The 263868-nt window shown below is 38.9% G+C and overlaps 2 protein-coding genes across 7 annotated transcripts; one reads left to right on the top strand and one right to left on the bottom strand.

Moving 5' to 3' along the window:
* Positions 1–36420: 36420 nt before the first annotated feature.
* On the bottom strand, positions 36421–224551 carry XRCC4 (X-ray repair cross complementing 4). Of its 6 annotated transcripts, XM_065046460.1 has the most exons (9): positions 213966–214447; positions 210676–210805; positions 205487–205636; positions 196701–196888; positions 141729–141895; positions 135484–135636; positions 134711–134814; positions 102657–102801; positions 36421–37230 (listed from the first exon to the last, which is right to left on the bottom strand). In XM_065046460.1, exons 3-9 carry the CDS (start codon positions 205623–205625, stop codon positions 37122–37124), a joined length of 1005 nt encoding a protein of 334 aa, XP_064902532.1. In that variant the 5' UTR covers positions 205626–205636; positions 210676–210805; positions 213966–214447; the 3' UTR covers positions 36421–37121. The 6 variants fall into 6 exon arrangements, with proteins under 6 accessions (XP_064902532.1, XP_064902531.1, XP_064902535.1 ...); XM_065046459.1 differs by lacking the exons at positions 210676–210805; positions 213966–214447 and adding an exon at positions 224434–224551; XM_065046463.1 differs by lacking the exons at positions 210676–210805; positions 213966–214447 and adding an exon at positions 224434–224551 and having other exon boundaries at positions 102657–102798.
* A 32-nt stretch (positions 224552–224583) lies between these two features.
* TMEM167A (transmembrane protein 167A) lies at positions 224584–246748 on the top strand. Its single transcript, XM_065046465.1, has 4 exons — positions 224584–224701; positions 236308–236417; positions 241729–241763; positions 245558–246748. The coding sequence occupies exons 1-4, from the start codon at positions 224699–224701 to the stop codon at positions 245626–245628; spliced, it is 219 nt and encodes a 72-aa protein (XP_064902537.1). The 5' UTR covers positions 224584–224698; the 3' UTR covers positions 245629–246748.
* Positions 246749–263868: the final 17120 nt, after the last annotated feature.

The raw sequence follows: 263868 nt of genomic DNA, 5'->3' as shown, positions 1-263868 counted from the left end.
TACAAGGGACTTTCACCAATTAATAAAGAGCCTGCTGTGCTCCTTGGGCAGCTCCTTTCGCAAAATGTACCTATCTTAGTATGTCGCAGACACTTAAGGCACCCTTCACCGGGCACAAAATGCTGGCAAGAGCTGTACTCTGGCACGTTTCCTCTCCGAGGAGCGTGTGCCACAACCCTCGCTCCTTCAGGAAGGTATAAATCCTGAGCCAGAAAAGCCTGGAGAAATAGGTGTGTCTGATCACACCGCTCTGGGCACGTTTCTGGCAGCCCCAGGTACGACTGCGAGGAAGAGGCAGGAGATATTTTCCTCCAGTGCCTCTCACTATTGTTCCAGCTCCTCTGTCCCCAGAGTTATGCTGACAGCGGGTTTGAGGCAAGCCCAAAGCCCTCATTTTGGAAGACAGCCCCTGGTGCCAAGCTGGAGGAGCAGGAGGTGGGAAAGATGACAGCCAAGCAGTGGGAAAAGGAGACCTGGTGGCTTAAACCAGATCAGATTTGTGCGAGCTGTGGCCTGGGCATGAATGAAGCTGGACAGCTGGGTGAAATCCTTATCTCACCTTCACAGAGCTCGTTGGTCTTTCCTCCTTAAATACGGTAAATCCACAATTGCTTGCTTGTTGAAGAGAGATCAGTCCCTTTCTCCCATGTGAGCATAGTGTGCAGCAGCCTCTCTGCCACCGCCACCCCTCTGGCAGCAATCCCTTCAGCTGCTCATGCATGGGTCAGTCCCTACACGACACAAGTGCCTCCTGGGCAATGCCCCCATCCCAACAGAATGAACCTGCTCCACGTCAGGTTGTGGGTTTCTCAATCCTTAAACCTTGTGCAGTGGAACACTTGTCAGAAATGCAACTCTGTGCTTCCAAACAGTCACTATGAAGAGTCGCAGGCATATTTTTGGGGCTTTTTGATGCAAATTCACACAAAGGCATTGCAGTTCATGCTATGTCACAAGAAGGGGGTTGTGAGAGTTAACTTTGTTCTTTGCTGGCCCAGCCTTACCTGCCTCCCCATGTGTAGACGGCAAACCTCACTGCTGAGGCTGTGCACACTTCCTCTGCACAATGTTGTGATGAAAGGGGAAAACTAACACTGAATTTCTCCAACATTGTTCAGGCAAGCCTCCTCAGTCCTTCCTAACATAATGGGCTTGTGTGAGATGCACAGCTAGGGCACTGTTTCCTTGCTCCATTCAATCTCAGCCCCCTTTCAGGCTGCAGACAAAATCCTTTGAGGACACATGCATATGGTGGAAATACCTCTGGACAAATCCCATCATTTGCACCAGTTCCAGTGGTCCGTTCCCTATTCTGGATGAAGTAGTAGGGCTCCTGCCACCATCCCAGGCCTCAGAAAGGGAGGGCAGGTCATACCCTGTGGCATTGGGCAACTCCTTCTCCAGGCCACTCTCCAGGACAAATGGGGACCAAATAAATGATCAGGCATCGCAGTTAACTGTAAATAGTTCTGTTGTCCCCATCCCCCCCATCTTTCCAGCTTCGTTTGTTCTTACTCCACTCCCTGCCTTGACAGGACAGGTGATCTTTGACAAAGTAGAAGCCACTTCTACAGTCCTGGTCTTGCTTCTCCATCACCTCTTGACCCTCAGCCACTGGAGACAGAGCAACTACTCCTAGCAAAGGAAGGGAAGATGGCTTTGCTGTCCCTGCCACCTGAAGATCTCTGTTCTCCTGGGGAGCTGGGCTGTGAGCATCTTCTCGCAGCTTTGGCTGCCCTGGGAGCAAGTGGGACAACCCCAAGACGGGAAGTCGCTGCTGCCTGTGTCCACTGGGGCATCTGCCCGTACAGGGGTTCCAGCTCAAGAGCTGGACAACCCTCCGGCGAACGGGGAGACCCTGGGTATGAACAGAAATTAGGGGGGTGGGGGAGGGGAGCGGTGCGTGCTGCTCTGCCTACACGCATCACCAAGAAGCAACGAGGAGTTAAACCCCACAGCTAACCCAGCCTCAGCTCTGCTTGCCTGCATCCCTTTTTATTTCACCACGGGAAAGAAAAGAGATGATTTTTAAAGAAAAGACCTCCCACCCCACCCCTTTCTTCTCCCATCCCCCGAGCGCCAGAGCCGTGATGGGAACCGGACGACCAAGCCGCTCATTCACGGAGCTGGGAAGAAAGCGGAGGATGCAGAAGCCACCCCCTTCCCCGCCACCCCGCTCCTCCTCTTCTTCCTCCTCTTCCTCCTCCTCCGTCTCCTCCGCCCGGGGCTCCCGCGGCCCGGCCCCGTTCGCCCCCGGCGCGGAGCTCCCGGCGCCCCCGCGGAGCCTCACGGCCCCGGGGCTGGAGGTGCGGAGCCGCCCCCGCCTCCCCTCACCTTTCCGGAGGGGGAAACCCAGCCAGGCGACAAAGAGAGGACGCAGACGAGAAGCCGTGTGTTCCCCCCACCGCCCCAGCCCTCCCTTTAAGCGCTAAGGGCTTGTTTGCATCCACGGTGGGATGGGGGATTTCTGGACGGGGGGCAGAATTTCAGGCTGATGAGACAAAGGCACAGGCGGAGACAGTGAAGGTGGTCGCAGAGGCCCCTCTTCCCTGTGCGGGGTGAGCTCCCGTCAGAAATGTGGGGCCGGGAGGGAGGAGGAAGGAAGAGGAACCCACCCTGGGCATCCCCAGCCTAGGAGGGAAACAAAACCCTGGGGAAAAGAGGGTGGGTTACACCGGTCACCCTCAGGGCTTCTAAGAATGGAGAGACGAACTGGGAAAAGTGAGGAGCTGATCAAGCTAGAAAAACAGACCTCTGCAACCCCTAGGTATTTTCATTGCACTTTATTTAATTCTCCCCTTATTCCGCAAGGGCTAAGGTTTCTGCACTGGGCCAAAAACGATCCAGAAATGGGATCTCCTTTTCTCCTCTTGAAGAGACCACGCAGACTTTCTCCATGAGTTATGTCAGAGGCCTGAAACATTGTCTGATTTACTGTGAATGTCAGATATTTTTCTTTGTAAATATTCTAGGCAAAGTAGAAACAGTAAACCTTTGCTCAGGCTGCCAAATGTCTCCCATGACAAATCATTGTTTTCAGATGTTCAGATTTGTGTGAGAAAATCCAACAAAGGGAAAATGTTTAGGCTTTGTCTCAATCCTAAAGCAATACCATTGGAGGAAAAAAAAATCCTGCTAGCTACATCGCAGTCCTGAGATGATGAAAAATACTATTTTCATTACACACTTTTTAAGCACAGGTTTTATGTTACTGACTCAACAGTGATTATTATTTCAAATGTGAAACACAGACCCTAAATGGTTCTTTATGAGAAACCATTGTTTTGGAATATCTGAAATTAATTAGGCCGCGGCTACAGCCAATGTGCAAATATCAGTCTGAACATCTGTGGAAAAAAAAGCTTCCCATCACTTGAAAGAATATTGTGAATCTAAAATACAGCCTATCAAGAAAAAACTAATTCGTCTGGCATAGGTTCTTTCAAGTCATCTTCTGTGACTTTACAGTCACCTTTTCTTCATCTTTTCCTATGTCTTTTTATTCTTTTTTTTTTTTTTTCTCCTGAGATGCTGTGTGTGAAACGTAAAAGTCAAGGAAATAATTCATGTAATTTAGATGCCAGCAGTACTAAGGTCAGTTCAGGCAAATCAAAAATCCTTGCAAAGTTATTCCACTTGGCCACTAGCTCTGAAGTTCTGACTTCTCCTTCCCATCTACTTGCAAAGGGCTGTGCCATTCCAGCTGTGCTGAAAATTAGTCCGTCCATCCAGTTTTTCTCTTAAAGGTGCAGAAACGTAGTGTTCTTCCTGATTGTGCTGTGATTCAGTTATCTAAAACCTCATGTGTTTTCAGAAACCACAAAATCTTTCGAAACAATAGACTTTTGCAAGTTCTCAGATTCTGTGTTAAAGAAAAGCTTTTCCCAGTCCTTCTCTTTCAGATGCTTCTAGTCAAATATGTTTTTAAAGCCAAATTAAAACTCTTCAAAGGAGTCAACCTTAGCAGCAGTGGTAACCATAGTGTATACAACCACTTTCTCAAATGAAACACTTGATGGGTTATGTCAATGTTTCTTTTGTGGCAAAACCTTTCTCCACCTATTTTTACTCCGTATTTCTGCAGTGGAGGAGAGAGCACTCAGCTACGAAAAACAATGAATAGAGTGTTTCATTTGGTAACAGAACAAACCACAATTGACGGTTAGCTATTACTTCTGCATTAAATGTAATGATGCAGACACAGCATTATCTGCACTAAGATAATCAGCTTCCAGGACAGAGTTTATCAGGAGGAGGTCCAGGACATGGGTGCTTTCAGCAGCACTTGATGATGGCAAAGACAACTGATGCTGCCTTCTGTTCTGCCTCAGCGTTTCCGCCCTGACACCAAGGACAAGGGGCCAGGCTGGGGTGTTTTTACTTACGCTTCCATGGCTAGTCCCACCAAAATCTGCATCAGAACACTGGTGGTGTTTGGTTCTACCTGTTGTAAACCTGTAAGTATCAGGCTCTGTCTTCAAGTCAGGCTCGAAAAGCAATCTGCTTTATACAGCCAGATCTGACTTGTTATAGAATAGTTGCTTTGTAATTCTGGCGAGGAGTTGTCAGGGTGGGCAGGTCACTGCCGAGGTCCTTCTCAACTCTGCTCCCTATGAGGACCAAACGTAGGACAAGCCAAGCCACAGGAGGAAGAATCTTAAGAAAGTTATCAGTATGGGGCGGTCTGAGCCATAGTCAAGTGTTGTGCTAATCCATACTGTCCTGGGCTTCCTCTGATAAACTCCATCCTGGACACACATTATTTTTGTTTTGATAACTCTGTGGCTGCATCATAAGCTTTAGTGTAGAAGTAATCCTGAGTAATCAAATGTGGTTTTGTTCACTTACTGCTACCAGATTAAATGAGCCTTTCATAACTTCTCTTTTTCTTTTCTTTCTTCTTTTTATGATAGGAAGTTACCACCATTGTGCAAAGAATAAACTCACTGGGTCTGGTTCCACACTGATAGGGCAAGCTCTTGAAATGGATTAAGAGAGATTTTCTTAACTAATCTCTTTTTCCTGGGCATTCTCATAGTTTGCTAAAGCAACAACAAACATTCACAATGTAATTAATCCAAAATCCACTGAAGTCACTAGAAAGATCCATCTGACTCCACAAGTGTCAGTCAATAGTTTATTTTCCTCTGCCGTTTGTGAAGGGGAGCAAAAAAATGAAATAGACCAGGAAGACCCAAAAAAGTGGAAGAACGGGAAACTGCAGGTTTTTTCCTTGTTCTCCATCTTGCAGGAAAATCTCTGCTTTTCTTTCCTGTGGCCTCTTTTTTTGCAGATCAAAATAGAAAGATAGAAATTCTGGTAGCTCTTAGCAGGCAAGGAAAGATGAAAAGATCTGTGTCTACAAGAAGAGTCATAAACCACCTTGAGAAAAAGAGATTGTAAGCAGATTGAAAGAGCTGAGCCAGGCCTATTCCTGGTGCCTCACATCTTCTGGCTGGCTCTCAGACATGGCAAGGCTAATGTCTGTGATACCTTCCTTTAAAATAAAGAAACAAAAAGGGCAAGGTGGTCTGCAAACACCTGTGTTGTAAGATTCTTGGGGTAGTTGCAAACTATTCTCCCACAAAAAAACTTGCCAGTTCTTGTGTAGGAAGTGATCTTTAAGTGATTTTTTTTTTCTCCGTGGGGAAAGGATGGGTGTAAAAGCAGAAAGAAACGTTCAGCGCTTCCACGGGGCAGCCATCTCCCTTTGGTACTGAGGTGCAGGGAGGGCTGCACATGGTCTTGGCTCCTGCTCCACTCCTCCTGCTGCAGGTCCCATCACTGCTGACCCTCAGCACAGCCTCTGATCCTCACACTGCCAGGGCAGTCCCTCTCTGATGAAAACTACCCTGCTTTGTTCAATGTTCTGTGATTTTTAATGTTTTTTTTTTTTCTTTTTTAAGGCCTCAAAGTAGGAAATTTAATACTCAAGAAGCTCTCTTACATTTAACACAGAACATGAATCATGGTGGTAGCAGAGAAAAGTTTCGAAAGAGGAAGCAACTTTGTCCTGACGACCCAATGTGCAAATAAAAAATAATCAAAGACAGAAAAAAAAAACTGTGCTTTGTAACGCAATCTCATTGTTCGAGAGGAAGATGGGCTCAGTGTTTTGGGAAGCCTGGAACTGTCAATAAGTGAGAATCCATTCGTGGTGTACACCATGAGCACCAGCACGATGCTGTGCAGCTCACAGCTTCTCCAGCACCTGCAGCTGGCAGGTACAGCAAACAAAGACACTTACCCAGGCGAGCCCTGAAATCCAGATGTCAGGCAATGCTGCTAAAAATGCCTCTGTAAATCAAAAAGGGGCACTCTGCCCAAGGAGCCTCAAGCTTCACAGCGCCCCCCCACCTTATTCCCAGGTCTTCATTCCCAGCAAGAATCAGCAGGGGTTGGTTATAATCAGGGTTTGCTCACCAGCTTTGCCACTCTGGTAGCAATGGCCAGATCTGGAAGATATATGTCATTATTATGGTCCTAGATGTTGAAGGAAGTGTAAAAATAAGTGTTTCTGGTATCCAGATATTCAGCAAAAAGTTTCCTCTGTTGTGGTGAGTGGGGTGTCCCAGGATGAGAGACAAGGGGAGCAACTTTAGCACTCATAAGATGGGCTACAGAAGCTAAAAAATGCCCTCTATGTTATAAAATCAGACAAAAGTACCATAAACTTTGTGAGACTTCTCTGTACTGATGTCAATGGACTTACCACTGCAGTTAGCCTGGTGCAGAAGTACAACAGAGGGGTCCTCTTTTCTGTTTTGAACAGGACACCTGGCTGAGCACACACCTTCAGCACAATAGCCCCAGCAGTTGACATTTCCATGCCCAAAGTGCTTAGATAGCAGCTCGTGCTATCTCTTCTGGGTGGTGAGTTTGCAGACAGGGTTGGTGACGTGCTCCAGAGCAGATGAGGAGCTCCCACGATGGGGGCACAAGCTCCCCTGAGACTCTCCGAAATCTGCTGCCATATGGACATTTTGTAATCACTGCTGGTCGTTCCTGCTGGTCCTGCCACCAGTAATTGTGCTGTGAGCCAAGAAATGAGGGGGACCACAGTACAATAAAAGTAGATAAACCCACCTGCCTGGTATTTTGAAGTATGAGAGGTGGTCCTGGTTTGATCAAACTGTGAAGGGATGTATTTATTTTTCCCGCCTTTGGCCTCAGCTACATCCTTGCACAGAATATTCCAAGAAAAGATACGTAAGAAGGAGCTGTTTGGTCACCTTTCTCAATTTTTTTCTTCTTCTGGTTCAGTTGCACAAGGGATAGGAATGCACAAGGGTTTAAAGTGTTTCTACTGAAACCGATAGTAATGCAACCCAATAGCACACTTAGTTTCACACCTTCTGTGTCTTGCCTGTTACCGGCATTGCAGGATATCACACTTCTTTGTGTCCAGTGCATTAAGCAGTCAACTATTTGAAGATGGTATCAGCCACACCAGGGACCATGCTGGTGATGGGATGGAAAGAGAGATTGTAGCTTTGGCAGAGTTTGTTTCTTGCGGACTGCCTTCTGTCTAGTTCCCATCAACTGTCCCACAGTTCCATAATGTGTCGGGCCTATCAGGAAAGCAAAGTAACACGGAGTGTCTAAGTTAGAGGAAATCACACAGTGTGGAAACAGTAACTCATAGCGAAGCAAAAGCTGGCTGGTCCTTGTCCGTAGCTGCTGTATGCCAGCTATGACCAAGCTGCTACAACAAAGCACTTCAAAGTACAGCAGCCTCCCTCTCTTGCATTAAGCAAGTCATTATCTCCGCAGACTCAGGTCAGTCCAAAAGGAGAGAGGATCCCCCTGATATACCACAGGAGAACAGCTGTAAACAGCTCATGGTGGGAGGGTCTTCCAGCTTCTAGGCATAAAAGCAAACTTTTGCACCAGGGAATTTGAGGAGGCGTCGGGACAGCAGAGGCAGAGAATGGCAATAGTAAGGTGAAAGACAGAGGTAAAGGGGGTTGAGGAGCAGCAAGATGCCATGAAAATGGAAGAAACCAAGGGACAGTGTAGCTGAAGGAGGACAAATGTCCAAACAAACTCCACAGAACAAAAAAAAAGGCAGGAGAAAAATAAGTGTTTGTTTTGCTCTCTGTTTGCTTTTTAATGAAAATAGGCAGCCCAGTGTTTGAGAGTTGTTAGCATTTCTTGCTGACCTGCAGCTGGCGCATTTTTCACCCACTTCTGTCACAATTTATTTGAGTTTGGTACTGAACGCTGATCAGACTTTGCCCCTTGCTTTACTTAGGCTTGGAATTGCTTATACAGCAAACACTCTCTGTGAGGGTTCTCATTAATCCACTTCTTTGTTGAGGTTTCCTAGAGGAATTCCTATTTGGTAAACCAAACAGAATTAAAAGGAATGCATCTGCACTGGGGATATCCATCTTGGGTCTCTGGGTCCTATTGTCCCATCTAAATTAGACTAGGAGGCCCCTTGTGTTTGCCTGGTGCCATGATTCCCATTGGCACTCGATAATGAATTAATAGCGCATATTAGTCTACGAGTATTCAGCAAATTTGTGGGACCTCTGACAATGCAGCACGTACTCACAGAGCTCCTGCAGCTGCCACTAGGTGGCACTTCCCTTCTTACAAATTACAGTAATTAAGTCTGATGCCACTAATGAACATTTCCCACTACTTTTAGTCAGATAAAGGGGTGGAAGGTGGTGTCCTTTTTTTTTTTTAAGCACAAGATTGGTGAATATTATCCATCTCAGCTTCTTATCTCTGATTCTCTTCAGATGCTCAGAGCTCACAATGATTTCTTTGCCTCTGCATTTGTTTTGTTTAAACTTGTCAGCCTCCTACATGTGTATGAAGTTGGATCCTTTCCTCTGGAGGTAGTGCTTGTTATTGAAAACGGACAACTTTCAGTCCCAATTCAACATTCATTCCTTCTTTGTTGCCTTGGTATCAGACTCAACCAGTGTGCTGCAAAAGAAGACAAGACAGGAAAGCCAATTTGGGCCTTCCAGCTACTCCATTCACAGCTCCCACAGAGAAAGTTTAAAATGAGTGAAGCCTTCAGAGTTTGTCCCAAGAAAATGTACACTTTCTCAAAAAAAAGAAGGAGCCAGGTTTTACTGTGGATAATGTGACATTTCACCTTGTGCTTTAAGTTTCTATAAAGCCTAGTTTAGGTCAAACTGATTTTGGCAGAAAACCAGGCATAACTAAGAGCTTCATATAGCTTCCATCTGAAAACATAAATCAAGCAGCAGGCTTATGGACAGCCCAGCCAAGGTTTGCTGAATCTTACAGCTCCAGACAGTAAGGCTTTCAGTGAATGTATTCTGATACGTAGCTTTGGCTACGATATGTAGAGATGTAGTTTGTTTGTTTTGCAAAGCATCTGGGTGCAAGGAGAGGAGGAAAGATAAGTGAAATGTGGCTTTTTCCAGGCTCAGAAGCTGCCCCCAGCTCCCCGGTTGCTGGCGAACAGTGGGCTCTTTTACACAGTCCTGAGTGGCTTGGCGGAAGCATGTGGGATGCAAATGGGAAAAGGGTATGAGGGGATTTATGCTTTTTTTTTTCTTTTAAATGTGTGCACAGATGTATTTATACTGCATCATCTCTGATGCAACCAGATACCCATTCATACCTGCACACCCCTGTTGCCCCTTTCACTTTTTATCCATTCATCTGTGTTAGCCCCGTTTTTTGGTGAACTTGGAGCCCTTAATTTTGCTAAGTCTTGCACGATTTTTTGCATTCAGCCACTTTCCTCTCTGTTTAGTGGGACTACAGTCCACATGCTGATGAAGACCTCAGTTTGCAGGGCAGGGTCTGTGTGTTTTTTTGTGGAGTGCCTTGAGATATTGTATTTCTTTTTAACTGAATGAGAACACATAATTTTGTATTAGCGGAATGGTTTAATAATCTCTCATAGGCTTAAAGCAACACAAACAAAGGCTTGAACAATGCTTTTTCTCAGAATTTGCTCATTTAATTGAAATTTTGTTTTTGCACTATGAGAGTCTGGGTGGTTTCTAGCAAAACCCTTCACACAGTGTAACCTCTGCTGATCGCCCTCCGCTCCCTGCACTACTGCAATTATTTCACTCCGGTTCACAGAGGGCTGGATTGTTTCTGCCTGTGAGCATCCCTCAGGATTAATGCCTTTTAAAACTTCCTAACATATTCCAGTCCATTCTGCTGCTTTCAGCATCACACTGAAGACTTTCAGTGCACCGCTTTGTGTTACAGATTCAGTGCCTTATTAACAAATACTAATTACGTCACTGCAGCCGCACACTGCAATAGCTGCTTTATATGCAACAAAGCATGCAAGGTAGGGGAAAAAAAAGGAACAAATGCTCAGGACAAAATGCTGGATGGATAAAAGGTGAAAGAGTTTTTATACTTACAATATTTCAAAACTGACAAGAAAAAACATGCTCCCATTTGCGAAACAAAGGGCTCTCAAGTTGGTGAAATGCCTTGAAAGCAATCTGTGTGTAGAGACCAGAATTTGTTCATTGTTGCGGATACTGTATTAACTGTGATTTTACCCTGGGCAGACAGTGGGACTGTTGGGCATGTGGGAAGGTGGTATAGATGCCAAACTGTACCAGGAGACCCTACAGAGAGGTGCTTTTGGGGCAGTGGAGGTCCTGGAGACCTTTTAGCCCCTGGTAAATCTACTGCTGTACTTGGCAGCAGCAAATGGAGAAATCTTTCCACTTCTTGCAAAGTTTGCCCAATGTCTTCTGTCCATACATGACTTTCCTGAATGTATAACATGTTTTCTTCCTTCTAGGTCCTCTCCTTTTCTTGGGCAAACACTCCTTCTGTTTTGACTTAAAAGCTGAGAGAATCCTGGCTCTTGGTTTGTGTTTGAGTTCCCACACACCAATGCTTACAGTATCTCCGGGCACTGATGGAGAACAGGATCTGAGGTCTTGTCAACATCCATTTTCACAGGATCGTTCTTCAAATTCCCAGTGCCGCAGAGTAGCTGATTGTGTCCGAGGAGCATTCAGCAGCACTAATTCTGTTTCTGAAATCATAATCGCTTCCATCAGCACGAGGAATACTGAATCATGGGTGCTAATACCCCTGTTACACATATCTTCTTGACAATCCCTGTTCCTCTTAATCAAATTAAGCAACTGTGAAACTGAAGAGGGGAGGCCAGAACAGGGCAAAGAGAAAAAGAAAAGATTTTTACTTTCATTGCTCAGTGCTAAAGCTTTTTGCAGAAGCTTTTCTTGTGATGTGAGAATTGAATTAATCCCATCACAACAACAACAAAAAAGCTAAGCAATAGAGCTCTTCTCTTTAACAAGAAAGCTGAGGAAATCTTTAGACTGTTAGATTTTGCTTCTTTTTTTACAGATAATAAAAAGTAAAGATGGAAAATTAAGGAACTAGCTCAAAAATGCCCCCTAAGATATAAAGTAGTAATAATAGGCTATTCACTATAGTTAGGTTCATTATACAATACCTGCAGGATTTATAAACGTCATCCCTGAGACAGCTCCTCAACAAAGTCCTGCTTTTGGAATGTATTAACTATTTGGCTGTAGGTGATCCTTGTATGCTGAAAAGCTACAAAGATACTCATTGACTTTAAGGACTGAAAGCAACATGCATAACATGGATAGAAATACCTTACGTGAAAGTCTCTTCATAACTTTTGCATAAGAATTAATGGTTTGTGCAGCAAAGCAACGTAAAATATTTAAGTCAATTAAATATTAGCTCTTTCTTTTGATTTACAGTCCTCATTTTGTCAAAAGATAGGTTGTACCCGACAAGTGGTAGCACACTTTTCAGCCTGGATGAGTGAAATAACTTCTGGCTCCCTTGTCCTGAGAGAAAACAAGGGGTTTCATGGGAGAATTCAATGGAGGCAATCACCCATTGGCATCTCATTTTGTGGCAGACAAAATGTGTACTGTGCGACTGCTGCTTATGGTGCAGCACACGGCTGAATCTGACCTTCTCTTGTGGCATCTTGGCAGAAGAAGGGAAAAAAAGATGGCAAACCCCTCAGTTCCAGCAGGACAGGGCACTGCTGGAGAGAGTCCAGCGCAGCCACCAAGATGCTGAAGGGAGTGGAGCATCTCCCGTGTGAGGAAAGGCTGAGGGAGCTGGGGCTCTGGAGCTGGAGAAGAGGAGACTGAGGGGTGACCTCATTAATGTTTACAAATATACAAAGGGTGAGTGTCAGGAGGATGGAGCCAGGCTCTTCTCGGTGACAACCAATGATAGGACAAGGGATAATGGGTTCAAACTGGAACATAAGAGGTTCCACTTAAATTTGAGAAGAAACTTCTCAGTGAGGGTGGCAGAGCCTGGCCCAGGCTGCCCAGGGGGGTTGTGGAGTCTCCTTCTCTGCAGACATTCCAACCCGCCTGGACACCTTCCTGTGTAACCTCATCTGGGTGTTCCTGCTCCATGGGGGGATTGCACTGGATGAGCTTTCGAGGTCCCTTCCAATCCCTGACATTCTGGGATTCTGTGTAATTTTTTTAAAGCTAATTTCACTAATATTTGTTGCTTTGTGTTCCACATTCTGGACCTGAAGATGCAGGGAAAGGACCTAAGCCGTGCTTACTTACACGTGTCAGTTGCAGAGAGAGCAAAATCATGAGTGAAAAATCTCTGTTGAAATGTTATGGGTCATTACATCTTAAAGACAACATTTTAACTTCTATAGCTTAAAAAATGTTCGGCTATCACAGCCTTGAAGAGAACCAGTTCTGGATAAAGGAAACAGATATTGGCTCTCTCTAGCAGAGAATAATCTACAAGGAGGGAACAGTGAACCAAAATAAATTGGTTCATAGGAGGTTACTTTTACAACTACAGTGCAGGAGACATTGTAGTATTGCCTCTGAAAGTTTCTGATTTCCCAGGGAATTAAAGGGATTCTTAAGATCTAATCTGCATTTTTTGCCTGTGAGTTGTGTCTATGTAACAAAATAGTTAAAACTTATGCCTACATTTTTATTATTTTTATTGCTATAGTATTAGTCATTTTTTAGACTTTATTATTAGACTAGCCATTTTTAAAAAAAATAATAAAATATTGGAGGTACCTTTGTCCCTTGTCTCTTTTTACAATATATATCCAAGTCCTAATCTCAAGTCTTTTGAATTTCCTCAGAATTCTTCCATCGACATCAAGAAACTTTATGCTCCACTATGTTCATTAAAGAGGTTAAACAAAAAGAATATGTTGACTGTGCTTACGCTGCTATAAAAGGAAACTGAAAGCATTTGAACAGAAAAATACCACCTTTCTGAAATGCATGTTTTCAGCACTGGACATTTAAGTCTCCCCAGAAGACTGTAATAAGCTCTTCACATAATAACGCAACTGTTTTTAATAGACTAAGATAGGATGTGCTGTTTGTGTGAGTGCATGCACTCCTGCCCATGCATACATACACCACACACTTCACCTATCAAGAGGACTAATAGCATGTCCTGGGTTTTGTTATTGTGTGCTTATTACCCTCAGAAAAAAAAAAATACATTGACATTGAGTTCAGGGGCTTAGTTCACAACTCTGAGTTTGCAAGCTGAAAGCTGAACCCTGATTTGACTCACGTAAGCTTTGAAGAAAGGCAAGATAAGGTAGCACTAATCTAAGTGAGCAGTTCTTTTTGCCTGAAGGCAGAGAGAGAGCGAGCGAGCTCCTTTGGGAGCCTGGAGACCACCTGGGTATTCATCCTATCGGTCCATAAATCAGTGTGTTAATACCTTGTGTACAATAGCCTGACAGAAAGAGCAGGAGGTGTCTTTGAATGCTGCCTCTACAAAATGGTCAGAAACTGAACGCTGGCTTTTTTTTTGTTTTCTGAGCCTGTCCCCAGGATAGGAGAAAAAAAACCCCACAAAACTTTAAACATGGATTAATATAGTCCAATGCAATAATTTCTTAATAATTCTGATGATTTTGTATCATTAGAGTTAGATGTAGGTACTCATACACATACACTCTTATGTGTACAGGTGAAGTGTATTTTTGAATAAAGGATTATGGAAGGCAACTAATGTAAGTGCAGTTGCAGCTGTTTTATGGGCACAGCCAGTGTTGATGACCAATTGATGAAAATGGTCACAATTTTAGGCTGATTTTCCCTCTGGGGGATTGGGCTGTGTACCCATCATCTCCTTGGAGGAAAGATAGGAGCAGATTCCTTATACGCATACGAAAAGCCGAGCTACAGTGTTCATGTAAGGACTGGTGCAATAAAAGTGAGCTCTGAATTGACAAGCTGTGACTTAAATGCACCAATACCACAACCCCTGCTGGTGTGTAGCATAAAGAAGCTTTAGTTCAACCACAGATCACGTGCCCTTCAGAAGGATTTGATATCAGAAACCTTCTGCTTACATATTACCCATATATTAACATTTCTGCTGCCATGCAGCAAGTCACACAGGGATGTTTTTCATATTACTAACTTGAAAAAGTGCTCCCACATACAGAGCAATTCCATTATTGGGTCCAGATAGCAAATGAAAGCTCTTACAGAAAAGGACTCACACAATGACCTATTCAGATTAAAAGTTGTACAGCCAGCACTTTATTTTTAGAGCAACAGATACTCTATTAGCAGCCAGACAAGCTAAAAAGAGCAGATATTTTAATATTGTAGCCATTTCTAGTTTAGCATGAGGCATTGTCCAATAAATCTTACCATTCATTCCCAAAAGCCTTCCCAACTACCCATCCCTGACCTACTTCTGTACAAATATGAAAGAGGTGACCTATCTCCACAGACAAAACAATAACCTATAAATATTCAATATCTTTGTACATCGTAAGAACACAGAATTGGATATGGTATAAAATACATTTCACCAGTCTAGCATAAAGAAACCCACAGCATCTGTTCTTTCAGGGTCTAAGTGCACAGTAAAATATCACTACGTTATCACCTTTCAAACAGAAATATTTGGAGCTGGAGGGACTTTCATGTTGAGTAAGAGATATGTTAAGTCATCTGGGAGATGGCCCACCGATACCACAACTGCTGTAGGGTGGCAATACTGTATTTCTTGCACCCTTCAGCGATAAGTTAAAACCTGTACATCCTGTATGTAATGAGACAGCCAGAGTGAAAGCAAGAGAGAGTCAGGTGATGGTGGGAACTCACAGTGAGCAAGAACTGAGCAGTGATTGTGTCTCAGGAAAGCAAGGCGGATGGGCCAACAAAAGTCACAAGGCACATGTAGCATATGGGGCATTGTATGAATTACAAGGACACATGGTGATTTGGAGAGGAAGTCTGCAAGGAGGGAGATGAGATCAGCAGATCAAATTCAGGTCATTTCAGCTGTATTTGGGCACACATAACCAGCGCGCACCGCTCTTTGCACAATACCTGTGATTTCAGCTTTATTCTTCGTCACACCAAAAAAAGATGACAAACACCTGGCACAACATTACTGAGATGCCACTGCCATTGCATGTCGTGGCAACAAGTCGAGATCTTTTGGTCACGAGACTGAGCTAGTCTCCATTCCAGAAAATTAACCCACCATGTAAACTTTTTGGCAGGTGAGGGGCGGTTGCCTTTTTTCCTGTTCAAGTCATGTGCTATACCTTGACACACAGAAAAGATCATATTTTGTTAGCAGCCACATGTGTATAGAAAAACAGACCCACCCCAATTTGATTTAAAAATAACACACCATCTCTTGCTGCTATTTCTCCTTTACCAACTTATTCTAGAAGCAGTTTTCTGCCCAGAGGCAAGGCACCAGTGTGCAGAAATACAACTACCAAAAGGCTGCCATGAAAGAGGTGAGAGAAACGGTTCTGGTCCTGATGAACTCAACCAGCCTTTAATGTTCCCAATTCTGCAGGCTTTGAGGCCACCAGCACATCGTGGCTGCTCTTCTCCTTTTTATGCTATGTTTTTGTAATCAGCGTCACACACCACTTACGCTCAAGTATTGTATTCGTGATGCTTATGTAGAATGTCAATGCAATAAATAATACGAAGAGTTTAATTCATAGTGCTCACAGAAATGTTATTGCTGTCTATTTAACACATATGATTTTCCACTGACCTATCATGCAAATGTAAAGCAAATGTTTTTATTACATAATGTGATAGCACTTTCAGTTCCTAAAGAGCTATTCTAAAGTTGAAAATGTCAAAGACATGGAGACATTAGAAATGAACTTTTCAGCGTTCTCTTTTTAAACCTATTTGAAGAGAAAAATAACTTCAGCAATCATAAATTTCCACTTGCTTTTTATTGTCATTAGAAAGGTCTCTGCCTACAGCCCAGTCAACAGCAATTCAATTGTGATTCATGGCTTTAAAACCTGAATTATGACAAAAGAAGTCACATATTGCAGGAATTATTTAAAGATGATGGAGTACCTACTCTGACCAGAAGGCTTTTAATCTATTATATTCCTTAAATAAATATGCCTAAGCAACTAATCACTTCTATTAGCACTCTCCTATAATCACTTCAACTAACATAACACTGTATCACTTAAATAAACTGGCAATGTGCACAGCATAGATTTATGGGATTTAATTTCTCTGCTCACACTTGTCTCTTGCATTCAAAACAAATCCCAGAATGTAGCTGTTGGCCGAAGTTTGTAGGATCCATTTGTTTCATATGTTGCAAACAACTATAATATTTGTCAGCCAACTAAATTTGTCACACCAACTAACATGATAACAATACCTCTGGATAATATGATAACATTGAAAAACAACTTTCTTTTGTTTTCATGATGATGTATTATCTATATCGTTTCTTCAGTGGAAAAGGCATGTTCAGTGCCAGCAAATCCTTCATAGATACAGAAAGTGCAAATGGTATGAAAAAGGGGGTGTCCCAAGGGGATCCTTGCTAAGCCAAATTGGCAGATTTCCACTACATAGAAGTCAAGTAATGAAATTCTGATAATTTGTCACCAAGAAAGTGCCCAAGCAGGTCACATTTTCACTTGTGTAATAAGCACGGAGTATCCACCAGTTGCTGTTAGTCAATACATGTTATACATGAGAACATTGGAAAGAAACTTTAAAGTAAAAAACAAACAAACAAAACAAACAAAAATTTAGCATGAAAAACTTATTAATGCTGGTGGCAAAAGATGAAACTTTTAAAGCAACTCTTCATCAAAGATGACCTCATCTATGGGGCAGTTTTTGTCCTTCACCTTTCCCAAATATATTGAGAAGGTCCCAAGGGCAGAAGAGAGAGCCTGCTTGGGTAGGATGGAGAAAGGTCAAACTCTCCTCATTGCTTCATTTGGATAAATCCCAGCAGCTCCACTGGCACTTCTCACCTACAACCAGACCTGGGGAGAGAACAGATTTTTATTATTATTATTATTATTATTATTATTATTATTATTATTATTATTATTTTTATTTTTATTTTTATTTTTTTAACTTCTAGTTGAAACCAAACAAAATAAAGGACAAATAGAAAAGAAGTTGTTTATTTCAGGCTGATGCAAAATTAATTGCTTTTAGTCAACTCAAAAATTACTTTGGGATTAAGCAATATTTCCTCATCCTCAAAAAAAAAAAATTTCTTTGGATTTAGACTCTTAACTTAAAACAAAATGAGGAACAAAAATCTAGCCTGGATGGAAATCCCCAAAATAATCTGAAGCAATGCTTGGACTTCTGTTTCCTTCTTGTTTCCAGTTTTTCCTGAACTTTCTGGGAATTTTTACAGGACAAACAACTTGGCAAAAGTTGAATTTGAATTTCTGAAATCTTATGGTATCACCACATTTGTATGTTTCATAAAAATTTTTTTAGTCAGTTTTAACAAACTAATCCACCAGACAGAACTGTCATTTGGAAACAATGGTAAATACAGCTCAGAGTGGTGGTTATTTCCCATTAATAACTAGTCCATAAGTTGGAAGTGAAAATAAAAACAATTTCCACATTTGATTGTAGGACAGTGCCTTCTGCAAGCAGTGTTTCACTCTTCTATAATTACAGTTTTCAAGTTCATTGGATTCATAGGCATGTGGTATGCCATCCAGAAGGTAAACAGCAGGAACATGGAAGCAAAGCCAACTTTTGTTTGCCTTAAAATACCACTCTGCAAATCGTGACATGCCAGCAGCTGATCCACAAGCAGCTCAGACATCCGAACCCTGGGGCAACCCAAGGTGCAGGTGTCCACCACTCCTTACCAAACCACTGTGCCATGAACTCACACTGGATGTGACTGCAGTGTCAAGAGGCTGATGCTGGCGGACAGTGCTGCCAATGTGCTGCTCAACAGCACGTGAGAAGGTGCCAATGCTCTTCAGCATCCTGGGATCAGATGGTTTGTGTTGGGTGTCCCAAGGATCTGTGGTTTCAGGGACAGAGGCTGCTTGTGCAGCATCTTTCACTGACATGAACCAGCTCTGCCCGTGCTTTGCTGCTCACCAAGGCTGTGTTACCACCATGTTGTTGCCTTGCAACCGTTTGCCTGCCTTTGCAGGTGGCTTAACAATGTGTGTCATGGTGGTCACTCCTCTTGCACATTCATCAGGTACAGCTCTAAACAAACCTGGCCTCATGTATCCATCTTCCACTACTACTCCAGGCTCTGTGTCTTGTATGAGGTTTCTATAGGCACTTTCTACCAGTCCAAGGACTTCCATTCATTTACTTTGATCTTATTTAAACCACCATTTAAATTTGTGAGATCTTACTGGCACTCTTTCACTCCTTATATTTTTCTTCAGGATTTTTTGTTCCTTGTTTCGAACCAGTCAGTCTGACTGTGGTAAGAAAGAGAGCATACATTAGACAATCTGCAGGGGTTGACTAGTAGTCATGCACTAAATTTGCTGTGAGGAACACAAGTGGTTGTGTTAGTTTAGAAGATGGCTTGACATTGAATAATTTTTGTCCTTTTATTTTACTTTTTTTATTCCCCCAAAATAGGCCTGGTTTGAATCTTCAGTCTGCATGTAAACACAGGTGATACCTGAGAGAAATACTATATAGAAGCTCAAAGATTTTTACTATGAGTTAAGCCAGTTGTAGTTGTGTGACAATAAGGTTTGGGGTTTGGACAGGAGTTAGATACCAGGGATAGCATCCTGCAAGGATCTGGTGGATGTTCAGGTTTGGGTCTAAACCTTGTAGCAGGTAATCCTTGTGCTTAGACATTCTGACCTTTAATGTGGATGACCTCAAGGGAACATGTACAGAGCTTGGTCGTCTTTCCCAGGCACCTCAGGTACTGGAGTCCTTGAGAGATTTTAACTGTTTTTAGACAAATTCAGGAAAAAAAAATCCCTTGTATTTTGGGATGCCAACCCAATCGCTGAGATACTTGTCATTTATCAGCCCGTTATCCCAGCTAAGAAGTGCAACTGGATTTCAATTCAGGTACTTGTTGTAGAGAAGGTAAGTAGGGAGGATAAAGAAAAAAACCTCAGTATTTTTATTTACTGGAAGGTTACAGATCAGTTTTCCAATTGCTCTAAGTTCATCTATCTTATGTGATTTAACTTTGCACATATTAACTGCAGCTATCACTAAATTTATTTCTGGCCTTTGCAAGAGACCAAGAGAATTGACTAAGATGGCATACATGCTTACCCCCTTCCCTCACACACACATTTGTTTAAGGTATGTACCAAACTTGATCAAAACCAAGCAAAAGCCCCTACTCCAAAACATAAAGGACAAACAAAACACAGCTATTTATAGTGCTATGCCAGTAATTATCTTCTTTAAATTATTGAAGGCATTAGAATAGGAGCTTCCTACGTGGTGTAGATTCGAGCTTGTTTTGTGAAGACAGAGTTAGAATTCATCTTCTGTCCATGTACAGTCAGGGCATCTGCTCTGGTCTTGTTTGAGAGAAGAAAGTCCACATAATAATACCGAAATGTATGGTAATTAAGCCTAGAAAGCAATGCTTTCCCCTTTTCACATATTCTGTTCATATCACCCTCTAAAATTTAGTGGTTTGGTTCTGTAGGAAGTATTTTTGCAGAATCTAAATATTCACTTTTATTTAGTTTGTGCTTATTTTATGGAAAGCTACATGTTTTCAGGTCAGTGGTCAATGGAATTCTTTTCACAGCTGCCTCCTCCTGTTTATCTTTATCTGTCAGTAAAGTAAACTCTCTTCTAGTTGTTTAGAAATGAAAGTATTCTGCACTGCCGTGTCTAGGCACTGTGCCACTCACGGCAGACAATGAGCTATCGTTAGGATACAGGCAGGGCTTAGAAAGCCAAGCTCTGCACAACAGGGGCCAAAACTCCTGTTGTCTTCAGCACGATCACTGCAGTAGGAAGCTGAGATGTTCTGTGTGGATGGCAGTGGATAGAAATGACGTTGGATCTTTAGAGTCAAAGGTAATCCAAATGCCCCATCCCTGGAAATATTCAGGGTCAGGCTGGACAGGGCTCTGAGCAATCTGATCTAGTTAAAGGTGTCCTTGCCCATGGTAGGGGTGCCAGACTAGGTGAACTTCAGAGGTTCCTTCCAGCCCAAAACATTCTACGATTCTGTGATAAGTAAAATTAATTCAGTGTGCTAGCTCAGACCTACTGAGATCCACACTTAAAAATGGTATCCAGCTTAATTTAATTTACCTCTTTATTCAGTCTCTTTCTTGCTGGTTTTCCTACTACTCTCTTGTATCTGATCCACTAGTACATAGAGGAGAGTCCTCAAGAAACCATCTCCACCCCCTTCTACCCCTTAGGCAAGACACATTTACTGGATTTCACCGCAATGTAAGCCATTCCTCACACCTTTTGTGCTCGGTGATTTTGTGTGATGGTGTTTGCACCTCCCTAAAACATCACCCCTATGACTGAAATACAGTTCTTCACCAAAAATCACCATTGAAGCATACTGCATGTCTTGAAACAATATCCTTGTATTTTGGAAGGAAAACGTGCAGCTTAGCTGCAGCTAACAACACGTCTATGCTCCAGTCAGCTTTGGCTTTCCCTTTCCATGAGAACAGCATCTCTGAAAGGCTGGATTCCTTCTTTTATTTGGCCATATGCTCTCACTGTAACTATGTTCTTTTCATAACAACCCTACACCAACCATACATTATTAACCCCCAGAGACACAAACTTCATTTTAACGTTTTCCTGTAAGCACTATGCAAACCTGAAGTATAATACTAATGGCCTTTCTTTTTTTTTTTCCCTGCTTACACTTTAAATGTAAAGAGAAAGGAAGTCAGCTTTAAAAAAGAAACAAAAACTGATCCAGCGAGGAGTATCCAAATCTGAATTATTTTCTGGTAGAAAAGAGAATGCAGGTGGTAAAACATCTGTTCTCTCTCTGGGCTTTAGGTATCCAGCATTGGCTTGTACTTAGCAGCTCTCTCCTCTTCCATATGTGTTTCTTACAGAAGGTTTAACACTTACTCGTTGGATTCTCTACAGCATTTTAAAATTCAAAACAGAAAAACAAAACAAAACAAAACCACTTAAAGCAGTATATGATGACATTTTCCAGAATTTCTGTAATGAAGGTTCCCCTCTAAGTGAAGATGTGATCTCAGTTGTGGACTTATATCAGATCTACCATTGAAGGGAGATGTTTCGGAGGAGACACTGGTGAACATTATCCTCCAGCATCCACAGGGCACCAGCTGATGCTTTCTCCTCATCAAGCTTAGATCACTCTCAGAGAGCAAGAGAAGGCATTTTCTTGACAAAAAATAAGTGATTTCTAGTCAGGTCTCGAATAAATTAGTCCTTGCAGAACCTTGCCACCCAGTGTGACAGCACTGGGCAGTCAACGCTGTCATATGCATGTGAGCACATGGCCAGTGGGTTTTTTGAAGACAAATCCTATGTGCCAGATAAACGAAGAATAAGTATAGCTCACAGCTTGACTGATGGATTGAACATGGTGATGTCTTTGAGAGGAAAAAAAGTAATAATTTTCTGGCTCTTGTTCCTGCATTTTAGGGGAAAAAGTTTATATCAAGTGATCTCAGAAAATCCTGCAATGTCTTAAAAGTCTCAAGCTGAGGCTTGTCAGGATATAATTAACAGATGTAGACAGCCACTATCTCGGCATGACTAAGCTAGTTTTACACCGGATAAGCCCAAATTATACTTATATTCATTTCACAGCATGTTCATAATTTTAATGAACTAGTGCAAGATACGAGGCACCATGACCAGTCCTCCTCCCTAAGCTGCTGGGTCTGGTATGTTAATGGAGACAGCTAACAAAGCAATTGCTCTGCAAGGATCTTCCCAACACATTGAGCAACACAGCTGGCAGGGAGAGGAAGGGAGGGAACAAGCAGCTACTGGGGCTGATTCCCTGGGACCAGGTCTGTTATTATCCATTTATGATCAAATCAAACAATTGTAATAACAGTATCTGAAGAACATTGCACTTTAATCCAAAAACACTTGGCCATGGAAACCAAACACTATAATTAAGCATTGAAATACTTCTTTCAGGCTGAAACACAGGAGATGTTTTTTCACACAGGGCAGGACTATGCAAATTTGTAGAAAGGTAAGGGGAGACACAAATGTTTTACAAGAAGACACATGGACAGACAACTGGGTGTAATGCAAGTTAGGTCTTGTCCAGCTGTAAGGTCACAGCTTCTGCTCTTAGAACAGAAACTGCATTTTCCTACCACCGACCACTAACAAGAAGCCAAAGGATGCTCTGCAGTTGTACCTGTGCCTAACATCACAACCTTACTGGTTACTATCTGAACAGCTGGCCAGATGTTGACTTGCATATCAAAGGCTTTTCTGTGGCAGCAGTTGCAAACATATGCATCTTATTTAAAAAGCAATTATATTGTGTCCTGAGAGTGTCACATTTAAATACCTGAACAAGAAATTTCCTGATACTGGCTGAAGTGCAACTCACTTTGTTGCACTAAATACCGTGGCAAAGCATTACCATAACCTCTGAAGGCTGATGAGAAGATGAGTTAGTGCAGCACCAAACTCAGTTCTGACTTTGGGTGGAAGGACACAACAATCACATTTGGTGCTGCTGTGTGACGTAGAGCAGGGCTACACATGCAGATGGGAGTGAGGAACACTGAGGAGATAACAACCTGCCTTCCTCATAGATCCATTCACCGGTTATAGGCTCCCTGTTTGATACAACAGCAATGCGTATGGGAATTTCCCATGTGCAAGAATTTTTCCCGTGTGCAACTGCTTTACTTCCCAGACAAAATGAACAACAGCCTATTAATAATCTATTTCCATAAGGACAATCACTGCTAGCTGAGACCATAGGTCTGCTCAGTTCATCATCTCTACACATCAGTGGTGAGAAGCAACTGCTTAGAAACCTGTAGGAAGGGGGTAATATACATGATATTTCTCCTCTGGTACTCTCTCTCAGCCCCAGATACTGTAAGTCCAGGAGACCTCCTGTGCCAGCATTTTGTGACCCTTTTCCAGAACACTTGATCTGTTTCCTCTTGGAGCTGTGTTAGCTTTTAGCGTCCACCCTGTCTTTTAGCAACAAGCTCCAGGGGTTGCATGAAGAGCTGCTTCCTTTTGTTCATTTTAGTTTGTTCAGTTTGTTGTCAGTTCTTCTTTAGCTACATTCAAAGCTCCATTATTTACTCTCTCTAGGATTCCCCACTGCCTTGGTGCTACCTTCCAGACCCTGTGCATTTATGCTGCAGTCCTCTTACATACCCTCTGTAGATTACAAACACCAGAGGATACTGAAATGTGACACAGTCTCTTGGCTCAGGATTTTGACAGATCACAAAACGGTCCATGAAAGAACTTACAGCAAAAGCAGTTTTCGTCACACAGGCTTGCGGGTCTTCAGTAAATCCTATATTCAGGGTAGCTATACTCAGTTAAGCCTTAAGGTGTGTGAGTTTAATTCAGAAGGTATCCAAAACCCCTAATCCCAGCACCCCTCAGCAGAGAGAACAGGAAGACAGGGAGCACCTCTTAAACTGCACCCATCTTTAGGACCAGGGCCACTGGTGGTACCACAGCCTGCAGCCTGGACTCTTCTATCTTGTAAATAAAAAAGCTCAACCTCTTGTTTTTCAAAAACTCAAACAATGCCTACCCCGTTCCTCCAAAGCACAGCTAAGGGAGATCCGTTTTCTTAAGCACCGGGGTCACACGTGTTGCTTCCCCAAAGTCCACGTAAGGTTTGGAGTTGGCTGCAGTGAGGTGAGGACTTGAGTCACAGACCCTCTTAGCAAAACTCTGTCAAGTAATTACATGCTACAATGGAAAGCAATACTTTACAGAAGGGCTAAAGTGAAAATCTAGCCAGGCAAATAAAAAAAAAAACACCACTGTCACTAGAATTTATTGAGACATTTTCGAGGTGCTCAAAGGGATTTTATTTTGTGACAGTTTTCTATTCAAATTGTAATCACAGGGCTGGGTGTGGAGTAACTTCTATTTGGCAAAGCAGTCCCGGTGAGAGGGAGGGCATGTGTGTTACAATCACAAGCAATAAGAGAACAAAGAGCCTCAGACCAGCCCAAAAGAGATGTGAACATCAATTTGAACATTTTCCCCTGACCTGGGAAACAAAAATCACTATTAAACAGTAAAAGCTGTCCAGAATGTGCCTGCCTACACTTTAGCCTGATACTTCTATTTCTCTCAAAATCACTTATGTGCTGAGGGCAAGGGAAAGGATATGAAGTTATTGTGAAACCTACGTATATCTTTTGTGAAATCAGAGACTGCTTCTTTTATTTTTTGGTTTACGTATTTTCTAGTGCAAGTTAAGTTTCATTTCTCATTTTATGAACTTGACTGGAGTGATGAAACGAAACAGGGTCATCCTCCCATATCCCATTGTTTTGAGAACTGCCAGTGGTTTTCATGCATAAAACTTTGGCATCAGCCAAGTTTGGGGACTTGAACTTCAGAGACAATCCCTCTGCAGGAGACTTGCATGAAGCAAGTCTGCAGGTTTCATGGTGTAGACCACTGCTCTTTAGGAGGAACTTCACACAGCACCACTTTTCCTGTGAATCTTACCGACAGGTCATGTATGTCCTGATGTCACAAAAGCAAGTTTGTCCATGAACTTTGCAACAGGGAACAACTCTAATTGGTAGGGAATGGGACCTTAGTCTCCATCTCTGATGTGAGAAAGAGAAATCTCTCCAGTTCTGCTTGAGTCCTTCCTTTGACTGATTCAACCTCCTCTGGTAGTCTGGAAGTCTGAACATGCCTCTGATTGAGTTTAATTAAGCAAATGCACCTGCTAAAAGCTGACCTGGGGGCAGAAGAATCATCCATTGAAATTGGCGATAGCAACAAGAAAGGTCATCACAGTAGTTCCAGTTGGAGAAAAAAGGCTGCAAAACTAGAAAATTGTTAGCTTCTTCCTTCATACAAAACTGAAAGCAAAATCAAGATTAAAAAAGAAATTGCAAAACAACAGCTTATTCTGGGCTTACTGCAGCTGATTATTGAGCAGTTGCAATAAATCATCCAGTTTGGCTGCTCAGCTCATCTGAAGTCAAAGGGGAGCACACAACATTCCTGGGATTTGTCATAAGGAGGTTTGTCACATCTTCCCAAAGCTTGCGTGAGGAGGAATGAGACAGGCTGCAAGAGGCCAAGTGCTAGGCAGAAATTATTTCACTTCCTCCATGCCTCTGCAGCATAAAATATTTCTCGCCATAAATCAGCTCTGATTAGTTTATTATGGATGTTTAGGTTAAATGTCTCAATTGCTCTTTTGTTCTTGGGAATTCAATCTTATTTTTATAGATAGTTATTAGTACAGCTTCAAGACAGCTGATTTAATTTCCCGTCTCTTTGTTTTTGGCTCTGTAGTGGGAAGGATAGAGTCATAAAACTAAAATACCAGCAGACACAAGAAGCAGGACATGGTCTTTTTTTCTGTATCAGCCACGATAACACCCCACTGCATGGTTTATGAGGGGACGAGAAGCTGCTCAGAAACAGACCTTCAGCTGTTCTTTCCCCACAGACCTGCCACAGCCTTTGGAAGAAATGTGGTTAGCAAGGCAAGCCTTGACCATGACCACCGAATGAAAGTTGACCTAAGATAGGCTGTTTTGCTGAAAATATGGTATGCAGGAACATGTGCCTCTCACTCACAAGTTGGGGAGATTCATATTATCATGCATTTATATTTTTACCTTTCCCTGATTTAAAACCACTATACTGCAATCTCCTGGGTAAATGAGATGGGGATGGTCTGATCTGAGCAGAAGACTGGTGCTCTGCACCGCTGAGCTTCCTCCACTCTCACGTGAACAAGTTCGTGGACAATGGGAGGTAAATGGCTCACTCATCCTCAGTCACACGTATGACATGATGGTTACTACCTGCCTCTTGCATCAGCTATAGAGAAAAATTAACCAGTGGTTGCAGAGAGATCATTGCAGGAGAAGTGTGGAAGTGGCAGACATTATTTGCTTCAGTTTTGCACCTTGGTTGTTTCATATCAGGGTTCCACCATGTGTGTTGGGCATCTGAGCACTCCGCTTTACATATCCATTCCTGAGGACCAGTTGTACTGCTGCAGTTGCTACGTCCACACCTAATATAACATTTGCACTTGGCTTCCTCCACAGCTGCTGAAAAGAGGGTGGAGTGAACTTTACTTCAACATGTCTGGTAAAAGTTCCCCGTAGACAACATCTTAATGAGGTTTTGATTTTCCAAAGCAAGCTTGCAGCAGCTGGTACGAATGTGGGATCCTTTCTGCTCTGACCTCTTCCCTCTGAGAAGGAGTTTGCACGGCCTGTGTGCCAGCCCCATCCACCTTGTGCTTGCCATCAGCTCCACGGGATGCTCTGCACCATTCCTCTGCGTGTGGCGGAGAAACGTGGACCGTACCATGTTTATTGGGACTCTGCCTTGCTGGACCCTAAGTGCAATAGCAGTTGTGCTCGTCGCTGAGAAGGCTACCTCCTTGGCAGCATTTCCAGTTTGAACATACTTATAAATACCCTTTGGGCTCTGGACAGGTTGTAGGGTTTTCGGGATGTGGCTGTGAGACAGAGGCTAGGAGGGATGGAGCAAATGATATTTACATCAGGAGTAAATGGTATTTACACTCCAAGGCTGCCAGCAGCCTCTCTGGCAGGTTACCGGAAAGAATAAAGATTAACTTCTTCCGTCCGTATGAATAAAAATTAACCACGTGCTCACTATGTGGAAATGGTACTGGAGAACATTGCTAGTACTTCATTTCCTAATATAGCAAGAAGTCAGGAGCAGAAAGAAAATTCACCCAGATGATGTGAGAAACTCATAAGACAGGTCTCTAAATTATCCAGAATATAAAGAATCCCAAGCACAATAATCCATGTCATAGCAGATGGATTTGTGCTTGATTACAGTATTCCACATTTTGATATATTCTTATCCACTACTTAATAAACTTATTTCTTTGCTTCTCTGTCTCTTTAATTCTTTTTTTTGCATGAAAGGTCTTCCAGTGTCCTTGTCAATAAAAATCTAAACGCCATCTTCCTCTTCGAGGTGATTTTGCTTGGTACCTGTATGATACAGGAGGGACAAGCATCAGCAAAGGCAGCGGGAGAACATGCCTTTCCCCAGGTGCTGCATGGGCAGGCCTTAGTGGTCCGTACACCAGCTGTGCCCAGGTGACCACACTCAGACTGCCTACAGAAACATCGTTGGGCGCTGTGACATCTTTTGTCCACCACCTTGAAAGAATCTGATAACCTTTCTGATAAAAGAATCTGATAACCTCTGAACCGCTTCATTGCTTCTGGGACTGCAGAAGCCACAATGATGGTGGCTACCTGGTCACTCATGGTCATCTACCCAGCTTCGAGCAGCCAAAAGCTTCAATGTGGACAAGCGGTGATGGTTTTAAACTAAAAGAGGGGAGATTCAGGCTGGATGTGAGGAAGAAATGTTTTACACTGAGGGTGGTGAAACACTGGCTGAGGTTGCCCAGAGAGGTGGTGGATGAACCATCCCTGGAGACACTCAAGACCAGACTGGATGGGGCTCTGAGCAACCTGATCTGGTTGAAGATGTCCCTGCTCATGGCAGTAGTTTGGACTAGGTGAGCTGTGAAGGTCCCTTCCAAACCAAACTGCTTTATGATTCTATGTTTTCCACCTATGTTCCCTCAATATCCACAGAGAAAGAGAAGGATAACCCGGGAGCAAGTAATCGCTTCCCAAGGCAGGTAAGCTGAATATACCAAAAATTTCCTTGCTGCCAAAGGTGCTGGGGTGATGTCTCATACATTTTAATCCAGCCCAGAGAGTTTTCACTCACATCCCTTATGTGGTGCAGCCTCCCACCACTTGGATACTACGTGAGCCTGGTTGGTTGCATGCAACATTCTTGGGCTCCCTGCAGGAGGTAAAGCCAGTTTGGGCAGGAGGAGTCCAGCAGGGGGTGGCCAAGCAGCCCCAGCACCCCAGGAGCAACTGTACTGTCTTCCTTCCCAAGCTCCACCTGTGCCTCACCTCTCTGACCACCACCTCGGGGGACAACCTTACAGTTTTTCCCCACAAATTTGGCAAAAGGGGGATGAGGTGACTTAAAAAGGGTGGGGCTTTTCCATCGCCACTTTTTGTCACTTATTTTGTCACTTATGACACAGGTTTTCACTTCAAAGCATTAGTAACAACCAAGCACCAAGGAAGCATTAGCAAAGCTGTGCCTTAGTTGGTTTTCTTTCTTGCTGGCTTGACAATGAGAATAACGTTAAATTGTAAGTGGTTCTGGGCAGTGATTTTAATATCCCTCTGGAATCAGCTGTCCATATTTGGCTTGTGAATAGCACTGTAAATGCATTTTAGTACCTTTTTATGTTTTACATGGCCTGAGCAGTCAAGAGGTGAGTCTGGAGGATGCAGTGCAACTATTTCCAGCCTTTTCTGCTTAGAACTCTGCCTTCTGGTTAAAATTAAAATTGATTTTTAAAATCACCTTTCAACTACCTTGAAAGTCCAGAGGATCTTGTAACAGCTCAGAAAGAAAACCAGGAGCTAACAGCTTACATGAGAAAATTGGGGTAGATGTTTTAATTAAATCCAGGGTTCACACTCAACCAATGTGAATCAGGATCATGCATCACAAATGAGAGGCAGGGCTTCCCAGTGATATTTAACTAAGCAGGAAAAGAAGGACAATGTGATATTACTTAATTAACTAAGAGCAACATAGGTACTTCATGCTGTAGTGATGATTACTACATGACGAATACATTAACAATAGTAGTTGCATAAAACCAGATAGTTAAATATGTACCTTCATGCCCTTCAGAAAGTAATAGAGTGGATGCCTACCTCTGGACCTAAATTTTCCCATCAAATATTGTTCTCAGTCTCTCTCAAATAAATAGAAGCTCTGTGTGGGAGAGGACCTTCACAAACAGAGGATAACAAGGACGACAGTTTTCAGCTTATATATTAAAATGGCTTAACATGTTCGGTCAGGAGATTTTGATCTGGTGATCTGGTGGCAAAGACACAGTGGGACAGCTCATATGACTGGAATGTGGTCATGGATGCTTATGTCCTTCTCAGGAAAGACAGACCAGCAAGGTGAGGTGGTGGAGTTGCTCTTTATGTGAGAGAGCAATTACAATGTATTGAGTACCGTCCAGGGGTGGATGAGGAGCGAGCTGAGAGTCTGTGGGTGAGAATTAAGGGGCAGGCTGGCAGGGGTGATACTATTGTGGGTGTCTATTACAGGCCACCAGATCAGGGTGAGGAAATGGATGAGGTGTCCAAAGGCAGCTGAGAGCAGCCTCACGGTCACAGGCCCTGGTTGTGGTGGGGGATTTTAATTTCCCTGGTGTTTGTTGGAAGGACCATTCAGCCAGCCACAGGCCAGGAGGTTCCTCCAGTGCATTGATGATAACTTTCTGATGCAAATGGTGGATGAGCTGACTAGGATAGGTGCAGTGCTGGACCTCATCCTCACTAACAAGGAGGGTCTGGCTGAAGCAGTAAAGTTTGGCTGCAGCGACCATAGGATGGTGGAGTTCAGGATCTCGTGTGGCAGGAACAGAACACCAAGCAGAACTGCAACCCTGAACTTCAGTAGGGCCAACTTTGGCCTTTTCAAGCAATTGCTAGGGGAAATCCCATGGGAAAGAGTACTTGAAGGTAAAGGGGCCCAAGATAGCTGTGTGGCATTCAGGAACTGCTTCTTCCAAGCTCAAGATCAGAGCATCCTGACACGTAGGAAGTCAAGGAAGGGAGCCAGGAGACCTGCTTGATTAAACAAGGAACTGCTGGGCAAACTAAAGTGGAGGAAGAGAGTTTATAGATCATGGAAGGAGGGGCTGGCCACTTGGGAAGAATATAAGGCTGTTGTCAGAGGATGTAGGGAGACAACTAGGAAAGCTAAGGCATCCTTAGAATTAAACCTTTCAAGAGGGGTCAAGGACAACAGAAAGAGCTTCTTCAAATACATGGCAGATAAAACTAACACTAACTAACAGAAGATACAGAGAAGGCAGAGTTACTGAATGCCTTCTTTGTCTCTGTCTACTCTGCTGGAGGCTGTCCTGAGGAGCCCCGTACTGCTGAGGCCCCAGAGGAAGGCGGGACAACGGAGGAGTCCACCTTGGTTGATGAGGACTTGGCTACGGACCAGTTAAACAATCTGGACATCCATAAATCCATGGGTCCAGATGGGATGCACCCACGGGTGCTGAGGAGCTGGCTGAAGTCATGGCTAGGCCACTCTGCATCATCTTTGCTAAGCTGCGGGAAACAGGAGAGGTTCCTGAGCGGTGGTTGTGGTCTACCTTGACTTCAGTAAAGCATTTGACACAGTCTCCCACAGCATCCTTGCAGCTGAACTGAGGAAGTGTGGTCTGGATGATGGGGTAGTGAGGTGGACTGCAAACTGGCTGAAGGAAAGAAGCCAGAGACTTGTGGTCAATGGGGCAGAGTCCAGTTGGAGGCCTGTGTCTGGTGGAGTCCCTCAAGGGTCAGTACTGGGACCAATACTATTCAGTATATTCATCAATGACTTGGATGAGGGAATAGAGTGCACTGTCAGCAAGTTCACTGATGACACCAAGCTGGGAGGAATGGCTGACCTGCCAGAAGGCTGTGCTGCCATCCAGAGACCTGGACAGGCTGGAGAGTTGGGTGGGGAAAAATGTAATGAAATAGAACAAGGGCAAGTGCAGAGTCCTGCATCTGGGCAGGAACAACCCCAGGTTTCAGTATAGACTTGTTGTAGAATGACCTGTTGTAGAGCAGTGTAGGGGAAAGGGACCTGGGGGTCCCGAGGGACAGCAGGATGGCCATGAGCCAGCACTGGGCCCTTGTGCCCAGGAAGGCCAATGATACCTGGGGTGTATTAGAAAGGGGGCGGTTAGTAGATGAGAGAGGTTCTCCTGCCCCTCTACTGTGCCCTCGTGAGACTACATCTGGAATATTGTGTCCAGTTGTGGCCCCTCAGTTCTAGAAGGACAGGGCACTGCTGCAGAGAGTCCAGCACAGGGCAACAAAGATGCTGAAGAGAGTGGAGCATCTCCCGTGTGAGGAAAGGCTGAGGGAGCTGGGGCTCTGGAGCTTGGAGAAGAGAAGGCTGAGGGGTGACCTCATTAATGTTTATAACTATATAAAGGGTGAGTGTCAGGAGGATGGAGCCAGGCTCTTCTTGGTGACAGCCAATGGTAGGACAAGGAGCAATGGGTACAAACTGGAACATAGGAGGTTCCACTTAAATATGAGAAGAAACTTCTTCTCAGTGATGGTGCCAGAGCCTGGACCAGGCTGCCCAGGGAGGTTGTGGAGTTTCCTTCTCTGCCGACATTCAAACCCGCCTGCACACCTTCGTGTGTAACGTCATCTGGGTGTTCCTGCTCTGACGGGGGCGTTGGACTGGATGGGCTTTCGAGGTCCCTTCCAATCCCTAACATTCTGTGATTCTGCAATTTGTTTCTTAATTGTGAAGACTATTCCAGCTAGGACCCACAGGTTTAAGTCTCATCAGAGGCATAAAGCTAAGACTCAGAAGAAAGCCCATACAGAAGCTGAGGTACAATGAGCACTGAAGACAGAGAGACCCTTGCAGTAGGTTGGGACTACAGCATTCATTAGTGGTGCTGCCAGATGAGTGCAGAAAATGCCACAAAATCCCAGCAGACAGAGTAATTTACATTCAGAACTGCTATTTATATAAAAGCTTCTTGGAAGATACAGATGGTGGTTTTAAATAACAACAGACTGTGCATGGTGTGAACAACTTCTTGTGGCTGACACTTCTCTGATGATCTTCAGAGTTCCCTTCCAACCTCACCTGTCCTGTGACTCTGTGATGTTGCAGGGATGATGGTAAAATCTTCTTCAGTTAAATATTACTGCATAATACAAACAGAGCCACGGGAAATCAAGAGCTAACCTTCCTTCCTCAGAAGTAATATGAAAAATAGTATGGTCATCCTTTTTCTCCAGGGCATTAAGAAACAAACTACCTCACATGATATTAAGGCTGCTATAGCCGTTTGATGAGACCTGAGAATTCTGGCAAAAAAGAGCACAATTTTTGCTTATTGTTATCCCCTCTGACCAGTGGGATTAGCACACAATTCAAGATCAGACAATGCCAGGCATGTGCTGCAATCCTGTTTCCCAAATGTAATGAATTAAAGAGGGTCAAGTGTTTCTTCTCCGTCCTCATCCCTTCTCCCAGTCAATATTTAGGCCAAAAGTGTTTTCTTGCTTTCTCTGTTTCTTGCCATCTCTCACATGTTTGCTCTCTTAGACTGAACTCCCAGAGCTCTTCCCAACCATGTCCTTGGTTTTTCATGACTTAAGTGTTTTTCGCCCCTGTGCTTTTCCCCCTCTCTGTACAGACATATAGATGTCCACAACAAAACACCCATCAGAAACTTCTAATCCCACATGTTTTTTAAAGGTGACAGCTGCTTTTATTAATACTTCAAAAAATAAACAGCTGCTTCTCATGAGGCTTCCCAGATACACATCATCAAGTTTAATTGTGGTTCCCAGTTTTTGTGCCAACGTCACTGATAAAGATGCTGAATGAAACAGGCCCCAAGACTCATCCCTAAAGGACCTCCAGAAGTAATCTTCCTTCAGCTTGGTATTTTTGTTTTTAGTAGTGTTGCTTTTAAAAATATACAGTGTTTCATTTTCCTAACACTAGCATTTTCCTAACACTAATTACTGACAGATTTTATAAATGAAGTTGATTTTGGAGTGTAATTATAATAGAAGGAAAATTGTTAATGGTCAGAGAAGGATGAAAATTCAGATGTTCACCAACACTATATTGAAAACAAATAACCTGGAGGATGACAGATTTCCAAAAGGAAATTTAGGAAAAATATTTGATGAGGCCTCAGACTTTGTGAAGGGAATGAGAACATAATTAGAGCAGAAAAATACTTAGCATAAAAGTGGTACTAACTCCTGATGAGAGGATTGATGCACTACTGGAGACAAGAGAGAGCAGAAGAGGGTTTCCATTCTCTGGGAACCCTCTCCTAGCTGCTCCTCTTTCGGTATGATAACCAGCTCCTGGCACATTTTTCCAAATTATTATTGCTCAGGATGTTCAAATAGATTACCTTAAGTCTCTAAGCAGCCTGAACATGCTTTCATTGCCTTGTTTTCCTGCCTTTCTTACTTCACTGTTTCCACATTTTATTTTTCCCACAAATGGGATGGCAAGCCAGAAAAAAAACAGCTTTACCTTAAACATTTAGCGGTATCTGAATTCCCTTGTGTAAAGGCTTTTTCTTTTGTCAAGTACCTCCAGGCTGCTAGATCAAACTGCAGAAGCTGTCAAAGCCAGCTAGACTACACTAAACATTTCCATGGAATAACGTTTACACACACAATCATGTGTTAGAGGTACAAAGCAAGGAAGAACAATATATCTAATACACACATACATAGACACGAGTGTCTACTTTTGGGAATAATAGTGAGAAGGTAGTTAAAATAGTGGTACAGGTTGCCAAAACATTATCTTCCTCAAGGAAAAAAAAAAAAGTTTTTTGGTTCAGAACAATTTTTTTCTCAAAAAAAAAAAAAGTAAATATTTTTTTAACTAAAAATTTGCTGGATAAACACAGATCTCAAAGGACAAATTGTTATGTATAAAAACATGCATTCCATTTAAGTAGTTACATTACAAGTCTAAAACTCTGGATGAGTCTGAATCTTTAATGAAAGACAGAACAGTTTTCTTCTTGTAAAACAACATGTTTTATCTTCTCCAAAACTACAGTTTAAACTGAAGAAGAAAATCACCTGAGAAATAATTTGCAGAAGAATATTAAAGTATTAATTAAGGATGGCCTTAGAAATTTTATCTGCATTTCCTAACTTTGGTTAATTTCCTGTCTTTAGTGGGCATGTTTCTCTATTCTGTCCTCTGTCACCACTGAAATACTTTGGACAGGGGAAAAGTGGTTGACTGACATCTCATGTCAGGCTATTTTATGTGACATTTTTACAGGCTTGCATGCAAAACATGGTCTTCCAAAAGGTGAGTTAGAACACCATGCTCACAAAGTAAGTCTAAGTTTAGTAGCTCTACTAGGTAAAGGACGAATGGAGTGAGGCTGAAGTCCAGCACTGTTCAATGTTTTCATTAATGGTCTGGATGTTCGCAATGGAGAATGAACTTACTGTGTCACCCATAACACCAAATAAGAATCAGAAGGTTATGGTGGATCACAGCATGAACATAAACTAGGAGATATCATACCATTGTGAAATACGTGAACATTACATTTGATATACAAATAGGAACACTGTCTATTGGCCCACAAGGGAAACCTTCTGCTCTGTAGGGTTTGGAAAGCTCCTGCAGCAGGAACTCCATTGGCATGGATGGACTGCAAAGACCTTGCTTTTCTAAGAGACTTAACCAAGCAGCACTGAGTACCACACTAATTTTAGCAGGTTTTTTAAAAAATATGTTGTGGGGTGTTATTACTGAGTTCCCTTCCCAAACATCACAGTTTAGTTTGAAACAGATTCTACTTGTCTTGGTTACTGAAGGTTATTGTGTGTGTTTTAATGCACAGGGATGAATGTGTTTGAGGATGAAGTGGATGTCCCCACTTCTTGTGGACAAATATGCATCACAAAGAAGTTTCACTGATTTTCTGAAGCTTTTACAATACTACCTCTGCTCTCACAAATAATTTGTGCTCACTTTGGTGTGTTTTCTCTCTTCCAAGTAAACCAGAAAATGGAATCTTATAAACAGAAAACCAATAGTTTCTCACATAAATCTTCAGAAAGGAGAATTTAGTTAATGCTTCTCACATAGCTGTGGAAACTGACATATTTTAAGTTGGCTTCAAAGGGAGAGGAGGTGTCCCTGAGTACAGAAATAGTCAGGGCTGACTGGAAACTGGCTCCTACCAATGCTACATGAACTCGATAACACACTTGTGCTCACACAGTCCAACGTATGTATCCACCATCATGTAATTTTCTGCTTAACTACTGGCTTGATTCTATTATATAGACCTCAAAAAAAGAGAAAAGAAGAAACATTCTGGCAGACTTTATTACATCTGCAAACTGTGTGCAACATTTCCTATTTATGTAACAACACTTTACTATTAGAAACCAACAGTCTCTTGAAAGTGGAGTTTCACGGGATGTTCAGCTCAATTTACCTTCGTTTTCTGCTACAGGCACAATTAAATCAAGCTCTGGTATTTTGGGTTAAGTCATGGAACATTTTCACATTAAAACTGAGACTACATACAAGCTTTTGCTGAAAGCATTGTCAGATCAGCACTGGAAGATTTTAAATCAGGCAATGTCTATGAATGGGTGAATGAATAGGTCTTTTGTGGTCCCATCATTTCTCAGGCATAGACTCTTTGTTGCAAGCAAAATATTTTGGCCATTCATGTTTTCACTGTGTGATTTATAACATTGTCCCAAAGCCCTTTGTGAATTTAAAATGCTGTGACCATGTTTTTCAGAAAGGAATGCTTAAATATAATATTCCCAAATCCTCATGTAGGTTCTTAAACGAGGCCCTGATCCTGCAAATACTGACATGGATGCTTTTAGTAAAATATAGGACTGAATTTTGGCAGAATCAGGGCCTAAATAAACTGCCATTTCAAAAATACCAAGTAGCTTCCAAGGACCATTGCAAACCATAGGGAGTAGAATGGGATTGCAATGACTGCAATGGGATTACTCACATTTAAAAACCTTGTTGGATCACATCCTTTCTGAGACAGAAAAACTGCCTTAAATGAGAATTCATTCAGGCTCTTAAAACTGCAAAGCACAGACCTGACATGCATGCTTAGTTCTGTACACTTGATTTTGACCTCCAGAGGTAAATACATGTTACTAATTTTTTCTTTGAGGAAGCTTCAAATCTAAAGAATGCAACAGCTTTAGGCAGGAAAACACTTCGCTAACTAGTCCCTTTACTCATAGAGTGGCTAAGTAAATACAAAAAAATTGAAGTATTTTTAGAATGAGTTTTATTTTTTTAGAAATCACCTTACAAAAATGATGAAGTATCAAAACTGACAATTTTAAAGGCTATGCGTTTCTACAGAAGATTAAAATAGAGTCAATACTGACTTTATAATCACTTTACTCCCAAAAGCAAAAATACCTTATAATGCATAATGCCACAGAAAACCTTCAAGTAAAAAGTGAAAGAACATTTCTTTGGATGCTTCACATCAGAAGAGTTTAGTAAGTCATATCTCAATCACAGTTGAAGATATGATAATTTAGCTAGACCACATCTAAGCTGAGCTTCTGAAGAAAGGGGCAGTATATAAGGTAAGTTCAGTGCAAGCCTTAATCTTCTTTACATCTGGCTTAGTCTCTGGGGATAGTGGGAAACCAGTTGATCCTTGGACACAATCAGCAGCCAGAGAATGTCAGGATGTAAAAATGCTATGATGGTGCTCTCCTCCCCCATATACACATGACAAAAGATCTACTCAGAGGCTAAACTGATTTCAAGGCTGTCACAAATCAACCCTAGCAGGCCAAGGGTCTACAACCCCATAGGGAAGAATGGGGACAAGTGCAGTGCAAGAGGATTAGAGCAATATGTCATTGAATACCACCTCAGAGTAAAGATTTCAGCACAGTGTCTGTAACAAAGCTTTTTACAAAGCTCCAGTCTCCCGGTCTCTCAGCCAACACACAACTAGATGTCATCAAAGAGGTCCTCTGGCTCACAGGTGTTTTCCAGTGTTTCCAGAGACATCACATCCAGGGAATGCTTGTCTGACGTCTTCTGTGAGGCCAGATCAGGTCTGGAAATATAGAACAAAGAGATTTGAAGCAAATTTAGATTCAGATATAAACAATTCCAACATATACAACACCAAGAAAACCACTTAATAGTGTATTTTGAGCTTTTTGTTAAGATTACATGTAAGAGAAAAGCACTTTTTGTAAGACCAAAGTACTTGGTGAGATGGCAATGGCAAAAGAAATGGATTAAATCCAGCTTATAAATGTCAAGACTTTAGCTATTTTGTTACAGTTTTTAGGACCCTGAGAATGAATCACATGAAGAACTAGGGAGAGCAGAACAAATGCAAGAAGCACACAAAGGATCTAATACTCTACTACTGCACAGGCTGATGTTAAGAGTTAAGCACTCTTTTTTTTCTCCCTGGTGCTAAGCGTATGTCTGTTGTCCAACAGTTTGACACAGAGGCATATGAAGAATTAGACAGAGTTGTCTTGAATGTCCATGCCCCAAAGGTGCAAGCCTCTTTCTGAACAGTGGAGCAAAATAAACCAAAGACAAATAAAGAAAATCCTTCAACAGTACATTAATCCAGATATGATGGAACTTTCAAATCCCAGGCCTTCCCCTGTGTGTATGTTATATTTACATTTGTTATATATGTATGCAAATAGAAGCACTTGCCATTCAGTGATATGTATATGCTGAGGTCTGGGTTTGCCCTCAGACAGCTGGACACACAGAGTCCTACCTGAAAAATTCACAGCTGAATCAGAAACCCATTACATTGAATAACATGCTACTCTGCATCAACCAGTCCTATTTAGCACTATTTTGATTGTCCTCATCAAAGTAGTTTACTTAAATGTCTCTTAGCTATAGGAGCTGCTGGCATTTGCCAAGAGTCCATGTTCACCGTTTCTCCTTACTCTCTGAGATATCTTTCTGGTAAAGATGCCACCCAGAGGGACCTGCACCAGCTCAAGAAAAGGGCCCATGTGAACCTCATTGAGGTTCCACAAGGCCAAGTGCAAGGTCCTGCACCTGGGTCAGGGCAACCCCCAGTATCAGTCCAGGCTGGGGATGAAGGGATGGAGAGCAGCCCTGAGGAGAAGAACTTGGGGGTACTGGTGGATGGAAAATTGGACACGAGCCGACAATGTGCACTTGCAACCCAGAAGGCCAATGGTATCTTGGGCTGCATCAAAAGGAGCGTGGGCAGCAGGTGGAGGGAGGTGATTCTGCCCCTCTGCTCTGGTCAAACCCCACCTGGAGTCCTGTGTCCAGCTCTGGGTCCTCAGCACAGCACACACGTGGACCTGTTGGAGGGGGCCAGAGGAGCAGCTCTGCTGGGAGGACAGGCTGAGAGAGTTCAGGTTGTTCAGCCTGGAGAAGAAAAGGCTCTGGAGACACCTTATTGTGGCCTTTCAGTACTTAAAAGGGGCCGATAACAAAGATGGGGACAGACTTTTTAGCAGGGGCTGTTGTGATAGGCCCAGGGGTAATGCTTTTAAACTAAAGGAGGGGAGATTCAGGCTGGACATGAGGAAGAGATTCATAGGGCAAATATAGTTAGTGAAATTCAGCAATTTTTTTTCTTTTTAAATTTGGTTTCAAACAGATTCAGAACCAAGTTTTCCAGAACTCCTACCTAGGAGTTTCTAGGGAGCAGAAGTATTTATAAAACCCTACAGTCTTCAGTATGCAATGAGCATCCTAAGACTCCAGCTGCTGCGTGATCCATAGCTTCTTACACTTCAAGTTTCTCAATCCCCTGGAGTTTCAGAGCTCTCACTATGATGTTTCCTGTTGGGGACCTGAAGAATGGTTTTCATTTCTATGTGGAGCCCTCCATGCTCCTGGGGAATCACCAAAAGCCCAGTAAATGCTGTGTCTTGGATGCCGTCACTTCCTAAGAGCTCTCCAGCACTCATAAGGGTTTTCTCACTGCTCTATCCATCACTCCAGTTCTGCAAACAACTTTAAATTCAATGTACTGGTATATTCAGATTATGATAACTACTTTCTCTGGAAATTTTGCTAGCTTCCTCTGCAAAATCTTCCAAAACACTTTCCTTCATGTCTGAATAAATTGTACCCAGGCATTTTTTTTCCTAGGCACCTAGGCAGATGTGTGCCTCAACAAAAGTCACCTGCACTCACTGTGAAATAAATGTGTGCCTGAATCAGACCCTTGGCTAATGACCTCTAGCCAGCAGGATCAGATCACTTCATGCTGTTCTGATTGCTCGCAATCAACTTATTTGTACCTTACTTTTTTTTTTTTTTTTTTAATATCAGTAGCATACCCTAACACAGTGTGATGCTCAAATTTACTTATTGTTCTTTTACCTTTATGGGTCTATCTAAAGTGTTAAGTCTCCACTGAAAACACATGTAAATCACACAGCGTGGAGCCACAGACTAATCATTTTACTTAATTCTGGAGGGTCTCATCGGCAAATAAATTAGGCTGTGAAGGCGTCTATACCACTACAGGCTATTTCAGGTACTAGAAGTCTTTTTTAGAGCATATGCTCATATGGCACATAGGCATATAAGACTATGCATATAAAACTAGGCATATAAGACTAAAAGATTTCTGAGACATCACATATGTTGACTTTGAGGTTTCACCTACTCCAGCATTTTCTGATTTTGAAAAGTAAGCCTGACAGTGCTTAAACAATGTCAACAATTTTATCCTCATAGGCTAAAATATTTTCAACACTATACATGAGTTCACATCCATAAACCAAATCACTGTTGAGTTTTAACATTACGCAGCTAGAACTATTAAGCTTTCGTGTTCTTGTAACAACATGGTTCTCATTTAATCTCCAAAAGCTGTAAAACCGCGCCTGTGAATAAACCCAACTACACTCGCAAAGAATTAGGCTCTTTACATGAAGTTCATAAGCAACTTAAATTTGGTTTTAAGACTTGATGATTCCTATTTGTACGCCAATTATTCACTGAATACCAAAAGCTTGCTTTGTGCTGTGAGCTTATTTTGAATCTTGGATTCTCACTGAAGCTGTATTACCATATCCTGATGCATAACTGAGTTAATTTCTTTAAATTGCAGTGAGTTGTACAGTTGTCTCTTGCCAGAAAGCCTGTAAGTAAGGCATTCTTCTTGCAAGTTTATTCTTCTGTTGGATCACTTTTTGAAGTCTTGCCTTCTGGTAAACTTAAACTCTATTAACACATGTGGAGAACTGCTGACTATAAGAGATCATTTCATATTTCCTGACATTTAGTTCAAGCCCTTCATAAATTGAGACAGAAGAACAGATCCACAGCTGGTGTGAATCACTGGAGCACTAATAATGTCGGTGGAGCTCTGCTGACTTACACCAGCTGAGATTCTGGCCCAAGATTTGGAAGAAAGTGGTTACATTACTTGATATTTCTTTCCACAGCTGAGTAAGAGCCATAAGAAAGAGAAGACACGCAACGCTGCAGTACTTAACTACACAGCACAGATACTCAAAGCCATGCAGGGTAATAGCTTTGCAAAGCTCGGGAGAAAATGCAGTAGGACAGACAGATGGACCACTTGCATTTGTTTCTTGCGGTGAATTATTCCTGAGTTCACGCAGACCCCAAAGAAGATCTGTACAACACTGTTCCTGCTGCAACGGATGGACATGTCCACAACACAATGTTTGTAAGCAATATGAAGTAGAAAATAATTTCCTACGTGACATCTACAAATGACACAATTAAAAAGAGCTTCCTAGTGGCAAAAAGGTCAAGGAAGCTGTAGCTGTGCTGAAGGAAAACCAGGTCAGAGGATGCAACATCAGCACAACTGCTCATCTTGAGGTACTTCTTGATGGAAAGATGAAAGGTTCTCGCACTTAGCTCTGCTTGTACTGTCATCCCAGCACATTGTGGTTACGATTTTACTCAAATTTTTGTTCTTGAGCAACTCTCATTGGACTGGAAAAGAGAAATAGTGTGATAAATTAACAGAGCTATAAAAGTTTCTCAAGAAACTTAAGTAATCTAGGAGGCATACTGGTGTCCTCGGATCATTGCATTTTTTCCTCATTTTTTAGTAATTAAAATAATCAGTTCCAATCAAAGGCTGGCATTTCATTAAGAGAGGAGATTTCAACTCTTTCAGAAGAAGTGTAGCAGTGTGTTAGGAAAAGGCTGAATTTCCCAGTGTGTGTACATATCTTTCCTTGGTCTGGTTTAGTGGTTCATTGTTATTTATCTGAAAAAAAAATGAAGGCTTAATACCATTAACTGAGGATATAATCTGATATATACTGTCTTTGGTATCATAAAAACTGGTGGCAGCAGCAGCTCATAAAAAGAGCATTGGTAGTAATCACAGCATTAACACAGGAGCAAAGGTGATGCACCTCAAACTCTTAACAAACACTCATATTGCGTCTGACAGGGCAGGGGTTCAGAGCAACATTTGTGCTCCAAAGATGGTATTTTTGGTCCACCCCTAGAGAAAAACTTGGATTCTTTGATTTATGGGTAATCTGATGTCTTGGCTGCGGAAACATCACCTTCAGAGAAAGCCCTCAGAAGGAAGGTACTCATCAGCCTTCGTTATTAAGGAAGGACTATGAAATGAGCTTTGAATAAAGCTCATGGCTGTATGTAAAACCTTGGCCTTAATAACCAATGCCCCATGGTGTGAGCTCTTAAGAGACATCATACTGACTGCCTGTGGCTACTGGCCCAGAACAGGAAAGTTCAACCATGAAAAGAAAAAGAAATGGTGTAATGGAGGAGGAGGAAAAGCCTCTTATGAGAATAGATGCATCAAGAACACTATGTGCAGAGAGACCTCTTCAAAGCTGAATATTAAAAATCTAAGCACACTAAATTGAAACTACATGTGGTTAAAAACATGATGATATTCCCCTTTACAGAAATGCTACAACTACAATACAATACAATACAACACAATACAATATATATACAATACAACTACAATAAATTCTAAAGGGTTTTGTTTGTTTGGTTGGTTGGTTTTTGATACTATTTAAAATGAAAAATGAAACTCAATAATTTGGTTTAGGTCTTGGCAGTATTATAAGTATTCAGCTTCCAGATATATTCTACCCTGGCACTTATTCCTAGGAACAATATGAAAATAAACCCTAATTGATTTTGGAAAATGTAAACCCCAGCAAGTTGTGAAGAACTTGTTTGATACAAACACCTACATCACCTGAAATTACAGTTGATTGACTTTTCCCTAAGTTATGTTAGTGAAGAAATTGAAGTTTTTTCTGCCACTTTCAATCATCTGAAGAGAGTGGTGGTGTCATAAATCTTCAGAGCCGAAGCAGTACCTGGTCCCAACACAAACTCACAGAGGGAAGAAAAATACTCAAGAAATAGCTGAAAAGAGTGATTTCTAGCTTAAGAGATGCTTTCTCCATCCCTCTTAGAGAACCTTCCATGCGTGGCATTTTCCTGTGCCCAGCGTATTACAGTCTAGTCTCAGTTAAGGTCAGTAGACTAATGATAATAACACTACCAATGATAACAATCATAATATTGTTCAATTACACAGTTAATGAAGAATATTTTCAATGCAGCAACTGCAGGTTTAGTGTTCAGCCAAGGAATCGATGTTCCTTAATAAACTTCTGCCTCTGGCTGAAATCCAAGCTGAAACTGCACCTGTGTGCATCACAACCACTGTGCAGGAAGATAAGTCTGGAAATCCCTCAATAAACAAATAAACAAAGATAAACAAATAAGTAAAAACAAACAAAAATAAATTACAGCAAAACTTCAAAAAGCAATACAATTGCTACACACTGTCTTAAGCTCTTGCAAGTGCCACTCTTTGTTTTCTAGAACTAGAAATTATCAAATGGGGGATAATTTTGATTCATGCTTATACCAGTTGTTCTTTCTTTACAAATTCCTGGACTCCTTCAGAGGGTGAAAAGTGAACTGGGAATCCCTTAAAACATCACAGAAATTGATACAATGATTGCAGCAAAAACGAACTCACAAGTGAATCTGCCACACTGAGAAAATACTCATATTATGTCTTTTACTGATATAACTTTCAATATTGATATAACTTCCAATGACTAGTTTAGATCAGTTCTCAACATTATTTATCATCCACTCTATTTTTTCAGTCCTATGGAAGAGATGGTCTAAAGATCCTCAGAAAACCATATGTAATGTCTAGAATGGCTGCACAGACAGCACATCATGTAAAGGAACAATGCTGACAGTACTTTTTTAGGGACTTGTATCCGTTCAGTTGCAAACTCCAAAATAACTTCAGCTGGCACAAGTGCAGGTCCTTATTTAAAAAGAACATTCCAGTTTAGTAATACAAATATAGTCTTGGATCTTTTCATCTGATCAAACGTACTTCAGATGCTTACTAACAAAGATCTACTTAAATATATAATAGTAGATGTTGCTTATATGGAAAAGCCTGAACCATGTTTGTTTTAGACAAGTGGCACACATTTCTGCGGCTCATTTCCACTTAAACTTAGTCTTGCTTAAATAAACTAGACCACATTCACTTTGAGGAACATGGTAGCACCACTGCTTTCACTGGGAAAGAAACACAAATCTCTTAATCATAACTACAAGAGTACACAGTAAAGGAAAACTTAGTTTGTTAAGGAATTTTGTCAAGGTCTTTCCTAAATCCAGTACATTGCAAATTTATTGGCAAATGCTAGAAGTCATTTCTCATAGTCGTTAAGCTCTATTTATCACATATACATTTATATAACACCAGTGCCAGCTAAATTGTGTCATAACCCTTTCCAGGCTGACGAACCCTGGAGCTGCTCTCTCTCCCTAACCCTTTCTCATCCCCTCAGGGTGATCATAAACAGATCCCAGAGACCTAAGGGGGCAAATAAAAATCCCTGAACCAATTTCTCACGTAGGAAATGTATGTCCTCATGCTCCTGCATGTGCTGTCCCTGAGGACAGAAGGGGTCGAGATGGAGGGACGGGTTTTCCACCTGAAAATCTAAAGCCTGCAGATGGCAGCTACAAGCGCAAAACCACGTTGATTCGAATTATAATAAGAGCAATTAACAGGAGGAAAATCCAGCAACGCTAAAACCCAAATTGTCCTTCAGATGTTCCATGTCTTTTCCACTCCTTTCCAGTACTGAGGCTCTAGGTGGCTGTTTAAACCCTAATTACTTCAACAGGAACCAAGAGCTTGCTTAAACTTAAGCGCATCCTTACAAAGCCTCCTGAACACGGCCTCAACCTGCAACTCTCTGGGGTCCACCTTTTGCATTGACTGCTACAGAATGAAACCTACAACTTTGAAAATTAATAAAATTACACTTATTCTTAAAGAAAAATGGATTAGCCCAGCATTCATGTGATGAAAATTTCCTTCTGAGTACTAGAATATGGTACTCTGATATCTTTACCAAATTACTGGGTATAGCTATAAACATCCTTTCCTCAGAAGAATGTAGGGGAATCCCCAGATGCAATCCTAAAAATGATATTTCAAAAACTCCCATGACTGAATTAAGCAAATTCTTTCTCCCTGCTGAACAATTTGTACACGTATACCTGGGCACCAGCAGAAAATTATTACTGCCCAGATTACCTATTATCCACAGATCTGCTCTGCAGGTTTTGGATCATTCACTTTAATCAGCTTATTGCAGAAAACCACATTGGATCAGTACAGCATATGGATATGACTTATGTATATATGTTTTCTAATGACAAAATGCACTTAGAAAGAGTGGCAATGAATTGTTAATAAATCTGGGAGCAGTGAATTGAATAAACTGGGAGCAGGCTTCAATTTACAAGTTAAGGTAGAGCAGATAAAGCAGAACAAGATTTTTTTTTCTGCCTCTAATACGTCTCTAATAGGCTTCTATTGAATATAAAATTGTTTCAGTACCAAGAATTGTGCTTTCCTTTCTGCTGTCTCTAGACTCCCATTTGTCTTCTGCTATGTTCTGCTATGTTCCTCCTGCCCTGCCACCAGCAGCAGATCTGAATTAATTCATACTTTTCTGAAATAAGATCAAACCTTTGATATTTAAGATTAAATCCCTGCACACAGTGACATCTGTGAGAGCTGAAACATGTTCAAACACAGTACCAAAAAACAAAGCGGGGGAGGAAAAAAAGAGATGAGGGAATCCAGCCCTCTGAAAACACAAGGAAAAAAGTAAAAATAGGTACAGTTGACTGAGACAGAACAGAGCCGGACATTGCAACAGCCAGTGTTTTCTGGCTAAAACTGAAGTTTTTTTTTCTCCCCTGTATTTCCATCATACCTTACCCATCCTCGGGACCCCTCCAGGGTTGAGAAGAGATATTGGCTTTGTCCACTTAAGGCCAACCTTATTTCTTACTTTGAGGTGCATAAGGCGAATGAATGTGGGCTGACTCTGGATCTGACTCCCAAACTTCTTAACCCACTGCTAACACTTAATTTTACTTTGGACATGTGGTTAAGATGCTTTAACAATCTTTCCTTTAGAGAGCCCATTGATTAAAAGGTCTATTCGGTAAAGAAGCCACTTTCAAAATAAATCTTTTATTATTATATGAAGCAGGAAATATCTGCAGCTTATGATACAATTGCTGTAAGACAGCCTGTATATCAGGCTTCAAAAGCTGCTTTTTTCTCCTCCAAAACCCCAACTGGTCTCCATCCATTCAAACTCTCAGGGTCTGCCTAAGCAGCAATATCTGCAGTAAGTGCTTTACCAGAAGCATTTAACAATACAACAAGTAACCAAGTCATTACTTGCTGGGTAAATGCTGCAAAAGAGCAGAGACTAAAAGATTTTTAAGAAAGGTTGTACTATCTCCAAAACAAACAAAACTCCAACTAACCAAAGGGACTGGCCTTCTGTGTTTCTTTCACAAAAATTCTTATGTGAAGTGTTCTTTTCTCCCTAACGAGACCCTCTAGTTTTTATTTCTGTAAATGCTCAAATTCACAGAAAGATTCTTTAGCCCCTTACATTGCGGAGATTTCATTTTCTGGTGGAACAGTTTGTTGTACCAGGATTGAGGGACAGTTTCTGCTTACTCATACGTGCTGGGAGCTCCCCCAGTGTTGCAGTAATAAAGGTTGGAGACTTAACTGGTGTTAGACCAGCATCCGTCACCCTCTAACAGGCTATGACCGTGCTGGGATTGCTGCAGATCTCTCCCCAAAGGTGGAACAGTGGGGAGCCCAGAATGGCCACCAGTCAAGACATTATCTTTGCATTAGCAGCCTACCCGTCTTCGTTTTGAGAAAGGAACTGAGATGACCAATGAACAGGAGTTACAAGACATGAATTAATGAGCACAGCAAGCTGAAAGACAGCAACTCACCCTGCATTTTAAAGGAAAATTTCTGATAACTACCTTTCCATGAATATAAGCACAGTTTCAGGGAGCCCATACAGCACAAATCAGATGTTTCTTTTCAGGCTTCAGGATTTCAGAGACACTTAGCCACGAAATTAAGAGCAGGGTCTAGGATAGGCTTTAGACATATAGGGGTGGACTATCAGGCTCATCAAGACTACTAACCAGACACACAAATACAACCACGAGAATGTGCAATCCTGGTGTCACACACTCCTTTGGGCTAACATGGCCCCATCCTCACCACCCTTTCTTGGAGAGATCACCTCCTGCTTTACACTCCAGGCGTGCTCAGCACCTGTCTCACTTGGCACCAGGCATGGACACCTGCAAGTTTTATTTCACACACACCATAACTAAAACATATTCAGCAGTTTTGGTCACTGTGACCTGTACTGGGCTGAAATTCTTGCTGCAATGAAGAAATAGGCCATGTCAGCCAATCTAGAACAGGTAACGAGAAAGATAATTTACCAGATGTGGGAACAGCTGTCCTTAGGTCAACCAGTGCTGCCCAGAACCCCTTCTCCAACAGCAGCAATGAGCAGACGCTCTTCAAAGAGTACAAAGTGCTTTTCTAGCTTCTGGCCATTTGCAGCTCAGAGGCTTCCTGAGCCAGGGTTAATTTCTATATAACATTTCTGTGTAACATTCAGAATATTTCTCTTTCACAAAACTGTCCTGTTCCCCCTGAGCACATGTAAATTCTTCATATTCTCCAGACCTTGAAGGATATCCACAGGTATTACATAGGGATAGGAAAAAAAACAGCGGAGAACATAGAATACAAAGAAAAGGTGGGAAAATATGACAGATTTTATTAAATACCAATGTACAATATTTTTTTTTTTACAAAGCACTTTCAGTTCCGCAGTCAAAGTCAGATTTTATCTTCAGTTGTGATATATTAGTATAAACCTGAAGTACCTCCACAAAAGTTTTCATGTACTCTTCTGGTTCAAACCAGCATTCAAACCACAAACTTTATAAAATTTTAATCCACAGAGAGCCTTGATAATTGTGCTGGTGCTGCACCACTGACAAATCTAGATAGTTCGCCTTTTTGTGAGTTTCAGCACAATGTTCTAAAGGATTTTTTAATCTTACAAATGCATTAAGAGAAAAGGGAGCACCATACGGGTGGGCAACTGGGACATTATTAGGAGAAGGTGGATGTCAATCAGAGTAGAATAATAACGGTGTACCTGTGAAACAGATGCTGCCTTTCTAAAACAACCCAGTGTGCTATACAGATGAATTACTCAAAATGTAATTGCACCTGCATCTCAGGTTATCGGTAACAGGTCCACTTATCGGAAACTCGTCTGATTTTATCCACACTACAGTAATGGGAAACAGGAAAAGAGTAACACACATTTTTCAGGTACATCTCCTTGCCTGACATCTCCACTTTTTCTTTCCAGAGGAAAAATAAGAATCAATAGTAGGTTTATGGTCCAACAACCCAGGGATGTCACTATCTTCTGTTAAATAAATTGTGACAGTTTTAACATTTTGAATCTTGATTCTGTCTGAAATAGGTGTCTTTGCAAAAAAAGAGAGAGGGAGAGAAAGTGAAAGAGCAAGACGGAGGTGAGTTCCCCCCTGTAACACAGCACAGAACTGCCTCAGCCCTGGCAGAAATTCTGGCAGTCAGAATGAGCAGTTCAGATAGTGGAGATGGATGCAAACAATTTAAAATACCTAGTCAGTTTAAAAGCTTTTTTTTTTTTGTTATAAATAAAAATTATTGTTTCAAAAGTTTCCCAATAAACCTGGCAGACAAAAAACATCTATTATTAGGAAAAAAAAAAAAAAGAATAGTTTTTCATAATTCAGTCTGAAGCCTGGACTTTCAGTTCGATTTTAGCTTAGCTCTCTTTTTAATAAAATCAGCTGCTCTTAGAGAGCAGAGCCAGACTAAGTCATTGGCACTTTTTACACGGTTGCACATGGAATTACCAAAGCTCATCTCGGGGGTGACGAGTTCCCGCTTTCTGTTGTTCCAGCACAGCGCAGGGTGAGCTGCAGTTCCCTCCATGACATTGCTGGCACTCAGCCCCCCTAATCCCCCAGTGAATCTTCCAAAGAGTTTTACTACTAACAATGTGCAGCATAACAATTGACTGTATTGTACATACACACATATACTCTTGCCTGTTAAAGATTATAGGTCTGGTCATAAAAGATGGGAGTCTCCCCACTGGCTTTTTTTTTTCCTTTGTATATGTTCTTTGTTCACAACACACTGACATCAGCCTGACAAGACTTAGCAGGAGGTGAGTGGACTGTATTTTTAACCTTTTTGCCTTTTTTTTTCCCCCAGACACAACTGAACTCACTAGAATGGCAGAGTAGTCCAAAGTATATGTCCATCTTATTGCTTTTTATCTTTCAAAAACTAATGACAGAACAAAACCCAAACAAAGAAGACTGTCCTGGTTGTGTGTAGGTTTTGAAACAAATTACAAGCAAGAAAACAAAGCCAAAGCACATCCTACTCAATGGTTACATGTCAATGGTGTCATTTGTGTGTTCACGTTGTATGTAATTGCTTCTGCATTATTCTGTCAGGTACATTCATTCTAAATGTCTGTCTCTATGTAAAGCACACAACAGAATCAATATAGAAATTAACAGGTGCTGACATATTGATTCCATTCACTTTTTTTTAACTATGAGAACATTTTAAAGAAACATTAATGAAATAATAAAATACTTGATACTGATCCTGCAAGAATCACAATACAAGGTAGATATTTGGAACAAAGCAGCTAACTGAGAAGGCTGTTTAACAGTGTAACTGTTTAATAACCAACATAGCTTTTGAAATAAATCATCGGCCACTATGGCTTTGCATTTGGTATTGCTAATTGTAATAAGATATTCAGGCAGCAGTAATAAAAGCTCATTTTAAATCTGGTGAGAATTGATGAATGCAATTATGATGAGGGCTTCGTACTGTCAAACTGTCAAGCTTGAAGCTTAATGTAATTCTTTAGAGTTCATGTATTCTCTGTTCTAGAAGAAAAAGACTACAAGCCATTTTCTGTTGAGAATGCAATGAGACCAAGGAAACAGACCACTTAGGTGTAGAATGCTGAAACATTATATAAAGCACCAATAAAATTATATGTAATTTCACAGCAATTCTTCAGGAAGGGACCTGTCTTGCACTCTTGGATATTACTAGTGAAAAAATATCACAAGGGCCTTGAGGCCCTTGGTGGGGTGGTGTATGAGAAATTTCAAAGGTCTGGGAAGCTCGTTCATTTAAATTTTATCAATAATTTCTGTTTTTCTAGGCTAGAGACATGTTCCATTGTGGAGGAAGCAATGAAATAATATAAAATAATAATGAGTCATTAGGTGTAGCCTGAATACTGCCTTTTATCAGCAGAACATATTCTGCCTAAAGTCTTTCCTACAGCTGCTTGCAAAACAAGCAGTGATGCTAATGCCCTACACACACACTCCCAAGTCACACAAGCTTTGTGATTATAGAAAACATTGAACCGCCAAAGAAAAAGGTTCATTCTACGACCTATCTGTATGAAAGTCCAGTATGGTACGGACAGTGGCACTGATGTGTGTTTCCTCTGATGCCACAGGAGTTAGAATCACAGGATCCTGGAATGTCTCTAGTTGGAAGGGACCCATAATGACCATTGAGCCTGCTCCTCGCAGGATGACCTAGAACTAAACCATATCACTAAGAGTGTCATCCAGATGCTCTCTGAATACTACACATCGACCCAGTTACAGCTCCTCAGCCAAAGCTCCCTGTGATGGTGAAAATCATCCTGAATGATGATTGGAAGCACCAGGAGGCAGATCTCTCACAGAAGACACATTACCTGTTTGTTTCAAATATTCTGTGAAACCACAACTGTCAGTCAATAGTGAACCTGAACTGGAAATAAGATTCTTCTTTTTCACTGAGGGGCCAGGTGCATTAAAGCCTTGTGACAGAGAGTACCACAGAGGGCCACATAACAGACCTAGATAATGTGATGGAGTTCTGGCGGAGATGCATAACCGAGGCAGGGAAGACCGCAGAAGAAAACCCCAGCTTCGGATCTAGGAGTGTTAAAGTGACATCTATACTAACTATATTACATCTGCTTGTCTCCAGCAAAGAGCAGGTGTGGCCAAACTGTGCATAGATCAGCATGGTATGTGAAGAACAACTGAGACTTTGATAAAACTAGTATTAATGACTTTGGCTGCTGACAATTGCTGCCTTTTTTTTTAAAAAGACTAAACAACCTAAACAACAACAAAAGTAATGTGTTAATCTACAGCCTATGAGACTGTTTAGGGAATGAATTAAAACAAAGTTATCCTCAGGCACAAAGGGTAGAATGCAGTATATAGAAAAGCAACTGATGGGCATAGTATCACTTGTTGCTCACAGATAAGATGCCTATATCTACAGAAAGGGAGGCTGTTTGGACTTAAACTACTTCTGTTCTTCTCTGTACATCAGTTTAATGAACAGATACGCACATTGAACTGACTCTGTCTTCACAGCAGGAAGTGGTCAACAGACAGAAGAAAGAGTTGGGAGGCAAGATGCAAAGAATAAAACTCTTATTTAGTCACTAAAGCTGCTACAAAAACCAAGGCAGAAAGAAATACTCATGCTCGGAGACAGAATTTGTATACTGTTATTTGTATAATGTTATTTCGCTTCCTGTGAGCATCCTAGAGCTGTTCCCAGAACTACATAAATAAGCAGATTCAGAAGGCTTGGAAATGGGCTTGAGGCTTATCAAAACCACGTGGTTCTTCTCAAGATTTAAACAGCAGAAAATAATGAAAGGATATACTTCTTGCAAGATTTCTGCATGTCCACTTCCAGAAATGAGAGGTGGGAAAAAAAGCCATCCCTCTTCTACAGAGTGGGATGAAAAACAGGACAGCATGAACACTAAGGACAATTCTTCAGAAGTTTGGATCAAAAAAGGAATGAAGCCCTGCGGTCAGGGGAAGGAAAGTTACTGCTATACAATCTTGAGTCATCCACCCTCAGCACTTCTGTGTGTTGATTACATGTCAGCCATCACAAATTAGACACTAAAAGTGTGATAAAACTAGCCATTCCTAGAAAGCGCTTCTTACAAATGATGCTTAAGTCAAAGCTGTGCGTTTTTGTCTTCTAGTCGTTGGCTGAAATAATAAAAACTCCAGTGAAACTCTCTGTGAGCAGTCCAGATCAATACGAGACGAAGAGTTAGAATTAGATCAATAAAGGGCATAATGAATCCAAAGACACTTCTTTAAAGAAAAAAAACCAACAACCCAGGTGATTCAAATTCCCTCAAGATACTGTCCTGCCTCACTGGCCTCCACAAAGCCTAAGACTGATGGACCACTGTGCTGCTAAAATGCCTTAAAAAGAAGAGAAAATAAAAGGAAAATGATACTGTGCAGTATTGCATTATTGTGTGAACAACCTATGTGGCTCTCCCCTTTCTCCATCCAATGATCTAGAGAAGGTAAAAGCAGCCGCAGAGACACAGAAGCCCATGAGATGCCTTCTGCCCTGGCCCCCAAGGCAGACACCACCGCGATGCTGCTGTGCGTCACCACAAAACAACATTCCACTGCTCCACGGACTCCGTTCATTTTTTGCCTGCACCAGCAGTATCACACCCATCCCACTTCAATGCCGATATGTATGAAGATTAAAAATCAAAGTGTTACAAACCCGGGTGAGGGAGAAAAGCACACGGGTCTCTTGGGGACCACTCAAAGCAATACAAGTTTGGACAAAAGTCACATTTATAGAGAGGTTGCCACTGGCAGACTGAAAGTGGCTGCTGGAGAGAGGTGAGGAGATGTCATGCTACATGTAATAAAAGCAAGTTGTTATTGGCACAGGTTTAGAATAGTCACATTGCACATGTGTCTCTGAGCTGCCATGGCTTATGCAGCTTGTCCCAAACGAGTGCCAAAAACACCTATTTCCCACCGTGCCTCTCCAGGAATTTCATTTATTGCTTCCACCCTCGTCATCCAGCGGCGCAAATGGCAAAATCCAAGTGCTCCCTCTGACGGGAACACAGTAGCTGGCTGGCATAAACCCAGTATGGGTCCAAATTGGGAGAAGCTCGATCTGGGTCAGGTACAGAAGAGGCAGCTTTTGGTGGCAGGGGCAGTTTTCAAAGGTTATGTATGCCACACTCTAGCAGAACCTTCAATGGATGATGTATAGCTGCCCTTTCTAAACATGAACTCCCTTAATGGGGGAGCGTCCCAGAATCACTCAAGGGTTTGCTGAGTTAGTGTATTAATGGTGCTTCTTTGTGCTACAGGAAATTAAGAGAATCTTCTGAAAACAAAAAAAAAAATAAAAATCAAAACCCCAGTCTTGGGAATAAACACACCCAGCAAGGAGTATGGCAACCCCAGCACAAAGATTTGTCAGGATGTCTGTAGAAAAGACTACTGGGAAAACTCATACAGAGAATAGTCCTGGTAAGACTGTTATTATTGCAAAAAACCACAATGATAAGTAATACATGCTGCACCAATGACTATTTTGCAAGGCCAGATTCCAACTCTACCATTCAAGGGAAAAATAAAACAGCCTTTAAACAGGAGATTTGGAAACAGACTCTTCCAACACATCTTGAAGTCTGTTTGCTAAGTAACTGCCAGCCACTCTTGCAGCCTCCAGGCTCCAGCAGTCATCACATCTTGCCATGTCTTACCTCCGCAATAAGTCCAAGGAAATAACTGTGGTCCACAGACCCCCTGAACTTGTCTCCTACATGACAGCTGTTCAGGGAGCTCTGTAGCACCAAGGGTGTATTTTAAAGCCTGGCATTCTCATGGTATTTGAAATTGGAGGCTATTGAGCAAATTTCATGAGGATATGTTCTTGCCAACCCTCCTTGGAATAATCTATGTCTGTGAAGCTATTTATATGTATAGCCAGTTGGGAATTTTCTGGCTACGTTTTTCAGTCAAATCAAAGATACATACTAAATATACATCCACGTTAATTTTAAGAAACATTGGGAAACTAGGGCTTTGGGTTCATAGACCAATGACCTAATTATAGTCGCCCACATACAGCATTTTTCCTATTTGTGACAGATAAGATGGCTAAAGACCATTTCTGTCCTTCCTGAAATTTGTTGTGCAATGTTCCTGCCACCATTGGTACTCTGGTCTTTCTTAGACATGACCATTTTACAGATTAGACCACAAACATTCTCAGAAATTTGTTAGGTCTCCTTCAAATTTAAATCTCCAACTTTTGGGAAGAGGCATTTAAAAAAGGCTTACAAACTGCAATGGTATGTGGCGCTGTTTAGCATAAGTCAGAAATCCAATATTAATGAATATTGCAACACACTACATCTAGGCCAGACATGGACTGATCTTCAGGGGACAGACAAAGAAACCCACACAGGACCTCATCTGATGAAGCACAATCATCTTGCTCAGTGCAGCACAGAAGTTGTGACCAATACCCAAAACCAGCTGCCCTTGTCTCTTGGACCGCTCAGGTGCGTATCTCAGTCAGTCTGAAGTCCATCTGGAATAATATAACAGCAACTAGCCATGTCTAGTAAAATTAACGTTTACAGCTTTTAAACTGGCATTTCAAAAACTGAAATGAAGATTATACTCTCCTTTGCGACTGAGCTTTTAAAAGTGTCCCCTCCTTCACAGAACAATATTTCCATTTAAAACATACCAGATACATCACTGCATAGTGGGAACTGCCTAACATGTGAAGGTAAGACAGACATTGATTTTATATGTTTGCATACAAAAAATACAGATAATAAGCACCAAGCTATATCTGTTTTTGAAGAGTTTGTCAGAGAAAGGAACAGATGAGTTGTTTGGCTTGCTGCTGCCATAGGATAGCCTTTATTGACAGCTTTTTCAGTATATGTTGAACTCATATTTCTGGGTGAATACACTAAAGAGAGCCTAGAGGTAAATATTAAACCAATAACTGCAAGGTCAATGAAAAGCCTCTTCTGAGACAATCTTTTACTTAGAGCTATTTGTTTCAGTACATTAATCACTTAGGCTTGAATTTCTGTGCTGCTAGAAAGTTACTAAAAGAATCTAATAAAACCAAATGATCAAACATGCCTTTCTCTATACATTTGTATGTTAAAGGAGCATTTAATGCATATTAATTGGAGCCAGTCCTCTGATCTGGACAGTCATGGCTTTAAGTTTAATGGAAATTTCCAACAGAACTACAGTTACCTCAACAAAAGACATGCAAAAATAACTTTGCATATGTTTATCACAGCAATTCATTCTTACATGCTATTTTTCAACTCAAACAGTTAATTTTGGAACAGAGAGAAGGGTATCTTGGTTTCCATCACCAGAAACACTTGTGACATATAGTGCATAAAAAATAATACAAAATGACAAAATTTATTTTGGAAGACAGCATTCACTAACACAGTTAATGGTGAGTAATTCCAGGTTGGGATTTACCAGGTTTGATTTGAACCATAAACTATTTCTTGGTTTACAGCTGTATGGAATAATACTTTAATGCAACTGTGGCAGGTTTCCCATACAAAAATCTCATTCTAAAGACATAACTATTTCCTTAGACTAGTAAACAGTGTCTTATTGTGCTGACGACAGTGTAAGAAATGCAGGCTTTTGATTAAAGGGATTATAATTGAAACAAAGACAGATCACATTTTTAACACGATTGGATTAGTTGCCATTAATTTTCCATAAGGGTATCACATTGGTTATATTTCCTGCGGCTTGATTTTTTTCTAGATGCATTTTACAGAATAGTTAGCATCTCCTGTTCACAGACAATCCTCCACTTGTGTTCTCCTCTCCCTACGTACACTCTCCGATCAGCATGGGGATGATTATGGACCTCTCAGGCAGCAACAACCAGGAGATGCCTTCAGAAACACATCTGCCTTTATCACAGGTCCAAGGACGGGGCGGTTTTGCCTCCTTTCCATCCACTCTCTCCGTGCACTGCTGAAATCCAATGCTGTCAGTCTGCATTAGCACTAATATTTCAGCACCTCACATGGCACAATCAATCAACTCATTTTTATAAGGATTCCTCTGAATGAACAAACCTCCTTTTCTATTCCTTCTGGTTTGGGTCCACATACCTAATTTTCTACTGTCTTCCCCTTCGGTACTGTTTTCTATGTTGTAGTCCCTTACTGTTGGTGCACAAACAGCTGAGCCAGGATTACAAACTGCTCTGACTTTGGACTCTGCCAAGAGTGTGAGAACCCAGCATGAAGAAGCTGTTCAGCGATCCAAAGTTCCTGTTGCCTAATCGGTCCTTTCACCCTGGCCAGGAGGCAGTCATGCCTCTGCTGTGGTTTTGCAAAAAACATGAATTATATGGCAGTACAATGAACTATCAATTACTGGCCCAATTTGCAATGCTGGGAATCAAATCCCAAAGAATCTAAATGATCAAAGAAGAATCGTAGGTTGCAAATTTTATTGCTGTATTTTTACTGGAACACAGTTTATTCCTCCTGAAATAATCCACATTAACACAATACTTGCATGGTCTGGAGCTGTTTAAACGAAATCTCATTCCACAATTCAACATTTCAAGGAAATTAGCCAAGTAATAAGACAAAGCATTTTCTTAACTGTATTAGAAAAAGTAGGAAAAGTTTTGAAAATTTAACTTCCATCCCTGAAGCCTTAAACTTTGGAAGCAAAACATATACCATATCTTTTCCAGATAACAAAAGATATTTGTAATGGATTTTACAATTAGTGAATGCAAACTGCTATAGAGTCTGTTAGGGATTATCAAACCAGTGTAAAGAATTCACTGTTACGTCAAACCTACCATTAAATTTCTTGTGCATTTAGCCACAGGCATTAGAGAAAAAGTAACATTTTAAGCTGAAAGAAAACCACACATTCAAAAGGATTTAATTTAACCTACAGAGCAAAAGATGAAAGTAATAAATCAGTTAACAGCTTGCATATAGCATAATGCATATGCAGCAATGCAAACAGCACTTGGTTTTCATTGTTATTTTCCACTCTACATTCTCTTGATGCATCACCGGAAACAGACAAAGCACAAACTTGCACCCATGTTGGCACAAGTGAAGTTTAAATGGATGAATTCATGGAATTTTTTGATGACACCAGCCACAGCTTTCATAGAAGGAGCTTCAGAAAGCAAAGAATCTTTGGTCTCCTTCCAGGGAAGTTAAACCTCCAGGAGAAATTTAGGCACCTCCAGACCCCAATTGCGAAACAACATCCCCCATGGATTCTGACAAGGCTTTGCCTTCAAGCACCTCACTGAGCGATGTCCCTAACCCATAAAAATACCTGTTCTGACAAAGACCTGAACAGAGTATCTCAGCAGCAACATGTTTTGGTTTGTTTTGTGTAATGGATGGACAAAAATGTTTACTAAAATATTTGCTAATAGTTTATTCTCCTTGAGTGTTATCAATGGGGTACCTCACATTAATAGGCCTCAAACTTATTAGCCTTCTCTGAGAGCACTTGCTTCAAACCGCCCGAGGCCTCAGAGGATTCAAGCGTTTTTCTGTAATTCTGCATGCTAGGATCTTGCACATTGAAGAAAAAAAGATGGGACTTTGGATGGAATCCCATTCTGCTTATCTCAACCATCACAATCCTACTGAAATCATTGTTCCTGGTGGCAGGAACCTGCAGTAAGATTCAAAGAGGTGAAACTCCCCCAAACATGCAGAGAATGTGCTTCTACTCAGTCCAGACAAATAAGAAACACAATAGGTTTAACTGATGATTTGACAAAATAAAAGGAATCAGTTCTGTAGCATCTGGCAGGGGCAACGAGTAGGCTGTTCTACTACATGCCAGCCATATAGATCTAAGCAGCGGCTTTAAACATTACACATTGATCTGAATCAGCACAGAATCACAGAATCACAGAATGTCAGGGATTGGAAAGGACCTTGAAAGCTCATCCAGTGCAATCCCCCCATGGAGCAGGAACACCCAGATGACGTTACACACGAAGGTGTCCAGGCGGGTTGGAATGTCTGCAGAGAAGGAGACTCCACAACCTCCCTGGGCAGCCTGGGCCAGGCTCTGGCACCATCACTGGGAAGAAGTTTCTTCTCAAATTTAAGTGCAGCCTCCTGTGTTCCAGTTTGAACCCATTACTTCTTGTTCTACCATTGGTTGTCACTGAGAAGAGCCTGGCTCCATCCTCCTGACACTCACCCTTTCTATAGTTGTAAACATTAATAAGGTCACCCCTCAGTCTCCTCTACTCCAGCTCCAGAGCTCCAGCTCCCTCAGCCTTTCCTCACACGGGAGATGCTCCACTCCCTTCAGCATCTTTGTTGCCCTGTGCTGGACTCTCTGCAGAAGTTCTCTGTCCTTCTGGAACTCAATATAAGAACTATAATGGTTCCCACCTTTGGCCAGCTACCAGTACCAGACAGATTTACACACGACTTACAGTCTGGAACACCAGATTCTCTCCTCCTTGGCACCTCGTGTTTTTGCAGCTCCTGCATCCCTAAAAGTCAAGACCTGGGCTTCACCTGGCTGATTACTGTAAGTGTGTAGTGCAAGAGAGGGACAGATAGAAACACCAGAAAGGTACCAAGTACTATAAAGACTTGCAAACACAGTCCACAAGAACTGGAAATCTGACCCAACAGGGGATGTGGCTAAAAACCAGAATAATGAATTCAACAAGGTCAGATTAAAAGACGTAAGCAGACTTTTTACAAAATACACTCAGCCGTACTGATCTTGCAAAAGGTGGATACGTGCTATGAAATGCTATGGTTGAAACTGAAAGAATCCCATACAGTACTCTTCAATGTGCTGCTGCTAAGGGAGAGACAGGATTATCCTCTTTATTATCGTTCAACTAGTTGAACAGCCCGACTCATACCTGTCCCTGATGGAAGGAGAAGCCACACAGAAAGTCAGAGATATTCTTTCCCACTGCCTGTCTTAAATAGGTTTACAAACCTGTTCACATGTTATGTTTACAGGATCACTCTACCTAAGTGACCTATTTATGCTTTCAGACTCATTAAAGCTAACAGAGCTTTGTTCTTCAGTGTCTAAACCACAAGATTCAGGTTTTCCAGTGTTTTCAGTGCTTCAGAGAACTGTATCCTTTCCTTATAACAGACCAAATAACTTAGCATCACTTGAGAACTGCAGGATCAGGCAGCACAGGAGGCACATATCCACACTCTGTGCATACGAACCGTGTACTGAAAATACTGCAGGGTTCTTCCCACACAGACCAAAGATGAGTTTTTCAATCACAGCAACTCATTTCAGCAGAAACTACTGAATGAGGATAGGGACACCACTCAGCAAAATAAGTAATACTTGAACTGGTCATCTTGACACCCTTAATGAAATCTCAGCTTATTCCATGTTTAGCTCATCTAATCTCAAAATATTAGAGTGTGATTACGAGAAGCGCAGACAGGGAAAATGAGATAGCACCAATAGAGAACGACCTTTTATCTATATAAATCATTTCTAAGAAAACAATGTGCATGACAAGGGGGCAGGATGCCCTGATAACTAAAAGAGAAATTTGTCAGACTTAGTGCTTGTACCTATCTCTGTGTACAAATCTAGGGCTGTCCTGACTTTTTTTTGCATTCACGAGCTAATTCATTTATCTACTTATATTGTTTTTTCCAGAATATAGTATTAGATGAGGGGTCTTCATTTACTTACAAAGTAAGTAATAAATACTTACAAAGGACTGTGAAAAGAAACAAGTTTGTGGAGTTTGTCAAACTAATCTGTTTCCTGCTACAGAAGAACTCTTCCTCATTACTTGTATTTTTGCAGCACAGTTTTAAATGAAGGAAGAGATGCTGCTTCATTTTCCTCTGGAAATATTATTTTGCAAGCCAACAGATATCACTGACAATTTCTTAATATATTGCCCCAAACCTCTTTTTCATTTCAAATCATCTTTCTTAATCCCATTTCTCATATTACATTCTCTGCTTCGTGTTGATACCCTTCAAGTGTTATCAGATATTTCCTTTGTTGCCCTTTAGCCAGCCTGGATGGATTTAACGTAAAACCATTCCTTATAAATCCAGGCTCCAAATACCTTTCCTGTGTATGCTGTTCTCTCCATCTCTGCCGCTGTCAATATCTTTCTGCTAACGAGACTTCAGCATCCCAAGTGACAAGAGACCTCTGCTTATGAGACTAAAATTGAACTGGTCTTTATTGCTGTCAAATCAGTATTCTAAATTAATGCGTAATTTGCTGTCAGCTATTACTTTTAAGTCTCTTTTGGCATTACTGCTGTCCAAGGTTTCTCTCACCCATAGGAATCTGCATCTCAGATTATTTTTCCCTTGATAGGCTTGCAGTAATTAATGTTTCTAAAATGCTTTTAAAATGGAAAGCACTATATAAATATTAAGTATCCTTATCTGTAAAGGGAAACATGCTCCATTACCATTGTCACATAAACTTCACATCAACACACTTTATGCATAGTCCTTGGTCATGGGCACTTGATTTCCTAAAAAGCATTACTAACTCATTACATTAATGGGAAATAGTTACGTGTAGGCTATGTACACATAAGAACTGGGGCACACATTGTATGTGTTACAGAAAATATAACTAAAATCACTCTGTTGTTTATGTATTTAATGTAAACAGAAACTTAGTCCAGTTTGCAATTTTGCATATGTATTTTACAAGGACTTTCACTGTATAAACACTGTCTTACTGAATTATTGACTGCCTAGCAATGTCTGTGCAGAGAATTTTTCAATACTGAATGAAAAGACATTGGGTGAGTTTAGCCAGCTGAGGTATTAATTATTAAAAAAAACAAACAGAAAAACCCCTGTACATTTGCTACCTAGCATTTCATCTATTTGAGTTTAACGTGTATCATTTCAAAGGCTTTGTTCCACAAAGAAATGCAAAGTATTTCTGTACACTTTAGCACCTTTAAACCAGAGGTAATTAAGAAGACTGCAAGATGATATTGTGCAGCATACATGGGATCTGATGTCTCACAGTGCCTTCAGGGACCCACAGTTCATGGTTTGTGGGTTTATAACACAAAGCACAAGGGGCTGATGAGCGCTGGGTAGACAAAGGAAGGAAATTGACCCAGACGATTTGTTAAACCAAACATTGAATAGGTTGGCAAGGTTTGTTCTTCAAAAATGTTGCATTCTTGGTTCTAGTCTAATAAATCACTTGCCATACAAATCAAAGGAATTAATCAGAGATTTGAAGGTTAAATTTGTATTTACATGTTTTGTTTGGTTGGGGTCTGCACGGTCAGCACCCGGCAGGATCGGCTTATCATTTAGCTCAGGGTTTTTTTTGTATTTACGAACTTTTGATTCAGAAAGCTCTGTGACAGGTTTTCTGCAAGCCTCACTTCAAAGGGAGGTGGATGGCACAACTTCCACCTGTATTTTTTTTCCAACCAACCTATTTACTATGGTTCATGTTATAAGGCATTTTATCACATTCCTTCTTTTTCTGGACTACTGTCTCTCCTCAAAGTTCAGACCAAAGAAGAAAAAACAGCACTTAATCTTCTTAAAGACTAAAAGAAAGTCATTCTATCCAACCATCTAATGTCTTTGTGTGGCAGCTTTTACTTGTTGAACTGTATGTGGTGATGCTGAGTTACTGAGTGATAGGTATGTTCCCACTACTCCTGTCCACAGGTGGAGGCTGATACAGCTGTGCAATATTTGCTGAACCACAGTTTCAGATAAACCACCAGCAGATCACTTATTCTGGAGATTGTTTAGGCAGAACTGCACACAGCCAACGCACCCGCTTGCTACCACAAGACCAAAGAAGGTGTGTTCGCCTGCCTTATAAAACACAGAAGGGAGCCCTAAACTCATATAAAATGTCTAGACTCTGGATAAACACTCACCAAAGCTGATGCTGTTGCTAGTTACTGAGTTACCATGAAGATGAAGCTGTACATTATTAGTATGTCAGCCACGTTCAAGGATGAGAAGCAGGTTTAAGATGATCTTTGCCCTCCAGAGATCTGCATGGTCACCTATGGTCCTGAAGATGCAGACACAGGACCAGTTCCCCAGGTTCCATTCACCAGACCAGACCTTTGCAGTCAACCTGAAGGTGATCCGCCACCCGGTTCACCTCAAGCATATCTCACCTCCCAAGACCCAGCTGGAGTACCCAAGTATTTGCAGCTTCTCTATCAATAGTATTATTATTTGTCATTGTTAACACCAAACTCCTCAGCACCACGAAAAATGCAGCTCATCGAGTTGCAAAGGCATCCCCTTGCAGTTACAGTGTGCTCACATAATTCATTTAACACCACTATAAATCCAGAACAGTCTGCAGAGACACAAGGAAAACCCAAGGTGAATCAATAAAATGTAAAAGGAAAATTCTTAGATACAGGTAGTACAGTATACTTTGTTGTAGTTCCACGCTGTTAACTTGACCATGTGAGTTCAACCTGCTTTATTTTCTACACGCTAACACAAAATTTTAAGTTTAATATTTCCCTCTATGCATTTTAATGTGTTGAAACTGGTTCAGAGTTTGTTTTCTGGCACAAAGTATATAAACTGTGACAATGCGGCTTTGGAAAAAAATCCTGTATTCTCATGATTACACAAACAAAAAGCACAAACAACTTTTATTTATACTACTCTTCATAGTAAAAGATAATGACAAAGATGAAAAGGACTACCATAGTTGGTTTGCAAGGGATTTCTGTAAAAGAGATGTTTAAGGTCATTATAGCATCCTCAGCAAACATGCTGGAAAACTCACAGCCATCTAAAAAAAGTGATAATGCTACATAAAAAAAATGTCCCTATCAATAGTGATTACCTTCCCAGGTAACATCTACCTTCTGTTTTCTGTACTGTAGGAAATATTTAGTAAAAAAAGCCAACCCTAACATGAAAGAAAAGCACCTGTTGCTGTTTCTGTAAGTAGCAAGTTTGAAAGACCCAGAAACTGGGAGAGACTTAAAAGAATTTTCGAAGATTTCTTCCAGGAATGCCTGTTCTCTGGCTGAAAACCAGGTGGGCTCCTTGCTTGGAAATGACTGAGCAATGTTTAATCAAATTGTTTGGTGGGCATCTGTGACAGACAGAAATATTCGGAAGTACCAGGAAAAGAAAATCAGATCCATTCACACCAGTGACCTAAGCAGAACCTTGATTTGAGATTTAAAGACATAAAAAGTTAACGAATGAACTATTTCATTCTGCTTATATTCCAGGTTACAGAGGCATAAACAGATAAGTATGGCAGTAAAATCAGTTTGCTTTTACTGCACAGTAAGTTCTTGTGAATGACCAACTTCTCCCTACCACATTTTTAAAGAATAATTTGTTTCTAGTCAAAAAGCCTGTGTGCCAAGTTTCAGCACAGCATAAAATTTTTACAGTGGAGTTATAAATTTTTGAAAAGTGGGTTCTATGTACTCACACACACTTAACCATTACAAGGGCAGCAGGTGTCACTTCAACAAATGACGTAAAGCTCAATTTAAACATCAGAGAACATACTGAAATACTTTGGAAATTGCCACAGGTCACTAACATTTTATATGAAAAAAAAAGAAAAGAAAAGAAAAAAAAGTAAAGCAAAACCAAACTCCCCTCCCTAACATTTAATTTTTCTCCCCACAAGGCAAAGTAAAGAAAACACAGACATGGACTCTTTGTAATTAACAGGACTGTGGTTTTACAGCTAAACATGGACCAAGAAGTGAAAAGTTAACAAATCATCAGACAACCTACGTTGCTCTAAATGAGAACTGTAGCAATTTGCAAAATAGCTTAGGATACGAGAACATGAGGTCAACTGTTTTCAATGGATAATTGTACATATAAGCATCTTTACCTCATGAATAAGGCATGCAACATAACACAGGAATATTCTGGCAGTTTGAAAACAATTATATTTGCCTTCCATGTTATTTAAACAAATACAGGAAGTAATGTCACTAATCACAGTTATGATTTAAATATTAAGAAAAAAATTGCATGCCTTTTCTCACCTCCCCTCCTTCCATTTTTCTGCAAGTCACCACAGTTTCCATAGCAGCTATACTGTTTACAACACAATGGCCTCTTCCCCCTCCTTGCCAAGACTCCTTGATTTTAGAAAGCACTTTAGCACATATTTAACTTTAAAGCTATAGGACTGCTATGGGAGTGCTGGTGCCCTGTACAGTTGGTTTGTCCAATTCAGGGACCTGTAACCTGAAGAAATGCAACTATCTATTCACCTATGGAAAGTCCTCTTTACCCAGACTGTCCTTATATTGATATGCCCGATTTTCAACATTACCTCCAGGTTTTATATGGGAATCCCTCCTCCTTCTCCTAAGCTAGTGTTTGTCCAGGGCCCCCCCTGGTAGAACTCAAGTCCTGTCAATATTGCACACTGATCAAAGAATCATAGAATATTTTGGGTTGGAAGGGACCTTCAAAGCCCATCCAGTGCCACCCCTGCCATGGGCAGGGACATCTTCACCAGCTCAGGTTGCTCAGAGCCCCGTCCAGCCTGGCCTGGGATGTCTCCAGGGATGGTTCATCCACCACCTCTCTGGTCAACCTGGGACAGGCTCTCACCACCCTCAGTGTAAACAATTTCTTCCTCACGTCCAGCCTGAATCTCCCACCCTTCAGTTTTAAACCATCACCCCTTGTCCTGTCATCATACACCGTGCTAAATAGTCTGTCTTCATCTTTCCTACGGGCCCCTTTTAAGAACTGAAGGGCCACAATAAGGTGTCCATGGAGCCTTCTCTTCTCCAGGCTGAACACCCCAACTCTCTCAGCCTGTCCTCATAATCTTGGTGGCCCTCCCAGTATTTTACTCTACAGATTGTCACCATCAAAAGCTTACATGAACAATTTACAGCAAGGGCAGGTTTAACCTGCAGCCCAAGGCACCCTCTGAAGTTTGTGGGAGCTGAGGGAGCCCAGACATGAGCCTGACAGCTAAATGGGATGGCCCAGACCGCACACTCCTGCTCCTTAACCGTACGCTTGATCTCTGCTCTGTAGCAATAAATCCTACACTGCAAACCTGTCCGATGGAGATGCCTATGTAACATCACAGTGTTCTCGCTGCTACCGGTGTCACTACCTGTAAGTATCAGGAAAAAAAATCGTAGGAGCTGCAATTTTAACCCACATGACTCATAACAGCAAATGCAATAATTATACAGCGCTGAATCCAGATGTCAGAGGTTATTAGTTATTAGCAGCATCGGCAAAACTTAATATGCAAGCAAAAATATTGTGGGAGGAGGCTTAAATGGAAGCTTTAGTTTCTAGTTTTCTCTTAAGAAAGAGACAAATATTAATACAGTCTGTGGGAAGATCGGGTGTGGGACTGCTAAGGTCTGTTGGTTTTTTTCACTCCTTCCTCAGTTTACCCAGAGCTGCTAAGTACCCTCAGGACAGGGCTGTCACGAACCAAAGACTCTTTGTCTCCGGCAGCTTCATCATCCACAGCGGTAGCTGCTGCCCCTGGTAGCGTGACCTCTCAGTTCAGCGGGATCTGCAGGGAATCGCCCGGCCAAGCTGCAGATACTGCTGGAATAATCAATCTCATCTCCTCTGTCCCAGGAAAAGCAAGCAATCCGCAGCTTTCAACAGCCGTGACCCAAGCAGCTGCCTGCTTCACCTGTGCCTGAAGCGAACTGATACTTAAGCTCTTCCTCTTCTTGAAATGAACAATTTAAGCTGAGAAATATGAATATTATCTGTTAGACATTTTTTGTGGGTTTTTCTTGCTTCACCATAACAACTCTGGCCCCGATTCAACAATGCACTTAAGCATGTGCTTAATTTTAAGTAGATGAATAGGCCTGTTGAAAAAATGCTCCAGTTAAGCATAAAATTGATAATGTGCTTCAGTGTTTTGGATTAGGCTTTAATTGCAGGAAAAGGTTAAAGCCACATTGTATAACACTTAAACATCCACCCATAAGCAATTTTATGCTAACCCTTAAGAAAAAAGTTACAGTACTGCTCTGCAAGAACCAAAGAACAGTGTTAAAGATCCATAGGATGAAACCAACATTATCTTGCAATGTGACAGATGTAGTGTAAAATATGATCTATGATTTTCTGTTAATCTTTGCTGTCACAGACAAAAGATATTATTTTTCTTCAGTCTCTCTAAGTCAGGTTATATAGTTTAGAAACACCAGTACAGTTAGGGTCGATTTTGCTAATTTGTTCTGTTTTCAAATCCTAAATCCAGTAATTCAGATAATCACAATTCCAGACCACCCTGATGTCAGCACCTCTTACATGCTTCACTGTAGACCTATTTTTTTTTTTAATGAGAAATTATAATTCTTTGTATCACTATCCTACCCAGCCTACTTAGAACAAGAAAAGAGTATTTTAGTTTTGCTGTGAAATATTCCAAATAAACATCTTAAATGGCAAACAAGTAGCACAAACATGAACATGCATGTCTTTCTTCCCTCCTTATGAAGGAGGTATCTATCAGGATACATTTAGAAAGAAAGGAGACTTGCCCTGGTCTGAGAAGTACCATTCCATTCAATGTTAATGCCTACCATGGTGAACTTCTCTTATCCTTGTGAAATGAGAGACAGAAGTCTCGCAGAAATTTAAAGCCAAATCCGGAAATCAAAAGCACTTCAGCATATTAGGGATATGTTGCATGACGAGACAAGCCCAGAGATGCACAGAATGAAGACATCTTTGCAAGAAAGACTTTAGACATACAAAGACAATCGATAATGTGGATCAGGGATAACTATAAATACAAACTATTGATGACAAAGGATGAACCTTAGCATTAGCATGAATAAACATGAATTGGTCATGAAACATCAAGCATATGACTGAAATAGGAGAAAAAGAGGGGCTGTGAAGTTCTTAAATGAAGGAAAATGATTGGTATTCAGACCTAGCCTCCAGCTGCCTCAGAGTCGATGCTTCTCTTTTAGTGCAGATCAAAATTATGTGTCTCATTTCTGATGAGGTCCTGAGCAAGGGGCATCAGGCGCATCATCTGTACCAGTTACAGGAAAATATTTATGGGGTAGTTGATAGAAAAAACACAAGGCAAGAGGAAGGGATAAAAAGACCAGAAGACATTTCTCTCTGCAGCTGTCAGTAGGAGGCTGCACACCAAAAAAAGGCTCCAAGAAGCTTTTGCAGTGCTTTTTTTTCTCGAGAGACATGAATACAATGATACCTATTCAGTAGCCTGAGCCTCAGAAAAACGGAGAATTATACTTCTCTATTTCTATGTGCAGTTCTCTGTTCACATACATTGTCAAACAGCAAAGAAGACAGAGAGAGAGTAGGGTTTCTATAACAGGAAAGAATTGTATCTGTTGGGACTCTCAACATGTCAGAAATGCCAGACTTTTATTCATAACATCTATGTAGTGAGACTTCTCAGAAGATAAAGAAAAATATTTTATCAGCCTGAATCAATACTGGACTTTCTCATCTAACACTGCAGCATCTTATTCCTACAGGGGTGCCTGAGAGCTATTGTACGAAACTACTGCCACCAAATAAATAATTATTTTTAATTATTAATAACAAGAACTTTCCTTGCAGTTGTGTGGGAACACTGCTCACACATTAATCTCTCCTAAAGCAGTTCCAGAATAGCAATTTAACTATCCTATGTTGCCATCTTTGCAAAGCCTCCACAAGTTATAAAAAAACCCATTTCCACCCATGGGCTGTGCCCCTAAACTATCTGATTTCTCTCTCCTGTATTACAAATGGCTTTTTCAGACACTTCAGTATGGTGGGCATGCAACTACGCTAGTTTTATTTTATTTGTACCAGTCTGTTGGTACAACTGCCCAGGGTAAGAGAGAAGTAACCTATCAAGATTTGATAGCCAGTGCTGAAGAATTTTTTAGGTGTATGTCAAATAAAAGATATTGATGATAAGACTGCAAAACAACTTCATCCGTTTATTGTTTTAAAATTCAGGAAGGTATAATATTTCTCCCTCAAAAAAACATGGTAACAACCCCAATCAGGAGCAAAGAGAGTGGTGGTAATACATGGTAATACACAAAGGTATCATTCGGAAAAACAAATCCTCATAGGACATCTCTTTACTTCATCATTTTTGTCTCTTTTTAACTGCACGTGCTTTATACCAGATGTGACTGTATCGGTGTCTTCCTTAGATGATGTAAAAATGACAGCTATTGCAGTCAGAAAGCAATGAAGAAAAGACCCCATTATTTTCTGTACTCACAAAGCACCAGAAGATAGCATAGGTTTTGATATATGCACATGGTTGGTTGACTTAGATTTGAACCATGATCACATAGAAGAGTATCATCTCTGGCACTGCATCAGGTGCAACGGCAAAGCACAGTCATTGCAGAACAAGACCACTATGGACCGGTCTTCTGATTGACAGAGTATAAAATCAGAGAGTGGGGACTAAGTGGAACACAATAAATTAGAGTGACACCATTAGTCACAGTCTTGTATTTCATTAATGTTACGGCTTGCATGGCTGAGTAATTTTCATGCAAATAAGAAGGAATAACATCTTAATTTCATCCTGAATCAAGTCATTGATTTATCTAACATTTGTGTCTTCCTGCTGTTTTCTTCTGTACATATGGGAGTACATATGTATATATGTACACATGGGAATGGGTGGTGGGGAAAAGCAAGTTTAATAATGGTTGGCTCACATGATGTGGCACAGTATTTTCTATGATTTAGGCCAATTAAACTAATGTACAATGCAATCATTAGACATTCATGCATGCTAACCATGACAGTAACAAAAGAGTAGCAGGAATATTTAACACAACTGCAAAAAGCCAAGATTTATAAGTAGTAACCTGCACTGCAACCGAGAGACTTACCCTACTGTATGAATTAGCCATTATTACTTAAAAGATGCCTCACAGTTCTCATCACTTTACAGACAAATGGGAATAATAGATACTAGAGTGTAATCGAGTTCTGGCAACTGATGAGAATTTTGAAAATGCTATTTTTATGCTCTCATTTGATGATTAAATAGATAGTCATCTTTGCACATAAACCAGGCTGTATTAATGAAGCCAATTCTCTGCAAATTGTTTGCTTGTCTTTGGACTTGACAGTGATTTCAAAAGTTCAAAGTCATAGGACTTTTGGTGTATGGGGCAACTTGTAAACTTCTCTCCACCAAATGTTTTTTTTCCAGGTATGAGATATAACTAAAAAAAAATAAAAAATAAAAGAAACACGATAATTTTTGCTACTTAACCATTCTAAGTAAGAATTCAGGCAGGTCTAATTCACTTTTTGTTTTGGCAGTATCTGAAAGAAAATGAAGTGGTTTAGATTCAACAGATGAACGCCTTGAATTGACAGCTTTTAATGAAGCTACAGTTCATTGGGATGCAACAATGAGTTAAGGTTTCCATACTTGGTCGCAGTGACATTATGATGCCTGATTGTAAAAACGGGAAATTCTACGGAGTACAGAAAGACTCATGAGTATCTACGTTCAGGTGGAATCCTATTTTGTTATAGCTTGCCATAGACATGTAATGGCATCAGCTCAACTGTACATCCCACACTGACAAAAAGTCTTTGCAACATTGCTATGATTTTTTTGTTGATTTACAGAGTGGCAGTGGATTTACATGAAAACAGACTAAAAAATGTTAAGTCTTTTTTCCAAAGGGCCTCTTTTTTTATAGTTCTGCAGTGGTACAATAGTCTCCTCTTGGCAATGACACGCTTTTTTTCTCACCATTTCTGTCCTTTGGCATTAAGTTCACCGGGGTTTGAAGTTTTGCTTTGGTTACACCTAAAAGTTCTCCATCTCACAATGAAGTCCAGTGTCTAATTTCCCTGAACTGTAACACATAAGCACTTCTGACATTAATTCCTCTGTTATCTGAAGACTTGACTGAAGCTTTAATTCTTCTCCTGTCTGGCTCTGCATAGTTCTTTTCACTTGTTTAGTTTTTATATTAAACAGAGAAGCTTTACTTGCAACACTTTCGTGGTCAGCATGAAAAGACTTCACCAAGGAGGAAGATGAATATGTGCTAGTTACAGAAGTCCTTATTCTCTCCACCATGCTCTGTCCTCCCTCACAAGTTTATTGCAGCACTATCTGTTACTGCATAACAACTACATGAAAGTGAGAGTTTCTAGCATAAAGAAATTACAGACTTCCTTATATTTTGTTTTCTGATAAGTAGAAAACCAGTAGGGAGATATTTCCAAATTTGTTTACAATTATTGGGAAAGTAGTATTAAGGTAACAGATGGCTTTTTTTTTTTTTTTTCAAAAATACGAACAATTGAGAAATCTACACTTTTTGTAAAGTGACTAGATAGTATAGGTTGCAAAACACAGGATTCAAATTCCAAAAGGCATAATTTTCGGCATTACATGAAATAAAAAAACAGCAAACTCCGAAATAGCCTTTCCTGTACTTAAGGAAATTAATCCCTTATACTATTATTAAACATTTATAAATGTAAATGGAATAAAAATGATAAAATACACTTTCAAAAGAACATCATAACTTTTTCCATCCTTCTCTTTCTTCTGTGTGGTCTATACCTCTGTGCATGGATTTTAATTCAAGACCGAATGTTTACTCCCAGGTGTTACGCTTACTACACCAAGGACTCCCATTGAAGTCTGAGGGGACTGTTAAAGAAAAGAGTATCCCAGGAGACCAGTTTAGACTGAAGAATGTAGACAGGGTGTTCAGAGGGTGCTGCACAATGAATACGAAAACAGCCTGATATTTACATTGGTTTTGTAGAGTCTTCCCTAGCAGCAGAGATGGATTTTATGAACTAAGAAAGACAAATTCAATGTTAGTTCAGAATGCATCAGCCTGCTTCAGAAACCTCAGCTCTACATGTTTTAAGGGTAAAATATAAATGTCTATTGTTATTGTTTTCCCACAATGTCTACTGTTCACACACCCCCCAATATAGATCTGTAATTTTTTCAACTTCTATCATAGTCTTTTTAAAATCAACACCACACTTTCGAAGCCACCATGTTTACCCATACAGAATAAAGGTGGATGTTCTTACAGAATGTCCTGCAGAGACTTCATGAACAAGCAGCTTTGAGGTCACTAGCAGCGTGGATTTCACATGGCTAGGTGAGAAATGTGGGGTTTATTTTCAGTTGCTTAGCACCTACCATGAACCCAATTTAACCAACACCACAAGAACAATAAAAATCATTTCAGCTCCCTCTGATGTCCTCAGCAGGACCAGGTTTTCAGAAGGTTTCAGAAAGTTCAGAAGACCTTTGTCATGATACTATGCCATGAGAATTGCTTCTGTTGACATTTCAGCGGACAGACAAACTTTATAAAATGTGGGTTTGTTTAAGTATACTAGAGTTTTGAAGCAGCTGGCCATGATCCTTCACCTCAGAGATCCATATTAGCAGCACATCTTCCATTACATTCAGCATTCCCTGTGCTATTTGAGAAAATAATGGCAGAGTGGACACACATTTTGAACAGAGATGAGACTCGAACAAAGAACCACCTCACTGGTTTGCTAGAAGTGGTGAGGGAGGAATACATGGTCATCAGAGCCATGGGTATGGTGGGTGCTAAGAGGCAGCTGAGACCTCCCCATACAAACCCCGTCTTTCTTCCATCTGATAAACCAACATTGTGCCGCTTGGAGTGCAAGAGCTACCTACACAACGTCCAAGCACGTGTTACACCCACGCCACACAAGTGAGTGGAGTTCAGTACTCACATTGTACAAAATACATGTTTAATCAAATGACTCACTGTATCCTACAGAGGATAGTAGGTGAACAAAGTTTCTCTATGCTTAATAGCTTGTAGGAAAAACAAGCAAATAAATCACAAAAGGAAAAAAAGAAGTTGCAGCACTCAGATAATGAAACAATTATCCAATTCAAAATAACAGAAAAGCACCATCCACAAGGGAGTTTCTTTTTTTTCTTTTCCCATCTTATAAATATACTGCAGTCTATATCACTTCTATCCTTTCCATTAGTTATTTTAAGGGCCACAGATGATTCTGCTGCAAAACAAAACCAAAATACATCAGTATTTTACACAGTGTATCAGAAAATACAGTTTAAAAAATGCATAGCCTTATGTCTTGAGCTTCTACTAACGTTCTTAAGGCCAGGCAATTCAATCTTTTTCTTGTCAGTCATACACAGAAGTCTCCAATGCCTCCAGATTTTATGAGATGTCACTCATTCCAATCCCAAAGGTAAATCCACTAAATACAATCTTAATGACCCTAGAAAGTACGGTTGAAAATTTCTGCTCTACAAAAATGTAAATTTAAAGCATTACAGTAGTGGAAACTAAAGCAGAAAAAAAAAAATGGCAATTTTTTACTAAGTAATGTCTTTATGCCCTTGGATATGGGCAGCCTGTACACACTGAAATATACATTTTGGTCTTGGATGGATTAAAATGATGCTCAAAGACATTTGCAGACAGTGACATCACCTTAAACCAAAAAAAAGATTATAGAGAATCGGGATTGTTTTATTCCTATTTTAATCCCTTATAATAGACAATGTGTCCTGTTTCATTGTATTTGAACTCTTAGGATAAACTGCAAAAATGTTTCTTATTGGTCAAACTTTATGTACTAGTTTATGTGAAGCTTCAAAAAAACTCATCCTACTGCAGACTTGGAATTTAAGTTACATTTTCCCTTGACATTAAAGATGGGGATAATCCACAAAGTCTGTGCACTGCCCTGAAATTCAGTGTGCATATGTGAGCTGTTTCACTCAGAGAAAGATATCACTAATAAGCCAAGTTAAATCACAGATACTGAGTCTATCTTTTTTTCGAGGGATTCACAGAGTGAAGAAATGAAATATTAATAATGCTTTGTAGGGCAATGATGAGAGAAATAAAATACTCCAGGAGAAAAAGAGAGGGAGCAAATGTCTGTATCTACCGTGTTAATGAGCCTGGCAGCATAAAATTAATTGGGTACCAGGTGTATAATGTTGTGAAGAACTTATGTCTCCATTTGCCATGAGCAGCACTGGTACTGTTACAAATACAGTTAAAATGGCCTGGAAAATGTGTTATTTGCTTGCCTCATTTTTCTAGCTGTTTTCTAGAGTTTATTTGGAAGATCCAGGTCAGAAGACTCAACCAATACAAATTAACATACTCCTCAACTTCACTGATTTACACAAGCTAAAGTATGAGATCAAATGAGGAAGTAGAAATAAAAGTGATTTAACTTTTGTTTGCTTGTTTGTTAGTTTGTTTAAAATCAAAATGCACCATGTTACCAATATGGCAACTTTAAAAATACAGCCTGGCCCCAGTATTGTTAACACTTGCATTTCACATTTTAAGGCACTCCATACTACTTTTAATTTGATGTACAAATATAAAAATACTAGCAGGAATTGTCATCGTCACACTACTCTTTAATATGATACAAGCAAAGACATTGCTAGCATGGTGGAAAACTATTTTAGATCATTCTATGCTCATAAAAAACATTTTCATGATAAAACTGAAAAGTAATTTATTTTTGTAGAAGTTTCAACTAATAAAACCTATGAGAAAAACACGTGTTTTTGATGACTAAACCAGAACTACAGCAGTTGACACGGTTCCTGATATTGATGAAAATACATTCCCTAATGCTGATGCACATAATATTACACTCAAAGAGTGGAAGAGCTAGAGCTATGAAGAGTCACTTCTTAGCATGAACTGAATAGGAAACCTCTGATAGGAAGGTTTCTTGCCTCCTGAAACATGTAATAAACAGTACTAACCAAGAACTTCACTTTCACAAAAATGGATTTGCAATTGCAATACCAAACATTCCTCAGATGGACACAGGCAAAAAGTTCTTTTGTGGTCTTCCTCAAAAGACCTGGTCATCCCAACTCCAAACCAATGTGGTGGGTATATGTATAACACGGTCACCATTGCAACTTCTGTTTCACATGCTTCTTGGCAATCTCAGCAGAGGAGAATGTAGGACTGAATGTGTCAGACGAGATTACAGAATAAATTTAATCCTAAATATCATGTATTTTCAATCCATGCTTTCTATAATTTCTTCTTGAAGTTAATATTATTTTGTCAAAGCAGTTGAAATAAGCTAAGTAAGTCAACTGTGCTGATTATATATGTTGCATGTTACAGTTTGGTTGCATGCTACAATTTAATTATTATAGACAGCCTTATTCATTATACACTAGATGTGAAGAAAGCCTATCCTCTAACAAATCCACTAGATTGGTAGAAGTCTTATTGGGTCTTTTTGTTACTTTTAGATTGGTCTCACTAAGTCTCACCAATTTCCCGATACGTAAATTTTATCCTTTTTCGTTTGTCTTTTCTTACCTCATTCCCTCTCCCTAACCTAAAATAGAGCTCTGCCTATCTTGGGAACTATGTAAAATATGGCACAAAAATAGCCAGGAAAAAAAAATACTGTTTTTCAGATTTTGTGTATCATTCTCTTAACCTCATTGTAGACTTTCAGACCGTGAACTGAACAGTTATAGGCTTTAGCCACAAAGATGCCCTGACTTCTCAGTCTTGTTTTGACACAAAAAGAAAACAACAACAAAAAAATTCTTGGGTGCATTTTAGTCTTTCTATGGACTAGGAAAGCATGTTATTCTTAAGTTTTGAATATGGAACATGCCTCTGAGGAATGACCCAGCTAGAATTTAACGGAAAAGTACTAATAACCTCTAGGGAAATTTTGCAGAGACTTTACTCATACTATAAAGAATAAGAATACCCCAGGGTAAGCATATGGCTTGTCAGTGCATGCCTGCTAAGATATGTTGTTTCTCAGGGTACTATATTTGTATCACAAAATTCTGAAACACATGAAGACGAAAATAGCTCTTATCTTTACAATGCCTTTCCTGGACAGTTTCAAACCAGTATCACAACTGCACAATTAAAGTTTGTTTGAACTCGGAAATACGAATTAAACTGCACCTCCAGGACCTTAGGAACACACACAATCAGCTCCTTAACAAAACTCCCCAGTTTCTTCGTTAATGAATTCAGTTTTAAAAGTTTGCAATTAGTTTTTCAGCTATGACCTCTGCAAGCTGAAGCTGCAAGGTGAAAAACAGACAGATGTAAGTGGGGGAGATGGATGGACAGAGTCCAGCGTTTCAGCTGCTCAGACTCTGAAAATCAGGTTAGTGTTGGTGTTGAGAGCAGAAAGGGAAGCACGGTAGCTCTCAGCTCCATCAGGAGCTTAAGGGCTGAGATGTAACTTGCGATACACAGTTCTGCCTTCCACCCAGCTCCTTTGCAGGCAACCTATTTCATAAAATCTGACTTTTAAAACAAAATAATACAGTCATTTTGCTCACCAAAACTGAAATCCAATCACTGCTGGCATAACACTTCGGGACAGTGAAACAAATGCTATTTATAAAGTCTAGCAGTAACCTAATATCATCAGGTATTCAAATATATGCCTTCAGCTACAGCATTTCCCTAAAGCATTCAAACCTTTTAAAGACCCAGTTTTTGTGGTAACGGTTAAAAAATGTTCCTTCTACTTGATTAAGGGAACCGTTTCATTCCCTAAAGGTATCAGATGTTACCTGTCAGGAACAGAGACAATAATTGAGCCTTGTTTCACACAAGAAATATTAAAAACAGTAGACAAAAATCAGTGTCATTGCAATATGTTGATGAAATACAGCATTTGGGAAACAGAGCTTTGGTTAAAAGCTGCTGGCTACGACTTAATCCAGGAAACAGCAAAACCAACGCACACACACACACAAAAAAGAAGAAAAAAAGTAAAAAACCAGCAAGCTGCATGGAAAGGCTTTTAGAATGTGATAAAGGCTATCAGCAAAGGCTTGTGTTCTCTCATAGTTACAGAAGTAGACAGACTGGGAGCCACTGTGTCTAACCTCTCCAAACAGAAAGATTCAGTGTTGGTTTTAAGTGCTGACATAAGGTGAGGGCGGTGGCAGAAAGGACCTTCTGTACAGACTAAGGGAAGAAACAAATCTGTTCATTATTTTTATGGGACTAGTAATATTATGCCTGATAAGTAATTAAAAAAACCCAAACAAACAAAAAACCCTCAAACAAACAAAGAAACAAAAAACAAACAAACAAACAACAAACAAACAGACAAACAAACACAAAATCAAACCAAAGCAACAAAAAAAGCCCCCAAATCAACACATTATTAATGAATTCTTTATCTCCTGTGCTGTAGGTCTGGGGTTTCTGAGGGGGAGAAAGATGAGTCAGACTGTGACTCAAAGAGCTGTCGTGCCAGCACAAGGGGAACTGAGAGCCACCTTCTGTCTTACCCTCAAGGTGGGTGATCTGGTCTCAGTAGTGCTGTAAAATTAGTCATCTGATGGCAATAAATTCATGGAACATTAAAAACTTTTTGCCATAAACACAGAAAGACATAGAAATAGGATAGAAGGGCAAAGAAGGAGCAACCATGGGGATGCTCTGGTGTGACATGGAACTTTTTGAAAGACTACTTGGCCATCCGTGTGCATGAACAGTGAGCAGATCACAGATTTGGAACAAGATGTGGATAAATTTTCAGCCTGGGTTTGGATACACCAGACCTATAACCTCGCACCTAACGAGCATTCTACAATTCAGCAGGAATCATCAGCTGGATCCTTATACCAATTACAACAGATGATGCCAAGTGTGGGGTGCAAAGCCTTGTAATACCAGCACGGATGTTCATTAATTTTAAAAATAAGATTGATTCTGTGACTTAATGTTTCCAAGTAAGGTAAGAACTGGGTGAAGAAACTATATTTCACCAACAGAGCACAGCTCAAAGGGACTAAAAAAAATGCTAAGAAATTCACATGTTCAAAAGAAAAAGAATAGAGAAATGGAGCACTATCACTAAATCCCCTGTTGCATGCCAAGGGCTCATCTACTGTGAATGATTTCTGGATTTTGGAAGGAACATGTGTTATCTTAACTTGCTTCTGCAAAACTTATTTTACTTGCAGTTACTTCTTATGCAATTCCTTCCCTTATGAGGAAAGGCTGAGGGAGCTGGGTTTCTTGAGCTTGGAGAAGAAGAGACTGAGGGGTGACCTTCTTAATGTTTACAAATATATAAAGGGTGAGTGTCAGGAGGATGGAGCCAGGCTCTTCTCGGTGACAACCAATGATAGGACAAGGGGCAATGGGTGCAAACTGGAACACAGGAGGTTCCACTTAAATTTGAGAAGAAACTTCTTCTCAGTGAGGGTGCCAGAGCCTGGCCCAGGCTGCCCAGGGAGGTTGTGGAGTCTCCTTCTCTGCAGACATTCCAACCCGCCTGGACACCTTCCTGTGTAACCTCATCTGGGTGTTCCTGCTCCATGGGGGGATTGCACTGGGTGAGCTTTCCAGGGCCCTTCCAACCCCTGACATTCTGGGATTCTGTGAACAAGCTGTTTTGAGCCACCACTTTCAACACTGTTAAAACATACACACAAACTTGAGAAGGGTTTAGTGTATGGTTGCTCTGCCATTTTCCACTTGAAGGCATGGACAAAACAAAGACCTTACAGATTACAAATATATCCAATATGAAATTATAGACTGTGAGCTATATGTCTAAAAAATTGTCAGGACAACAATGAAATAAATTAAAAGCTTTAAACTCTACCATTTACCGTGAGAGGAAAATGGCCATTATGCTAGTACAAAATCAAATAAGTCAATCTAAACTGTATGTGAATGAATTTTAGCTATAGACAAAGATTTTATCTTCTAAGTTCCAGAGTTATCTGAAACACTGAAAATAACTCCCACAAACAGTTTCAAGAAAAAAGTATTGGAATGGGTATCTAAACATGGCAGTAAGATAAGACTATGAACAAATGTACGGCTGCAGAAATAAACTTTCAAATTTAATTATGCATGATTGCTAAGTACTGATTTTGTTGCTAAAGTAGTATCGTCATCAGTAATAAGTGGAACAGCAATATATCTAATTTTTTGGCACCTGCAACAATAAAGTTCTTTAATGTATGACACAGAGCATGGGTTTTTTTTAAAAAAAATCAGGGGGATTGCACTGGATGATCTTTCGAGGTCCCTTCCAATCCCTGATATTCTGTGATTCTGTGAAAGAAGAAAAATACAATTTCCAGAATATTTTCTGGTTTCAGAAATGTATCCAGCTGTAACTTTCTCTTCCCTCTCCACAAGTGCTTTTTTTCTTATTCCAGTAAAACAGACGGAAACTTTCTAATGCTCAAACATGAAGCTGATAAAAATACAAAAAATGTGTAATAGAACAAAATGAAATTACTAAATTTTCCATCCAGGATATACGACATGTTTTAGACTGTGTTATTTACAGAAGTAAGAAGAAAGTAATGTGAGAAAAATAGTTTTCTTTTTAGAAAGGAGCCTTTGTCTCCCAAACAGACAAAATCCTCCCAAAACTAATCACCTGGAAAAGATAAAAAACATAAGGATTTCTACTGCCCACAAGTTGAGACGAAGCTCTATTGAGAGTGCTTAACCAGCAAAAGGAAAGGAAGGGCAATGCAAAAGCCGGAAAAAAGGAAATAGCATGTTATCAAAGGACTATTAATTGCTCCCAAAGTAAGAGCAAGTGATGATCTTCTTCCTTTATTTACTTGGGCTTTCAGCTGTCTAACCAAAGAAATGTTGTGTTGGCTGGGCTGGAAGACAACTGTACCTTTTGTTTCAGTTATTGCCCACTAGACCTTAAGGGCTTTCACTGGTTTGGTTTTATAGCTCACTACTGCACTTTAGAGACGAAAACGAGCAGCAGACACCTCCCCGTGTCTGCTTATGGGTCAGTAAACAGGAACAGGATCCCGGAGCGTCGCTGAGCTCACTGAACCTGTGCGGCTCTTACTGCTTGGTTGGTCCTTCCTCCAAAGCTGAAATTTCTAGTTACGGTAAATTTACTGCCTTTGGAAATCTGTCTTCCTAATTATAATTAGCTTTAAGATTCAAGCTGACGGATCAAAAAAGCTAAAACAAAACATCTTTCCACTTAGATCACAGGTTTTGGCTACTTGCATTCCCTGCTCTCTAAGCAAAGCAGTTTGCCATGAACATTTCCAGTGGCCCTGTTGCAGCTAGTACCTGACAAAGAAAATACGGTTTGTTACTTTCCTGCAGACCTCGGTATGTTTGGGGTTTGTCTTCAACTCTAAAACCTGGAAGAAGAAAACATGGAAATGCACCTCCTTTTGTCCTTTGCTTCCTGCATCCCTCTCATACAATTTGCTTACCAAAGTGTGCCTTACCAATGCCATGGAAGCAGAAAAGCATCAATCCTCTTTCTATTCAGAGCAGGAAGTTTTATAATTTGCCTGCAGGCAGGAAAGGAACAAGCCACTTTTCAAGGTTTTTATGGTATAAAAGAATTCTTAAACCAGCAAAATTACTTTGGAAGAAAATGTCTGACTCCTGCTGGAGAGAGCAAAGATGTTCCAGATTATCTGTAAATAATAATAATAATAATAATAATAATAATAATAATAATAATAATAATAATAATAATAATAATGTATTTTTCCCTCTATATTGCTCTATCCTGCCTGTGTAAGGTTTTATCAACATTGAAAACAGAGCCTATTTCTAATAACAGATACTGTTACAGAATGCCTGTGCACCAGCTGGAAACAACCACAACCGCATTTCTCAGAGCATGTAAGACTTTATAGTTATTTCTGTCCAAGATGAGGCCTACAGGAGTGAAGAAAACCTACAACAGTACTTTGTACCACAACTTTTTATCCAAGATGCTTACTGTAGTGCAGATGTTGTAGGTTTATTTATTTTCTTGGATGCTGACTGAACACGGCAAATCATTCCCCTGGGAATTCGCAAGCCAAGGTATCGCAAGTATCCCAGTAAATGTCCGCATCCACAGGAATACAGGTACTGTTAAAAAAGACAGTCTTAATGGGCTGATGAAGCTCATACTTTATTGGACCTGACCAGAATTCTGGCATCTCAGTGAACACATAGAAAACAGGCAGCTTATTAAAAAGCTTGTAGCACAACAGCAGGAACACTCATCCCGGCTACACCAGGGAGCAACAACAACCCATGGCCATTGTATCCCAAACCTGACCTGACAGCGGCAGCTCTGTCAGTCTGTTTAATTTTCCCAGTTTGTCTTGCTTTGTGCCTTAGATAAACTGTCAGGACAAGTTCCTCCAAGGACTGTATTCCCCTATAGAACACTCTCTGCCAGCCTCACGTATGGTACAGTTTCTTGCGCTTCAGAAGCCTGCAGTCCTCTTAAGAATTCTTCACGTTTTCCATAATAATTTTAAATACTTTTCACATTGTTTCTGCAGCTGTGCTGTGTACAGACTGAGCAGCACTACAAATGCTGCCCTATAACATTATTTACTCTTAGCTGGTGCTGAAATCTTGTGGGCTAAGGTGCAGAAACATTAAAAAGTATAGATCAGATAGCTGAATGCCAAACATACTACCACTGTACACATAAAACAGATAACTTTACCAACATTACCCAGGTGCTTAAATAAAATTAATTTTAAATCAGATTACTTTAGTACATTTGGCTCCAAACAAGTGAAATGCTTAGGTTTCTTAGCTCCGGAGACATTTTATTTTTAAAGCTGATCAGGCTGAACTACCTTCCAGAAATTAAACCTATCAGCCAGCTTATACAGCAGGACACCTGTCTGATAAAATAACATTTTTTCCAAAGGTCTTGAAGCAGTCAGGGCTTTTCTACTTTTGAAACACCCAGGAGGAGCAATGGGAGAACAATTCCGCAAGTGGAGACTCCAGTGCCTTTGTCTCCTCTGGAGCTGGGGAGAACTGGAGCACAAAAGGGATAGTTGTGGAGTAAGAGAGTCATTCAGGGATTGTGCAATACCACTGCTCTTTAAATTCACTTATTAAATGAATGGCTTCTTTTGCAATAATTTGTCTGCGTAATCAAGCTCATAGCAAGGCCTAGAACACAAGAACTGTTAATACCAGCGTGACTAAGCGGTCCACTTGCAAAAGCCAGAGAGAGAAAAGGGATAAAATACATCTCTGAGGACGGGAAATGTTCCACGCTGAGAGCACAGAGTGGCCTTTTTCTGAAGAATGCTGAGTACTCCACAGCTGCCCTGACTTCACTATATTCACTCTGCAGAAATTCAGACTTCCTATTCTGACACTTTCTTACAAAGGCGAAGGAAAAGTTTTTTGTTTTCTTTTTTTAAATTTGCCAGTCATGGATGATTAGACATCTTCCTTCCACTGATAATTAAGGGGAGCTAGATGCCTAGAGAGTACTCATGCTCTCCAAAACCTCACTCCTAGGAATGCAGCTTCTGGCAAGCAGTTATTATGTTGAATAATTTCACCTGCTCATTTTCACTCACCACCCCTCTGAGCTTCAACAGCTACAGTTCAAAATGAGTGATCACCTCTGGCAAGCCTGAAACAGATTAGTGATAAATTGCTTCTCCTCCTATTAAGCAATTTTCAGCACATTATTCTGGTCAGTTCAGTAGGTGACCATTCTTCCTAAGAAGGCACAGGGACCTGAGGCAATTAAGATGAAAGGTTTTTTTCTCAATGGATAAACACGGTACATTTTTAATTCATTAAGATCCTCACCTAACTCCCCTAAAAACAATAGATTCCTCATAATGCCCTTTTAATGGGAATTACAGCGGATTACTGGCAAGTATAAATTCAAAGACAATCCATATTTGAGAACATAGTACTTCCCCATAGCTGCATTGCAAGTATTTTCTGCCTGTCATCACCACTTTTGAGCATTTCTTGTTGTATTATCATGTTTTCACTAACCTAAAGTAGCAATACAAATATTCACACCCCGTGCAGTTCAAACTGGTGGTTTCAATGGGACATCACATGGGTGCTGATTTCATCACCACACACCAGCTTGAACTATCAACATTCCAGCATCCTGCTCTTCATGTCACTGAAAGCGTTCCCATTGACACCAAGACTTCAGCCTACGCTTTAATACTGTGCCATAAAAGCTTTTCCCTTAGAGAGGAGATGCGTTCCCTTCCAAATCAACAGTGGCTTCCTGAGAAGGTGGGGTTTCTCAGAAGAACGATCTCCAGAGACATGCTGGACCTCTGCTACATGACCACACACAAGACCTACTGTTCTCCTCTCACACCATCCCTGGATTCTTGAAGTCTTTCAGGAACCAACAGGACACAGCAGCTTCCTATCTTCTCTTGTTTCCACCTACTTGAATTGACGTCATAGGCTCAATTCCAAACCGGGATGAAATTAGGTTGTTGCCACTGACTTTTGGGTTGACTTTAAGCTTTTGAAGACTGCCTCTTCATGAAGTTATCTTTTGATGAAAGTCCTAATGGCTTTTGTGACCACAGGAAGAAAGATCAGTAATTATATTTTCCATCATTATTCTTTTTCGTTGGAGAACAAAATGCCTTTCTGTTTCCCAAACAAAAAACGTCATGCTATGTAAAAGAAATACAGATGAAATTTTGCTTAGATCCAAAAAAGTTATTTATTTACCAAAGCCCTGCAAGTTATCTAAGAACTGCAATACTAGGTCACCTTTTTCACACACAGCAAAATCACCTATGAAGATAATTCCTGAGAAATGTATGATAAGAAATTTAAATTTCAGTCCACAAAAGTAAAAATCCAGTAGTTTACTCCAGCTCTACGTAGTTATGGCATTGCCCAACATAAGAGTTGCGTTCCGAAATAACAGAGGATTAAATCCTCCAGAATTAATATTTTTACACTCACATTCTTTCTAAAAGTCTCAGAAAGGCATTCACACAATGACACACTGTGATTAAAAAAAGAAGAAACCCAGTGCCCAATGGAAGAATTCTAAGAGGTAACCGCACTGATGTGGCTCAGTATGTACCCGACTGATCTGTGTATAAACAAACCACTCAAAAGCTAAAAGCAGGTCCACCTCCAAATGGTTTTTACAATTGATGAGACTAAGTGAGGAGGCTGGTCCATACATCAAAGGAAAATATTTGAGACTCGACAAAGTATCTATAGTCATCCATTTAATCACACCATATTGAACATGTTTGCTAGAAAGGATTTTTTCCCCAGTCCAAGTGATCCTCTTTCTATAGGCTCATTCTCTTATGTTTAGTATTCTTCTTCTTATATATTCTTCTGTTTAGTATTCTGTATATATATTTCTTTTTTTCAGATAATGATCTGCATGTAATATTTTTATTACTAAAACAGCAAGTGCATGGATAATAAATCTTCATTTTCTTTCTAGTTAGGGCTACAAAGGCACTATATCATCTATATAATAGTTTTGTATCATTTAATATAATGAATAGTTGTATAGTGTACTAGAATACATAGTACAATAAAATTAGTCTAAGATATCTCCAGTGCATTCAAAGATAAAATATTTGTGTTTTCTGAATGTAAAGAGAGAACTATAAACTACAAACAGTTAACCTTGTGTGTAGATTAATAAGTCTAGGGACAACATGTCATGCATGCAATACTTACTACCCTGTTCTTTGCATTTCAGAGGTAAGTATGTAAAATACCTGAAGCACTATAGCAATTGTCAGACTGGGCTTTGGAGATTATGTAAAAGACAACTCCACTGATAAGAAAGAGACTATAAATAAAAGCACATGATAGATTTCATTGATCCAATGCCCTCTGAATGCATAACTCATCAAGGTGTTTGAGAACATTTAGATGCCTTGTTTGAACAGCAATCCACGTTTGTCAGTAATTTGAATTTTAAATGCTTTCTTTAGCTTCAGGGAAAAACAGTGGGTGTACTCAGCTGGCTAGAGGTATGAGGAACAAGAGATAAGAAATGGAAAAGCAAGAAAAAGTGTCTATTTCAAAGTGTGTGCTATTAATTAATAGGTCATGAGCCAAAAAGAAAATGCATAAATATTCCAGTGATGGGGTTCATAGTTTAAAAATAAACTTAACTCAGAGTTCAAAACAATTCTAACAAACACATTTTTTCAGGCAATTACCCTCTTTTTTATTTCATGTAGTATTTTCCCCCTATTTTTGAATACAGGCAAAGTACACTTTATTTAGACTGAATCTTTTGTTAGTAAAAACCATACTAATTTGGCTAATGATCAGTTGCTGGCCAATGACTACAACCAGCTCGTGATGCCTGAAAAAGACCTGGCACCTCCTTCAGAGAGCATAGAATCAACCAGACAAGATCAGACATGGATTAGAAACCATTTAAGGGATACAGAGCAAAGAGGGGGAAGAGATGAGAGGAAGTAGCTATATGTGGGTGTCCCCAGCACGTGGATTAAGTGCTATTTCATGTATGATCAATCTAGAAGGAGGTGCACAGACAGGTGGCAGAAATGGCAGCTAGCACAGGTGATAATGTGCTTTAACAGCAGAGAAGGATGTGAGGGTTTTCAGAAAGCTGATGTAACTACTTATAAGTGCAGTCTGGAAAAGCAGCAAGCATTAGGATGGGCAGGCTCCACTATTTATTCATTTAACACTGGGTGCATGAGGGGAGGAGGGAGAAATTAGAGGTGGAAGTTGGACTGAAGGTCAAGTAGTGAATGGCTGTGAAGAATTTCAGGAGAACAGTTGTTTAGTGCAGTTGTGACGGAAAACAAAACAAAACAACCACAAACAAACAAACAAACAAACAAACTGCCCTGGGGTGCATTAAGGAAAGTGTGACCAGCAGGTCGAGGGAGGTTGTTCCTCCCCCTCTACTCTGCCCTGGTGAGGCCACACCTGGAGTTCTGTGTCCAGTTCTGGGCTCTCCAGTTTAAAAAGGACAAGGAATTACTGGAGTGAGTCCAGCAGAGAGCCACAAAGATGATAAAGGGTCTGGAGCATCCTTCTAATGAGAAGAGACTGGGAGAGCTGGGTGTGTTCAGCCTGGAGAAAAGAAGGCTGAGAGGGGATCTTATCAATACTTAGAAATATCTGAAGAGTGGGTGTCAAGAGGATGGACCAGACTCCTTTCAGTGGTGCTCAGTGATAGGATGAAGGGGCAACAGGCACAGACTGAACCATAGGAGGTTCCATCTGAACATGCTTTTCTTTGCAGGTGCCAGAGCCCTGGAACAAGCTGCCCAGAGAGGTTGTGGAGTCTCCTTCTCTGGCAACATTCAAAACCCACCTGCACACATCCCTGTGTGATCTGCTCTGGTGAACCTGCTTTAGCAGGTGGGTTGGACTAGATGATCTCCAGAGGTCCCTTTCTCCATTCTGTGATTCGTTCTGTGATTCTGTGAAATGCACAGAATACAATTATTTTTTCTGGACTAGGCTTGAGCCTACAGTAATCACAGGCAGCTACTGAAATAGGTGTAGGCAACAGTGTACCATGGTGAGATAAATGCCTGACCAGATGAGATAAGTGATCCTACCAGGCACTGACTTGTGAAGTAATTGACGCAGTGTTGTGCAGTCCTTGGGAGGACTAGGAGGTATCTTGTTCCACAGATTCATAAAGGCTTCAAGACATCTCATGTCTAAAAGGGATCACCCATCAACACTAGAAGAAGCGGTACTCCATTCTTCATCAGATCTGTACAGTGATAAGCAAGGAAAATCTCTGCCCCACTACAACCAGTTTTGGGAAGTGTATATTGCACGGAAAGTATATAAGGAGTGAAATACATCTAGCTTTGGAGTATAGGTATGAGAGTAAAGGGATGTCATAAAAATTGTACACTCTAATCCAGCATCTCTATCACAGGACAGCCATATATTGTACATCCCAGTTATTTGTCATGCACTGAAAACATTTCCCAGTTAGATGGATGGAGGATTCCACTGGCCTAGGTAAAAGACAAAGGCAGATCAGATAATTTCTCTACAGTTGCCACTACCTTCTTAAATAATGTGATCATGAGTTGGTCTCAAAAGCAGGAATATAGATAAGCCGTAGATCAGCTGAGACCTTATCTGTTTGTCTCCTTCAACCACAGAAAGACCAGGAACCTTCCTACAGCAAAGGGACAGCAAAGAACTCTGCAGGACAGTTTATAGTTTATACAGGATACCCACCTGCCTGAAATAGTCAGGAGCAAGAAGGAATTTTCCTGGGAGGAGGAGGCTGGACTAGGTTTTCCATTGTCTTCACAGCATCAGAAAAAAAAGAAGTTGCACAAGGTGGATAATATTCAAATTTTTTCATAACTTGTGACTTTGGAAACCTCACAATAGGCAAAGTCTAGTGTTGTAGAATATTGACAGCCACCTGAGCACAGAGAAATGGTCAGGTCCAGCCAGCAACAAGACACACCTTGAGCTTCGGGAAAGGAGGAGATCATCAGGCTCTACAGCTCCAGCCTCCCAGCAGTTTGCTTAATGCAGTCTCTAAACCACCAATATTTTTTTCTGTCCCCTATCTATATTCATGCACTGCTTATGCCTAATTATGTTTTCTTCAGAAGTGCTTTTTAATAAAATTGAAGCCTGCTTCTTAAGCTCTTGTCACACATCTCTGCCATTTCTGTGATGCTGGTTCATTTATAATTAAACACCAGAGTGCTTTATGATCTGTCAGTCATTATTTATCTACGAGGTTGTCTTATTTATCCAATTAAACAGGTATACATTTTCAACTTACTGTATTTTTTCTCAAACACTTGCCTAGTGCTGAAGCCCTGTACTATTTAATTTAATTTGTGTACATTAACATCTAAAGCAAAATTCTTCTGAAATCAATAAATGTTATAATAAAAACAGCTTCAGAGTTGTTATTATCTATGAGCTCTTATGTAAGCTTCATATACAGATTGAGCATGGAATTACTACTTCATCCTTTAATGTGAATTGCTCCTTTAGTTCCTTTTCACGTTCATATAAATTTTATTGTAATTTCTCTGACAGCTTGGTTACTGGAAGGATAATTCATTTTGCTGAAAGATGAGGAAGAATGAAAAAATAGAAGTCATACTGTACCGAAAATAATATAAAATAAGGAAGGAGAATGAGACATTATAAATTTAAATTTTCCTGTTTCTGAGGAGAAAAAGGCAGAAGTCTAGGGAGAAGTCTAGTTCATGTGTTTATAATTAAACTTTAATTTGTCAGTTATATTCCAGTAATATCCTGTCCTGCAGCACAGATTTATTCCCTGGCTAACTAAAAGTTAATTTTGCATAGTGTAAAGCAGTCTTTTGAAAAACTCTGCAAAACCTAACAACCCACCTTCTTCTCTAAGACTTGCAAATTCTTCTCTGGCATTAGATCTATTATAACACCACTGAAGAACTGATGTGTTAATAATATCTGCAAGAACCTATTAAAGACTGAGGACCCTGATTATGTCCTATCACTCTGCTGATCTTATTTAATTTCTTCTATGTTTCAGAGTCTATGCACAGAGAGTATCTGGCTTCCAAGACAATAGATCTTGTCATCAAACATGATTCACTACGTTTGAATCAATAACCTATAAATTAATTTATAAAATTTTTGAAATCTCCAGTTAAGCTTGGCTATCAAGAGCCCACTTAGCAACTGGAATAGCTATTTGTTCTTCATAGTTTCTAGGAATGCCCAACTTCAGAAGCATCTGAAATGATTAAGCATGTCCCTAGATATCATGAAATTCCTTAGGAACTTATCATTAGCTACACATGTGTGTACCCTCACAATGAGATCTGATATAACCTAGAATTAGCAAACAAGCTCCAGGACTATCAACAGAACCTTCTAGAGAAGCCCAGCAACTTAGATTAAGTCAAATGAAATTAATTTTAAGCTTCACATCACACCATATAGTGCCCTCGTTTTCTTCAAAGTCTGTGTGACAATACTTGCCCAGTGAAACTCGGGATGCTGGACTCCACACAGCCTGAGAGACTGAACAACATCTGTTTTCCAGGAGATGGTCCAAATCCAGCAGCTTCCAAATATTCAGATGGAAAAAACCTAACATTTCCTATTGGTTCCCTGGAGTCCCCTGGGAGACTAAGCAGAAGCTAATGGAGATTGTGCTGAATCTAAGCTAGATGAATCAGATTATGCTTCATACATCTTCCGAGGTACCTACTGTCGTCAATTAACCCTATAAGAAATTTAGGCTGATACATCTGTCAGACAGGACCTGAGCTGAGGTAATTGCCTGAATTAAACACCATAAATGGAGTAGACTGGATTCCAAAAAGTATTCCAAGATGCTACGGACAAGGTTATGGGCTGCCCTAAGAAAAAAACTACAGCTGTGGATCTTGTATTTTTGTTTCCATCTTGTACATCTAAATGTTTAGGTGAAACTTTTCAGAAAAACAATCCGACTTCTCTTTTCTTCCTAATTTCTTCAGATATATTAAGGCAGTCACATTTTGGTCTAGCAGATAATAGAGATTGTGTTACAGGAAACAACATACTTTTGTAAGAACATACAATGGAAGAATAATATTTGGAGATGTCAGGTGATGGCAAGTTAACCTACACACAGGTGCACCTTTATGCAGACAGTGCTAGGCTCCGCTTCAATTCATTTTCTGAATTCCATGACAAATTGACTAAGTCTAAAAACTGGAAAGTTTTCAAGATGAAAAGCACTTGTCAACATGACTCAGCCAAGGAATATATTTAAAAGCAGAGAACTCAATTACATTTGGAATGTCTGTGCCCTGCTAAGGACAGCAATTTTAGGTGTGACAGAAATTTTAATGTTAATGATTTGGAAGTCCTGAGACTCAACTTCTTAATGCTAAGGGAACAGCATTTAAATGCATACCAGATGAATGCTTTAAAACTAAATACTATGCTTAAATATTATTCAAGACAGGAATGTCTACTAAAAAAGTGAAGATAAGAAACAAAAATATGAAGAGCCAATTTAGATTCAGGAAGATTCAAGTAGTTTTAAAGGCTTGTATTGAATATGCAAATTTACCTGGCCAACAATATTCAAGCCTGTTTACCATCTATAAAAATTGATACTGAACTTTACTAATACAAGTGTAAATGAAATTAGTGCTTTCCTTCACTCACATATTTTTCTATTAACTAGAATTATGTCTTTCGGATGATATATCATGAAGCTCAAATGGTGTTTGTAAAATTCTTCTCAAGCACTCAACTGTGTCTCAACTTTCTTCTTAAAAGGGATTTGCTACTGATTTGAAAGTTGGGCTAATTTTCAAGGCATTTGAAAAGCGCTTTCAATGCTCTAAAAAGGCAGCTCATTTTGCAGTTGTCTTTATCTTCTTAGCTGTAAAAATTCTGAGCTGTAAAATGCTAACATCAGAAGACATACAGGCCAATGACACATACCATCATATTCAATATTCAGTATCTACATACAAGCTGGTTTTGCAAAGGGACCTCAGCAACTGAAAGGTTAGAACTAAAGAAGAAATACATTGCATCTTTTTAGCTTGGCAAATGCCAGGACACAAGAGCCAGTGCAGAACTGGGGGTGCTATGGAAGAAACCGTGAAAGAGGAGTGTCTGGCTAGCACTGTCTTAGGGTAACATGAAACACTGACTTTTTTGTAAATGTAGCCTAAGAAAAGGTTATAACAGCATCAGAAACATCTCAACTCTGCAAATCATTTCATTAGAGACACTGCGAACTCAGGATTGTGATCTCTGGCAACATCCTGCACCAACTCATACTAAATAAACAGTCTAACAAGCATTCATACTTCTGTCCTAAGATGTGATGGTTGATTTGGTATTATTTAAAGCAGAAAAGGTGTAGATGCATATCAGGCATGCACAAGGCCATCGCTATTCGGCTGTCAAGTGTTACACTGGGTAGGAGAAGGCAGGGAGACAGAAGACTGAGAGTTGTTGTACAAAAGAGTGAATAAAGAATCAGTTGAGTAACACTATATCCTTCTAACAGTAAATCCCATGTCACTACAAGCCCTCCAGCACTTACAGTCCCAACTCAATTTATTTCAGTGCCTTGACATAATTTTTCTAAGAAGTCTCCCACTATATACATAAATGTTTCTAATTTCCTCACCCTCCTATTGCAAAATGACCATGTCCATTACCTCCCCACTATTGTGCTCTCAGCTGCCACCCAACCAAAGGTTCTTTGACTCTTGAGCTCACAAAGTATTGTGAAGCCTTTAAAGAACGCATCATATCCTGATGATATTTTATTTTTATTTTGAGATCTTCCGTTTGTGTTTTCAAATCTGTTTTACCTTTAACTGAAATAGCTTCGGTTCAGATTCTATCACTTTGGATTTTTGTCAACACAGCTGGGTATAATCTGATTATTTTTTCATTGAACATCTTCAGGCAGAGCTGTAGCTACACAGGTATGTAACTAAAGAGGAGTATTTACATACTGATAGATTCTTTCTTAACCTGACATTTCAGGACAGCTTGGCAGTGATACGGAACCTGAGCAGAAAAATTATTCTGTATTTGTGATCAACAGCAAACCCAGAAGGTATATTGTTTGTAAAAATGTTCTACTATTTAGTGGTATATTCTAGCCTTAAGGCTTGAGGAGTTTCTTTACAAAAATTCATAATATTTCAGGATACTTTAACAGAAGTCAAATTTTATTCAGGTAGTTTAATAGTTATCCAGGGAGCAACCTGGAGCAGACGAAAGCCGTAACAGCCTGGATGGTTCACGTCACCACTAGAAACGAAATGACATGATTTATCATCACTTTACTTCAGTTTTACGCTTGTGCAACTTCAAGGTTTAACGAGTTGCACTGGAACGCTGAAGTGATGAGTAATGTTCCATATTCCTCTCTGAGCAAAAAATAGCCCTGGTGAAGATATTCTAAAGTGTTGGTTAGGAATCTGGAGAGTAGAGTGGGGCAGACCGTAATGTGAATTAAGTGTTGATAAGAGTTTTCTTCCGGTGGCCAAATAATATGTCAGAACCTGATAATTTTAAATGATATGTTGTTAACTTCTCAACATGGAGGAAAAAAAAAAAAACAACATCTTTTTTCCAAACTTTTGCTAAATTCAATGAAACAAACTCTGTGAAACAGAAGTTCCAAAACTTACACTGAATTTCTTTCAACCTTTTCCTTCAATTACCACCTTTTTCAACAACCTTCTCATAGATCGTTTTCTCAAGTTGAAGATCTTCTTTTCTCTCTCTTTCTAGAGAAACACAAGGCTAGAGATGCCATTTTTTAATTGAACAGATGGGTCTCTTTTGTCAAATTCTCTTTCTGATATCTACACAAGTGGTAGAAGTGGTGTACAAAACATTTATTTCTATACTCTCGAATAATTGCCAGCTTTTAATGAAGCACATTCACTTCTAGAATGAAACATAGAATAAAACTTACTCTCTTCAAACAGTAATGTTTACATGCACATTTGTCGCTTTTACACAGTTTTAGTCTTTATTACTGTGTTCATACTAAACGTACAGGATGAAATATTGATGACAGTGGCTAGACTATTGTCAGATTTGAATTCACCTTAGTACTTGATGTAATTTGTATCATTGAGATAATTTTGAAAAGACCATTTTATTTTATCTTAGTTCTGCTGTTTGACATGTGTTAGAACATCGACTCATTTGCTCGTAATTTTTGAATACTGGGCATTTTCCTTCAGTTTTGTACCAAATTTACTTATAATAGTTGCCAGAGAGTTAACAATCTGAAGAAAATACAAGCATGTAATTAATTTTCAAACTACCGTTCATATGTACAAGCTTAAATGATGCAACAGCTACATGAAAATTGTTATGAATGGTTTGACAGGTGAATAAAGTGAGGTATTTTTTAAGCGTTATTAAGCAACCAAGGAAGTCTTTCAGCAGTTTTCTCTGTAAACAAGGATTGCATTAATCTAATTCTGTACCTCCTGCAGCTTCGAAAAGTTCTTGTTTTTATTTATGTTCAAGGAGATTTAATGTGTAAATTATTTTAAGAGAGACATAATGCAAAATTTGTCCAGCTCTTATTCTACAAGTTTTTAGATTGATGCATAAGAATGTGCTATATATCCTCCCACAGATGGGAGAACACATAAAAAAGGATACTGATTAATGTCATGCTGAATTCTGATACAAGTTGACAGAAACAGATGAGTCCTCTCAACTGACCACGAAAGTGCATTTGCTCATACCATATGCATTAGTCACAGTGTGTAAATTTATGAATATTTATCCATACAGACCAGATTTGGGGACACTCTAAATATTACTGAAAATCCATTGTCATGGCCTTTGGGTGCTTAATGTATTGCTTTCAGGAAACATATATATGTGCCAAATAGGAAAATAAATGCACAAATCAGTGCCTCTCTCCACATTCCCTCTCATCTGGAACAGGCTGCCCAGGGCAGTGGTGGAGTCACCATCCCTGGAGGGGTTTAAAAGGCGTTTAGATGAGGTTCTTAGGGACATGGGTTAGTGCTAGAGTTTGGTTAGGTTATGTTTGGAGTCGACGATTCTGAGGGTGTCTTCCAACCAAAATGATTCTATGATTCTATGACCTGTCTCCTTAGCAGGGTGCCCAGTGTGATCTCTCACCCCTTTCTATATTCCTCCCTAGACCTTTTCTTGCTCCTTCTCCAAGTCATTTTGAAAGATCAGCCTGTTTTGTGAGGCAGAACGTAAAGGATCAAAACAAAACTGAGCACAAGTCTATTTACTGGGAGTCCTTTTCCTCTTGGTTTTCCTATGCTTTTGCAGTAGATTTCAAGCATCCTGATATCTGTATCTTATTCTGTTTCAACAGCATCCTTGGCAAGTGTGAAACAGTAAATCTGATGAACCTGCCACAAAAGACGTAAAATGAGATGGAGAGAATGTCACAGAAAATGTAACTGAATGTGCCCTGTATTATACATTATATACAGAAAGTCTATCAGGTCACCTAACTCTGGTATTTCTTACTGGCTGGATGTAGGTCTTCACAGTCAACAGTAATGAGTGAAATTAAGCAGATTAAAAAAAAAAAAAGAAAAAAGTCAACCTAGACACAGTCTTCACTGTTTGAGTAGCAAAATCATTATTGGAAAAGTAAATTCCATGGATTTAGTTCTGTGGATTTTATACAGAGGATTAACCACTTATTTTAGCATAAAGAAATTGAAAAGTGTTGCTAATTCTCAGTGGTAGCCTTTTAGCCCTGCTTTGCTAAGGTGGGACATTCTGGGGGGGGCAGAGAAGATTAAAAGGATCCAGAAAGGATGATTGATTGGTAGAAAGTTAAGTACAGAAAAAGGACAAATAAAAATAAAAAGATTAATAGCTTCACACAGTGAATCTGACTTTTGAAACATGCATTGAACTGAGCAGAGGCTGAGCAATCACCTCAGTGGAGCAGAAGCATTTGCAAGCGTTGGTGAAATCATTTCCCAAATTCTCAGTTTTAGTGTACTTTTGTGTAAGAGATTTTCTCCAGAATGACTCCTGGGGTCCATAATGTGTTAAAGGATTACTGGTCTTCACAGGCAGTTGTGCTATACGAAATACTCTAATTTAATCCAGTAAAGAAGACATACTTTGTGATCAGTCTAATGAACAACAAAAAAGGCAGCTTTATCTCATTATTATAGTCAAGCTTTCATCTCATTATCTTCCGTACTGTCTATCTTTGATATCAGGACTGAGCTGGCAAGCATGGTTATTTAAGCTTTCCATCAGCCTTCTCTTAATCTCCTGCCAACACATATAATAAAAATCTTAGGTGTCTGCATTACCTGCTTCTTCCTGTTAAAGGTAATGTGAAGATAATTCTGCCTGAAGAGCTGTTTTTAGGCAATGGATGTTTAATTGAAACTGTCATCAAGAGCCCTTTACAGAGGCGTTCATAAAGAGAGTGCACATTCGCTGCTGTACACTAATCACAAAGATGCACAAGGAATTTAAAATATTGCTGTCTTTGTTGTTTTTAATGCAATCTCCTTTTCTTACTTCTCACCTTTCCCCCTAAAAGACTGAAAATATTGTATCTTGGTCTACACCAAAAGCCAAGAAATATTTCAGCACCGCTGGTTAGCTCAACCACACACAATCTTTTCTCCTTTTTACTGTAATTTACTCCTAAGGAGCAATTATTTTGCCTCCCACACTAAAATACCCCAGCCAGGATCACAGTATTTAACAAAACTAATCCTTAGTGTAATAAATTAAACTATATCAACCCACAACCTACTTAAGAGAGGCTTAAAATATAAAATTTAGTTCAAACAGCATTCTAATGTAAAAGCTTCATTAGAAAGGCAAGGAGAAAAAACACCAAAATTTACCAGAAAGGTAATGGAAGAAGATATTGTTTCTGTTTTTTAATCCTCTTATAATCTCACAGCTACCAGTTTCACTGAAATACATTATAGATTCATCATTTGAAACATATATCTCACCAGATTTGTCATGGCAATAAAATCCTGTTCTAAAGAATGTGCCCTGAGAAAACACAGGGTAGAATCCTGTCAGTCGTACTGAGTAATAACTTCTCCATCAGCAGTCAATTATTAGGCTATTACTAGTGACAAAAACTGGTGAGATGTGCTGCAAACTAGAGAGCGGAGTGACTTTGCTCAGGAGAAATTGCAGCCTCGGAGGTCAGCAGATAATGTTCATTTTTCCCTGCCCCAGGCTTTCAGCCTTCATATTTTCCCATCTTTCCCTGGAGAGTCAGGAGAAACGGTGATTGCGGATACCAATTCTTTGCACTTCCCATGGAAACAAATCACCCATTCCCACATAGATGGTGGACGCCTGATTATCAACTGCTCAGTTAAAACAGAGACACTTGCTGCACAGAAAGCCAGGGTGCCACCAAGAGAAAAGCAACAGTACTGTGTTGCATTTATTTCTGCCTTATTCATTCCAGTCAAATATGCAATTACGCTAGACTTTTTGCAGGTTTGTTTGGGTTTTTTTTTTAAATACTGCTATGCAGCGTAATCAAAGGCTTCCATCCTTTTTTCCCCTGATGACACCCATTTTTGTACAGCCACAAGTCGCATAACGGAGGTATTAAACACAACTCTTCTTTCTCCTCCAGCCTTACCCATCCTCAGTTATTCACAGAAGAGGAGTATCACTTATCAAAGTTCCCATCAGGCCATGTTAAGTTACAGTACCATTTTTAATATTTACAGAGGTGAGTCAAAACAGTCTGGTATAGGCAGTAACCGATTGCTGATGGCAATTTCATGGTAAAAAGGGAAAGAACTGTAGTATCTCAAGTGTAAGAAAATGCTGAACAAGAATGAAATACAAAATGGACTTAAGTCAGCTATTTAATGTTTTTTTGTTTGATTCTCACATTAGTGTCTCAAATGAACCTTCCTGTCCCTTTCTAAGTGATTTCTTAGCCTGCTTACATTTCAGCACCAATGAGTTAGTTATCAAAAAATTTCCAAACAGTGCATTCCATAAATTTATTGCAGCAGAAATTAGCTTATTGCTCCTGTACACAGACACAACACTGACTCACTGGTATACCAGTAACCATAGTGCTTTGTCAAACCACACAAGGCTCTGCAAGTTCTCTCCAACTGTATTATTATAAATAAATATGCTTCATGGATAAAAAAGTGATATGTCAACATAAACTCTCAAATATATCTTTTGTTTTTTTTAGAAGGGGGTAACTGTGGTGTAAACTTTATGCGCCCCCCCCCCGCCCAGACTATCAAAGTTTAGGGTATAATTTTCAGTGAAATCCAAATTAAAGCTTCACGAGAAAGAATGACTTGTTGTGTGAGACACTAATACCGATGTCTATGTGTAACCCTCTAGGAATGCCAAGTTCCAGGACAAATCTATGTTTTTGCTACCTGAATCACCAGTGATGGTGAAATGTATTTAAATTAAACCTTGCATTAGGATGTTAAAAATGTGAACTGCAAGCAATAAATTAAACAAATGCAGAGAGATGATCCCCAGGGGATTCCTGGCACACCACAGGCTCTGAGTGCTTTTTAAGGGGTGGAAGTTTGTCAAAAGAAAGACAAGTCCATCTTATTATAGTATTGGAATAGAACACTAAGATGTTTCTTTTCAAATAAATGATATCCCTTTTTGAAGGCACGGAAACAGACAACACTATGAAAAAAATAAACAGAAAAAACAAACCCCAACACATTTATCATTAACAACCAAAAACTATGCAGCTGAATTCTGCTCATAATTACAAATGTGATTAACTTTCATCAGACCTTAAGAACACTGAGCACGAGGACTGTAAAAATAATATTTAAAGTGAAAATGATATTTTCTCTTTGGTTTCTTCTGACGGAGCAAATGATGGCAACACAGGTGGCACAAAACACCCCCTGGCAACTCCTGGCACTCCCAAATACCCATTCAGCAGTCTGAATATGTTTTGTTACTTCATACGGATGTTTATAAGGACTCCCGGATCTATGTTGAATCCTTTAGGCACTCTGAAAAAGCAGCATTCATATGTAAAAAAGAAAGACTGAAATTAGTAGTGGCACAGATCCTATCAAATTCAGTGGGGCTATTATTGCATCTCTATATTTCAGCAAAATTGAACGTACTGAAGTGCAGGGGAAGTATCTCTTTCCTTCAGTTTAAATGTAGGCCTGATTCTGACAGTCACTCAGTTTTATCAGTCAAGCAGGAAGCAACGAGACAGCAAAAGCCAAATTCTGATTTTCTTTTTTTTTAAAAAGACAACAACAGCCACGTCAAATATACAAAACTAGACTTATACATATGAAACCAAAATTTTTGACGTGCAGAATGACTAATAACTCAGAGTCATGGTGCTTGGTGTAAACACGTATTTCATTACAGAAAAGGCAAGCAAATAATACCTGTTCTTTCTCAGCCAATTGAATTAAAAGTATTTCTTAACAGTTGCATCTCAGAATTATAAAGCATTTTTTCTGCAATGCCATTTTTGGTTGTCTCTACTCGTACTCTCAGGAGAATCCAGCATATTTGCATCCATAATAAGGTTTTTCTTGTATTTAAGATGCTTTTCCCCAAACCACTTCTGCAATTGTACATATCCTCAACAGTATGTACACATTCAATAGCAAAGAAATCATAAACGCCACACAGCAGCCAGAATGGATTACATTTTGAAACACACAGAATAATGTAAATAAATTTTAAGTGTTAACCAGTAAAGCCATCCTCCCAGGAAACCCATGTGTGAATAGGTACCATAAAAATAGATCCTTTATTAGTAAGAAATAACAGACAGAAAAATAGGTTTGCTTTTCTTACCTCTTAATACAATTTTGATAAACAAAGCAGAAAGATTTTTACTTGTGAAAACAAATAGTTGTAAATTGTACTAGGAAAGGAAGCTTTTTCCTGATTTACTTTTGTTTTAGCTATAGAGACTCCAGCACTGGTTGAGTTCCACTGTACTCTGTCACGATAGATTGATCAAGCTATACAAAGTGTTTTGTATCCAATAACTATGCTTTATCTATAAAATTATATTTATGTCAGGTAGATACTATTTTCTGTCAAATAGGTTCCAATAGTATCAAAATGAAATTATTATAGAAACATCCAATTATTGTTAGGGTTCAGGCTGACAGGCCATACACTTAAGCCTCTATATTGAATGCATAGCTAATAGTGTTATTCATATGCAATCCCATGAGAGATTTAGATAATGCATCAATAAGCATAATTTCTAACTGTGGATTGGGATTACTCTTATTAATTTTTCTACTCCAAGTATGAAATGCAAATTGTGAAAAGTAGAATTTGCATCTTAACTTGACTTTACATATTATCTCTGCTTTGCACCTTAGGAAATTGCTAGATATTAGGTTAAAGCTTCACCAATACCATCACAATTTACTGGAATCAGAATAATTTTGTTTCACGTCCTGACTCAATCATGTTTTGAACTGTAAGAACCACCCTTTCTCACATTTTAAAAATGAGTAAATTGTGAGCCATAGTTTGATTGTTATCAATTATAAGCAACATCTGCCTGCCTAAAGAAGCATTTCCTTTCATTGAATAACTCATATTTTAAAAAAAACCTGCTAGAGAGCTGGACAAACCTGAATTTTGGCAGTTCACTGCCAAACTAATAATTCTGAATTCCTACTTTATCCTAAAGAACACATTTATCTCAGCAAATACTTAAACAGTTCATTTAGCAAACCTTCTTCTACATTGCCGATCTCATGTCCATACTACTTTCACTAAGCTTAATATTATCCAAAGCACATTTCCAAGTTTCATTAAAAATTTTGATTTAGTCCTTGAAAACCTGTCACAGTAATACTATATGTCTATATAGACAAATAGAATTCAACTCCTTTTCCTGCCACTGCACCCACACACAAAGCATGAGAAAGGCAGTACTCCTTTTGCTCTAATTTTTATGTTAAACAGATTTTTATTTGCATTCTTCTCAGTATGCTTGGTCATATCTAAGAACGTATTTTCATTCCAAAGGACCAGAGAAATGCTACATTACTAGCCTCAACATCCATAAATCTAAAATATGGGTGGAAATAGAATCCTTTCATTTTTCAAGACTCAGTATTTACTTTAGATGCTCTTAACTTTAAGCATAAATGGTACTTTCTTACCGTACTTCAAAATCTTAGGAGAAATATATAAAACTGAAGATACAATTCCTATTATGTGATAACAATGACTGTGTTGAAAGCACTGTATTTTCAAAAAACAACCTTAAAGCCAAAAAGAAAAGAAAAACTTGGATGCTCTCCATCAGGAAAGAGGTATTTTTTCTTTTAGATTTAGGATCTTGTGTCAATCAACTTACGATGCAACAATATAAAGACAGCGTTATGTTCTTGATGTTAGCTTTGCAACTGTTCTGTCATTGCCTGACAAACATGAAACAAGAACTGGTGATGTCAGCAAAACTTGCAAATAATTCTAAATAAGCTTTAGTTTGTTAAAGCAAGAACTATGGGATATGATTTCATGTGATAGCACCTAGAAGTATTTACATTACGAGTAAAGAATCAAATCTTTCTGCAGGTCTGTGCAGGAGAGCCCATAAATAAGGATACACTCGTGCATTTGCAAATGTGATCACAATCTGTCATCTGATCCTCCTGCCAAACAGAAAAGCATAACATGCTTCTAAGGGCTGTACATCTTCCATATTTGTGATGGACCTTTTCCAACGATGAAGGAATTTAGAGGTTAACTTCCTCCCCGCCTCCTCGTCGCCCCAGCAGGCTGGGGTGGTTTGCTTGGATTACTAATTTTTGCTAAGTGACACAATACTGGAATACATTTTAGGCAGGACCCCAGTGCATGACCAGCTTAAGATAGAGCCTTTCCCACCGTGTAGGATCTAGCCCTCTGTTGGCAACTTACTGAAGAGGCTTCATAAAAAGAAGCATCTAAATTTGCGAACTAGATTGTGATACTAATTCTCCAACTCCCCACTTCTGACAGGCTGAAGAGAAGTGAAAATTATTAGCCAAGCAAATTGACTGAAAGCTTGATTAGCTGCTGGCAAAAGATTTAACATGAAACTCAAAGCCCAAGAACTAAGCAGGGACACTGAGAAAAATAATCACCAAAATGGAAATAACTACAGTTCAACTTCTGTAATGTTCCAGGTAAATGAGGAAATCTAGAATCTTCTTATCTAATCCAAGAATTAGCACTGTCACTGCATTTTTAACTAAATAAAGGCTTAAAAACTACATTCCAGTATTGAGAAATATCACATTTGATTTCTGAAGTCACCACAGGATCACAGAGAAACAGGGAAACACCTTCACAGTCCTGGACAGCATAAAACACACCAAGCAGCGCTGTGACCTGTACTACAAACCTGTTGTTTACAATACAATGAATAGATATTTAATGTAAAAAGAAAAATTGGGATAGAGACTGATAGAATGGATGTTCCATATGGTAAGCCTTAAAATATGACAAATTATGTTATAGAAAAGAAGAAGAGCCACTTTTCAGATTCAGCTTTGACTTGATTCTGTAACTATGTTTTGCACAGTATGAAAACCATAATGTTGCTCTCTTTTTCCTAAAAATTTGCTTCGCTTAAGGGAATTAAAACAAAAATATCAGTATCCTCTACACACACAAAGCCAAGACATTTAATGCTTTTTTCGCCTCGGTCTTCAACACCAAAGATGGACTTGGGGACCCCCATAGCCCTGGGCTTGAGAACCATGGCTGCAAGAATGATAAACTCCCAATAATTCCAGAACTTGTATGGGATCTGCTACTCCAGCTAGATCCCTACAAGTCGATGGGGCCTGATGAGATTCATCCAAAGGTGCTTATAGAGCTGGCTGATGTCATAGCGAGACTTCTCTCCATGATTTTTCAATGCTTCTGGGAATCTGGAGAGGTCCCAGTTCAATTGAAGCTGACAAACATTGTCCCAATCAACAAGAAGGGCAACAGGGGTGACCCTGGCAACTACAGGCCTGTCAGCCTCACTTCTGTGGCTGGCAAAATCATGGAGAACATTGTTCTAGGAGTTATTGAAAAACATCTGAATGACAACACAGTCATTGGTCCCAGCCAGCACACGTTCGTGGGGGGAAAATCCTGCTTGACAAACTTAATTTCATTCTATGACAAGGTTACCCATCTGGCTGACCAAGGGAGGCCTGTTGATGTGATCTTTTTGGATTTCAGTAAAGCCTTTGGTATGATCTCTCACAGTCTCCTCCTGGACAAGATGTCCAGCACACAGCCGGGTAAACACACAATGCAGTGGGTGAACAATTGGCTGATGGGCTGAGCTCAAAGGGTTCTAATGGGTCTGTGTTGGGCTGGGGACCAGTCACTAGCAGGTTGTACAGGAATCCATCTTAGGGCCGGCACTCTTCAGTGTCTTTATAAATGACTTAGACTTAGGACTTGAGGAATTATTTAGTAAGTCTGCTGATGACGCAAAATTGGGAGGAGCTGTTGACACTTTCAAGGGCAGAGAGGCCCTGCAGAGGGATCTGGACAAATTGGAGAACTGGGCAATCACCAACCACATGAAGTTCAACACGGGCAAGTGCCAGATTTTGCACCTGGGACATGGCAACCCTGGCTGTACAGACAGACTGGGGGATGAGATGCTGGAAAGCAGCCCGACAGAGAGGGATCTGGGGGTTCTGGTCAATGGCAAGTCGAACATGAGATAACCATGTCCCTGGCAGCCAAGAGGGACTCATGTCCTGCTGCATCCAGCACCACATCATCAGCCGGGCAGGGAGAGGATGGTCTCGCTCTGCTCTGCACTGGTGCGGCCTCACCTGGAGCATTCACTGTGTGCAGGGCTGGGAACCACAGCATAAAAAGAAGATAAAGCTACTGGAAAGTGTCCAGAGGAGGCCATGAAGTTGGTGAAGGGTTTGGAGGTGAAGCCGTACGAGGAGCAGCTAAAGTCACTTAGTTTGTTCAGCCTGGAAAATAGGAAACTGAGAGGAAACCTCATTGCGGTTACAGCTTCCTCACAAGGTGAGGAAGAGCAGCAGGTGCTGATCTCTTCTCTCTGGTGACCAATGACAGAACCCAAGGGAATGGCAGGAAGATGTGCCAGAGGAGGGTCAGGTTGGACATTCAGGTTCTTCACCCAGGGGGTTCTGGACACTGGAACAGGCTCCCCAGGGAGGTGTCATGGCCCCAAGCCTGACAGTGTTCAAGAAGAGACTGGACAACATCCATGGTGTGAACTGTGGGGTTGTCCTGTGCAGGGACAGGAGTTGGACTCGATGATCCTGGTGGGTCCCTTCCAGCTCAGGACATTCTGTGATTCTATTATTCTATTGGTCATTCCCCTACACACAGGACTCAGATATTCATACACTGAGGATTAGTCAGCCCAAGGTCTTTATTTTCTCCTTTCCAACCATTTGCTTCCATAGGTTTTTCCTTCCGCAACCAATACTAAAAAGAGTGAAATTTTATTTTAGGCAAACACAGCCAGATTCTCAAAATCAAACTGACTACGTAGAAAGGGGAAAGGGTATAGTTCATTTTAATATAACAGACTCTAAAAGAACACAAGAATTTGACATTTTTCTAGACCATTCTAAAAAAATAAGTTTTTTTTACTAATGAAACAAGATTGTAAGTTTAAACCTTCTGAGCTGGCATCAAGCCACAACCTCTTGCTGATTTAAACAGAAATCTTTGCTAAACGTGGGAAGTATCTTTGTAGTCTACTTGTATCCATGTCCATTTAAACAGTTCACGATCAATTGACTATTACCCAGAAAGAGGGAAAATTACTATTTTCAAATCTAATTTAGCATAGATCTTAAAAAAAAAAAAAATCAGTTTTTGAAGAAAATAACACCAATTAAATTGCAGCTTTGAGGTAATTCTATGCATAACAAAGCACCTCCCACATCATGTGAAAATACTTCCAAAAATCAAGAGTGACATAAGAAGAAAAAGACTTTTATTAAGTGTTATAAATTCTGACCCTCTTGTGTTCAAGAATGAATCGTTATTTCTCCCCACTGATCTTCTTTTCAAAATAAATCTGTTCTGGTCTATTAAAAACACCATTGTGAATTAATTTCCACTGAAATTACATAGATAGAATCATAGGATGGTGAGGTTGGACGGGGTCCCTGGAGACTGCCAAGCCCAAGCTCTCTCCTTAACCAAGTTGTTCAGGGCCATTCCTAGTTGGGTTTTAACTATTTCCACATATGGAGACACCACACCGTCTCTGGGCGACTTGTTCCTGTGTTTGAACACTCTCATTGTGAAAAAAGATACTTAAAATGCTGCTAGTTTCTATGACACAGTTGAAGCTGTCCATCTTATTTTGACACATGCTATAAATGCATCTTCCTTTGCCTTCGCAGCTATACTGTAACCTACAGAACACCATTTTAGTAAGCTTCTATCTACTTCCTTAAAGTTAACCAAGTCAATTAAAGAGAAGAATTGTACAATTGTCTCTTTAGAGGTGTATTAAAATCAGTAAGTCACTGGGCCCGAAAATGTAATCATTCACATCTATTCAAAGTTGGGTAAAATTACTGTAAATGACTATACAGAATGCAACACAACAATACTTGGCCTGAAATATGAAACTGCACAAGAAAACACAAAAGAAACTAAACCACAAGCCCTCCCACACGTGTAGATATAAAAACATTTCAATACATCTGAAAACTGCTTACTTTTCCTTGGCTGGCTGATCAGTCTCATAAGCAGCCATCTTAGCTCCGGTCCCAGCAGGCTTTGCTGTCCTTTGTCTTCGCTTTCTTCTTGGAGCAGTATCGATGGCATCTGGGCTACCCAGAAGGGAGTCATTTCGTTCTGCTGCTGTGAAAAGGAAAAGGACTAAGGTTGAAATGAACTTGAATATGAAGTATTACAAGACAATTCTTATTTTTTTTTTAATTGTTTTTATTAAAATCTCCATACTGCTAAAGTGGGCTCAGATTTGACAGCAGCTGGTGTTGAAACAGATGACATAAAGGGAAATTCAAACCCACCAAATTTAAACTAGGAAGGTAAGCTTTGCTTGGCGTCTCTTTGTAGTCAGTGTGGAGAAAGATGGGCAGTTATAAACCAGAAATATACAGATGATCTCCTCATTCCTCCTTCTAGGCTCTAGAATAACTAGAGAGGGAGCCTACAGAGCCTTGTTTCACCTGTTTGAAATCAGCCTTTGTCACCTACAGAGCAAATGTGGAAGATGTGCACATGGCACTGGGAAAGGAGCATGAATATCCTGCTTAGTGCATGACTTTGTTCAGACTCTTGCTTGCAGTATGGGCAGTAATACACACTCAGAACAAAACACAATTAAATAATTTTCAATATTCATTAGGATAAACCCTTGAGAGAAGTTTATCACTGTGATCAAGCACTGTATTTTCTAATATTCTAATCGTTCTGCTATCGTGGACCTGCAGGCAGTATATCCTTATGGGTTTTACTGAAGCCTCCCTGAAAACAACGGGCAGAAAGACTGATGGACAGACTGATGTCAGCTCAGTGAAGTAAAAAATCATCCACCTGGAGCAAACCCATGCACAAAAAGCAGTAACACCAGTGGAAGCCCTGGAGCAGGTGGCCTTGGTTCAGACTCAAAGTGATAGAATAGTAGCTGCAGTCTGAAAGGAAAACAGGAAGAATTCTGGAAACCTCTCAACCCAAAACTGGAACACCAGTTTAGGTGTCCACTGACTCCTCTGCTGCAGGTAAGTAAAGTAGGCTCTGTCTAGGTTCATCTACTCAATTTCCATCATTGCTGCATAAATGATGATTTCACTTCTGGTTCACATTAATATTTTAATGTAAATTCAGAAAAGATGCATTCATTACATTTTAAAAAAAATTCCCTCTAAGCTTTGACAGTTGTTTACTTGAAGGTCACACATCGAGATAAAAGGATCCTTCCTTAAACTAAAACTCTCCCTTCCTTTTCTATTATAATGCATTCAGGACATACGTAGACATTTTTATTCCAGCTATCAACATCCTGTAGCATGCTTGGTTTTGGTATGCCTGCTTTAAAAATAAAATCTTTAATTACTTCGAATTTTCAAGATAATGATATCCAGAACCACACACATTTCAACTGAAAGATATCAAATAATAATGTGGTGACTGAGGCTGATGCTGTTATGGTAACTTCCCTGATTAGAACTTTCTGTGTTTTTTAGGAAGGTTTAATCTTCATGTGGATGAAAGACACCATAATTTGAGATTCAATACCAAAGGTTTTTGCAAAAAGTAAATAATGGGTACTATTTCTTCATTCCTTTCACAGGAAAATGTGAAATGTCTACTGAAAATGAAATAGAAAGAAAATACGCAACCCACAAGTCACATTTTCACTGTTTCTCAAAAAACTGTGTTTCAGACCAAGAACACTGGTAAACATGTCAATACAGGCTTTCTAGAGCCAGGGCAAACACCGCTTACAACAAAGCACATGCTTAAATATCAGTTACCAGCATGCACTATCACAGACTTACAGGTCTTTGTAGGGTGAGAACAGGCATTAGTTGACATATTTCCAAGGCACAAGCTAATTAACAGGTTTCAAAGTCCAGTAGAGACAAGATACACTGAATATAATAAATGCTGAAAAGTGTTAAATTACAGCCTAATTCTCCACACTAAAGTTTAACTAGCTATGTACACTTTTCCAGTGCTAAATGTTGAAAATTGTGTTCATGATTGTTAGTTACTGTTTACTGGCAGCATGCTCAGTGTAGCATATCTAACATTTACACTAATACCGTTTTAAATATTCCAACATCTCGTCCTAAAGTCAGCCCCTTCTTAATTAATTCACAAATAATAGTTTACTGTGAAGAACCAAACAAACTTGAATAATTTTACTACAGTACCTCTTATCCTTCCTCTTTGCTGTTCTCCTCCCAGACTCTCTGCTTTTGCCAAAAGGTAGATCCAGAGTTTATAGCTACTTATACAAAACCTACATGATGCTGACAATAAACAAGTAAATGTCTCTGTGCTTTTACTTGTGGTGATATGCAACAGTGCTCATGGCCCTCGTGTTCAGCAGTCTTTACTGTTCAGACACAAAACTTGCTTGTCTTCTACAACAGTCCCACTGGTCCACGAGTGAGAAAAACAGAAGAGAAATGTTTGTCATTGCAGCACCCTGCATTTGTGCCAACTTCAGGCTGGGAAAGGGTCTCAGTCTTCTACTAAACATCTCAATGTAATTATTTCCCCTGAAAACAAATTTTGGTCTTGTGACCTATTAAAAACAAGCAGAATTATAAACATTGACCTAAACGATTCAAGTAAACGTCTGCAATGAAGCCGACAATTTCTACTGTAAGAATGTTTCTTTTAATAATACCAAGAAGACTTTTCATTCAGACAGCCTAGAATGCAATCTTACAATTGAATGGTAGTAGAACAGTAGTAGACCAGCTCATAGATAATGGTTGATCACCACAGGAATAGGTTTTTCTTGATTTATTTGTTTCTACTAAACCAAACTACATCTTAGGTGAGAACTGCTGATGAAAAGACGATGTACACTTGAAGCTTTAAGTATCATGCCACCATAAGACTTTAAACACAGGTCCACTACTGCAGCCCAAAAATAATTCCCATTAATGACTTATTTTATAGTACTTGACTGAAAGGAAAAAAAAGCTTCAGCAAAATATTATTCATTGGTCAACACAAAATCCTTTGGAAAAATGAGAGAAAATCTTAGACATCAACCTAACTTTCCTTCTGAAAATCTTTTCTGTCTAAATCTCATCATCATTTTAGGAAATAAAGTTGCTTCAATTCTCATGAAACTAAATTTATTACTTTGATACTATGTAATAAAATACGAATTACTGTACCAGTTTAATAGTATCAGTTTAAATACAGACAAGAGTATTGTTTGATGAAATCCAGTCAATTAAACCACCTAAAACAAATGTTGATCAAGAAAAGGAAATGTTCCCAGTATATAACAGACCTTCCACAGGTGCATAACTGCAAGAACCAAGACTCAGAAGAGAGAAAGAAAGGAAATCATACTTCAAGTACTAAAAGAATATTTGTGCTAAGATTAAAGACATTAAATAAAAACTCTTGATGTATTTTTGTTGTTTGTTTTGAAGAGCAATATCATTTGGTGGGTAGGGTAGAGGAAGTTTTCAAATAAGAAAGGATATCCTAGAAAATAATTTAAACTGAAAACTTAAAATAGCTTTCACTAGTTTAGAAGAGTAAGGATGAAATTAAATCAACACAGTCTGATACAGCTGGGGCTCTGGAAACAGGAGATGCTTTTATTTTAATACAGAAAAATGCAGGGACCCATTCTCAAGACGTTTGGTGTGTAACACCTGGCAGCCACACAGAACAGCACTGACTCTCCCAGGCTCTCTGCTGGGACCAGTCCCAGAACCTCACCTGGGTGAGCTGGTGTAGAGCAAAACCTTGCAGGGAACATACTCACAATTAAAGAGGCAGAGAACTTTGCTCAGCTGCCCGCACCGAGGTCTGATCCTGGCATTGTTCAGTATGCTAATGTAGCATCATGATCTCCGAAAACTACAAGTATTTTAAAATTAATTTCAGTAGCCTGGTTAAAGATAGGCAGCCCAGTTATAATTTAAATTTTGCACTACTTTATTTTGATATAGAGAAGTCAATTATTTAAATAGAAATATCTTCCCATCTATCACATTGACTTTTCAGTCTGAAAAAAACCACCACCCACCTTCTTTCTCTGTATATCATCACATGTAATGAAAATTCTACAGCTTTGACTTGTCTAATCATTAATGACAGTGCTGCACTAATTGAGAAAACAGAATCTAGCTCCTCTCAGTACAAGCTCCATTCTCAATAAAGGACTAATACCGGCAATAAAAGCTTAGCTTTGCCATAAAAAATATACAGGAAGCAAAGCAAGTGAAAAATAAATAGAAGCACTCCAAATATGAGCAACCTGTTTGCCTACAATGACATAACGTCACACAGATAGAAAACATACTCTCAGTGTCCAAATTCATGTTTAATTATCAGCACATAACATGTAAAATTTAAAAATAATCATCAATGTCAAACAGAATCAAGGAACATTCACATCTCTGACATGTATCACCAAATTAAATGTATTTAGCAGTTTAAACTTGTTTTGCTCACAATAAAGAATTTTATAGTAAAAAAAAAACAAAAAAAACTTTCTTTTTGGATTGGAATGAAACAGGAAAGACTTATAAAGGACATGACATTTATCTTGAGGAAAATAACTACCCTTTATTTAAAATTATCTATCCTGGAGTGTTTTTATCAGCAGCAGCATAAAAACCTGTCAATCTTAATTTCTGTTCTCAAGGAAAATTCACCCAATTCCTTTTTTTTTGGTCAGACTAGTAAGGACATATGAAAATTTCTTCAGATTTTCAGATATTGAGGCTATCAGAGGTCTCCTAAATTCCTCCTGGAGTCATCTTGTCAATGAAACAGAATATCCTGATTGAATTCTGGTTAACTCCAGGCAGCACATGTTGCTCCAAAGAGTTACTCAACTGAACGTCCAAATTCTGCTGTCTCTCCTTAATGAAGCAGATGATTTAATTGAAAATCAGTTCCTTGCTCAAGGATCTTGCCATTTTCTCTAGGATTATTTACTTGGGAAACAACCGGGCTGCACATACAATTACTGCCTCTGCTGCCCCTGGCCTTGCATTGGTAGCAGATAAACTAGACCAAAAAAGGGCAAAGTTATTCACAAAACGATCACCTAAAGAGCAGCCGAACTGCTTGTGACAGCTGTTCCCCAAGCCAGGAAAGGAAAAAAAATTAAAAAGGAAAGCAGAACTCATCACTTTAATCCTTGACTATAGTGTAACTTCAGTAATTATGTGGTTTCTCAATCTCAGCCTAATTCCTAAGGGATCACCATAGCTGATAATAATTAGCATCTCTTTGACATTCTCAGCAGAGAGTCTCCTAAATGAATGGGTATGGAAATGAACGTGTCTCACTGATGCAGGCAATTCCTGCAAAGCAGGATTAAGTTATTTTTGACAGGCAATTTAGGAAACACCACTTCTACCTACGCTGAAGTTATCCTGTATATACACATTCTGGTCATAATCAGGCTTTTTTTTCATAAGAAATACATCTATTTAGATCACTCAGATCCAAAATTAAACATAGGTATTTATGGTTCCCACATATGCTTCAGTGAAAGTAACAGGAATACGTCACTATTTTAATTTTAGGAAAACAGTAAGAACCATTTTCCATTCCCTTTGTCATTTTCTACTTTATATTTCATTCTTTGTATAAATTTGGGTTTACTGTACCATTATCCCCTGGGGCCGAAAGGCGGTTGAGACTACAGTTCTATAAATTCTCTGTCAGTTAGTTATTAACGTTTATTTTTATAAAAAATATCTCCATGGGAAGTGTTTATGAAGACACATTTTAAAACAACTTCAGCAAAAAGTTTAGATCCAGCTATACAAAATTTATAATTTGTATCCCGTTCAGTAAGGAAGTTTACATTTCACTCTGCTAAGACTCTGTTACCACTGACAAAGTGTCCTAAGTCTTTACATGTAGATTTTTCTATTTGTAAAGCCTATTTTTTTCCTGATGTCACCCTTTTTCAAGAGCTTTTAAAATATATTCATTTTCTCTAATTAAAAAAAGCTTATTTCAAACCTGCAGGAAAACTTAACAAGTTATAATAAAGATCTGCTTGACATATGTTCTCTTTCTCAATGCTTATTTATTGGAGACAACTCGTGTTCATCTGCTGCCAGTTCATATTGTATTGAAACTAGATGGCAAAAAAAATCAGGGTAAATTTGACAAGCGAATAATAAGTTTGGTCAGGAAGCATGAAAAGGTCTTTTTGCATAAATCAAAATATCAGAGGTGAAAAAAAAAATAATGCATTTTTACAAATATCTGCAGTGACTCTGAAGGTGCTCATTAATTTTAATCATCAAAACCGTGATCTCTAATATAAATCGCTCTTTTAAAAATACCTTGATATGGGATATTTCAATGAACCCTAAGTACTTCATCAGATGAGATATTAACTTTAAATAATCCATAATAATGTGTGCTGCTAAGAATACTTTAGTAATGCCATATTTCCAAGAAAGTCACTGGTTATAAATATTGTCAAAGGTTATGATTTCTCAGTACCCATCAAAAATCTTGAAAATCCTCACAATATACAGTTGTATACTATGTATTTGTCATGTCTCCCACCCCTACAAACTAATACCTGCCTTACAACACAACAAAGAAAGCTTTATAGATCTTTGCTTACATGGTAGAGGCTCCATCATGAAGCAGTGAAAGCTAAGTTATCGGTATTTTGATATCGGAAACTTACTATTAAAGTTGCTTTTCTTGTTTTATTTTGTATGGGCAGAAGCAACAGCAATGTTGGCAACTCAGATGTTGCGGTGATTTTTGATGAGCCAAAGGCTGTTTAGTGATGAGTTAGGCTGCTCAGCAACAGCACGCTCCAGCTTTCCAACGATCCACTGAGCATCCAGATTTATTGGACTATTTATTTACACAGTTTTAGAAATCCTTTCCCATCTCTGAACCTCAAATATTTTTGAAACTCTGTATTAATGCTTCCCAATGAGGCTAATTTTTGTGTGCCACGGCTGGACTCGCCATCGTCTAGCACACCAGCACATCTGAGCTCAGGCAAGAGTATTTAACAAGTCGTCTGAAAAGGTTTAGATGAGCTCACTGTCTCGGGTGGGACTGTTTGCTGGAGTCATTCTCTGGACTCCCTTGATGTCTTATTTAGATCATCTGTACCACCCAGGGTGGAGGTAAGAGGCTTCTGAATAGCGTCCCCAGGAGACATTAAACAGCATGCAGGTCAAGTAAACAAAACAACAAAACAGGCAGATGGAAGAATTAAAAACACGAAGCTAAGAAAAGCTTTGGAAAAAAAATTCTGTGCTGTGATCTGTCAATCTGATATGAGTTAGTGAAGCCCAGAGTCATTTTTCACCAGGCATATGAAACATGCATCTCATGTCTGGAATTCCAACTGGCATAATTTTTGCTTTAGTAAACTTCCCTGGTGTCTACAGCTTATGTTGCTAAAGCCATCCAGCAGTGGGCTTCCACGTATCACCTATAAGGTTACCCTATATGTCAGACAATACTTATTATTACGCCTAACCTGTGGCTGTGTGGATGTGGAGCCCAACATTTGAAAGCCAGATCTAAAGAGGAGTTTCAATAATGGTAATCATACTACTTACTGATTATAAATCAGTAAGATTTCAAATCAATACAACAAAGAAAGCTTTATAAATCTTACTCACTGATAAATACTTACTGATTTCAAATCAGTAAGAGATTATTTTGTTAACCTTTATGTTAAATGTTCACCTGTGTTTGCTGTTTAGAATGTGAAGACAAAGTAGTGTAGCTATTTCTGAATACTTTGAAATGGGGCTTCTGAATTAATACTAAGTTTGAAGCTCCTCAGGCATGTATTTGTAAGAACCATGGCTGCCCCCATGCCAAGTTCGTCACTCAAAATCACCACCTCTTGGATGGTGAAATACATAAGAGTGACTGAAAAGATCTGTAAACAATAAAAGACTTTTTACTTTCTCTATTTATTTTTTTTATTTCCTTGGATAAAGCGCTGGGTTGCCCTTGTGCTTGAATAGCCTTTAGCTTATCTAGTCTGTCTCCTGGAAACGTACATAAAAGCTGGCTGGTTTAGAAGATCATCATCTTGACACACGTATTTTATTCACTAAGAACCCTGCGGGGATGGTGAGGCCAGCGAGATCTGCCTCTGTGTACTGAGGGCAGCCGTAAAACACACGTGTGAGCTGCACTGGGGCCATAACCTGCCCAGCACCACGAAGCTGCACCACAGAGCTTTGAAAAGGCTGGAGCTCAGACTCCTGTGCCACAAGAATGATTTCTCTCCCCATTAAACAATTCTTTCAGGAAATCAATACAGCTCAAGGGAAGCCACAGGCTGCAATAACTCTAGAAAATGTATGTTTTCATAATGATGGCATTTCGTAGCGGATAAATTACTAACCTCTACCAATAACTTTATTGTGTGGTATCTTCTAAGTTGCCTTAAGATTTCTTTCAATTATATTATAAATTCAAATTTTTTGTGGTATAGATATTTCTACATTATGTTGAGTAAACACTTCAGGTGCAAAAATCTAAAAAAAAATATATTTAAGCAGGAACTTTGCCTGTCTGTATTTCACTATATATTATAATAGTAAGGAAGTACAACAATATTTAAACAAATAACACATTCAGATCAGAAGCTATTTTGCTACTTATTTAATTAGCAATGTAAAAACATGGTCCTGTTTTCTCTGAGAGACAAAAAATACTTCGAACTCAAAAATCATTTACTGTGACACTTAGTGACACAAGCACTATGTCCTTTCATAAAGATACAGAATTTTAACCTTGGAACACAAAACAACTACATTAAAACTGTCTTTACATGTGAACATACATAATTATTGGATAGAGCCTAATCATTCAAAATTTAATTGTCAAAGGAATTCATGTTGAGAAAGCATTAAATGAGTAAAAAGGAAATGAAGCATCTCCTGCAGTTTATACACTGGTTTTACATCACTAACAATAGCATTGGAAGCAGCCAAGGGTGGCTCCTTACTAAGTTACTAACATGATTTTCACCTCTAGTTCCCCAATTTTAATTCTGTCTATATTGCAGTAACTAAAAGTCACCACTACTAGTGGCTGCTTTGTAGTTAGTGTGAAATGACTTCATTTCATAATGCTCCTAGGGAATATTTGCTACTTGTCAATACTCGAGTAAGATTTGGGTACCCAACTCCACAAATCTTCAGGTATGCTATACCACAAACAGATTTCTAAGGATCAAAGTTATTCAACACGCAGGGTCCTGCTCTGCATTCAGGGGGACACAGGATCTATTCTGAAACTACCACTGACCTTGATGAATATCCATGCTTTGGTTCCTTCCAGTAAAAAAAACAAAGCCTAATTAATACAACCACACAGTACTACTTACAGGATCAAAGGACATGCCAGTATTATAAACTCTGTAAACAAGAAAATAAATTTAGACACTCACGGATCAAAACCGTGGGGTTTCTGTCTTTTATTTTTATTTAAAGTAAACATTTCAAAGGGTAAACCACTTCCCAAAGTATTCAATGTCTTGAATATTGAAGCGAAAAGATGGGAAGTTAGATGTGACCCCAGGAGACACCCTTGGAAAAGCCCATGCTTTGCTACAGTATCATCTGGGCTTCAGTGATGATTACCAAAAATTTTGGGTGAGGCCCACAAGATTTAGTACTGCCTTGTTTTTCATCTATTCCTCTTTACTCTTTCTGCCTTTAGCAAAATTTGAGACAAACTGAGGGTATTGTAGTGACCGGTAAAAGGGATCATTTCCCAGAAAATTACTACACAAGGTTCTTGACAGAATTGTAATAAAGTCCAAACCTCGTCCATCTGAAAGATTGTTTCATGAGAAGCGTGTGCCCTTTCCAAATAAACTTGCTACAGAAGGGACTTTCAGGATATCCATATTGTGCTTTTTGTATGAATATACCGTTTCCAAATTTTATATTCTTTAGATCTTATATTTTTATCGTATATTTTAAAATTTAGTGTAACCAGCTGGTGCATTTCCAAACTCTGGCATGTATTTTCTTGTATTAGCTGTGAAACAAGCAAGCTGACCTGAGGTCTCAAATGCCATTCACTAGAAACAAAGTTCTATTTACACCATTAGCTTTCTGGAGCCATTTATTTCTATTGAAATTAATATAAAACCTCCACTAAATAAAAGGCATACCGTGAATATTGCCCACAAATTGCTGATAGCTACCTGATTTTTTCATACAGTGTTTCTAAAAGGCTTTTCATGCTGTGAATTTAAAGACAGCATTTAAGATGTCATTGTGGCATCTCTTTATATACAGCTACCATTAAGGTCTTTATAATGGATTCAGAAATGATGAACATAGAAAGTGCATGTGTCTCAGTCAGACATGACATTAATGTTTTTATGGCAGATGCACTGGCACAATTTCAATCAACATCACAGGATAATTCTGCTGTGGAAAACGCTACAGGTAATTTTGGTTACCCTAAGAGGCTCTGAGAATATATTTAAAGAAATCTGAAGTTCTCCGTAAGTACTTTGAGAGCAGCAACACATTAATATTTATTATAACATTTACTGAGCAATGAACATGAAATCTGATCATGTACATGACACTAATACATGATGAAGAAAAAATTATCAAAAAAAAAAAAATCTCAATCAGAATCAAGAGGTTAGTTTAATCTATAGTAACTTCCATTTAGATGCTTTTAAACACAACACAGTCTGTAAGCCACACACATAGCACAATTTAGACTTTTATTCACCATTTATTATTCACTGCAAACTGGTCATAAAACTTATGATAGGACTTGAGACCTGTGTTTACATTCTGACCTGGGCTGTTTTTCTTCATCAGGTCCCTAGACATCCGCAGGGCTCTCCTAATGTGGCTGGGCTGTGCACACGTGCAAAGGTCACCACCAACAGACCGCAGCTGAAGGTGTAGTTAGAAAGGAGGTCGACTTCAGAAGCCTTAACCTACATCACAAAATCATCTATGAAACACATTGTTATTGACAAGCTGGAAGATATTCAGGGAAATCTTAAAGAGTAACGGTGAAAATTAGTGGAAAAAGACTGTGGCAAATAGTCTGGCCCCAAGTTAATGGGACAATAGAGATGCACGGCCAGGATGCAAGATGAAGTAATGGTGTGGTGTGATGGTAAGAGTCATCGCCAGACTTGTTATAGAGAACTGGCTTCGTTCCCCTGGGATGCGCTAACTCTGGGATAGCCTTTCCATATGGCAAAAACTCCACTCCTCAGTAAGAAAAAACAGGATCACGCCCTGAGCTGTGCTAATGTTCCATGTCTCCTTTCCCAGCCAACGTCCCTACGAGTCACCAGGGCCAAGAGGCATCACACAAGTTCTTTATTAAAATGGGAATGTCAGGCTTTTGACTACCTAAATCAACAAAGCCACCTGATAAAAAAACATAACGTGTTCAAGCCTAGGAAAGATACTATTTTTCTTCTGATAAAGAATCTTACTAACTATGCCTTTCTGATACTCAGACTAGCCTGTTGCAGTGTGCAGCAGCCTGAGAAATTACTCAAGGACAGAACACAGCTTGGATGGCCCGAGCTTCATGCAATTCCTGTACCCTTCCATCAACATGCAGTGATTCTAAACAATAATAATAATTATAAAGGATTTCTATAGTCTATATAGGGATAATTTATGGCTTCTTAGTATTTTATGCAAGCTCAAAATACCTATGTGGTAGAAAATTATTTTCTAAATGTAATGTATTTTGTAATTTGACTATACTTACTCCTGCACCTTTACCACCAAAAAATTAATTTAAATTATCATGGTCCTGTCGAGATTTAAACACTTCCTGACATCCCTCCAAAACAACCATCACGGTAATAGTAACGTGGTTTAATTATAAAAAGTAACATAGTCTCTTTGCAACTAAAGAAAGCTTAGAGAAAATGGGATTTAAATACATTGGGTGTACTCAGACACTCCTTTCTCCACCAGAACACGGCTCAAGCCTGAGCTACAGACAGTGAGTTTATCAGAATAGCACTCCAGAAGATAAGTGAAAGATAAGGGCTAGAAAAAAGGTCCTTAAACAGGGAAAAACCACAAATATGTGTGCAGATTATTCAATGTAAGTGCAAAGAAATTCATGGAGATTAATTATTTCATCTATTCTACCTGCAAGAAAAAGTAACTTTGATAATATGTGAAACAGAATAGGTGGGGAAAAGGCAGCATGGCAACACTGATCTTATGAGAGAACTGCAAAGGCATCCAAAAATGAATTCAGCAAATGGCAATGGAAGATCAAAAGCTTTTGCTTAATGAACGGTTCCAAAAACTGCTCCCACACTTTTAAAGAAACAGGAATAAATGACATATACCCTGCTTGAAATTAAGAAAAAAAATACCACTATACTAGAACCAGCGGACAATTTAACAGACTGAAAAGAGTTTTCCCTCTGGCATCTTGCTGCAGGGAGAATATGAAGGAATGACCACTGTGATATAAACCACATACTAAATTCTAGTGATGAAATACTATAAAAATATCATGTCTTCAAAGGAAGAACATTAGTGGGTTATTTCCAGCAAAATTTGCTGAATTTGTTAGAAAGCACGCATGATTTTATAATGACAGTTTCTGAAGAACCTAGAGAAAAATAAAAGCGTTCCAGGCTACAAAGACTTATGGAATTAAGTTCACTGACAGTAAAATCAGAATAAGGTCACTAGGTTAAGTGGCTGATGTGTGGGATGACAGAAAGCCATAACAAGGTTCTATAAGCAGAAAACATTGTATTATTTGATTTTTGACACTTGCCAAGAAAAAAAATAAAAAGAAGTGTACAACAGAGAGTTCTGGTATCACGTTTTCTCACATTACAGGCTATATCTTACAAGCACTCCAGCTATTCTATATAGTAGTATATTTGACAACTTCATCCTTAATGTTGATATTATTTAATGTTGGAATTTTTGCCTTTAACTATTATTGTTTTAAACCATCATAATACTTATCTAAAAAGGCGTTTGAGAACCTATAGTTTTCTTTTATCAGAATGGATCAATCATTATTACAGTGGCGTAGCTGACTTAAGAAAAAAGAAAAATGAACTTAAAATCACACAAAGTTCCAAATCAGACATTTACAAAAATGTTTTCTGTCCTTCTCTGCTCAAGTTTAAGCAGGGAAGTATTCACAGTACTGTCCTCAGTGCCACGGTTGCTGGTACTGACTGTTATTTTGGCAGCATGCCTCCCAGGAAGACCAGCTCTGATTAGACCACTCATGGAGGAGATTACTACGCAGAAGAGTCATAAAGTCAGAATAAAGTACAAAAAGCAGAGAAAAACACATCTAATCTTTGCCCATGTATACCCTGTTGTGCACAACACCCTCTTTGTTGATCAACAAAAAACACATTAAAACATCCAGGACTGGGCACAAAATACTAATGTGAATAACGGCTGTTAGGATGACTAACACTTTTATTACATATTCATAATTGAACGCTTTGGCCAAAAACTGAGCCAAAATAAGCCAGAGTAGCTTCTCTGAAAGTTAATGGAACTATAATGAATTACACCAATTGAGAATTCAGAGTATTATTCTGGGATAGCTTGCTGGTGAAACACACAAAACAAAGCAGAAGACTAATATCACGCTGTGCATGAACACAGACATTTTAAATTGTATTTCCTGAATAGACAACTGAATAATGTCACTACCTGAGGAACACCTAGAATCTGGTTGTTTTTTTTTTTTTTTTGGTAGTAAAAGATGTACACAGTAATTTTGTACTGGTTTTTTGTTTGTTTAATATACAAAAGGGCTTACAGTTGATTCCCCATTTATTTCCCCACAAGCTCTGAATCACCACGGAAAAAAGCATCACCGTGACTATTCTGTAAGAAATTCGGTTTTAACTCCTTAACACACCACACCTATTCTGGAATATGAAATTCCATGCGACACAGTAAATCTTTCCCAACCTTGGAAAAGTCAAACAGGGTGAGGTGGCCGGAGCAGCATGAGGACGACACTCCTGGAAGCCGCCGCGGCTCCCAGCCCTGCAGCCAGCTGGTCCCTGCGCTGCTGTTACCCCATATGGCCACGTATCGGGGCAGCCGTTTCAGAGCCTCTTGTTTTGGTGGTAAAAAATGGGAAACCCTATGTACCTTCGTGATTTACTCCCACTAGTCTTTACTACAAAAACACCTGTTATTTTCTCTAAAACTCCTTTTTTGCTAATAACAAGAACTGTGTTTACCTTGTTATCCAAGGATATCTAAGGAAAATAAAGCCACTCTCTCTTTACCAGAAACTGCTTTCAGAATCTTTCCTACCATAAATCACCGTGCGAGCTCAGCAGTTCAAAATGCTGCTTTCTCCCAGACAGGGATTTTAAAGTTCCTCAGATACATTCGCAACAAGGGAGTGATTTATTCTGAGATCCGGTCGTGAATTAAATCATCACTGTATTTCTGAATGGCAACAGCAGCAGCATAGATCCAGCCTGAATAACCGGGAGACACGGGCAGTGCAGCTCTGAGACACCAGACGGCTTGGAAGGAAGGGTTTGGTTTTTGTTTTGCCTTCTAGTTTCCTACCCAGACACAGGATACAGATATATGGCACAGGTCAGGGTTACTACACTGCCACCGAGATAAGGGCTGAGACTGACTGAACCAGTGGCTACTGTTAGCAAATGCGTTTTCACGTCTCTCCTGCGCCATTTTCAGTATTTTAGCAAGCCACAGTGAAGAGAATGAAGTGGGGAATATCTTATGTTTACCCAAAAATGGCGCCACTTCTTGCTGTCTGACATCCCACTTCATAGAAATAAAACGAAAGCGCAATTTCATCTATCCTTCACTCCTACTACTCCTTGCTGCAGCAATATGGAACGGCACAGAGTGAAACAGGAACAGTTCCTCCCTTCGAGCTCATTAAAGGTCTAAAAATCCCTTATCTGTACCACTGATTTATCACCTTTTCTCCCACCAGAAGGCAGGAACTGTGGGTTCTCGCCTTGTCCGAAGGCTGAAGTACATCTCCTGCAGACGATGTGGTCTCCCTGTCCCTCCAGCTGAACACAGACTTGCCGACCAACAGTGTCCGGGGGAATTTACCAGCGAGTTACTTTTAGGCAACTTGTGTTGTTCATGCAGAGAAAATTATCAGCAGGCCAGAGACACATCCCTACTAGGGATGTGGCTTTAGAAAACTGTTTGAAGTAATGTATTTTAGCCATAAAATATAAACATCTCCTGAAAGTGCCTGCTTATCTGAATGCTCACGAGAGATCTTCTGTGTCTAAGCCACTTCAAAGAAAAGAGGAAAATTCTCAGAGTTGGCCTTTCTTTGCACATGAAAGTAACATCAATCCCCTAATATCAGCCCAGCCTCACAAGCAAGGCTTACACTGAGGGATGATATACTACCTACGATGGGATGACTGTATTTCTTCTGTCCTTAGTTGTCCTGTCTTGGGGGACAAGCAGGGAAGCAATAAATCAGCTCCAAAGCTTAATGACTGCCTCCTCCAAGGTCCAGTACGAGGTGGACAAGACTGTCCTTCTCTCAGGATGCAGTGGGAGTGATGCTTCTTCCCAAAATAACGTATGACTTTCTGACTATTATGTTCCTAGATTATAAAAATTTAATTATGCTACAAAGCCAATCAGGAAGTTCTCAGACACACAGCTTTTTGATGTCCGCATGCCTAGAAATAAGGTGTTTTACTTTTCACTAGGCATTTCCTGAAACAAGTGTTGTCATCAAGTGAAAAATAAACTGTAAGTAAGCAGTTCAATAGTCTAGAAAGTAATTTAGTTCACTCACACAAATGCATAAATGAAAGGCCAGTTTTGACCTTGCTGATTCTTTATGAAAATGACTGACATCAATCCCATGGTCCAAATATGCTAAGGATGGCTTGAAAACACTTACAGCCCTTAAAAATTCTCAAGCGAGAATCTTCTAATTCCTGCCCTGTTTCACAGGCAAGAGATTCCTGACATGACAGGACTTGTGACAGAGATCTGATTTTGCTCTTGATGTAGTGAATGTCATCAGCCTTAAATAATTGAGGTCAGCGGCTCAGCATAATGGTTAGTTGTGCAACACTTTTCATTTATTTCTTAAAAAAAAAATAAAAATCACTTTATATGCAAGCAGGTGGGAAATCAAAGATTACATTTCCATCATTTATGATCCACCTCCACCTCCGATCAGAGGGAAAAGACAGATGTATTCATGTCACAAGTGCCAAAAATCTTTATTGAGTCCTCGGTGGCCAGAAGCACTTTTTACATCTCCCTGAAAGCTATAAGCCTCAACTGTTTCTTGGAAATATAAACTAGAAATTCCAGAAAGAAAACAGCTCTCTGTTCCCCACTTTGATGAAGAGATAAATCATGCTCAAGCTTCATCTGAAAAAGCTAAGTGCACAACAGGGGCTTATCCCTCCTGGGCACCCGGAAAGGATGTGTATTTAATTTTATTCTGTATCTTGATGGCAACTTGTGCTTGTTTAGTGATTTGTTAATACTCTTAGAGCTTACAAACACTTTGCAGTACACGTTCTTAAATTTCACTGGTTAATGATATGATGTTAAACATGAAGGGGGACATAAAAAACAACAAAGAAAAGTAAAAATAGGGGACATCATATGAAAATAAGTGATGGAACAGTGTAATGATTGAAAATTCATTTAATCTAAAGGTCCATCTGCATTTTACACCTATCAAAAAACTTCCAAGTTTCTTATCTTCTCTGTAACTCAGCGTCAGAACTGGAGCTGCTCTGTCCCTAAGTGTCAGCTCACCTTTCTGCACGGCCTCAGTCCTACCTAGCAAACAGTCTGATACACAAGCTATATTTGTCTAAAGTTATGGTATTTCAACAGCCACAATTACCAAAAAGCTAAGCAGATATTTTCCTAATTTACCATCACCCTTCCCCTGCCATTAAACCAATGGCCAAAGGGATTCATTTAGATCAGCAGTAATGTCACTTCCATTCCTGTACCACTTTCTCAAAAATGGACTATTCACATTTTTTTCTCCTTTCTTCTCTATATAGCCGCAAATCTTTTGACTTTCTCGCATGGAGGGTACTCTTCAGTGCTCTTCCTCCTCTGCTTGTGCAACCTGTTGTACCTCCCATGGCTGTGTAGTTGCTTTGGTTTGCAGTAAGCCAGCTGGCCACTTCAGTAATATTGCTGAAAATCCACCACTTCGATCTTACGTGCTACTCTAAACACAAGCAAGACAAGAGTCTTAACTGATGTAAGTCAGTAGCAATTACCACCCAGTTACCTGAGCATTCAACCAGAGTCCTAAAGTCGACGGTTAAGTCGAGTGCTGTATCCCCAGGATAACTCACCTGTTAACAGTATAAATTTCTTTTAAGGGACAGGGCTAAGCTACGCCAGCGAGCATTTTCTTTTTAAAATCAAAGTAGGTAACAACATTTGAGTTGACCTTTTTACTGAACAGAACTGAAATAAAATCAGACATAATTTACAAGCGGCTTCAACCAGGGGACAAATATTGACATGTTTTTAATCTCCTGCATAAATGCCCATTTCTCACAGAGCAGCCGCACAAACAAGCAGCGGTGTTTTGTAGGGAGGTTTATTAAGCACACCTTGGTACACAGTTTAAAACAAGTGAGCACCGGGAACTGTGACTCAGATTTGCTGTTTTCAAGTGAGGAAATCAGGGAACTTCAGGCAGCCTTCAATCCATCTCCATTAAAGCAAACTGTGTAAGAGACAGACCTTCGCCAAGGAACAAGTAATGAAATGAATGGTCTTAACGCTAATTTGAACCAAGAAGCAGCGCTTGAATAAGCTGCAGACGAAGACTCGTCTTTGGATACAGATGAAAACTGATGCCAAGCAATTAATATAAGTGACATTTCACAGCAAATGGAGAGGCAGGTGATTTTTGCCAAATGAAAGCCCTTATTACTAAGCTTTGTTTAGCACTGGGACTAAAAATAAAATGAACTGTTATATGCTGTGTTGCAATTACACACCAAGAAAAGCAGACAGGTAAAAAATCAAAGCCATTGAAGATATAAAGATTTTTTTTTTTCCTGGATTTTGAGTGATTTAAAAAAAAGTATTGCCCAAGAAAAGTATTTATTACTAAGTATTCTGATCATATTGTACATTCATTTTTTTTCTTTCCCATATCAATACCGTCTTTTTGCAAAACCCAACAAAAAATGCTGCAAACCTTTCACACTTAGAAAACAGAAAATTTAATTAACAAAATATATCTGATGGTTCACAAAATGCAACTGCTTGAGACAAACAGCCTTTCTGTGACAGTTTTCCAAGGTTGCCTGTGGGGTTCTCCACTTTGATTGATCCTTCTTAATGCACGTAGTCTAGCAGTTAGATTCTCTGACATATAATGCTACATACACCGTTGCAAATATGAAGCCATATTTTTTGCTATCTGCTTCATTTACATCGTCCTTAGTGTACAGTGATCAATGATGCAAGAAGTCAGTGTCTCACTTCTGGGGAGTGACCGAGTGTCTTTATAATGTACTTTCTCTCTTCAACTCTTAAGGAAAATAAAGTATTGAAGCTGTCACCTTCATTGAAATCCTGAAAGTCTGGTTTGAATTGAAAGACTGCACATGAAATATTTTGATGCTTTCAGGAGTGATGAGCTATGAGTGAACCATATAGTTAATGATACTGTACCTAAACCTGACCAAGTTTTATGTGTAACTAAAGAAGTTAATGTTTGGTCAGGTGTAATGAAGTCAACTACTTTTGAGTAGTGAACAGACAACAGCTTTATTTTTTGCATTTACATTTTTGCATATTTTCTTATGAATTAATTTAATGTCTTCAGCGAATGCTGCATTCACAAAACATGGAAATGGAAGAACAAAATGTAAATAACCTTAAGCAACCGAGGGTGCCTGGAACACCAACATTACCCTTATGCCAGAGCTCATGGAGGTTACAAACAGGTTAACCCCTTTGTTTCACACAGTGTTTCTCAATTCCTACTCCAAAGCCTTCCGATTGCCTGACTCATACGTTTCCCAGGAAAGGTCTTAAGGAAATTGCTGGCAATCAGATACTCATGACCTGACCCTTCTCTCCCAGGAACCTAAGTAATGAGTATCCTTGTGAGAATTCAACTCATGGCTATAGATTAAAGAGCTATTTTTTTCCGACTAAGACAACAGCTCATAGAACGGCTGATTCCAAACAAGCACTGCTGTTGCCTTATTGAACTGGAGACAGTTGCAGTTTGCAGGGTCAGCAGACGGAAATCTAGGGACAGCACTGTATAAACAGAAACAAAAGTTTGGGCAGGTAAACAGACCTGAAAGATCCAAGGTCTCAGCTGCTGGAGCAGAGCTGAGCTTAGCAGCCTAAGCACTGCTGGAAGGTGTTCTCCTACAAGTTGAGTTTATTTCTCCACTTGAGACAAATAGGTTCCTTACAGAGACAAAAAACAATTTAATGCCATGAGTGGGTTAACTAATGACAAGGCTATAGGCTAAAGAATGTGCATGGTAAGAGGATGATGAGGAAAATGAATGTGGTAGTAAGTATAAAAATTACACAAAATGTTCCTCTGATTTGCAAAAAGGTGAATGAACACCAGTATTTGACTATCAAAAGCATATGTAACAGAGAGTTGTGCAGCATCAGCAGTTTTCTCAAGTAATCTCAGATACGAGTAAGAAAATTTACACCACCATAAACCACTGATGTTGAATGCAGCTTTATATTAAATTTAGTCTCTTCTTATTTGCCTGCATTCCACATTTTTCCTACCCAGTTCTTCCTCTCCAAGTCATATTTACTGTTCTCCCCACTCAGGCCACACTGTTTTCTGAAGATGGCCAAAACTGGCCATGACGACCTGTTCTACAGGAGTTTGAGCATAAAGGATTTGAGATTGTTGGTCTTGCTTAAATCAGTTGCAAATCAGTAATTTTCCAGGCTATTGACTGATTAATTAATGAAAACACATAAGTTACTTTGGTCATTCTTGAAACTTGAAATTACCAGCTATTAGTACAGTTGCCAGTGAAGTGCTTATTTACTTTTGTGCTAAGAAAGTTTAATATTTTTTACTAAATAAAAAATAAACCCTCTTCTCAAATGAAACAAAGGAATGCCCTGGCAGTAAAGTGGGAGGCATAGTAAACTGGTTTTCTGCCATGGACATCAATACTGCAGATTAATTTGATTGGTTGTGTTTTTCAAACAATTGAGGCAGTTATTTGGTTAAGAGAGGCTAAGATATGTCTGTGCGATGACTGGTAATTTTTATTTTTCTATTACATTCTTAATATATTCCAAACCAGTGGTACATACAAACACACAAATGTACCTTTTTTCATTTTTATTATGTTAATTTCAGACCCAAGTGATACCTACACAAAAGGCTAAAATCTGTATTTTAATCCACATTCCTCAAAAAAAGACAGTTAAAAAAGGGCACCCATTTAAATTTATTTTTAGAGATCTGAAAGTAGCACAGATTTCTAGAACAATTGGTACTGAGCATCTCACTGAGTATCCAGATTTCGTTTGTATGAAAGGAGCTGCAGTGTGTCTTTTTACATGCTGACAGAATTGGTAATGAGTTATAAATGATGTATTAATGACAATTTTATAAGCTACAAGGGAAGAAAAGGTTAGCAGCTTGACTAACAGGGATATCTTCTTGGGAAAGGTGAACTACTAAGTTTAAATTTTTGAAAAATACAAAGGAAGACCCAGTGATTTCAGCATGATGATTAGTCCCAGGTGATCAAGATCACACCTACTAATTGCTGTCTCACAGGAATATCAGAAAAAACTGTCACTAGGTAAAAAATTGTGAACTGGAGATGAAAAGTGCAGAAATAGTATCCCATTTCTGATCATGCTTTTATTTAAATCTACCATTTTTAAAGAAAAGTTATGTCTTCAGCTTCTAAGACAGTGGAGGCATATTCAGGATGCACAGACCAATACCATCACTTTATCTGAGCATATAGCTTTTCAGATAGAGACTTTAACTACAGTAAAAATGATCCCATTTTAGAACATATACCACAAAATACTAGAGAGTGGGTTTCACACCTGTCTTCCTGTATATACATATATGAAGCTGTGAACCTCATGAATTGCCATTTTGCTCTTTACAAAGGGTTAGCAGTTGTCACATTATATGCGTCATACCAGAGTAAAATATATAAAATGTATAAACAACTACGTAAATAAAATGTGGCATTTGCAAGCATGAGGAAATACATTCTCTTTTTCAGGTATGTTAAGTTCTAATCTCCATGCCATTCAAACAGCAGAAGATAGAGTTTATGATGCTTTTGATTTGGCATTATATCTTTTGTTCTCTTTAATTCATGCAGTAAGTAAAAAAACACTAGTAAGATGCTGCTGACAGCTCCAGTTTTGAAAATGTCTCTCCTCCATCAGGTCACGTGTGAGTAATCTGTCTTTCAGAGTGTGTAACTCAACATTTGATCTCTTTGAACACAGGTTAATCTGCAAAAAACAGGCAGAATATAGCAAAACATGCCATAAAGACTAAAGTAATAATTAAAGATGTAATCTTTCTATTGTCTCTGAATTATTTTAAACCAATTTTTTCCCTTCTAAGTTTTAAGAATGCCTGATAGTCAACATGAAACCTGCATATGCAATGTATGTGGTGTTATGCAGATTGAGGAAAAGGATCCTGGAGGTGAAACTTTCATCCTAAAGATGAAAAGATCTTCTTAGCTTTCCAGAACCAGGATCAACAAAAAACCGCTTTCCAAGAAATCTGCCATCATGCCAAATGATTTATGTAGAATTTGTGTATCAGAGCTAACATTTAGGATTGCTATTATTTAAAGCAGCTTTTTTCTAATGCAATTTTATCACCTTAGCCTCAATATTTTTTTAGATTGATCTGTGTGCTATTTGAAGAAAAAAAGCTGAAGGACAAAAGGACAAATAGGAGACGGAAATAAGTAAGAAAAGATAGAGTAACATAACACAGAATAGAAGGAGGTCAGAAGTAAAAAAGAAAAACAAAACCAAACAACTTTTACCTCACGGAGCAAAGGGATTTCTCTCTACTTAATCAAAGTACTTTAAAATAATTAAAACAAAATAATATACTTTTCTATTCTTATTTTATATAGTATGAAGATTTTGACATTTCTTTAGATGTGAACTATGTTTTCAATCAAGCATTCACTGGGCCTGAAGAAACAGAAAAGGACCAAGGAAGCAAACCCAAAGAGGGAAAACAACTCTTAAATCTAGCAAGGACCTACCAGACTCACAGTGTGAAGTTTAGTTGAGAAACACAAGGGTACATGCTTTAACCTGGAAAAGTAATAAATCAAGGAAACAACCATAGGTTATAGTGCAATCTTCAGCAACACAGCTTTTAATCAAGATAGGCTGTTTGCTCGAATGAGACACTGTAATACAGTTGGGAAGTAATTAAGATAATTATTACAGAGAGTGTTACCCAGGTGGCCAGAGTAAATGCTCTTCCAGCATTTTGTCAGAGAGAAAGCAACATTCGAAATTCAAAAGGGGAAGATTGTTTATGTGAAAAAGCAAACAAACAAAAATAATTTAAAAAAAACATCAGTGTGCGTAAACAGCAGTGGAAACCTTTGATTACTTGAGTCACTACCAGCCATGATAAAACACACACAGAACAGGAAGATTAAGAAGTGAACCTACAAAATATCCATCTTAAAGTGAGAAGAGCTGTTATAAAATGTGCAACAGCCACAGGTTTCAAGTCATGACAGCGAATTTAGCTTGAATGTGCTGCTCACTGAACACAAGACTCTGGTCTGCAAGAATCTGCAGTATCTGGGCTTTGTTGTTTGCCACTGATATGCAGCCTATTGAACAACTGAGGATAAGGGCTTTTATCCCAATGTTCAGGATTATAGGAACTTGCTATCAGTACCCCTGCAGGAACCATTTTTCTTAAGAACCTCTTTGATGAAAGGATAATTCTTCAGGAGCTGATACTGCTGAACCCAAGATCAACTCTCCTAAAGTACATCCAGATTTCCAAGAGGAAATGAACAAAAATGCATTGTGTTATTTGCATGTGAACTGTTTAAATTGTTTTCAGTATACCGTGAAGTATACTTAAATATTACTGATGTGTTTTCTTCCTCTCTGAATTAGATGTCTATATAAAACCATCCTGACACCAAAAGCAACCACATAGCTTTATAAACATGCACAAAGAAACTACCATAACAAATGCTGTGAACTGAACACAAAAAATTCCTATTATTAGACCTGAACATTATTTACACTAAAAGCAGTTAAACCATAACACTCTCGATGAAGTAAAACATCCTTTAACAAAAGAGAAGGAGGAAAAGAAGGAGGAAAAGAAGGAGGAAAAGAAGGAGGAAAAGAAGGAGGAAAAGAAGGAGGAAAAGAAGGAGGAAAAGAAAGAGGAAAAGAAAGAGGAAAAGAAGGAGGAAAAGGCAAAAAAGAAAAAGTCTCTCTCACTTTTACCTTTCCAAAATAACCCCCAGGAAAAGTAAACGTCTGAGTGTACCTTCTGGTGAACCAATTTATGAACTGCAAATCGAAGAACTGTTTAAAGCAGGTATGTAGCATGAAGTTCATAACAAAACTGTGTGATAGAGTCGTTTCATTGGCAGGTTTGCATAGGTGAAAATAAAGCAGTGTGGTCACTGTACATTGCATTTGTTAATTTCTATGGTCCATAACACGTGTTGAAGTATATTTTGGTATGATAAGAATAATTTTTGCTAGTTATTTTAATTACAACAGATCCCTGGGTACTAAAGAAATACACACAGAATCTATGAGTTAAAAGCACAAGAACAACCAGGAGTGTTAGAATGAGGATTTTGCCAGGCAGGTTATTGATGACTGGCAGAAGTTTCCTATTTACCTGATAAGTAGTTGTTCTTTAACTGTTTGTTGAAGGAGGCTGAAACAGAGCAGGGTTGTTTGTGGCACTGCTCCAGCACCACAATTGCTATAGTTTCACAACCGATGAATTACATTCTCAACCAACGGGTGTTGAAATAGGTCTCCTGTAGTTCATGAAGAAGACAAAAAAAGCAAAGAAAGGGTCCCACTGATCTACTGCCATTTTGCAGATGGTCAAGTTACAGGATTTTGCAAAGGAAACAAGTATCAGAATGTGCATGCTCAGTGCAAAACTGCCTTGACTCACAGAATTTATGTCCAGCTCTGCTCTAATTACAGCCTGTTGGGTACATGTCAAATTGGCGTGAAATATGAGCAAGAACAGAAGGAGGTTCTATATTTCCTTTATGTGTCTCACAGGAACGTGCTGGTACTCTACATAAACACAATGAGGATTTGTTATCTCTGCCTAATGATGCTTAAGACTTTCAGGCTCTCGAGCCATAGCAAAGTACAAATCAATTTGAAGAGAAGTAGAGGGAACATTAGAACTCCAGCAATCTGGGTACAAACATATAGATAGTTTACTTCCTTAGTGCGAACACCTGTTTATTAATAGAATAAGATAAAATTTATAAAGTTACTGCTTCACTAATGAATTGATTTTGATTTTTTTTTTTGAATGTCTGGAACTTTATGTTACTTGTTCCTCGTTACATGGATATATTAAACTCAAAGAAAATATGAAATAACTCCACCTCTGTTCAAAATGTACATTGCTGAACTGTTCAAACCAGCTTTGTTTCTGAGTGGAGAAAAAAACCATGTATTCATGGAACTGCAATAAGCTTGAGATTTCCAGCTTGGACTGGAAACAATTCTAAAATTGGAGCCTTACAATTGAACTTAAATCTGATAGACAGTAAATCTGATGATTTAAACAGAGCTTTAACTACACTCAAAAAAATTTGCAGCTTGTCAAGGAAATCAAGTTCCTTCATACGTAACATTTAGTAATACGTAGATAATACACCAACAAATGTTTTTTTTATTTCATATTAGTCTATGCTGTTACACCTGGCCTGTATTCTGGTCAGTAGGTACTCTACTTTTTTGATCAATCACACAATTTAGTAATCTGCAACACTCTTACCAAAGCATAAATCCATTATTGTTATAATATCACTGTTATTATATAACTTCAGAGAATAAATATTGACCCATTTAGAGTTAACGACAGCCCGTTGCATCACTTTACATACTGAAGTACCTACAATAAAAACGTGTATGCAGAGTTATAAGCAGTTTTGATAATTTTCATAGTAATATTTTAAAGTAATAGCCTACGAACACCTCTTAGTGCAATATTCATAAGAGGATTTCTAAAGGAACATGAAACATATATTGATAGTTGTGCTGCAAATGCATTTTGACCATGGCACCTGGTATAACACAGAGAGAAAGCAGTTTGGCAAATGCAGATGTTTCACAGGCATGAAACTATCAGTCTAAGGGAAGAAAAAAAAATCACTACAAAGTTTCAGGAAAAAAAGGTATCTACAGCTTTAAGGGAAAGAGAAATGAGATTATACCTTGACATGAACCATTTCCAGCTATAGCTTGAAAAAAAAATAAAATAATAATTTAAGCCTGAAGTCAATTAAAATGACCAAGTTCTAAAACAGATTAAAATAGGCTTTAAAAGAGAAGCTTTCACAGATTGAACTTTAACTTCACAGCACATTTGGGTGCTGTTATAATAGGAATTTTTTTTAAATAACTTTGATCAAAGCCTGTTAATCACCAGCATCAAGCCATCCATTTGGACTACACAAGAGAACTAATTAAATTCAAAGGGCCATAGCCTTCTGAAGGCACATTGTGCAATCCCCAAGGCAGGAGCTTGAACGAAGGGGAGGAGAACATTTGCACAGCAAAACAGTGGTAAATGGCAAGGTGTTTGCTCTTTATTTTGGGCATAATAGCAAACTTATTATAACCAATTTTGCATCTGTCTTCATCATCAAAGGCGTGGAAAAGTCTGAGTGTTGAAAGTCTGAGGATTCCCTTCATATGGAATATTTCCATACAAGTAGCAAGAAACATAGAACATAAAATCCCATTTCATAGGAAAGATAATGAGATCTTTCCTTACCTCAAGGAGTAATAACTTTTACTGATTTCCATGTGAAATATGATTAAAGAAGTCATGGGCAACAGAAAATAAAAGAAAGAGAAAGCAAGCTGGCTAGAAATTGGTGCCCAGTAGCCTTCTTTTGTCTACAGGCAGCCACATATAATAGCATTATGACTGAAAATAACAATACCAAATTGTAAAATAATTTCTTCCATTGCTTATCTCCCATCTCCTATATTACTTTTCACATCTATTATAGATTTCAGTATCTAACATCTTTCCTTGCAGTTTCATCATATACCTTGGAAGAGGAACAACCTTCTCTGTTCTTCTTCCAAATACTGTGAAGAGGGAAACTATTACCCTTCATCTGCCTTTCATGCTCCTGGGAGGAAGCACAAGGGGCAAATATTCACTCAGTCCTTACTGCTGTTTTAAAAGGTTCCTGATATATGGACCATGAAAGTACTTTTCAGTAAATAAAATGGTTTCATTTGTATGACAGAGACATGATTGTGAATCATGACATCAAGTGATGTTTTCTCCATCTGATAACCTTACTGTCATTTTAGACCCTTTAGGAGGAAGGGCTCAATAACCAGAGTAAATAGCAACCATAACATTTAGCATGGAGCAGCAGAAAGAGGGATCAATAAAGAGCTGGGTTGTGTTCTGCATTGTCCTTAATTAGAATAAGGGTTTCTGCATTCTAAAATTACAGAAACTTCTTGCATCAGTGTGGTGGTCTCATGCTGAGTCAGCAAGTCAACCTTGAGGATTAAGAGAAATACAGATTGGCAATTTGCAGCCTTGTTTTTTTTGAGAGGTGGGGAACAACAACAAAAAATACAACCAAACGAAAACATTACAGTCTTATTCCAATCAACACCTCTCCGCAATCTTTTCAAGCCTGCTACAGGTGCTTCTCACCTCTGCACGTCTATCATGTTTTCTACTGCCACAAAACCTAACGGTCCCAACCAAATATGATGACTCTAAAAATGCGAGACACCAATCAAGCTAAATAAAACGTCAGATATTTGATTAAAGAGCTAAAGTGCAAGACTAGACAGAATGTGCAAGGGAGGATTCAAACAGCGGGACAGCACATCAGCCGTCTCAATTATGAGGCACCTGTGAAGTTGCTGGAACTTCGCTGACGTATCACTATTTAAAGCAAAAACTGTATCTCGTTTTGGAGGCTTGGCTAGAATCTTACCAACTCTGGAGTAAAACACATAATAAAACAAACCAAAACAACCTCTCCCTGCTCCCAAGAAACATTCATACCCCCCAGTCACGAAGAACTACTTAACAATAGGAGAATGTCCTTCCTGTCCTCCCTCCAGAGCAGCACCTCTCAAACAAGAGCTCATGTGCATCACTTATAGCTGCTGGAAGTGAATTTATTAAACTGCAATGAAAAAGAAAGTTGCATGCCTTTTTCAATCCCACATTCACAATCGTAACCAATATGTCAAATAAATTTCACCTGTGCTCACAGGGGCTATACAACAAACCTGTCGTATAGAAAGACCTACAGTAATATTTATAAAAGTTGTACTAATTCCTAAAATTTGTACTTTTCAGCTGTTTGCCTGAGTGCTTTACACTAAAATATCTACTAATTCAATTTTAATTTGTTCTCTTACAATACAAAGCATTAACTAAATCAGCATTTAGATTAGAGAGAAAACCTACCACATTACAGTTGATTTTGGCTTTAAGCTATGGAGTAGAAACTGCTGTTAAAAAGCAAACCATAAATCATATGTACAAATGGTATTCTAAGTGACAAAACCCTAAACTTTTTGGTCAACTTTTAGGTTATAGTTTAATGGCTATTGTAGGAAAAAGGCCTCTACACAAAACTTATCTGAAGCTGAAGAAATAAATGTAACCACCTGCTCTGCAAATGTTGAAAACCTACCTGCTAGCCTTACTAAGAATCCATGCACGAGTAAACCTATTTTTACGGAAGACATAAGAAATGGTTTTATTCTGTGATTCTTCTGCTGTTGTTGAGGAAAAGCTGTCAAAGTAACAGCTGCTTGCAATGTCAAGCATACGATAGGTTGAGTAACTCTTCAAAGTTCACGCTTATCTGAACAAGATCCTGTCTTTCTATTAAAGGCATGCCACTATGATTTCAGTGCTGGAAGTGATGGACAGAACACATCATAACCCACTTTAAACTGTTCCAACAGTTAATTATCCTGTCAGGAATAATATCCCACAATTGTCTCTGTCTAATGCTAAATTCCAGTTATTCAAGCTCATTAAACACTTCTATCTGCTGGACAGAAAGACTACGCACCATCACATCATTTTGTAATGTAGTTTCTCTTAGACCACAAAAACAATGATCACTTAAGATCCTTTGCAGGATTTCATTTAAATCATTTGCTAATCCCCCCATTGTTATCACAACTTTGTTGTCCCCAACTTGCTAACGTTTTTCTTCAAATCTTGATGTCCAAATTTGATACAGCACTGCATCAAAGGGCCAAATCGAGGATTGACTCAAAAGTCCCTTTCACCCTAACATTGTTTATTTAATACTCTTCCTCTCCTCTCCTCTCCTCTCCTCTCCTCTCCTCTCCTCTCCTCTCCTCTCCTCTCCTCTCCTCTCCTCTCCTCTCCTCTCCTCTCCTCTCCTCTCCTCTCCTCTCCTCTCCTCTCCTCTCCTCTCCTTTTTTTCTTTTTCTTTTGTAATCGCTGCTTCAGAGAATTTTCCATATGTTCTTTATTTTCCAAAATATCCTTACACTAGATGGTGGTTCTCTATCAGGTGAGGCAGGTAGCACTGTGAAGTTATAAACCGATAAGAGGTCAGACGGGGAACAACTGACCTAATTTGGGCTAAGACCAAGCTGTTTCCTGCAAGGCCAGGTGGGACGGTGCCACCATGCCAGCATGGGTACAACATGGAGCAGAGCACAGAAGTTGTTTGAGTAGCTCTTGGCTTTGGTAGGTGGATCCATGTGGGGAAGACACCGCCAATACTTGGAGGTACCCACCTTTATGTGGCAGAAGGAACCAGACTAAGCAAAGCCTGAGACACTCTTCGTGTTCTCAAGTGAAGAGGAGCTGTGAAAGGACTGGAAATCGTAGCACTACACTGTGCTAGAATGCAGACATTTGTTTGTAGTTGGTGAATCACAAAATGCAAATTGGTTTATACACATTATCTTCAATTTCACACTCCTCAGATACAAGGATTGATAACTTTCTATTTATATTTTTGAGATAGACATATTACCTCGTTTGAGAATCTGTTTATCCTGTGTTATGTTTATTTCCATGTTCCCATTTCTTCATTAAAACGTGGTGCAGCATGATATGGAAGTCAGTGTATTACTTCACTAATTCATCAGCCAGCTGGTAATCCCATCACAGAAGACATGAGTACCTAGTTTTCAATCTCCAGTTTCTGCACCTTTACAGATACTGGAATTAACCATTCTTATTCTTTTTCTTTATATTTTTATTCATTGAGTCCTGTTCCAATATTTGCATCAGATCAACATCAGGTCGATATCCTCTTCACAGAATGAGCCACTTCACTTACTTTGTCTTTTGGCAAATACTGGCAGCTTTTTGCAAATCCCCTGGTATGCCCTCAGTGCCCCAAAAATTCTAGGAAAATATTGGTAGCTAAGAAAAATTTCCAGGCAGCTTTTTAAACTCTGCAGTTCAACATACCCTGACCAGATAACTTTAAAATTTCTATATTTCACAGCTGCTGTTTCACAACCCCCTTAGCTGCTAGAACAGAAGTACATTATGACACAACTACGTTTAGTCTTGCCCTCTAAACACAAACCAAAAGCACTTAGCGAATAACGCTGCTTTTTCAATTACTATTGACTTTTTTTATCATTGCACAATAACAGCTCCGTATGGTCTCAAGTGACACGAAGACTGGTTTCTGACCTTCTACATCCTGGCATCAGATTCTCTGCCTTGTATATCACATGGCTTTCTTCAGCCACCTCCTGCAGTTCCCACTTTTCATTTATAACAACAAGCATCAGGTTTTTAAATTTTGGACATGCACACATACAAATGGATGCTTAATATGTATATATGTGTCTGTATAGACACCTGCCTTCACTTTCTTTCAAGGCAGTTTCTACATTATGATCTCTCTTGATCGTGGCTTTCATCTCTATATACTAAAACATTCTCAAAAATCCTTCAGTTCTCATTGACTCCTGCATCCTACACAATGACATTACAAATCCAAAAGGAAAATAAATGTAATGTGGGACTAAGAGATAGGAAAACTACAGAGAAACAGAAAAATACCAGATATGTGAATTATCTTTTATGCCTTACAGTCCTTGACACTTGATGCAGCTATGAGCTTCATTATCGTCTCAAGCTACTCACCCCTGAATCTGTCTTCTTCACAGAGACACAGTCTGCTTCAGACCTCTTGTTGCATGTGAAAATCCTAGACCACAATAAGATATTCGCTCCTATCTGTGCTTTTCTATTGTCCATGGAATTAGAAAGCTGTGTACACAGTATCAATTGAGTATCAATTGACCTAAGCGATACTCATTGTGCCGGTTCAAGAATGCCATTACCTTGAAAAACCTGAGTGTGTTATCCAAAGGATTAAGTTTATAGTCTTCATATTATTTGCAAATCTTTCAGTTGAAAGAATTCTGTAGTAATGAGAAAAATCCTGAGTATTGTATCCCTCAAAGGCAAAAGAAAGCACATTTTTGTTTACAACTCAAATAAAAATACAGCTGCTATTGTTTTCTATACCATTTATCAATCCAGTCCCTCGTGATTGCCTTAGTACAGCAGCGGGGTTTGTTTCAATTTTTAAATATATATGTCTGTCTCAAAACTCTTCCTGAGCTAATTAAGTCCCACTGAATCTATGAAAATAATCAACACCTTCCACTTCCCTTGCCTTTTTGCTGAATGTAAACTATTTATCCTCTATATTATCTGAACTGACCAAAAAGCACTTGAAGGCAAGGATTTCTGAACTGAAGAACACAGTACAACACAAAATGGTTTCTTTCCATAATTGCAACTTTCTAGACTTGTCTGAAGCTCTGCCTACTTTCTGTTATATTAGAAAGTCCTCAACAAACAGGCTCATCTGAGTTACAAAGCTGAACACCAGTGGTATTGAGGTCTTGTAGACTTCTGGTTCCCAGCATGCACAGTAAACAGCTGTAACGATTTTTCTTGATTACCTTTACCTATGGTGGAAATAGAAAGCTCCAGTGAGAGAACCCATAGCAAACTTTGCAGACATGAAGGGAAGTGTATAAAAGCTATACAGGCAGTGTCAAAGCAGTTTTAAAATGTGGATAGCATTTGTCTCGCATATTCCTACTTCTTTGCCAAAATTTCTATAACTTTTAGCTACTTCACAGTTAAATATCTTGTATTATAGCATGGGTAATCGCTGTATCCCACACACTTTACAAGTCTCTAGCCCTGGAAAACTAAGTCAAATTAAGTTTCACGAGCACACTCATGAGGCCAAAAATTCACTGAGAAATTAAAATTAATTCTGCTATAAATACATTTTTCTTCCATTTATGGACACAGGTCTTTTTATAGCCATTAGATCGCTCCTCTTTTCCCTTTTTAAACACTATTGAAACTGTCAGGAACTAAATTTTACATTCTAGCAATCACTGCATACACATCATGATTCCTAGAATTTAAAATGGAATTGTTGATGGTTCAGATACTGTTAGACTGTCATTAGTTGTGCAAAGTATGTAATTTGTCATTTTGGAAGAAATGACAGTGCCTTCATTTGTGCAACATGCTTTTAAACTTTCTCTCTCTAATTTGAAAATGCCAGTATTATACTCTGCTTCAAGAAAGATATTTTTTGAGGCTTGCAGGTTGGCTTGTCACAGAGCAATTTGTCAGGTAGTATTTTGTCTTCATTAAGGTTTATTCACAAAAAAGAGATTTGCCTGTCCGTGATATTCCCCAAAGACAATACATTGTGTCTTACCTGACGGTAAAGAGGCCCGTGTTAAATTTTCAGTTTCCTCATCAGTGCTGCCATCATAGTCATTTTCCGTCCCTGTAGCCATCTCAGTGGCAGCTATACTATCCCTAGGGAAAGAAAAGAAAAATAAATTAAAAATAAAATAAAAGAAAAACGAAAAAAGCACGCACATCTTTGCAATCTATTATTCCTGCAAAGAATTTGTAATTATTTCTGCACTTGGAGGCAATGCAAGATGATACAAGTCAACATGAAGTCCCCATGCTGAACAGCTCAGCATATTCATATACAAGGACAGACAATAAAAGGTAAGTTAAGATACAAAAAAGCAGAATAAAAATAGCATAGTGTTGTAGCATTATAAAGATTCATTTTCTCTGGATTATTTTTGAAATCCAAAGTACATAAAAACATTTAGATTTCAATACTTTGTTTCCCAAAGGACAAAAGGAATCAAATAATCCAGGGAGAATGCATGTGAAAGTACGACATATGGAAACGGCAGAGACACATTCGGATTGAAAAATCAACTGCAACAGAAAAAAAAGAGAGGACAGATTCGTTGAATATTTAGTTCTTGGCTACAGCATCCAAAACAATATGCTGCTATTTGCAGTGACACGACAAAGAATCCTCTGCTTTTATGATTAACAGTATTGTTTTGGATAACCAAGTACTTATCCACGAAGAGTTATCATCCACTATTAGAGCCAAAGAAATGGAATCTAAACTAAACTAAAATATGCATCAAGTAACTCAGGAAAATTAGGAAATACCTTGTACATTTGGCATCTGCTGCAGATTCTTTAGCTTCATTCAACAACTTCTGCAAGCTTCTTATCTTTGCCTTCTTTTCATTCAGCACTAAAATAAACCGGTTATAAAGATCTGCCTCCAGTTCTTCTTTCGCTTCCACACATTTTTCCAGCCTACAATGTAAAATTGCTGTTACACTATTTATTTTTAAAATGCTGTGTTTCCTGGAAAAAACATTCTGTAGCAAGGCCAGCCTTCTTATTACAGGAATACCCACACCAATCCATGAACTAGTCCAGCATTGTAGGTCCAAAACAAACCAGAATAAACTTTTTTCTTTCTTTCCCCCCCCCACCCCCCGAAAATTGCAATGAACTTTACTACCAAAAGGGGAAAGTTTCCAAGGGGAAAATTTTCTCTTCCTGCTTTTCTTTTTGGTCAGTTCCTGCACACATGCGTCTGAGACGACTAAAGTTTAAATAGGCAAGTGCTGTTTAGTTTCAATGGTGAATTCACCACAGTGCACATAGCATAGCAGGGTACACATAATGAGATTACAAGCAGATATGATTAAGCTTGACAGGTCCCATAACTGGACCACACAGTCTGACTTGGAATGTACTGGAGGAAGGAAAAGGAAGGGAGAGAGAGAGAAAGGAGGGAGAGAGAAAGGAGGGAGAGAGAAAGGAGGGAGAGAGAAAGGAGGGAGAGGGAGAAAGGGGAGAAAAGGGAGAGAGAGGAAAAGGAGGAAGGGAGGGAAGGGAGGGAGGAGAGGGAAGAGTTAAGAAGCAACTCTACTCCACCATGGCCTGAGATGATGAGCAAATACTTCATGCAGGCAAGACACCTCCAGAAATCTTTCCTTGCCAGGACTCTCAGGGCATGGGGCGACACAGACCTTTGCCGGACCATTTTTACATCAACAGCCTTGCACGTCTGGTTCTGGTTAGCTGGCAAGGTACGGAAACCAGTTCCTGGCAAAGCTCAGCAGGACACGGCAGCAATGCCTGATGGCAACTGTAATCCCTGACAGGTATTCAGACAAATACAATGCTGTTCACTCCAGTGCTGCAGACTCCATTTCAAACTACGCAGACACAGAGCTGAGGTCTTGGTACATTTCCAGCCAACATTGGGGAGATTTTTTTTTCCCCTGAACCAATCACATTTACTTAGTAGAGGGCTAAACACTTATAACATATATAAAAATGTTTTAAACGCTCTTATTTATCATCTCTAAACTAAAATATTATACCATTTTTTAAAGGTTTAATGTGCACCTGTAGGTAGGCTGGTGTCAATACAATCAAGCACAATGGAAATAAACAACAATAGTGATGTATACTGTCTCAAGCAAAGCAAAATGGAATATAAGCAAACATGAGAACAATAAATGAAGTGTCTTGTAGCAAATGAGATCCTATATTTACTTATTGACTTTCATAACTTTTTAGTTCATGGGTTGAGCCACAAACATTTGAAAAGTTGTGTTCATAACAAGCAATTAAATATCTTGATAATATTATTGATAATGGCAACTACAGTATTATAGCAAGTAGTCATAACCTACAAACAATATTGTTTTCAAGAAAGTTCAGGTGGCTTCCTTTGTTATTAAACTCAAATACATAATAGCTTTCTAAAACAGTAATTTATAAGGCAAGACATTTCAACAGACTTCCTATATAAATACTGATTATTTTGTTCATAGTTCAAAACCATATATGATGTAAGAAGGACAACAGAAAATAATCTCATGAAGTATTAAGTCTACTATGCCATGCTTTAGGGATATGCTTGATAGTTGATAAATAATTCATCTAATTTAAATGCAAATAGCAGAACATCATTTCCATATAGATCGCTTCAATAATTCCTAAATGAAAGATCATACGTACTAATCAACTACCAGGAGACTTTCCACCTACAAAAAGAAAGTTAACTGTTTAATGGGCAACAAATTGACAATTCACAAAGAATCATAAACCTTAACACAGGGTCCAGCAGTGCCTTGACCAGCTTACGGAAGGAGGGTAAGGACAGTAATTGCTGCCCACTTATCAAGTAGAATTCAGCCCTTAAAACATGGATTTTTTTAAAAAATAGCTGTTGGGTAAATTGCCATTTACATGCTTGAAACTAAATTTGTCTGTACACATAAAAATAGAAAACAAGGATTTTGTATAAAATATGGTAATTCTGTCTGTATCAAACTCTACAGAAAAGCCCCCTTTCCCACACAGAAAACAATACTAACTAAAGAAAGTGCTTACTACTGTGCTTTTATTTTGCCAATGGACTGGTTAGTGTCAGAGCAGCTGAGGCTGCTTTAGTTACAGTGAGACATTTCACTGATTTGGCCAAAGAGGTGTCATATAAGACATCCACTGATGAAAATCCATATAACTCCAACCTCTCAATGAAGTAAATCTGATGCTGCCTGGACCTTAAGAAGCACAGTACAGGAGCCTATTGCAATACTAGCCAATTTCTTCAGCCCCTGGGGCAAAATATTAGCACATTGAAATATACATACTGATTACATGCATAGATTAGAATATTAACTGTTCCCTGTAGGCAAAATCAATTAGTAGTATGCCATCAGCTAATCGTATATGATTGCTTTCATTTACATGAACACCTTTTTTGATTTTTGTCCTGTTGTTTAAAGTAATCCATATATAAATACATTCTCCAGACACGACATTAATTTCACATAACATTCAATTAGTGTAAAACAGTATTACACTAATGTTATATTTGCAAGTTAAAAAATGGAAGAGTAAAAAGCCCGAGTCCTTGGCTGCTTGGGAATAGGGATGCATTAATTATGCAGAATGTATGTGTGTGGGGGGTGGCTCTGGATGAAGCTCTGCAGAGCCTTTAGGATTCACTCAGCCATGCATCACCTGAATTACGTGACCACTAAGGAAAGCTGGCTCCAATACCTCGTCAGTCACAAACACAACCTTGCACTGCAATCCGTCACATGCTTGTGATTTGTCTCAGTAAAACACCATCTCCCCAGGCCAAATAAAGCAGCAAGCTCTCCTCAAATACAGCTTTCAAGTACAATGAAAATAAACGGAAGTTAATGGCTAGAGTGATGTGTGTCTTATTTGCATGTGCTTTCCAGTTTCTATACTCTTAGATCTCTCTGTTATTTAAGTGCAATGCTTTTAATGTGCCAGACATGCCCAAACTGAGGGCCATCCATAGCTTGCACGGCCTACAGAAAGCAGCTACTATTAGGAATGGTTATGATTAGTAACTGAGAAAATAAGGTAACTGTCCATTTCTTAAGTGCTGCCCAAACGTAGAGCAATCACACATGCTCACAGAGGTTAACGTGAACTGTGGAACTGAGCGGCACTTATATGTTTTCCATGTTCCAGTACTATAAAGAAAAAATTCAACTTCTCTGCTGTTTATTCTTGTTCTCAGTGCTCTGAGATAATTACTGGCCTTGCAGAAGGATCTATTATATTTCAGATTCACCCTTCCCCCAACATTGGCAATGGTATTGAATCTTGATAAGCTAATGCTGAAGAAACAGTTTCAAGCACCAAACTACCTAGCCTGCATTTTTATAAGCTGTTTGTGGTTTAAATATCCTGTCACTACAGTTGACCACAACATAAATTAGCTGTTATTTTGATTTTGGCGTTTCTACACTGATTTTAGATGTTTGATACAAAATACATGCCACACCCATATCAGAAATTTAATTTGTGTTTTATTGGCCAAGGATTTTTTTTGCTACAGATTATTACTTTGCACTTACCATCTTAAATGAAAACAACAGCTATTCCTGCTTTGATATCTTAACTCATCCATCCCCGAAGTTTGCACACACACACACTCCCAGCCAGGCAGCCACTTGCAGCATTTTCAGAATAATCTCTTTGAAAATTTCTATAGTCTCTCTATTTGGATCTTGCCAGAGAGTGTCTTAGTAGTTTCTATTTTATGTTTTTAGATCAAGTGCTGAAGAGTACAGCCAGCCAACAACTCTCATGCTGATGTCAGCTACACATGGGTCAATTCCTAAAAGCAGGGAAACATTCAGCCAGGTAAAATCCTACACTTAAGTCATCACAATAAGCAAGAAGATGGAAATAAAGGGAGTTATAGGTTCTAGCAGAAACACTCTCAACACCTCACAGGCCACACAGTTTGGACTATAGTACATAAGTAATTTGGCAATTTGACGATGCAGGGGATTTCTCTTAAACGGGATTTTTGCCCTGCTCCTGCCTTTTGCCTTTACGTGAAGATGAACTGCAGAGGGAAGTGGCAGGAGATGCCCCTGTCCCCAGCACGGGGCTGCCACCACGCTGGCTGCTCACAGCTGAGAGGACACCCACGTACATCGAGGCCACCAGCAGCAGGAGAGCTGGGATTCAAGCCAAGGGATGGCTCACGAGGCCGATTTAGCCTCCTGAAGGAAACTTGTCATTTTACAGACTAAATGGAAAGCAGAATGAGCTTACAACCTCAAGAGAGCTACAGGGCAAAGCTGCTCAGCTGAGCTCACAAAACCTTCACGATCGTCAAGAAAATTTAAGTAGGGAAACAAAAAGGGTATGATTGAATTATTCCATCCTGTGCCCTATGCTTAAACTGAACAAAATCAGCTCTTGGAAGTCTGTGTGCTATATTTTAATTCTAACCAGGTCCTGAAAAGGTAGAGTTTTAAGCAAAGGGAACTACAGGGACTGAAACTCTGGACCTGATGCTCCTTAGCTTCAGGTGAAGAGGGAGCACAATTCTCCACATCACGTGCTGTATATTTGATGTTTCACCACTCAGCGTGAGTGATACAGAATGTGAAGAAGTCCCAAATCCTGTCTACTGAACAAAGACAGGCAAAGCTTTTGTTCAGCTCCAGGAAACTCACAACAAACTAGGCCCAGCACTTGGAGCCGAAATGGCAAAGACAAACAGCAAAGCAGACTGCGCTACAGCCAAAAGAATTAAAACAAAATAAAAACAATGACAAAAACATGAAAAACCAACACTGTTTGGATGAAAATTATTTTTATTCTCCTTTAAGCATTTATTTTAAAAAATCATGTTTCAGCTCTTCAAAAATATAAACATATAAAAGAAAAACAGCAGCTTTCCAAGCTTGAATATACTGCTTCTGAGAGCAGAGGCTGTCAAGGCAACTGTGACTTTTTTCTTCGGGGTTCCTCTGTAAAAGTGCCACACCACCATGGAAATTGATACAAGCACTAATGCCTATTACACATCAGCGTGTAATGCAGTACAGCATACTGGTTATACAATACGCTATTGTTCAATAAACTGCTCAGCAGTAAAACACTACTTAGGAAGGCCATAAGCTTGTCAAGGAGATTGTCAGGAGAAACTGTTACTCATTTTAATGAGAGGGAAACTGAAACAAACTCCTCCCAAAAGTTAGCTCTCTTTTTCAAGGTAAATTAAAGCCAATTAGCTACATTCTTTCATAAAACTTCCTAAGTGTGATTTTTCAGGTAAAGTTATAGAAAAAAAGATAAATCTCTGACTTATATGTTCTAGGTGTTTTATGCTAACTGACACAAGCACAGATAAGTTCCCTACACAGTGCAGTATCAGACAATTTGAATTATAAATTCAATGGCAATTATAAAAATATCTTGCAAAATAATGGTACTTTTTCTCATAACAACACACTCATCTTCCAATTCTGGTTGTTTTGACAAAGCAATGAGATTAAAGCAATTGCAACTTATTTCTCATTCAAAAAATGTGAATAATTTAAATTGCTAGTCCTAAGAATTACAGAAAATAATCATAGAATTGTTTTGGTTGGCAAAGACCTTTATGATTATCGAGTCTAACCACTAACCTAACACTGTCAAGTCACCCACTAAACCATGTCCCTAAGAACCTCATCTACAAGTCTGTTAAACCCCTCCAGGGAAGGTGACTCCACCACTTTCCTGGGCAAATGGAAAGGAAAAGGCTTCCTGAAGAAACTGGAGAGGATTCCACAGAAAACAGGTAATATTTTTTCCTACTTTATAAAGCTAAAACCAGTTTTAATTGCAAAGGTTGTAATACCAGTTGCATCTTTGACACAGGGACGAGATCTACAACTACATGAGCTATAGATAACTGGAGGCAAAACTTTGTCCAGAGAAGAAAAATTTGTCTGCTTCTTTCTGTATACGACTTCAGAAGTCATCAGTAAAGCCTGTGCTGACAGCATAAGTAATTGTGATCTCCTCAAGACTTGACTCACTTTTAAACTTACCGCTTCTCCACATCACTCCAGTCGCTGAAAAGCCTTTCGTTTTCTTTTTGCAGATGCTCATTTCTCGCCCGCAGCCTTCCCAGGCAGTCCAGGCAGTAGCCGATCAGCTCCTTAACCACCTCTGCTGGACTTGAAACCTTCTGCAGCTTCAGAGATCCAAGCCTAAACTAGGACACAAGGAAAGGACGAGTTACTTCACCTCTACTTGAAACATCACAAAACATCACTTCAGCAAACTTGAATACGTACTTAATAAGAAATACTTTACAGTCTTCTAGTTAAAACTGATAGAAAAAGTTCATCACAAGAATAGTGGAATATGTTTGAGCAGTTGTTTTAGCTGATGAGAGGAAGCTCTAATAGGAAGGAATGAAGAAAGGAATGAAGAAAGGCTGAGGGAGCTGGGTCTCTTTAATTTGGAGAAGAGGAGACTAAGGGGGGACCTCATTAATGTTTATAAATATATAAAGGGTGAGTGCCATGAGGATGGAGCCAGGCTCTTCTCGGTGGCAAACAATGATAGGACAAGGGGTAATGGGATCAAGCTGGAACACAAGAGGTTCCACTTAAATATGAGAAGAAACTTCTTCTCAGTGAAGGTGACAGAGCACTGGAACAGGCTGCCCAGGGAGGTTGTGGAGTCTCCTTCTCTGCAGACATTCAAAACCTGCCTGGACATGTTCCTGTGCGACCTCACCTGGGCGTTCCTGCTCCAGCAGGGGGATTGGACTAGATGATCTTTTGAGGTCCCTTCCAATCCCAAACATACTGTGATACTGTGAATCCAAAAGCCCTTTAAGCATCTTCTGAATTGTAAACAAAGTTACTGGATCTATTGCTTTCAATTGACACCTTTGGTGTTTTCCTAGGTAAGAACACAGTGTTGTAGGAAAATAGGAAATTAGGATTTTAGGCCTATATCAGTGTTATAAGCTGTGCTGCTAAGGCTGAAAGTCTCAGCTTGTCCCCTGTATAGTCCTTACCCAGAACCACGAGCGTGGTTACCTTATGCTTGCTTTGTACCCTTAGTTAAGACATTGATAAATGCTATTCTTAGGGTTGCTGATTTCTATGCTAGACTGGTGAACTATGGATAACAAATGAGACAGGTGGAACTTCAAAAGAAGCCAGCCCTGCGACCTGATGACCTGTCGTTCTGTACTTGCCAAGAAAGAAGAAGTGGAACCCGCAGACCACTGGAACGGAAGGAACCTGAGGATATCGACAGTGATAGATATCGACAGTGATAGACAGTGATAAATTTTGTTTAGTTGCATAATACCTGTTAGAACCCTATATAATGACTAGTTATACTGCTGTATGATTGTCACTCTCTGAGGAGGTGACCCAACGCTGCTGTTCCTGTGAATCTTCTACAATAAATACTGCTCAGAGTAACCCACAAGAGTTCGAGTCTCTACCCAGCGCCTACCTACGACCTTTTTTTTTCACACAGGTTAGCCGGAGCATTGGAGTACATAGACAGTGTACCTGTTGCATGCAATCAGGAGGTAATCAGTAGAGTGAACATCTACTGTGAGTCTTTTACAATGCTAGGGTAGCCAGAAAATAAGTAGGGCTAACTCACCATGTACAGTATACATAGATTTGAGGATCAATTTGCTGTTTTTTTGCCTTAATCTGTAGTTGAAGGATGTCCATTTGACACCTGTCCTTATTCTGTTCTGCAGTATCACCACGTCTGCTTTTTGATAGTCCTACAGTGAATCACATGCCAAAATACGCAAACAAATAGAAGAAATGCAAACCAAAAAGCCCTGCTGCAAACTCTGGGAGTTTCAGGTTTGAACATCTGTAATGGAGTGGTTTATGTCCTCTTGTACAGATCAGAGGAGTCAGTAGTACAAAGGTGTAACCCCACGTTTTATATAAAAAGCATTTTTGATGTAATGCAGAACCACAGGAACAGAAAACCTAATGGTACCGCTAATATTTTCTTCCCATCTGCCCCATTAACTAGTTGATGTAACTTGCTGCCTAGCCTGGTACCTACAGCAGCAATATAACCCCATAAGCATTACTAATAAAACAAATCAACGTTAATTACCTTTGATTTAAAGTAGCACTACAAATACCTCTCTATAATGGTTGCATGTTCCTGATGGATGAAAACTAATCCGCAACTAGTTTCCCCCTTCAAGGCTCAGACAGCAAGTTCTTACATATAAAAGGAGTCCTTCAATCAAATAGGTAGCCTCAATAATTCAATGACACTAAAGGACAGGATCTATAATGAATAGTTGCATTTCTTCACCAATAGGGAAGTTATACAGGATATACAAGAGGTCTGAAAAGATTTGTTCTGCCTGGTTTGGCAGAAACAGAAAACTGTTGTTTCTATTATGTTAAAAGAGGAATAGTTCAAGCCATACACACAAAACAGTATCAGCTTAGCTATAAATATACGAAGTTAGGTGAAGATATAAGGATATAAAAAAATGTTCAATGCCAGAGTTTGAGGCAGCTGAAGAAGGAAGACACTGAAGAAGGAAGACACTAAGGTTGCTTGAACACGGTTGCACACATTATCATAGGAGATGAAAACATGAAGTGTAGGAGCTGATTTCGGGGCTCTGGAGTGGGTAAATGACGAGGAATCTGAACTACCTTAAGGTACACTGCCACAGCCAACAGAGCCTACAGAAGCCATAGGGGCTTTTCTGACACTTCTCCACCTCCAGCAGCAACACCATTTGCCCAGCTTAACAAAACACTAGTTGAGGGAACTGACCCAGAGAAAAGCAGAGAGGGTGGGATGACACAGCCCAGACTTTGGTCAGCTTTAACTACAACAGAATCAGACCTTTCAGGTTACAGGCATCAAAAGGACTTGACTTTGACTGGCAATGCCTGCAGAAACATTGAGCTGGTGAAAGGTACATGGAAGGAAAAGGGGTATTCTCTCACATTTTGTAATTAAAAGGACTAAAATAACTGTTGTGGTATTTCCCAATGAATAGAACTATTACTCATCTTTTCAACTTTCATACATGGCAATAACATCTTAAAAATAATATAAATGTTAGTGGTACATGCCAGGGAAGAGTTCAGTCTGTCTTGTGGTACTTCACCTATTAAAATTAGAAATGACATTTCATTAATTTTTTCTCCTCACTTTAGTTTACTTTACTTGGGAGGACAAGATAAACAACGAAATAAAAGATATCCGAAAAAAAACGTGTAGCATTTGTTAACACCTTTTCAAAAGCTAATTTTACAACTACTATACGTAAAGGTTTGACGAAAAAGGCCTTGTAAGAATTGCTCATATAGATTTTCAAGGCATTGTTTGAAACAAACAACACTCCTTCAGCTTAGATATTTTATCTGTGGAGGTCTCTGCAACAACACATGATACCATCTTGAGCTTTCCAGCAAGGTTAATTGATCAGAAAACGTGTCAAACCCAGAGTTTTATTTCAAATTAGCCACTGATCTTTCCTCCAAATTCACATGTACTGTCTCTAATGTATTGTTTTCCTTCAGCTTATATACATCTGATGGCTATGGAGGAAAAGATGCATCTATTTTATTTTTGGAAATTAGATTACATTATCAGTAACCCACAGAGTGACGTGTATTCCCTGGATATCACACTTGCTGTTTGACAGCATTAACAAAGATGGACAATTGCGTAAAGGAAACTGTTTTTCATCACTTGCAAGCCATCACCGCACTAAATGGATAAAGAATTCATGACACACTTTAATACTAGTTGCAGAGATAAAGAAGCACAGTAGCACAGATAAAAAGCAACACAATCTTCAACTTATACTGTGGAGGAAATAGCAGGAAGAGTACATCTTTTTGTCTTACGTTTTTGATATAAATAGCTGAGATACGGTATAGACAAATACGTTCCAACAGGACAAATACACATTGACCAAACCACAGTTTACTCAGCACAAGACTGTAAAATATGAATGCTCCCAACACAGATTAAAGTGATAACAATAGTTTTCAGCTGAAAATCTGGTTGCACTCGGAGTCAAAATAATGCCAAACACACAGCAGACATTTCAAAAGCAACTGTAATTATAAACAAACACCAGTTCGGCCTCTTTCTTAAACGTTTTACATAAACCAATAGTACTAGCGCAACGTGGAGTTTTGAAACTGCAAAACACATCCCCAGCTTCATGGACCTCTGCCATGAAAGGACTTCTGAAAATCCATAAGGAAAAAAACGATGTCCTTGTTCTTACAAAAGCTGATACGTTGAAATAAATCAAACCAGGCTTCCGGACACGCTACGTTTTTTGATGAATTCTTAAAACGCAGAGGGGGAAGGTCATGCTGCAAAGAGCAGAGCAAGACATGCACAGCGGCCTGCGGAGACGTGAGACGATGGACGGATCTGCCGCGCTGCTACAGGCGCTCAGAGAATTTGGTTTGCCATCTTTTTAGGTGTCCATTTCAAAGGCCAGCACAATCAGTCTTTAGTCTTTAATTCAGTCTTTTATATAAAGCAATTGACTGCTGCATATTTTCTTACATTAAGCTTCACTGTGCTGCTTTCTGTGTCTTACACGTTGTGACCTGTGGACCAGTTTAGTAGGTCCACAAAAGGTTGGCAAAGCAAGCCCATCACCAGGAGGCTTAAATTTATTAGGCAGCCGCTTACATATTGACCACAAAGAAAAACTTAAAGGTTCTATAAAACAAATATCCTTCTGTATCGTCCCCACTCCCTTCCCTCAGTCATCTAATCTTAATTTAGGATAGCTGTAGGAGCTGATTATCCTGGCTACATTATTGCAGCCACCTCCAGCACCTCAGCGCAGAGAAACATGAGACATTTAGATACAGCCCTAATTAACTAAAAGTAATGTGATATTTGATATGCAGTTTTGTTTTGCTTCCTTCATATAAAATGTAATGCAAAGCACACCAAAAAGCCTTCCTAGGCTGTTTCTTCAAACATGAAATTGTTTGTGACACTGCGCTATTACGCCGCCTATTTAACAAACAGAAATGCTAGAACTAACAATAGTAACACCGTTATCTGAGCAAATTACAGCAGATTGGCATTCACCCCTGTAAAAAGCCTGATAAGGCATAAGGGCAGCCAGAGCTGTCTCATTTCAAAGCATTGAGGCAAAGCATGAGCCATTTGTGAAACAACGTAAAGAAAATGAAGTTTCAGGACAGTTTTAATCTGAAGTCCTGCTGGAATCCCGAACTGGAAAGCAAACTGACACTGGAGCAGATGTATAATACGTCAGAATTTTAGATCCAAGGATTCTGAATTTTGGACAGAAATGTAAATTGTAGCACTGATTAGGACACAATTCTATTAAAATGGAATGGGGGGGTGGGAATCATAAAAAAGGAGACATTAGTTTTTCCACATATTGGTTACTTGCAGCTAAACCAAGAAACAGTATAGTTATTCATCCTTCATCACCAAAACCACAGTAGTCCAACTGGAAACAATCCTAGGAAGATTCAGCAGAAATGGTTAAAGATCAGAGTACTGTAAGAACCAATTAACTGGGTCGGATAAGATGGTAAATAGACATTGCTTACTGTGTGAGTAAAGCTCAACGTTAACTAAGCTAATTTTACATAAAGCATGTCTACAATTTGGATCACATTTCCAAATTTGTTGTAATTTTGTAAATTCCTGTACATTGCTGCTCTCAAGATCCATTTATATTTCTTGCCAATCTTCCAGCTGCGAGCTTTGTATCACTTGCAGATGTAATTAATATGCTTTCTACTTCCCCTTTCAGATCATTCAAGAAAATGTTACGTAAAACAGTGAAGTCCTAAATGCTTCATTTATACAGAAAACAAGCATTCCTGCTAGAGGTCCCAGTGGACAACAGAATGACTACAGCTGATGCACTGCTCCCCTTCAATATCTGTTTTATTGTTTGCTGGGAATTTTTTGTAATTGTTGTTTTTTAAAGACACATGAAGACAAATACAGAATCATTTAAAAAGCTGTGCTCCCTTAATCAGAAATCACACTCAGCACTCATCCATTAGACCACTATTTTAAGTTTAGAAATAAAAACAAAAATTAGAAGCTTATGACAAAGCTGTCATTTTCTCATCACCTCTCACCCTGCACGCTGTTTGTCTTCTGCAGATGAAGAAAGAAGTGATCTCAACCATAACACAGAAAACATTTTGGCAGTAAACTGAAAAGCTTCTCAAGTAATTTTTCTTCTGGTTACTCATGTTTACAAGAAGGTGCTTCACTTAGGAAAAAAGTCATTAAAATGTGAGCCAACACATTTTTTAATGGAAAATTCTAAATCTAAATGAAAATTACTTTATAGAGATGGTGGATTTTAATTTTGCATTTAAATATATATATATATATATATACACACACCATATAATCTCTGCATGACTAAATTCCATGAGATATTAGAGTTATATCTAAGTCAATAGGTATTGAAGGTCATGTGCTCAAAGGAAAAGCCTTTCACACAGCAGTGCCTGCAGGCTCCCTCTTCTGAGGCAGCACCTGAAGCTACATACTGACAGAGAAGTAATTTCAAATAACAGTTTCTCATTATGACATACCAGCCTACAAGAAAAAAAGATTCACGCTGGAAACTCTCATTGAATCTGCATTGCTGGCCATGTTTTATCTCTGTAGTTCTTTAGTATCCTAATGATTCTTTCTAATAGTATTTATTAACCAAAATATATTTAGGGAATTACACACTTCCACAAGCTAGAGAAAAATACTTACTTAAAGAGATAGACTTTACACCTTCTTGTTCTGATAGGCTACAGCAGCTATACAGTGGCTATCTATCTCCTATTTACTTCATATGCTTAAATTCTAATGAGTAGTATTTTGCTATTTCATTCTCTGTTTTGAAAATTATTTAGCAAGCAATTTTAACAGAGACTACATGTACAGATAACTAGGTCTGATTTTGAAATTAAAGTATTCCTAGCGTGTGAACTAATTGATGGAGTTTTAATTGCATTAGTCAAACTATAGCCTGTAATAGAATCATCTCTGATTCACCTCACTCATCTTCCACTTTTCCTACACCTTCAGAGTAGGATTCAAGAGCATCGTGTGTTCTAACAATGTTATTTCAAACTGTGTTAACAATCAGCTGGGTTAGCACAGTTAACAACTTCTGTGTCCTTGCAGACAGATGCTGCCTCCTGCAAGGTATTGTCTAAACAAATGTCCTTTCACCAGGGAAATATTAATGAAGAATTTGAGGGGGGAAGAGAATTCCACGGCAGCCCACCAGCACCGCGCAGCTGTGTAGTCCCTCTCCGTCTTTATCGAGACCTGCAGTCTGTAACAGCAGATGTGACCCCTGCGTTGAAGCAGGAAAGCCCTGCAGACCCATATAACAACAGATCCTTTTGTCGTTGTCCCGTCCCAAGCATCTCTCAACGCCCCTCCTATGCTGGGAGGGAGATTTCTGCGACAGAGCTCAGCCTTAACAGAGCCTGGGTCTTTCCGTGATACTCATTAGTGCCAGTTCAACTGGGTCTTTGGGAGCTAGCGGGGAATAGAGGAGCAATCAGGGTGTTTTTTATTAATAAAGATCCCACAGTCTGAAACCATATGTTTTTAATATTCAAAAAGCCATCTTAATAAATCTCAAGAAACAGACCAAAACTAATGCTTTACTCATTTATTTTTCAACACTTGCACAGATTTATACCTAGAAAATTTTGCTAGGACAAGATATTAAAAGTTATCAGCTAAACTATCCTGAAGTCACCTACTGATGACCTTGCCTATGACTGGTAATGAAAGTAAATTCTTTACTACAGAGTTAGAGGTTACCCGTAACATAAGGAAAACACCGAATGTTACATTAATTCAGAAGGAAGATGTCTCTTACACACTTGCATTACAACAGGCAGTGTAAGATACAGCTACTGCCTTTTCTCAGCTGAGAGCTCGAATTCTTGCAAGACAGAGAGGCTGTGATTTCTAGAATCAGCCTTGCTACTGCCACTTAAACATCGGCTACTTCTTCTACTCCACGTCCACACAGGCTCTGAACCAAGATAGAATCAATACTTTGATAAAAGTAAGTTTTCACTATGAAAATATCTATGAATTTAAAAGAAGAGAACATTAACAAAAATTCATGTACAGGGTTAAAGAATATGACCTACAAATGAATGATGCTGACACTTAGTTGCCTATACAAAGAAAGTACTGTTACAAGCTTGAATCTGGAAAGCATTATACCATTTTTATTTCTTAAGTCAATCAGTGAGTGGTCTTGATTTTTTAAAGCTGTGCCACTATTATCTCCAGGGAAATCATTCAACAGTAACCATGACATCCCTGGGTGTGGTAATAAAACGAGTACACTAGGCTTGCACAATACAGTGATGACAATGTGAAAGCAGAAGTTGCTTTTGTAACAGCAAACTCTAGGAAGCTAGAAAAATTACAAAGTACCATGGAAGCCAAGAAATCCTGCTGGTTACATCAGTCAGTACAAAAATATGATCAGTAGTTATAAAAATCAAGTTTAAGATAAAAATCCTGCCTTTCTCCACTCTTGCCTTTCCCTCCTGAAATGTTATTTATAAGAAAAGTATTACCTCATCTTCAAAAAAACTATCTTCCTTCTTGAGGAAGGCATTACATTTATTCTAGAGCAGAACAGCTGACATAAGTGATTGCTTTTTCTCAGGTTTTTACTACACACTGTGGAAACCTTCCACATAAATTGCTGTCAAGTTAGCTGCACATCAACTGATGAAATTCCATCTGGTTTGAGTATTTTGTATGGCAGGGCTTGCCAAATATTTTGGAGAGTGCTTGGCTGCTTCTCACACCCTCAAACCCACACATTCATGGCACCATGGCCCCCCTACAACAGCAGTGCAAGGAGGCTACTTCAGAACACTGAACTAAGCAGAAATTGGGAACACCGCCAGGTACTAGAATTCACTAGTATTATATACGTCTGTAGTACCAGAATGGCCCCGAAGTGTCCTTGTCCCGTGCCAGCAACCACCTCACCAAACACTCTGCAGGCACATCGAAGGAGTTGGAGCATCCCAGGGAGCACTGCCAAGAGGCACTTTGCATGCAGCCATCCTCTTCTGGCGGCTGAGGGAGTTTAACAGCATGGACATCCATGGTTCCCTGCCAGTTGGCCCCTGTGCCTGAGAACATTCCCAGGAAATTTTAATTTACTGGTGCAGAGGCAACCACAGTAGTCCCTGGATTGGTGAGTCTTCTATCAGGTTTGCAGCAGAAGTAACTGTATTTTAATAGATTAAGAAGGACTAAGGCACACTGCAGAAGGAGCTGCCAGGTTTCCCTTTTGAAGGAACACCTGGATGCTGAGGAAAGAGGCAGAAATAAGGCTGAATAAGGCTCTGTCACTTACAAGCTATTCCATCCATCCCTCATCAACCTGTACACTGTAGCATGGGCCAGACTGGAAGGAGATTCCTATCCTAAAAGTTCTTCATAGACCCACTGATTGGGAGGGACCTCTGGAGGTCTCCAATTCAACCACCTGATCATTGTCTTTCTTGTGCTGGGAACCCAAAACTGGATGTTGTATCTAACTGACTAATGCCAAAGAAAGAGGCACAGCCCTTTAACATGCTCTGCTAACTGTGCTTCTGTCGATATGGCCCAGCATGGGCTTGGCATCCATTGCTGCCAGGGCTTGGACTCAGCTCACTACCTGCCAAAGCCATGGCCTAACCTTCAGAGCTATTCCCAGCCCCTGTCCCCAGCCCACCCCCTTGCAGAGGCTCTTCGAGCCCTGGACAGGGCTTTGCGTTTGACCCTGTTGACTTGGGCATCACTTTGTTGGCCTATTTCCCCAGCCTGAGTTCTCTGGGTGGCAGCTCTGCCCTTGAGTGCATCCACGGGTCACTCCAGTTTGATGCTAAGGGGAAACTCAGCAAATGTGCAGCCCATCACCTTCTTCATGTCATTGACAAGTACATGAAACAGGACAGGTACCTGGAGAGACCACTGCAGCTGCCCACTTGTTACCAGCCTCCAGATCCTTACAACCTATTAACCACTCCCGTCTAAGCTCCACCATCCAACCTGTTTTCTATCTCATTCTCTACCCATCCTTACCATAACAACCCAATTTAGACAAAAGAATATCGTGGGATACAGTGATGAAAACCTCACCACTGTCCAGACAAATGTCATCCTCTGCTCTCCCTTCAGGCACAAATCCAGTTGTTTTATCACAGAGGCAGTCTTTGTTGTTTGGTATGATTTATATTTGGTAAATCCATGGTAACAGCTCTGAGTCCCCACCTGCTCTTTCACATGCACAGAAATATGCTGAGTGGAGTTGCTCTGTGACTTTCCCAGAAATCAAAGTGAGCCCAACCGGTCTGTAGTTTCTTAGAGCATCACCTCAGCATCTTTTGAAGAATGATGGAAGATTTGCCATTCTCCAGTTGTTAGGGACCTCTCCGAGTCTCTGTGAGTTTTCAAATTTGAGAGGGACAAGTCTCCTGAAGGCCAGCTCTCTAAGTACCCTTGGACACAGCACATCTGCTCCAATGGACTTGAATGGGTTCTTGTGGTGGAGAAAACAGCAACATCAAAAGCCAGCTCTGCTCAACAGTCTAAATTTCTTGTTCTTACTTGGGTTTCCCTGGATGTCAGTAAGATCCCTGGAAGAACTGCACTTTCACTCTCCATATCTGAGAACATTTTAATAAGAAGCTCTCAACATAAAATCCCACTACACTGTTCAGGGCAAAGAGGAGGAGGATGTCTTTGAAGATTTAGATGTTGTACCAAAATTTGAACATAATTTTCCTGAAACCTCACTACGGCAAATTCTTTGTAATCACAGGAAACAATGTCACATAAACCTTCTTATACAGGAATCAGAAGAATCAATGCCCCAAGCCTGTCAGTGTTTAAGAGGCATTTGGACAATGCCCTTAACAATTTGCTTTAATTTTTGGTCAACCCTGAAGTGGTCAGGTAGTTGGACTAGATGAACGTTGTAGGTCCTTTTCAACTGAAATACTATATTCTACATAATTCTGAATATATATCATGGCTAAGTAGACTGTGCAAAGACACAAAAAATAAACACAGAATTTATATGACATTTGCAGGTCATCAATATTCAGTCTTGATTGAAATTGAATTGCACATTTAAATTTTTTTCTTTTACCCTTCCACAATTGCCCTGTAAGAATCACCAGGATATGGGGTTTATCTATATTTGAGGAGGTCTTGTTCTTCAGATCATTCTAGAATTTAAATGGTAAATAAAAATAGTAAGTACATTAGATATGGCTTAAATACTCATTAAAGTGAGCTATGTAGATAGGTAAAAGGAGCTGCCTGGGTGCCAGAAAGACATTTATTGAGCAAGAAACTAATTTATTGATTTAATGAATGGCATTATATCTACACGTCTTTCTTTAAAGCCTTTAGAAAACTTCCTTGTTTAACCTTTACACTCCTTAGAAACACCATGTTTCACATATCTGTACAATCGGCTACTTCTGTGGAGCTTAATCCCACCCATGCTGAAATGGTCTTTAGCTACTGAATTTTGACAGCTGTGACATGGTCTGGTCAAGATCTATCCCGGCTATGATTCACTGCCCTAAAGTGCTCTGTAATAGATTTTCCAAACTTACTCTAAAATCTGTTGCTCATGAGAATACTTCTGCCTCCCCACCATTAACTCATACATATCTACAAGACCCAAATAATATCTTTGTAAAAACTGGGCTACACTTCAAAACAGGGATGTACTGCGAAAATTACAGAACATTTACACTAAAGCAATGCTCACTTGTCAAGGTGCTAAGCTACAGAAAGCCACTACTATTTTTCCCCTCAATTTTCTTCACCACTTCCAACAGAATTCCTTAAAATTAAAACCACTCTGAATAGTAAAATGCAGTACCTGTAATGTTAAGTGTTTCTTCCAATTTTTTCCCCAATGGTAACAAGACCCAGTGCTCCACTTCACTAAAAACATCTGAGTGACTGGAGTAAAAAGGCCAAAGGCAAAACTCCAGAAAGATCATGTGCCCTATTTACTTACTAGAATAATAAATATGGAACAGGAATTATACATTATCGTTCCACAAACAGTGACAAGAGTTGTGATTGTGTAAAGAACAAACAATTCAAGCCAATTTCTGGATTTGGGATGAAATTATTACTTCAATATGCAAAAATTGGCAGTTTGCATTTTATGTATATATCTAAGTGCTTTATCTTCTTTTATACTTCACCTCTTTTATCATTCCCTTCTATACTGCAGGCGATAATACACATTCAACTCTCTGCTACCAGTCTGCCTCTGAAGTGACTTTACCAAGACAACTGAAGCAGGCCATCCTTAAGATACATGTTTTTAAATCTCTTTTTCTCATTAATTCAATGGCTCCAGGAATAATTGAGTACTTTTCTATCTCACTGAGTAGCAAGCAGGCTTGTGAGCAATGGAACTACTGAAGGCTGGTTTCCTTATGGTTATGACTCTGGTGCTGGATACCCTCATGTCTAAGAAGGTGAGAAATTCAGTCAAAGCTTTTCCCTTATTTAGTGCATTCATAACCTGCCTTTCCCATGAGGATTGGTTTGTGTCTAATAATACAGTTGATCTCATTCCACATTTTTTTCCAAAGCAGACATATGAATAGGGTCTCTCTTCTCCATCCAGCCACCTATTTCCATGAAACTAGTAGGAACCTGATATCTTTGAGACCTTTACTCCTGTCAAATCTGTTTGAAATTGGCCAGTAGTGTCAAAAGTTATTGGGGGAAAAGGGTGGAGGGAGGTAAGAGATTGGCAGTCAGTAGAGGCATAGAGTGTGATCACATAAGCTTTGTTTCCTTAGGAAGCAAAGTAAAAAAGTAAAACACTTGCACATTTTATTATTTTTAAAACTGCCCTAAATGAATTAGGAAATTAGCTTTGCTTGCAGACCTAAACTTGTTTTCTTCCTTCTTCTTCATGCAACTTACAGTGTGGCAATAATAGACTCTAGATATAACATCTGGATTCGGGTCTCAGGGCTTAAATACATTAATACTTCACAAGAACGTTAATTTAGATTTCAGAGGGAAAGCCTAATAAGACAGCTTTAATCAGAATGGATTTCCTACAGGCTAAGAACAGAACATGGGCCATTACCATAAATCAATTGACACAAATTTAACACATAGCAACTTACTTGTGTTTGAGGCTTGAGTGTCCCAAAAGTATGAAAGGATACCTCCTGAAGGTTTTTAATTGAATCTGCTGTCATTTTTTGTCAAATATTTAGCATTTTTTCAGGTTTCCAACTCAAAAGCTATTCCAGAACAAAATTAATTTAAGGAAAATTATTTAAAGTAAGAGTGTGAAGCTCTTTTTTTCTGAATACTTAATCACAAAATAGACACAGCACGAACATGTAACACTGAAGGAAAAGAAAACAAAACAAAACATACACGCCAACCGTGCAACCCTTTCAATAACCTCCAGAAAAGTTACTACAAATGTTATGAGAGGTAGATCCAGATAAAAGTGCCTTTAGCAAAAATCTCCAAAATAAAAGCAAGGCTTACAGGAGTGCTTGTGATATGACTGTCAGTAAAAGTTCCAAGGTAACAAACCAGGGATGATTAATACTTTCAAGACCCAAAAAAAACAAAAAAAAAAAACCCAAAAAAGAACCAACCCACATTATGGGTTAGCTGCTGTATTACAGGAGTATTTTAAAACTACCTGTCAACTGATCATATTCCTACATGTGAAACCCAGACTGCAACTTTCTTTAAAAACTTTAATAAAACATAACTGAAATGTCTGGAGTAATAAATGTCAGATACGAAGACAACTTGTCTTGGGAGCTACTTCCCTTCAAACATTGACCTTTAGGTTTGGGAAGTAATGGAAACTATAAAGTGCTTCTTGAATACACCCTTGGAACTAACATGCCAACATTTTGCAGTAATTTAAGTCTGACTGCCCCTGAAAATGCTGTATTCTGACGATTAACAGCTCAATATTTGCACATGATTTTTTTTTTGCTTGGAAAGTAAGTGTGTAACCACGTGAATAAGCATGAGATAATGCCTAGACCAAGGCAAAATATAAAAACGTTCCCAAGTAAGTACTACAAACAATTTTCCAGTGTGAGTAATAACACACGATTCATTTAGAACAACCATTGACTGTTTTCAGGGTGGGTTTTTTTACCCTTTGTTTACAACATCCTTTCAGGGCATTGACAGCCACTTGCTAAAACCTTTAAGATCCAAACACCTGACTACTTAATAAAAACTCCACTAAATAGAGCTATTTTATCCCATTCAAGAGGATTAAAGATTTTCCTCTGTAACACTGAACTCACCTATCTGAGCTATGTGGTGCACATCTGCATACACTGTCCCCACCCACAAACATGGGAACACTCAATGCACCACAAGATATATGTAGTGAATATGAAAAACATCCAGTAAAACCAAAACTCCAAGCAGTGGTAAGTACTTAGAAGGACAAGAATATTTCTTTAAATTATAAATATGTCAATAGCATATTTCTACCAATGCAAGAGTCTAAAACAAACAACAACAACAAAAAAGCCAAACTCCTATTTTAATGTCGAAAGAAAGGAGCACCAGCTCAGATTCAGGAATACAATGTGTGTCAAGCAAACTTTACTGAGTTATATCTGTCTAAAACTTATGACCCTTTTCTAATCATTCAGTTTCACGACCAGGAAGATACTTCCCCATGCCCTTTAAGACTTAAATTACTCCACAGATATCTGTGCAGATCTGCAGGAGCAAAGCCCTTCCAGCCCTACTCAATGAACACGGTTTTTGCCTTCATGCAGGAGTCTACATGTTGTAACTGCCTTCCAGATATCTTTAAGTAAGCACAAACCCCCTGCCAAAAAAAAACAAAACAAAACCCCACAACAACAAACACAATAAGTATTCACCTGTATTTTCTTGCAGAACACTGTCAGAGATGCAGAAACTTGACAATAAAAGCTTGTTATAGAGTATATGGACCTAAAATGCTCTAATTATAGTAGGATATAAATTTTACAGTTAACAGAGATTTTCACTTTGTTGGAGGGGGCAGGGAGTAGAGTGTGCATTTTTTCCCCCTCCTTTTGTCACAAAAATACTCCCTCTGACAACAGTAAGGTGTTTGTGACCACAGTGCAAGACGGTACTATCCTAACAAGGACCCACCAAGAAAATGCAACTCTCGCATTAAATTTTACAATATAAAGAAGATGGCTCAAGCTTGAACCATTTACAGGTTCAGTGGCAGCAGCAGCAGCACATCTTTTACCCCAACAGGCAGCACATATATCATCCTTTTAGCCATTATTTCTCAAAACATCTGAGGAACCACTGTGTGACTCCATTCAGAACTACCACTCCCAGCACAAAATTCCCAGCCTTCTACCCAATTTCCTTTGGATATACACACCTAAATGGAGTGATATAATGAAAGAGCACATGCAGGTTACTTGGAAGTTAAGGAATTAAGATGCTGTTTTAAAAATAACTCTCCATAACTACTCCACACTGGTCGCAGTTCAATGCCTAACATTTAAGTACAGGAAAGTCCTGGAAAAACCTTGTATTCCACGTTGTCCAGGATAAGGAGCAGATCACAATCTCTTTTTGGCCTTCTAGGAGAATCTACAGACATTGAGGTGCTAGGATGTGTCCAAACAAGAACAACAGAACTGGTGAGGGGTCTGGAGCACAAGTCTGATGAGGAGCAGTTGAGGGAACTGGGGCTGTTCAGCATGGAGAAAAGGAGGCTGAGCGGAGACCTTATTGCTGTCTGCAACTGCCTGAAAGGAGGTTTAGATTGGATATTAGGAAAAAATTCTTCCCAGAAAGGGTTGTCAGGGATTGGAACAGGCTGCCCAGGGCAGTGGTGGAGTCGCCATCCCTGGATGCATTTAGAAGACATGTAGATGAGCTTCTTAGGGACATGGTTTAGAGGTGGACTTGACAGCGTCAGGTTAAGGGTTGGATTCAGTGATCTTAAAGATCTTTTGCAACCAGTGCGATTCTATGACTCTACAGCATCTCTACACTTCATTTCAGAATGCTGGTAGGTATTTAACTCATCTTCCTACGTTTGCATTTCTTTGCTCCTGGGCTCCTTCAAGAGACAAATTATAACACAGAAAAAAGGACAGTTAATTTCTCAGTGGTTTCTCTACAGTCAGAACAAAAGAGAATTTACTACAATCTCATTTATGTTCTGTTCTGCACAGGAAATTAAGCTTTCCTTTCTCGAGTCTTGTACTACCCAGACTCATTACAATAGAGGAGAATTTCAGACTAAGTACTACTGCTAAAAATATCATGTTATACATTCTACCTTGTAAGAATAATTAAAATACGACATTTTTATTCCATAGGTAAAGGTCATTTTAGAACACTGACTAATCAGAAGCCATTTCTGACTGATCAAATCCCATTTCATACACTGATTCAAGGAAATTACTAAGTTGATATGTCAGATCCATTAATTGGCACTGCAAACTCAACTCCAGCAAATGATTTTTTCACATGGATTTTTATAACGATAAAAGGTGTCAAAAATTTTGCATTCAAGAAACTCAAATTATAATAAAGACCAAATAAAAACTATTTTTTTAATTCAAATCCACCCAAATTATTTGTATATGTGCATATAAAGACAAAAAAAAAATCCCTTATCTACAAACAAGCTAATGCTTAAAATAGATGCAATAATAATACGTGTCTTTTCACAAAGGAATTTTTCACCAAGATCAACAATTGGATTGGATTCAATTAGAAAATATTTTCCCTGAAATCTTATAAATTCTCATCCACAAAAGAAATATGGTTAATGGATATAAATGGTTAGGCTAAAGTGGTTGCTAGCAACGCAAACAAAACATTTACTTTTTTTCCACATAATACTATTTTGAAAAGTTGTCGTTACAAAGTACTTAGTGAATTAATGTTTTCTGAAGCCAAGACAATCCTGGAAGAAGGAAGGCATTTCTTTCGCACAATCAGAATTCTACAGAGCACAGCTGACTACTTCAGAGAATGGTGTTTTATGACATGTTAATATACAGCCTATTGAAACGACAGCATTTTAATTCTGAATTCCTGAATCAGTCCCGGACAAGTTCTGCACACTACTTGTTTCAGAAAGTTGTTTCTGTTCTTCAGATGAATCAGTGAAATAGGTTCCTTGATCATATTTGTAGCAAAAGATATGGTGAGTATATTTTGTACCTGGACTGATACATGATCACTAGGATGTTGACAAACCATTAGAAATGCCAGTAGTTAAAGCAATTAAACCAGCTACTAAAATTTCAACAGGCAGTGCTATGAAAGAACAGGACAGACCACCTAATCTTCCCACCCCGCAGTTATCTGTGTTGTTAGATCCATGCACAGTTCTGCCTGATGCAGTTTTCTTTCTGATGACACGTATCAGATATTGCAGCTCCCGGTTAGATTATGAGCTCAGGTGAAGCACCATAAAGCCACGTCAGCTGGATCCACATCACATTATTTGCACAGCATGACAGAGGCAAAAATTTTCAGGGAGCCAGGGAAAAGAGTGAATACTCGTTTATATTACAGTGTAATTCGTAAGTACGAGTTCTATGCCGTCGGACCCAGACTCACTCAGAGCAGCCCCAGCTGTTTGTCAGATATTTCAGAGGCCAAGAGCAGTGCGATCTACTTACTGCAGAAAGAGCTCAATGTGGGAAAGAGCCAAAGAATTCGATTTCATCTTTACTGTAATTTCAGTAGAGGAAAACTGCATTTTTAAAGTCTGCTATATTTCTATATTTTCTTTATTTTCACATGTCAGCAAACCAGTGCAAAATGAAGAAAACACAAATTGTCGAGTCTGTAGTAGTAATGGTAGAAGAACTAAAACTTTTTTATGAACTGGCGGGTTTTGTTTGTTGTGTTTGGTTTTCTTTTTCCTTGCTTTTGTGTTTTAAACACCCACCTTATCTTATGGTAAAGGGTCCAGAGCACAAGTCTGATGAGGAGCAGCTGAGAGAACTGGGGCTGTTCAGCATGGAGAACAGGAGGCTGAGGGGAGACCTTATCACTGTCTACAACTGCCTGAAAGGAGGTTGTAGCATGGAGGATGTCGGGCTCCTCTCCCAAGTAACAAGTCATAGGGTAAGAGGAAGTGGCCTCAAGTTGCACCAGGGGAGGTTCAGACTGGATATTAGGAAAAAATTATTCATGTAAAGGCTTGTGAAGCACTGGAACAGGCTGACCAGGGCAGTGATGGAGTCACCACCCCTGGAGGGGTTTAAAAGACACATAGATGAGGTTCTTTAGCCATCGTTTCGTGCCAGAGTTGGGTTAATGGTTGGACACAATGATCTTGAGGGTGTCTTCCAACCAAAATGGTTCTATAATTCCAGAATAGTAAAACACTAGCAGTGGAGTACCTTAATGAAACTGTAATTGTGCCACTGCTGTTTAACACAATCCAAAAAAAAAGCCTCTAAACAAATTAAAAAAATGTATACAGTGAGGTGGTAAATAGGGAAAAATTCAATAAACATATGTATTTCAGTTAGCAACAAACTGGAAAAGAACATACACAGCAGCAAATGCAAAAAACAGCCAAAGATGTAGAGGTAATTTTTCCCTTAAAGCTCAAAATGCTTCTTAATGGCAAAAGTTCACCATTAGTTATCAGCATTAAAAGTCAGCTCACTAATATATAGGTAAAACAAGATCTGTAGAGACAATGTGTCCCTGAAGAACCACAGTACTACTCAGAGCTCGGCCATTTTTCAATGCAGGGTTCGGGTCTTGCTGACTTAGTGAACTGTCTCCTGCCTAGGAAGCTGTGATGGAATAACTGACTCAAAGACCGTCCTACTAGACAAATGCCCAACCCAGAGACCTGCACATGGACATAGCAGTAAAAAAGCATAATTTTATAATTTTTATTTAATTTTATATTAGTATTCCGCTCTCAAAGGGACGCTGCTCAGTGAAACAATGGAACATCCTGAGTTAAACAGCATTCAATATGTTCACATAGGCTCTTTTTTGACTTGGATAAAGCAAGTACTTACATGGTCTGAACTCCCCTCAGACAAGCAGTTATCTCCACATTGCCAAATATAACTTCACCGAGGTTCTCAGAAGTCTGGTTCACTGAGATCAGCTAAAGATCTGCAAAAACTTGCTAGTCCCAAATCAAATCTAAATCTATTCCTAGTCGAGAAAACAGCAAAGAAAAGATCCACCACCATTTCTGAAACTACCACACTGATCACTGACCTTGCTTCCCATCAGCATAACACAATGATTTTTCTTAGACATATACAAGACCCATGAAACTGTTCCTTTAAGCAAATCCCACCTTGTGCACACAAAGCACATGGATATATATGAAGAAACGTCTGAAAAGAAGTCATATCACAATCTGAGACAGCTAGTTTAAGCACATAGGATGTGATTATTTATTCTGAGCTGTAAGCTTAAGGAAGTAGTGTTTTCAAGATCTACATTGCTGAACCGGAATGACTAGTAATGTAAAATAGCCCAGATTGTGAAGCAAATACTGCAAAGTGCCCACACCAGCCCACACAAACACAAGTGAGAGATGAACCAAAGCAACAACACAGTAAACTGGAATAGTATGAGAACTCAATTAAAAAAAAAAATACAAACCACAAAAACTTGCAAAGTAAGGAGTATTATTTCACGTTTCTTTCGTGTTTTGCAAGACTAGCATCCTGTAGTCAGTAGCCAATACCACTTAGACCAACCTCAGAGCTTCCTAGATTTTTTAGCAGACATTCTTTTATATTTTGCTTTTTATCTGCTGAAGTGCAATGATTCAAATATGTTGGAAATCAAAATGAAAACAACGCCATGACAACTGAACATGGAGACAAAATTTCCAAGAAAGAAAAAAAAAAAAATCTGATAATCATTAAAAGCCTTTGCATGATTAAAACCTCAACTGCAAAGCAGCCTTCCACAGAACATGAAAGAAGCTTCATTGTTTGATCTTTAAAAATAAATTGGAAATACTTAGTCTTTGCAATCTAAAAGCATAACTGACAAAAAAAATGCAGTTCTCCAGTCCTAACTTCCAGCAAGCTTAGGTTCTAGAGGGACACTAAGTGGACTAGTTCAAAACACCAAACATCAAGAACTACAAACGAATTGCTTGCAAAACAAGTACAGACAAAAGGTATTAAAACAGTTACTAGAAATCGCACCACAGTGGAAAATGAACGTTGCCTTTCCAAATTTTGACACTCTTATCAGCAAGATTATAACTAAAACATCTGAGCACTTATATTTGGAGGACTTCCTAAAGGGTCAAGAGAAGAGACAACAAATTGCAAATTTGCTCCAGACAGGAAATAAAGCTATTGCCAGCATATCACTAGGGGATAGCAAAACATCTGTGAACTTGCAAAAAGATCCTAAATTGTGCTATATGATTCTGAAGAATTTTTCTGAACCTTTGAAATTATTTAAATATTAAATATTTAAGTTATAACTCTGTAACACAAAATGGTCTTCACTTCATGGTAGCAGCAATGTCCATCTCTTTGGGATTTTTTAAGGTTCTTCCACCTCAGTGTGCACCGGTGTTTAATAACTGTGTTTAATAATTAGACACATGTCCAATTTCAAATGACATCATCTACAACAGAAGAATAACCCGTATCAAGATAAATCTGAACCGGATCTTAGAGTATCTGCTCTCTCCAAAACAAACAGCCATGTTTACAGAGTCATCTACTGGGTACAGAATTAAGTGGTTACAGCTCCTTGCAGCCATAATTTCTCTTTCCTAAACCTGAAGTTAGAGTTAGTTACCCCAAAATGATCATAGTCATGAGCACCTGTGTCACGTCTGAGTGACTCATGTAGCCACTTCCAAGAAAGAAATTGCGCTGTCAACTGAATAAAGCCTCCACAGTTGTAAAGATTACAGAGCAAGAGTATCTCCAAGACAGGAAATAAAGCTGAAGTTTGAGGAATTCACTGATATTTTTTACAGTGAGAGTGGTGAGAGCCTGGCCCAGGCTGGCCAGAGAGGTGGTAGATGAACCATCCCTGGAGACATCCCAGGCCAGGCTGGACGGGGCTCTGAGCAACCTGAGCTGGTGAAGATGTCCCTGCTCATGGCAGGGGCGGCACTGGATGTGCTTTGAAGGTCCCTTCCAACCCAAACTATTCTGTGATATTTTAAATGAAGGTAAGCCTCACAGACTAATACTTCAGGGTAGTGTTCCATGAAAAAACACAGAATTGCACCTAAAATTGTGCAACTACAGAACTGGTTTTTGGGACATTATTATCTTTCCCCCACATTACGAAGCCGCTCTCACCAATAGAGAACAAAACATTCTTGTCATACACTTCCCAAGAGAAAAGATAGCGCTTTGCAGAAGAACTGCAAGATAATTCACGTCAAAACTAGAAGAAATCATAGCTACTATGAAAACAAATACTGTATTTCAAAACCCACTGGGAGGATCCTGTTGTGCAAGAGGTCAGAATAGTTAATGCTTTTCTACTTAAGTTCATTAATTGTAGCTAAGGATCGATTTATTTATAAAAATGAGAGAAGTTCTCTATCATACCATGATTGTTTCCTTTCTTTTCTTTTATAAACCAGTAATATGTCTTATATACATGCTTCCTTTTCCTTTCCACTGGTTCTCAATTTAAAAAATAGTTATTGAAAAGTAAAATCCAAACAAGATGACTCCTCTCACTTTTCTTCTTGATAAATTAAGAGTAATATATAAATATAACTTTATATTTAAATAAGTCATAAGTAAAACAAACTAACACAAATCAAATGCTTAACTGTAATGGTTGACTTGTCCAGAAAGAAGTCACTTTCTGATACATGAGTTAGGAAGTTGTAGTGTTATAGAAGTAGATGAAACAATTCCTTCCAGCCCTGGAAAAGCCTGTATTGTAAGCACTGTAAGGGCATGCTCCATGTAGCTGCAAAAACTAAGCCACAGGCAGATAGAAAGGGCAAATACCCAACAGATTTGACAGAAAACTTGGGCCCAGTTCAGGCAACAGGAGTGGGATTTTGGCTGAAACTGAGCTGCTGAAATCAGATTTTAAGAGCACTCTGCACATCACCCTGCACTCCCAGCCTCAGTATTTGAGTTCTACATTTGTAATACTACTGACAAATAGAAGGTTTCTTAGTTCAAAAGAAGAACTTCTACTGCTTCAATTCTTCTTTTCCTTAAATTGCATTCATATTATTTTAAGACTGTGATTTTGCAAAAGTCTCTAGGATCCAATGACACCTGAATCATTGGAAAATGGAATCTCATCAGTCATTAATGCTGTTCTAAACAGACGGGGTGCCTGTACATGCACAATACATTGTGAATTATGATTCTGGACAGATTCTTACAGCGTAAAAATCTACAACCACTGGGGCCAGATTAGAGTTTCAGTTCTTCTTGCAGGTCGCACTGACTCAGCAGCATTTTCAGTTACGGGCCACCACTCACAGGTAAGTGTTCCTCAGATGTAGGAAGCCAGTATTTCCCGCAAGGAATAAGCCTCCAATTCCTTGAAAGCTCATGCCCCAAGAGCAAGCTCCTGGCCCCTTGCATGTCTTCACACTGCTGAAGAGCCAGCAGTCTCCACAGTCCACTGCTCGCTCCCCCTGCAGCAGACACAAAAGAGTGGGTGCAGAAATGCAACACGTTGCTCAAGAGGAACCCAGAATTCCTGTCACTTAATGAAAGACAGCAGCCGCTCTGTATAATCAGCATGGTGAACCTCACAGATAAACTCTTACAACTTGATTTTTAGGCATATCCACTTTCCTACTTACAGCCAGTGATGACGGACAGAATTTCTGGCAACCTCAATACTGGCTCCTCAGTTGTTTATCTCCTCCTGGGATTAATAACAAAGTACTGATTTCAAGATGTTTTGAGTAAGGGTTCAAGTTGACGCCTCCTATGATCCAGAAGACCCATAGCCTTATCTCAGGCAAAAGAAGACAAACAACGCCAAACCCCGCTTTGCTGTGTACCAGAACTTTGATTCAAGCATTGTCATGTACCCACACCATTGTCAGGGATTTCTGACACAAGAGACATGAACAGGCTGTGATACACATAGACAATGACGTTTGGGGTCCTCCTAAACACGATTTGCTAGCACTGAACAAGTTCAGTTTACACTCTCTGCTTTGATATCAGAGGATAACTTGAGGTCGTCATTGCCTTCAGATCAGTAAATATTATTACAGTTAGTATGGTGTGCTACTGTGCAAGTAGGAGCTGGAGAAGATCTCTCTTCGGTCAGCACAGCTGCAAAAGATTGCAAGAGAAAAAGGTTTTACATCACACTTGAATGCGTTAGTACTGAATTCCTTACTGCCATTATAATTTCTGTATACATCACAGAAAGCTTAAGTCTATACTTACTTTATATAATTTTATCCATCTAAGAGAACTGTGAAAAATGTTAGGGCATCATGAAAAATGCAGTCAGAAAGAGAATATAAAAAAACTTCCCTCCAATGAAATGCTTAAATCTAAATACTCCTTAAAGAAAAACAAACCAAACAACAATCCTATCAAATCAGGAATCTATTTACCCAGAAATTTGTGTCTTCAGAAGAAAGTAATGAAGTATGACTTGAAAGTAAGTCAGTCAAGTAGTGAAAAGTGATGATACACAAAACCAGGGACAATTTCATCTCTTAGAGTAATGAAATATAACCCATGTTTTTGTACAACTTAATTCAACTTTGTTCTGAACTTGCTACTTCTCTTCCTTGAAACTTCCTTGCACTACATAATAGCCTACAGCAACTTTATTGACATTATCATAAGAAGGTTTTATAAAGTAAGTTAAAAATCACAAACCATATGAATAAACAATCCGTAACTTGCTGGAAACCTTGATCGAGACCTTGATGTTGTGCCTTGAGCTTAGATTTGTAGCTGCTGTTTCTGCCAACTGAATCACTGCTTTTAAGTTATATACAAAGAGAGATCATCCATTAAAATTTTTTCAGAAGCAACTTATTTCATGGTGTCAGTAGACAAAATGGAGAAATAATTTTGACTTTTGTAGAACAACATAGGTGCCAGGGACCTATGCAGTTCATCTTGTCCAAAGTCTGATGCCTATTTACATCTTATCACTAATATCATTTTGTGGAGTACACAGGAGTTTCCTAGATACTTTCTGCTCAAAGACTAAGCCTACTAATGCTATTTGGCCCTACTTGGCTTCTATGAATGTAAGAGAATAACAATTTTAGCATTAATATTCTAAGGCAGGGAATCACCATGATTTCAAGGAAGGTATCACATAACTTCTGTGAAACGCTTACATTACTACAACAAGCTTCTCTGCCACTCTGTCATCTTGCAGAATACTCAATCCATCAGGAAAAACAAAAACAAAACAAAACAACAATAAAAACACAAAATAAAACAAACAAAAAAACCCCACAACACCAACGCCTCACAAAACCCAAACACCAACACCAAAAGACCAGTTCAAGTTTGTTTAATATTAATCGTATTCCATATGGCTTTAGAGTTCCATTTTCCATAACATCAACACATCAACCAGTTTGTAGCTGTAATAGAATCAGCCCTATTTCAGAACAAATGCATGTTTACAATGACTTACAATAATATGCCAGTCATGTAAGAGTTTTTGATGTCAAGGACTCCATTATATGTTTGGGTGCAAGTTCAACAACAACAGCTGCTCCAGATTTAATGAAGGTAGTACTCAAGGGACAGACATTTCCTGGATTTATTTATGGGGGCTTACAGAAAATGTTCAATATGTACCAAAATATACATTGTTCAGAGCCTTTCATGCTTGAGAGTGAAACTCTCAATGTTTGATTCATAATGGCTATTTCACAAGAGCTTACAGGAAATAAAACTGTTTGTTTTAATTGCATACAGCAAAATATTAGAAAAGAAAGATTTATGTTCTCCACTGACAGTGAATGTTTTGGGCTAATTTGTCATGGTTACCACAGTCAGAAAATAAAGGAATGTTATCCAAACACTACTCCAATTCACAGACATCTTAAAGTGTAATATCAGCAAATATGCACAGTGCTGTGGGTTCTCCTTTTAATCTTTCATGTACGCTTACAGCACCTTATAGGTTATAATACGGATGTAGTGTTATCATTTAACCTTTGCTATTGTTTTCCATCAATAGGAAACATGAACAAACAGCCAAGATGTCTGCTTCTACACTGGACTCAAATTAAAAAATGTGTAAGGTGATACCAGATACGGGTATTTTTTAATATGTTTATATGCACATTATTTTTAATATGATTAAAATAAAACGCATCCACTCTACTTAGAAAAATATTTTCTGTTTCCACCTTTTGTGTGTATCATCATATACACACAAATTACTTAATGAAATTTTGTATTTATTTTGAGACTCTTAAGTTAAACAGAATTTTAACAGCAGTTATACAATACTTACGACACCACATAATATAATCTATAATTGTGCCCATGTAGCTTTCCAGTCCAACTTAGGCTTTTTATTCTTGCTAGACTGTAATATGACATGGTCTTTTGAAACAACAAGTATCTTGCCTCTTCTCTTACATATTATCCAAAAAGGAATAAGACAGTGACTAAAGAAGAAAATGTAAAACAGTGCAGCTGCATATATTTTATTAAAAGGCTGGAGAAGTTAATAACGTGAGGAAATTTTTGAGAAAGATTAACACTGGAAGTTTGATTACAGTGCATCCTATGCAAAGAGAAGACAAAATGTAAATTTAAAAATGCCATACATTTTCACTTTTGCTTTCTCTTAAGACTGCAATACCTTCCAGTATCTGTATTGGCCAAATGCTTTGAAAAGCAGTACCCACTACCTATGGCTTCATATTTAGTCTGTGGAAACTTTAGCTTTTCATTATTTTTGGTTATATTTTCTGAATTTATGATAATAAGGTATCCGATCACACATTACCAGTTGTTATTGCATTTCGTTACATGGTGTCTCAACAATTAGGGTGTTAACTGGAAAGATGACTGAGCAGAAATAAATGTCAGAGTATTACAAATGCATTTTGTCTGGCTGTTGAAATACTTGGATTTCAGTTCCACAGCACCTATTTAAAAACCTTTTCCTTCCATATTCTACCTGCCAACTCTGTATTCAGCAAAAAGAAAACAGAAAATACCCCATACACAAGCTGTCAGCAAAGGACAAATTCCAATACAATCCCAATGAGTGTAATTATCTTGTGACAGTTAAAACTCCAGGAAAGCTATAATCTTTCAACTGCTTCTTAGACCTCACAAAGCATTAGAAAACACAGGTATCTTTCTGCAAACATGGCCTTCATTATGTCTTATTTGCCGTGAACCACTTTCATTGTGAACTATGAGACACAAAAAACTAGAAGTGTGTCCTTAATTTTTTCTTTCCTCTATTTCACTGTTTTTCTCCCTTACTCCACAACTTAATTTAAGCACTGCTTTTGCCAAAAATTAGTTGCATCCTCCTTTTTTTCAAGTTGGTTTATCAGTACAGATTACTGTTTTCTAAACTGAAAGTAGCCTGTTTGTTTGTTCGTTTGTTTTTAAACTCAAATTACTTAAGTATTGCCATTTCACTCTTTTTAAAAAAATAAATTTAAAGAGATAGAATTTAATTCAAAAATAAATGTTGTTCTCAATTTTTGTTTGCTCTTTTCTAACATTTGAATTTAATAAGTGAAAATACACCAGAGTTATTTCATGTCAGCCTGAAACTAAACAGAGGTTTCGCAGTTTATAGTTGACTGTTAAATCAGTTATCTACACCATTTATACTTCCAGAGTTATAGAAATCATGATTATTTACCTTAAAGTTATCCAAACAAGTGTCTTCAATGAAAAGATGGCCCAAGATCCACATGCATTCATGTTTCCCTCCAACAACAGAAATTTGGATTAGCGATTCTTGGATGTCACTGAGAAGGCACATTAACAAAGTACAGCATTCGTTTTGTCTCACTCTTTGGCACCAGTAATGATCACTTCTGCCTTTGCTCATATTCACATCAGTTTGGACTCTAACTTGTCTTCAATCTCCCCCCACATCTTTCTCCTTTCTTTGATATTTGTCTTTTCTCATTTAAACATTTCAAATCATAATTCAGAAAGACGTGAAGGAAGGAGTTAGCAGTGGCACTGAAAGGATAAAACACTGTTCGTGTTTTTCACATTAAACTTAAAAAACCAATAACCCATCAAAAAAATCCTTAAAGAGATTCTTCATGATCCACAAATGTGGATCAGCTTAAAGTGAAAAACTTTCTGAAATAATTGTTAACTTCTACTTCTTTCTACATTTTTGAGCTTTTAGAATTTGTGGTTTTAAGTTTTTTTCCATAACATTCATGATTCTCAAAACTTAAAAGATAAAATTATTACTCAGCTAGCCAATTGTGGGAGCTTGTTTAAAAAACAAACAAAACAAACCATAAGAAAGAACCAAACAAACATAAAACCACACACACAGAAAAGCTGCAAAAATGTATATGCCTCCCTTCAAGTCCTGTGCACCTGTGTATTATCGTTTAGGTTGGAAGTTTCTCATACAAAAAACTCTTTTTGTTTAAGACGTGATCTAAAACCAGGTCTAATTGTCACAGTAATGAACACAAAATCCACAGAAAATAAGAGAGATATAATTAAAAACTTTATGCTTGGATCAACAGGTACAGGAAGTAGACTAAAACATTTAGCTAAATCCTATGATTATTATTGTTTTTCACAGGTTTCCTTGTTCTCTGCGTATTCAATTCTACAGCAATTTTCCACACCAAAAGTCCTGTGCAACCCAAACAAACCTAATATTGTCCCTATACTCTTTATAAGAGTTAGAATATATTTTTTATGGATAATAATTCAGTTAGCAATACCAGAAAGCTAGTCCTAAATCTATTAATTGACTTTGTACTTCAGTTTCCCAGGAAGCATCACAAAAGGGTAGCCGTCAGCCGCTTTAATCACATTTGTAAATAACATCAGTAAAACAAGATACATTATTTTTCTTTAGTATTACTGATCAGCTTGCATTACTCTTTGCATTCTGTAGGGTTGAATGGAAAGTAAGAGTTATTAATGACTGTTTCTTCAGCGGCCATTAATGAATTTACGCCACTTTATGGAGCTGGCTCCTATCACCGCATGCTACACCACCCGGTTTGGTGACTCAGGGCATCAGGCAGCACCAGTGAATCACTGGATTTTCAGTGGAACTTTTATGATGCAGCTGATACTTTTTCCTTTTTGTACCACTCCCCAGTAGGTCACTCCTCCCTGACAGGGCAGGAACGCTCTTCTCAGAAATTATCATCTTCTACCAAGATTGTGGAAGCAATACTGGCCTTTTTAAGTCCAGACTCAGCAATCATCTGTCATTTTATTCTGCAATGCTTATCTTCCTATTTGCATATAGCTACAGAGATTGGTTTCCCTGGAGAAGGCTGACTTATAGGCAATTGCTGACCTGAAGTTGGGTACATGCAAGAAAAAAATTAAAAAATGTTAAAAAAAATCCTCAACTCAAATGTATCAGACCTTCTTGTCAACTTGGATTGTCCCTCCTGTCAAAGGGTGTATGTCAAAGGATGAATGAGAATAGCTCATATGCTAATAAGACCATTTTTCTCAAAGAGGTTATCAGATCACTCAAGGGCCACTAATCCATCAAAGCTTTTTCTCTATCCCATCACGCGCCTGAAGGAGATGGAAAATTCCTCCAAGATGCACTGAAAGGTTATTCATATTCTTTCCAGTATTGCAGCTGATGGAGCACAAAGAACCAAGAGTTTTCCCCTGGACAATACAGTGCTTCACAGAAATAAGCACCTTCACAGAGCTAAGTTACCATGAGAGCAGTTACAGCGTAGATAAACCTTAATGAGCATTACTCTGAAACCAGTCCCAATGAAAGACATGGTCTTAACCTGCATAATTGAAGCGAGATCAGAGGATGTGTATTTCTCATCCCAAGTAATATACACAAACAACACTTTGATGTTTCTCCTCACAAAAAAAATGTGCCCTTACTATGGTCTTTTGTTTTCAAATTGATGTAAATCACTGAAATAATTCTACAATTATAAATACATGATACTTCCATTTTTCATTCAGAACTAGCAATTGGTTTATATTGCATCTTTACAGCAGTCAGATTTGAGAAGGATTTACACTACATTTCAGCCCCACTGAGGCTCAAAGCACAGTAGTCTCTCTATGCTTCTTCAATCAAGCCAAGAAAGAAAACTTAAGTTTATATGAGCCTTAGTAACAAAGTTGAAAGAAAATCCTGTCAAAGGCAGGCTGAAACTCTCTTTCAGTAAGATTATGAGCCTGCAACGGAGACCGTTAGAGGCAAAACCTTAAAGCAACTACAATCTGGATCAAGATTTTAAAACTATGTTAAGAATACAAATCCCTGGATAGCATTCAAATTTAAAATAACTGCTTTCCTGCAGATCGAAATATTGTGTACCTTCTGCCACACAAGTCAGGAGGCAGAAAAGAGCCTAGGTATGGAAGTCCAGATTACTTTATAATTACTCAGTGTCCATATACTCCTAAATTAGCTTCATGTTTATCATGAGGAGCTCAAGAGGCAACTAGGCACACTGTATCTGGTTAGCACTTTATTGAGAAACACCAGCACCTGACCATCTACAGTATATGGCTGTACAGGCACTGCTGTGGTTTTCTTTCTAAATAATAGAGCTGCTGTAGGTATGACCAAAGGACCATACAAGGTTTCCTCTTCATTACCCAGATCAGCAGGAACTAGATCCATTCAGATTAATTGTGGCTTGGATATAGACACAAAAAGACGGATGAATGCAGTATCTGTGATGTGTAAAGATTTGCTAGGAAAGGTACAAATACTAAAGAAATCCTTCCTAAAGATTAGCATAGACTGCTTTCAAAGCTGTCCACATTGGAACGCTACAATTACTTCAGCCTACCAATGCAAGCTTTAAAAGGCGATCCAAAAAAACAACTCAAATGATATATAATAAAAGCATGGAAAGAGCAGTCATTCAGCGTTTGATGGCTGGTAACCAGAGTTAAACATAAGTCCTTCATAACTCAGGAACTTGGTGAAGAGAGCAGTGCTGCAAGCTTTTCCACTGCTATTGTCCAGTGGGTGAGTAACCAGGAGGAACCACCCTGTCCTGGACCAGGCGCTCGCATCCCCGCCTGCCAGCTCAGCCTTTGCCTCAGCCGCAGCAAGCACAGACTAAAGATCAAGCTTAACTTCTTTTGTTCATTTATGAACTTGAAGTATGAAGGGACAAAAAAACAAACAAATCAATTAAACAAGATACTTTCTGTTATGTTTCTAAGATGATCAGCAACCCCATGCCTGCCTTTTTTTTTTTCTTTAATTATGCAGTCATGTCAAACCTTCACACAATCTTTCTTGTGTTTACTGGAATATAAACATGTCTGATATTTCTCAATCTGTCTTTTATTCATACATCTTATACAAATATTTAGTGCTGCTACAAACCAGTGATCATATTCTGCAGAAGATAATCTTTTAAAATGAACTAACTGCTCGCATATTGTGAATTTAAGAGAGACTGTGTTTTTTCACTTGTTTATTGTCTGGTTGCCACAGCAATACACAGCCTGTTTGTTTTAAACATTACACCGAGAGTACATTTGTTTAAGGCAGTTCTTTCTCAGCTTTATACTGTACATGCAATTATTATTTCAGGCCAAAGAGGATGCGGGACTATGAATGCACAATACCCAAAAGAATCCAAAATGAACTTTAGCCAATCCCAGTTTTAGAGCACCGAAATGTCAAACTACAGCTGTTCTGCCTTAATGAAGAGATGTACTGCCCAGCTTAACCCAGTCCCTCTCTTCGTCTTCCCCAGAGGGAAGCTGATGACCTAATGTCAGTTTATCTCACTAATGTATGTATCTCAAGAAGAAGCATTCTGCTTTGTGTCCTCCTTTTCTCACTTGCATCTCTGGCTTGCACACAAACACAACCCACTTCAGAAAAAAAAGTGTTTTATACAATTTTTAAAGACTTTGAAAAAAGTATTTACTATTTCAGTATGTACATCAACCTAGAAAAGTCATTTATTTCTTTAAATGAACCATTAAAACACACACCATATGAAACAAAATATAAGTACAATCTAAAGAAAACCACAAAACACTGTCTCTGGGCAATCAAAATATTCCATAAATTTAAAAGGTATTTATTAACAGGAATTATCAAAACATCTCTTGTTCTGCTTATGAAATAAATGCAGCACATATTTTCCCATGCAAAATATTTTGAGGCCAAGTGAGCAGCAACTGACATTAGTTACAGTAGTTTTCCACAAATCTTAGATTCATTCCAGTGGAGCTACCTGCACCCCAGAGAGTATCGTAGCTGGTCTTCTGAAATTTTTTGTCTATCCAGCTTACACTGATGTCGACCTCTTCAATACTTGCCTTTCCATGTTTAAAGTCACTATAGTCCAATCCAATTTTTGAAGCACGGCAAAGTAGTCTCTGTTCACCATAATCAATCTAATTCAAAGACTTCATAACTGCATTCCCACTGAAATCCCACTTCATCACGAGATTGCCCAGAACGGTTAATTAAATGACTGAATTTATTTTTCTTAATAAAATATACCATTTCAATCTCAAAATTTTAATGAAAAAATATACTAAAATACTATCTTTTAAGAAATTTTATTTCTCCCATATTGAGCATCTTTTCCCTGAATTCTAAAGCTGTTCAGCTGTTTCAGTTTTCCTTAAAGAGATCACAACATTCAACTTTCATTATAACATCAAGAAACTGCCTACTTTCCTCATGATAACCTACTGCCACTTCCACCATTTGGGGAATGCACTTACACACTCCTATTTGTTCTCCATGTCAGTCTAAGTGATACCACATTTCTTCACTAAGCAGATGATAAGCCTTAAAACAGATATATAAGTGAAGAGCCATACCACTTCCCATAACATTTTAAAATGTTTGGTTCCTGACACAGTTTTCATTTCTTGATTTTATTCTGCCTTATCTAACACACCAAAACGCTGCAGTTTTTAGTTGGTTAAGAAAAAAAGAACAATCCACAAGGCTATGACTTTTAAAGAATATTGGTTTTGAGGGGAAAAAACCCTAAACTGTTATATTATAAATGATTTAGGATGAAAAGAGATGGACAATAAAGTGGGGGGCTGAAATGCATCATTTGAATACCAGCTGGGTTCTCCTAATTCTCAAAGCAAGGCGGGATGAAGACAAAGAATAATGTAAGATCTCAAAAAAACAGCATGGAAATTCATTGACGTTTTATTCTCTGAACACATTAAAACACAGTGGTGGTACAACCCATAGGTGTGCCTTCATATTTCAAGGGAAAACAAGGAAGGAATAAATGGCCCTGCAGCTGTCAAAATCAATAAAATATTACTCATCCCCAGCCTATAAATTTGTTTTGATTGGTAGTAATTTTCAGAAACATGCATTCAAGAAGGGACTATGTCAAGTCTTCACCAAGGACAAACTACTTGTTCCCCTATTACTTGCTGTAGGTAAAATTACCTGGATTCAGCTTCCAGCCATAGCTGCTCCCTGTGACTTACCACTCTTCATACAAAAGGTCACTGTGGATTTTTGCATACATATAATATTTTAGAATTGTGCTCAACTATAAAAAAGATGGATATTTTTACCACAGATTCAGACTGGGAGGTCTTTTTAGGCATTTGTCCCCCAAGATCCCAAAATCTTTTGTTTTCCAAATGCTTTTACAATGCTCATACCTGGAGACCTCCTGTCTTCAGTAGTGTCTTTAGAAATAAACTACACATAATACTTATTTTAGACTTGTTGTATGGTACGAAAGTAAGAACCATAGCTACTACTGGCCTGACTCTTAAATCCTCAGATATTCCACGGGAAATAATTAAAACCAGCTTTCACGTAAAATATGGAAAACTCTGATATGTTACCTCAGAAAAGTCTGCCGCAAAATACTGCATCATACATTTCCTTAACAATCCCTTCTTCACTTTTAGGTCAGTTTAAGTGAACTTGACTTTCCTTTCTTTATAAATGACTAACTATAGGAATGTAAAACCTTATCCTCAAAGGCATTTTGAGATGTGGGTTCTGTTTGTTTATTTTGGGGTTTTGTGTGGTTTTGGTTTTTGGTTTTTGTTTGGTTTTGTTTTTTCATAAAGGAAATTTACCAGCAACAACTACATTTTCATTCTGTAATCCCTTAGTATTTTAACAGACGTGTCTATTACTTTAATTCCAGACTGACTACAGCATAGGCGGCTTCAGCTTTCCACATGGACAAGTGGGACAGGATACCCACTGCATGCTGACAGAACAGTAGCACATTTTCAAGTCTTCCATAACTTCCCAAAGATTTAGCATTAAAATCTTACTTCAGAAAGCCAGAAACCAGTTGAGCCAACTCTTTTTGCTCACTTGGACACAAATTATTTGAGGATGGTAATTTAAGTGTGCTCATCTATGTAATATCTTCCTTAGTAACTAATGGATTGTCTTTGTGTGACACAAATATTTTTGCTTTTCAGATTCAGAAGAGAAATGCTAATGGAACATGTTGGCCTGTTCTGAAGCAATGGTAAGATTTTTTTCATCATTACTCAGTAACAGAAATACTGCAAACTTAACATGAATATAGGCTCAATTCAAGTCACTGAAAATTAAATGAAAATTAATTATTAATTAATGAAATGATTAATGAAAATTAAAACAAAACAAAAACACACACACAAAACCAAAAAAAAAACCCCACAAACAAAAACAAACAAACAAGCCACCACACATTTCTGCTCTTAATTCTACTGGTTCCAGATTAATTACCTTATATTACTCATATTCTGATTTTTTTTTTTTGTAAACTCACTTTTTTCCATCTATTCTTCTGTATTTTTCAACTCGTACTTTACCAGGAAAAGCCGAATGTAAATGTGCTTTCTTAAATAAAGGAACAATGAGACTTTTGACCATCTAAATATTTTTTTTTATATAGATCTACGTACTTCACTCAACCACCTGAACGGTCATTACTACCTCTCCTGAACCCAATGCAGCATGAACCAATCAAGGATCAATCAACCTTTACATCTGTTAATAGGAAATCTCTCATAATCTGTACATACAAAACACACAGCTAAAAAAAAAACACCTCAGAGTTCTTTGCTTTGTTTATAAATAACCTCACACCTTCCCACCGTGCAAAGGTATTAATTCAATATCGTTGCTTCTGTAACATTTTAATAGCTCACTTCATGGCAGCTACATAAAGAAGGACAAGTTTCGTAACTTGTAGAGCGATGGGGAGACAGATATGAGGTTAGCTCTAAACTCAAAAAACTCCCATGCAGCAGCCAAGCACGCTGCCAAAAGACCACAGATGTATTCCATATGAGCAGCTTAAACTGTGATACTGCAGGGAAGCCAGGGAGATTCTTTGTTCGTAATGCACTCATGTAATTCTAAGGTGTAACACGCATCAACTTGGTATTTTAGTTGTTTTGATTTTCAGTTTGATAATTTTATAGCTATATTAAGAAATAAACTTCAAGAAACAAATGCAAAAAGCAAGACAACATAAAACTCGGAAGTGTAAAGAATACTGAGGAAATTATAAATGGACCATGAAAGACAGAATCACCTTTGAGCTGATTTTTTTGGGGGGAGGGTGGAGGGACAAAGAAGTGGACACTGATTTTTGTGCTAACAGCAGTTAGTGCAAAAAATGTAATTACAGTTTTCTTTACTAAATCCCGACATTAATTTTATCACAGTGATTTTTTTTTTAAAAAGGAAAAAAACAGACTAGCTTTCTCCTCTGTTCAGAATGAAGTCCCGAAGCTACAAGCTATACATGAATAAAGAACTTTTGCCTTTTGATAATTGAAACTATCTGCACATAGAGCCAAGAAATAGCTTCTCTAATACTGCTAAATTGCATATGACTAATCCAGGGGAGTGGGGTGGAAAAGGGGATGGAAATCTGCCTGGGCTGAGTCAGTGTGAAGGCATAGTAAAGAATGATGGCTGTGTAAATCCAAAGCTATTGAGACATAAATTGGCTGACCTAATAGCCAGTTGTAAGGCTTAGCAAAAATATGAGAACCAAACTCTCCCTTGATATCTTGCATTTCCCCTTTCAACAAACGAAACTTCCGTCTTTCATTAGTTTTGAAATGAGACATAATTTTCAGCTGATGAGGTTGCCACATAGACAAAGTGATCAAAATTTAGAGGCTCCAACTGAAAAGCTGCTACTTAGCTGAGTTTGACTGTTTCAACAGGATCCAGCTAATGGACTGTACAATAAATAGTATTTCTGAAACCCAAACTCAGATGTAATTGTGTTTGACAAATAAGTTAAAAGTTCCAGGTTCTTTCTCTTGGCTATCTGTTCTACTGCTGACTTAACTACTGCACATCACTCTCACTTATGTGAACTTTGTCATGTTTCTCAAGTTTGGAATAAGCAAACAATTAACAAAAACACAGACTGAGATTTTTCAGAGAGAATATGTTCACAAAATCTCTCTGAAAATGAGAAAGACAACATGCAGCTAGATCAGTTTTAAGAGTCATCATGTAGGGCACTAAGAGAAATTGATTTCAGAAAAAAAATAGCTTTTTTTTTTTAATGTTATTCCTAGTGGAACTTCCAGCAGAAAGGATATTTTATTTGTAGACAAAGTGTCCAAACTGAAGTGCCTACAAGCAATAACACTACTGAAAAACTATCTAGTGTCTCAGTATGCCACTGCCTGCAACTGTTGTCATCTCTAGCAATTACAATATTGCACGATCTAAAATAAGAGAATACTGGTATGTGACTTAAAATGCTCTGGAATAATCAGTTCAAATGTTTATCTACCAAGTGTTCTAAAATTAGTTTCCATGCCCATGGGAAAGAACTGATGGAAACAGAAGATCTTGCCTATCTTTCATAGGTGTCAAGTTGATAATGAATGGAAAATTTAGGACCTGTAAAACAGCTGCGCATCTACTCTGACCAAAAGATAATCCTTGAAAACAAACACTGAAGGAAACCAGATCCTATCTCTTTAACAACTCTCCTTAGGCCATCGCTATGAATACTTACTTTTCTTCACCAAAGAGAGCAGCTGCAATCTGTAACAAAATGATCTCCCAACTTAAATGCCCAAATTTAGGGGAAACCCAGAGTTCATTCATTGCAGCCAGCACTTGGGAAATTCTTAGAAACAAACAAACAAACACACACACAACCAGTATAAGCTCAACTGTGTCTTATTTAGAACTTTACGTCTTATTGGCACCTTTATTTTCTGTATTTCAAAATAGGGTTTATAAGGAAGCTGGGAAGAGAGAAAAGGACACCATGTACACAAAGGCATTTTAGTGAAATGTAAAGGACTAGGTAGATGACAATCCTCTCTTTTCCTCTCCTTACTTTAAGGATTGTGCTGAGGGGAAGATCATGTGGAGAATCCCTTTCACCCCCTACTAGATTTGATCAACAAAGAACTTGCCTGGTGCATCTGCTGAAGAGATCTTTTTGCTTAGACTCTGCTTCAGTCTGCTATACAACACACATAATGAAATTTTAACCTATGCAGATACTGCAGTACACCTCTGTGCCAAGGGGACGGCGTTCTTGCAGGAAAGCAGAAAACTTAGAACAGAACATGTGCATTGCAATATTACCATCATCAAGTTTTTGCTTCAGAAATCTAATCAAAGCTAGGAGGTTGTAACTGTGCTTATTAAAGATAACCACCACTCAAGATGTAGATAAAATCCCCCACAAACAAATCTGTATCTTTTTTGTTTTAAATCTATCCCCTTCCTACTACAAAGCAATACAGACTGTGTCAATGCCTCTCACAATTCTTTTCTAAAATCTTCGTAGACCAGAAACAAACTGTCTCTAGTGTTCACTTGGTGTAGTATCTTCCATCTGACAAATGAGCAATGACAAAGCTGTATTCAGTGCATTGCCCAAAACCATCATATCCTCATTTAAAATAAAGAGGTGTGCTGTTTGCCCAGATCTCAGGTTTCTGCCTACCTTCAGTCTGATGAACAGGTGAGACACAACGGGGTAGCTATAGATCTAAGACAATCACTTATAACAAACATTTATAGAAATATTTAATATATTAAAAGTTTGCAATAAATCAAATTAGGAAATTTTATGAGTATTGCTTTTCAACACTTATTTTTCCTGAACTTGTGAGATTATAGCTAGACTGTCCAACAAGAAATATTCTACAATACAGAAAATATATCATCCACAAGACCAGCAGATAAATACAAAAGATTAGAATCTAGCCAATTTTTTTAAGATTATATTTGTACCATAGCTGAGTATGTATCTCTTTAACAAATCAGCTGTACTGGGGCCTTCCCAAAGTAACACCTCTCGCTGCCTCGTTTCATAATGTAAAAATATATGTTCACTTCTTAAAAAGGTATGCTCCTTCAAAAAAGGCCACACAGGTTGCTAAAGAGGTTAAATACAGTTTTTTAGAACTAGTTACAACTTATGCAAGCTTCCAGTGGAGCTTCTGTAAAAACGCCAGACCATTTCAACTAATGAGCCCATTGCATAATCCAAGTTGTGTTAATGTAAGAGACAGGATTACTTTCTAAACTAACAAATGTCTGCAGCTTGGGTGTTAACAACTGTCAATTTATGTTACTTGTTAGCTATAAACCATTTTGGAGCAGAACCTGAAAGCTTTAAGAATAAATACAAAAAGAATATGTGTATCCATCTTCTGTTGCACAGTATTTTGAAAACAGTAATTACACAACATCCATTAAGGATTCAATCATCCATTAGAGAGTCGCACCATATAAATGTCAGGTTTTCACTATATTTTTTTTTCTGAATTATAGGAAACAGAAAAAAGCACTCCTATAGCCTTTACCTTATTTCCACAATTTGTTGAAACGTTTTACAATTTATGCAAGCAATCCTACTAAATACAAAGGACTAATAACCTGTAACTATGCCAAAACTACTCCAGTGAATCATCAATTCTTTCTCTTAAACAATAAGGAAGAAATTTTATTCAATTTCAGAGTGATAATACTGAAATTTTAGAATTTACAGCAGTAATAAAGGATGAGGATTCACATACATTAATAGAAAAACTCCATTCAGAGCCCTATATTTGTCAATACTAATCCATTCAATAAAACTATTTCCCACAATGTATGTCAATGCTCAAAAAATAATTTCAGAATCTTATATATTTTTTCCTCAGCTGTTCCCTTATACTTAGAGCAAAATATGTGTTTCTTTCTCAAATTCAATGCATATCGCTAGCATCCTCAATTAAGGCTACAAAGAGCTCAACATAGCCTCTTATATCTGGGCTTTCCATCACATACTACTAAGTTTTATCACTCTCAGTCACAAAAAGAAAGGTGCATATGATAAAGACAGCTTTCTCTTATTAATCATTTCCTCTTCAAAGGTATTGAAAAGAATAAGGCACAGACATTGTATGCCACCCACCAGACTACTGAAGCATTAAATTTTATGCCTTGGATATGGAGAAACCCCCATGAATTGTTTAACAAGTATTAATGAATTCTTTACACATGGAAATACATTTCTTTCCAAAGTCAAGTTCTAGATTAAGTTTAAAGTCGCAGGTGAAAGAAAAAACGTTCATATGTTGTAGAATCTGTGTGTTATTTTCCTAAGGCATGTGACTTGACATCTAGGGACTTTCCCCGCCCCCCCAGTTCAATTACCTGCTATTTGCTGAATTTCATCATTTTCCACTGTAAAGTACACAAACCACCCATTTTGTAATTTGTTACAATTTCTTTTGTAATCTTCTTGTTTGGTTAGAGAGTTAAATTTTAGGAAGTACAACTCTAAGTGAATGGCCTATAGCAGTTACACTTCAAGCACCGCACTTGAACTTATGGGCTGAGCTCCTTCTTGTCATTGTCAGAAACCACTCCAGGGGAAAAAAACCAAACCTATCACCCAGGAGAAACTTAACGTATCTAGAAAAGTATTAAGGATGGAACTGTGGATTCAACTCTCAGTTTATGCTAAAGAAATGCAATCAAATTTGAAGCATATGTTCCAAGGACGGACATAGGCAGTAAGGAGGAAAACTCTTCCAGAGGATTAAATTCACCCCTGTCTCCCTGCACAGGGAGAAAAGAAAGTCCACTTATTTTGAAAAAGGCCGCAGAGAGGCCAGAACCAAGACTGGCCAGGTACAGTATCAGACTGTCGCTGAGCCTTATGTGCACAAGCTACCAAGCTGAGTCACTCACACACTACGGAATGCAAGTATTTCTTTATGTAAAAGCCATAGAGAACTAAAACCTAATTAGCTAAAATCCTAGACTGACAGCTAACTGATGAAGATTTGATTGCATCCACATTTTCATAAAGTTCTGAGCTGAATCGAAAATTAGTATGCCAGCTGTGGTAAATTTAACAGGAAGCATATAACACTTGTCTGTTCTGTCAACCTCTGAATCATCTGTGAATTATCTGTATCACCCAGAGAACCTCCATTCACTTAAACATGGTGGTATCATGAAATCTGTCTATGAAGGTTCAGAAACTCCCTGACAAGCAACCAGACTTGTCACAGGGTAAGTTTCAAGCTTCACTTTTTCTCTTTGAGCAAGGAAACTCAATCTCCCGAAAGAGCAGCATGATAACCCCTGAATATGTGCATGGATTGATTCACAATTAGAAAGATTTCGACCAGTCTAAAGCCTTAAAATTTCAATCAGAAAAAACAAAACCACCACCACCACACATACAACCAGGAAACAAAAACAACAACAAACCAACCAACCAACCACCAAAATACCCCACAAAACAGCTTCTAAAAAATAATAGGTTCTAAGAAGGGAAAAAGATCCAGGGCAGTTCTCTCAACCAGCTCTGGGAATACTGGGACTAACAAGTGCAGTTTTATCAAGCCCTACAGCACTACAGAAAACCCAAAAAGAAACATTTTTCCCCCATCCCTGCCACTGACTTTAACAGAAAAAAAAACAAACACAGACAAACCCATAAGGAAAGTGACCTTGTCAATATTCAGAGGTATTGTGAAAACAAAAAAACTTTATTTAGCATTAAAAGATACTAGAAATTAACAGAAACAAGTCAAGCATCATAAATTGTGTCACCCAACAAGCATTGGATCCGTTTTACATGCATCAATATAGGTTCCTACTCCTTGAATATCACCTGTGAATATTTTCGGAATGCTACCAGGCACACTTCAATTCCTGTCTCTGATCAAGTGAATTAACACCATCTCAAATTTATTTGCATTCTCTATGTTGCTTTAGTATCAACTGCAACAAAGCTCTAACACAATCAAGATATTGTTCCAAAAATGTGTGGAACAACAAGCTCATGTTTTTGTAATAAGCAGAAAGTAGTACCATCAATATGAAATGGTTTTGTGCAGGTTTCTGTTTAGAAAGCTCTGGAAAAATGGAGTTTCCTAACAAATAAAAGATAGCAGACAATCCCTACAGTCTTACAATTGTCCACGATAACACTTGATTTGTTATTTTTTCCCTGAAACTCTTTAAATTATTTGGACTCTGAATAATATACACAGAAGAAAGATCATGCATAAAGGTACTAGTTCCACAGATGTGTTACCCTCTGGAAGTTTGTTACCCTGAGCGCAACACGACAGTGTTAGGAAAAATGTATGCATAATTCTGATTTTGGCATTCTACTGATTATGTATACTACTCTTTCTAGCCTTTCCATAATAGTGGTCTTGATTAAAGACCATTGTTCAGGAAGGGAAGCACATGTGTTTCCATATGGCAGAAATACACTGCAATGACTTAAACAACATTTGATGAACACATGCAGCTCTGGCAGCGCACCAGAAAGAAACCGCTGCATTCATGTCATGTAAGTACTGTCTGTACGTACACAGCTGCATTAGGATGGGAACAACACTACCACCCAACTCCAAGTCTTAAACTGCCAGCAAAATGTACTAGTGTCCATTTTAGATATCACCTTGTCCAGAAGTTAGAAACAAAACAAGTTAGGCTTTTTTTTTTTTTCTTCCTGATTCTGATCAAGCATTTATTTTAAGCTACTAGCTCACAAGGACAGTTTTAAAATACCTGTTTCTTGTTTAGCCTGCTCTCTTTATTTTCCTGCACATTAAATCTTGATGTTATTTCTGCTCAAATTCACCTCTTCTTTCTAAGTTGATGCCTCTCAGGCCCATTTCTGTTCCAAGCCCTCAAAGGTCCCTCCACCCATATCCTGAACACCTTGTTGTCTGCTCAAGCTCAGCGTGGCTAAAGAACAGATGTTGCCTCCTCCAGATGTTGCCATTTATTTTCTGGGCTGATACAGACCTTAGCATCATGTCTGCTATTAAGGACTGTGGGACAGGGAATATGCTCAGCTCAAATCCCTCCCTTGACCTTCACAGTCTACTTTTGCTATTAAAGGCAATTTTGAAATACTGCTATTAAAGACATTTTGCAATTTTTTATTTTTTCCTCCACCAAAGGAGCAGGTTTATTTTCCTCATGAGGAATTTGGACACCAAGGACATGTATCTGTCGTCTCTCCTCTTGTGTTTGAGTTTTCAGGTGAGGTAGTGCCCACCTTTTATGTTTGTGCCACAGAACCTACAGAGATCCACCAGTCTGACTAACAAATGTAAAGGCAAATCAACTCATAATGGTCTCAGTCTTACCCTATAATAATTAAATGTAACTTAACATCTTCCTGGCATTTTAGCCACAAAGAAAATAGATGGTTTAGAAAAATGGTTTCAAAAATTCTTGAGGCCCACAGGCAAAAAAGAAAATTAAATTAGCATGGCAAATCAAACACATTTGCAGTATACACAGACCAGCAGGATTTCAGCAGTGACATGTATGACGGTCTTGTGAAAGCTGTTGAGCCCAAGTGTTCGCCTCAGTGTTCTTACTCTCAAAACCACAGTGCTCATCCATTTCTAACGCCTCTTGAATCTGTTTTGACATTCAAAAATCAAGGTGTAGCCTGCATAAGAGTTAAAAACATGACCTGTCCACCCACCCTTCCCACACACAATCTGGCAGAATTATTTTTATCAGTAATTAAAAATCCATTTGCATTGCATAACTTGGACTCTTTGGTGCCCTCAATCATTAAGTTGTTAGAGCACTGTCTGGTCATATGCACCTTTTTGTATTGTTAGATGCTATTAAAAGTGGATATGAATATTGATTATCTAACAACAAAATATGAAGTAACAGAGCTTAGGATGAACTATTACAATCCATGAAAATTACTAAGGCTATTACAAGATATATTGTACGCCTGCAGAGAAAGAGCACAGAGACAAACTTCACTACAAATCAACCGATTTTAGAGATGACTGTGGAACAGTTTTTGCTGGTTTTTTTCTTCTACTCATCTTCTCTCAAGATAAAGGGCTGGTACATAAACTTCCTTTTCCAGAGAAAATATGTTAATTTTACAATCCTGCTGGGTTTATCCCAGGGCTATTTCACTGAAATAAGAATTTTTAAACTATAACTATGTCAGGTACCTAATATGCACAACACATACCCTTCCAGGCTTAGCATAATACTTCTGTTACCACATGTCCAACTAGCGGTCTTATTAAAATATAATTTTCCCAAATACCTTGAATAATTAACTCATAGATTGCAAAGGCTCTTGAAAGCAGAACATCTTAGTTACAGAGTTTAGAGATTTTTGAAGCTAATACAAGAGTGTACCAGCAGGCTGATTATTCCTCTGATCTCTTGAACAAGAGAGAATTCACATTTGATTATCTACAGCCAATGAAAACGTGTTTTTTGCCCCCATCACAGCTAACAAAACATTCATCTCAGTATCTCAGAAACATAAGCGGCTTTTTTTGTATAACAATTAGTATTGAATAAAATAAAGTAAAACTTAAATATTTTAATGCAGTTCTTTAAAAAAAATCAAAAATACAGACAGATCACGAACAGACACCTCAAGTATACAAGTTTCCTTAATAAGTAATCCTAAAAAAATCCATAGATGTGTCTAAGTACTGATATTTTTTGTTGTTGACATGCCATGAGAGCCATTTTTGGAAATACCACAGTTGTTTTCTGGACATCTCCACACTAGGACAAGTAGGGATGGGAGCAAACAGAGAAAGATGCTTCCTATTGCTGTGCCTTCAGGCACAGATTTAATTCCAGCACACTCACTTAATAAGGAACCACAGAGGAGATAGTCATGCTACCCTATTGGGAGCAAGACTCAGAAGATGAAGACAGGATCCAGAGACAGACAAGTGCTTTACAGTAAGCACCAAACCTCAGAACTGCCTTCTAGTAAACTGATGTCAGCTTGGAGACAACTGTCATTTTATTATAAATACATGACATTACTAACTCAGTCCCCCTACAGTTTGTGGAGGGGAATCTTTGGAGAGTGACGGATGTCCAAGATGACTGACTTAAACAGTGAAACCTTCACTGTTTAACAGGCAACATGAAGCAAGCTGCCACTTCAGTGAGTTCAATAACTTCCATTGACACTGGGCAAAATTCCCAACCTTTTATAATTATACTTGTGTGTATTCGAAACATCCTTTTAAAAATCCTTCTCTTTGCTCTTCACTAGTATTTGCATTCTTGCTTAACATCCTCAGTTCCAACCTATATCCTACACAATATCACATTATTTCTTAATCTCATTAAAACTATGTTGGTTAATGTATTTCAGCATGCAGTCTGAGCAACACTGACAAAACCATAAAACTGAAGTGGTGAATAGCTGATTTAGAAAATCAGTTTCTCAAAACAGATAGCAAGACTACACTATTTTAACTCCTTTTTGAACCCAGGCAAGTACAAGGCGACAGTAAACTTTTCTGTTTCCAGCTGTTATTAAAAAAAATCTTAAATAATTATCAGTTGTCTCTGCATTATTTAAAAGAAACAAGTTCTCATAAAATGTATGGTTGTTCGACAGGATTTTTGTTTATCTTAAACAGTATTTTACATTGTGAATAAAACAGCACTTGTAGAGGCTTGATCAGCTCCCAATTTTTGTGCAATTATATGCCTTCAGACTTCCAAGTTTACCACATTACCTCAGGCTTAGACCTCTCATCTAGACTAGAACTTTTACTTGCGCTGTAACTGCCAATCAGTATCTCAAGTCTCTAAAACCTACATTAAATAGTTTATAAACTTTTGTTTTTTTTTCCTGAGAGTGATTCAGATCAGAGAAGAAGAGACTCAGGCTAGAAGTAAAGATTGTGGCAGGTTTATTCCAAATAAATAGCAAAAACCATTCATACAATGTTTCTGGGATGGATTAGTTATACATAGAATAACAAATTCTCATTCTTGCTAAAACTGAAAAGCTGCAGAACACAACTGGAAGGTAAGGAGTTCAATACGAAGCCATGAAAATTTATCTCCTATCGCTTTGTGAGTTATATAGCAATCAACTAAGTGCACAGAGAACTAGTACGAAACTTGACAAGCAGCTGAAAATTTGAGGAGGGTAGTAACTCCAGTTTTGCATTAAGTCATTTTAACTAAGTTAGAATTTTGTCCCAAGCTAAACTGCATTTGTATTAAGCATTATCCAATATTGAAGAGTATGTTTCATGCACTATTTTCTAGAAAGAAAAAAAAAAATTAAAATAGGTGTAGAGTAAATGCACAAGAACCCATACTTATCCATTTGTACATATAGACACAAACCGTAATATAGCTTGTACCTGACTACGCAAATCATTTATAAACCACTTCTATTAAGAAAATAAAGGAATGCAGAGATTTAAGACAAAACTAAAATTAAATATGTTTATTGATAGAAACTACTACTGAAAAGCATCACTTTGCAAATCAGAGGACCTTCTCTCACCTAATACATTCCCTTTTAAGTTCCAAATAGTATGTAGGAGACTAAATCTGATGAGATTTACACATCTGATTTCAACGTGACAGATGCTACTTGCTAATAAAGGCCACAACAGCATTTCCTAGATTGGAAAATGCAGTTTATTATTGGAGAGAATGAGGACATATGTGCATTTTTTTTTTTCCTACTAGTATCTTGCTGTTGGAGGGTTCTTTCCACACTCTGCTCCCCTGCTCCACCTCCTGTACACTCACTATTTAAGTGGGGTTACAAGATTCAGAATAATGTAATGTCACAATAAATCCAGATTGAATGAGCAGCAAAAAGCCTGACTGTTTCCAAATTCCGCTTTTTGATACATCTGCAGTGCCTAAGAGCACTCATAAGGTTCTGTTACCACAAATTAGCGTACCTTTACGTATTTCTGTTGTACTGATAACTTAGAGGCATTAATCATGCACCGTGAAGACAACGCGCACAGAGAAGACAACAGAACAAAAATCTGTACCTTGAAGTCTTTAAAAAGCCCAAAACTTAGATTTACCAGATGAGAACACATGTAGGAAAATGCGGATTTCTGTTGTGAAAACCTCAAAAAGCCCAAACTACTACCAGTTACATTTTATATCCAACAGTGAAACTAAATTTTAAATGAAATGTCAAACACTATTTGCAAGAGCATCTGACAAGGGTGGGAGAGTTTTTCCTCTAAAAGATACTATCCAGAAACACTCTTGAAATTGTACAATGCATTTACCCCTACAGGAAACATAATTCTGTAAAAGAACCAAATTCGAGATTTGAAAAACAATGAATCTACTTTCCAAAGGATTTTCCAGTGATTATACTATCTTCTAGAACAATTCTAAAGGAATATTTGACTCACAAAAAATTTCAAATATGTGCAATTCTGCATGCTCTCTGACATCTAACAGGTAGTATCATTCTGTAAAATCCTAAAATCAGACACAACAGTAGTTGTGGTAGCAACTGAGGTCGTGAGGTAGCAAAATTAGAATAGTACCATTCCAGCAGAAAACAGTTGACCTTGCTTTGCTTATTATACAATGAAATTAGGAACCTATTTTCACTGTTTAGAGCAAACTTCATTTTTATGTCAGAATTACTAATACCCAGTGACTTTCTAAGATAAGGGAACAAGCAAAGCTATACGTATTTCACGTCACTGGAACGCAAGGGAAGAAAATAACAGAACATGTAACACCTTCCTCACTGCAAAGTACTACAGCTACCTAATTCCTGCATCACATTATACAAAGACATTTCTGTATTTGCCAGTTTTAAAAAAACACACTGGATATCTCAAATTCTCTCTTTTATTTCAGTATGTAACTGTTGCAAAACAAGTATGTGTGTTGAAATTAACTGGAAACATACACTTAAAGCCTTGAGGGCTAAAACACATCTATTCAATATTTTATACTGGTAAAGATTCTATTTAATGAGCACAAAATTTAACAAAACATGATTAACCTGAGCTTAAGGGTTTTCCTGTGCCTTTGCAGGTAGAAAGATGAATGCTTCCTCTCAAGCTGCAAAAGCATTTCTGAAGTGAAACATAGGAGAGATTCTTGCTGTTCTTCAACCTCTGATTGCTGTACATCCATACAAAGAATATGAGACTAGAGGCTTGTAGTGAAGTTTTAAAACCCACACACAGTAATTTATTTTCCAGAGCATCTACTGTCCCCTATATTTTCCTTGAGAAACCAAGACTTGTCAATATGTCATGATTTAAAGATTTTCCTGCTAAAAAGAAAGCATTTGTACTCAGCAGTACAAGGAAAAGTAAGCCTTAATGTGCACACAGAGATTTGAAATGCACAGCAGGTGTGCTAAATAGGGAAAATATGAAGGAATTGAGAAGAAGGGAGGGAAGACAGTACAATAACATCAGGAAGGAGAACAGACAACTGACAATTTTCCTTGCATAGATCAAAATCTGTTACTATGCTATTTTAAGAACATTTTATAGCTATTTTTAATATTTAGACCATCATTGTACTCGTGAAATAAGAAAATGCCCTTTATAGTGTCATTTACAATAGTCCTTAAAATAGCTGAACTATTTTTGGCTAATTAGATAGTTCCAGTAAAATTCACAAATCCACACAGGTAGAGAGACACTGGAGAGGTATTTATTCATTGTGTTCGATTCTTCCTTTTTCAACAATCCCTCGTTTTAAAGGTATACACTACCAGCATTTTACGTGTATTTCCCCCCAACAGTTCTCTGAACCACTGCTTACCAGAAGCAACCATCAAGAACCTTATTACGATAAAATAATTCAACAAGGAAAATAGCATTACTTAATTCTCTAGGACTTTTGTCAAATATTGTACATATATTTGGGGGTGTGGGATTTTTTCAATAGCTTTTCTTACCTCAAGGCTATAGAAATGATCCACTGCATTTAAAGTGTACCTACAAAAACGGAGGAGTTCATAAGGTACACTTCAGGCGAGATGGGGAAAAATCATGTAGCACTTAGAAGTCTGAGATTACGCAAAAGATAACACTTAGTGTTTTTATTATATAAGGCACATTAGTAAGCTATTTCTAAAACAGGCTTCTGAGAAACTCATTCAAGTGTACGCTCTTAAATCCTGAAGTATACAGATATAAATGATACAGAAGAGACAGTGCCTTAACACTGACCTAAAAATTAATCATTTCATCTTTCTGTCTTTTCGGTTAGGCAGTTAGTTGAACTGCCTGGGAAACAATCTGAACTCTGAGTGACCTTTGTTATCCAAACAACATATCCTCAATGGTTTAGAGCAAAGTAACTACTCAAACCTTGAACCAAGACAGTTTGGACAGCACAGAAGGGATCTGCCAATTCTACCTCACTCATTTAGAGTGCTGCAAAAAGTTTGGTTAGCACTAATTTATCCAACTATTTTTAACTTGTAGTAAACTCATAATGAACTCACAGAACAAACCACGGAAAAGCAGCAACAGGAAATGGAAGAGACAAATAACAGCATCTCTTCCATCAGCCTAGTTAGCAACAGCACTGTATCCAAGGTGGAATTTCTTAAGCTCACGTCCTCCCTGTTTACAAATTTACACAACAGGCAAGAAAAAGAACAGAGCCTGTCACATTACTGTAAAAAAGAAGACTGCTACCACTCAAATAGTTGTTTATCAAAGGCTACTTAATCAATTTAATTGCCAGTACAAAAAAAAAATCTTGCCGGATTTCCATTATTTATTATATGTGGAGTGACTCGCTGAAGTACTTGGAAAGATTTACTTCCAAGTGGTCACCTACTTAGATCAAGCGCTAAATCACTGACTCTGTGATGGTGTTTGTTTAGGTGGCAGCAGTTTAGTTGGCCCAGTCTCAATGGCCCCTTACTGAGATCTCTGTGTGTGTGGCCCCTTTTGCACTGCAGCTGGCTTGACACACAAGTCCCACTGTATACCAAACCCATTGTTATTTTAATGTGACTCTTAACAGTCTACTTTGCGCTCACCACCCTAAAAGCAGTTCCTAAGGGCAGAGTGCTGAACGCCCTACAGCAAAGCCACCTGCCATGAGAAAGATAAATCACAAAACACATCAGAATTTTTATAGGTGTAATTTTTTAGGCTTGGTTTCATCAGTCTGAGATACAGCTAGAACAAGTATTCATAAAACTCAGACAGCATTTTATCTTTTTTGATTATAGTTTCAAAAAGTAAGAAAGCACTAAAACATTTAGAGAATTCCCTTATGTTAGACTATTATTCCTATTCTGATACTTTTAAAACTAGATGTAACGATGACACTGCAAAATAATCAAGTTACGTAGCTATCTCCTCTAAATCAGATATGAGTTCTGACTTGGGAAAGTTCTCCATCCATTCAAACAAAAATCATCAGCACCTAAGTAGACCCTTACATTACATTAACCTTACATATAGATCATTCTTATCTATTGTTACACACACTTTCAAAAGGATTTAGAGGTATGGGTTTGGTTTTATCAAGTAAGAACAGTGCTGGAGTAGTTGCAAGCATTTCCTTCTAGACATCTAGCTTTCGCGCTAGACATCAGTTTATGGAAGGAACCTACCTGTTCATCAACTAAACAACAGGTGAATTAGATTATAAATTGAGATCTTTCTAACAACTGTTACACAGGTGCACTAAATGACTCCCCTGAACTTTATTTATGCTGATAGTAAAGGCTATACAAAAAGTTGTCAAAGGGATTTCACATCTGGATGCAGGTTGCCTTCTTGCATTCCCTAAGTTGTTGCAAGTTTCCTTGGCCTTCAAAGTAGAGCTTTGGCTAACAAGTGTAATTCCAGCCTTAATGAGCCAGTACAAAAGAGGGGGAAGTAATTTTGAGGAACCATAGACCAGCTTTTAATCTCTAAACTTATTCACTTCCATAAGCAAATAAGGGATAATTACTCTTCCCTATCAGCTAGGAAAGGAAAACCAAACTGATCTTCAAGGGCTTGTTTGTAAGCTTACCTTGATGAGGAGATGTTTACAATGCCCGCTTTTATTGCTATAGTGGAGAATCATCTGTCAGACTTACCATTGACAAATGTTCCATCTAGACTACAAAAGATATAAGAAGCTTTGAAAAACCAACCTGTGACACACAATGAGGGATGATAAACCTGTTTTCATGAGGCAACTTGCAAAAACTACATCCTCCAGCCTATTGCTCTTCAAATTGTCTGTCTGTCTGTGTGTAAATGCAAGTTCCTTAGTAAAGGCTTTTTCATTTCATCACAGAACAACGAAGCTCACATATGCAGCGGCATGCACAGGCAAGCAGAGATTCACAGGTTTTGGGGATGGATGCCCCCTCTCAAGTCATCTAATGTACTATACTGCCAATGCGGGACAGTTACTTACAGTGCATTTTACATTCCTTTGTCCAGTCCATTTTTAAGTGACTGACATAACAGGGCTGCTACCACTTCCTCCGGCAAACACTGCAGCACTAATACAAATGTCGATGTTCAAAAATTTTTCTCAATAATATGCCTACATTTTCCTTTGATTAACAACACCCCATTTTGTTTTGTACTCCTAGAGACTACCTAGTACCGTTTTGGCACATAATTATACTCTAGGGAAGCAGATCTTTAGCAAGCTGCTCCAAAGAATGTAAAAATTAATTCAAATATCACATCTGAGTACAGGCATGGAAACACAAAAAATCAGTATCTACCACATTTTAGCATCATCAAGTGATTATTACCACCATCTACAGATATTCTCTACCAGAAGTCTGGGAAACAGAAATGCAAGTGAACAACTGAAAAAAAAAAAAAAAAAGAAAAAAGAGGCATCTCAGGAAAACAGACTGTTGAAAACAGAGCATTTCAGATTTATATATTCACTAACCCCGTGAAAATCACGTGTCAATAAATTATGTGACATATATACATATAGTATTTCAACATGAAAGAGAAAAATCAAGTGATGCTGGTGTTATAGTTAACTTTACTTCATATCATCCAATAATGATTAAATTACTGACCTGTAACACTGTAAACATTATTTTCTAAGGGTATAGTTTTTGAACCCTAACTTCTGATGCACTACCAACTACCATATGAAAGCTTCTGTTATTTGTTATTTATGCTTACTAAGTTCCTACTCTACGTATGAAGTATGCTAATCACATACAGAGCATTTTTCACATGTGCAGATATTTGCAAGGAACAGGGATCAACAGATTCACCAAGAGGATCAACACAGATGTAGCAATTCCCTTCTTCCACATGGATGCAATATACAAAATATATATAATATATATATATATATATTTGAAGTTTATTGTTGTTCTTCTGCTCTCTCAGACACATTGTCTTTCTGAATTTAATAATAGTATGGAGTTTACTAATTTTTTAACTACTGTGAATTGCAAATGCATCAAGAAAATTATTTGAGACTATTCATTTAAACTATGGTATTTACAAACAAATATTAATTTTTGTAACATGGAGATAGAAAAAGAAGCAATTTGTCTTACAAACTGCAAGAATTTACCACTGTGAGTTCTTTAAGACGCTTTTAACGTGCTCATTCTAGTTGGGGTATACCCATCATGTACCTAAACCTCAGAGACTTCCCAGGCAGCTATTATTGATAGACTGTGTAGATATAATTTGTAAATAAGGGCCCAGGACATAACTCAACTGAATCAATGATGTATCTAGAAGAAAAAAGGCAAAATATTTTGCAAAAATTCTGATCTTCATTTTTGATACGAATTAGTGGTTTACCCAGACTGGATGGAGAGCTATGGCAGGGCACTGCCCTTGAAATTACTGTCTGAGATGGGCACAGTTGCTTGTTGTTGATCAATATCACGCTGCAGGTAGGTTTCACTGAAATTCATTAAAATAATCAAATTTGTGTATAAAAGCATGCATATACCTCTAACAAAAGGCACATTGATTTTCCAAGAGTACAAAATTAATTCTTAGGCACTTTTGTACTTATTGGATAAAACAAAATGCACTAACAGCTGCATGAACTGATAAGCGTTTCATAGATCAAAGTATAACAACATATTTCAGAATATTTGGGGTTTTTTAACTAAAACATGTTAAACATGCTATTTAAGACTAAGCAAAACTTTCAGTGTTCAAACAACCACCCACATCTTCATGCATACTTTCCTGCAATATCTCCTTTTGTTATATCTCAAATGATAAAAACATTTAAGAGTAGTAATCTTCTAATTGTTCCTGATAATTCAATGGACTTTTCTCACAATGGGAAATAACAATTTAATGGGGTAGGATAGAAGAACTAAGGAACTCAGAAGTAGTATTATATGCACTACTGTCAAAATTGGAAATGATCGTTGCTTTTCCTTTATGCTCACATTTTTAAACAAAAACATGAAGACTAACTATATCTCTCAGTTTGACTGCAGGTGGCACATCTAAGAAAATAAATACAGCACGGTTTAATCAAAAGCTCCCTCCCCTCCACACACACATCATCATTGTGGTCCAAACCCACCTACCGCACAACACCCTTCCCAAGACTAGGAAGACTGTAATTTGTCTGTATACACAGTTGCTGAAATATAAAAAGACACTGAGAAAATATTAATAATGACTAAACAAAAGATGTAAAGACAAATACCCAGCAAGAAAAATAAGTACTGATAAAAGATAAACATGGAATTTAAGTCGTGTTTAAGTTGTAAGGTAGTTGCCCTCAGCTTCCTCTGTGGCAAATAGACATTTAGCTGAACCTCAGACCTCTAGATTTACAGAGCCCAGGTAGACTAATTTCCCAGTCTGTCAGTGATAGATAGACACCTGAATACTTCCACAGAGAATCTGCAAAATGATTGAAACATATTATATTATAGACCTGAAAGCTATGTGTAATTCTGAAAAAGGTTTCAGCAATTTTGTTTGTAGGCATTAGTTTAGTAATGGAGAAAAAAATCCTGTATTTTCACCCAAGAAGTGACATCCTTTCTAAAAACATTATTTTGACACCCAAAGCTAAAAGCATGCATAGGAATCAGGACACTTTGTATTTTCAATTTCTTTGGCCAGATTATTATTTTCCCAAATTGACATAAAGAAGTCTTCACATGAATTAAATTACTAGTAAACCTTAACTGATGGAAACCTCTATTAGGTGGGCCCATTTACATGAAGATACCTTCCTTTAATGAAAAAGAGTATTTATTTTATCTGTCTGGTATTTAGACTATATTATGTGTGACACCAACAAGAAAAACAGGATTCTTAAAATCACTGCTCTTATTTTTCTAAGTAAAATTTGGTCCTCACCTTTGTAGTCCTGCTGTAATATAGTACTTTTCACCTAGACCCTCTGTGAACAGCACTCTGCCCTGTGTCCTCACAGGAAGTGTCAAGAATGGGGTACAGAGCCCATAAAGCCTTGGGTAAATACATAGAAATACTAATAACGCAGAATGGAATATTTACACCACCTAACCTGTCGCATCTCAGCCAAATTGCGCTAGAATTTCCTATACTGCATAAGAAAAAATTCTTATAATTAAGTACTCTTAAGAAGATGAACTTCATTCCACTGAATTTACCTTTTTGTGTTCACTAAAGTGAAACCAAGATTCTGATCACAAGCACATAGGTGAGCTACTACAGATTAGGTAATATAAATGTCCCCCCTCTTTAATGTGAATTTTACCTCTTCTCATCTAAGGGATAGACATACATGAAATACACACATACTCCCATTTCAGGTTTGTGACCAATACCTACACTGCATTCTTTGCCTATTTCCAGTTTAAAGGAGAAAAAGTATTTCCACCTTTTCTTTGTTTTGTTGTAAGTCATACACTTCTGCTAGTTTCTTAAAAGGTGATACTTGCGAAAATTGACTGAATGAGAAGCAAACCACATCCCAATGGTCCGAAGCAGAAACTATTTACAACAAAGCAGGTAGGACAATCCATAGACATCTTGCTCCCAGAAACAACTCCATGTGAGATATTTTTCCCCAGGGAAAAAACAAACAAAACCAACCAAACAAACAAAAATACAACAAAAACAAACAAACCACAAAAACGAAACAAAAAAACAAAAAACACCCCACACACCAAAACCCAAGCAAATCTGGCCAAATAAATTCCTAATTTTCCCTACCTGCAATCAATCTCCATTTCCCCCCACCCAATTTTCTTCCCCTCAATAATGCTAGTGAAACTGACTGCAGAACCATGAACATGCAGTGCCATGAACTGGATCAGTGCAATTTTACAATCAGTGCAATTTTAAAACAGTGCTTTCTAAACCCAAATTATTTTACTAACGTGGGTGAGTGGTCAGTCAGCCCAATTTCTATCCTAGTACTACAGAAGCTGTGACAAACCTCAGGAAAGGCAGAACATTCATTTATTTTTAGGGACAGGGGAGGAAGGAGTACAAGCAAACATGATTACCTTAAATTAGCTTATTCCCCAGAAAAGTTTTAACACCAAACCACAACCTGAAATAGCCAGAAGTGTCTACAGATACAAATTATACTGATTTCTTTCCTGCTTTAAGAGGGTTCTTTCCCTTGCAGCCAAAAAACCAACATGAGACCACATTCCCAGTTGTAATTTAGTGCATTTCCAAGCAGGAAACAATTTTAGTGTTAGCTTCCAAAATATTTAAAGTAATAGAAAAGCTCATTTTAAAACTATGTTTTAACGATTGAAAATAAACTTACTTAAACTGTAGCATTCTTCCTTATTTAGGTGAGTAGGGAGAAAGAAGCAGCAAGCAAGGCAGAAATGCATTGAGGACTGGAATGTCAAAAATGAAGGATATTTCCCGAGTTTGGAATTAAAAGCAAAGTTACAGCTTGTAGAACATATTGCCTTAAAACTAAACTGCAGCTCCAACATGTAGGCATACCCTGCTTAAACAAACCAAAATATAAACTTCAGGATCACAGGACAGCTTGTGTTGGAAGGAACCTTAAAGATCATTTAGTCCAACCCCCTGCCATGGGCCGGGACACCTTCCACTGGACCAGGTTGCTCAGAGCTCCATCCAGCCTGGGCTTGATCACTGCCAGGGATGGGGCACCCACAGCTGCTCTGGGCAGCCCGTGCCAGGGCCTCACCACCCGCATGGGGAAGGATTTCTTCCTAATACCAAACCTAAACCTACCTTTTTTTCAGTTTAAAACTGTCACCTCTCATCCTATCGCTACACTTAGCGAAACTTAAATAGAGGAGTGATACTCTTATTCAGTAGCATTTAAGAAAGTAACATAGAAATAGTTCTATTGATATCAACCTTTATAGGAAAAGACAAAGTTGTTTCTAGTTTGGCCTGTGGCAGAGTTCACAATATTCATTCACTCTGAAATACATATCACAGGTCAATTTGATTTTAAAGTACCTAATAAAATACAGAAATGTACGAAGATGGTCTTTCTCATAGTTTAACAGTCAGATTTAAACATTTAACTGTACTTACAGATCCATCTTTCAGATTTCTTTCGTAAGAGAAGTGACACTCCATATTTTCTTCATCTCTTGAAATAACGAAGTTATATTTGCCAGCTGATTCTTCTCCAGCTATTAATGCTTTCCTCAGTTCTTCAACATACTTTTCTCTATTCATTTCCATGTCAGCAGCCTCCCTAGAAATTTCAGCTTCAGACACTATCAGAAAAAAACATGTGAGAAATAAATACTCATATGTGTGTAAACATGTATATATATTTATATGTACACACGGAGACACACAACTTAAGGGACACACAAATATTAAGAGCCTGTTCTTTCTTTGACATCTATCAGTGTGTCAGACACTAATAGAAATGTATCAAGAATACTGTGTTTTTCATAATAATTATGTTTTATCCCTTTTATCCATCTGAAAGTGGTTTATTGCTACTAGTCCACAATTCTACTTGCTTTAAGTTATTCTGAATAGCACTAACTTACAGCAAAGAGTGGAAAGTTTTAATTATGATTTATTTTGCCCTCTCTCTGAGAATATGCAATCTAAACCCTATAAGACAACAAATGCAACTGTCACCTCACACATTCTTGATTCAGTTTTCCAAATCTGTAACTTACAACCTTAAAAGAAAATAAATGGTCAATTTACAAATGAAGCTGTCCCTAGAGACTTGAGAATCTATGTTTTACGGTTTGCATTCAAGGACCACTACACAGGAGACGTATCTCCAGTTTGCATTAAAGCAGGTCTATGGAGAAAATTTTATTCAATTTCTTTGAAGATGAAAAATGATTTAATATGGTACAGAACAGGGCAATAAAAATGTACTGTTGTTAAGAGCAATGATAGCCTTTCCTGTCTGCTTCTATTAATTTCTTTCTTCCTAAATCTTCTTTTGGTTAACCCCCAAACTGAAATGGCAGCTTATCAAGATGCATCGTTTTTTACTTGGAGTAGCAAGAAACAGTTCTTTATTTTACCACCTGGGCTCCTTGTTATTTTCTTTCCTTTTCCTTTTATTCTACATACTGTTTCCTCAGTACTTCTAGAGACCAAATGTTAATAAGAATAATTATCTCAATGATGAATGCAGAGTTTCATCCATAGACAGATATAAGCAAAGACTCAAAACACAAGTTGAGATAGGATATGTATAACATAATGCAGGCTTTAATGTGTTGCCTACCGAGACAGGACTTTAGATTGTTTACTTGATTAACAGAAGTATTTCCTTTTCTTCTGACCAATTTCCTGAGGAAGACTGCTCTAGATTGTTATTTGCCCCTGCTTGCTCTTAGACCTTTCTGGCATTTGCCTGGCATTTGAGAGAGCATGTTATGCAAAAGAGCATTAGCTTGTGACAGCCTGAAAAAAAACCATGCGCAAAACAAACACCTTCCCCACCTCCCCCTGTTTCCCCACCAAAAAACAACCCAAAACCCAATAATAACAAAAAACCCCACCAAACTGCAAGTGACTTAAGAAAAGCATCCCATCTAAAACCTCTATTAATAATTATGTTTCTTTTCTATACAAATGCCTTTGAAGACAGTTTTATATTGAGACAAAAGCCTGCACATGTATTGAAATCATAGTGATAGAAATAGAACGACATTTCAATCAAATATGAGCCTGTTCAAATTGCCTCATTTTTCTCCAGTTTCCTTCTTGACACAGGAGCTAATCTCATTGCAAAGGAGGTGGTACATATCAAATCAATCCACCACATAAAAATACAGCAAAGAGGTAAATGTATAATGATTTACTATCAATAGTTATATCCTCACACATTCCAGGATTTCTGAATTAATTCTGCACCTTCAGTAATTTTAGCTTGTTTTCAGGGACTCAGCGTGGTTGAGGTTGGAAAGAACCTCTGGAGATGATCTATTCCAACTCGATTGATCGAAGAAGGGTCAACTACATAGGTTCCTCAGAAGCATGTTTTGAACAGGTTTTGAATATCACCATGGACTGAGGATCCCTGTCCTCTCCATGCAATCTGTTCTGGTGCTTGGTCGTCCCTATGGAAAAAAACCCTCTTTTTGCCCCCATGTTCAAATGGAATTCTTTTATTTCAGTGTGTGCCCATTGCCTCTTGTCCTTTCACTGGACATCACTGAGAAGAGCCTGGCTACATCTTTTTTACTCCCTCTCATCAAGCCTTCATTGATGAACTGATTAAAACCACCCTGTGCCTTCTCTCCTCCAGGCTGCACAGTCCCAGTACTTTCAGCACCTCCTAGAATGACAGATCCTCAACTCCTTCAGTCATCCTCATGGACTGTCACTGGACTTGTGTCTTTTTCACACTGGATAGACCAGAACCGGACACTGCATCACAAGTCTCATTAGGGCTGAGCAGAGAAGGATCACCTCGACCTGCTGGGTACACTCTTCCTAATGCAGCCCAAGAGGCTGTTGGCCTTATTTGCCACAAGGCGATCTTGCTGGCACATGTTCAACTTCTTGTCTACCAGGACTCCCAGGTCCTTTTCAACAAGGGACCTGCTTCCAGCCAGTCACCCAAGGCACTTGTACACGCTGGAGCTTATTCCTCCCCAGGTCTATAGTCTTGTATTTCCCTTCATTGAATGTCATGAGGTTCCTGTCAGCCCATTTCTCCAGCTTGTCCAGGTCCCTCTGAATGGCAACCTAATCCTCCATCAAACCCTCCTCCTAGTTTCGCATCATCTGTAAACTTGCTGAGGATGTATTGTGATTAATGAAGACGTTAACAGTATATGACCCCGTGCTGACGTTTGTGGTACAGGGCCACTAGTAACTGGCTTCCAGCCCAGGCTTCATGTTACTGATCAGAACCCTTTGAAATCTGGCTTAACAGGCTGAGCTCAATCCATTATAGTGTTCATTTGTTCATTCCTCTAGTCCATAATTTACCAGTTTGTCTATGAGGATGTTAGAGGACACCGTGGTGAAAGCTTTGCTAACTAAAGGCAAAAATACACTGCTCTCCTCCCATTCAGCAAGCTTCTAATTTCATCAGAGAAGGTTATCAGGTGAATCAGGCCTGGCTTCCCCTTTGTAAATCCATACTGATTACTCACCATCTTGTTCTTAATATTTTTTTCAATCACTTTCAAGAAATATTCCTCCAACAGCCTCTGGCTGATAATCATCTAGTTACCAAGATCCATTCCCTTACTCTTCCCAAAGATGAAAGAGACATTTATTTCAGTCCTTACAAATAATCCAGGATCAGTATTACCTTGCAAAAATAGTCGATAGCGGCCTCACAATGCCATGGGCCAGATCCCTCAGCACTCAGTCACATCCAATCGGTTTCCATGGACTTCGGTACATCCAGATTCTTAAGACAGTCTACAACCTGATCCTGTCCCAAGCGTAACTCTCCTTTGCTCCTAACTTTCTCACTGATTTGAGAGGCTTGCGATTTCTGAAGGCCAAACTTAACCAACAAAGGCGGCACTGAGTAGTGTCTCAGTCTTTTCCATGCCCTTTATCACAAGTCCCCCCACCCCATTCTGTAGCATGCCCACATTTACCCCCATCTTCCTTTTGCTGCTCATTGGCCTGCAGAAGTCCTAGTCGCCTTTCCCCTTCCTCACTTGTGCTCTGGCTTTACAAACCCCATTCCAGCACGGTTGGTCAGTGTCTCTATATCCCTCCCTGGTCACCTTCTCCTGGCTTCCACCTCTTGTACATTCTCTTTTTGTCTGAGATTAGCCAGGAGCTTCTTGTTCACCCATGCAGACCTCCCACCACCTTTGCTTAATCTTCCATTCCAGTGAGATGAACCATTTTGGGGGCTTGGATGAAGTGATCTTTGAGAAGAATCAACAATTTCTCCTGGACCCTTTTTCTCTACAGAGCCTTATTCCATGGGATTCATTTAAAGAGATCCCAGAAGAGATCAAAGTGTGCTCTCTTGAAATCTAGGGTCATCATCCTGCATTTTACTCCATTCCCTTGTCTCACAACGTTGAACTCTACCAACTCAATACAACTGCAGCCAAAGGCTGACCCCAGCTTTGACTGTTCATAAGCATCAGCTTTTGTAATCCTCCTCTCTACACCTCTCAAAATATGGAAAATATGTGGACTTTACTGATCTTAGACTTCACTGAGGGGGTTTTCGTTATTTGCTTGTTTTGGGGGGATGTTGTGTTTTTTTTTCTTTTTTTTTTTTTTCCTTCAATAACAGATCATAATAATTAGTTAAGTCATTTGTTGACATACACATCAACTATTTGTGCACAAAAAAATAAATACTCCTTGCTAATTAACTTAAGACATAACAACATGTCTGCAAAATCTGATAAGGCAGATCAGCCGTTAACACCCAGCTATGTAAATCTGTTTATAAGACTGAGGTGAATAGCTGGGTGAAAAGGAGATGCAGGTGGCAAGAGAGTGTGCTAACGTTACCACTGCAAAGAAACGGTAAAACGATTCCCTTCTGTGGAAAACCTGAGCCTGCAGATACCCTTAGTTAAGAGGATAAACCGGTGGGTGAGAATCACATTAGTTACCCCTAGAACAAGGCTTTTTTCCCCCTAGGCAGATTCAAATGTGTTAGGTCCTTCAAAAGTTAAAAAGCAAAGGGATGCAAGGGAACTTAATTGCTCTGGAGTTCATAAGAGGAAAAAAATAGGCTCAATAAATGTAAGCAAGTCAGTCTTTGACATGTTAAGTTGCGAAGTGTCAGGCCTATGGCAGTACAAAGTCTGTCACAAAGTTCCCCGTATTGTCCTTAAGAGACAATGCTTAAAATTGAGTGTTCTCTGCTTCCCTCTTCTTTTAAAAAGACAAGAAGAAACCTGTCATACTAGCTTAACATAAAGTAAAAGGAGAAGGCATCATACTTTATATCTTATGAAGTCTGCAACAACACAAACATCGAGCAGATTTCAGAAAATATCAGGAATATCATTTTACATTAAAAATAATATAGGAATACTGTGAAGCATGTGTTAGAATAAACCAGAAATAAAGTAACTTAATAATCAGTACTCCTAGAGTGGAGGAGATGCTTCTATCCTTACATTTTAAGTCACATTATCTATATTGCAGAGAAGGAAAAAGAATGGAGGAGCCTGGAAAAAAAGAGGCCAGTGAGAAATGTGGCGTATTATAACTGTATGTTCCTACAGATTTGTAAACTTAAGGCATGTGCACTTCGTAAAAGCACATCTCCCAGAACAGAAACTGTATTTTGCTGTCTGCTACCGCAGATGTAATAGACAATCATGCATAAATATTTTTGTATACAGTCTAATGCTGATGAGCTTTAGGGAACTGAAATTCTCTGAGACACCTAATAAACAAAATATTAAAAGCATTTATATTTTATCATCATAATTTGAAGAACATGTCACACTTTTCAAATTTATTCCTACAACCCAAGAATAAAAATTTAAACAGAGCAAAAAGTAAGCAGTGGCTTTCTTAACTAAGTTGGGCTTTAAAAAAAATCTTTATGAAAGTGGACACAGAGAAATGGACAACATATAACAATCCTTTTTCCACTGGATGGACATCACAACCATTTTTCCTAGAATGTAAAACCCTTTCCTAACACATGAAGAGAGAAAAGCTAAGACAGAGGCCCATGCATACAGCCAGCTAGCACTTGTCCTACAAAGAGAACGCTGGAGCGCAAAGCCACACAGTTTAGCTGCAATGCTGCATCACTGCCTCCTTCCCTGTGCACCAGGCACATCCACAGCTGGCGTACAGGGCCACAAACAAGAGCAAAGCCAGCATGCAGCACTGCAAACATGAAAAGACTGACAAGCAGGCAACTATGTCAAAATCAGTTGTGCATTAATCCTCATACATTAAGGTACGAATTTGTAAACAGGACTTGGTACCATTACAAACAGCACTGCAAAGCTGGAAGCTGTAAACTTACACCAGCCATTGCATGCGCCATCAGTTCTTCCCTACCTCATCCTGAGCAAAGCCAAGTGTTCTACCCCAGCCTTAACAGAGCTGAACACATCTAAGCATCTTAGATGAAGTAGTAAAAGTATTTTCCAATATTCTGAAAACTTATTTCAAGCATGAAACAGGTATTAACAGAAAGGCTTAAAACTTGAACAGCTGCCAGCTACTTTATTTTTTTTTATTTTTAACTGAAAGCAGCACTTTTAATGTTCATATAAAGAATAATACAGTGGAACTACTGTCAGGAAAAAGTTAAGCCTACTAGCCAGTGAAGAATTGGGGCTACAGTTATGGTCACCACTCACCTTGAAGAGCTTACAATCCACTACAAATAGCAAGAATTGAGTGAGAAATGGCAAGAAATTTACCATAAAAACATTTATATTTTATTATAAGCTAGAGCCACCAATTATTTCCTCTTTAGCTAGCTTATTTCTTGTACAGGACATGAAACAAGAACTGAGAGAGCAAAGGCCACGAGTAAGTTTGCAATCCCTATATGCCCCCCAAAGCAGTAGAGACAGAAGTGTGTAATCCTTTGCAGTATGAAGCAGATATAAAAAATTAGTTGGAAATAATTGCAAAACAAAGTGTTTGTCTAGTATAATGATTTTGACACCGGCAAAAAAACAGATAAACTTTAAATGAAATTAAGAAAGTTAAAAAACTACAGATATTACTATACTGCAATAGAGCACTACTATGTCTCCTGTGGTGTCCGTACATGCTACATTTTCCCGTATCTTATAAAACTAGTAGAACTGATAAATTTTCACAGAAACATGAAATGTATAGATCGACATATCTGTAATACTTTAACCCAGTAACAAAATAATACATTAGATCACATTGCATTTTTGAGAGCTTCCCTTTCCCCGAGGATTTGACTTTTTTATTTCCCTCCTTAAATATGACTCCCAATACTTTTCATCATCACATTAGATATTCAAAACCATGAAAGACAACCCCATCAGCAACTCTCATTCACTTCCTGGTAGGTTTTGCCAAGCAAAATAATCCACAGCATAGGAAACCCAAACGGGATTTCCCAAAGCAAGAATTTTCTGACCACTGCTCTCCTCCCTCCCAAGTTTTAAATTTAGCAACCAAGCAGCCTCAAGCGTGACGTAACAACTTCAAAAAAACTGATTAAAAACAACACTGAGTGTAGGAAAACACAGATCTGTGTGCTCTCATGCACAGGAGCTTAAACTCCTAATGAAACTATCCAAACAATTAAAAATTCAATAGGGTTTCCTTAGAAACAGATCAGATTCTTGCAGAGGAAATAGAAGCTCTGTGCTTTGGATGAGTACCCAGTGCCCATGCTAAACTGTTGCAGGTTTTCTTCTTTCCTTTTAATAGAGTGAGGTCATCTCCCTCTCACTGGTCCTTCGTTTTGGGAAATGATCATCCAGCCATTCTGCCAGATTCAGGAAATTAACAAAATGAGAACTGTGTCTACATGTTTTTTCTATACTGCTCCAGTTACAGTAACATAGGTTTTGCTTAGAAAAATAACAACTTTAAGGATCAGCTTTTTTGTGTATTTTGAGCTGAGGATTTTAAAAGTTACATAAGTACAATCAGGAAAGCTCTCCAACAGAAAAACTAGTGTGCTCAATTAGCTAAGTACTTGTAAATGTTAACATCCTTTTTTGTTATTTTGGAAATGTACAGCTTGACTATAACGCTGTCGAATCAAGGGAAAAAAAACACTTTTTGTATCAGACTACAGGGAACCAGTGCTGGAATATATGCATTTGTCTTGTGCAGAAACTCCCAATTAATAGCATTTGAAATGTTAAAAGGAGTATGGAAGAGCAGATTTAATACCTATCTAGACATATTTTAAGTTAGTCTTACTTCCTGGGTTTGAAGGAAAAAAGGTAAAAATTGTATTCAAAAGAAGGTTAAGGAATGATTAAGCTTTCTTTTATACACAAGTACTACATCTACACACACATAATCTGTATATGTGTATATATATACACAAAGCACTATTTTTATATAGAGAGATTAGATATATAATGCCTATTTAAAAGCTTGGCTCATACAGGAACTGAGGAGAAATAAGCAGGGAGAAGGAAGGAACCACAACAACATCTATTCTTTTACTTCAGAAAAAGAGTCAAGAAAATGTTTTTGCATACACTATGCTGTAAAATATATAATTCTTTCATTCCTTTGAAATATTTTTGCCACTGAGAGAAGGGGTTTTGATCAAGTATTAAACAGATTTCTAAAGGAACACACAAATCTTCCCATCTCTCACTAGCTGTGAGAGAAACATGCACATTTTAAGAGACCCATCCTCTTATTCAGGTCTCTGAGTGGGGAAAAAAATCCCATAGGCTATTTTTTATTCTTCTAATAGCTTACATCCAGGAAAAAAATATGTTTTCTTTCCCCTTCTCCTTCCCAAAAATTCACCTGAGTACCAAATACAGCTACCTTTAATTATTACGATTTTGTCAAACCATTTATAAAACATCTCCAATTATATGCTTCCTGAACGATAATTTGCAAATAAAAGTTGCATGATGCATTTGTTCAAGGATCTGGAGAACACACATAGGCAGTACTGCAATATAACTCCAAGAAACTATGTTCTTGAGAAAAAGCAAAATATTGCATGTCCGTATGCTAAATTAATTAGTATAAAGTTTGACATTCAATCTTTACAGTTTTGAAAGATCTCTGAACACATCCCAAAAGATCATGAACCTCACCTCCTCTATCACCAGAGAGAGCTGATGCCCGTAGAAAGTTTTTGATGCAATTTGTGGGTCACAGTTTAGAAAGTGTTTAAAAATATTGATAAAGAACAGTAATAATTTCAAACATTTTTTTTCTATTATTACCTGTCCCAGTCCATGCACATTGACCATCACTAAGTACTATACCAAAACCAGTGCCTAAATCTTTTTCCCAAGATACTTGTAGAAAATATGTTGCTTCTGGATCAGAAACTGGATGAATTCTGTTCAAAATCTTCTCCATTTCCCAGACACCTGTTTAGGAAGTAAAATAATCTTGTTATAACCAATGGTTTATTTTCCAGAGGTACTTAGCAATTCTACATAACTCACTTAAAAAAAAAAAAAAAAAGTATATCTATATCTATATATATATAGATATGTATAAGCATACTTAGAATTTTGTTTTACTTTCCTACTCAGATTCAGTTTTTCAGAGAACTGATTATATTTCCAAACAAATATGGACTGAAATAAGTAATTCTTAAAAGAACAGTCCCAACAATCAAATATATTTGAATAGTCCCAAATTAAGAAACTAAGTGTCAAGAAGTTAGAGAACAGAAAATTTCCCCATGGCTATGCTTTTAACTTACTGTCCACTATCACACAACATACAGCACGTGGAATATAAATCAAAATAATCAACATTCATCTGGAAGACTCTCGCATGAAAGCACACTACGTAGCTTCATTGCAAAGCAGAGGTTGTAGTGCCTGCCAGCAACAACCAGATAAATTATCTGAAAAAACGGATGGTGCAGAGAACAAAATTTATGATGCTACAGTTAATTTTTTGCACAATATCAAAGCAACTTGGCAATCCGGGCTTGACATAAGACCTTCTAAAGAATCCCATGTATTTATGTGTAGTATAATCTGACAATAATGAATCTTTACATTACTCAAGAAATTTAAAACTGCATCGGGCAATTTGCTCCACTGAATAACAAAGAAACAGCCAATTCTGAATATTTTCCTTGACAATGCTTCATGTTGTCCAGTACCTGAAAAGCTTGTTTTGGAGCGCTCAGTTGTTTGGCTTTTTTAAGATTAATGAAGTGAATGAAAAATGGTTAAAATAAAATGTATTGATAAAAGCAGGAAAACCACAACTGAGGCATTTGGTGCTTGGTGCAAAAGCAGTTGTGGTTTTGGACTGTGAATTTTAAATCATAACATAACTATTACAATTAATACATTTTTACCAATGAGAAATAATATTGTTTATTCCTGTAGCATAAAAATACAGGCTCCAGGATCTTCCAAACTCTTGGAGAGCATTTTTCTGCATCCTGATGATTGCGGAAGTATTTTCCCTGCAAAAAGTTGTCGAGATGCTTGAAGAAGTGGAAGCCAGTTGGCAAGAGATCAGGTGAACATGGCAGTTGAGGCAAAATTTCGTAGCCCAATTCTTCCGCTTTTGAAGTGTTGGTAGTGTGATGTGTGGTCCGGCATTGCTGTGGAGAAGAAGTGGGCCCTTTCTGTTGGCCGATACTGCTTGCAGGCGTTGCAGATTTCAGCGCCTCTCATCAATTTGCTGAGCAACCTTCTCAGGTGGAATGGTTTTGCTGGAATTCAGAAAGCTGTGGATCAGGCTGGCAGCAAAGCACCAAACAGTGATCACGACCTTTTTGGGTGCAAGTTTGGCTTTGGGAAATGCTTTGGAGGTTCTTCTCAGTCCAACCACCAAGCTGGTCATTGCCTGTTGTTGTATAAAATCCACCTCTTGTCGCACATCACAATCCAATCAAGAAATGCTTCATTGTTCTTGGATAGAATAAAAGACGACGACACTTCAAAACAATTATTTTTTTTTATTTTCAGTCAGCTCATGAGCACCTCGAGCTTTTTCACCTTGCCAATTTGCTTCAAATGCCGAATGACTACGGAAGGGTCAACATCGACTTCTTTGGCAACTGCGCGTGCAGCTGTAAGGGGATTGGCTTCAATGATTGCTCTCCATTGGTTGTTGTCACCTTCCGGCCACTACACTTCTCATCTGCAAGGCTCTCGTCTCCTTTGCAAGTCGCGAGTTGCCTCCGCTGCTTTACAGCCCTTTTTTAACTCAAATAATAAAGTCTAACATAATTTCTATAGTCTAAAATAAATTTCAAATAAAAAGGAAATAAGAAGTCAGTAGCAAAAACACAAAGCGAGAAAAGCACATTAAAATGATGTATAACATAACTATATTTATTTAAGAATGTATTCCAATATCAAATGGCAAATTTCAACAGTGGAAAAACCACAATGCCTTTTGCACCAACTTGAGTACAAATATGCTTGGACAGGTTAGGTATTAAAAGCTCCATCAAGTTTTCCATCCAAAATGTAGCAATAAGCCATTATGATGAGCCTCAGTTCAGGCCCTGAGAGGACTCCGGTTTTTGAGCAGCAGTAGAGGGAAGCTCTTTCTTTGCTTGTGGACATTGAGAACCAAATCCGAAACCAGATATAAATACCACTAGCCTGCCAAAAAGTTGGCATTTTCAGGTTATGAGGGACAGTTTTAATGGCAGTTGACTGCAGTGTCTGACCGTGGCTCAACTGTGCTCCCAAAAACATTTGAAAATGTCTTTCCCTTTTCCAGGAGTGCACAGTATCCAAAAGCACCAAAATACAATAATATAAGACTTGTTTTGCAAGCATAAATCTGCATTAACAGCTAGACAACAGCTGCATGGTCAGTAATATAAACATTCACTATAAATATCAGTAAGGTTAATGAAACAACAAATTAACTACTTCCAATGGCTACCTAAACCACAATATATATCAGCATGGACTAACAAATAGCATTTCTAAACAATAAGAGGAACATCACGTAAAGCGCCTGCTACAAATTCCAGGCTGAACTTTGGCTAAAATATGTCACCAGGCACTTTCTGCATTCCTGACTACTCATTACATTTTCATCACCAAATACTCAAAGCGCTAACTTTATTTTCCAGCTTAAAGCTTAAGTACACACAAGCACCATAATATTTCCATGTTTAGAATATTTTTCTGAAGAGATTAGTATTCAAAAGCTATGGTGGAAGGAAATAAATCATGTACATAGAGCTAAAAATCATAAATTCTTGGCAAAAACGGTAAGAGGGACGACTTTACTATTTACAACCATAAACCACCACTTATGCTATTACAGATGCCATACGCCATATTTCTATTCACAGAAAATGCACCAAAAACTAAAAAGTTACTTAAAAGCAATATTAAAAAATTAAAGTCAAAAAACTATCTTCCACATCACCGAGTTACTGAGCATTTATGAAAATCTACAGTATGTATGTGCACCTGTAAGCAAGAACCAAATGAAATATTTGGGGCATGGAGGTCTGGAACAAGGCCTTTGCAATCATAAAACCAAAGTAATGATAAAGATTTGTAGTGCACTGACTGCCTAGACCTAGGTCAATAACGAGCACAGGACAGGAAGCTCAAGTTATGTGCGTAGTAAGTTTAAGGACACAGGCATGTATTCTGCTTTCTCTGCCACATTCCATTTTGCTTGTTCTGGAAAAACACAGTATCTCTCATGAAATATTTTTGTTAGAGTCCTTCTCTGAAAGACAAGGTTTTCAAAAAGACTTACTTATTCATTTTTACTCTAAGATTGTTGAACAGTTTCACGCAACCCGGACAGACAGCATACAAAGTACTGACACATATATATATGTATGTATACATGTCAAAAGGGAGGGTTTGTTGGTCGCATTTGATTCTTATCACGAAGCAGAGCAGCATTCAGCGAAAAACACCTGCACCACAGGCTTTGTTTTTAATGTAGACTGTTTATAACAGAAAGCAAAGCAAGAGAGTCAGACTTTCTATTTATATGAAGACAAATAGAAAGTAGTGTCAGTCCTCAGACAGAAAAAAATATTTCAAGAGTCACATAGGAAAGAAAATGTATTTATTTACTTAAAGATGTACTAACAAGGCCTCTAAGGCCTGCAATTAATTTCATTTGATATCATAATACTGTGGTTCCCATGCATCCATCTTCACACATTAGCACTTCACTCACATGATGCAGAACAGCTAAAATGCAGACTGCTTAGACACCATTCTTAAGAGGTCAGTTGCCAGCATAAGGGATGGGCTTGTTAACAGAACCGAGAAAGCCTCCTTACTATTTGTATACCTGTGGTAAAACACAACTTCCATAAAAACAAACCTACTGTGGAGACAACACAGAAAAATGTTCTGTCTGTCATAATAAAATGCAAAATACTGTTGTTACAATATTCCATCTTTTATTGTGCATCTTTGAACAAAGAATTTTACAAGAGAGCATAAAATGAAAATACTTTTTCTCTCAGCTTTTATCTCCTCCATTGTGCTCAATGACCTTTTGAGAGGAGTATCGGCTGTTACTTCATCTTTAGAAACTGCCTCACAAAGCAGCGCTCAGCCTTGTTTGAGATTTCCAAGCACTCAACTGTTCCACCTCATAAGCAAAAGCTTAAGGATTCTTGGCTGTATAAAATGGCTATTGTTTACTTCTCTTCAAGAGGAAGAAACCTTCTTCATGAAAATTAGTCTGACCTACACAGCATACACAAACATCACTGCAAACAAAAACATTGTACATTACTGCTTTTTTAAAACCTGCTTGTAAAAATAAAAAATAAACCCCCAAACAAACAAGAACACACAAACAAACAAAACAAACACCACACGACACACAAATCCCCCTTTCCTCAATTCTCCCAACAACACAACTCTTCCAGAGTTTAGTGTAGAGTTTAGCGTATTGTTGAGTAACTGGATACACCACACACAGCTAAACTGCTAATAAAGGGAAAAATAGCACAGGAGCTACGTAACTATCTAGCAACTAGAAATTACCACTAATGAGAGAAAAAATACAGGAACTAAATCATACTCTGTTCCGTATTTATTTACTATAAGGTGAGAGCATGCATCTCATCCACTCTAAAGGCAAAACTTAATAAGATATGTACACCAGTATATTTCCAAAATAAGAATTTCAGAGGGAGGAAGTTGGACATGGCACTTGAACACCCTGTACGTTCACAGGATTCACAAATAACTTTGTTCAACATCTTGAGAAGATACATCGCTATGTCAAGAAATGAAGAAAATTAAACCACTCCCTTTATAACTAACATTTCTTGATTCACCTGCCTGCTTACTTCCAGGTGTTTAAAAAATATGAACCCAATTGCAGAGATATAGTGATTTCAAATTAGGGGCATCTGTTTGAAACACTCTGTATATGCTCTTACCACCCCATGAGCCCTCAACACACCAAGCATACACACCTCCAAGAAATTTGTTTGAATCTACACTTCTCCAGTCATTTCCACAGAAGATACCATATATATGTAGATCGGACAGTAGCTCCCATTGTTGTGGTTGATATCATTATCTCCCAAACTCTAACTGTAGATTCTAAAAGTAAAAGCAAAACAAAATAAAGAAACCCCCGAAACAACAACAACGAAAACAAAACACAAAACAAAACAACAAACAAAAACCAAAACAAAAAAGTACATTCCAACCTGCTATCAAATAATGCTTTTAAAGGCCACTTATTCAATGGAATAATTCACTGTCCTAACCAGCACACATGCAAAATTCCAGCATGTGCTTGTCTAAGAATCTACTTTTATACATTCAAAAAGCAGTCCCACTAGAAATATTACTAGTAAATTTTTAAATGAGTGCCAAACCATTTCTCTGTTGTGGCTGTTGTCTCAGTCCATTAACGCTACACCTAAAACTGAAGTATAAGAAGTCACAGCTGTTTTAAGTGCTCTGGGCCAGACACTCAGCCAGAACAAAATAACTGCAGATGTACTGACAAAGGAGCCTGAAAAATACATGTCAACTTGGGACCTGATCTTCCAGAGAACTGGTCACACCAGCATGTAGGAGCTGGCACTGCTTTTTATGATTTTACTAGCATCCCCATCTACATCAAGTCATAATTTCATTTTGAGAGACAGCCAAAAATATAAAGGATGAGAGAGAGTTGAAACTTTAGGAGTCTACACTTCTACATATTTGGGTGCAAAGGTAGGGACACAGGTAAAACCTCTATTAATGCTCAAAATGGTTAAAACAGCCACCTAAATTTTGGCACTTTCACTACTTAACAGTCCAGATTCTGCTGAGGCTTATTAAAAAAAAAAAAAAGAATCATTTAATAAAACCAGGCTATTTTTATAGCTATCCAACAAACTAAATTACCGAAATCACAATCTAAAAGCACCTCTGCGTCTATCAGACCAGAGGAGTACCTTTGAGTACCATGCAATATTCAGCAATGCTGCCTATGTAGGTTCGTACTGTTCACTGTCTCAATAAAATGAGAGCAGTCAGTACTTTCTTCCTCCCTTAATTACAATAAAGAAAAAAAAAAAAGCGCTGCAGAGAAACTGGCCATTAGAAAGCCAGTGTTTTTCTCCTTAAGGGCACAGGAGGTCACAGCACATTACCAGCACCTCACCAAGTCAGAGCCAAGGATCTGAGACAAGCTTGCAGGTGGGAACAGTTGAGTCCCACCCCAAATTTGTAAATCAGAGGCTTTATTGAGGCCTTCGAACAGTTGAGGATTGAGCTGTTTATCTTTAGCACTTTGTCCTTTTGGTCTTTGGCTTCTATGATCTATATTAGGCAATGTTTCTTTCTGAGGAGAAATCAGCTGTTGGCTGGTGTGCAATTGACTGGTGTCTACTCTCCGAACAAACAGCGTACACAGTTGCTTCTGAATAAACAAGACACTTTTAAAATTGGTTTACAAAGAATTTTATATGTTGTTTTGGATAGCACTAGGCATACACCAAAAGCCAAATCTTTTAGGCTGCTCCAACACAGCATCATTGATAATATTTTGAACTTCAACATTTTATTTTTTCCATGCAGACTAATGGCTTTTTTTTTTTCCCAATTGCTTTGGCTGCAGGTGTTCCAAACTTCAGCAGTTATGCATGGAAGGCTACTTACTGATCAGAAAGAGCTACTATATCTGTCTAAAGGAGCAATTAACTTAAGTGCTTTCTTGTTGAGAAAAACAGGGAGCTATCCACAGTGTGTTCAGAATAGAAGATGAGCACACACAGCACACTGCTATTGAAGTCTATAATTGGATCCCCTCTGTCATTGGCTTGACCACAACATACACTACAAATCAGAATCTAATAATCAGAAGAAAGTGTATAGTTAACCTATGATCAGGTGCTATTCAGGAGATGCTATATGTACTTATAAACGGATTATTTGAGATTTAACCAGTCAGGAAATACACAGATTGCTTTTAAAGATTAAAACTAGCTATTATCACACTTTCTAACAGAAGGAAATAAGATAATGTCTGTATTTATGAATATTTCTAGAGATATTCTTCATACAATTTTATATTCTCTCATGTTAATTTAAAATTCCATTAACTCCAATACTTCAAGAGGAAGAGAATTAATTATCTGTCAAAAACTTCAACTATGATTCAGTTAATCCAAGATGTACTATGCACCTAATAAGAACATCCTCATTTTTCTGTTCTTTTTACATGAAACAGATTGGGCCAACAAACATGAAGAAAAGAACACAGCATCCTTCCTATCACATCTCACAATAAGCATCCCATTCCCTTGGCCACAAGATTCGTTTGACACTGAAGAAAGATTCAATAACAAACTTCAGTTGTAAGTTAAAGATACATCTGGAGACCAAAGAAGATAAAACAGCTTGTATTCCTAATAAAATGTAGGGGGCTAACACATTTGTATGTTACACACAATCTAAATTATATCTAGTTGCTCTTTTGTTTAATTTTGTTCTATATTAAAAATACAAGGATCACAGTTTTGGCAATAACTTTTTTCTTGCAGATAAAGGAAATGAATCAAAAACTGGCACTGGATATGAAGAAGGGACTGAATGACTTTATAACTTTGTGCAGACGGCTGCATGGCCATTTAAAAGTTTCAGTCCTGCATGACAACATTTGATCAAGAGATTGACTTCAAGACAGCTGCAATCAAGACTCACATGGCTAACATCTCCCCCGCTCGCTTCCCACTGTTCCGTGACAGGCACAAAAGGATTGGAAACATGCACATACTTCTTTTTGTGCAACTGTCCAAAAAAAAAAAACAAACCCAAACCAAAAAACAGTCTTGAGCTTGTTAGACTTCATGGGTATGCAAGACTGGCCACAAAAGATCTGCAGTCTACGATAAGAAACAATCCTTGTCAGACTTATTTACTACAGTCACCAGCTGAAAAATGAGGAGAAACAGAAGGAAGCAGACAGTCAACAACCTTTATAGTAGGAATCATACTAACAAGCTTTGATCTTAATTGTAGCCTGGAGGCAAAGCCCACCCTGGTGTCTTTCATCCTCTTGAAGTCTCAGACCTAAACCACTACCAACTCCAGGCTTGCCAAGCTTACTCATAAGCATCTATACTAGGAAACAGTTTAAGCTATAACAAGGTTAAATAAAAGAAACAAACAAACAAAAAACACAGAAAAAAATAAACATCAAAGTGTGCAATTACACTAGTAAGTAAGGGAGTATCTGGATAGATTTCCAAAAGGCACAAACCTTTCTTTTTCACCCTCTTCTGTGAATTCTTCCCAACGCTAACCATTAAATGCGCTCGCTGTCAAATCCATGCTTTCCAAAATCCGTATCAAAAAAACCCTAAGGTTTCCCTAGATATATCAGGATACGCTAACTGAATGTTATAGACCTGTGAAAAATAAAATTAGGTCACATAATTGAAATATTCCCTGATGAAAAAGTTAATTTTAGTCCTGAAGTTAATAAAAAGCATGTCTAGAACTATGCAGGGATCAAAGATGACCACCAGACCAGCTTCAATGGGCAGATCTGGGATGCAAAGTCAGCAGGCGTGCCCAAGAGACCCAGACTCACCACCTTTTTTTTGCCTCTGGGAGGTGCAAGACCCAGTGAATCTTTTACAAACCTACTTCGGCAGTAGGTCAGCCTGGCTTTCCAAAGCCCTAACAAATCCAATGGTGGCATGAAGCCGCAACCTTCTTGCAACATTTTCTATTTATTAAGACAGATAACTGACTTTCTAATAAAAAAAAAAAAAAAAAAAAAAAAAAAAAAAAAAAAAAAATTTGCTGTAATCTCTCTGAAAAGACATGATCAAAAAATAATAAATAACAAAAAAATCAGAAAAAAGGAAACAAATCTCTACAGTTCTGCCAGATGCAACTTTTGTGCCTGCCATGTACAATTAGTAAGAACCATGATTTGGGAATTCCTAGTATCTTAGTCACATTTCCAAAAGTGTCTCTGAAGTTTTCAGTAACTATTTTCCATTTGAGTATGGAAAAAAAAAAAAAAAAAAGGCTCCATGTTTCAACCACCCTTCACTCATCCAAAAATACTCAGATACATATGTCTTTTTGATGTATATTTGGATAACATAGTAGTCTTGTTAAGGTATCATCTGTTTTCCAAAACACTGCCTTCTTTACGATTAAGTATTATCAGGATATTCTACACAAAACAAATCTGTCCTACAGACTTCCTTTGTTTTCTATTCTTCAGTCCCCATACAGAGCTATTATAACCCTAATCAGTTTGACAAGTTTCTGTAAATGTTTGACTTAACATCACTAAGCAATGGATTCTACTAAACAGTTGAATCCAGATTGAATTCAGATAGCTCCATAGGCAATAGTAACAATTCTGAAACAAGGCTAAAAGAAACAAAGAAATCAGGGTCAGCTAGATATGGATGGATATGATTCTATATGTAGGATTTCTGAAGAGCTTTGAAAAACTGAGCACAGTAACTTGAAAAAACAAGTAGCACCAAATGTAGCCACTTCAGTGGGACAAGAGCAGATATAAATATGAAGGCTTACATGTCCTTCCTCTTACCTCTACACCCAAACACTTTTCAAAGAGATGGATTATTTTAATTTCACGTCCCTGTCAAACTCATAAAAGATATGCCTACACTCTAAATTGCTTTATCTTGCAAAATGGTTTCCTAAGGCATTTTCTTTGAAGAAAATTCCTGTATTACCCCGTCTTTACTTAACTAAAGTTTTATTTTGTTTTTCTTTCCATTTGCTGTTTATCTACTGGAAAAGGTAACATCGATCTCCCTGAAAACAAAGAGCTCCCACTACTTTAATGTATTAATTTAAACATAGTAATTCATTTTGTTTCATCTGGCCCTTACAGAAATATAATTCACAAGACATTTTCAATGAACTGGGATATTCGCTTTCAATGCACTTCTATTTCAATTTTGCAGCTCTTTATTCAGGCATGTTTATCACTTTGCATGGAAAATAAATTGTGGTTTGGGTGGACCAGGCTGAGCGATCAGAATTTGAAGGTAAGGCAAAGAGACATCTGTCCATACTGAACATTGATTTCAGCTGTTTCCAGAAATAGGCACAGGTTCAGCTTTGCTTCTTTAACCTGCCTCAAACGTGAAGCCAGGAGTTTCAACAGATCAGGTAACACGACAGGATTATATGATGTCGGTGCCTTGTTGTATATCACCCTGAAAAGATACAAGAAATCCACAGAAAAGTGAGGCACAAGTTTAGCACAGGCTTTGTGAGAACGTACATTGGGCAAACCAAAATGGGGAAAAGCACCAGTCCATACCCAGGAACAATTGACATGTCGCTGTTTTATCAAGGAGGGGGCCTATTGCACAAGCGCCACAATCTCTGAGCAAACAAAAAGCTTTGTTTAAAAAAAAACAAAATAGATAATACAGAAATAGCAAATGCAGTGGCCACGGACTCTGCGTCCTAAGGAATCACATGTCTATTAGTTCGGTCTCAGTCAGCACTATGTCTACAAACCACATTTAGAAAGAAAAGAGGACATGAAGAGCTTCAGAAGAGTCATTCATACTTTTTACATATTAAATTCTATACATACAAATATAAAGTTTTTCGAGACATATTAGATCACTGCTTTTCTAAGTAGTTTTCCTGACTCTTTCATGTAGAACAAAAACAACCCCTGCACACCCTTCTCTCAAAAACTAAACCCAAGATGCTCAATGCCAAGCAGGGGGTCTACTTAAAGAAGCCAGCTTTTCAATATTAGTTTTCCCTCGGAACTACTACAGAATGCTAGCTTACACTGGAGTAAAAAGAAATTTGCAGACTAATATGAACACACAGCAGGGGCCTAGCAGTGGAAAAATGGCATTGGGAGTTGAACTGAGATTGCAAATAGGTACTTATTAGGAAAATACAGCACAAAAGTGATTTGACACTGCACCAGTTAGACACAGTTTTGAGATCTTCAAGTGAAAATTATTACAAGGTAAATCTGTGGAGCATCAGTGTTGAGGTCTCAAAAGTGTTTTTTTAAGACTGTAAGGAACTTCTTTCCCAGAAATGTTAAATCAGTTGTTATGGCATGATGACATAAAAAATTATGGGGTGGTGGGGCAGAAATTGAAACAGAACAAAAGGAAAAAATATTCTTAAAAATCAGTCTCAGTTAAGCTTAGGCTTCACTGCATGTGGGGTCACACTTCACCTTCACGCTGCTGTGCTTTCTGAACTGCAGAAGCAAAACAGAATCACTACTGCACATCACTGCATTACATGAAACAATTTACAATATTACAGAATGACTCTGAACTAGTGCAGGTAGATGATCACAAAAAACCCAGACCTTTGTGCAGAAGAGTCAATAAGCCACAGCTACAAGAAGATACAATTCCCCTACTGCATTTTCTTCCCTTTTAATATTACATGTACACTCATTTGTTTTGCACCATGAGGAACAAATATCACAATATGAATGTCAAATTAAGAGCCTATACTTAAAAAAATCCTCCCTCACCTCATTATTTATAGAAGAGGAAAAACAAACAAACAGAAAAAAAAAATGCACAACAGAAAACACCACACACACAAGAACACCAAAACAACACACATCTATTTTCAGGACAGTCAAGGTTAATAAAACAAATCCCTGGAACAGACAAGATTAAAGAAAGATTATAAATCGTAAAGCACAGTTTTCATCTATATACTTCCCTGACCAAGACAGAGGAAAAACAACAACAAAATACTCTTCTCTCTAACATTGCATTCAGGAGATTATGAAATGTAACTCAAGTAGGTCTATTACCAAGAGATGCATAAGAATGCTTCAGATGGTTCCTTGAGTCTTATCTCAAAAAAATAATTATCCTTTACGATAGCAATGCCTAGCTTTCACTGAAATTAACATTTTTAACCAATCTCCATTATGCCCGTGGCCACAGCGTGCTGTATTCTTAAATTGATGTTAAGTTTCACAGCTGGAGAAGGTTAATATGAGCCCACACAAGACAGTTTGCTGCCCACAACTACTATCTAGGCTTCCCTCATTGGCTTAGTCAACACAAATCTCTCCTCAGGTTTTTGTGAAGTTTCTACCATAAGCTAGACACAGCTGACAGCATTTGGAAAGCCGCACATTCCCTCTTTCCTGCCCAGCTACTGTGCTGAAAAGGGTGGCCTCTAAGATCCTTTTGTAGACCTGTAAACAAACAATCCCTTTCATAATATTCTGCATCATTTTTAAAAACAAATGCAGCCTGTGATAGGATATATAGCCTCACTCTTCTCCTCATTGCATTAATTTTTCCATCCCAAGATAGAAAGCAATTTGGCTGATGTCTAGATCAAGAACACAAAAGTTCTCAGTCTCTGCACTTTTAAAACCACATAAGATCAGCCTCCCTCTTTTACTATTTTACAGTCTCTGCTCGATCTTTGTGCTTTGTTGGAGGACACCTCTTCCCATAAAACTCACCTAGAAGTCTGCACAGCAGATTTAGAAGTATTCCAGTAATTTTCCAAACTTCGGAAATTTGGACTATTTAGTCAAATATTTTTTTGTTAAATTACTAGTATGCCTCTCAGAAGACAGCAACACAAGAGGCCCTTGCTTAGGCACACACATAATGAATTTTTTTTCAACTTGGAACTTCTCCTGCAAGTTACGTTCTATATGTTGAACATATTTGACTGTGTCAGATTGGCAAACAACAGTAATTTGTTTAGTACCACACATAATCCAGTATGTCTTTTATATCTTGCAATATTGTAGAGAGCACATCTGATACTAAATTACTCTGACAACCTTCAAATTCACAGAAGACTTTTGCCACCTTTCCTTTTTTTCATCTCATGTATTAGAGAAAAGGACGTGTTGAAGACTAAAATTCACAAAGACATCCTGATTACCATCACTAGGAGGTGAAGGACACCATTTCTTTACCCAGGAAAGGGACACAGCTCAGGTCGGCAGAAGGACCAGGGATGGAAGCAGAGCAAACCCTACTTTTGGTGCAAAAATTTTCATTTCATGAACCATTTTATGGTATTTTACAATATCTTTCTAAATGAGATTCTTTGTTATTTAGCAAAGTTAGCCCAAACCATAACATAAACGTGTATGCACATTATTTTACATTTTCCCCACAACAGCAGCACATTTTGCCAAATATAACAGAGAAGAAATTACAGCTGCATCTTATTAACCTTGGACATATAAGTAACAGTTTAAGACCTTAAAAATCCCAGCCTAAAATCACAGCAATTCCACTTACTCTTCAAGGACACATGGTGCTTTTTCATTTGGGGTTTCTGAGCTTTAACATTCCTGAGCTCTTTAAGAACATTCTCCACCTACTGCTAAGCCCTACGTGACAAGAGGAAAGGATTAAAATTTCTCATCCTCAAGTGTCACTGAAAGATAACAAGGACGTCAAAAATAGGCAATGAGACAAAACAGCAAGTGACCCCGTAACACCCGTGGCACAAGCAGGTTACACGTGACATAGTGAAGCCAACATGCAGTATGGTAAACCATTTTAAATTATCTCATCCACACTGAAATGGAAGTCTGTTGGTCAAAACAGTTGTCTGTTGGACAACTGTAAGCTATCCAGCATCATTGAAAGCCTGCGGGCAAGAGAAGACACCAGCAGCAGTGACACTGGGACTGTGTATGTCAGAAGAGGGGTTACAGTCACCTGTGTCACACACAGCATAATTATTTCTACAGCAAGGCCATTACACCATTTTATTTTTGCAAAAAGCTGGAAGGTGTTGCTAAATTGTGCAGTTAAACCTGGCATCAGCACATCAGTTGTATGTGACTTTATCTTCTCTTTATTATTTTTTTTTCCTTTTTAAATAATGCTTAACGGAAAAGCTTTGTTTTGCAAGTTGAAAGTAACTACTTAGATGTATATGTTTTAGTCCAGATAAATGCTTAAACTATAGAATTTAAATGCTCAGGCATTTTTAAAAATCATTGATGTACCTTTGCATACCACAATAGTGTTTAACTCATTAAGTTTAGTTCTTAAGTACTTCACCAACAGATATATTAGAATCATTTTGGACATCCAAGATGCTGCTATTCTGCTCACTTCACTATCAACACGAAAATAATTCCTGAAGTGCCTGTAACACCACAGCTTCATGTAGCAAATCACTCTCTACAACAGTAGTCCAAAATACTGAGCGTATAAAGTAAAAGGCAAGTGCCTTCTCCCTACAGTCTCGACAACATAGCCACCATCATCTGACCCAACGAATTAAGGTATCCCAGACTACAAACTCGGTATCTTTGTATCTCACATTGAGTATAGCGTAATAGCTGGCATATTCATTCCTTACAGTCTTTCAAGACCATAGTCAACTCCTATAAAACAGAAGTGCACATAATTCACAGAGTTTTATCATACTGATAGAGGACAACAATTTACACAAAATCTGCCATGAAAACTAGAAATTTTAAGGTATAGGAATTCCCGTTGTTTTATCAACATTCCTTATCATACATCACCTGACACAGAAAATGTCTGGTCATAATACTAGTTAAAGCACTTCTTCCAAGCACCTCTGATGTGAAGACCAAGGACTTAGTATTCTTTCTTGCTCAGAATAGCGAACTCCTAGTATTTTACACCTATTGTGGTCTGTCATGAATGTAGTGTGCACTTCTGCAAGCTAACAGAGAGATGCACAAACAAAAAAGGAGCCATACCCAAGCATAGCTATCTTTTTTCGTAAAACAGTACTGTGTTTTAATACCATTGCCAGTGTACAGAACGCTACATGTATGCCTGGATAATGCATATCCCTCAGGTTCCATTGCCTCCTAAACTAAACACATGTGTAGCTGTAGCAACTATGCAAATAAGATTTTATGCACTCAAGCTTGTAGTTGAAGACACTATAAACAACTGACATAGATATGATGTGAAAGCAAAAAAAAACCCAGCATGATCAGCTTTTGCCAATCATACAAACTAGCGTATCTCAGAAAAACCCACATGTTTATACTTTATTTGCAAATGACTTTTTTCACCTCATGTATACATATGCACACTTGTTACGCACCAAATTGTGTTTATACAGATGTACCTGTCATGCTAGTCACCTGCCTGTGATATTTTTAAACTATCTCCTTCAACACACCTACTTCTTATGAAAGTAAGAGACACAAGGGAAGATAAACACCTAGCCTCCCACACTGTTTTGTTATAATTCTTCCTGCATTTGAAAACAACCTAGAAGCTTAATCTTTGAAGCCACCTTTTTTTATTCTTCATTATACACACAAATTCCTTTGTGTGCTCTACTGCTTAAACACTCAACTGAACAGCAGGGAATCTCTTCACTGGCAAACCACACTTCTAAAACATTTCTTAATACATATGTACTACCAAGCACAGCCAATACCATTAAAACTCCTTTTAACAAAAACAGAAACCAACCATATGACAACAAGGAAAACCAGTATGCATCATACTGGTTTTATTTACCTAGTAGAATATGTCCATATAGATAGTTTAAACTTCCAATTTATTTTGCAATTTCGACAGACCATTATGCATATCCAGGCAATTCCTGTAGACACTACCCACTGAGCTATCCAGCCACTTGTAGTTGGTTTTCCATTAAAATACACAAACTAGGAGGGGAAAAACAAACAAAAAACACAAAACAAACCAAACAAAAAAAAATCCCTGCAGTAGCACCATCAGAAATGTCATATTTAAATCAATATCCTGTATGTATCACACTGTACCTCAGAAGAAACTGTCATGCTAGGTACACTGAGGCAGGTACACTGAAGTTTCCAGAAGGTTGGTAATAATCAAATGTCATTTTTCCCATAGGGCAAAATAAACAGCTGAAAATATTTAATATAGCAGGTAATCAGTGAAAATTATTCTGCAAATAGCTGAGACTTTTAGAAGCTTCACTTGCAAATTAAATTGCTAGGCTAAATAAAAAGCATTTTTGCAACAATCCGCATTGGATTTCATAGGTGAGCTTACCAGAAACTTTCAAAGTAGATACCAGTATACAAGAATTATCACACAAGGCATGTTTGCAAACACAACTACTGAACTAAAGGAAGCAAACTGACCACCTGGAACCAGACTTGACTACAGTGACCGAGAACTGACAGCTGCAGGCTCCTGTGCAGGTACAGAAACAATTTTTCAATGTCAGTAACTAATGCACATTCAGAAACCAAAAATGAAACCTAACAGGAAAACCAAACCAGTTTTGTTTTTCCAGCTCAGAGACACATAAACAAGTTCAAAAGTATTATTGCCTCTAAAATCTAGGGTAATGGTAACCATAAGAGGTTGAACTTGTTGGTGGTTGTAGTTACAACTTCTTTCACTTTAGAAATCTACCTTAATTTGACATCAAGCAAACACTTTCACATCAGGCTAACTAGATAATAAGGCTGTTTTGAGAACTGTCTTTCTGCATTTTAATTTAATTCCACTTTTCATGCAGAACCTTGATGCATGAATAAAATAAATTGATCTGGTGAATGTAATTCACTAACAGAACAGGACTAAGAAGTATGAATATGTTGTGACAAAATGACCACGCATCTTGGTGATTACCTGCTAAATCAATGGATAAATTTGCAAGTTAATGAACCTTCACAGTTACTAGACTTACATAAGAAAAATCAGAGCAAATCTAAAATCAATATCATGTTCAAAATCTACAGGACAGAAAAATAAGTTGTATAGAAAAACCCTTCTTAAATTCTACACCTGCTTATGTTGAAGAACATTGAAGTAATTTTTGTGATTATGCATCTGAAACTCCTGTTTTACAGAGAACTCAGAATGGTAGTCACCAAAGTTACTACTGCAAATGAAGTTGGTCTTTAGAAGACAGTAACAGCACTGCAAGTGGACTGTGTATGTTTGTTTCAGTTGCCTTTGTTTTAGTAGATGACTGCATTGATTCTACTATACCACATATTTCATACACACACTCCCATTTCTCTGCAGCCTCCTACAGCAGCTTCTGGTTAATGTTATCCCAGCTTCTGGTAGGATGAAAACTTTGTTTCCCCTTGCTATAGGAAAAACAAAACCCATCACACACTCAGACAAGGAAACACAATTTGGCTCCAGTACTGAAAGATGCAGAATGATGAAGGCCACAAAACAGAAAGGGTTACTGCTTTTGAAGTTCTGTAAGATACAATGTACTTACAAAAGGAGGAACAGATTATTCATAGAACACAAAAGAGAGCTTCGTCATGACAGCAACACCTAGGCACCTTACTGTAAATACAAAATCATCACAATGACGTTCTTCTACAGAACTGGTCAGAACACATGCAGTCTTCGCTTTACTGAAGTCCCTCACAGATCAAAGGTATTTTCTAAAAACAAACAAACAAACAACCGACTCATTCTTTAAAAACAAATGCCACACTATTTTCATGGTGAACCATGAAGGCCTACCCCTTTCCTACAGCTTGATAGTAGAGCGGGCACTGTCAAAAACACCTGCAAATGCAAGACTCATTACGGATTTTAATTGCACAGGCTTCTGTTGTTAGAGGACACCTAAGAAATTTTAGATATTTTATAAAACAACTTTTCAGAAGCATTTTTCAGAAAGAAATAAATAATTTTTAAGGAAGAATAATGAGTGACTTCAAGTGTTAAGTGCAACTACAAAAAAGGAAAGACAATTAAAACCTCTATAAGGAGAGAATACAGGAGAAGAGCAAAAATACAGGAGACCAGACTGAAGCAGACTGAAGGTTCTGCTTGTTCTTCTCAGCTACCTCACAAAGGCAAACCAGTCTGGATTTTCCCTATGGTAGAACAAGACTTTGTCATTACAACAGAATCATAGAATAGTTTGGGTTTGCAGGGACCTTCAAAGCGCATCCAGTGCCACCCCTGCCACAAGCAGGGACATCTTCACCAGCTCAGGTTGCTCAGAGCCCCGTCCAGCCTGGCCTGGGATGTCTGCAGGGATGGTTCATCCACCACCTCTCTGGTCAACCTGGGCCAGGCTCTCACCACTCTCACTGTAAAAAATTTCTTCCTCATGTCCAGCCTGAATCTCCCTTTGTTAGTTTAAAACCATCACTCCTTGTCCTATCACAATAGGCCCTGCTAAAAAGTCTGTCCCCATCTTTGTATCAGCCCCATTTAAGTATGGAAAAGCCACAATAAGGTTCCCCTGGAGCTTCACATCTCCAGCTGAACACCCCAACTCTCTCAGCCTGTCCCCAGCAGAGCTGTTCCAGCCTCTGATCATTCCTGTGGCTCCTCTGGCCCCTCTCCAGCAGGTCCATGTGTGTCCTGTGTTGAGGGCTCCAGAGCTGAATGCAGGACTTCAAAAGCAGCTTATTCAAAAACAACCTCGTCAATACGTCATTCATGTTTTTAGGTTTCACTAGCAAGCGGCTCTACACCCCCGAGAGCCGGGGGGCCGAGCGCCGCTCCCATCACGGAACTGGCCGGCTCTTTGCCCCGCAGCGAACCGCGATCAGGCCGGGGTGGAAGACAGCAGGGCGCAGCGGGGCCGAGCCGCACCGCCCGCTCCGAGGGGCCTGTAGCTGACACTGGGTCAGCCAAGGGGGCAGCCCCACTTGTCCCGCCCCAGGGCACCTATGGCACTTGAGGGCTCTCCCGCGCCGGCCCCACCGCAGCCGTCCCCTCACGGCGAGGGGCGGGGCGCCCCGGCTGACCTACCTCCTCCTTCTCCCGCACCGCCGTCCGCCGCTTCCGGTTACCCGAAAAGGCCGCGCTCCCGGCGGCCGCGCGGCAGCCAATGAGAACCTCGCTCGCCCTTTCGTCCCGGCTCCCTGCGGCCGCTTCTGCCAATCGAAGCCCCTTGCTTCGGCAGCGTCCAATCCTAGCAGTGGCCCCACCCACGCCCTTGAAGGAGGTGTCTGTGGGCGCGCTTCCGCCCTTCCCCCTTCTGCCGGAAGTGTGATGTGGCCGCGAGCGGGTCGCCATGGTAAGCGTGGGACGGCGGGCGGGGGGCGGCAGCTCCGCGGATCCGGCCCCAGCGCCTGTCGCGGCACCCGGCCCGGCGCACCCGGCCCGGCGCGGGGCTGCCGAGCCGCGCTCCCCGGGGCCGCCACAGAACTCCCTGACCTCACATCCGGGCCGGTCCCCTCAGAGGCTGAGGCCTTCGCCCCCGGGATCGGAGCCGGCCCGGCCCCGCCGTACAGCTTTGCTGGGCAGCCGTACTGCAGACCGGGCACGTCTGCGGCCCCTTGGTCCTTCTCCCGGCCCTGGCCCTGACCTGCCGTGCGTTGTGTTTATATCTTTTCTGACCTGATGTAATGGGTGTGTTGTTTGACATCTCGCTGAATCCTGATACAGACTGTTGCTCTCATTTACCAGGAGTAGCCTCAGGGGCCTCTGTCTGTTTTCTAATGAAAAGTATAAGTGGTGTATATAGAGCTGACTCAGAAGCTTATCAGTATTGCAATTTATGTTTTCTATAGTGTCTGCCTTTTTTTCATTCTGTGTGCGAAGAATATAAACCAAGGTCAGTAGGTCAGAGAGGTTCTCCTGCCCCTCTGCTCTGCCCTGGTCAGACCACATCTGGAATATTGTGTCCAGTTGTGGCCCCTCAGTTCCAGCAGGACAGGGCACTGCTGCAGAGAGTCCAGCGCAGGGCAACAAAGATGCTGAAGGGAGTGGAGCATCTCCCGTGTGAGGAAAGGCTGAGGGAGCTGGGGCTCTGGAGCTGGAGAAGAGGAGACTGAGGGGTGACCTCATTAATGTTTACAACTATGTAAAGGGTGAGTGTCAGGAGGATGGAGCCAGGCTCTTCTCGGTGACAACCAATGATAGGACAAGGGGCAGTGAGTGCGAACTGGAACATAAGAGGTTCCACTTAGATATGAGAAGAAACTTGTTCCTGGTGAGGGTGGCAGAGTGTGGCCCAGGCTGCCCAGGGGGGTTGTGGAGTCTCCTTCTGTGCAGACATTCCAACCCGCCTGGACACCTTCCTGTGTAACCTCATCTGGGTGTTCCTGCTCCATGGGGAGATTGCACTGGGTGAGCTTTCGAGGTCCCTTCCAATCCCTGACATTCTGGGATTCTGTGAAGGATTTGTATTTGGGTTAGACTTAAAGCTGTGCTGTGAAATAATCCTTCTCAGTGAAGTGCAAGATCTTTATATGAGCAGTGCAGATACATGTTTTTAAAATTGAAAAAAGAATAGCTAAAAGAAGAAAAGGTTTCCCTGTACTCTTCAGGGGTTGTGTGTAACTTCAACACAGTTATTTTAGGATGAGCATTTTCAAAGTTCATAGAATCACAGAATGGTTTGGGTTGGAAGGGACCTTCAAAGATTATTTTGTTCCAACCCCCTGCCTTGTCCATGGACATCTTCCAATAGATCAGGTTGTTCAAAGCCTCTTCTATCCTGACGTTGACAGATGATCCATCTCTGGTGACGTGCACTGTACAGCTTCCACTGAATCTTTTTGTACTTCCCACATATTTATTAAAAGATTAGTATCTCTTGAACTTTCTTATGGTTCCGTTCAAAAGAAGTTCCTAGGCACCAGATCTTGTCACAAGCAGGAAATTGCTGAAAGTTGCTCACCTGAGCTTTTCCTGGCAGATCTCTTTGATGAACCTGTTCTAATCTGTGGCTTCAAGTAGTGAACAAAGGGGTTTCATGATAAGAGGCATAAATTATCTCAGAAGATCTAAAACACACATACAGAAAACAAGAGAAGTGGAGCCCTCACTTCTCATCACTGCCTTGAAAAGGCAGGTATTATAGAAGTACATCACCAGCTTGCTGTTCTTCATAGTGCTTTGAAGAATTTGAGGCGGTAGAGAAAAGGCAAGAGGACCTTGATGATCAGTGAGACATTTATGTTGCTGAGATTAGCACTTAAAATGTAATACTAATGTCTCTGTCTAGCAAAAAGATTTTGTCACACCTGTGAGATCCTGTGAGAACGTTTTCTCCATGGCTCCGTGTTGCTTGTTAGATGTTACTCTGTATGCTTGAGGAACCTGAACTGAGATAAAATCCTTTAATGAAATCTTTCTCATGATTTTATGTCAAAGGAGGTGAAAATAAGATTTCTCAGTCCTGTCGTGTTTGAATTTCCTCAGGGAAAACAAGAACCCTCATGGCATATCCAGGACTTCGTAGTGTCCATAAAGCTACCTATGTTGTCACGGCTTTTCAAAAATAAGTTGTTTTGTGGGGTTAGCAGTTATGAGCTGTCGTTAATGACACTTTCTTTTGAGCTCACACTTGACTATGAGACAGGAAGCAGCTGCTGTCTGTGTATTGTCAAATGGAATAGCCTATATGTCCAGTTTGTTCTCTTTCTCTGAAGAAAATGAGCTGCAACCATGGCAAACCAGTAGTTCTGTGAACCGTGTAAATTTTCAAGTATAATTTCTAAAGGACTTTATCCTTTGGAACCCTCTATCCCATTGTCTCCCAGGCTTCCTTACCACATCCTTACTAAGCAAGTCAGTACCTGTCCTCGGTGATCAGACAGCTGCTGCCTAACAGAATGTATATATATAAAAGATGGCTTCTACCTGTCTTTTCCTTGATGGGAAAGCACAACTTTTTAATTTTTTCCTGTTCAGTGCCAGCAGGTAGGAAAAACTGTTTTAACTTAACTTTGGAAGGGGTTAGGAGCTTCTCAGTGGATTAAAATTCACTGGAAACCAAAAGGATTCAGGACACAGCTGCTTAATTTATTAAGAAGCAGAAAATGTATTGTTTACGGACTTCCACAAATCATTGTGTCGGTTTATCCTGTCAACTTTTGAAATTTATATCTGAAAACTCGGCAAAACTTTTCCTGTGAGGGTTGAAAAATTTGCCACATACATGTGGTGGGGGGAAAGAGAGGAGCAGCCTAATGTAAGTTTACATTAAAATTAGAGATGGTGAGTTTCTCACCCACATAAGGATAGTCTTCGCTTTTTTCTGTAGCAAAAGCATGCAATTGTGGTCAAACACAAGTATACATACAAAAAAGGTCTTAATAGACATGCTTTGTGTCTGTAATTGCAATTTGGTGATGAGGAAAATAGGGAATTGCAAAAAGCTTCACAAAGATGGCTTCTTTCCCTTCACCCTCTGGGTAGGTCTGACCTCGAGCCACACATCACTGCCGAAAAATTAATTTGGGAACTTTCCATGAGGGCAAACATTTCTGTCACAAATCTTTGTTGCTGTCTTAGATTGGTGTTTATAGAAGGAGGGAGAATTGCTCATATAACCAATTGTAAAAGCATTCATTAGTAAATATTGTTTCAAACCAAGCTCTCGGATATAAACATACCAGAATCTGAGACACCGTTCTGCAAAAGAGCTTTCAGGAGTCTTCACGTTCAAAGTCTGTGCCTGGCTTATTCAAAATTACAAGGAGGAGTCAGTCCTGATTCAGGTTTGCTAATAGCTTTGTTTTTATCATGGCCTAAAGGCAGATAGGATTAAAAATATCTCCGACCTCATCTTAAAGTCTTAAGGTGTCATTAACATATAGGAATATACATGAGTTCGTATTATGAATTTATTTTGGAATAACATCATTTTGCACGTTGGTGTTATGAAGCCATCAGGCATTGAATCTTTTCAAGAAGCAGCCATTCGAGTTTCAGGGAGTTACAGCTGCAGTAACAAATTTTTCATAGGCCTTTGCTACCCAGATAATCTGACTTTGCTGGAAGTCTGAGGGTTTTCCCTCTTGTGCAGAAGCTGTATTGCAAGAAGATGCTAGGACCTCCTTTGCTACCAATTGTGTGAAAACTGACTCCATTTCTGCACTTCTTACATGTTGACCCCCATGGGAGCTCTGGCGTGCCCCTAACGGTAGGAGCGAAACATTGAGGGGAAAGCAAGAAAGATCTGCCCTCTCCCTGCACATTTCATCCTGTCAGAGTAACAAGCTTATCACGGAATTGAAAGGACAAACAGGAGACATGTTGTGGCGAGGTAGGGACAGAAAAATGCATTATTTACTTTTATTACACCAAGCAGACATAGCAGTGTGGTGTGCGACTTCAGAAGAGAGATTTAGATAATTTGACAGAAACTGTGCTGCTCAGTTATCAAAAACACAGGAATGGTACAAGTTTCTAACTAGCTATACTGCTTCAATGAGCAGCAATAGAAGCCAGAACTTACTCGTTAGGGGAGAAGATGTCTTTTTCCTTACATGGATAATATTTCTTCCTCTGTTCAACTATGCTCTAGAATTAGGGCAGGGGAAGCAAAAGCACTACAACTTGTTATGTCCTTTTAGAGAGCTCTGTGGCAGTGTTCCAGAAACTACTATTAGGTTCCCTGTTACTCTGGGGAACATACTTAGTTTCAGTTTCCTCAAAAGAGGATTATAGAAATTTCTGTTATATAATGAGGGAAAAGAGCAGAGAAATATCTCTGTAAAATTGCAAACTATATGATCTGCAAAGAAGACAGCAGGGGGATTGGACTAGATGATCTTTCAAGGTCCCTTCCAATCCCAAACATACTGTGATACTGTGAAAAGATAGCTTAAGCTTTTACTGCCACATCTAACATAAATCTGTGTTTGTTGAGTAAATATATAGACATATACACCTATACATTACAATAGCCCTGAAAAAAAAAAAAAAAGCCTAAGATTGCACCTTTCACTTTGTTCTTTACTGTAAGATTTTTCTGTGAAATGCTGCATCTGCTGGCTGCTTACACCAAAAGTTCAGTTTTGAAACTGTTGTCTAAGTATTGGGGCAAAGGAGAGGGAATTCAAGGGAGCATGCAACTTTGACATTGTCACCTCAAGGTGTCATTTCAGTGTTGGTCTGTGGATTTGAATTGCAGTGAAGAACTGTGTTAAAGTCAAGAGAGCTTTTGCAGGAGAGGACGACTGTTTCCATCTGTTAATTCATTGTCTAATTGTTTAAAGAGATGTGTTATGTTTTAAACAGATGCATTAGTCTTCAGTGTACTGAAAAGCATACAAGTTAGTTCCTATGTGCTGTACTTGCCATTTTAATTAGTCAACATATGTCAACACATGTCTAGAGGAAAGATTCCCTGTTACTCTAATCAAGCCTTAGCCTAAATTTTATGAACGCAAAACCACATATTTTAGATAGAACTTTGAATTTTAGGCAGAATTGTGAATGAGCATTAGATATTGTACTTAAATTCATTGGAAACTAAATTCTGGAGTGAATGTGCAGTAAATTTAACGTAGAAAACCCTGTTTATGTTGCAGCAACCAGTAGCTGCTATCTGAATGGTATTCAGATACTTATTAAGCAGATACCTGAAGTGCAGTGTTGCCAATAATCACTTCAAACCTTACTGGTTAGAAAGTATTATGTTTTTCTTATTGTTCTAATTAGCATGCCACTTTTACAAATGCTTGTTTTCCATTGATTTTTTACGAGGTTACATTTGGCAGCAGGGAGAAAATGAATTATTTTGGAATAGGCTGGAAAATAATTTAATTATGTGAATGTTTTAATTATTTTTTAGCAATTGCTTTGACCTTCATGTTGGGGGTAGTCTTACACATTTTATTTCCTAATATTTTTTTCAATATTATACTCCTAAAAGCTAGATTTAGACTGGGAAAACAAGATTTGCAGTACCTAATGGAAACCTTATATAACAAGCATTTTCTCTTTCAGCTTTTTAAGGACCTCTTCATTCAAATTTCATAGAGGTTGATTTCTTTTTTCCGTGGTGGGTTTTGGAACCTACATTACTATATTAATGTAGACGTTTACATCTTTGTCGGCACTTGCTTAACCACAGTTCAAGTGCCATGTAAACCCTTACTCACATTTTTATATGAGAAAGACAGTGAAACAAGCATTCATTTCTTTGGTTCCAGAAAGCATAATCATCCATCAATTTTATAATATTGAGGAGGAAAAAAGAAAATAAAAATGTTCTAGAAAGTATATTCTGCAGCATATTACACAAACGCTGTTTTCATTTTTTCAGAATATTCTCATAATTTATCTGTGTTTGCCTGCCTAAATGGTTATAATAGTAACCATGGGGCAAAGTTTAACAACTTGCTGGCACTATGATGGCTTCTCTTTTTATTGTGTGCACATATGAAATCATGGTCACGGTGCAATCAGAGTAATCAGTTTGTAAATACTGAAAGTCTAGAGAAGCTTAAGCTTTGTTCTGGGAGAGCTTTTGCTTTAGGCTTTCTACCAACCTAGTGGATCCTTCCCCAACATGTATAGTTGCATCAAAATTTATGTGTTTTTTTTATAGTGCTGTGCAAGGGTTGCATCATTAAGTGGTTCGTGGTTCTGTGGTGTTGTCTCCAAACAAATGGAACAGAACAGTATCTGAATCAGGGAATGTAGGAGAGATGGAATTAGTAAGAAGTACAGAGTTAGGTACCATATGAAGCCTTGACTATGGCTTATTTTCAATGTAGAAGAAAGTTTAGGATCAGTGCATCTCTTAGGGCTATGTCTATGGAGGCTGAACACACATTTCCCAGTGATGACTAAAAATTTAGGCAACCATCTGAGAGTGTCTTTTCTTTCAGCACGTTGAGTTAAATACTTTTATAAAGTGCAAGAGTTGTTGATAACCAGAACTCTGAGCTGCTGCGGCTTTTGTCTCTTCTCCCCCAAGTGTAGCAATGCTGACTAAATTGCAGGAGTGACAACATTGTCTATAATAAGGTTGACAGGGGCTGTGCAGATGTTATGGGCCATCAGGATGCCCGTCCTCAGCCACACAGGAAGTGTTTCACTCTAAATCAACACTTACTAAAGTATATTAAAGACTTAAATTACCACATACTACTCCATAGTTTTATTCTTGCTCCATCTGCAGAGTCCTCCCTTCTTCCCTCTCTCCTCACCTCAGAAAAAGGAGCTGTTGCACCATCTCCTGCTCCTGTGTTGTAGCAGACTGATGGTGTCCTCTAGGGCAACTGGAGACCGTTTCTTTCCATATAACTCCCAATTTTGCCCCGTTGTCCTCTGTGCTGACAGCTATGCTGTTGGCATGAGGACTCAGATGTGAATACATTCAAATGTCTGTAGCTATGATACGATGCGGGAAATAACGTTGAGGCTTTTTTAAAGTCTGATTTTGGGAAGGATTTAAAAGAGCCTTTGGGCATGTAGCTCTCAAAGTGAAAATCCAGAGTCTTGTAATTTCTAATGACTTGCGACAAAACTTGCTCTTGCAAGTTCTGCTGAATACAATACCTCTGTAGTGCTGCAGGTGATGTGATAGTGCTTCAGAGCAGAATGTAACTACTAGGGTGTTTCTACCATGTCAGAAAATGTGCCAAATGCAGATGTAGAGAATTTCAGCATGTATAATTAAAGCCACAGCTTGCACTGAATAAAACAAGAATAAAATGACAGTGCTGATTCTTGTGATCTCAGTCTTCGGAAGTTAGTTGTCTTTACCCACACGTGGACACACATTCTCTAAAAGACAGCATCAAGTTCTCCATGTGCTGAAATTTCTTTATAATGGGAAAGAGACTTGCAGGATCTACGTTAAGCCAGACAACACATTTGAAAAATTCCAATTTATTATGTTTGGATCAGAGGAACCCAGTTTAACCAAATGAACTGCAACCCACCTACATTACGACATTTTCCAAATAGCTTGGTATGTGAATGCAGTATTTTTTAAAAGGATTCCAAGTAATGTATGACTCTTAGAGCAGCTTTTAATTACATCAGTTCAAGCAGCTGGATGTAAATTGCCCTTTTCTATAAATTCAGCTGGGCCATAAGACTTACTTCAGATGTGAAATGTGAAGCCATCCACTTCGGAAATAAATTTTGATTTCTAGTTGAAAACTGTAAACAAAATATGCCTGTCCTTTAAAAGTGGCTATATAGATAAATGTGTAATTCAGAGCACAGCTCAGTCGAATGACATATGTAATTACAGCAATGCCCTACACTGCATGTCTGGAGAGACATATGAAGAGCTCAACAAAGAACAATTATATACTGTCCCTATTGATTGACTAAAAACACATTTCACGAGTATACATTTACAGTCCCTGCTTAAGGGGAAGCAAGTGTACCCTTCTACTGTTTTTTCGTATGTTGGAGTACCCGGTCCCGCCAGCCTCCTTGGGAAGCAGCTGCAGGAGGAAGCTTGCAGGAATTCATGGGAACCAAGCGCTGGCAGGCACTGCGCTGTGAGATGTCGAGAGCAGCTGTCTCTCCCCAAGGACTGATCAAATTAATCAGTTGATAGGGAGTATCTGGCTTTGCTGAGTGGCAGCCGCTCCTGGATCCGGCCCCGTCGCGTTCCTAGACCCGCAGGAGCCAGGAGATGCTGCCTCTCCTAGGTCATGAGAGTTGTTTCTGCTGGGGAATTGAGAGTTTCCTGGTTTCTGAAGTTGACAAAAGCTTGTGCCTAGTACAAAGTCAAGAGTCCACTAGTAATGATGGGTGAGTAATCTGTCCGTTATTAACGCCAGGGGAGAACAGAAATGATGTGTTGGCTACCTGAGCTAAACTACTAAGCTAAACATAGTTTAGCAAATGCTGTGGCTCAGGAGATGGGCGGGAAGCCTCACTTTGAGTACCCAAGGGCTGACTTTGGATGTTTGATCACCACTCCGCTCATGTAATGTCCCCTCACCGTGTTCTCACTCTTCACAGTGACCTTCCTGCACGTCATCTACTTCGTGTAGTTGATACTCTTTATCTTTCTCTGCTGCTAATCTTCACTCTGCATCCTAAGAATCATGTTTTCACCCTCTCCCTTTTTTTGTCTCCCTGGCTGTTGTCATAGGAAGCACTTGAGAAATGAGGGATCTGGCTTGGGAATTTTGTTGCTGCAGAAGGACGGCTGATGCCAGAGGGCTTCTGCTTCAAGCAGGAGTAAAAGCAAGAGCAGCACCCACACCTTTGAGGTCCTGCCCTTGAGGATGCTGAAATCTCTCATGCAGGCTGTGATGGCAGAGTTTTTTAATTGCTCCTTCAGCTTCTCTGTGCTGTTGCTTCTTAACCAGTAGGTACCCACCCATTGTTGGCCTGCTGGACCCCATTAACTTAGTCATTTAAATTGATTTGTGTATCTAGCCCTGTATAATGCATGGGAATGGTGTTGGTCTCTTCTCACAAGTAACAAGCAATATGAAGAGAGGAAGTGGCCTCAAGTTATGCCAGGGACAGTTCAGGTTGGATATGAGGAAAAATGTCTTCATGGGAAGTGTTGTCAGGCATTGGAACAGGCTGCCCAGGGCAGTGGTGGAGTCACCATCCCTGGAGGGGTTTAAAAGACGCATAGATGAGGTTCTTTAGGACATGGTTTAGTGCCAGTGTTGGGTTAATCGTTGGACTCAATGATGTTGACGGTGTCTTCCAACCAAAATTGTTCTATGATTCTATTCAGGCTGGCAATTCTATGCATGTTCTAGTATTTCTTCATATGATTCTTGTAGGCTTCTACGTAAGCTAAGGTTTGCTTGTTTTTTTTTGTTTGGTTGGGTTTTGTTTGTTTGGTTTTGTTTGTTTGGGTTTCATTAGGAGGTTTTAGATCTTGGTGTTAGAAGGGTCATGGATGTTCCAATAGCTTTGCTTCTACTAGAGCTTCTAATTTTTCTCTCTTAATTTACTGTTATTGCAATACTGAACTGAAATATTGTGGTTTGCTTTTATAATTCTCTTTATATAGTGAAATTTGATTATCAGACCTTCAAAACAGAATTTTGTGACATCAGAAGAAAGTGCACATAGGTCAACAGAGATGTGCCTCAGGTTTGGAAGTGGTAGCTCTGATGTGCTTTTAGATCCCAGCAAATTCTGCTTGAAGAAGGAAACTGCAATATAATAGCCTTTCAGAAGTGCTCAGTATTTACACTTGGTTATACACTATAGTTGGCTTTCTGAGTTGAGCAGTACAAAAAAATGTGAGATATTTAGACACAAATTCATCAGAACTCCAGAGATAAGAGTGAATTTATTGTATTTGCTTTGCTGGGATTTTTTTGGTTGGGTTTTTTGTCTTTAGTTAGTTAGCTAGTTAGTTAGTTAGTTAGTTAGTTAGTTCATACTAAATAGGATTTGCAAATTAGTGTAGCTGAGAAGGCTGTTTGAAGAAAACAATTGCTTAGTGTCATACCTGCTGCTGTTAAGCTGACCAAATATTAGGCGAGACATGCTAAATTTTTTGGTTTAAAAAACAAACAAATCCCACAGCTTCATGCAGCTGGATTATTTTCACCTCGTAAGAAGAATCTAAGTTTCTGATTTGGAACTAAGGTTTAGAAGCTACAGATCACAAGGACTAGTAGGCAAATATTTCCACTAAAAGTTCCATCAAACCTAAAAAATGTTGCTAGTGTATTATTTATTGGAATGGTGATGTGGCAGTTGCTGGAAGTTGGCATCAGCCATCTTTCTTCCAGATTTTGTACTTGGTTGTGGAGTTACAACAGTGCTTACAGAATTACCTTCTCTACTCACACAATGTTTATGTTCCTGCAAGAGGTTGCTTCACATAAGCAATTATAGTTGCTTATAAGTTAATTATTAAAGAACGTGTTGGCCACACAAGGCTCAGGCTTTAGTTAAAATGAAGTGCTTGTGATATGCACTTACTGCATTTTTCTGATATCTTAAACTTAGAAAATAGGGAGATAATGTAGCAGTTCTGGAGAATTGTTTCTTCTTATTGCCAGTAGGCAGATTAGTTTGACCAGCAAACTATGGATATTTACTTCTCTATCCTAAGGCAATTCTTCCATTTGTCTACCATTTGCCATATAATTAGCATGTCTAAAAATGTGTTTATAGTAAAGATATTTTTAAATTTAAAATCAAAAGATTATTTCTGGAGACATTCAAAACCCGCCTGGACATGTTCCTGTGTGACCTCACCTGGGTGTTCCTGCTCCAGCAGGGGGATTGGACTAGATGATCTTTTGAGGTCCCTTCCAATCCCAAACATACTGTGATAACATACTGTGATACTGTGATTTAAAAATAAAAAATAATAATTTATATTTTCATAATTCAGGTGGGTATAATTGTATATATTTTTACAAATCTGTTGAATATTGTGTGTTGTCTTCATAAAGCAATGTATTAACAGTCCTCCTACATATTTATTGTTATTCTCTATCTTGGCTGTCACTGGTTTAATTGTCAAATACTCTTCACCTCCACTTTCACCACCACCACCATATTCTATTGATGCAAACCACAGTTACACTTATTTTTGGCTGAGAGGGAACATCTGTTTTCTGTAACTCTTAGCCTGCTGCTAACGGGTTTCCACAACTGGCTTTGAAACAGGTACCTGGGAGCAAAACTGTAAGGTTACCATTTTGCCTGCTGTTTCTTTGCCCTTCTTGTGATGGATTGAGAAGGAAATCGATGTCCCTTCCAATCCCTAACATTCTGTGATTCTGTGTGAAAAACTCTTGTTCTTCCACAATCACGTGCAATGAGTTGTTAAGACTTTCTCACTCACTGGCTTTGTAGGTTTCATTTGTGTTTTTAACGGGTGTTGTCTCAGGGATCACTTATTTTCTCCAGCTTGTGCAACAAGGGAAGTTTTGTACTGCAAAGAGGTAATTTTTCTTCTCTGATTTCCTTCTCTAGTCTGCCATCTTCAACTTTCAGAGTCTACTGACCGTCATCTTGCTGCTCATATGCACCTGTGCCTATATCAGATCTTTGGTTCCCAGCTTACTGGACAAAAATAAAACTGGGTATGTAGTCTTTTCATTTTAAAAATACACAAGCTATTTGGTTTCAAGTACAAAGTTTTACTTTTAGTATCTTCTACTGATGTATTGTAATACAAATCCTATTTTGAAAAAGTTCTTTCTTTAAAGATAACATCTTCATTTTACACCTTACAGTAGAAGGCAATAATGTACTTGAAAGCTCTTTCTTGCAATTTTATAATAAGAATTTATTAACTAGCAAAGCCAGCTAATAGAGCTTTGTTAGTTATTTTCTAGACTTGCAGCTTTCTCTTTAGGTGGTTATGAAAGATACAGACATGAGTGACAGAAAACACTTTTCTATATTCAGCTGTTGCTGTAATAGTTTATTTTTTATTCTTAAGGCTGGATAAAAGCACATTAACAGCAGAAGCTGTCTTTTTATTTGTTTTCAAAATAGTCATTTTGGAAGTATGAGTTTGAAACACAGGTTCACCAGCAGTCTAACTAAAAAAAAAAAATGAAACTATTTTATAAATAAGCAACACTGTCCTTTTTTTTTCACTCCTTTAAGGAATTTCTACAAAGCGTTGTACAAAACCTAACAAGGCTTTTGGTCACTGTAACTGCATCTCTCATTTTTATTCCTAAAACAGATATTCCTAGGAGATCAGTGTTTTTTTCCTTTGTGTTTCCCTTTCTTCTGGAGTGGGTTTAATGTTGCAGAGCTAATACTGCTGCTGAACAGTTCCTCTCTACCCGGCTTGGCAGCACAGTTTTTGGGGTGATGGGAGATGGCGACAGCCATGGAGCTGAATCTGCATCTCACTTATACTGTTAATACCTTTTCACTTTTTGTCTTACCAGTTTTCTTTGTGCTACAAAAAATGTGACTGGATGTTGGACTGTGATTTAAATGCTGTGGTTTTAAAGTACCAATTGGATGATTTTGACCTAGAATCCACTGAAGCCATCCATAGTGTTTCAGTAATACTGAACACAAAAGAGATAATATTTATAGAAGTAGGAGGTAATTCTAGCTGGTAGTGTTCTAGCTGGAAAAAACAGATAGGCTTTTGAGCACTGGATGTTTGACTTATCCACTTTTTTCCATTAGATCATTTGCTGTTAAAGAAAGTGGGGTTTTTTTCCGCGAAGTATCTTCTGCAACTTCTGCATTTAATTTTAAGAAAAAGCATCAAGTTTATCATACAACTTTTCTTGTAGAAATGTAAGATATCCAGAGTACACTAGCTTTTTTTTTTTTTTATTTGGAATTCTAACATGAAAATGCTTCTGTCCTTTCATATGAGTCTGTGAGGTTGTCACTGACATGAGAGATTTCTTTTGATAACAGTAAAGATGGAAAGAAAGGATGACTTCATGAAGGACTGAGAGAGGGTGGGGGGAGTTTGAGTGTCTGCTAGTAGAAGATAACACAATAGTCAATGAGGTATACACAGTGAGAAGTAAGAATATTTACTTTACTGATTAAAATTTTAGTGCTGTTCTTGGCAGGGAGTATTTCCTTTAATCTGGAGCTACTCTGTTTATTCTTGAGGCAAATCTGTCTGGAGTACAATAGAACTCTCTTCATAAAATGTTTTCAAAGAGTGCTGACACAGTGGAGAAATTGAGTGTTTGATCTGTAGGTTTGTATTTATATAGATGTTGGACATACTATTTTATTTTTGTTATATATATATATATATATATATATATATATATGTATGTATGTATGTAGTCTACTTTGTACTGGAGAATAAAACGTTGGCCTGGAAGCAATGAAATTTGTTTCCTGAATGGTAGATGTTTATATGGAGCTCATATGCTCTTAAGCCCCTGTCCCTCTTCACTAACATATTCCATGCTCAAATGGAAACGTCTAGACATGCTGGATAAAATAAATTCTAGTGATATTTCTTGTTACCACAAAGATGATCTTACCTCATTATTCCTGCTCCAAATTAATAGCATAAAAAGTTGCAATAAAATATTAAAGTGACAGGAGAGATGTTGATGGTTATTCACTATATTTCTGACCGAGTGGTAGCTTTGAAGATTTAAATCTGTTGATAGTACATAAAGAAATATGTTTCTGTTGGTTGAGAGACAGTATTGCAAAGTGATGTGACCCATCCTCGTAACACTGTATTTCATCCCATTGACTTCTGCCGAAACTTGTCTTTTCCTACCAAGCCAAACAGAATCTTAAACCTTCATTTTCCCTGACGCATCTTGAGAGTTTCCGTGTGCTTTGTCCTGAGCAATAGCATTTAAGTTTGGGAAGGAAAGTGGAGATTTACTGTTTCATGCTAACTAGAGGAGAATGCGCGCCATGACATAATTCTTTCCTCCCTGCTAACCAGAAATACACGTTAGCTTACGGGCAGCGGAGATTTCCCTTGCCTTGCCACGAGCATTGCAGTGAGGTGTCTCTCACACTCCCTCCTGCAGTGACACTGGGGCTGTCCTGATAAACACGTGGCAGCTGCATTTTGCAGCGTTCCCAGTCTACAGCCAAAGTCGACTAACCCTTTCTTGTCTTAGTGGGCTTCATTTCTTTGGATTTTTTTCTCCAGATAACCAACACCACTTTTATGGTCAGCGTTTTTAATGTTAATACTGAAATCCAGGAATATGCGGCAGCTCGTGCTGATTTGACTGGTGGCTGCCAGAAAACAGCAGGTGTGCAAGCCAGACCGACACATTCCACGTGCATCGAAACAAGAATGAAGATGGACATGAAGGGGAGGACAAGGAACAGTGCAATGGCTTTCAGTAGTTGCTTCAGGAGGAATTATTTTGGAACAGATTCATTTAAAGCAGCATCATTTCTGTAATAGTCAAACAGGTTTTGACTTGAAGAGGTGAATATTGTGGGCCTGAGGTGAACAGTAATGGAAAAATTCAGGAGAGCAGAAGGCCTGCACAGGCTTTTCTTCCAACATGAGCTCCCAGGTTCATCCAAAGGCTGTGATTATAGCTGATCAGAAGGCCAGATTTCAATTTGCCTTTGCTCAGCAGCTAACTATGTGTACAAGCAGATGTACTGAGCTATTCCAATAGCAGCACAAGCCCCTTAAAAAGGTGGTGTTGTCATCTGTTGGAAGTCTTGTCAGTCCTGGCAGTGGTGACCTTAAGCTTATAAATTCTTCTACTGCAGTAAGGGCGGATGATGAAACTTGTATTCTGTTTTGTACCTCCCACATCAGAAAGGAAAACTCGTATTTTCACCAAGAAGGGGGTTTTCTAGGGCTGGGAAAAATGGATGATACTTCAGTCATAACTTTACATTGTAACATAGAGTTAAATAAACCCCGAGAAGGCACAGAAATGCCTTTGCTGAGATTGTGAATCAAAGTCAACAGTTTTATAGACTGCCTGAAGGACTTAATATTATTTTTCCCAGGTGAGATTCTTCAAATATGCATGTGAAAAGGAGAGTAATGTTTTATTTCTTTGAGTTCCTGGGCAAGTTTTTGAGAAATAGCAAAATGAGATGCTGAACTCTAGAAGTTTTTATGTTGGTTTTGCAGCATGCAATCTGCAAATCTTAATTTTAGAGAGAGTAACAACAGTTCTGAGACTCTTAAACACATCCACACAGTTCTATGGAGCTGTGTGTTTCTGTAAGATTTACACATGAATGCCTTTTTAGCTGCATGCATCTTCAAAAAGTGCATAGATGTCTTCAGGTTACTTCACTGTGTGACCTCTTAGCCTGGAAAAGTATGATGGTCTACCTGCAGGGATTATTACTTCTGCTTGTGGAGCTATGTAAAAGCAGAAAAAATGAGCTTTGACTATACAGAAATACTCTTGGCTTGAGGTACAACGATCTAAAGCACAAATGAAAAAGCTTGTTTTCTAAAAATGAAAATACTGGAATGCTGTTCACAATAAATTGGTCAGCTAGAGGTACACATGTCGAAGCATTTCATTTGGACTTTGAAAACCTCAGTCACTTGCTGCTTCTCGGAACACTTGATTTTCACCTGCCCAACACTTACCTTTGTTTCACAAGTAAAGGGGAGGCTGTTAAATGTAAAGAGGGAGACACACTGAAGTAAACTAAGACTATAAAAGAGACCATAAAATATGAAATAGCATATAAATCCTTTTTTTTTTTTAAAGTGCAGGATATGTTGACTGCTGAAATATGCAAGAGCAAGTGGCCCAAAACTACCTGTCTGTGTTTGAGCAGGAAAAAAATAGGCAATTGCCAGAGCTACAGAAAGGGGGAAGGCAGATAATCAAACCATTATGGGTACGGGTTCAGCGCGCCGCGGGAAAGCACTTGGAGAACTGCCATCACAGCAGGTAGTAGATGCAACCCACAAATAATGCAGGCTGAAGTTACTGCTGATAAACATATCAGGAGAAGGAGGAAAAATAATTAAGTTTTTTTTTTTAGTCCATAAATCTGTATAGGCAATATAGTTGAATCCAGATGGTTCTACTGCATTGCTGCTGTGTACTATGAAGGAAACCTTGCTGTAGAAAAGCTTTCAACGCACTTTTGAACAACATTTGAAAGGTTGAAAACTGGCTTCTGGTTCAGGATGCTTCAATAGTCTTCCCATCAGTCAGTGTGAGATTGTCTAAGTTACACAGAGGAATTATAAATTTGCATCATACATGCTTGCACATCCCTTTGAATGTGCTCTGAATGCTTGAGTCCTGCTTTTCTCCTTTGTTATTTCACTTGTGAGAATTAACATCCTGGGCAAGCAGCATTACAGAGACATGAGCAAGGTAAACATCAGCAAAAGGGTAAAAACAAGCCTGAAGAATTACATCAGATTACATTTATGAGTTTGGTCTGCTAGAAAATACATTTTTATTTACTATTTTTAAGGGAAATACAAAGGAAAGACTACAAAGCATTACATTTAAAGCAGTCAGGTTTATCTTGACTCATACCTGCAGGAAAACTTGCTTCAAAATCCTAACATGAAAAGTTTTGCATATACAATGACCTCGAGGTCTGTTGGTATTTCCTACTCCAGTATTTTTCTAGTTCTGAATTTTTTTTTACACAATTTTCTGTCTGTGGTACTTAAATATAGAATGTAAAATTCTGATGATATCTTTAGATTTGGAACACAGCTGAGTAAATGCATCTTTGTTTTTCTGACATGCAAAATACTTTGCTACACCTAAAAAGAACTTTGCCACTTGTTTAGTTCACAGTCTTAACCCTTTGTGCAGGAACCTGGTGTTTTCTAAAATCAAGAACGGTGTCAGGTTGACAAACTACTGATAGTTTGGATTGTTTAGCATAGACGAAAGAAAATCAGTTGACTTAAATTATTTTATTAAACCTAATGAATTTATTTTATCTTTACAGACTACTGGGAATTTTCTGGAAATGCGCCAGGATTGGTAATATTTTTTTCTTTGAAATCTTTAAGACCAGTGCTTTTTCTAGACTGTGCATTATTTATTAGAACAGTGTTTCCATGTAGCAATGACACCCATGTTTATACATCATGTCAAAAAATGCACAAAAAAATAGTGAAGGGAGACAGGATGGAGTATGACTGTTTCACATAGCCTCATGGAAGCCTCCATTTTCTAATGCCAATTCATATATGTGATGTTATATTAGCAAAAGCCTTTCACACTTTTTACTATGTGAAATAACCAAGACCATAGTTCTTATTATTAACATACAAAGAAATCAGTGATTCCTTATGAACTGCTCTCTATTTGAAATTCTAATGGACTACTGACAAAAGCCAGATGTTTACCTTATACTAACAACGTGGAATTCATAATGCAGTATGGTTCTGTTTAATCACAAATGTCTTTTTTCTCTCCTTTCTTCAGTTAGCTTCTGTGCACTTTTGCAATATGCAAAGCTGTTGGTGTCAAATGGCATCCATGTGTAAACTGATCAACTCAATCTGATTGAAGACATTCTCCAATAACATTGATATTTATTTTAATCCTTATTCTGAATTTGTTTTGAGAAGGAAATGGGAATAGACAACAGAAGTTATATAGCATTAAGATCAAAGAATCATAGAATATTTTGGGTTGGAAGGGACCTTCAAAGCCCATCCAGTGCCACCCCTGCCATGAGCAGGGACATCTTCACCAGCTCAGGTTGCTCAGAGCCCCGTCCAGCCTGGCCTGGGATGTCTCCAGGGATGGTTCATCCACCACCTCTCTGGACAACCTGGGACAGGGTTTCCCCATTCGAACCGTAAAAAATTTCTTCCTCATATCCGGCCTGAATCTCCCTCCTTTAGTTTAAAACCATCACCCCTTGTCCTATCACAACAGCCCCTGCTGAAAAGTCTGTCCCCATCTTTCTTCTTGGCCTCTTTTAAGTACTGAAAGGCCACAATAAGGTGTCCCTGGAGCCTTCTCTTCTCCAGCTGAACACCCCAACTCTCTCAGCCTGTCCTCCCAGCAGAGCTGTTCCAGCCTCTGATTATTTCTGTGGCTCCTCTGGCCCCTCTCCAGCAGGTCCATGTGTGTCCTGTGCTGAGGACCCAGAGCTGGACCAGCACTGCGGAGGGGTCTCACCGAGATATATCCAAGATTTTTTTTTTAATCTTACAAATCCATTATCAAAACGATGTTCCTCAAGTTGCATTGTTAATGCAGAGCAGACACATTGAACTTGTAATTCTAGATCTTCCTACTTGTCATTGAACCTAAAGGAAAAATGTATGGTTCCCTTTTTTGTATTTTCAGCCTTTGAAAAGGACGTGACTTACGTATTTCAGCATGTCAAAAAGCATTGATGTGAAAATGGGTTTTTTTGTGAAGACCTGTTGTTAAAATGATTGCTGATATTGTCCTATGTAGATAATAGACATAGCAGAACTAATTTTAGTATTGTAATTGAAAGATACTGGCAAGGTGGCACCTGTCAGAAATGGATTTTGAGCTATGGCAGCAAAAACAAATGTGAAAATTCAGCTGCATTAAGTTTTTTTCCAAGTTGAAAAGAACACCTTACCTCACCATCTTTCTAGTTAATTAAGTGCAAGCATATTTTTTTTCTATTTGCTATGCACATCAAACAGCTTAAAAATATTTAAGAGTACACAAAAGGGGTTATGCTGTCCCTGTCAACTTGATAATGTTAAGAACTGCAGTTCGTTTGGAATATAGTCCCCGTCATGTAGTGACAGTAACGTTGGCATCTGCTGCATCCAAAGTAATGTATGCACTTTTGTGTCCCATACTGAACTACTTCTTTCTCTCTCTTCTTTTAATGTAAAACACTAGTTTCTTTTCAACTTATATCTGGAATGGTCCAATTTGACTTTCTTCTGGGCTGACAAATGCCGAGGTAGCATCTTAACATTCCTTCCATATGTTTCTTTACATTACAGTACCGGATCCTCAGTATGGGGGAAATGGGCTTTGAAGATTATTCCTATCATTTTATTTGTGTTAATCACAAAAGCACATAGAAAGTGTAAGCTTTTAAAAATTAAAATGCCTACTGGCTTCCTTTACATTTAACTTGCCCAGTATGTTTAAACAACCTTTTCACGTGTGCATAAGATTTTAATAACCACCAAGTGGTTACATATTTACAAAGTTGTGCAAAATGTTCTTTAATTCTGCACATGGTGACTTCTCATTTAAGAAAATTAAAAGCAGGAAAGTATAATCCGTATGAAAATTGTAATGCTCTAAGCTGTAGGAGGTGGACTTCCTCAAAAGTTTTTTTTAAACAGATGTGAAACTGCAGACATTAATTCATTCAGTTATTTGAAGTATATGCCAGTTCATTACGTCTTGTAATGTCACTGTGACAGGCACTCCTGCTTATGGATGTCACTACAAGTATTTAATTTTTCTTTTGCTGTGGAAAGTTTGTTCCTGCCCTATTTGAAGGTCCTGAGGGTTATTTTCTGAGGATTACACCTTGATGCTAGACTTGGGAGCCTTGGCAGTTTTTTCTCTTTACTGTTTCTCTGAAAACTGCATCTCAGAAAAGATGGTTGATAGTAAGACAAAAGACCTCGCACAGCAAAAGGAAATGCAACTTTCTTTAAAGCAAACTGCTCCAGCTCTGTCTTTCTGCTTCTGAATGCTTAAAAACAGGAATGTTTCCACTTTAAAGAGTCATTGCAGTGTTAACGCTTCCTGACAGTTTTGTGGGCTGGAAGTACCGTCCAGCGTAGGGACTCTGCTCTCCAGAGAGAAGCCAGTGGATTCACAAAGTGTAATGCTTAAGTAGAAGAGAGAAAATGCCTGGCAAAGTGCCCGTGTAAATAGGTAGCAGTCTGATTAACATTACTAATATTCTTCTGATTGTGTTACAGTTCCCTAAGATTCATTCTTTTTTTCGTAGCTTATTTGGTGAGCAAGAGACCTCTGTAATATTTTGATCTGGACCAAATGGGTGGGAATAGATCTTTCTCGATTATCTTTGCCAGCAAATATAAGTTTGTTAATGGAGTAAACTTCACTTTTATCCATGATCTGTCCTGAAAAAGTCTAATGCTATTTTGAAAGTGTCAGAAATAGAGGCGTCTGTGCAACTTCTGTTATCTGTTGACCATTTTTATCTCTAACCTGAAAATCTGTGGACCAGACCCTCCCCACATGCTGGCAGTAGTATGTTTTTCTAGCAAAGAAAAAGGAGGCATCTGGCCATGTCTGTGCTGCTGTGAGTTCCCCAGCCAGTTAGCTGGCTCCTACATGATACCACACATAAAAGATGTGCCTCAGCTGGCACAAAACTGCTTCTGAGCAGCGATAGCCCTTGGCCACAGCTGGGAACAGAGCCAGTAGAAGATTTGGTAGTTTGATTGGCTTTTTCCAGTGCCTACTTCCTGGCTCTCTGTGTCTAAGAGATAGCAGCAATATATATATATATATATATATATGTATATTCCCTCATGAAACTGCATCTCAGAAATGATGGTTTATAGTAAGATACAAGTCCTTGCATTGACCTTTGCTTAAAGCAATCACTTCCATTTTTGTCTTTATGTAGCAATGTATCCTGTCCTACATCTTCGTTTTCCCACTCCCATGCATGTTCTTTCTCAGTACAATTTGTTGTAGCATTTCTTCAGCTAGAAATGAATATTAATTTGCACATGCAGTGGGATGAGTATAATGTTAGACTAGGAGCAGCCTAGATCTACTTTGTCCTGCCTGAATTTTTGGTTTGCTTTGTTATTTTTCTGTCCCGTCAGGTGAACGGAAGAGCCCCTTCGTGGCTGTGTGCTGTGTCTTGATGGCCATCAGCATTCTGTTTGGACAGTAGCAACTGGAGAATGTCCCCTACTACCGAAGAGCAGAGCATGGAAGAACTTCTAGCAGAAAACGACAGCGAAGTGTCACCAAGTCTCCTCTGGCACATTGGATAACCTGGACATCCCCCCTTCCAGCAAACGGACCATCATGTGCAGTATTAGTGATCATAACGTAGCAAGCTCCAGATGACAAGTAATTATTAATGTCGAGTCAGTGCTGACACTCTGATGTAACTCGTGAAACAGTGTCTGTTGTATATCTGAGTTTGAAGGGAGATGATTTTACACCATGCAGTTGACAAGGCTTTCAATTTTTTGTTTGATAGACCTCCTTAATTAAAACTTAAAAATTATAAAACTAGCAATAAGACCACTCTTACAAGAAAAAATAACATTCTGACTCTAGGATGTGTTTATGAAAGTGTTTTTAGTTCTTACTGTCTGAACAATTCCTGTCATTTTGTGATAGCTACACTCACACATTAAAAATATGACCTCTGTCCCAAGTTACATTCAGCTTTTGTTTTCTAAACTTACAATTCCTCAACTAATCTATCAATACTTTTACTGCTAAGATATCAATAAAGGCAGGGACCATAATCACAGTGATGTCTGAATAGCTGCTGATAAGATGTGGGATTCGAGAACCTGGACTGCTCTGTATAAATATCGTATATATTCATTTTTAGAGATCTGGATCTCAGGTAAATCATTCCCCAGCTTTTTTCAATATTGTGACAAAAAGATGCAAAAGGCTCTGCTGCTGTTGTTGCGTGTAATACAAGGTTGATAAACCAGTGAACAGGTGGCTTCTTAGGAGTCTTCAGATAAGGAATTTGTATGTCCCAATATTTAAAAGTTGAAAAAAACAACTAAATTAGGTTACACTCACTATTAATAAGATTAATTAGATTACCTTTAGTAATAATAGCATTTACTCTATAATTTTGAAAACTTTCAGTAATCTGGTAACTTATTTTAATAGTGCCTGACAGCTGTGTTCATACCAGACAACTATAGGACTTCACATTGACTGCATTTGAGAGTTGTCTGTCAGCAGTATTTTTTTGTTTTCTGAAAAGACGTGTGATCAGAATGAGCTAACCTGGCAATAAAACACACTGAGAGGTATGCAGCTGTTGTCATTCTTGTTTCAAAACCTTGTTTCATAGATCCAGACTACCCTGCATGTAGAAACAGAGTGATTGTTAGATATTACCTTTGCATTATCTCACATATACCTGCATATCTAAGTCACCATCAGAAGTGCTCATCCAAAACTCTTTTCTAATCTGGAGCCAGGAAAAGAAGATTTCTCCAGTTTAGGCCAAACAAACACCCCTGGAGAAGGACAGAGCTGTATAATGATGACAATACTGTGCACACATAGAAGCCTTAAACTATGCAGGAGATCTGGGGAGAGGCAAAATCTATTTCTGTAACTTTGAATGGGGATACTACTCCAAACATTGCATCAAAGCAACTGATTTCTGGATTTCAAAGGTGCCATTCTGACACTGAGGGGTGGGAAATTCCTAAGGCAGGGCTGTCAAACTCATTTTCACCAGGGGCCACATCAGCCTTGTGGTTGCCTACAAAGAGCAAATGTAATTTTAGATGTAGGAGTAGTTATATTTATACAGTCCTACAGTTATATTTAGTAGTTATATTTATACAGTCCTAAAATTACATTCGGCCCTTTGAAGGCAACCGTGAGGCTGATGTGTTCCCTGGTGAAAATGTGTTTGACACCCCCGTCCTAAGGAATCTTGGGTTTTGACGTGTTCAAAATATGCAAAGAATCATCTGATAAATCTTTATATTAAGCGATTATACTCTAGTTTTTTAATATTTGTAGGAATTTTTAAATCAATAGTGGTATTTGTGTGATATTCACACATTTCCAATTCATCCAAATCTGTTCTAGTTATCAGATTAACTCTTAACAGTCTCTTGTGTTTACTTGTGACTAGGAATACCTGTGAAACAACCCAAGGAAATTTTTAGTTCTGAGAATCCAAAAGCTATTGACAAGGAGGCGTTATATTGCAAAAGCCTTTCCTTTTCACAGTATTTTGTCATTGAAGAAGTTCAGGCAAACAGGCCTCTTCCTGTTTGTCATTCGTTGTTTAAACTTTAAAATCATTTCTTATACAGCAGACCTTTATTTTGACCTAAATGCGGGTCATTGACAGATACTTCTTATAGAATTTTTTTTTAATTTTCCACTTCATGTGACATTTACAGAATATTCATGGTGTACTAGCTGCATGGTTGCTCAACAGTGCTACTTTAGCAGTAAGCAAATAGCACATTCCTCAGCAGCTGCTGAGAAAACACAAGTTCAGCAGCACTAAGTTGTACGCAAGCGTTAGGAATGATTGAAGGCAGAGATAAGTGTCATCTATGGTGAGGCCACTCAGCGCTTTCCTCTAGTAAAATAATCTGAAAACAGGTTTTTAAACTGTGGCAAAGGTCCCTTGTTTTGTTATGAGTGCCTTAGGCACATGTTTGCCTCAGGATGAGTTTTTTTTCAAAATTTTGGCTTTGAAGACATTGATACCTCATCTCTTTTATAAAGAGATGCAGAAAATACTGTTTTCCCATGTTGGAGTCTTAGAGTCATTTTGCTTTCTTTGCTTGGTTTTTCTCATGCGAAAGAGGCATGAGAAGGCAAAACTATCTTCACATTTGGCCAAGGGGAGAGTGTAGTATTGGGCACACCCACTTGGTAAAGCTTTACAACAAGACATTAAACTCTCAGCCTGAACTGTGCATTTTCAAAGTGCAATAAATAAGTTCCAATAGATCTATGTCACAAGAGGTATCAGGGAATCACAGAATCACAGAGTGTAAGGGATTGGAAGGGACCTCAAAAGCTGATCTAGTCCAATCCCAATAGTATTTTCTTGCACTCAGTCTTCCCTCCGAGAACTAGACTGAGTAGAGAAGTGAGATACTACTGAATGATTTAGGTGCTAAAATCGCAGATACATAATTTGATGGTGTTACATAGGTTGACAGAGTAGATAATGGCTGTCACAGGTGGCTGAGAAGACAGCAGCAGGGATTTATGCCTGAAATGCAGGAGCTTACGACCACAGTGAGTCTGTACACCTTACCCTATGGGGAAGAGCTGGAATGTGCACAGAGGGTCAATGTAATAGGGATTGAATATGACTTATGCTGTAGTTGTGCCCACTACTATAGAAAAGTGCTTCCATGTTGTGACTTCATCCATTTATCTAATCGACATCATCTATGGTGGCTCTAACCTCTGGCAAGCTTTCCCATCTATACTTGTGCACACCTTGCATGGGAGGTTAGGGTGGTGTAGGCTGTGGTTTCCAGGTGTAGCTCAGAGGAGGGATCTCATCTTTGCTAATGAGAGAACAACGAGAATGCAGAATAATAGAAGAGTCTTTTCCAGTAAGACAGCACGCCGTCAATCAAGATTGCACAACTTGAAAAATACCACGTGTCCTCCCTTCTAAGAGCTGAATGAGCAGAAGGAACAGGTATGGGCCCTACATCTTGTGTTTGGCACAGCTGTATTGCTATCGCTTCACCAAAGGTATACCAAGCTAAAATTTGCTAAAATGGCATGAATTTGCAATCTTGGAACAAAATGTGGCAATTTACTGCCTAACAATACAACCAGTAATAAATTAATGCAATAAAACCTGAAACATGATGTGTTGTTCTCTGAATACACAGGATGTGTTATACCATTGCATATACTTGCTGTGGATTAATCATATATTGATTTTCATGCACATCTGCACTCTGAATGACCTCTAAATTCAAAGCAGGGATTTCAGAAGACGAAAAGCAATAATAGCCACGTTGGGAAATGAGTAAAGCATGAGTAAGAGATGGGATCACCGTAGAGGTCTGATGATATCAGGAGAGACTGATAAGCAAATGGGCAGACATAGCTCGTGGAGGAGGAAACAAAAAGTGGAGTCCAAGGGTGACTGGAAGATTTCATGTTCTTGGAACAATGTTGTTGTTCTATGAATGCCCTTTCTACCTCATTAACCACAGCCAGTGAGCAGTGGAAATATCACTGTTGCCAAGAGATGAAGTTGCAACGTAGCAGAGGAAACAATTATTCTGTGAGTGCTCTGAGGCCTTTATTCTTTCAGTTCGTTCACCAGCTGAAACCATTCGTGTTGCCTGTGAAGACAACATGTTACTCACAAGTAAAGCAACCTGTAGTTATTCTGTCCGGCCCCTAGAACCAAAGCAAAACATTAAACATAACATTTTGCAATGGACAGTTAGAAATGCAGCACCACCACTCAGTATTATGACTGGTGTTTTCCCACTGCTGAACTCCCCTAAACACTTGGGTCTGTGATTACTGCTTGCAATTAAAGCCACCCTTTTCATCCTTCCCAGGGTGTCTCCACAGATCAATAAGGATGACAGAAGCATGACGTTTCCAGTGCTAGCCCATGGACATCAATGAGAGAGGCCACCATGAGAGCCCAGCTTAGAAAGGCTCATCATGATCTAGTTTCTCCTTTCCATGCCATAACTGCCTTCTGGAGAAAAGAAAACAAAAAGAGGAGCACCATCTTTGTAGTAGTTTAAAATGCTAACCTTGGTAAAAACCACCAGAAGCCAGGAAAGCGTGATCTAAACCTCTTTCTCATACTCATGCAGCAACTTTATATTATCTAGTCAAAATAATCCCAGGTAGGCAAGGTTTTCCCATCTGTTGTGGTTTGGGTTTTTTTTGCTTGTCTTTTCTCTTGTTTTACTTGAACATTGTTAGGCATGCCAGTCACAGCTGACAAGTGCTTTCAACATATATTATAAGGCCCATATAGGTTCCAAATGTATTTAATGACACTTGATGACTAGCTGGAAAACTAGTTTTTCTTTAGCTCATGTAATGCAATGTAATCAGCGTGATGAGTAGGGAAGATACATCCACATGTTGAAAAAAGAAGTTTTGAACAAGTTGCCTGAATTGTTCACTCGACTACAATTCTTGTATTTCATAAACAATACCCTTTTTCATGATGCCTTGAGGTCATAAGTAAGGCAAAATGCATGAAGAAATATAGTCATTCTGCAAGACCTGTTGGCAGTTGGAAAAAAATCACATACTTTAGGGCATGGAGGATCTTCAAGTCCAAAATAACAACTCTCACACAAAAAAATAACCTGTATTTAGCTTTCAGTTTGTGGACCCCGTTTCAAACCTGAAGAGCTTGTGTGATCAAAGGCACATCAATTTTTTTCAGAGAATATCTCAGAAGATATGTCTCCAGACAAGTTTTGCTTAACTCCCATGACCTGTTCTTTGGCTAACAGACGACGGGTAGTCTCTAACAAGTAACTCTTTGCTTTGAAGGTGCACCCTTTTGTTCGGCTGTTTGACATTTGGAGCCCAAGCTCTTCTGACGAAACACCAGTCAGGCTGAGTTTTTACTAAAGCTTTGGCAACTTCAGCAATAAAATAGCACTGGGCACTGCAGCTCACCCATTGCTTCCTGCTGCACAACAACCAGTACCTGGAGGAAGGTTCTCAAACGCTCCATTAACCCAGATCTGAAGGCCCTTCCAAAAGAAGCATGTTACTAACTCGCGTAATTCCCACCGCCGTGTAACGCCGACATTTTCTCCAGGATTTGGGTATAAACATTTCCAGCGATACAACTACTCCTGCCAGCTGCTAGTATGTCAGTGGAGATGATAATTACTTAATGGGCTCCTCTGTCAAATGCAAAACTTTATATGAGAACGTCTCATGACATCACATCATTTCTGTTACTTGAAAGGGCTCTTTGGAACCATTACCACAAAAAAACAGAGGTTTTCTCTCCAGCTCAGCTAAGTGAGTGGGAAGCAGTCATCTCCAGCACAACTATAAGCGCATCCAGCTGCAACATCCTTTCAGTAAATCGTCATATTTGTGTAGACCAGTTAGTTGTAGACCATTTCACCAGTTTTTGTAGGCCTGATTCAAATTCTATGGCATGTCACTGATCATGATGTAAGCACATATAATCCAAACACACTGCACCAGGCTCCTTGACATCCTCTGTGTCACCTATTTATGTCATAAACTAGTCAGGTGAGCTTATCGCACCACTCACAAAACATGACAGTGTTTACTTTTGGTAAACTCAGTAAATAAAATACTGTAGTTTCCCATAAATGAAGACAACGAGGTTTTTGAAAGGTAACGTTTTATATGGTTTCATTTATTCTGCAAAAAGCCTTGTTTTACAACACGAAAGACCTCTTGTTTTAAAGAGAAGTCAAGTCAGGTCAAAAGATAAAAGTATCTTTTTCAATTCATAAGTCTTTACAGCTGGTCATTCCCACATGCAGAAACTTAAATAACCTTTCAGGACTGTAGTAGGGCTAAATAAAAGTCCGACAAAATGATAGATGTAGTTGGACATAAATGTCACACCCAGTGGAATTAAAAGGAAATAAATAGTAACTTAACAGCATTGGCAAGCTGCTCTTTTGACTATGTAGCACCACCAGCATATTTTACATGTGTATCACGGTAATGAATAAGCTGGACCAGACACACATTCACATACCAGTTTTGATTTCCCATTAAGCTACATATTTATTTTTCTTCCCCCACCCTTTTCAGCTAATAAAGGAAGCCAAGGGAACGCACTGATCTTTGTCTCTTTAGAACAAATGTTAACTCCAAATTCTCATGTTTGATTCTTACAGACTGGTAAAACTTCCAGAAAGAGAAAAAAGAATCCCTTCCTAATGATAGGCTATTCTTGACATTTGAATTGATTACTACAGACATAAAATCCTGATACTGAAGATGGCACTGGAAGTTTTCATCATCACTAGAGATGTGCCTGGGGCTACAGGGCTTGAACTGAGTTCCTTGTCCAGGAGGGGTTTATGAGTGTGCAATAGTCAGCAAGTTCTTCCCTATACCTGGTGCCCTGCACAGAACGTACATCTGCCTGCCAAGGAACGAGTTCTGACATTGCTCTGATAGTTTTATGATACCCCTCCTTAAGAGACTGAAGTAATGGAGAAGACTTTTGTCTCTGGATTCATGGTGACTTCTGGAAGTAAGAGCTGCACCCTCTTCCTCACAGGAAGAACTATTCCTTTGAAATCCATCTGCTTCAGCCTGATCCGATGGTTTGACCAACTATATACTTCATATCCCTCTTGCTCACGTTTTCACTTTTGCTTTTACAGCCATTTGAAGTCTTTTCCCACTGACACACAGAAGCCTCTTCCTTCTTACTTTGTCCAGTAACAAACCCAGTAACACAGGGTTTGAAAACAAATTTCCCCTAAGCAACTCTCTTGTGTGCATCCCTACATGCATATGAAGTGGATAACTTTGATCTATAAGATAAGATCCAGTCTTCATTTAAAATCCATCCATAGATAACTGCTTTTGAAGCTGCACCCATAGAAAGCCAGTTAAGCAATTTATCATGACTTAACAGCACTGCTCACAGTTTACAGAAGACAGAAAATGACCACGAGACCACAACAATTCACATTTTGTTGATAGTACTATATAGCTATGCCAAATTATGCCCACATAAGCCATACAAGCTTTGTTAATGACAGTATGCAGCAAGGGGTTGCTTACAGTGCAAGAATCTCTGTACAAAACATAAAGCACATGCTGACGTCTTCTTCTGTGTCCTTTGGCACTGGAAGATCCAGTCTTGTGTCTAAATTTCTCCTTCTCTCCAAAAAAACCCACAAAACTCAGCTGATAAACCCCCAAACCTCAGGGGACACTGAACACAGAGACATTTACCTGACCACACGTGAGCTGCTCAGTCAAGGAACAGTGACTCCTTTCCAAGAGCAGGAATACAGAATCTAATCAAAAAGGGGAAAAGACCCAACTTGTTAAACACCCTTTGTTGTTTCTTCTAATTTATCATCTATTTTCCACTCCTGATTTTTTCTGTTAGGTTTTAAGTCTTCCACAGTAGTGCAGCCTCTTCCTTAGCACAACACACACTGCAACTGTGGAGAACAAGGCACTTCATGCTTTTCCCCAATTTTCCATTGTTGTACATCTGAGGTGATGATCTTGCTGGCTTTCAGACTCTATGGAATGATTCAGTATGCGCTCATAAGAATAATAACAGTATAGACTATTCCCTAAACTCATTCAGACCACTCATCGCACATTTGTAAAGTATGTTTAAAAAGAAAAACAGGTCACAAACCACAGAAGTGCTCCCTATGACAAGTTTATTATATTTATTTAGTACGCCTTGGTGAGGGCCTGTGAGTTGTGCATACACAAACAGACCTCATTGCTCCTTGTCATAATAAAGTACAATATAATACACAGGCAAGTGTTCCAGTGCCGTGACCCGAGTGCAGGAGTGGAAGCTTGGTCCTCTTCACTTCCATTACCAAATAATTCACTATTCTTGGGGGGCCATTTATCAACTCCTTGCTAAGCCAGCAGATTGTGTCCTAACAAGCCCAAAACCATCACCTGCCCTTTATCGGTCTTGGGGTTCAGAATCCAGATGTAGAAGTAGGAAAACAAAGGCCCTTTTAAGACCAGTTTTAGCACAATCATAAGCAATGTCTGACCATACAGCACTTAGATCCACTGTGGTCCATATCTTGCAAACATCGACCTAACTATTTTTTTGGTTATGCTCCAGACCTCCTTAATGTTAGCAGTTTCCCTCACAACTCTTCCCCAAGCAAGAAGTCTGTGCTCAATTAGGGGCTGACAAGCTCATTTCAAAGCCACCTCATCGATTCGAGATGAACAGTGCAAAACATGTATCATTCACAGATCATAGAGAAGTGGCAGTGATAGATAGAAAAACAAAAAAACAGAATACAAACCACAAATACTCAGTGAAAATCAACACAAGGAGACGTGAGAACCCAGAGGGAACAATGAGTGGCATGGATTAGATCACCCTTTTGTGCTGCTTCAGTCACCCAGAGCATTTCACCATTTATCTCGTCATGGAGAGCTCTGCAAGGTGGCCCCCTACAGCTCTTCTTGGCCAAAAGGTGGGGGCAGTCCCCGGAGAGGAGGTACACAGCCCCAGACTAAGGAAAATGCAGAACCCATGTTTTCTCCTTTATGGGTAAACACTCAAAGGAGTCAGTTAACATGCCAACAGCATTTTTGAGTAAAAGCGATCAGCATAGATGGAATTCTGTAGCTGGAACTTCCTACCTCATTGTCCAAACCACGGAAGAGCCATGTCGAGCTGGTTTCAGCACTCAGGGGATGTTGTGCACCAACCCCCAGGTCACAAATGCAGCTTGCAGATACTGGGACACGAGCCTTCACGATTGCTTGCTTACCTTTAGACATATGCCTTTCTCTTAAATCCTGCCATAGCCCAGACAGTAAACTCTGGGTTACTCACATGAAGATTGTTATATCAGTAGCATGTTCTATTTTTGAATACCTGAGAGCCAGTATTTCAGAATACTTCCAACACTGTGTAAGATTTCATATGTGTAAAGCACAACTCCAGTTGGTTATTCCCATACCTGAAGTTAACCAACACTGTTGAAAGAAAGTCAGTTTTAGAAAGTGACATTAGTAAACACATGACAAAAAGTGAGATTAGGTAGCCTAACATCACCCAGCACAGAAAGGGAAAGTTTAATTCCATGTTTTCCTTGTAGCTGCAGTGAGCATCAGGCTACCTATATTCTCTTAGCCCATAACACATTCATTATGCCTCTTGCCACCTCTTCAGTGACAGCAGCAAGGTCTTGTCTCTATTTAACCCAAGTTCACCCGTGGGACAGTTTTACACTTAAATGAAAGAGGTGCAGGACCTCTGAGAAAATTCCTGTGTCAGCACGGGGGATTGGACTAGATGATCTTTTGAGGTCCCTTCCAATCCCAAACATACTGTGATACTGTGACATGCCCGAACCAGGTAGCAGCACATCGTTTGGTCTGCCAGTACAGGTGAGGCCACCTGAGACCCAGGAATTGGACAAGGTTACATGGAACCTGCTTAGACAGTATTAAACTGGAAAAGATATACAAAAGCGAGCTCCTAAACTTAGCAGCAGTCATGTCTAGACCATCCTTTTATTCCGCTAAATCCAGTTTTAGGAGGTGCATTACAGCATTTGATCCTTGGAAGTGACTGAAAAATTTCTATTGCCATTCCTCTTGATATGATACTTAAATACATTATAGGTTTTTTTTAACATGCAATTTGAAGCATTTTGAAGATAGAATAATTCAATCTGAAAATAGCATACCATTCTGTTGATGGGGAAACTGGCACAGAGACGATTAGAGACCTCATCAACACAAATTGGTTGAGTTTTCAACAGATGGATATGCTGCTAAGCAATTCCACAGCCCATTTAGATGTAGTGAGGCATCTTCACAAAAAACAAACAAACAAACAAAACTACTTTTCATAAAGTTATGCATGATCTTGCTTATTTTAGGAGGCTGTCTGCGACAATCTCCTGTGTTCTCTACCAGCACTTAATTAATCCAGTTACACACAAGACCCTGCCTGTTCTCTTGTTGCAAACTCGTCCTCGTTTTCTCTACACTGGATGTATTTTCTTGTCGTCACTCTGATGGCATCAACAAGACAGAATGGCACCAACAATAAAACAGAGTCCCCCAAATTCCTGGGTTGCAAATTCTAGGTCATCCCTTTTCCCCACTATCTGCCCACTCGGATGAGGTAGTACCCTGGGCAGAGAGGGTGACAAGGACATGATCCAGAGAGCACTCTAGTGTGGCTCCTGGTGAAAACTGGCACTCAGGTACTTCTTAAGCCGGCAGACAGCAGCACTTATGCTGCTTTAATTTATTATCAACACCTGCTGGTCTCACCCTGAAGCAAGAATCAAGGAACCTGGAAGGCTATTGTACTGCAAGCCCCACCATCCTCCTCATCTGTGTAGTTTCATCTCTGCAGGTATGTGGAGCAATTTAGCTACCCATTAATCAAGCTTTAGACATTTTCAGAGGAGGGCATAAATGTTTTCCGATTCCACCATGTCAGAACACCCACCAGTTTTACAGGGTGTAACATTCAACACTAAGCACGCAAAAGGCATAGAAGCTCAGGAGAGGAAAGGAACACCTTATCCAGCTCCAGTTCTAGGAAAGCCAAGACTATTGATAGGCCATTAGTTAGCAATAATTGATGTGAAGAACATTCACTAAATTGTATTTATGTATAGAGAGAGGTAACTTGCTGAAGGAGTGTGCTCTGCTTGGTTTAAACTTTAGTCCAGACTGTAGTCACTTAAACAACAACTGAAAGTAGGATAACTTTAAGAACATGTTTTATCACTTTATCACAGATTAAAAATATAGTTGTCAGGTGCTGTGCTACTCTGCTATGCTGCTACAGAGGTTGGCCATTTCCACCTTCCAGGCTGCTATTTTTCTATTACATGCCCACCTGGAACAAACTCACTCAGGGTGCCTAAATCAGCTTTACTTCCAAAAACAACTGTTCCAACAGACTGTTTTATTCTCTTGGAAAGCTTTCTTCTTAGAAATAAGACACTTATTGACACTTTTTATCTTGGAAAAGGCATTAGTACTCCCTATTTCAAAGTAAAATATTATTGTTTTGGAGGGAAAAGAAAACTTTCCAATTCAATGTAAACATAAAAAAATGATGCTTCTCGTAAAACGTTCAAGTCTACAAAATTTATAATTCACAAATGTTACCAGATGATACTCACAGAGAATGACAATAAAAGTATGCCCAACTGGATACTATCCCTATTCTAAAAGTGCTAACAAATTTTATCTGTCCTTGTGATATACAACAATACTAATGGAAGCAGTTTAGCAACATGCTCTGGAAAGCAAGAACATGTGGACTTGGGAAAGAAATACATATCCTACACTGGAGGAAAAGTATGCATTTACTGAAGGGAAGAAGGAGCATGTAGACATAAAACACACACAAGCGGAATTAAAACACTGTTCCCTTGGTTTTCCTCTGTGTTTCTGGATATCCATTAGTGAGTATATAAGTTAGATTCGCCTGTACTGATAATTTATCTAAGAACTGTTGATATCTGAACTATCAAGGCCCAGATGGGACCAAAATTATTTAAAGTCATATCTTGGACGTTTGCTGAAATTGTTATAAAATTGTTCCGGCGTTATTGGTGTCAAAGGTACAAATATAACCTCCTGAATCCACTTAGCCCCATTCCTGCTATTTTGTGATAACAATGCTTCATTTTGTGACAATAATGTTCCATTATGTTTCTACTAGGAAGCTTCTCTTCTCTCCCAGTTTTGTTTTCGTGTGCAAGGCCTCCTTCTCCCCACGTTAGATTATCACCAATTTATTCCTGCAGGACAGCTCACATAAGTCTATTTCTGCTAAGTCTGATAGAAATAGCATCTCACCTGAAATTTTCACACCTGCTAGGTTATTTGCCTAGTATTTTCCTTCCTTTCTGAGGGAAAACTGACATCTATTGAAGCATACAGGGCAGATATACAATATTGTTGCTTTTGTAGTTGTAACGCTGAAAAAAGAATACTGATTTTATTTTCTCAGTACTTAGCTTGGCTCACTATTGTTTCTTGCTCTTTTGTTTTCTGATTTTTTGGCTCTTTTACTCAAACAGCCTGGAATAAAGAGTCAAGGAAAACTGTGAGGCCATGAGGGAAATCTAATAGTATAATTACAAATGACACAAACAGCAAATGAAAGCCTTTCCTTCCTCTGGCCCTTTACATTTCTGAAGGCTGAAATGACTGAAATGCTAGGATTAATTACATATAACATCAGTGAATTCTGCAGAAGTAGATCTCTGTTTTTCCACCTTCTTAACCATAAGAAAATTGAATAGCCTAGAAATGTGAGGATATTTGTTTCCTATTGCATCTGCTTGTTAAAGAGTACATTTTTCTAAGCAAGCATGAAAATGGAGATGAAAGAGGAATTTTCCTCTAAAAAAAAAAAGAGACTTGATTGTGATTAGGGAAAGGGCAGAGAATAAATCACACCAGATAAAGTTGCTGCCAACCTGCACAAATGTTACGGCTAATTGTCAAAATTCAATCAAATAGGAGAATAAATACATGGCTGCTTGTCTCTAATCAGGGTCTGCAGCAGTTAAAAGATTACAGAAGAACACTCATCTGGCTAAAACGACCGGCTTCTCTTTCACTGTGGGTGAGCTCGTGAACCACAATCCTTCCTCATCCATACACAGGACAGGTCCCTGTCGCTGTGCAGCAGCAGGGATCAGGTAAGACAGCAAAACTTACAAGGAAAGGCCACTGTCCCAGCCCCAGAAATCCTGTTTCTGCTGCTCTCTGCTTTTAAACATCATCTTGAGAAAGTGCATGACTGTCTTTGGTTCTCCAGCCCCAGGCTTTTTGTAAATAGCAAGTTGGCTACCACATTGTGCGTAACTAGGACAAAAAGGCAGATCTGTTCTTCATACAAAAGTCAGCTGCCCTTTGTTTACCAAATGTCCTTTTGTTACTAGAAGTTTTCATCACTTGCACTGTAATAATGAAGGACACCTAAACTACAGGGTAACCTTACCAATCTGTTCTCATGAAGAGCTCAGAAGTCCAGTCCCCAGCTGTCTCTTAGATAAATGCATGCCAAGAAGGTTATGAATTATCATTTTAGAAATGATGTAGAGATGCCTAAATTCTCAGAGTTTAAAATTAAAACATCTGTTAACAATGTGGCAACAGAAACAGATCTACAGGCCTTTTGGTAATTCCATGTGACCGTGATACAGCTATTCGAACTATGCCCAGCCTCATGGTTAGGTTTTAATTGTGTCAGGACCAGATGGTAGCTGTGTCAAATCACTGTTGCAAGATGAAATCAAGACAATCACGTCAAAGAACATCTTATGTCATATCATACTTACTTATAATAGACATTTATGTGGCGATGTGGACATTAAAACAACTTCAGTAATGAGTACATGCAGATTTCCGAAGTATATAATTCTTAAGCCATTAGGTCTTCATTGGTTAAAACCTTTCACAACCTGCTCTTTGGATTAAATGCCATTGTAGACTATGAACCAAAGAAATGAGCACTTCTCACAAAACTACCGTGGACCCCGTCAGGAGCAGGACTCTATCTTTCAATAGGATTTCTCAGCAGTGTAAAACTGGTATAACTTCTGCATAAATAATAGACTTAGGAAATATTTTAAAACATAAAACAATTCCAATAGAAATGTCAATGCTGTCGGTAAACTTTAATAATATTTCTTATCTGCATTAGTCACCAAGTAGTACATGTTCCTCCAGGGTACGAGAGTAAGGTCAACTGCACTTGTCATTGAGGAAGATAAGGGTAAGACTGAAGCCTTGTCACTGGCACTTGTTCTCTACAGAAACATAGAGCACCTATAGTCAAACACATAATTATTGCCACAGAAGGAATATAATTAGCTTTCATGCTCCATGCTTCTCTTCTGGATCCAGAGAACAAACTCTAAAGAAAGGACTCCAAAGTCTTGTTGCCCTCTTTCTCAGTAGTCAGTCCATGGCATAGGAAATTACTCTCCCAAGTATACTAGCACTCCATGTTTCCTGCTGACTGCCCATGAAAGGAAGTTTTTCCAGCTGTAGATGGTACAGAGAAACATATTACTTTTTAAATTTAAGTTACATGAGCGTTGTGTTTAGCACTACGAACCCAGGGTTAATTTCTTAGTAGTATGGCAATTTTGTAAAGTGAACTATTAGCATCACAGCCCCATTTTCACATGCTACAGCACTTATGAAAATCCCAACCTCTATGCTCACTCTGAATTATTTGAGAAGAAAATGTGGTTGATCCTGCCATGGCTGGCTAGCCTGTGACTGCAGAAGTCTGGAACAACACAACGTCTACGAAACTTTTCTCCTGTCTACTATCATAGCGCTGTGGAACTGATAAATGTTCACTTTTTTCTGCTGAATATGAATCAACTGCAAAACACTTACTATGACTGTACAGATCTGGTGATGTGGTCCTACAAGAGCCATCAATTGCATGTGATGCCCTATACACAGTAGACTTTCACTTGTTTGCTCCTTAGGAAGCAAAGCTTGAGTTCATTTTAAAATCTGATCTTCTTTGGTGTTTTCCATCTGTTTGGTTTGCTTACTTTGTTATTCTTCTCCCAAAAAAAATGTGTTTGAAGATTACCGGCATTTTTACAAATTCATTTGGTTCAAGATTTTGGAAACCGCTAACGATCTAAGACCAGCTAGAAAATACAGATCAACATACCTGCAGTAGACATCATGAAGGCCTTCAGCAGTCAACATCATCATTAGTTGAATATACGGGGAACAATTAATTGCCATCCAGAGACAACTACTGTCACTTTAGTGGGGGGAGGAATAAAGTTTTTAAAACTACTTTAAAAAAAAAAATTAATAACAGAATAATCTGAAACATTTTGACCAGCTGAAGACTAAGACAAGGATAGAGAACTGACAATATTGGATGGAGAGTGGATAAGCTTGGGGAAATCTCACAGAATCAATGTTATGAGTAGGAAAGGGAAATTTAGTGGAAAGGTCACTTGTGTGTTGGGGAGCTAACAAGTCAGGAAAAATAAGCCCACTGCCATCAAACCTTAGTTTCAGTTTGATTAACCAAGGCAGAGTGCCTTGATGACTAACACGTGATGAGAAACAAGGTCCAAGTTAAGGAGAAGGACAGCAGCAGGAGGAAGGCACAGCATTCAGTGCTGTATCTTGGTATGTAATACAACATGAAAGGACTTTCAAAATAATAGTGTGTGTGGAACCTGTTACACATTAGAAACTCATTTTTCATAAATGCTAGCACCTGAAGTCTGGGAACTACAAGAAAATTGAGGTCAGACTTTTCAACCCAGCCACAATCTCCAGACCTGTGTTTCGGAAGGAAAACAACAGGAATGAAAATGACAGCTGAAATGCCAGGTTTTCTTGAACAGCAAATCTGTATTTGAGCACAGACAAGGCTGCACTGATCTATGCTCCTAAGCCGCTCCCATAAGCACTGCCGACATGAAAGACTCTCCACCTCAGAGGCCTGACATTCCCCTTCCTCCCTGCAACACAAAACTGGCAGGAAATTCCAGCTACCCAAGAAGCTGAACTCCTGAAAAGAAAGCCACCATTCAGAAGCAGTTGTGTGAGGAAACAAGGCTGAAGTTTAGTGTCTAAGCAATATGTTCATTATAAAATCTTTCAGATTTACTTTGGTGGGATTTTGGAATAGGGGAATCAGGTTTCATGCCTGGGTTTCTGACATGTTAAGTCTAAATTTATCAATATTTTTTTTTGTGTGAAACCATAGCTTTGAATCTGATTTCATATGTGTTGTACCATAAATCTAGCACAGGCATTTCTGATGCAGGCAGATACAGTAAGACTGGGATCACACTGTGTTTGAAGAAAATTCCAGCATGCTTCCTACAGATAAGATGGATGTTGTAATGTTTTATGTACATCCACACAGCAAAGACTGGAAAGAAAACCCTTGCATAGCCAGCCTCCAGATAATCCTGAAGCTTAGACTGCTTTATTGCCAGAATTTCCCTGTTTATTTTTTATGATAGTAGGTTATTTTGTCAATGCTTTTCCTACAATAAACCCTATTTCAAATTATGTACAGGGAAAAACATTCTAGAGAGTCAATCATTATAACAGCCTCCAGGACTTGAAGCTTCAGGGTGGGTCCATCGATGACTTGCTGGCTGGGGAGAAGTCTGAGGAGATGCTTTTAGGCCCATCGAGTTAAAGTGGAAAATTATGGGATACCACCATTATGATTTATGGACAGAGTTATATGTATTCTAAAGCATTTCAGATTTATTTTGGAGAGGAGTTTTCACAGAAGGCTGTAGGTTCATGAGAGTGATAATGCCAGATGATAAGGGTATCAGTCTCACATACCAACTCTGCACATCTATTTACAGTGTAGATGTAGCCTTATTCATATGCTCTACTTCATTATTCTTGACTAATAGGGTAGTTATATGTTATATTCTTGTTTATTCATCTTGTCTAGTTTTTCGGCCCCTTCAGATTTAAAATCACAAAAGATGGTTTGTTTTTTTTTCCATGCACTTACTAAAATTGCAGCCTATCTCTACTTTCTTGCTGTTTTTATCTGTCCATTTTATTAGAGTATTCCCCAAGCTGCTTCAAAATAAAGCGTTTAAAAAGTACAAGGTAATGCCGGCAATGTGCCTGAGTGGCCAAAAAGGCCAACAGCATCCTGGCTTGTATCAGGAACAGTGTGGCCAGCAGGACTGGAGAAGTGATTGTGCCACTGTACTCAACACTGGTGAGGCCCCACCTTGAATCCTGTGTTCAGTTTTGGGCCCCTCATCATAACAAGGATATTGAAATACCAGAGAGAGTGCAGAGGAGGCGATGAAGCTGGTGAGGGGTCTGGAGCACAAGTCTGATGAGGAACAGCTGAGGGAACTGGGGCTGTTCAGCATGGAGAATACAATGAGAGGGAGAGGAGACCTTATCGCTGTCTACAACTACCTGGAAGGAGGTTGTATCATGGAGGGTGTTGGTCTCTTCTCCCAAACAGCAAGTGATAGGACGAGAGGAAATGGCCTCAAGTTGCACCAGGGGAGGTTTAGATTGAATATTAGGAAAAAATTCTTCCTGGAAAGGGTTGTCAGGCATTGGAACAGGCTGCCCAGGGCAGTGGTGGAGTCACCATCCCTGGAGGGGTCTAAAAGACATTTAGACGAGGTTCTTAGGGATATGGTTTAGTGCTAGAGTTAGGTTATGTTTGGACTCGATGATGTTGAAATGATTCTATGATTCTATGAAATGTAAACAAAGATATCTATAGTGTGAAAATGCCTTGTGATAGGATAATTATTATGAAGCATATTGTTTTCCTGGTGAAGAGAATAGATGATCCACCTACCTAAAAGACAATTTGGAAGCAGAGCCAGGTACTAGACTTTAATCACTATTTCTGTAGTCTCCTTTCAATACAGGCATTTAATATGTGAGTTAGTGAATAAATTCATTTTTAGCACATTTGTAGATGATGTGAGATGGAAAAAATATTTTAAAAAAATTATGTATAGAATATTTAAAATGTCTGGACTAAATTACTACAGTCTAATGTCAAATATTAATGACATGAGCTAAGACGGATATTTTTTGCTTTCTCAGCAATGACACTGCATTCTCAGCCATGTATGGAGCAGTTATTAATTAATGAGGAGGTATTAGTGGAAATAATTATCACCAAAGTCCTCAC

This window comes from Columba livia, chromosome Z, assembly GCF_036013475.1.
Source record: "Columba livia isolate bColLiv1 breed racing homer chromosome Z, bColLiv1.pat.W.v2, whole genome shotgun sequence".
Classification (NCBI taxonomy): Eukaryota; Metazoa; Chordata; class Aves; order Columbiformes; family Columbidae; genus Columba; species Columba livia.
This window is presented reverse-complemented; position numbering and strand designations above follow the sequence as displayed.

Bases quoted from the DNA above. Each gene is read 5' to 3' on its own strand.
- XRCC4 (XM_065046459.1), bottom strand. From the start codon at position 205,625: ATGGAGAAGATTTTGAACAGAATTCATCCAGTTTCTGATCCAGAAGCA. The intron at 134,815-135,483 runs GTATTTCCTAAT...TTCTTTCCCTAG, and splicing joins GCAGATGCCAAATGTACAAG to GGATAGTATAGCTGCCACTG. The intron at 102,802-134,710 runs GTAAGACACAAT...TCCTTTTCACAG, and splicing joins ACGGGCCTCTTTACCGTCAG to CAGCAGAACGAAATGACTCC.
- TMEM167A (XM_065046465.1), top strand. The intron at 236,418-241,728 runs GTATGTAGTCTT...TTATCTTTACAG, and splicing joins CTGGACAAAAATAAAACTGG to ACTACTGGGAATTTTCTGGA. The intron at 241,764-245,557 runs GTAATATTTTTT...CTGTCCCGTCAG, and splicing joins CTGGAAATGCGCCAGGATTG to GTGAACGGAAGAGCCCCTTC.